The sequence below is a fragment of the Lactuca sativa genome, chromosome 2 (assembly GCF_002870075.4).
Source record: "Lactuca sativa cultivar Salinas chromosome 2, Lsat_Salinas_v11, whole genome shotgun sequence".
NCBI classification, from domain to species: Eukaryota; Viridiplantae; Streptophyta; class Magnoliopsida; order Asterales; family Asteraceae; genus Lactuca; species Lactuca sativa.
The window spans coordinates 158,676,190-158,964,547 of NC_056624.2; the positions used below are offsets into that span (position 1 = coordinate 158,676,190).

The 288,358-nt window shown below is 39.6% G+C and overlaps 2 protein-coding genes across 3 annotated transcripts; both read right to left on the reverse strand.

The window, feature by feature from the left end:
- Positions 1–33,469: 33,469 nt before the first annotated feature.
- Positions 33,470–36,668, reverse strand: LOC111916064 (cysteine-rich receptor-like protein kinase 2). Of its 2 annotated transcripts, XM_023911714.3 has the most exons (9): positions 36,447–36,668; positions 36,163–36,356; positions 35,493–35,890; positions 35,294–35,416; positions 35,012–35,142; positions 34,648–34,858; positions 34,332–34,563; positions 34,073–34,232; positions 33,470–33,910 (listed from the first exon to the last, which is right to left on the reverse strand). In XM_023911714.3, the coding sequence occupies exons 1-9, from the start codon at positions 36,570–36,572 to the stop codon at positions 33,608–33,610; spliced, it is 1,878 nt and encodes a 625-aa protein (XP_023767482.1). In that variant the 5' UTR covers positions 36,573–36,668; the 3' UTR covers positions 33,470–33,607. The 2 variants fall into 2 exon arrangements, with proteins under 2 accessions (XP_023767482.1, XP_023767481.1); XM_023911713.3 differs by having other exon boundaries at positions 36,163–36,666.
- Positions 36,669–80,025: 43,357 nt separating this feature from the next.
- Positions 80,026–83,155, reverse strand: LOC111916062 (cysteine-rich receptor-like protein kinase 2). Its single transcript, XM_023911711.3, has 8 exons — positions 82,560–83,155; positions 81,966–82,369; positions 81,719–81,841; positions 81,476–81,606; positions 81,170–81,380; positions 80,839–81,070; positions 80,580–80,739; positions 80,026–80,417 (listed from the first exon to the last, which is right to left on the reverse strand). Exons 1-8 carry the CDS (start codon positions 82,955–82,957, stop codon positions 80,109–80,111), a joined length of 1,968 nt encoding a protein of 655 aa, XP_023767479.1. The 5' UTR covers positions 82,958–83,155; the 3' UTR covers positions 80,026–80,108.
- Positions 83,156–288,358: the final 205,203 nt, after the last annotated feature.

Here is a 288,358-nt window from a genome sequence, read left to right on the forward strand (position 1 = left end):
TGACACAAACTCCCGAATATCCCTCCTCAAGACACCCAAGTATCAGCTCATCCGAGCCTGCTCTGAGGACACCAGCTCAGGGCAAAACATCGCCCTCTCATGGAACTTCCGTGTAATCACCGCAACAGAATCGGTACCCTGCTTGAGGGTTAAGAACTCCTGCACCAATCGTTCCCTCTCCACCGGGGGAACGTACTCATCCCTGAACATGGCAGTAAACCCCTCCCATGTCACCGCTGTAGTCTCTGCCAAAGTGAAATTCGCTGTCACGAACTTCCACCAGTCCTTCGCTCCCAGACGGAGCTGGTTCAAAGCGAACCGTACCCTCAGGTGCTCCGGGCATGAACAAGTATAGAAGCACCCCTCTATATCTGCGATCCACCTCATCGCAGCAATCGGATCCTGCGTCCCATCGAACTCTGGTGGCTTCGTGTTGCTGAACTCTCGGAACAGCAATGAATCACCCCCCTGTGGCCTAGCAGCGGCCACAGCTGCGGTAGCTGCAGCGGTTGCAGCCTCAGTCAATGCGGCGTACCGCTCGTCGAACGTCTCCATCAGGGTGGTCTTGATAGACCCAAACATCTCCGGGATCTCAGCCCGGATCGCCGCCGCCACTTCCTCGTGGATCATCTGACGAATATCCTCGTCACTCACACCGCTCGTACTTGCCCCGTGCCGCGGTCTAACCATGATATCTCTGAAATACAACATAAAACTATCAGAGATTCTACCGAGTATAATCGTACTCGACACGCAACCCTACTCAGTCCCAGATATCCAGGGATTCTTACTTGGGCCTCCCACTGACCCGGTGTCCTCGGTAGTACGGGCCCAATACTACCGACCACACCGCATCAATGTTCATCCCAAGTCCTCCTCCCCAAACTCCAGATAGTGAGTACTCTACTTCTGATACGCTCTATCTACCCGCATACTAGCAAAGCATCTCATATAAGCAACTTCCCTAGACTAAGGCATCACAAATCAGGCCACTCTAGTCCTATCATGAATACCTAGTCTTCTAGCATGCATAACAATTCATATCATATAATATTGTAAGGTATTTTGGGGATTTTTACCGTTCGGGCGCTGACTGATCGTACACACTGCTTCTTTCTAGCTTACCACAAAACCATTTACAAAAGTTTATGCCTTTATTTGAAAAGTTCTCTCAAATCCTCGGTTTGAGTTCAGTTACCCCCGAAGGTGCACCCAAATCCCTCAAACCAAGGCTCTGATACCAATTGTAACAACTCAAATTTTTCAAACAAAATTTTCATTTTTAAAACATAATTATCTCCATTAAAAACAAGACATAAACAGTTTAATTATTCGGTCAATACAATTATTCAAACTCCCAAGATCATAAAACAATCTTCAGTGTGTATCGATCATGCCGGCGCCTTCCCACGGTCCTCGCTAGTACCTGAAATACATGCACAACAACTGTAAGCATAAATGCTTAGTGAGTTCCCCAATATACAACTTACGCACATACGCCTTTCGGCCCGGACCTTTCGGTCCACATAACATTGCCTTCCGGCCCGACCTTCCGGTCCATGTGTCTTAGGGGACTTCCGTCCCTGCTGGGTAAACCTTCCGGCCTTACCCACGCCGACCTTCCGGTACATCACACATCATATCGCCTTCCGGCCCATAACATATTCGCCTTCCGGCCCATAACATACATAGCACATATAACATATAACATACCACATATAGCATACATATCACATATCATATCCGACCTTCCGGTCACACAGTCAAACCCTTCCGGGTACAGTATAGTGAGAAGACTCACCTCGTAAATGCTGAAAGCTAACAACTCCTGAAATCACTCGCGCCCAAACCAACGAGCTACAACCCTCCTACAACATTACATAACTCATTAACACTCATATCATCTAAGTGTGACTATCCCTAAGAAGTCAGACTTAGGTCAACTCTGGTCAACGGTCAACGGTCAACTCGACTGGACTCGGCGAGTACCATGGCGACTCGGCGAGTCTAGTCGTCCTCACAAATTCCTGAATATTCCCTTTCTACTCGTCGAGTATCCCTCTTGACTCGACGAGGTCCTCGTGGAAGAATCGCGGGGCCACCCCGACTCCACTCGCCGAGTCTGATGAACAACTTGGCGAGTCCCAGTAAATCTTCAAGCTACTCGCCGAGTCTGAAGAACAACTCGGCGAGTCCAAGCCATGCAGACGAGTAACTGCTTCCTGAGATAAGTCTCGTCCCGAAGTACACATGCATGGGACCTTCTGGACCTCTAAAGGTCCTAATACAAGACTATAATCGTGGGGTAACAAGGCATTACTTCATCAAATCACTAAATGGGTTCTATAACCCTAATTTCATAAATACATCAATATAGCAGAGCATACACGAATTCTTACCTGGATGATGTGTTCTCTGTAATCCCAATCCTCAGAATGTGACCCCTTGCTGCTCTTTTAGCCAATCCTCCCTCTTCCTTGCACACCCACTCTTCTATAACCAACAATGGCCTAAGATCCTTGCTCCTGCTAAACTTAATCGATTTAGGGTTCTTCTCAGAAGGCTAAAACGAACAATGACGGCCAATGAACCCCTTTTATACGTCCCAAACCTGAACGGTTAGGGTTTCCGCTAAACAGCGTCGACTCGCCGAGTCCATATCTGGACTCGTCGAGTCCAGTCGCGGACCTGCGACCAAGTCTGCGATCCTACTCGGCGAGTCTAGGCTCCAACTCGCCAAGTCCCCTCTTAAATCACCCCAAAAACATAATTTTAATAATACCTGAGATTCTGGGCTGTTACAAAGAGTATATTAATGGATGACCTGTCACAAACAAGAATAACATGAATATGAATTATGATGATCCTTTAGAACAAAAATTTAATTAAATTAGTAGCAAAATGATTAAAGAAAATATGAATACCTCTTCTAATTCAGAGACATTTTAACATAGTCAGCACACACATGGGTTTAGGGTTTATGGTTTGATGTTGGAATTTGGAAACTAACTAGAGCAGCAAGCTCAGTTGCCAAACACTTCCTTGCTCTTTCGACATATTCAAGTGCTTCATCATACTGTAAAATAAAAACAAGTTGAAAGATATTCAAAGTTCTAAGCAAACAATTACAAGTGAAGATATCCAAATCCAGATTCCAGACAATACCTTTTCTCTACGAACTAAGAGAACAACCCCGAAGAATGTCCCATTACTGCCACCATCACCTGTGACAGCAGTATTCCACATGTAGGTGACAGTACGAAGACTTTCTGTAACCACCATTGATTATTATTTTCCATGCTTCTATCCTTTTTTAGTACAGTAGAGTTAAAACTTTATTCAATTGGATATTGGGGACTGAGAGCCGATAACATAAGAGCAACCTCCATTGATTATGTATTTAGAATCTTTTTTTTTTGTAGATGTCTACATATCTGTGTTGGGGTTTCTTTTTGCTGAGAAAGTACCACACATTTACTTATTTGTTAAGGTTAATTGTTTTATGGACACAAGAATTGAAATCAAGAATAAGGTTCCCTCACCACTTTACAATCACACACTCGCCACAATTCTGGTGGAATATGCTTCTGCAGTAAGATGAACATGACACTGTGAGACATTATGGAGTAATTAAGTTAAGTAGAAGAATTAATAATAAACCAAAATGAAGGTTTACATGTTAGATTTAACAAAACTTTTTACTTGGACTTGTTCAAGATGTGATGGCCTTACCACGATACTTGGCACAGTTTATAATTATAACATATGAAAACTCAAAAAAAAGTATTCTTCAAATTATGTTGATTTTGTTGTTATCTTGAATCAGGGTTTTCAAGTATTAGAGCTAATTGTTGATGTTGAGAACTGTCTTCAGGCCTTTTTTGGGGTTGCAGATGATCTGGATGCAATTTTTATTGCATTCAGAACTGTTCCCAAACACCCTGAGTTTACTTTCATCACCATCATCCAGTTTAGATACATACTCAGACATCTGATCCCACTCCCTCATGTTCCAAGCAGCATTAGCAGCCTGAGCCAAGGACAAAATGGTAAATATTATCGCAAAATAAATCAAAGACGCTTGAGAGTTGAAAGTTAAGAGAGATATAAATTATGAGCAGACCATTGGTGTCATTTCTAATCGAGCAGCTGGCTCAACAAGTAAAGCTCGCTGCACAAAAAGAAAAAATGAAGCAACTATAAACTCACATCAACTGCAACACAATGTGATACTTTTGTGCTTAATTGAGAAGAAGATGCAAGCAAAAAATAAGAAGTTTGACTTGTGAATGCAGGAAAATATCAAAAGTTTGAGAAGTAGATGCAGGGAAAATGTGAGGCATAAAGGAGAAATCGATAATACCATGTGAAATTGCAGCAGAGATGATGCAGATGCACGAAAAAAATCAGAATCCTTTTTGCTTGATTGAGAAGATGAAGTTGAGGGATTAATGAGAATTTGTGTTCCCTTTATTTGCTGAACAGCTGAAGAAATAACACCAAGGCTAGAAGCGCAACTGGACTAGGGTTTGTAAATGTGAGGATTCGTTGTAGATGGAGTAGGGTAGAGGTGAAGAGGGGTTCAGTTACCAATTTTATGTTGAGATTATTGTGTCTAATCGTCGCCATAAAGATACGATCGAGAGAGAATAGTCCTCGATTTCTAGAAGGAAGCGAGGGTGTTACAGAAAGGGGGAAGAGTGAAGGTCGATCCGTCGGGTGGAGATCTAAAGAGAGAGTGAGCGGGGTTCTTCAAAATTTTGGGGATTTTCCCCCTTTAGCTATTAATGAAGGATCAGACTCGCGTTCTTACAACATAGAACGAAGCCAATGTTTTTGATGGTGGCGGCTGCTAGGTTTTACAGAGAGAAGGGGAGAAAATGAAGTCATCGGCAGTGGAGAGGAAAGAATGAGCGGGTCTTCCAAAATTTTGGGGATTTTTTTCCTCCGTGTTTGATAAGTCCCGCCTAAAAGGCATGTTTCATTAAATAATTATAAAGCGACACTGTTACTCGACGCACATTTTATGAAAGGCACCCTCCACATTTCTTTTTTTTTTTTTCTTTCTGGCACGCATAAATGCGTGTCCTCTATCCTTAAAATTTTGGAAAACTAACATTAATTTTTAGGGCACGTGAGAATGCGTGTCGTCTATCAGTGTGTGTCATTGTTTGCGCGCCATTAAAGGCCTTTTTTATAGTAGTGACATGTTTCCTTATCACTCCATATCCCTTCAGATATGGCAAGATTGGTGGATCTGGAACTTGTTCAACAAACTAGAAAGATTTCATATTTTCTTCAGATAAGTCTTTTAGATTTTTAAATTTTCACACCCCAAAACCGGAACGGCGGAAACATTCTGGGGTGGATGACGTCATGTCAAGTATCACAACACATGCATTATAGTAATCAAAGTACAACAAAACATTGCATTAATAGTAATAATTTTACATGGTTACATTACAAAACACCAAAGTAATACAAGTAATAGAATAGATACAACATGATACTAAGCTATCTTCATCAACAGCTCCGAGATGTACCTATCTAATGCTAACCTGAGAATACAAGTTATTTGAAAAGCGAGTATCAACATTTTTACAAATGCTGGTGAGTTCATAAGTATTTAGTGACATTTATCCAAATAACTTTATAAAGTAGTAGTTTAAGTGTTTACTGTGTATTAGAGTTCTTTCCAGAAAATCCTATATTTTCTTTAATAAAGCAGCCTTCTACCAAGACTGGTCAGTGTTATGTGGTAAAAAGTCATTTTCCCTAAATTGCTATCATTATCAAAATACTAAATTTGATTATCGAGGAAAGCAAATGACATCAGGGAAAAACATATGCCTCAGCAATGAGGACTGCTGACTAAGGCAAGGAATCATAGACTCTAGGAGAGTATTGAACGAACGACACGCCTGGGTCAGTCTAACAAGTGGAGACACAGACCCCAGAAGGTACCAAATGAAAGGTACAACTGGTAAGGTCTAAAACGGTGAATAACAGACCCCAGACAGTATCAAATGAAAGATACGTCTTGTAAGGCCGAACAGAGAAAACAGACCCCAGACAGTATCAAATGAAAGATATTTCTTGTAAGGTCAAAACAGAGAAAACAGACCCCAGACAGTATCCAATGAAAGATACGTCTTGTAAGGTCAAAACAGTGTGACTCTGAAAGTGAATTACCAGCATACAATGTAAATTGTCGGCGAAATACCGTTACCTTAAGGCCAAAGAATTATAAGGTAACCCGGGATACTCGTAACCATACTGACTAGAGTACCAGACGCCCTACAAGCGTCTAAAATATGACATTTGTCACCCGTTGCCTTGGTAGGCCGGGACTGTAGCTAGCAGTCTGGGTGCGGGGTTGTCAATCCCGTATAGATCTATACACACAATGTCTGCTCTCCCTACAGGAGATTCTGGTTACCAACTAGACGACGGAGAAGGCCGTATCCTGAAGATGCATCCCAAATAGTGGGTAGAGACTTCCAACTAGTGGGTAGTGTGTAAGTGTTGAACTAGAGGTAGAGACTTCCCAATAGTGGGTTTCTAATGTAAGTGTAGACTAGAGGTAGAGACTTTTAACTGAACTGACTAGAGAATTCCTATATGTCCATACTCATATACATAATATATAACTAACGAATCAAACGACCTTCGGGCGGCCATCCGATCCCACCAGACCACATGTCAACGAAGAAAAGGAAATAGGGCGGACGAGCCTTCCTAAGTCTTTCAATCATTACTTATATGTACCTATATAAGCACAGATATACATCTAACTACGACTGAGTGTGTATCAAGTAGAAGTGATTCTTGTGAAGTAAGAGTGTCTAACAAGTGAAGTAGGAGTGGTCGCAAGTGAAGTAAGAGTTTCGAACAAGTATAAGCGTATCACGAAGTAGAGACGACAATAAGTGAAGTAAGAGCGTATCGAGTATAAGTGAAGTAGAGGCGATATTAAGTATAAGTGAAGTAGAATTGTATCTCTAAGTAAGAGTATGAATAAGTATAAGCGTTCATCAGGTATAAGAGACTACAAGTATAAGTGAAAACGTTACAGAGTAGGCGTATAAAATAAGTATAAGCGAAGTAGCAGTATTTAACAAGTAAAAGTATACGTACTAAAAGGGAAACTTTGATGAAAAACCTTTATATTCGGAGAAAATCACAATTTGTATTCTTCTGTAAAATATGTTTGAAAACCTTAGAAAATCTTTCATAAACCAGTTTAGAATGAATTTAGATAAAACAGTATAAGTAAGAGTTTAGAAACAATCGAAAACCATTATAGTGTCCTACTCGGTAAAACAGTGTACAGTGGTAAAATCTTGTGCATGCGAGTTATCAATCACATGTGATTGATATGATAACTGGCATGTTTAACTTGTATTCCCCCCTATAAAACATGTAAAAACATTTAAAAGGTTCATTCGGGGTATGAACTCACCTGGTGTAAGTAGGTCCGACGAAGGCGCCGTTTGGGCGTTCGGTGTCACGCAAGGACTCGAACACACTCAATGACCTATTTAACATATGATAACGTATGTTCACATACAATTAGTATATTTAATACTAATTGAACAAGTATACGCACTCAAAGTAGCGGAAAACACTTTAGATATGTGTTTGGGTGTCCCGGGTAGCGTCTAAGGGTGTTTATGGCTAGGGGATGGAGTTTACTCTCCAAGAGTAAACTCCTAACACCATGTTTATGATGGGTTTTAGCCATAAGAACTTTCCTATGTGCGCATGCAAAACCCTAATGCTTGGATCTAGGCTTTCTAATAAACATGCATTCAATCCAAGTCTTTTAATGACTAATTAGGTTAAATAACAACATTGAAACAGATCTAGAATCATACCTTTGAGTTCCTTGTTGATCTTGAGGTCTTGGAGCTTCTAGAGTCACAAGTGTCACTCCTCTAATGGCTTACAAACACCAATAGCAATAAGAATGATTTAGGAGAGAGGAGAGGGGAGGAATTCGACCAGAGGTTCCTTGCTTTAGGAGATGTGTCGAATTCCCTATGCCATAGGGTCTATTTATACTTGTAGACTCCTTAAGGGTTACAACCTAAACCCTAATTGGATAATCTTCTCTTAAGGCTATCCAAATCCATTCCTAAGATAAGCATATGGACGATTTTAGCTATCCTAAACCTCTTAGAATTCGTCCATACTATATCCAAATGGATTTACAGTCTAAAGCTTAACTATCAAACAATTGACAGTTTATACCCCTTTATTTAATTAATCTCTTTAAGTCACCAAATTAATTCTAATTAATTCTATGACTTATATTAATCAAATAACAATATATTATTCATTATATTATTCACATAATATATTAATAATATTTACTCTCTCTTAATAAATCATCCTATCAAGTTGCTATGGTGAAGGCAACCCAAAAGGACCATGCACAACCGGATCAAATACTTGCCTAATATAGTTGCAACCTTAGACACTATTCCAACAGTCTCCCACTTGGATAAGTCTAGTAACTATACAAGTACAATTCGGTTTGCAATCATAGCTCTCAAAGACGCTGTCAACTCTGATCTAATCAATCTTGTCCTTTAGATAAGGGAACGTACAGTCCTCTGTTAGATATCATCCTGACAATCCTATGGAATGGTTAGTCAAGCATTTAGGTTTCTCGATCTCTGATTTATTTGACATAGAACTTAATCGAACACATCAATTCAGTTCTGACCGGGCCCGACACATAAGTCAAATCAAATCATCGAGCGGCCGAGATATCGCTTTTACCTTCTTAGATAAAATTTACAGATAAACTTCGACTTATATGCATTTACTTATTCATTAACCAACTATACACAACAATACGTTTTATAACACCAAATTACTGATGCGTTTTCGTATTATCAATGTACAATCAATTAACAAATAATAAACCATATATCTAGGTTTTAAGACTATATGATATTATCGTCTTGCGATCACCTTTTATATCGTATTCCATAAGGTGATTCCAGCAAGCGCGGGTTTATTCCAATGCTCAAAACTAGTTCATAAGCACTCATGAACGTTGCAGCAATCCTTTGCTATGTCTAACACAATTTAGACACTCTACACACCAATTCATGACAATCTTCTTTCATATCTACTCCCAACATATGAACGATTGTGGACCATTTGAATAATTCGATTATTCCTAATAAACTCAATTATTCTAGAAGTCAAAACATGCAAAGTGAAACAATAGCTAAACAATTAACATAAGATAGTATCATTACTCATAAATAAAACTCCTTTATTTAATCATCAAATGTCAATTACATTTATCTATTACACGTTTCTAATACTATCTAATCTATGCTAATATCATCCTTCAGCCCAATACTCCTAGCATGCTGTAAGTGCTTAACCCTACTCAGTCCCTTCGTAAGCGGATCTGCTGGGTTATCTTCTGATGATATCCTCTTCACTACGAGTTGTCCTTCTTCTACACGATGTCTGATGAAGTGATATTTTCTGTCGATATGTCTTGATCTACCATGATCCCTCGGTTCCTTGGTTAAGGCAACCGCACCTTCGTTATCACAGAAAATCTCCATGGGCTCCTTTATGGCAGGTACGACTCCAAGATCACCGATGAAGTTCTTTAGCCATATTGCCTCCTTCGACGCTTCGCTCGCTGCAATGTACTCTGATTCGCACGTTGAATCAGCTACGGTCTCTTGCTTGGAACTCTTCCAGGTCACTGGTCCTCCATTTAGGGTAAAGACCCAGCCCGACTGCAAACGGTAGTTGTCCCTGTCGGTCTGAAAACTGGCGTCACTATACCCTCGCACCTTCAAGTCATCACTCCCTCCGAGGACTAAGAACCATTCCTTTGTCCTCCGAAGGTACTTAAGGATATTCTTCACCGCAATCCAATGTGCTTTGCCAGGATTCCCTTGATATCTGCTGACCATGCTCAAAGCGAAGGCTACATCAGGGTGAGTACAAGTCATAGCGTACATGATTGAGCCAACTGCGGAAGCGTATGGTACTCGGCTCATTTCTGCTATTTCAGCTTCGGTACTCGGACTTTGAGTCTTACTCAATTTGGCATTACTTTGTATCGGTAATTCTCCCTTCTTTGAGTTTTCCATACTAAAACGTTTCAGTACCTTCTCCAAGTAAGTGTTTTGACTAAGTCCAATTAGTCTCTTACTTCTTTCTCTCACTATCCTTATTCCCAAAATGTAAGAAGCTTCTCCGAGGTCCTTCATAGCGAAGCACTTCCCGAGCCAGGACTTAACTTCCTGCAGAGTCAGGATGTCGTTTCCTATGAGCAATATGTCATCGACATATAGGACGAGAAAGCTTACTATACTCCCACTGGCTTTGACATATACACAAGACTCGTCTTCACTTCGTACAAATCCAAACTCTTTGACTTTCTCATCGAAGCAAAGATTCCATCTGCGAGACGCTTGCTTAAGTCCATAAATGGACTTCTCAAGCTTACACACTCTATTCGGATGCTTCGGATCCACAAACCCCTCGGGCTGAGCCATGTAAACATCCTCAGCCAACTTCCCATTAAGAAAAGCGGTCTTGACATCCATTTGCCAAATCTCATAATCATGAAATGCGGCAATAGCTAGCATCACTCTAATAGATTTAATCTTCGCAACTGGTGAGAAGGTCTCATCATAGTCAACTCCGGGAGTTTGAGTAAAGCCCTTCGCAACCAATCGCGCTTTATATGTGTGCACGTTTCCATCCACGTCGGTCTTCTTCTTGAAGATCCATTTGCACCCAACGGTCTTACGTCCGGGCACATAATCAACCAAATTCCAAACTTGGTTATCATACATGGATTGGATCTCGCTATCCATTGCCTCTTTCCATTTTGCAGACTCCGGGCCTGCCATGGCTTCCTTATAGCTATTAGGTTCATCAAGGTTTACTAGTGTACCATCACTAATATACGTGTCCCCTTCGGTAGTAATATGAAAACCATAAAACTGGGGTAGAACTCTAACTCTATCGGAACGTCTAAGAGGTAAGGATTCGTCAATCGGTTCAACCGGAGTTTCCTCCTCGGGTTGAGTGCCAGCGGTAGAGGTTCCTTCATCTATCGACTCTTGAATCTCTTCAAGTTCGATTTGCCTCCCACTGTCTCCTTGGCTTATGAGTTCTCGCTCTCGGAAAACTCTTCTCCTTGCAACGAAGATAACATTGTCCTTCGGTCTATAGAAGAGATATCCAAAGGATTTCTGCGGGTAGCCGATGAAAATACATCGCTCACTTCGAGGTTCAAGCTTGTCGTGAGTATCTCGTCTTACGAAAGCCTCGCAACCCCAAACCTTGATGTGTGCCAACGAGGGAGCTTTCCCTGTCCACATCTCGTGAGGTGTTTTGGCAACCTTCTTAGTAGGGACTCGGTTAAGGATATGGGCAGCAGTCTCTAAGGCATACCCCCAAAAAGAGATTGGTAGCGAAGCACGAGTCATCATAGAGCGAACCATATCCAATAAGGTTCGATTACGCCTTTCTGCCACACCATTCAACTGCGGTGTCCTAGGAGGCGTCAATTGTGAAACTATTCCACACTCCTTGAGATAATCATGGAATTCAAGACTTAGGTACTCTCCTCCTCGATCGGATCGAAGCATCTTGATTTTCCTGCCCAATTGATTCTCCACTTCATTCTTGAACTCTTTGAACTTTTCAAAGGTGTCTGACTTTTGCTTGATTAAGTAGATATACCCATATCTACTATAGTCATCGGTAAAAGTCACATAGAAGCGGTTCCCATCCTTCGTGGTTGATCTAAACGGTCCACACACATCGGTATGTATTAGGTCCAATAGACCCTCGCCCCTTTCACATGTACTCGTGAAGGGTGACTTAGTCATCTTTCCAAGCAAACAAGACTCGCATGTGTCATCTTCCCTAAGGTCGAATGACTCCAACACTCCATCCTTTTGGAGTTGGGCTATGCGTTTCTTGTTGACATTTCCAAGACGACAATGCCACAAGGATGCTTTATCCATACTAGTGGAAGAATCAATATTTAAAACATCATTTCCTAAGTTATCAACAATCATAACGGTTTCATATATTCCATTACATGGTATAGCTTCAAAGTAAAAGACACCATTCAGATAAGCCAAAATAGAACCATTCTCATTATTAAAAGAAAATCTAAATCCTTGTCTATATAAACCATTAAATGAAATGATGTTTCTTGCCATTTCTGGCGAATAGCAACAATTTTTCAAATCTAAAACTAAACTATTCCTAAGCACTAAGGAATACACTCCAATCTTGGTCACAGGCGACGATCTTCTGTTCCCCATGATTAGATTAATCCTTCCTTGCTCCACATCCCTACTTCTTCTTAGTCCCTGCACATTAGAACAAATGTGGTAACCACAACCGGTATTAAGAACCCAAGAAATAGCATGATTAGAATCGTTAGATTTGATTGTATATATACCTGCGAAAGATGGCTTGATCTTTCCTTCTTTGATTGCTTGCAGGTAATCCGGGCAGCTTCTCTTCCAATGTCCTATCTTGTGGCAGTGGTGGCACTCTGCCTCCTTCGGGTTAGAGCAGGGCTTGGCGGGATCAACTTTGGTCCCACTAGAAGAGGCACCATCTCGGGCTTTCACCTTGCGATAGTTCTTCGATGAAGCTTTCCTCTTCTTTCCCTTCCCTTGTCCAATAGCCAAGACAGGAGCAGTGGGCGGATTGGGAGTGGGTGCAACAGACTTGTCTTTGAAGTTGCTCTCAGCAACCCTCAAGAGACCTTGGAGCTTGCTTAGGGTGACCTCTTCTTTGTTCATGTGGTAGGTCATCCTAAATTGGTTGTATATCGGAGGCAAAGAGTGAAGCACCATGTCGATCGCCAAGTCTTCACCGAAGTCAACATTTAACTTGCGGAGGCGGTCAACATACCTTTTCATCTTTTGCAAGTGCACGGTAAGAGATTCTCCATGACCCATCTTCGCGGAAATCATGTTAGTGAAAATCTCGTACCTCTCTTGTCTCGCGTTTTGGTGGTACCTCTCCAATAAGTCTTGATGCATCTCGTACGGGTACATGTCCTCGTAGGACTTTTGGAATTCGGAGTTCATGGTGGCGATCATGATGCAATGTACCTTCGTTGCATCTCGCTCATGAGTTTCAAAGGCGGTGATTTCGGCGGGAGTAGCAATTTCGGGGTTGATTTTCTCGAGCTTCTCATCGAGGACATACTCCTTATCCTCATAGCGAGCAATGGTGCGAATGTATCTTATCAATTCGCTAAAGTTCGTTCCATCGAAGGTGACCTTTTGGCAAAGGCTCATCAACGTGAAAGAACTAGCAGCAGCGTTGTTTGCGTTCGACATCTACAATTAGAAAAGGACAAAGATAGATTAGAATAAGAATCCCTAATTATCACCCAATAAGAAAATTAGGGCTAGGATCCAACAATAACATTTACATACTAGAAAAGGGATGCCGTAATCTAACATGCAAATAAATTGAAGGTAAGTGAATGACGATTCACTAATTCTCCATCATAAAACTTATGCTATTACTCCTAAGTGTTTTTGAGAATTCCTAGGTTCGGATGAGATTCATTGAAACTATTCAATGGCATGTTTAAATCTCGATATGCCCCTCTTGTTTGTGACTGGGATGCCGAGGATCACAAAGCGGGTGTGAATTACCATGCAAATTCACATGGTGCCTTCATTGTAACGATCACCTATTCGATGTGCCGGTAAACCACACACGCTCCATCGAACTATGATAAACAATGAATCACCCTTTGCCACCTTCGCTTAGAACCAATTAGTGTGCCGGTAAACCACACACGCTCCACTAACATCTTAGCAAGGTGCAAAGTGTAATTTCATGGGATTGCATCAATTCACTTTTCCTAAAGTAACTAGCATTGGGAAATTTTTTTAAAAATATATGTAGTTACTTTATATTTCTTATTATACTTTTAATGAGAGAATGAGGTTGCCCTATCCTACCCGTTCGGCTAACGACCCTCCACCAATCAAGCAAGCGGTGGGTGTGAGTGTACACCCATTAAGCGCCATTTTATAGGTCGCAACCTTATACCCACCTTATAGATCGGCTTTGTGAATGAGGCCTACTAACGGTAAGACTAGCATTTAGTTATACATATATATATTATCCTAGTAATATCATATTAGTATAGGGTTGTATTTTAAAACTTTTAAAATCTAGGGTTTGAAATTTAAGTTGTCTAAATTAAAGCTTTTAATCACAAAAGTAAATTTCAAAACTTGAGGGCAAGTTTTAAACATTTAAAACATGGAGGATCAAATAACAAATAATTCCAATTAACAATTAATATCCTAATTATCTATATTTGATTTATTCAAGATTTCTTTGAAAGATAATTATCAAAATAGTTAAATAATTAATTAATTATCATATAAGGAAATTAAATATTTAATTAGTTGATAAATATCCTTTTCTAGATCAAGATAATAGTCATATATATCATAAAATCGGATTTAGGTTGATCTATTATGATTTAAGTAAGTTTCCATAAGATAAACACAAAGAAATCCCGAATCTGGTCATTCCTGACGCCTGGACTCGCCGAGTGCACAAGGGGACTCGCCGAGTCAGGCCTACTCGCCGAGTCCACCTTGGGACTCGCCGAGTCAGTGACACAGAAACCAAAAATCGAATTTTGCAGGTTTGTTTCAGTTAATCAAGCAACAATTTAAAGAAAACCAAGCTAGGCTCTGATACCACTGATGGGTTTTAGCCATAAGAACTTTCCTATGTGCGCATGCAAAACCCTAATGCTTGGATCTAGGCTTTCTAATAAACATGCATTGAATCCAAGTCTTCTAATGACTAATTAGGTTAAATAACAACATTGAAACAGATCTAGAATAGTACCTTTGACTTCCTTGTTGATCTTGAGGTCTTGGAGCTTCTAGAGTCACAAGTGTCACTCCTCTAATGGCTTACAAACACCAATAGCAATAAGAATGATTTAGGAGAGAGGAGAGGGGAGGAATTCGACCAGAGGTTCCTTGCTTTAGGAGATGTGTCGAATTCCCTATGCCATAGGGTCTATTTATACTTGTAGACTCCTTAAGGGTTACAACCTAAACCCTAATTGGATAATCTTCTCTTAAGGCTATCCAAATCCATTCCTAAGATAAGCATATGGACGATTTTAGCTATCCTAAACCTCTTAGAATTCGTCCATACCATACCCAAATGGATTTACAGTCTAAAGCTTAACTATCAAACAATTGACAGTTTATACCCCTTTATTTAATTAATCTCTTTAAGTCACCAAATTAATTCTAATTAATTCTATGACTTATATTAATCAAATAACAATATATTATTCATTATATTATTCACATAATATATTAATAATATTTACTCTCTCTTAATAAATCATCCTATCAAGTTGCTATGGTGAAGGCAACCCAAAAGGACCATGCACAATCGGATCAAATACTTGCCTAATATAGTTGCAGCCTTAGACACTATTCCAACAGTTTACGGCCCAGGGACTACTCACCATTAGTTTACGGTCGTAAACTCATGGTGATGGGTTATAGGGTGTTTCAAGGCTCTATCTTGTTCATGGGATTTTTCTAAGTACATTTCCAAAAAGGCATGAGTGGGTTTAAGGCTTCTAAGGGCATTATATTGGAGTTTACGGCCTAGGGACAACTCCTAAGGGAGTTTACAGCCGTAAACTCTCATTCCTTGAGTTTTGTGAAGTTTCAAGCCCTTAGATCACTTCTAGTAATTTATTCAAGGCTATAGGGGTGTTTGGGGTTCCATGGGGGCATTCCTTTAGAGTTTATGATCCAAATGACCAATCGTTGAGAGTTTACGGCCGTAAGCTCTATGGCTTGGCCGTGAACTCTCATACACCCACCATTCTTTGATTTTAAGCCCTTAATACCTCCCTAGCATTTTATAGAAATAGACTAAGGCCATTTGGGGGGTGAAAACCAACATTTGAGCATGTTTTGGGGAGTTTACGGCCTAGACACTTGCTTGGGCCGTAAACTCCATGTTACCCCATATTTCCTTGTGTTTTTTAATGGTCTAAACCCGAAATAGCAAGTCCCTTAATTATGTCTTAACCCTAAGGGTGGTTTGGGAGTGTTTTGGGGCATTTTGACATGGTTTAGAGGGGTTTACGGCCTAAGCATGTGCTTGGGCCGTAAAATCTCTTTTATGCCCAAAAACTTTATGTTTTGATGTTTAAACACTCCTAGACTAAATCCCCAATTAGTTTCCAAGCTTAAGGGTGAGTTTAAAGGCAAGTTTGGCATCATTTTAGGGGTTTACGGCCCTAGAGTGTTCTTGGGCCGTAAACTCCTTACTCCTTGCCTTCTTGGACGATTTTTGGGGTATAACTACAGCTAGTAATGTTTAGAACAAGCTAGGGTAAGCGGACTTACAATTTGGAAGCGTTTAGTTGCGCATTCGGGGGGAAAACGATTCTAGAGAGAGAGTATAGAGAGAGAGGGTGGAAAAGCTCCAAATGGAGTTTACTCCCCTTTATATATGGGTGGGAGTTGGAGCTCAGTGGAATTCTACCCGATACTGCCGTCAGACGGGGCTTTTGGTCGCACCCGATTTAGTGGTCATAATAATAAAACTTAACATTTTCCAATTAAATGGAAATGTGTGTTATGTGTTTTTATTCCCATTTATCACGACTTAATGGCATATTAATTATAAACAAATGAAACGTTTATTAAATTGACGACCTCTAATTAACGGAACTTTTATAACTGGAATATTCCGTTAACGGTAACGGGGAAATCTAACGGGACTACTTGGGTTGTCACATCATTCCCCCGTTAGAGGGAATTTCGTCCCGAAATTCAGGTCTAGGCAAGGAAGTAGGTATGAATGGCCAAGTAGAGGTAAGAGAGTACTTCCTATACGGTTGTCCTCGCATTCCCAAGTGATCTCTAGTCTGTGTTTGACATTCCAACAGACCCTCACGTACGGGATGCGGATTCCGTCTCGTGTAGCTAGTGGGTTCCGACTGGTGTATCTACAAGGTTAGGGTTCTCAATGGATTCTATCAAGATGAGTGAGGCACAAAGAGTGATGTCGGGTAATCTCATATCTAGTCTAAGAAGTGGATCGATCAGGTGTGAATCTTGTGGTATATCTAAAAGAAGTAGCGGCCTGAAAAAGGTTGTACCAAATCTCTGAGGATTATCAGATGGTCCTAGGCTCTCGGAAGGGTAGAGCCTTTCAGTACTTAGAACGTAGTGTACTCCTATGGCAAGATCGTCACTGGCGCGATCGCCACTCCGAAGTTCCTATCGTTCTCTCCCGTACTGGTAGTGTAGTCCTTCAGGTTGGTTCTTAGAGTGCTCGAGTGGTCTTTGGTTCTGCGTTTCCTGTCAACTGGCTGATAGGGACTTTCTAGATCGTCGAGTGGGTTGCGTGACTATGGTTGTCTGCTTGCTATAAAGTGTCTATCTCAAGCTTTGTGCAAAATGAATCTGCACTAAGGGATCTCGAGATACGGAAACCCTGAGGGTCGGGGAGATAGGGTTTCACTAGACGAGTGTTGGACTATCTCGGGAGGTGGTTCTACTATCTCTGCGTGAGATGGTATTCGTGGAACACCTAATAGTTCAATGAATCCCTAAGACTTTGGTTTATTCTAGCTTGGAAAGTGTATGTTCCTGCATAACCCTTCGACTAACACCAGGGCTGGTGTCAAGCCTATGATCTCTTCGGGATCCGGGCCATGAGACTTAACGCAACTACTTTCGCACTTGACCAAGTATTCTGGGCTGCGAAGGTTATCCTGTGGTTCTCGATATCCTAGTGTTCACTTCGGAAAGTGTAATTCATCGTCTACAGGGCGACGACGATTTCCTCTTTGCGAGAGGGTGGAGGATGATAAGCACCACTTGTCTATAACTGGGTGGACGAGGTGCATGAGTAGTGCGAGCATCTACTGCAACTACTCTTCCGAAGGTTTTGAGTTTTCTCGGTCTAGGTCAAATCTAGTGGGTATAGAGTTTTCATCACTCGGAACTTTACTAGTTCAATCCGTAGTGATTTTCTTGACTCTGGCTCATATGTTATGGAATAGGGTGGAAGGCTTTTCTAAGAGGTTCGTGGTAGAGCTCACGCTTAGCCTAACTACGGATACCGGGTGTATGCAAGCAGTATATAATTGAGGTCGGCAGGATGTTCAGCTGTGCGACTCCACCCCAAACCCACAACCCAACGAGGAACAGGGAATAGGGAGGAAACACACACCTTAAATCTTTTTGATCTCAATTATATGCCACTTTTACGCATATACCTAGTTATAGTGGTCAGTCTCATGAGTTCTAATCTCTATGCTTACGAACCTGACGTGTGAGGTGCGAGGGGTCTTTCTAGGGATTCTTCTGAGTATGCTCCGGATGGTTGTCATCTTCTGGAGTATCCGCAGTGTCGTTCACTTCGGTGTCCATCTGACTATGAGGGGTCGGTTAACGACGCGAGATACCCTCTCTTGGGTACTTCAGAAGGGTTGAGATAAGAGGGACGATTGACGGATCGCATTAGGTTTGCTTATTTGTGTTAGGTTTAGGTTCGGGAGAACCTTTATTTTCCGACATGGCTATGAGAAAGTTATTTTTACACAACACTAAGAATGTACACATGGTTGCACGAAATCAAACCATGATCAATAGAGTCATCAAAGTCGGCACACTCCGACATGATATATAATGAAGATCGATAGAGTCATGTGCCGAACAGGCACACAAGTTCTAGGTGTCTCGGGTTTCGTCCTATGTATCACTACCGCAGATACCTGGGCTGATAGAGTCGACGCGAAACTATAGAGAGTCCTAAGTGTTTCTGAGTAGAGTATCTTTTCATGAATGGATTTTCACAAGGAATTTCTATAATCGCCTCACATATACTAGTCATGTATATTTAGGGTGGGGAGGACTATTGACTGAGCGACCCCGCCCTAAATCCACAACCAAACAAGGAACAGGAAATGAGGCGGCATTCGCTCACTCTAGGTCTGTCCATCCTAAATATACATGGCCGTAATGTATATGTTTAGCCATTATAGTTTTACCTAATGAATTTTAAATTTTATAACAGTGTTGCGACTTTCGCCTTTCTGGGAAGAATTTACATTTGAATTAGTCTTTTATTGTTCTTATTTTAGTTATCCGAGATCTAGAGACGTACCAAAATCTAACGAGTTCCTTGCCGCTTCTCCATAAGCAGTAGTGTCAGGCTCCTTCTGAGTCTTTGTCTTTCCCTTCGGTTGGGCAGTCCTTCTTGAAGTGTCCCATTTTACCACATAGGTGGCAAACTGTACGGGTCGCCACATTGGTGGTTGATGTAATGAACTCAACTGGGGTTCTGCAGACGCGAGCAGTATGCCCCAACATGTGGCATCTAGCACAATAGAGCTCTCGGCAGACACCATGATGATGGTAGCTGCACTTGCTGCAATGGGGAAGGTCTCCTAGGTATGGTCATCTTGAGGTCGGGAGGTAAGGATTGTCAGGGGTATAGATTGCCTCAGCTCGTTGCCCTTCGGAAGGTCCTTGAGCCGAGGTACTTCCTTACTCTATCTTGAGTTTTCTCTTTAGTGGGTTCGGTGCAGGTTTTTGGGTGGCTGGGTGTGAAAGTGTTGGTTGCTGCTGTCCATCGCCAGGATTGGAAATCCCGACAGGGCCCTTGCTAACATTGGCGGTGTTAGCATTCAGGTGAGCCATGATAGCTGCTACGGCTGCTGAGACTGCAGCTTGGGACGTAGCTTCATCGAATAAGAGAGTGGGTTTCTTGTTTGAGGACTGGTTACGCTTCTTCGGTGGCATGGTTTTTCTTACACGGAAAGGAATACAAGGTAATGAGAGACGATGGTTAACCCTGGACATTTCTGCCCTGAACGTATTAGGCATAAATTTTCCCGTGCCTTGGGTACTGGTCGTTTGAGTGTCGACCTACATCCCTATGATGTAGTCCTGGTAATCAAAGTGGATGTACGAGTATCGGAAAAAGGCCACAAGATGCGAGTCGTTCCTACTAAGTTATATTTATACTGGGAAAGGTTTCACTCTCCGGCCTTGAGAGATTTGAGAACGGTTCGGAACAAAACTGCGGAAAGAAAGGCTCATAAGGGCAGATGGCTAAAATTCTCTCAATAGAGATGCGGGGATCTGCCCTAATCGTGTATCTGGCAACGGGAAACGACGATTTACCTAACACATAGCGTGAGTAATGTAACCACTAACTCACTAAATTGTGTTATTTTATGGGTGTATTAGCGTGACGAACACGAGGAAAAGACACTTCTCGGGTTCCATGTACTGGCTCCCTCGGTCTGCCTCGTATCTTTGACTGGAATCGGCGTTGGTTTCCTTCGGGTAGTTTCCTAGGGTTCTCTTCTCGTAAGGACATATTGAATTTCTACTCCGCCTTCCTTCTGATTCCGACTCTGGGTGTCACCGCTTCATGATGGATGACTGGAATCTCGGAAGTTTAGGCGAATCTCTCACCACTGCCCCTAAAAGATATAGGCACTTGGTGAATTCAATAGTCTCAACCTAGTTCATTTACTTCCGAACAGGAAATCTTCTCAATGAACCTCTTCTGGGTCTGCATCAACTCTTCTGCCGAGTATTAAAGTGGATAGGGTTGTCTACGGGGTTCGCGCGAGAATGGAAATGTCTAAAGAATCCTAAGAGATTATTAACATTTCACTAGATGATCCTTATCGAGTCCTGCTACGATTACACAGGGTATACAAATCATATATAGCTTAGATCCGATAGGCCTTCGAATATGTGATACTACTCTAGAACCACATCCCAACGAGGAAAAGGAAATAGAGCGAAACCATACATTCTTAGCCTATAGGATCCTTATTATATATAACCTTGGGAGTATACCCTCTGTAGTTGTAGGTATATCAATAAGGATCTTTTTAGTTATTCACGCAAGGTTGTTTATGGATTCTAAAATACCCCTATGGTATTTTAATTCTTGTTTGATTCTTATCTTCTGAGTTTCATTCTGGGATTAGTGTGGATCTTTTAGTGTTCTAAAATACTCCTATAGTATTTTAACTTTATGTTTGGCTCTAGCATTCCTAGTTGGTAAGTTTCAGACCTGCTGCACACCACTATCACTCCCGAGCACACGCTCATCGCATCTCGGATAAATGTAGTTGATCAGGTTACATTTATCCCAGTTTACGATTACATAACTGCCCAGGTTTGACAGTAATGCTCAACATCCGAAGACTTTTATTCTTGTTCTTATTTTTGTAACATCCCGGAATAGCAAGAGTATAGTTGAAGGGTTAAAAGAGTAAAATTGGATGGTGAACTCGGCGAGTCCATGGGTGGACTCGGCGAGTAGAGTCGCGACTTGGTCGCGTGTTAAGTGGCCGACTCGGCGAGTAGGTGCTGAATGGAGAAAACCCTAAATCCGGAGGTTGAGCCCTATATAAAGAACATTATGTTTCCTCCCCAGCCTCCTTATCATCCCTTGAGTTCCAGAAACCCTAATTTCGTGGAGAAACCCCATTGTTGAGTGAATTGGAGCTTGGAGAGGTGGTTGTTGAAGAGATCTTGAAGGAAAAGAGACTTGGATCAAAGGGATTTGCAAGGATTCGGGTTAATCTTCTCTTGGAGCTTCCTTTTGAGGTATCATTTCATTGTTTGAGCTGCTATTGTCTAGATTCTTCATTTTGGGGATGTTAGAGATCATATCTTTTGGTGTTTTGGAGTTTAGAGGTTAGATCTGAGGTTGCTACCTCAGATCTGGAATGGAGAAGGGTTGGAATGCCTGAAAGTCCCTGTGTTTGAGTGTGTAGTGAAGCTATCATGTCCCAAACCTCAGCCCTAAAGTGTAAAAGGCCTAGATCTCTTTGGATTCACGTAAAGTTTGCCACTTTACGTGATGGATGGGTTGTAGGAGGCTAGATCTATGTTTTGGATCAATTGCATGGCCTGGAATGCTTTTGTATGGATTCAGACCGGTGGTACTCGGTGAGTCACATGGGTAGACTCGACGAGTTGGATGAAGATAGCCTGGAACTCGACGAGTTGGAAGAACAACTCGGCGAGTAGGTTGAAGATAGCCTCAGACTCGTCGAGTCTGTTCTTGGACTCGGCGAGTCTTGTCGAAGAGTCCCAATATTTTCTGGTTGAGTCGAGAATCGGTGAGTCAAGGGATGACTCGGTGAACTGTGTGCGAGTGGACTCAAAGTTGTTGGACTCGGCGAGTCTCGGGGTGACTCGGCGAGTTAGGTCGCAGATTGAGGGAAGTTCTAAGCTTGGGGACTCGGCGAGTCATCGGGTTGACTCGGCGAGTAGAGTCAGTCAGGAGTTTACTTTGACTTTGTCCAAGGGTTGACAAGTTGTCTTCCAGGGGTATTTTGGTAATTATGGGTATTTAATGAGTTCAGTGCTTTGTTGTTGTTTAGTGGAGGAGTTCGTTTCGGGGTTTGGAGTAGCGGGATCTTATCCTTTCAGCCGGCAGTTTCGAGGTGAGTTATCCTCACTATATCAACAGGGTCTACGGCACCAAGGCCGGCCCTAATCGGATTGAGATCCGGGTAGTTGTTGTTATGTTGTTGCTTTGATATGTTTACATACTGGTAGCTAGGATGGTATATGTTAGAGACCTGATTGAGATCGGTATCCTGAGAGATAGGGTGATGCTATACTAGTGACCGGTTAGGTCGGTATCCTGGTTAGGATGGTGATATGTTATGTGATCTGTGTTGATCTGCTTGTTGACTGTGATTTGCTATATGATTGTATGTATATGTGCACATGGTTGTTTGGACTGGAGTTGGGTTGAGGCGGGTCCTGCTTTGTGCTGTAGGCCAAGATACCCAGGGCGGACCGGTTGTCCCGAAGGCCCAGCGAGCGGTCCGGATAGGATGTAGGCCCCAAGAGGGCGGACCAGACGTGCCGAGGCTCGGAGAGTGGACCAGGCCGACTGAAGGCCCGGTGCGGGCGGACCAATCATACTGTAGACTCAGAGAGTGGACCAGGTGGATTGAAGGCCCGGTGCGGGCGGACCAATCACACTGCAGACTCGTTGTATGTAGATAGATTCGGAGAGTGGACCAGGCGGATTGAAGGCCCGGTGAGGGCGGACCAATCACACTGCAGACTCGAGGTTTATGGCTAGACTCAAAGGGTGGACCAGGTGGACTGTTGGCCGGTGCGGTGGACCAGTCACACAGTAGACCCGAAGTGCATGGTTGTTCTGTGATCGGATATGTTATGGCATGTTATGCGTGTATGGTATATGTGGTTGGTATTTTGGGGATATCTCACTAAGTTTTCGGGCTTACAGTTGTGGTTTAATGTTTTTCAGGTTCTTCAGGAGACCGTGGCAAGGCGAAGGCGTGATCGTACCGGTCCTCGTGTCTACGTTGTGATGAGATTCTGGGAATACTTAAAATAAATTGTATTGAAAACCTTTTTGTAATAACTTTAATGGAATCGGGTTGTTTTCAAAAAAAAAATTAAATTGGTTGAAATTTTTGGTCGTTACACTTGTGATACTTTTGTTCGAGTGCTTAGATTATGGATGTTATTATACTTTGGTAAAATAGGGTTATATTTTAAAGTATAATTCTTGGTCAGAGTGTTTTATCCCTTTGTGTTTATAGGTTGTATATCTTTTATGAATTGATATACTTAGCTCACTATAAACAATGCTCTGATACCAATCTGTCACACCCCAAAATCGGAACGGCGGAAACGTTCTGGGGTGGATGACGTCATGTAAAGTATCACAACACATGCATTATAGTAATCAAAGTACAACAAAACATTGCATTAATAGTAATAATTTTACATGGTTACATTACAAAACACCAAAGTAATACAAGTAATACAATAGATACAACATGATACTAAGCTATCTTCATCAACAGCTCCGAGATGTACCTGTCTAATGCTAACCTGAGAATACAAGTTATTTGAAAAGCGAGTATCAGCATTTTTACAAATGCTGGTGAGTTCATAAGTATTTAGTGACATTTATCCAAATAACTTTATAAAGTAGTAGTTTAAGTGTTTACTGTGTATTAGCGTTCTTTCCAGAAAATCCTATATTTTCTTTAATAAAGCAGCCTTCTACCAAGACTGGTCAGTGTTATGTGGTAAAAAGTCATTTTCCCTAAATTGCTATCATTATCAAAATACTAAATTTGATTATCGAGGAAAGCAAACGACATCAGGGAAAAACATATGCCTCAGCAGTGAGGACTACTGACTAAGGCAATGAATCATAGACTCCAGGAGAGTATCGAACGAACGACACGCCTGGGTCAGTCTAACAAGTGGAGACATAGACCCCAGAAGGTACCAAATGAAAGGTACAACTGGTAAGGTCTAAAACGGTGAATAACAGACCCCAGACAGTATCAAATGAAAGATACGTCTTGTAAGGTCGAACAAAGAAAACAAACCCCAGACAGTATCAAATGAAAGATATTTCTTGTAAGGTCAAAACAGAGAAAACAGACCCCAGACAGTATCCAATGAAAGATACGTCTTGTAAGGTCAAAACAGTGTGACTCTGAAAGTGAATTACCAGCATACAGTGTAAATTGCCGGCGAAATACCGTTACCTTAAGGCCAAAGAATTATAAGGTAACCCGGGATACTCGTAACCATACTGACTAGAGTACCAGACGCCCTACAAGCGTCTAAAATATGACATTTGTCACCCGTTGGCTTGGTAGGCCGGGACTGTAGCTAGCAGTCTGGGTGTAGGGTTGTCAATCCCGTATAGATCTATACACACAATGTCTGCTCTCCCTACAGGAGATTCTGGTTACCAACTAGACGACGGAGAAGGCCGTGTCCTGAAGATGCATCCCAAATAGTGGGTAGAGACTTCCAACTAGTGGGTAGTGTGTAAGTGTTGAACTAGAGGTAGAGACTTCCCAATAGTGGGTTTCTAATGTAAGTGTAGACTAGAGGTAGAGACTTTTAACTGAACTGACTAGAGAATTCCTATATGTCCATACTCATATACATAATATATAACTAATGAATCAAACGACCTTCGGACGGCCATCCGATCCCACCAGACCACATGTCAACGAAGAAAAGGAAATAGGGCGGACGAGCCTTCCTAAGTCTTTCAATCATTACTTATATGTACCTATATAAGCATAAATATACATCTAACTACGACTGAGTGTGTATCAAGTAGAAGTGATTCTTGTGAAGTAAGAGTGTCTAACAAGTGAAGTAGGAGTGGTCGCAAGTGAAGTAAGAATTCCGAACAAGTATAAGCGTATCACGAAGTAGAGACGAAAATAAGTGAAGTAAGAGCGTATCGAGTATAAGTGAAGTAGAGGCGATATTAAGTATAAGTGAAGTAGAATTGTATCTCTAAGTAAGAGTATGAATAAGTATAAGCGTTCATCAGGTATAAGAGACTACAAGTATAAGTGAAAACGTTACAGAGTAGGCGTATAAAATAAGTATAAGCGAAGCAGCAGTATTTAACAAGTAAAAGTATACGTAGTAAAAGGGAAACTTTGATGAAAAACCTTTATATTCGGAGAAAATCACAATTTGTATTCTTCTGTAAAATATGTTTGAAAACCTTAGAAAATCTTTCATAAACCAGTTTAGAATGAATTTAGATAAAACAGTATAAGTAAGAGTTTTGAAACAATCGAAAACCATTATAGTGTCCTACTCGGTAAAACAGTGTACAGTGGTAAAATCTTGTGCATGCGAGTTATCAATCACGTGTGATTGATATGATAACTGGCATGTTTAACTTGTATTCCCCCCTATAAAACATGTAAAAACATTTAAAAGGTTCATTCGGGGTATGAACTCACGTGGTGTAAGTAGGTCCGACGAAGGCGCCGTTTGGGCGTTCGGTGTCACGCAAGGACTCGAACACACTCAATGACCTATTTAACATATGATAACATATGTTCACATACAATTAGTATATTTAATACTAATTGAACAAGTATACGCACTCAAAGCAGCGGAAAACACTTTAGATAAGTGTTTGGGTGTCCCGGGTAGCGTCTAAGGGTGTTTATGGCTAGGGGATGGAGTTTACCCTCCAAGAGTAAACTCCTAACACCATGTTTACGGCCCAGGGACTACTCACCATTAGTTTACGGCCGTAAACTCATGGTGATGGGTTCTAGGGTGTTTCAAGGCTCTATCTTGTTCATGGGATTTTTCAAAGTACATTTCCAAAAAGGCATGAGTGGGTTTGAGGCTTCTAAGGGCATTATATTGGAGTTTACGGCCTAAGGACAACTCCTAAGGGAGTTTATGGCCGTAAACTCTCATTCCTTGAGTTTTGTGAAGTTTCAAGCCCTTAGATCACTTCTAGTAATTTATTCAAGGCTATAGGGGTGTTTGGGGTTCCATGGGTGCATTCCTTATAGTTTATGATCCAAATGACCAATCTTTGAGAGTTTACGGCCGTAAGCTCTATGGCTTGGCCGTGAACTCTCATACACCCACCATTCTTTGATTTTAAGCCCTTAATACCTCCCTAGCATTTTATAGAAATAGACTAAGGCCATTTGGGGGGTGAAAACCAACATTTGGGCATGTTTTGGGGAGTTTATGGCCTAGACACTTGCTTGGGCCGTAAACTCCATGTTACCCCATATTTCCTTGTGTTTAAATGGTCTAAACCCGAAATAGCAAGTCCCTTAATTATGTCTTAAGCCTAAGGGTGGTTTGGGAGTGTTTTTGGGGCATTTTGACATGGTTTAGAGGGGTTTACGGCCTAAGCATGTGCTTGGGCCGTAAACTCTCTTTTATGCCCTAAAAATTTATGTTTTGATGTTTAAACACTCCTAGACTAAATCCCCAATTAGTTTCCAAGCTTAAGGGTGAGTTTAAAGGCAAGTTTGGCATCATTTTAGGGGTTTACGGCCCTAGAGTATTCTTGGGCCGTAAAATCCTTACTCCTTGCCTTCTTGGATGATTTTTGGGGTATAACTACAGCTAGTAATGTTTATAACAAGATAGGGTAAGCGGACTTACAATTTGGAAGCGTTTAGTTGCGGATTCGGGGGGAAAACGAGTCTAGAGAGAGAGTATAGAGAGAGAGGGTGGAAAAGCTCCAAATGGATTTTACTCCCCTTTATATATGGGTGAGAGTTGGAGCTCAGTGGAATTCTACCCGATACTGCCGTCAGACGGCGCTTTTGGTCGCACCCGATTTAGTGATCGTAATAATAAAACTTAACATTTTCCAATTAAATGGAAATGTGTGTTATGTGTTTTTATTCCCATTTATCACGACTTAACGGCATATTAAATATAAACAAATGAAACGTTTATTAAATTGACGACCTCTAATTAACGGAACTTTTATAACTGGAATATTCCGTTAACGGTAACGGGGAAATGTAATGGGACAACTTGGGTTGTCACATAAACTTCTTTCATTTTCTGATCTTTTTATTTCCAGAAAGCTTCTCCTTGTTCTAATTTTTCTTTTCACAAATATTCTAAGTAGAAATCATCTTTTTCTTTGATCCATTTTCCAAAAATCTTCTTTTCTTCCTTCCCAAGCTTATCTTTTTCTGCCAGCTCCTTGACTGATGTTTCTTCAGCATAAATCAACTTTTCTTTCACCTCCCTAAGCTTTTTTCGTTTAGCTCCTTGAATGTATTATTAGATAAATTCCTATCTAAAAATAAATCTTGCACGGAAGCATCCGAAAACTCATAGCAGCCCTCAGATAAAGGACTGCTGGTACCCAAAAAAGCAACATAAATATTATTAGTAGTATCATCATCATTCATTTAAAAGTTCACCACATCCCCATCAAGTTTCATAGAAAGCATATGAGGAAAAACATCAATTTTCATTTTAGCAGTTTTCAGAAAAAGGTCTTCCCAAAATAAATGAGTTTTTATCTGATGCTTCTAAATCGCCCATGTCCAGATGTAAAAATCAGCAGGAAAAATAAGCTCACCCACTTGGACGAGAACATCCTCCAATACACCTTTTGGTTGTACTGTCGAGGGATCTGCCAACTGAATGAGTGTCCCAGTCTTTTGTAAAGTTTCCAATTTCAATTTTTCAAAAACAAAAAAGGGAAGGTCATGGACTAATGCACCTAAATCAAGCATGGCTCTTGAAAAAGTATGGTTTCCAATTTACAAGGAATCGAGAAAATTCTCGGATCCTTGCACTTTGGGGGCAAACCTTCTTGCAAAATTAAAGAGATATTTTCGCCAGCTTGGATAGTTTCATTAATTTTCATTTTTTTCTTAGAAACACATTAACTTTTCAGAAACTTGGCATAATGGTGGATGTGTTCAATTATTTCTAAATGTTGGATATTTACTTCCACCTTACGAAAGGTATCCATAATATCCTCGTCCTCTCTTTTGCACTTCGTATTTCTCAATCTTGATGGGAAGGGTGGTAGGGGCTTGTACTCCTTCAGGTTCGATTTCACTAGTTGTGGAGTTTTTGTTCCTTTATCTTCTTTAACCAAAACCTCTTCATATTCTTTTTTTTTTCTTTTACATTTTCTTCTTCAAATAGAACTTCTTCATATTCTTCTTCAACTTCTTTTTCTGGTTCAGATATGCTTGGTCCTTTATAACTTTTCATACTTCTCAAGGAAATAGCACTCAAATTGTGCTTTGGATTATTTTCAGTGTATCTAGGTAACTTTCCTTGAGATTCTGGCCGAACCACAAAAATGGCAAGTTAAGACACCCGTTGTTCCAGATTCTTAATACTAGCTCTGGTTTTGTTCTAAAATGCTTGGGTGATCATGGCAAGCCTCTTCACACTATCTTCTATGGCCACACTACAACTGTTGGGTTGCTGATGTGAGTTCTAGTTTTGAAAATTCGGGCTCTGATAATTTTGTTGATTCAAATTCTGATAATTGTGTTGATTCTGAGAATTCTACTGAAAGTTCATCTGCTAAAAACCCGACGGTTGCTTAAACTGATGTCATGGTTGAAAATTATTATTGTGGTAACAATTAGGAGGCTGATTATAAATCTTTTGTTGCATGTATCATTCGAAAACTTTTACCAGAGTAACATCCTCTTGCAATATTGAACACACATCTGTTGGATGTTCAGTTTTCAGGGAGATACCACATTGTTTCTTTGCAACTTCTTTTTCCTTCGTAAAAAACATAATCGCTTTCATGAGCTTTGAAATTTGGAACTCCAGATGAGCATTGTTAATTTCCTTGACTCCTCTTGGTTGATACGAATACCACTCGTCTTCGTTTCTAGAATGCTTTGGCTCTATCATCAGCTTGTCGATCAGTTTCTGGATTTATGTTCGTGTCATATCGCCTAAGGAACCGCCAGTTGAAGCATTTATGAGGTGCCTCTCAATGTGTTTCAGACCTTCACAGAAGCATTTGTATTACAAATAATCACTGATCCCATATTGTAGGCAATGGACCAGTAGCTTCTTGAACCTCTCGCGGTAAGTATGTAGAGCTTCTCTTTTTCCTTGTTTGATACCAATGATTTCTCTTCTGAGACTCGAAACTCGCATTTCTGGAAAATACTTCTCTAAAAACAACTTTGCAAGTTCTATCCAAGTGGTAATAGAACCTGATGGGATCTCGTACAACCATTCTTGTGCTAAATCTTGAAATGAAAATGGGAATGTCCATAACTTTATCTGATATTCACTTATCGCATGTAGCTTCATTCCTGAACATACGACATGAAATTCCTTAAGGAATTTATGTAGGTCTTCGTTTTCCAAGCCTCTTAACGTAGGGAGAAGATGTATCAGCCCATATTTAAGCATAAAAATCAAAGCTTCCAAAAACATAATGCAGAGAGGCTGTTGATTAACTTATTGGGTAGCCCACTCTCTGAGCGTCTTTTCCGCGTAATCTCCACTCATAGCTGATTTTGGAGAGTTGGTTTTTGAAGGTTCTGGTGTTTTAGATTTTTCATAATGGATTTCAGAAGAATCTATTTGTTCGGATTTAACTGAGCATGGTAGGGAGTAATTTTTATAAGGACTATTTGAAGGTGAAGATGGGGGTACGTTCAGAAAAAATGGAAAAGTTGGGCCTGGTTCGTTCCATAAGGGACTGTTTTGTGGTGTGGTGATTTCAGGTGGTACTAAAGAGGATGAACCAATGAGGCTAGCTGATTAGTTTTTGTTTGCTACTTCTTTCATCAGTTTCCTTGCAGTTCTTTCAATTTCTAGATCAAAAGCTAGAGGTATACTCGTACGGAAATTTCTTGGCATAAAACTATTAGAAGCATCGTGTCCCCAGTAACGGCACCAATTTGTTTAAACGTTGTTGCGGGCGTATTAAACAAATAAAATTTCACTACTAGTTGCACTAATAATACAACATATGGAAGTAGGGTCTAATCCCCAGGGACACTGCCTAACAGTTAATGCCTTGTTGCATCAGACATATTCTAGTCAATAAAACAAACATTATAAAAGAGGGGTTTTTTAATTAATAACTAAATTAATTAGCAGTGAAAATAAACTAAAAAAATTCAATAATAAAAAAGAATTTAGCTCTTCTGCAACTTTCTTAATCATGTAATCAACCTAAATCTGGTTATTCATAATGCGTTCTATCTAAGCCGGTAATGAGAAAAACTAACAAGCTCTAGTATAATCTCTTTTACCTAGTTAAATTAACCAATACAAGTTCTACAGCTAACCCTAACTTTTTACTATCTAATTAGACAAGCTCTTAATTAGGATCAGAAAAGTTGTATTAAGTTCTATGTAAATTTCCTAACAAGCTCTTAATTAAGATCAGAAAAATTGCATTAAGTTGCATTAGTTATCAAGCTCTTAATTAAGATCGGAAGCGTAAAGGTATGAAATTTTTGTTTATATTAGAGATAAATCCCTAACATGAAACCAATCTATTTCTTGTTACTTATTACCAATTGGCAAGAAGAATTACAAATTCTATTAATTTATTAATTGGAATAACAAAACCCTAACTAGGTGATCAGACTAACAGGAATTAAAATCAAACATTCATTAAGTTCAAAACTGAAAAATCTAGATAGAAACACACAATGAAAACCAAATTTGATAACTGATCACATGAAAAGTACAAGTCTAATGCATAACTGAAAACTAGGGTTTTAGTCGGACATGGCTAAAATCTGATCTAGAACAATAAAAAAAAACATTAAACTACTAAATCTTTCTAAACTAAATGTGGGAGATGACAAAGCCTTCAGATCTCCAGAAATCACTAAATGCTATCAGAAATCGCGTTCATAAGTGTTTTTTATCGTCTGGATCGACTTAGAGGGTATCTGATATTTATATAACAATCTAGGCAGCAAATAAGGGTTCTGGCAGTAAGCACGACCCATGGTTGGGAGCACAGCCCCTACCAGGTCATCACAATTGAGATTTCGGAAAAAAAATCAGTAAAAACCCAAAAATCTAGACTTCGATGGGAAAGCACGGCCCGTGCTTCGGAGGCATGGTCCGTGCTTGGACTTCGCAAGTTATAAGACCCAAAATACTGGCATTTAGAAGTAGGCATGACACGTGCTTGGGAGGCACGACCTATGCTTCAGGGCCGAAATTTTCAAATGCCTTAAAAAAATTAGAAATCCTCCGGTTATGTTTCGTAAGCGACGAACGGCCCTTTTTGGTGAGAAATAGCCCATATTTGGTCTCCAAAGACTTTCAAACTACCGCTCCACTTCAAATCACCTGAAATAGATGCCAAAACATGAGCAATACTAGAATTCTTACGAAATACATGAGCTGAAAAATTATTTAAACTAATGCACATGAAAAAGCATAAAAAATGATGCAAAATGCTAATAAAAACTACCCTAAAATATGTATAAAATGGCATCTATCACAACCTTAATTACAATCTAAATGTCAACTACAATTCCAATCTCAATATCAATCCCAACAACAATTTTAATTTCAATATCAAGTGCAATCCAAAATGGAAAATGAGTTCAACCAATATGACCACTTACTTGACTCGCAATTCTAATTCCAATCCCAAACCAAAACCCAAACCCAAACCCAATTGAAAGTCGTACCTGGAATGCATTCTAAGCCAGAAGAGATTCGAAGTCAACTGAAATCCAAGAAAAAGGAAAGGCACCTTCCAGGCAGTGGACGTTGGAGGAAGAAACATCATTAGGTCGTGTGTGGGTTCATGTTTCGGAAGACCCAATTAAATGTCGGGAAAAACCAAGATGGACACTTTTTTTTTCGGAAAGTTACTAGGCGTTTCTCACGGAAATAAAGCTTATAGAAACAAAGATCAAGTTTACTCAAAGTGGAGGAACATCAACAAAGTTGTCATGTAGTTTAATGTGATATTTTCGAGCGTAAAATAGCAATGAAAAAGTGGTACAAACGATGAAACAATCTTGCAAAAGTCTTTATCACTTTATCAGAGTGATAAAGGGAACTCTTTCAAAAAATTTCATGTTTGGAATATTGTGAAGATATCAAAAAAGTGGCAAGATATCCAAACTTCGGAATTGTTCACGGGTGGTTCTTCTAGAAGAACCAAAACATCTGAAACCACTGATAGCCATTCGTCAAATGTCAGATGCACATGTCGAGATTGAACTCAACGACGATGAGCGAATTGAGGTTCCAAGAGCTAGTCGACGATGGGAAAAGACCAAGTTAAGCGAAAGGTAACGGTACCGCAAGTGCTTTGAGTGACATTGAGAAAATGACAATCAAAATGAACAACTTGAAGGCTACTTTTGAGTAATACTTGAGTATCGCAAAAGAGAAGGAAAATTCATGCTACATGGCAACCTTAACGAGAAATACTAGTAACTTTACTGGACGCAAAAGAGAATTTGCATTAAAGGCGAAAGAGGAGATTGTAAAAAAAATATAATATTTAGGTCTACTTATATTTCATACTTTAATTTCTAGGTTTTGTAATTTTAATTTTTAAGGTTTATATTTTTTTAAATTCTATGTTTTTTTTTGTGTTGTAATTTCCTTTCAAGTTTAATGAAATTTTATCTTTTATAAAAATAATTTGTTGAAATCGATTATTTTTTATATAAATCAATTTTAGAAAAAAAAAAATATAAGCATGCCAAAAGTGGCAACCTGCACCCTCTAAAAAGAAAACTTCGGAAGCAATGTGATAAGTCCAATGTGCCTACACGACAACACTTTTAGCATGACAAACTTTGACACTATTTTCTTTAACCTTACAAGGCATTGTGATCCTTCAACATTATTGAGTTTAAATATAGTGTTTCTAATGTTTTTTTTTAAAGAAAAATTTATTACCATATTGGGTTTTTCAACTATAAATTATGGTGTTCAATTTGATTATGCATGGTTTACATTTTATTCCTTAAAAGTGATTCGTATATAATATTTTTTCTTTATATACATCAATTTATGTTTTATAGGGTTGTACAATATGAAATTTTAAAACACGATTTACAGTTGCCATTGTATATCCTTGTAGTATATAAAGTCATGAATACATACAATAAGATTTATGTGATTTTATAACCCTTATATTATTCCATATATTTATAAAATTTAAAACCAGTAATGGTGTATAAAATGAGGTTTTAACGGCCAGAAACGTGAACAGTGGAGGCAGTGGCATTAGAGGACAATGATATCGAGGTATCAATTGGAATCTTTATATCATCTTCGTGAAACGTAGATCTTACTGGTGGTATTTCATCTAGAGATTTGTCACTTAAAAGCGTAACCACTTCAGACATTGCCGGCCTTGCAGAAACCTGTGACTGAGTGCACATCAATGCTATCTCTATGATCTTCATTACATCTTCTGCTGCATATTCACTAGCATCTAGTCTGTTGTCAATTAGATTCACATGCGTGCCACTCTCGTATAGATTCCAAGCCTATCACACAAAATAATAAAATAAAAGTTAATAAAATCTATACAAAGTTTAAGATCTCTTGATATAATAAATCACGACATCACTTAATGGACCACAAATAAGAAATAGCAAGTGAATGTAACGCTTTAGAAGACCATTGATCCTTGAGTTTACAATTCTTACATGATCAAGGAGGCTTTGATTAACTGATTTATCATCTATGACATCCTTGCACCTCTTGCCACTAACGATTTCAAGGACCACAATACCAAAGCTGTATGTATCCACTTTCTCAGACAACTGCCCATGAATGGCGTATTCTGGTGCTACATAACCACTATCCCTGGTGAGATTAAACATATTTATTAGGGACAAATTTTGATGAGGAGAACAAGAGAAGTAAGAGTTGGGAGAAAATTTATATGCATTCATTTAAACATACAAGGACCCTGCCAGTTTGGTGCTAAGATGAGTCTTATCTTCTGGTAGGAGCCTTATCAACCCAAAATCTGCAATTTTGGGCTGTAGTTCATCATCAAGGAGAATGTTTCTCGTTTTTATATCCCTATGAATGATTGTAACATGATACTGTTCATGTAGATATGCAAGACCCTTTGCTGTCCCAAAGATAATGTCAAACCTCTGTCTCCAACTTAGGTTCCTTGATTTGTCACCTGTCCATTAAAAGTAAGTTCAGCAGATGCAAAATGGAGATTAACTCAAAGAGCTCATAAGCTAAATAAGATGCTTCAACTTACCATAAAGGAATTGATCAAGACTACCATTGTCCATGAACTCGTGGACAAGAAATAAAAGAGGCCCTTTGCTACAATATCCAAGAAGACGAATAAGATGCCGATGATGAACATTGCTAATGATCTTAAGTTGATCATTGAAGTGTATTTTTCCTCTAGTGGAGGACATAACTGTTTTTTTAATTGCAACAAATCCCCCATCTTTTAGAATGCCCTACCATACACAAACAGTGAAGTGAAGTAAATGACTATTTTGTCAATCATGGATTCATGCATCAAATACCGGTTATTACACTTTATCTTCTAAAAAATACAATTATGTTAGTACTCTAGTAAGAAATATATATTTTTCAACCTTAAGTATTACCTTATATACTTCACCAAACACCCCACCTCCAATTTTGCACTCGTCACTAAAGTTCTCAGTGGCTACTTTTAAATCATTGTAGCTATATCTTGCTGGACCTTGTAACAACTCAGTTGATCCAGTTGAATTATCTTCAAATTGGAAACGAAAACTTAAGGGAACATATCAGGAAGATGTAAATAAGCTCTAAGATAGCTCGCACAATGTTAGACTACCATAAGCTCAAAGAAATTAATTAAACAGTTACAAAATTCCATGCTAAATGATGAATTTGTTGTTTACCTTGTTGGAGACCACTAGTCTTTTTTGATATGAGACGCCATACGACAAATGCAATTACAAGCAACAGAAAGCATACACCTCCAAAGACTCCCCCAATTATGGATCTCTTCTTGTTTGTATTTCCTATATAGCATATATATGAAATGAAATGTTCATCAATACTTGAAAAAGATGGTTTCTAAAAGAGTAGAAGTCTCACCATCCCAAAGAAGAGGTGTAATATTAGTCGTCTGGTTTAGCCTAAAAAACGGAGTGCTGGAGTACCTCATAAAACAACCATTGTTAATAGCCCACCCATTAGTGCTAGGAAGACAATCATCTAAAGAACTATATCTTGGTTTTAAGCAATCTTCACAAACACTTTGGCTTAAGTTTAGATTGCATTGGGCAATCCCGTAAACTGTTCGAGAACGACCAGGTAAAGCCCTTGTGGAAGCTGCATAAAAATCTGATGTTCTTGGTGTTGCTGTTCGAAGGTCTGATATCAATCCTTCTACTGTTTTTCTGAACTCTGTTTGCTGAGGGGATTTTGTATTACCACATATTACAATACCACCTCGATTGTTGGCATCCGCATAGAAGTTATAATTCTCGTACCTATACCAAAAGACTCTAACTAACTATCATAAAGACACCAATGATTTCATAATAAAGTAAGGACTCACTAAGTAAACCAAAAAAAAAAAATCATATTTATGCAATTTTTTACGAGGATGAATAATTTAGAAACATTAAATTTATCTTGATGTAAATACATGAAATAGAAAATTTCTGAAGTTGACTTTCATTGGGAAATGGATTATATACACGTTTTTCGAAATTAGACAAAGTCATATACAAGTAAAAAGAAATTTAAATATCATAAGAACCTGAGATCGCAGTCATTGTAAAAAGCATGAGCTCCACTACCACGCCCACAAGCTCTCAGCAGAACGACAGCGTCGTCAAAACAAGCAACACAATTGGTGGTGGAGACATATCCCCGGCATGAAGCAAGGCCCCAAACTGCCTCTCCATTGATCAAAGTTCGTGCAGCAGCATAGTGTACACGGTTCACCAACAGCTGTCGGCGGAGGTTTGAAAGGGTGGTGTTGACATTCTGGAAGAAATATTTTGCGTTCATACCGTAAAATTCACTACAATAATATCTCACCATAGTGTTATTTCTATCAGTAGACTGTGGTGTCACCGGCTTTGCCATGGATAGGAACATCATCACCACCGTTAGACTAGCCAGCCGCCATGAGAACCAGCTTTTTTCCACCTGTTTCATGTTCATCTTCTTTGTACTTCTGTTATTTGGGTTTCTCCTTAAAAAATTGAAGTTTGGGTAATGAAAGAAGACAAATGTTCCTAAAAGGCTAAAATATTACAACGGTCAACAACGGGTGTTGAAAATGGGTCTTGTAATTTTTGACTTTGAGGCATTTATATAAGGGTAAAATAAAAACAATCGTCAACTTCACGTTAACTTTTTTAGTAATTAAATTCATTTATCTTTTTTAGTAATGTTGTTTTTTATTTATATTTTTAACATTTCTTTGGTTTACATATTTAATCATACCTTTTGATGTCTTGCTCGTTTATCCGAAACCGGCCGCCTTTTAAAAAATTGTATCATCCAAATCCCAAACTTTCTTTTTAGAATTTCTTTCATTTAATCCGAAAGCGATGATAGAGTATTCCGAAAATGTTAAAAAAAAAACATATTATATTTAATAGAGAAATTGTTAAACGTGAAACTACATATCCTATTAAATCGGGAAATAGACTTCACAAGGTAATTAACTTTTCGGTTTTTTCACATCTAAGTAAATATCTATTTTTTGTACACATTTAGATAACTAAATTTTCAGAGTGTTCACATATGACCATTATGACCGGCTGTAGCAGGTTACATTCGGTCATATGTGAACACTTCAAAATATTTCTTATCTAGATGTGTACAAAAAAATTTGTTACCCTGATTTGAACACACAAAAAAGGTAAGAGTAAATTACACAAATGGTCCCTATAGTTTAGGTAATTTATGCGTTTGGTCCATATCTTATTTTTTTAACTCGGATGATCCCTACTGTTTATTTTTGTTGTGCGTTTGGTCCATGTCTTACCTCACAAGACCATTGTGCCCTTTTTAATTTATTTTATATTTTTTTTCTTATTTATGTATTTATTTTTTATATATCTAAAAAATTTAATAGACCCCACATATCTACATCTCCTCACCTTAAACCTGAAACCACATTTGAGAAATTTAAGTTGGATCTCACTAGTCACCATCTCATCTCTCATCATCCTCAACTTCTATTTCTTTTCCATCTTTAGTGATATTGATGTCTTCATCATCCCTTATTTTTTTGGTCCTTCAACTCCGACGAACCAACCACACAACCAACTATCTCTTCATTGAATTTTCCACCACCACAACCCAATAGAAGGGTTGTGGTGTTGGTTCGCCGAAGTTGAAGGATCGAAAAAAATGGATAGCGAAGACGTTGATGTCATTAAAGATGGAAAGGAAAGAGAAGTTGAGGAGGATGACAGATGAAATGGTGACTGGTGGGACCCATCTTAAATTTCTCACTACAGAAAGCAGTTTGCGGCCGTGAATACCCTTGATTGAGAGTAAGAGCGTTTGTGAGTGATTTTGGTGGGTTGTGAAGGATTTTTAGAGCTTGAAGAAGAAGGAGCAAGGAGAGAAGCAGTAGATCCGACATCTACACTGTATTGGCCACCATCTTGAGGTATAAAGTCGTTACCTTGATCTTTAGTTACTTAGATCCCTCTTCTTGGAAGTAAATGGCCATTTTTGGTGCAAAATGGAGTTACACTCGGATCTGGACTTATCACAAGGATATGGTTCTAGATATGGACCTCTTTAGGTTCCCAATGACATAAAGTTGTCTCCTTTAGGCAGTTCAATCCCTTTCCATGCTGTAAAATCTTGTATGAAGACTAGTTTTGGTGTTATGGCCATGCGAGGCCTTGCATACACGTAAAGTTTGCAACTTTGTGTGACATCTACACTACGGAAGGTTAGATATAAAGTGTGGGACTCTAGATCCCACTTGAAAAGGCCGAAAATGAGAAGGACTAAAGGAACTCACCGAGTTCTTTAACCAACTCAACGAGTCAGCCAATGAGTTTACGACCAAGGGGTTTTCGACTGGATGGGTTTACGGTTGAGAGTTTATGTCCACAAACATTATCGAACTCGACGAGTCACTCAAGTGACTCGGCGAGTTAACGAGTTATGAAAGGAACTCGACGAGTGGCTGGTTGTACTCGACGAGTTGAGGTAAACATGGACTGTTGACCTTAACAGTTGACCTTAACCTTGACCTTGTCCAGGGATAACGCTGAGGGAATTTATGGGATGGTGTTAAGTTAATCACTTGATGATTATAGGTAGTTGAGAAGAGGCAGCATGGGATATATCTGAATTCAGCTTACCATTTCAACATTCCAAAGGTGAGTCTCCTCACCATACCCATGGGTCTAAGGCACCAAGGCCGACACATTTTATGTTGTTTAATATCCTAGCTGAAATTGTATTATGTGACATCTTAGTTGGCATGAGCTAGGAAGTATGTTAGTGTTATATGTGGTATGTTTGTATGGAAGATCATGGGAGAGCCCATGATACTTGGATGTAAGACCATGTGGAGAGCCCATGGCTTTCCTATCAAAGACCATGGGAGAGCCCATGACACTTAGGTGTAAGACCATGTGGGGAGCCCATGGCATCCTGGAGTAAGACCTTGGGGACGAGCCCACAACATCCCTATCTGTTGTTTGCATAACTTATATGATATGTGTAACTGTTATACCTAGTATGATATGTTATATGTGGTTTGTGTGTGGGTTTGCTATGGGGGAACTCACTAAACATTAGCTTACAGTTTGTGGATTTGTTTTAGGTACATCTGAGCCCAAGGGTAAGGGCAAGGTTTGACGGCGCAGCGGGCACTCTCTCATCGATGTTTTATGGGACACTCTGATGTTTTAAATAAAGTTGTAAAGATTGTGGATTGAAAACATTTGTTTTGGGATTTTTATAGTTTATGTAAAAGTGTTTGATTAAATTAAATATGAAAATTTTCTTTTAAAAATGGGTCGTTCCAAGTTGGTATCAGAGCCTTGGTTTGAGGGATTCGGGCGCACCTTCGGGTGTGTCAGGACTCAAACTAAGTAAATGGTAAAATTGTTTTCAAAAATAATATAACAAATGGTTTCAAAAGAAATGAAAAGATGAGAGTGCAACGCACGTGATCAGCTGAGCCATGTTATACTAATATTTGAGCCTTTTTGAACTTGCTATGTTTATGATTTTAAAATTATATACGCTTAGGAGCTGATAGCCTTATAATGATTCATTTGGCTTTATTTCCTGTTCCTTGTTTGGTTGTGGTCCTAGGGTAGAATCTTTTATTCGAAAGTCAATTTGATCCTTTTCTGTGTACAATTTGCATTCATAAAGGCAACCTGTTATGACTGGTCTGATTGATATGGGTAGAGTAAATTTTAGGACAGCCTGAGATTGAAGTATGCAGTAGTTGTGGAATATGGTTTAGTTTTGGGACAAATTAGGGTTCGCAGGTAGAGCATCGGGGAAAGGTATAGGTAGGTGTGGAAGGTAGCATAGGACCCGTACTACTGAAAGCACGGGACCTGTACCCGAACCGATGATATATATCTGATGACTTCAACGAGAACCGGTATGGGGAAATCCCTTATATGGAAATCCTGATCGCTATAGTTTTTGATATTTCAGTTCAGCATGGTGGTGACACGATTTCAAGCAGGGTGATTAGGATCAGGATCTGGGTCCGGGGCAGGATTATGTGACACTATTGATGTCATTGATGAGAGGCTGTGCAAGCTTATCGCATCCGAGGTTACCAGGGGCATCCTTGACACTACCCCATTTATTTTTGGGATGCTCAAGGAAGTTATGATGGAGATTATGGAGGAGAGACTCAGGGCTGAGATTGCTGCGGGTCAGGTTAGGGCCCGAACTCCCTCGTTCCGGGAGTTCAAGGCGTGCAGAGCGCTGAATTTCCTCGGAATTCGCAAATGTCACTGCAAGGAAACATAAATAAGATAAAAATTAAAAATTTTCTTTGTTTATAAAACGCGGAAAACTTATCCTTACAATGTAATTACAAATGAAAACTTTGTTACTACATATTACTAAGCAACCTATCATAACTCCTAGTAGCAACTTCACAAATCTGATCATCGAACCATGCGATCGAAATCCATCTCTTCGCGACCAGACTCAACTTACTCTTCCTTTAAGCTTCCTTTCTTTTCTTCGATCCTACAAACACATCAAACTACAATCTTGTCGCATCATGCATTAAGAATCTCCAAATAGGAACTTAATAGAGTTAGATAGTGGACTTACCTGAAGCGGAGTCAAACATTTTGACTTTACCATCCTTATGGTCCTTCAGGTAGATACGACAGCTTGGCATCCAATGGCCCTTCTCTTGGCGATACAAACAAACATACTCTTTCGGAATGGCACGTGGGACAATCTCAGACTTAGCCTTTTCCTTTTCCCTTGGAAAGAGAAGTCTTTTTTGGACTTCTGATGTTTCCATTGTCATTGTCCATGGAAGTTTTGGAAGTAGATCTTCCAATCAAATTTTCTTTACCAATGTACCAAATCATTGTTGATTCAGCAACAATTAGGAAATAGGTAAGATCAATAAGGGTCATGTCATGATCTGTCATATAGTAGTCTTTAACAAACTGACTATATGACTTAGGAAGTGAATGAAGAATCGAGTCAACAACCAGCTTCCTTGGGAACACGACACCCAACATTCCCAGCCTGTCAATATGCAACTTCATGTCCAAGACTTGAGCACATACAAACTTTCCATCTTCATGTTTATTTGCCAATGGTGCTTGAGTGATCTTGAACTTTTCAAGTCCTCGAACATGTTGGTTAGGGAGAACTATTGGAGGAGGTGGAGGAATTGAAGTATGATTTTTATGAACATCATCTTCATTAGGAAAGCTTTTTTCAAAAGATCATGGAAGATCATAGTTGTTAGAACTAGAAATCTACAAGGGAGAAATTCAAGTTTAGTTGATTTAAGTCCTTAATATAACACCCATATGAAATATTAAGGCTAGGACCCAACACAATAATTTACAATTTGGAAGAGGGATGCCGTAATCCAATTGCAAAATATTTGAAGGTAGGTAAATGACGATTTACCAATTTCCACCATGAAAACAAAAATAAACTTTAGGAATGTAAATGAACTGAAATTCCTAGATCCTTTTAGATTCGTTGAAATTTTCAGTGACATGTTTAATCTCGATTATGCCATTCAATTTTGTGATTAGGATGCCGAGGATCACAAACAAGGTGTGAATAACCATGCAAGTTAGCTTGGTACTCTTGATGTTACATATCACCTAATCAATGTGTCGGTTAACCACACACGCTCCATTAATCCATGATTAACACCAAGCCACCCTTTTCCATCTTTGCTAGTCTCAAATTAGTGTGCCGGTTAACCACACACGCTCTACTAACGACTTAGCAAGGTGCAAAATGCAATTTCACGGGTTAGCACCAAATTCACATTTTTCCTAAATTAACTAAGATTGGGAACTTATAAAATTTTTAGTTACTTTATATTTCATTATACTTTTAATGGGGATTTAAATGTCCTTTCAAACCTGTTCGGCTAACGACCCTCCACTGGTTAAGAGTGCGGTGGGTAAGAGTGTATATACCCAACGACGGTCATTTTATAGGTCGCTTCCTTAAACACCCCTTATAGACCAGCTTCGTGAATGAAGCATACTACGGTACGACTGACTTTTAACTTATACATATATACTATATTATACTTGTAATTTTATATAGTATAAGGGTGTATTTTAAACTTTTAAAATACTTGATGGTTTAATCTATTAATAAATTATACTCTTAATTTAACTAAACTTAAACTATATGATTATTGATTTAATAATAGTCTTTTATTTAAACATTTAATTAACTATTAATAAAGTCCATAAGAGTTAATTGAACTTATTCAAAAAACATCAAGATGCTAAATCAAATTAAAACTATTTATTTAATTTTAAGTTATGAACCCATGAGTTACATTTTTGAAAACTTTTCAAATTACTAGGGTTTCTATGAATTCAATGTTTCCTAATTGAGACTTTTTCAACTTTTAAAACTTGAGGGTAAGTTTTATGAAGATGAGACTTTTCAGGTTCCATAACTTATGAAACTCTTCAAAAACATTAAGATTAATTTAACTAATATTTATTTGTAACTCGTTAAAAAAACTTTTGAGTTCCAAATTTGATGACAAAAATTTGTAACTCCTTAAAAACATTTAGATCAAACTTTAAACTAATAAAACAATCATATTTTTTTGTCCTTTACTAAATTGATCTAATTCAACTCTTGTAGCAAAATGATTCAAATTTTACAAATAATTAGTTTTTCACAAAATCAAGTAATTATCTTAAAACTTTGGCAATCATCATGTTATTGGATTGGGATAATCATTACCATATCAACAAAAAAACATTTATGAACCAAAACATTTTGTGGTAATGATCCTAATCCAAAACTGGCCAAAAAACTCGAAAATTCTGCAACCAAATTGCCCAACTCGTCGAGTCAGGGCATGGACTCGACGAGTTCATCCCTAGATGATCCAACTCGACGAGTTCACTTATGGAATAGTCAAGTCTAGCAGTTAGAATGTAGTTTTTTCAATTTTTCCAGCTTTGAACAATTAATTAAGCAATAATATAACAGAAAACTACCAATGGATCTGATACCACGGTTAGGTTTTATGTACAGTAACACTCCTATGGAGCACACACAACCCTAATAGTTTTGGATCTAAGTTTTCTCTAGTTATACATGCAACAAAATTTCCAAAGCTTGAAACATACAACTAGCATACAATTTGGCATATGGATCATAAAAGTAAGTTAGAAGATGTGACATCCCCATTTTCACGGCCAAAAAAGACCGATTTTGTTTATGCTTTATAAAAATCAGAGTACCCCTTTTAATAAAAATGCGCGGAATTTGTTCCCACTAAAACATGATAAATACGTTATCATGGCATTTCCAAAGAAAAGTATTTTTATTCATTTTAAAACATTTGGGATGTCATCGTCAATATATAAACATAAACATAAACAGAAGTTACATTCATTATCATTAGTGATTTATATCTCCTTAATCTCTCAGTGCAATGTGACTTCATATCAACACCTGTGATATAAATAAACTGAGTGGGTCAGGTTGGGAAACCTGGTGAGTACATAGAGTTTTCAACCCACAATAATATAGTTATTATGTTTAATCTTCAAACAATTAATCAACCCAATTACCCATCCCGATTATCTTCTTTACTCTTAAAGATCTACCATAAGAATCAACTATTCCTCGTTCATTTATTCCTAAGGATTATCCTAAGGAATAGGTACGAAGTCCATCGTTACCAAGGGATATAGATTACAACTGGTGAACACGTAGTCCAAAACATCTAGTAAACACTTAGTTCAAAAATAACTAGTGAACACACTTAGTTCAAAAATACCTAGTGAACACACTCAATTCAAAATACCTAGTGAACACACTCGGTTCAAAAATACATAGTGAATACACTCAGTTCAAAAATAACTAGTTAACACACTCAGTTCAAAAATACTTAACGAGCACCTAGTTCAAAAACACCTACAGGTTACGAGCCTACTAGTGTTCCACTAGACTGTCTAGTATAGTCTGTGGTCGTCATCTATACTCCACTAGATGACTGGATCACTGTCAACATTGATGTCTTTCATCGTGTTATCACACAACAACTATTTCATCAACCCATGTTTTACCTAACACATTTTGTAGATATAAAATACATATACAAGTTAAATCATTTAGAACATATATAAAAATCTTTCACCCAGCATAGACAGCAAGTATTCAGACAATATGCACACATAGCATGTAATTTATATTAAAAATACTTCATATCTATGCGTAAGATGAAAGGGACTATGCACTCACTTGAAAAGGTGGTGACTCGGCACTCGGACAACACTTCGTTATTGTTAAAAGAATTTCCCTCGGACAAAACCTAGTATCAATACCACTAGGGTTTAGTCTAACGTTAACCGCGACTAATTAATAGTCTAGCTATTATTACTATTATATAAGTGTTAACTAACACTCTTATATAACTCATAATAATATCCCAAATAATTATTTTAAGTTCCTAATAATGTTACTATAATTAATTAGAAGCTATATTAAAAATAGCGTAGGCGTAGTTCACTTACAACGGATTTTCTCGAAAATCGGTCATCACTGGAGCAGCATTTCAGAGCCGAAAGGCCCTTTTTCTCAGGACTCCGGGAGCCTCGGGGCTTCCTTTGGGTGCTAGGGGGTTTACCTAGACTTTAGGGGGGGGGGGGGGGGGCTTAAGGGGAGCTAGAGAGAAGTTTCAGAGAGAGAAAGTAGAATGGGATGGTATGAGGAATTGGTTTCACCCGAAACCTCTATTTATAAGGGGATGGAGGCCATTTCATGTCATGAAACATAAGTTCACGTTGTGACCCGCTGGAGACAGCCGGGCACATCCTGGTGCAGACACGTGGCATCATACACAGGGTGGAAATCAACCGATTTTCAAAAATTCATAGCTTTCGCATACGAACTCCGTTTTCGACGTTATTTTTTTCCACGCATAGGTAAAAACAAGATCTACAACTTTTATTTAGACTCCGTCGGCTAATTCTTGACCGATCTTAAATTTAACAGTAAGAGGAGATTATACTGTTAAATGACCGAGAAGAATTCGTAACTCTTTCATACAGACTCCGTTTTCGGCTGTCTTTTTATCATTGAGTTCCTACTAATGAAATATTCAACTCTCATTTAGGTCACATAGGCCAAAAACCGTTCAAACTAAAATTCGAGTTTCGGGCCTTGCACTACTTTGCCAAATCTTAAAAAAATCATAACTTCCTCATACGAAGTCAGATTTGGGCGTTCTTTTTATGGACGCTCTCTGTTTAACGTATACTACAACTTTTTTTTAGATTACTAAGTCTAAAAAGTCCTCTATCGTAAATTCACTATTTATGCTTCCCGGTGCTGTGCTGGTTTTTCCGTGAAACTTCGACGGGCCATAACTTCTTCGTTATAACTCGGATGTCGGCGTTCTTTATATGTACAGAACCCTTGTAGCATATACTAAAACTAGGTTAAGATTAATCCTTCTAAATAATCTTCCATAAAAAACTCATTTTTGATGAAAACTCATTTTTGATGCTCATTGTCTCTAAATTTACTAGCCCGGATCTACGAGCGTTACAGAATATTACCTCTTTGTTGTAGGTTGTAGATTATAGCCTTTCAAGAGCCTAGCACCTCAAGTGTGATGCCTCAAATGTCTTATAACAATCCAAGAACAAGAGAAGGAATTTGAGAGAGAAGTAAGGAGACATAAAATCGGTTATGGTTCTATTAGACTCATAGGGGGGCGATTTTAGCAAGCTAGGGACTATATTTATAGTTTGGAATCCTTAAGGTTTAAACTTGTAAACCTTAATTCACTTAGGCTTTTAATACAATAACTTATTAGCCTTATGGAAGATTTATTAGCCTTATGGACTAAATCTTCATGGATCCTCATAAAGGTTTAGTCCATTTCTAATCAACATGGATCATTAGCCCAAACTATAAATATTACTGATTTACCAAATCAGTCCCTTCAAATTTAATTAGTTTCTTTTGATCACTAAATTAATTCCATATTAATTCTTGATCAATACTAATTAAATAATATGATTTCTCAATTAATATATTATACTTATATTATATTAATAAATCATAAATAACCTCTTTCTCAAATATCCATCCTATCAAATTGTTCCAGATTGTTACAACCCAAATGGACCATCTTGTATTGGGTCAAGTACAAACCAATTATAGTAATGGGCTTAGACACATAATCCAACACTATTGTTGCTACTGTTCTGGTTAGAGGTCGTGCACCTCTCCCTTCTTAATTCCTTTCTTTCTACTGTTTTGTCGCCGCCGGTACCGGGCTAGGATTGTGTCGCCCTGCCGCTGTTTCTTACTACCGCCGTGTTACCACTACCAGCCACCACCATGGGTGGCTGTGTGCGTATGCGTATATTGGATGGATATTTTGCGTGTACTGGATTGCTTTGAAAATGTTTTGTGTTGAAAATTATAAACCACCACCATTAAAATGGTGGCTGCTGCCTCTTGCCACCATGGACCGCCGCCGACCACCACTACCCAGGTGGAAATGGGTGGTGCCTGACCTACTAAACAATTAATTATCTAAACAATTAATATTAATCCAAGTGTCACGCGTTTGGGTTGGAAAATCTAATTAGGGTTTAGAAAATCCTAATTAGGTTTTAAAAAACCCTAATGTCAAGAAACCCTAGTTTTTGGAGTTGGCCGGGACCCGCGTTAAAACTATTAATTAAACTTAAAATAATACTGAATAATTCTCCATACTTAACTTAATGCAATACTGGAGTCAATCGATATTGTCCTGAAGGGGTTAAGTATAGAACATTAACCCTATTTATCATTTTATGTGAAAAACCCTAGAGTCAAGGAGCTCTATATAGACAATGATTGGGCACGTATTTGGGATGTTGATTAGATTATTATTTCACCCTAGAGTGACTAAGTCGAACCTTAATCAGTCATACCCTTAATTGATTGAGTCCTTAATGGTTTAAGTGTTCTTACTTAACCCTAATCGTTATTTTATGTGAAACCCTAATCACCATTTCATGTGAGGTGGTCACTGCTGCAAGTGACTATGACCTGTGACCGGGTATTGACTCAAGCATCTTCCTGTAGTGGTAGAGTCCTTCATTGCTAAAGTGGTTATCTATGCTCCTATTGAGGTGAGTTTCGCCTTATTGTACCCGTGGGTCGAAGGCACCAATGCCTATCCACTAGTTTTGGTTATCTGCCAGTAGAGGGATGTCCTAGGGACTTTAGTTAGTCATGTAGGATAGACGGATGACTCTTGATCTAAGCTCTATTACCTATTCCTTTTTTGGTTGTAGTTCTAGAGTAGGATCACCTATTCGGGTGACTATCTCACCTCTGAGTATATACGGCCAAGCATTCCTTGGATTGTTGATATTTAGTATGCTGTTATACTATAGTGATCTGTTAGATCTGTGTTCTGGTATTGATTATGCTGATATGATGTAGTAATATGTTAGATATGTGTTATGGTATTGAGTATGTTGCTATGCTGTAAGGATCAGTTATATTTCGAGTATGATGCTATGTGGTAATAACATGTAGAACTGTATGTTATCTGTGTTGGATTAGTGTCTAAGTCCATAACTATAATTGGTATCTACTTGAATCGACTCGGCATGGTCCATTTTGGTTGCATGGTATCGAAACATTTGGATAGACCATTTGTGAGAAAAGGACATTTGTGACATATTAATATATTATAAGTTCTAATATATTAATATGAAATCATGCTATTTAATTAGTATTGATCAAGAATTAATTTGGACTTAATTTAGTGATCAAAAGAGACTAATTAACTATATGGGGATTGATTGTATAAATCATTCATTCTTATATATGTGGGCTTATGATCCATGATTCCTTATGTTGGGTTTAACCCATGTGGTGATCCATGGATACTCCATGGAGATTAAAACCCATGGAGCATAAGGAATGGGTAAATTCATGGGTTACATGGTGTAACCCAAATGTGCACACTATATAAGGACCCCTTTAGCTCAAGAAATTGACACTAGTGATACATATATAAGGGCTAGCCAATTTGAGCATGAGTGTCTTCTTCTCATGGTTATTCCAAGTATTGATGATGTTGTGTGAACCATTTGAGGAGTCACACTTGGGGCACTAGACTCTCGAGCTTCATGGAGTCAAGCTACATCAACAAGGTATGTATTCGATCTATTTTATTAGCCAAGTATCAAAGATTCTATGCTAGTTAGGGTAATACCTTGGAATATTCCTATTTTCATGTATAATAGAGAAAACATATGTACAAGGTATTTAGGGTTGCATGTACACCATAGGAGTGTTAGAATGCTCAAAACCCAATAATTTGTGCTTGCTGGTTATTATCTATGGAGTGCCCTTAGGGATTGTCAGTGGTCATGTTGGGTAGCCTAAGAACTCTTGGTCCAGGTTCTCTTGCATGTTCCTTATTTGGTTGTGGCTCTAAAGTAGGACCACTTGTTCGGGTGGCTATCTTACCTCTGGTTACTTATGGTTATGCCTTCTATGGGGGTTAGGATGAAGTGAGATTGTATGTTGTGAGAGGATTATGAGGCAGCAGTGAGTTGTATGATTGCTATTTTCTTGTATTATGCACCTACTTGATCCTAATTGCTTATATGTTGACATATTGTAATTGGTTGAGTTGAGGCGGTCCTGGTTTGTGCGGTAGGCTAAGATGCCGAGTGCGGACTGGTTGTAAGCCGTAGACACAGAGCCTTGAGAGGAACATTAGGGTTGATGCGGTAAGGATACAAACCCTGGGTATTCCAAACCGATGGTTGATTGGACCCAAAATATTAGTATTCTAGCCAGAGGCTGATTGGGCCAATATGATTATGATACGGGGGTATTTCATCCCGAGGATGAATAAACCCATTGTGGACATGCTTGGTATTGCAACTCGAGGCGGATTGGGCCAGGTATGAGTGTTTGTGTTTATGCCTTGTTTTGTGTGATGGTATTTTTTGGGTAACTCACTAAGCTTTGGGCTTACAGTTTTGGGTTATATCGCAGGTACCTTAGATAATCGCGGGAAGGAGAAGGCTTAATCATGCACTTCTTTGTGTTTTGTGTTATGATTTTAGGAAAACTCTGATATTAAACATATTTTGAAAACTATGTTGTAAATAAATATGATTTCTGGTTGGTTTAAAAAGTTTAAAATTGTCATGAATATTATGGGTGTTGCAAACTATATTTGGCGTATGCTATACCGACGACTTATCATCTTCAAAAGTTTTGAGGAAACCGTGTAAATCCTTTTCTTTATCTCCTAAGGTATACCTATGACTTATTCTCTCTATATATTTCTCAGGTCAAAAACTTATAATTAAATCTATACCGACGACATGTCGTCGGTATAGATGAAAAAGTACCGACGAAAGATGTTGTCTGCATATATGGTCATCTACATATGCCTTATTTCTTGTAGTGTACACACATTTTATAAGCATATCATTTCAACGAAATATTCTTTATGTTTGTGAATTTAGCATTTCAATGTAGATTTTAAAATTAATATTATATTTAAACCTTTATCATTATATAATACACTAATTACAACTCCTTGTTGAATAGTACGCTCGTATTGGACCACTTCAATTTTTCTTTTCCTTTTTCTTTCTCTTTTTTCCTTTTAGTGGTTTCCACGTGTTATCGACTCAGACAATCCACTGCCCACCGCCCATAACACTGCCTCTTCTTACCCACTTTCTTTGGATGCTTCCCACCGCCTCTAATCCTCCATCTCTCTCTAAACTCATCGTCTTCAGAGAGTAAACATCGTATAGTAGATCTTCACCACATCTGCCTTCAATCAACCTCCGTCCTCTTCCATCTTCCCCAATTCCATGTTTGTCTATTTCACTTCCCTTCTCTCTATAGTGAAGCACCGCTATTAGTAGCATCCCACCACCTCACGATGGCAACCTACTTCTTCATCTTCAAACACAATCAATTTAGCGTCACAAAGTACATAAATTAATCGCACAAGGAATCCATCCCCCAGTTCGATTCGATGTTGATATTGAAGTAGCACCACCGATGAAGATAATTGATTGGCTTCACTGTCACCACTACTTTTGCTCAGTTCCTCTCTTCTGTCGGCGAAAGGCGAAGAAGCGTGAGGTGACCCTTTTTGTCCTCGTCTCTCTCTTTTTTCTCTAAGATTCACTCCATTCTCTTCACCCATTCACATCTCACTCCATTCTCTCCAACCAAATTCAATTTCAACTCTGGGTTTTTCATCGTAAAAGGAGAAGAAGAGTTATGAATTTGTAGATTCGACTGCATCCATTCTTCATGCTTTTAGGTATGTTTCCTCTTTTGTTAGATTGCCATGGAATTGGCATTTGAATTGGGGTTGACAATGTTTTTCATGGGGATTAAGCTTCAACCCACTTAGAAGTTTTTGTTGTTATAGATCAGAGGATAGGGATTGTTTTTGTTTTTATTTATTTAATTTTGGGAATTATCAAGTTTATGTTGTCTACTATGACAAGCAAACAGTGGGTTTTGGTGTTTTCTTTTGTGTCCTGTTGCTAATAAATCAGGGTATCCATAATTTTACGGAAACTGAACTTCAAACCCACTGTAAAAAATCAAAACTATATTGTAATAGATAATTAGATCAAGAGTTAGTATTGTTTTTGGGAATTATCAAGTTCCTATTGAAATTTACACTTTGTGCTTTGCGATTTGTTGATTTCATATAAACTTATATGATTTTTTATTGTGGTTTTGCAGTGGTGCTTCGTGTTCTAGATTAAGGATTCAGATTCTGATTGTTTGGAAAGGGAAGCAAAAGCCATAAAGGACAACCATTACCAGTGTCATTTTAATCGGTAATGAGTTTGATACATGCTTGATTATACTTTCTGACTAACTAAGTAAGGGGTTGGACCTAGTTCCTAATTGAGATAATTGTGGGTTCGGCACAGAGATGGAGGCCGTTGCGTATCAACAACATCTATAGGAGTTGTTCATCATCCGAGGTGAGTCTTCTCACTATACTTTACCTAGAGTGGTAATTAGAGTTATGTGACAGAGTTTTTTGTATGCTATTTATATAATGTGATACACGACATTATTTCTATTTGATTTATGCTATGTATGTTTCAGAGTTTACAGAGTTAGGACCGGAAGGTCCATAGAGTCAGGACCAGAGGGTCCACAGAGTTATAGGACTAGAGGGTCCCACTAAGACACATTGACCAAAGGGTCAGACAGAGTTATAGCGTCGAGTGGCTAATATGTGTTGTATGTGGTATTTTGGGGAATTCACTAAGCTTCGTGCTTACCGTGTTATGTGTTATGTGTTTCAGGTTTTCTTCTCAGGATCACGGGACGGCACCGGCTTGATTGTACACACCAGAGAAAGATTTAGGAGGATCCTCGATTAATAATGGACTTGTTCTTTGTAATTGAATAAAAGAGATTTTTATACGATATGTTATGAAGAGTATGCATTTTAAAAATGAATCGTTGTTTTAAATTTTCACGTCATTACAAGTTGGTATTAGAGCCTTGGTTTGAGGGATTCGGATGTACCTTCAGATATATCTGGACACAAGCTGAGGAAATGTGGAAAATTTTCAAAATAAATGATTTTTCGAAAATGAGCAAGAGTTTCTAAGAGAAAGCGGGAAGGAGCAGTGCGTATAATCAGCCAGAGCCCGAACGGTGACTTCCCAATATACCATTACTTTTGTGTTATGAAATATGTTATGAGATATTATTCATGCTAGAGATAGGCTAGGTATATATCATATTTTAGGACTATAGTGGCCTGATTTGTGATGCCTTAGCCTAGGAGTTGCTGTTAGCTGTGATGGACTTTCGAGTATGTGTTGAGTAAGAGTATCCAACATGAATCCTATGTAGAGAGGGAGTTGGGTAGAGGAGTAATCTAGGAGAGATACCTAGATGAGCAATTATGAAGCCTACCGAGAGAGTAGTTAGACACCCGCGGGGGTAGAGTTGTAGAGTTCGGTGATATCTTTTGAGTATGAGTAGAGCTAGTGGAGTTATCACCTAGAGCGGGTTATATGTGTTTATTCGATAACTGAATGCTGCTTGCTTCGTGCTTTGTGGAACTCCCGATGATGGGAGTCAGCTACAAAGTGAATGTGACGATATTCAGGAGGTAGATGACTGGCATCATAAGGAGTTTCTCAGCAGCTGATGGTGGAGAAGTGTGAGAACCTAGGAAGAGCCTAGGAAGTGGCCTTAGTCAAATAAGTATGTTGACAGAGTAGAGCATTTTGCTGGGGAGCGAGCACGCGTGTTGAGATTGGTGATGAGAAGGTTGAGCAGCTACTTAGGGAATCTGGCATGGGCCGTGTAGAGAGTATGGGTAGATGTGGTAGCTAGTATGGGCCCGTACTACTGAAAGAAGAGGACCCATACTCGATTCAGGGAGTATCTAGAGGTTCTAAGTAGCAGATCGAGAGGTGATGTCATGGTTCGAGTACCATGATTGGTAGCAGACCGAGAGGTGATGTCATGGTTCAAGTACCATGATTAGTAGCAGATCGAGAGGTGATGTCATGGTTTGAGTACCATGATTAGTAGCAGATCGGGAGGTGATGTCATGGTTCGAGTACCATGATTAGTAGCAGATTGAGAGGTGGTGTCATGGTTTGAGTACCATGATTTGTGGCAGGTTGAGAAGAGAGGACATGGTTCGAGCACCATGATATGTAGCAGTTAATGCTTCTGGTTTTGCCGGTTATTCCGTAGTGATTATCCAGACCAAGGTCGGATGTGAAAGATTATGGGTCCAAAAGGCCAGGATGAACGGGTTTTAATGGATCATTCCTTAATAGGGAAATCGAGTTAGCTCCGAGGGATTGTTGGTGATATGCCAGTAGATTCGCAAGATTCAGAGTTGAGTAGGGACGGTGCGTTATGGAAGAATACGGTCTGAGCTGGGCAACGGGCCGATAGTGGAGATGTCACTTTTTGTGGCCGATTGGTGTAAATTCTATTTCCCGTGGGAGACGTAAGAGGTGCTGAGATTTCGGTTTCTGAGTTGGGGGTGTGCCTTGTGGGATCGCACTGATGGTGATCTTCAATCAGAGTATCTGGCAGTAAGTCTGTCGCGAGGGAATGATATAGCTTGAGCAGGTTGTCAGTGGGGAATGAGATGGTCAAGGACCAGGATACACCCTATTTAAGCATAGTAGGGAATGTGTTAGCTGCAACGTTGGACGATGAAGAGGAGTATATCAAGGCAGTGACTCTTATTGTCTTTGATGGGTATAGAAAGTGGAGATGTGGTTTCAGCTGTTATGATAAGGGACGCGTCGGAGCGTTGGGCGAGAATTCGAGGATGAGGAGCATGATAGTTCATTATTTCCAGATTAGGAGTCGGGGTTAATACTGGACATTTGGGAGGTCCGGTGATGGTATGATGTGAGATTCTGAATGACTAGAGGCAGTAATGATGGTAACTTCTGAGGATTCCCTATGAGATTCGGGTACTTGGAGTTGTTTGATCTCTGTCAGGGAGATCATCGAGCGTTGCAGAGCACCTTGCGGGATTGGATGCGATGTTACTGGTGGAGATAGTCTGTGGGATAGAGTGTTGGTGCACCAAGTGGTGATGGTTCAAACCCTATGTGGGGGAGGACCGGCTATTTTGTTGAGAGGATCAAAGATCTGTTCGAGATCAGTTAGAGATCTGGATATAGAGACCTGCGGTGTGGATTCATGTGATCAGGGTTATTGGTGTTGAAGTGAGGTACAGAGCGAGATAATGCACGTGGCATATGTTTGGTAAACGATGAATGTCTCCATGGCAAGTGGCCAGCGATCAGAGACCTTGTGGTGGATAGGAATTATTTGAGGTTATAATGATGAAATCAAGGTGGCTGGCTCGTAGGGTAGTTCATTAGTTGAAGAACGTTGGTGCAATGTTTGGGCTATTATGCAGTTTGGAAAGGGTAGGAGTTATTTAGTCAACCAATTTCAGAGTCATTATGAGTATTCTGGCATGGGTATGAGCAAAATGGGAAGGAGTTTCGGATTGCCATCAACATGTTCTGGGTCATTGACGATCCCTCCATATTTCAAAGTAAGAATTTGAAATATTCCGAACTTCGGGTTGTATATCAGGAAGATCAATGACTGAGGCGAGACATTGTGAGGTTCTAGGGTGGTGTATCGAGGTGTCCGAATTTAATGTCTTGGATTTCGGATAATTTTGAGGTCGTGAGTTGAGACGGAAAGTGGATTATTTAAGGCAATGGATTGCAGCAAGGAAGGTGTTTTGTTATGGAAATTTTCGTTAGTTATAGTGGTGCATAATCCGGGTAGGTGCGTGCACCTATCCGTGGGTGGTCCGCAGAGCATGAGTTAATGATCGTAGTGTGGCGTCGATCTGAGGATGAGTTTGTGAAGTGGTAAGAACTAGTGGGGTGAGACTACGGAGAGCTGCAGTTAAATAAGTTAGTGCAAAGGGGTGAGGTGATACTACGAGGAGCTCTAGTATCCACCAGATAGCGAGAAGGGTAGCGATGCTGCGGGAAGCCGTGGTATTCGCCAAACGAAAAGGGTGTTGTAGTACTATGAGGAGCCGTAGCACCCATCGGTCAGTGGAAGGTTGTTGTGATGCTACGGGGAGCCGTAGTACTCACTAGTCAGAGAGAGAGGGTGTTGTGATGCTACGGGGAGTCGTAGTACTCACTAGTCAGAAAGAGGGTGTTGTGTTGCTACGGGGAGCCATAGTACTCACTAGTCAGAGTGAGGGTGTTATGATGCTACGGGGAGCCGGAGTACTCACTAGTCAGAGAGAGGGTGTTGTGATGCTACATGGAGTCGTAGTACTCATTAGTCAGAAAGAAGGAGTTGTGATGCTACGGGGAGCCGTAGTACTCACTAGTCGGTAGGAGGTTTTTGTGATACTATGGGAGCCGTAGTTCGCACTAGTTAGCGAGAGGCTGTTATGATGAAGCACTCTTGATCAGAGCATGATGCATAAGGATTTTAGGCTTGAATAACCCTAAATTATGAGTTTTTAGGAGCCTGGTGGTCGGACCAGGGGCGAGACCGGGGTCTCCTCAATGATTGGGAATCATTATATTCTGAGTAAAGTGTGGACATCGAAATCCGAAGGAATTGGATAAGCGAAGTACGCATGGGTTGCGGGTCACAAGTCATGAGTTGAATGGGTCATTGGGATGAGTGGTTCGAACTACGGGTCAGACCAAACTCTCGAGTTGAGTTGAGTCCTAATGGCGTGTTGGATAGACGAGATGAGGTTCTGGGATCGGAGGTGGGTTCCATGTGAGGGGTATTGTTTGTCATCTGATGTCTTAGACTTGTGTTTGTCAGGGCCTTGGTTCGGGAGGTGCAATGGGATGCACGAAACTATTGGGCAGTAATCAGCAGAGTTCAGGGGTGATTCGATCTTCAGTAGAGTTGTAGTGTTTGCTTGAGGGAAAGTGAACGGCGCGACTTGTGCGTCACTAAGAGTTAAGACAGTTATTATAAGATGGGAAATTGGTGAGACCTTCTGGTTATAGAATGGGTAAACTTGAGGTTCATCTATTGGGTTTATAGAGGTCAAAGGATATTTTCAGGCAAGCTTGATCACTTTCTAGTGCTCGAGATTAGAGTTTGGGGTTCATTCTCTCTGATGAATCCTGGCAATGGTTCTTGTAGTAAGCCCTGGAGAAAGGTGGATATTATGACCTTTCTGTTCCTTTTGAGGTTGAGATCGGGATCGATAAGGGATTCAGGGTTGGTAGAGTGTTATTAGAGCCTGATAGTCGGTGGACAATTAACAAGGTGATGTTTCGAGGGTGGTTTGGCAAGGAAGTAGACCGCAAGAGTTTTCCACTTCTGAAAATTCAGATTGAGTATCGCAGCGGCAGTTGGGTCAGCCCCTTTCAGGTTAGGAGTCCTTGGTGGTATCGAGTATCTTTGCAAGTGATTGTCATATGGTCTGAGGACCGTCAATGGTGCTTCATGGTTAGTTGGGCTCGATCTGTGTTTGTAAGGAGCGATTTCGGGGGGTGAAATCTAATTCAAGAGGGGGAGAAGTGTAACATCCGGGAATTTGGGTGTATTTATTTAACCCTTATTCTTCTCCAAGTTGACAAGTTTAGTCCATAAAAGAAGAGTGTGGCACGCGAGTACGCTGGGCGTACTTAGGAGTACGTTGCGCGTACTCGTGGGATGGTTTTGGACGCGGACGCTGCTAGGTACGCTGGGCATACAAAAGATTACGTTGGGCGTAGTCGGCCCAGATGGAAAACCCTAAATGAGACTTGTGCACTATATAAGGAATGCTATGCCTTATCCTCAGCCACCATTCGTCAGAGGGAAACCCTAAGAGAGCATCATCATCGTTCTAAGCTGTGTGTGAGTGTTTTGAGCTAGAAAGAGCCTTTTGTGTGATGGATAAGAAGAAGAGGAGATCTTTGTGGAGGCTAGAAGTTGGAGTTCAAGTTTGGATCTGAGTTCTTCAGAGGGTGGAGCTTCTTCTAGAGGTATACAGCTCAGAGCTTTCCTTATAATGTTTGTGTTGTGCTTGTTGGACCAACGTTTAGGGTTTTTGGTCCCAAGATGGAGGTTTTACGAGCAAATGGCCTCCATAAGCTAGAATCTGCCTTATTTCTGTATATTATGAGTTGTAAGTTCGTAAAAATCTAGTCTTGGTCGTTAATATTAAGACAAGCTTGAGTTAAGGACTTAATGAGGAAAGAGGTTAAGAGTTTGGAGAGGTTGGTGGTCTTTATAGCCATGCAAAGGCTTAAAGGTTCCGACTTTATGGCTTAAGAGGCAGTAGAGAGCCTAGATGTGTGATATGAGCCCATGTCTTAACCTATTCAGACCAAAAATAGAGAAAGGATATGTCTGGGACTTACGCTGGGCGTAAGTCTCAGAATGCGCATCGTAGTAGGTTGACGTCCCCGATCAGTTTCAGGCGCTTGAGTACGCTGCGCGTACCAAGGGGGTACGCCCCGCGTAACCTCTTTTGGGGGGTTTTTGGGCTAAGCATTTTATTGGGCCTTGAGTATTGGGCTTGGAGTTTGGACCTCATGCAATAGATTATTGGACTAGAGAAGTGTATATATATATATATATATATATATATATATATATATATATATATATATATATATATGTGTGTGTGTGTGTGTGCCTTGGGCCCTTGGTTTGGGCTTGCCTTTTTTTTTGGGGGGAATTAGGCCGTGTGGGGACCCATTTATTATTGGGCCTTGGTGGGCCCAATGGGAATAGGGAATTGATGGGCTGGTAGGTGGTCTATCTTTAGACCTAATAAGTATGGGGTTGGACCTAGTTCCTAATTGAGATAATTGTGGGTTTGGCACAGAGATGGAGGCCGGTGCGTATCAGCAGCATCTATAGGAGTTGTTCATCATCCGAGGTGAGTCTTTTCACTATACTTTACCTAGAGTGGTAATTAGAGTTATGTGACAGAGTATTTTGTATGCTATTTATATGATGTGATACATTGCATTATTTCTATGTGATTTATGCTATGCATGTTTCAGAGTTTATAGAGTTAGGACCGGAAGGTCCACAGAGTTATGGGTCCCACTGAGACACATTGACCAGAGGGTCAGGCAGAGTTATAGCCTCGAGTGGCTAAAATGTGTTGTATGTGGTATTTTGGGGAACTCACTAAGCTTCGTGCTTACCGTGTTATGTGTTATGTGTTTCAGGTTTTCTTCTCAAGATCACGGGACGGCACCGGTTTGATTGTACACACCAGAGAAAGAGTTAGGAGAATCCTGGATTAATAATAGAGTTGTGCTTTGTAATTGAATAAAAGATAGTTTTATACGATATATTATGAAGAGTATGCATTTTAAAAATGAAAAATTGTTTTAAATTTTCACGTCATTACATTATGAATGATTTGGGCATATTTGCCCTTATAACCTCTTATGTGTTTTGCCACGAACACATTTATACAACTTCATGGTCCTAAAGAACATTGTTTCCTAATGTAGATGGAGATATTCTTGATAGAAATGACAAAAATCATCACATGGAAGTTTTAGATAAAGACAATATCAGTAAGTTATGTATATATTTAATATTTTGAAAAAATGACATTTTTCAATTTTACCATTCACTAAACTATAACTTTTATGCCAGTTAACTTTGTATAAAATAAAATAATATATCAAATGAGAATAAGAATCAAGTTTCAACAAATCAGGTTAGTGTATTCAAATACATTTGGTTAATTAGTGTATTTAATTCTTGGCTGATATTCTTTCATCCGGGGCTCCAACCGGGATGGATCATTCCACTTGATATTGGCCCGGCTACACAGGTTGACAAAAATTTATCATTTTATCTTTATGTTAAAAAACTAAACCATTATGTTATTTTTATGTCTATTAAAACCATTATATTCTCTAATTTTGATTAAATTAATGATTCATTGCCAGATAATACAAGAAAAGAGATTGCATAATCTATATGAGACTAACAAAAATACATGTGAACATTAATTTAGATTATAAAGATTATGAGGAATAGTAATTATAGTTTCTGGAAATTAATTGTATCACATATTGTGGCAGACTAGTAACATTTTTAAAAAAATGGCACAGACGGTGAATATGGCTGCACCACGAGGTCGAGTGCAACCGATAGGGGAATTTTGGGATTGTTTGAGATTGTCTTTTTTGCTGACATGACACTAATACCTGTTTATTTCTACATTGCAAAGAGTAATGATGCTGGTGTAATAACATATTTTACAATGGTGGAAGAAGATAGGGAGGAATCACGAATTCCGGTGGCTCATAAGGTTTGCCCTTGAAAACTATTCATTTTTTCCGTAATTTTTAGTTTAAGTTTTAAAGAATCCAACTCGCTATTTTATTGAACCAAAAAGACAATAAGTTTTAAAAAATTCAACTCGCTAACCGATTTCCGGTATCAATATGCAGTTTCATGGTTAAGACAGATGGACAAATTCATTCATTATGTTAACCTGGTATTTGCGTTTCATTTCATCTGTTATTTTCTCTTAGATTAAATTTATTAATTAATTGTTTTATTGGTATTGTTAAGGATGGGCGTGTGAATTATGAACATTCTGCTGTTGTTAGCTGTATGAAAGGTTGGATCAAAATCAGCGGCAAATGGTATTAGCAAAGGCAGGAGCAAAGATGATTAACCCACTCAATTTGGTGTATTTAGAAAGTAAACTTATACCCTTTTTTTAAATAACGAATTTAAATCCCATACTAATGATTTGCTTTGTATGTTACCTGTTTAATTTTTTATCAACATTTTGATACTTGAAACTTAAAACGGGTGAACTGTGGGATTGGTTTTCTTTGGCGCATCCAATCCCGCAAAGCGGAGTTCTTCCCTAGTTTTTAAGTATTTTTAAAAACATTTAGATTATATTTTTGAATTTTTTTTGTTAATTTGAATTTGAATTTTGATTTAAGTTTTATATTTAAACTTTTTAACTATTTAGAAAACATAGTTTTTAATATTTGTTTCGGATTTTTGATTTATGTTCTGAATTTAACACCAAACTAAATTTATTATATTAATATTTATGAATGGTGTTTCAATTTAATAAATTAAGTACATTAAATTTATGATTTGAATTTTAAATCGTATTTAAATTATTAAATTAAATAATTTATATTAACAATTATGAATTGATTATGAAAATAAAATAATAATAGATTTAATATATTAATTAAAGTAAAAACTGAAAAGTCTTGAGGTTTCAAAAGACATAACACAGTGTTTTTGATAATTTTATTTTAGATAATAAATAAGAGAAAATATACTTGATTTATATTAGATAATAGATAAGAGATAAAATATAAATGATCACCAAGAGAAGGCAAGAATCGTGTTTGCGATAATTTTATTGCATTTATTTATACAACCCTTAAAAACAGAAAACCTTTTATAGATTGCAAATTTAACGGCCTGAAAGATGAACAGTGGAGGTAGTGGCATCTGAGGCCGACGATTCGATTGTAATCAGTTGAATTTTCATCTCGTCTTCCATAATGGTAGGCCTTATCGGTGGTCTTTATCTTTCCTCTAGTGTTTTTTCACTTAAAAGTGTAACCACTTCAGGTATCGTAGGTCTAGCTGCAACTGTTGGCTTGAGTACACAATAATGTTATCTCTATGATTTTCATTGCATCTTTCGTTTCATATTCACTAGGGTCTAGTTTGTTATCCATTAAATTCATTTGTGTCCCACTCTCATATAGATTTCATGCGTAGAATACACATTTGTGTGTATTGGATGGATGTTTTGTGTGTACCTGATTTCTTTGAAAATGTTTTGAGTTAAAAATTATAAACCACCACCATTAAAATGGTGGTTGCCGCCTTCTGCCACCATGGACCGCCGCCAACCACCACTGCCCGAGGTGGCAATGGGTGGTGCCCGACCTATTAATCACTGAATTATCTAAAAAATTAACTTTAATCCGAGTGGCACGTGTTTGGGTTGGAAACCCTAATTAGGTTTTAGAAACCCTAATGTCAAGAAACCCTAGTTTTTGGAGTTGGTCGTGACCCAAGTTAAAACTACTAATTAAACATAAAATAATACTTAATAATTCTACACAATTAACTTAATGCAATATTGGGCTGAATGTATTTAGTCCTTAAGGGGTTAAGTGTGGAACACTAACCCTAGTTATAATTTTATGTGAAAAACCCTAGAATCGGGGAGCTCTATTTGGACAATGATCGGGCACGTATTTGGGCTGTTGATTGGATTATTATTTCACCCGAGAACGACTAAGTCAAACCTTAATCACTCATACCCTTAAGTGATTAAGTCCTTAATGTGTTAAGTGTTCGTATATATTCGTAATCGTCATTTTATGTGAAATCCTAATCGCTATTTCATGTGAGGTGGTCACTACTGCAAGTAACTATGGCATGTGATATGATATTGACTTAAGCATCTTCATGTAGGTGATTAGAAGTGAGTTGAAGTTGGTAGAGTCCTTCATTGCTACAGTGGTTATCTACGCGCCTATCGAGGTGAGTTTCACCTCACTGTACCCGTTGGTCAAAGGTACTAATGTCGACCCACTAGTTTTAGTTATCTGCTAGTAGTGTGATGTCCTAGGTATTATATATAGTCATGTAGGATAGATGGTGAACTCTTGATCTAAGTTCTCTTAGTTGTTCCTTATTTCGTTGTGGTTCCAGAGTAGGATCACCTGTCCAAGTGACTATCTCACCTCAAAGTATATACATTCATGCATTCCTTGGATTATTGATATTTGTATGCTGCTATGCTGTAGTGATTTGTTATATTTGTGTTATGGTATTGAGTATGCTGTTATGTTGTAGTAATCTGTTAGATCTATGTTCTGGTATTGAGTATGCTGGTCTATAGTAGGGATCTGTTAGATCTATGTTCTGGTATCAAGTATGATGCTATGTGGTAATAACCTGTAGAACTGTATGTTATATGTGCTTGCTGGTTATCATCTTTGGAGTGCCCTTGGGGCTGTCGGTGGTCATGTTGAATAGACTGAGAACTCTTGGTCCAGGCTCTTTTGCTTGTTCTTTATTTGGTTGTGGCTCTAGAGTAGGACCATCTGTTCGGGTGGCTATCTCACCTCTGGTTACTTATGGTTACACATTCTATGGGGGTTAGCTGGTAGTGGGACTGTATGTTGTGAGAGGATTAGTAGGAAGTAGTGAGTTGTATGATTGTTATTTTCCTATATCATGTGCCAACTTTGATGGGTTTTGGTCCTAAGAACATCCTATGTGCTCATACAAACCCTAATGCTTGGATCTAGGTTTCTCTATTGTACATGCAAGTTATCCAAGACTATAAACCCTAATTCTAGCATACAAGTAATCATATTAACATAAGAATAGGTTTAAGATGTTACCTTGATTGTTCTGTAGTAATAACAATCCCAAATCTCCTTGTATTGATTTAGAAAGCATAGAGTCACAATTGTCACTCCTTTAATGGTTCACAAACACCATAAGCAAGAGGATGAAGAGGAGAGAGGATGGAGGCTGCCCAAAACGTGTTCTAACCCTAGAAGAATGCTTCACCACGTTTTTAGGTCATAAGGGTCTTATATATAGTTAGGCAATTAGGGTTATCTAACAAGGAAACCCTAATTTGGATGCTTAAGCCCTAAGCAACCCATGGACTCCTTTAATTAGGGCCTTGGACAATTTCCTTATGGGCTTCCCCATAGAATTCGTCCACTCCTTAATTTAAGACAATCCATAGCCCAAATTGCAATTATCTTATAATTATAATTCCAGTCCCTTAAGTTTAATTAATCTCTTTTAGTCACAAAACTAATTTCAATTAATTATTGACTAATATTAATTAAACAATATGATTTGTCCTTTAATATATTATTCCCATAATATATTAATAAATCATATTTAATCCTTTCTCTCCATAATTCATCCTATCAAGTTGCTTTGGTGAAGGCAACCCAAAAGGACCATGCACCATTAGGTCAAGTACATACCAAAATAGTTATGGACTTAGACACTAATCCAACAGTCTCCCACTTGGATAAGTCTAATAACTATTTTGCGTATGACTTTAGATCCTGATCTGCAATCGTAGCTTTCCAAAGCCGTTGTCAACTCTGATCATATCAGATACGCGTGTCCTTTAGATAAGGGATATATATTCCTCCATTCTAGATATCATATGAGATATGATTTCAAATCATTCTCTTTGTACTATATCTCGATTCCCGATTTATAACGACTGACTAATTGAACAAATCAAATTAGCCCTAGCCCGGCCGAGCATTTATGTTTGTCATCACTAAATCATCGAGGGGCCCAAAGATATCGCTTTTATCCTTCTTTGGATAAAAGGAACGGATAAACTTTGATACAATGCTTGCTTGCACTTACCCATCGAATTACACACAACAATATGTTTTATAACACCAAGTTACTAGTGCGTTTACATATTATCAATATGCAACCGATTTGCAAGATACAACTCACACATCTCGGTTTCAAGAATGTAAGATGTTATCGTCTCACTAATCACTCGTGATACAATTCATGGAGTGATCCAAGTGAGCGTGGGTTTAATCCAATGCTCAAATCATATTCATAAGCACTCATGAACGTTGCAGCAAACATTTGCTTATGTCTAATACTCTTTTAGACAATCCAGCCACAAATTCACGACAGTCTTCATTCATATCTACTTCCATCATATGAACGACTGTGGCCCGTTCAAATAATTCGATTATTCTTAATAAATTCAATTATTCTGGAAGTCAAAACATGCAAATGTGAAACACAAGAATAATACTAATCCCATATGGCCTCAAACCTTTGAGTATAAATAAAACTCCTTTTATTTATCACCATATTGATTACTCATTATTTGTCGTTTCGGGCAATCAACTTCTTACTTGAATTATTACACTTGTCCCATGCTCCTAGCATGCACACAATGTTTACCTATGGTTCTTACTTTTGTGAAATAGATCAAATTGAACACATTTCCAATCATTCTCATTTCACAACTCCAAATCCTTTTTCATAAGTGTGAGAATATCAAATTCTTGTTACTTATAAAATATGCTAGATTTTAACATTCTATGCAATGATCCTTTCGTAATGTCACTGCACCAAAGTCACAAAGACTATTGCCAATGATATTACAAATTCCTCTATCGGACATTGTTACAAGACAATTCCTTAGATATGATGTCTTTCACTCAAAGTACATTCTTTTGAACATCCTTTTGCATAAAGTTTTCTAATCTAGACATAGATTTTCAATATTCAATTTCTAATATGGACACGTTTCCATAATTTCCATATGACAACTCATTCTTAATAGAATCTTATCTATTCGTAATGATGTTGATATGGTCCATCCAATACGGAAACATTTCCATAATTTCCATATGACAACTCATTGCTAATAGAATATTTTCTATTCATAATAATGTCGATATGGTCCATCCAATACCATGCTTCCAACTACTCACAAGCGACCAATCCTCGTCAAACTTTGGATTGTCCTTTGATAGTTGTTTAATTATTTTAGTCAAAACCGATTCTTGTCCTTTTTCCCTCTAAATGTGCTAGACATTTGGAAAATTTTAGAATTGTCAAACATTAAAGGATTTGCAATCGATCCTATACCTGAAGCGTATGGGACACAACACATAATGTTTTATTTGCTATGTTCTTAAAATTCGAATTGTGAAGAGGAATGTCGTAATCATAATCGAAATTTTAAGACCACACTATGTACCTTTGACTAAATTTATTAACATTTCTCAACCTAATCCTTTAGATTTGAAATGAAGCATAATATTCTCTCCCTTAATTATAGCAAAAACACTTTACAACCCTTACGACTTTGCAAGGTATAACTCTTGTTTTCTATAATTAATATTGCCAACTTGCAATACTTTCCATAATAATCATACAATCATAACTTTTATGCTCCCACTATCATGATGATTATTATAAAACATAACACTTATGCTCCCACTAGCTTTGACATGTATTCAGAAACAGCTTAACTTTCAGAAAAACAATGCCTATTGAATTTCTTAAGTTCATGTTTCTAATACTTAATGCTTTGATAATCTTTTATCAATGCTTCTTGAACTTATACACCTTTGCCTTAGATAGTTCATATGTGTGTATAAACAATTGCCAAACCTCACAATTCAAATTATGGAAAGGGATACCGTAACCATAATCGAATTCGAGAATGCAATTTTACAATCACTATCTTCTTAAAATATTTCTTAGTGAAAGCATTTCCTCACAATCATTTTCATGAAGGAGGAAATCTTATGACACTTAGATTTAAACGGTGTAGTTGTTCCTATCCATGTGAATTTGTCAAAACCAAAGTTTACGACAAATTCAAACTCATATGGATCGAACTTTCTTAATCTCGATTTCTTGCCTTATGGTAGCACAGCTGCCCACCATGTCTTCCAAGTAGTTAAGCAACTCAGCTTTTCTTATCAATGTACTTTCCATTGATCAAAGTCCTTTCCTTTTATGCATTCAAATGAGAACTCATAGGACTCACATGCATAATTAACTCGATTGGATTGGCACAAAAACAAAATAATGTCAAAACGATAGGTTGTAAACCTCAATTCGTGTGCTAGTGATGATTGATAAGGTTTATTTGATTTGTTCTTGAAACCTTTCAAGACCATTAAGACTCCCACTGACTCCTTGACATATAAGATTCTCATGTCAACAACCATTTCTTGACAAACAAATATTCAAGAGTTAGTGTAGCTTTTATCAAACACTTCATAAATTGGTCCTAGTTGGTCTTTGTCTTATCCAAGACATCACAACTTTCCACATTTGATGAATGTTATAAACCTTCTTAATACTTATCACTCAATTTCACAATCTTAACTCTAAGACTTGTTTTTGGAACGAAGTATAATTGACTTCTTGATTTAACCATTTCTTCAATTCTTGATTCCTCTTCTTAGACATACAATTGTACTAAGACTCACTTAGAGGATCAATTGTGATATGGTTCTTAATCATTAATACCTATCATAAAGCATAAAAGCTACTCTCCCTTCTTCTTAGAATGGAGAAACTCTTATCTTTCTGCCTACTTGTTTCTTCTTATTCGTTTTGCTATTGATTTAAACTTTTTCAATCAATTCATAATTACACTTAATCTTGTAAGTATAATCATATTTACTAAACCTTTAGTAAATCATGACGAATATCATTGTTACTCTTATGGTGGACATGATTAACACGCAACTTTGTGTGCTCGATCTCCTAGTCCTTCACTTGACACTTTGTCAATGAATTAGTCTAATTTCCAAAATATGAAATTTCACATTCATCGTGCAACCATGTTGCATGATTCCAAGTTTCTGTCCAATTGAAACTTGGGCGATGAAAAACTCTCCCTATTTGGTAAACTCTCGACTTTCCATAAATAACATAATAAGAACCAAATCCATTATTGCTAATAATAGAAACATTCAAACATCAATTTTTCATATACGCCATTGCAAGGATAAATAAATAATATAAAATCAAATTTTATTTTATTGCGGAAAATTTTGTCCTTACAATGCAATTCGTTGAAAAACTATGCTAATACATCTTTCTTGGCAATCTAATTCTAACTCTAAGTAGTAGCTCAAGAATCTAATCTTCGAGAAATGCGATCGAAATCCATTCCTTCATGGTTAGATTCTGCTCACTTCTTCCCTTAAGCTTCCTTTCTTTTCTTTGATCCTACAAAACATCAATTGTAATCTTATCACATTATGTATTAAGAATCTAGAATAGAAGCTTAAAAGACTTAGTTAATAGATTTTACCTACATTAGAGCCATACATTTCGACTCTCCCATCTCTTAGATCTCTTAGGTAAATGGGGCAGCTTCGTCTCCAATGCCCTTTCTCTTGGCAATAAAAGCAAATTGACTCTTTTGGAACATGACATGGAACTACTTTAGACATTGCCTTTCTCTTATGATCAAACCTTTTGATCATAACATGTCTTTTGTTGCCATCGTCTATATCCATAGAGGTCTTGAAGGCAGATTCACCAAACAACTTTGCTTTTCTATTGCGCCAAACCATTGCTGATTTAGCAACAATAAGCATATAGGTGAGATCTATAAGGGTCACGACGCGGTTCATCATATAGTACTCTCTTACAAACTCACTATATGAGTTAGGAAGTGACTGAAGAACCCAATCAACAGCCATTTCCTCACAGATAACGGATCCTAACATTCTTAACCTATCAATGTGTGACTTCATCCCTAGGACGTGTGCACACACCGGCTTTCCTTCTTTATGTTTACTTGCCAAAAGGGCTTGAGTGATCTTGAACTTTTCAAGCCTTTGAACTTGTGGTTTAGGGATAATAATTGGAGGAGGTGGAGGAAGTGAAGCATGATTTCTTGTTCCTTGATCGAATCATGGAATATCATCTTCATGTGGAATGCTTGTCCCACGGGATTTGGGAAGACCATAGTTGTCGAACTTTGACATCTATAAAACGGGAGAAAACGAATTCAAGTTAGTTGATAGATTGAGTCCTTAGTAAATCACCCAAATGAGATACTAAGGCTAGGACCCAACACAATATTCTACAACTCGGGAGAGGGATGCCATAACCCAAATTGCAGAACATTTGAAGGTAAGTGAATGACGATTCACTAATTTCCACCATGAAAAACGAAAAAGAAATTTAAGTTTTAAATCTATGAAAACTCCTAGATCCTTTGAGATTCATTGAATACTTCAACGGCATGTTTAAATCTTGATATGCCCCTCTAGTTTGTGACTGGGATGCCGAGGATCACAAAGCGGGTGTGAATAACCATGCAAACTTACATGATGCCCTCACATGTTACAGTCACCTATTCGATGTGCCGGTAATCCACACACGCTCCACCGAACTATGACAAACATTGAGTCACCCTTTGCTACCTTTGCTTAGAACCATTTAGTGTGCCGGTAAACCACACATGCTCCACTAACGTCTTCGCAAGGGCACAAAGTGTAATTTCATGGGATTGCATCAATTCACTTTTGCCTAAGTAACTAAGATTGGGAATTTTATGAAAACATTTAGTTACTTTAATAATTCATTATACTTATAATGGAAGGTTTCTTCCTGTCCTACCCGTTCGGCTAACGACCCTCCACTAGTCAAGAGTGCGGTGGGTAAGAGTGGATACCCATTCAATCGCCATTTTATAGGAAATTTCCTTAAACACCCCTTATAGACTAGCTTCGTAAATGAGGCCTACTAACGGTAAGACTGACTTTTACTCATACATATATAGAATGTTAGACTTTTAATGTTATATATAGGGTGTATTTTACAACTTTTAAAATACTAGGTGGTCTAATTTAACAATTATACCTTTAATTCAATTAAATTGTAAACCTAAACTTTTATGGATTTATTAAACCTCTTTTAATTATACACCTTAATAAATTAATAAAACCATAAGGGAGTGATTTGAACTTTTCAAAACATTACTAGGGTTTTAGAATTTAACATTCCTAATTAAACTTTTAATCAACTTTTAAATTCCAAAACTTGAGGACAAGTTTTGAAACATTTCAAAAACATTAGGGTTTAGAATTTAAATATACCTCAAAATTAAACTATTAATCAAAATTTAAATTCCAAAACTTGAGGGCAAGTTTTGAAACCTTTTTCAAAATATTAGGGTTTCAACTACTTAAATTTCAAAACAACAAAACTTTTTGGGTTCAAATTTAAACTATAAAACCTAAAAGGGAAAATATGAAACTTTTCGAAGCACAAGGATCAAATAACAAATAATCTAAATTAACATTTAATCACATAATTATCCATATTTGATTTATTTAATGATTTCTTGCAAAACAATTTACCAATTTAATCAAAATAATTAATCAATTATCACATAAGGAAACAAATATTTTATTAATTGATAAATATCTACAATTAGATCAAGAATATAGTCAAATATATCATAAAATCGGATTTATATTGATCTAATATGATAATGCAACTATCCTTAAGCAAAAACAGCAAGAAATCCCGGTTTTCCCTCACACTGACCAGCCGACTCGTCGAGTTCAGTATGGACTCGTCGAGTTCATCTAAAAAACTCGGCGAGTTCAGCCCCTAGAAACACAAAAATCGATTTTTTTTCAATATACAAAGCATCAATACAATAGAAACCAGTCTAAGTTCTGATACCATTGATGGGTTTTGGACCTAAGAACATCCTATGTGCTCATATAAACCCTAATGCTTGGATCTAGGTTTCTCTATTGTACATGCAAGTTATCCAAGACTATAAACCCTAATTCTAGCATACAAGTAATCATATTAACATAAGAATAGGTTTAAGATGTTACCTTGATTGTTATGTAGTAATAACAATCCCAAATCTACTTGTATTGACTTTAGAAAGCATAGAGTCACAATTGTCACTCCTCTAATGGTTCACAAACACCATAAGCAAGAGGATGAAGAGGAGAGAGGATGGAGGATGGAGGCTGCCCAAAACGTGTTCTAACCCTAGAAGAACGCTTCACCACGTTTTTGGGTCATAAGGGTCTTATATATAGTTAGGCAATTAGGGTTATCTAACAAGGAAACCCTAATTTGGATGCTTAAGCCCTAAGCAACCCATGGACTCCTTTAATTAGGGCCTTGGACAATTTCCTTATGGGCTTCCCCATAGAATTCGTCCACTCCTTAATTTAAGACAATCCATAGCCCAAATTGCAATTATCTTATAATTATAATTCCAGTCCCTTAAGTTTAATTAATCTCTTTTAGTCACAAAACTAATTTCAATTAATTATTGACTAATATTAATTAAACAATATGATTTGTCCTTTAATATATTATTCCCATAATATATTAATAAATCATATTTAATCCTTTCTCTCCATAATTCATCCTATCAAGTTGCTTTGGTGAAGGCAACCCAAAAGGACCATGCACCATCGGGTCAAGTACATACCAAAATAGTTATGGACTTAAACACTAATCCAACAAACTTGATCCTGATTGCTATATGTCGACATAATGTAATTGGTTTGGTTGAGGTGGTGTTGCTTTGAGCGGTATGCTAAGATACCTGGTGCATGCCAGTTGTAAGCCGTAGGCACGAAGGCTCAGGACGAGCGGTAGTGTTGAGGCGGTAGGCCAACAAACCCTGGGTATTCCAACCCGATGGTTGATTGGACCCGACATATGGGTATTCCAACCCAAGGATGATTGGGCCAATATGCTTATGATATGAGGGTATTCCATCCTGAGGATAACCGAACCCATCGTGGACATGCCTGATATTCCAGCCCGAGGCTGATTGGGCCAGACATGAGCGTTTGTGTTTATGCCTTGTTTTATGTGGTGGTATTTTGGGGGTAACTCACTAAGCTTTGGGCTTATAATTTTGGGCTATGTTTCAGGTACCTCAGATGATCGTTGGAAGGCGAAGGCTTGATCGTCCACCTTATCTCTTGTAGAATACCTTATTGATAGTTGTATGACTATTTCTTATGTGAACTAACTATTAAGTGAATCCCCTAAGTTACATATTGCATGGATTAAATCGCCTTAGGGTGCGGGATTTGGTCCTCCTACGCAGCTCTTGTTTGAGTCCAACCGTTGTAGGATTGAATCCTTTAACCTAAGATTGTTTAAGTTGTGTAGTATGTGATAGTGTTCATGCAATAGTTATTTGTCACCAATGGTGGGTCATGTGGAAGTTGATGGTAGGATGAGTTATGTGGGGTCAGCCGGCCAGTCGCGATATGGGTAGCTTGTTGGATTAGTGTCTAAGTCCATAACTATTTTGGTATGTACTTGACCCGATGGTGCATGGTCCTTTTGGGTTGCCTTCACCAAAGCAACTTGATAGGATGAATTATGGAGAGAAAGGATTAAATATGATTTATTAATATATTATGGGAATGATATATTAAAGGAGAAATCATATTGTTTAATTAATATTAGTCAATAATTAATTGGTAATTAGTTTTGTGACTAAAAGAGATTAATTAAACTTAAGGGACTGGAATTGTAATTATAAGATAATTGCAATTTGGGCCATGGATTGTCTTAAATCAAGAGGTGGACGAATTCTTATGGGAAGCCCATAAGGAAATAGTCCAAGGGCTTGATTAAAGGAGTCTATGGGTTACTTAGGGCTTAAGCAACCAAATTAGGGTTTCCTTGTTAGATAACCCTAATAGCCTCACTATATATAGAACCCTTAAGGCTCAAAAACATGGGGATTGTTATTGCTACATAACAATCAAGGTACTATCTTAAACCTAATTATATGTGAATACTGATTTCCATATGCTAGAATTAGGGTTTATAGTTCTGGATTCAAAGCATGTACAATAGAGAAACCTAGATCCAAGCATTAGGGTTTGTATGAGCACATAGGATGTCTTATGACCAAAACCCATCAGTGGTATCAGAGCCTAGCTTGGTTTCAATTGTATTGATGCATTATATAACTGGAAAACTCGTTTTTTGGGTTTCTGGAGGTTGGACTCGCCGAGTCCATGCTGACTCAAGGAGTCCAGGCTTGACTTGACGAGTCAACTCGTCAGATGGAGGGTTTCTCAGGTTTTCTTGCTGTTTTTGCTTATGGATTGTTACCTTATCATGTTAGATCAATATTAATCCGATTATATGATATATTTGACTATAATTTTGATCTAATTGAAGATATTTATCAAGTAACAAGATAATTGTTTCCTTATGTGATAATTGATTAATTATTTTGAGTAAATTGATAAATTGTTTTGCAAGAAATCATTAAATAAATCAAATATGGATAATTATGTGATTAAATGTTAATTTGAATTATTTGTTATTTGATCCTTGTTGTTATGAAAAGTTTCATATTTTTCCCTTTAGGTTTTATAGTTTAAATTTGAACCCAAAAAGTTTTGTTGTTTTGAAATTTAAGTAGTTGAAACCCTAATATTTTGAAAAGGGTTTCAAAACTTGCCCTCAAGTTTTGGAATTTAAATTTTGATTAATAGTTTAATTTTGATGTATATTTAAATTCTAAACCCTAATGTGTTGAAATGTTTCAAAACTTGTCCTCAAGTTTTGGAATTTAAAGGTTGATTAAAAGTTTAATTAGGAATGTTAAATTCTAAAACTCTAGTATGGTTTTGAAAAAGTTCAAATCACACACTTATGGTTTTATTAATTAATTAAGGTGTATAATTAAAAGAGGTTTAATAAATCCATAAAAGTTTTGGTTTACAATTTAATTGAATTAAAGGTATAATTGTTAAATTTGACCACCTAATATTTTAAAAGTGTAAAATACACCCTATACTATATATAACATTAAAAGTCTAACATTATATATATATATATATATATATATATATATATATATATATATATATATATATATATATGTATGAGTAAAAGTCAGTCTTACCGTTAGTAGGCCTCATTCACGAAGCTGGTCTATAAGGGGTGTTTAAGGAAATTTCCTATAAAATGGCGATTGAATGGGTATCCACTCTTACCCACCGCACTCTTGACTAGTGGAGGGTCGTTAGCCGAACGGGTAGGACAGGAAGAAACCTTCCATTATAAGTATAATGAATTATTAAAGTAACTAAATGTTTTCATAAAATTCCCAATCTTAGTTACTTAGGCAAAAGTGAATTGATGCAATCCCATGAAATTACACTTTGTGCCCTTGTGAAGACGTTAGTGGAGCGTGTGTGGTTTACCGGCACACTAAATGGTTCTAAGCAAAGGTAGCAAAGGGTGACTCAATGTTTGTCATAGTTCGGTGGAGCGTCTGTGGTTTACCGACACATCGAATAGATGACTGTAACATGTGAGGGCACCATGTAAGTTTGCATGGTTATTCACACCCGCTTTGTGATCCTCGGCATCCCAGTCACAAACAAGAGGGGCATATCGAGATTTAAACATGCCTTTGAAAGTTCAATGAATCTCAAAGGATCTAGGAGTTTTCATAGATTTAAAACTTAAAATTCTTTTTCGTTTTTCGTGGTGGAAATTAGTGAATCGTCATTCACTTACCTTCAAATGTTCTGCAATTTGGGTTACGGCATCCCTCTCCCGAGTTGTAGAATATTGTGTTGGGTCCTAGCCTTAGTATCTCATTTGGGTGATTTACTAAGGACTCTATCAATCAACTAACTTGAATTCGTTTTCTCCCGTTTTGTAGAGGTCAAAGTTTGACAACTATGGTCTTCTCAAATCCCGTGGAACAAGCGTTCCACATGAAGATGATATTCCATGATTCGATCGAGGAACAAGAGATCATGCTTCACTTCCTCCTCCTCCTCCAATTATTCTCCCTAACCCACAAGTTCAAAGGCTTGAAAAGTTCAAGATCACTCAATCCCTTTTGGCAAGTAAACATAAAGAAGGAAAGCCGGTATGTGCACACGTCCTAGGGATGAAGTCACATGGATATAGACAATGGCAACGAAAGACATGCTATGATCGAAAAGTTTGATCACCAGAGAAAGGCAATGTCTGAAGTAGTTCCATGTCATGTTCCAAAAGAGTCAATTTGCTTTTAAAAGAAAGGGCATTGGAGACGAAGCTGCCCTATTTACCTAAGAGATCTAAGAGATGGGAGAGTCAAAACGTATGGCTTTGCTTTAGGTAAAATCCATTGACTAACTCTTTTAAGCTTCTATGCTAGATTCTTAATACATAATGTGATAAGATTACAATTGATGTTTTGTAGGATCGAAGAAAAGAAAGGAAGCTTAAGGGAAGAAGTGAGCAAAATCTAACCGTGAAAGAATGGATTTCGATCGCATTTCTCGAAGATTAGATTCTTGAGCTACTACTTAGAGTTAGATTGCTAAGAAAGATGTATTAGCATAGTTTTTCAATGAATTGCATTGTAAGGACAAAATTTTTCCGCAATAAAATAAAATTTGATTTTTATATTATTTATTTATCCTTGCAATGACGTATATGAAGAATTGATGTTTGAATGTTTGTATTAGCAATAATGGAGTTGATTCTTAATTATGTTGTTTATGGAAATGTCGAGAGTTTACCAAATAGGGAGAGTTTCTCATCGCCCAAGTTTCAATTGGACAGAAATTTGGAATCATGCAACTTGGTTGCACGATGAATGAGAAATTTCATATTTGGAAATTAGACTAATTCATTGACAAATTGTCAAATAAAGGACTTGGAGATCGAATACACAAAGTTGCGTGTTAATCATGTCCACCATAAGAGTAACAAAGATATTCGTCATGATTTACTAAAGGTTTAGTAAATATGATTATACTTACAAGATTAAGTGTAATTCTGAATTGATTAAAGGGTCTAAATCAATAGCAGAACTAATAAGAAGAATCAAGTAGGCAGAAAGATAAAAGTTTCTCCATTCTAAGAAGAAGGGAGAGTAGCTATTATGCTTTATGATAGGTCTTAATGATTAAGAACCATATCTCAATTGATCCTCTAAGTGAGTCTTAGTATAATTGTATGTCTAAGAAGAGGAATTAAGAATTTAAGAAATGGTTAAATCAAGAAGTCAATCATACTTCGTTCCAATAACAAGTCTTAAAGTTAAGATTGTGACATTGAGTGAAAAGTATTAAGAAGGTTTGTAACATTCATCAAATGTGGAAAGTTGTGATGTCTTGGATAAGACAAAGACCAACTAGGACCAATTTATGAAGAGTTTTGATTAAAGCTACACTAACTCTTGAATATTTGCTTGTCAAGAAATGTTTTAACAAGAGAATCTTATATGTCAAGGAGTCAGTGGGAGTCTTAATGGTCTTGAAAGGTTTCAAGAACAAATCAAATAAACCTTACCGATCATCACTAGCACACGAGTTGAGGTTTACAACCTATCGTGTTGACATTATTTTGTTTATGTGCCGTTCTACTTGATTTAATTATGCATATGAGTCCTATGAGTTCTCATTTTGAACACATAAAAGGCAAAGCACCTTAATCAATGAAAGGTACATTGATAGGAAAGGGTGAGTTGCTTAACTACTTGGAAGACATGGTGGGCAGCTATGCTACCATAAGGCAAGAAATCAAGATTAAGAAAGTTCAGTCCATATGAGTTTGATTTTTTGTCGTAAACTTTAATTTTGACAAATTCACATGGATAGGAGCACATACACCGTTTAAATCTAAGTGTCATAAGATTTCCTCCTTCATGAAAATGATTGTGTGGAAATGCTTTCACTAAGAGAGATTTTAAGAAGATAGTGATTGTAAAATTGCATTCTCGAATTCGATTATGGTTACGGTATCCCTTTCCATAATTTGAATTGTGAGGTTTGACAATTAGACTTAAGTGTTTAGACACACATATGAACTATCGAAGGCAAAGGTGTATAAGTTCAAAAGCCTTGATAAAAGATTATCAAAGCACTAAGTATTAGAAACATGAACTTAAGAAATTCAATAAGTATTGTTTTTCTGAAAGTTAAGATGTTTATGAATACATGTCGAAGCTAGTGGGAGCATAAGTGTTATGTTTTATAATAATCATCATGATAGTGGGAGCATAAATGTTATGATTGTATGATTAGTAAGGAAAGTATTGCAAGGTTAGCAATATTAATTATAAAAAACAAGAGTCATACTTTGCAAAGTCGCAATAGTTGAAGAGTTGTTTTGCTATAATTAAGGGAGAGAATATTATGCTTCATTTCAAATCTAAAGGTTTAGGTTGAGAAATGTTAATAAATTTAGTCAAAGGTACATAGTGTGTTCTTAAAACTTCGATTATGATTACGACATTCCTCTTCACAATTCGAATTTTGAGAACATAGCAAATAAAACATTGTGCGTCGTGTCCCATACGCTTCGGGTATAGGATCGATTGTAAATGCTTTAATGTTTGACCATTCTAAAATTTTCCAAATGTCGAGCGCATTTAGAGGGAAAAGGGACTAGAATTGTTTTTGACTAAAATAATTAAACAACTTTCAAAGGACAATCCAAAGTTTGACGAGGATTGGTCGCTTGTGAGTAGTTAGAAGCATGGTATGGACCATATCGACATTATTATGAATAGAAAAGATTCTATTAAGAATGAGTTGTCATATGGAAATTATGGAAATATTTCCATATTGGATGGACCATATCAACTTCATCATGAATAGAAAAGATTCTATTAAGAATGAGTTGTCATATGGAACATATGGAAGTGTGTCCATATTGGGAATTGAATATTGAGAAATCTATGACTAGATTAGAAACTTCTATGCAAAAGGATGTTCAAAGAAAGTACTTTGAGTGAGAGACATCACATCTATCGAATTGTCTTGTAACAATCTCCGATAGAGGACTTTGTAATATCATTGGCAATAGTCTTTGTGACTTTAGTGCAGTGACATTACAAAAGGACAATTGCATAAAATGTTAGAATCTAGCATATTCTATAAGTAGCAAGAATTTGATATTCTTTCACTTATGGAAAAGGATTTGGAATTGTGAAATGAGAATGATTGGAAATGTGCTCAATTTGGTCTATTTCACAAAGTAAGAACCATAGGTAAACATTGTGTGCATGCTAGGAGCATGGGACAAGTGTAATAATTCAAGTAAGAAGTTGATTACCTGAAACGACAAATAATGACTAATCAATATGGTGATAAATAAAAGGTGTTTTATTTATGCTCAAAGGGTTGAGGCCATATGGGATTAGTATTATTCTTATGTTTCACATTTGCATGTTTTGACTTCCAGAATAATTGAGTTTATTAAGAATAATTGAATTATTCAAATGGACCACAGTCGTTCATATGTTGGAAGTAGATATGAATGAAGACTGTCATGAATTGGTGTGTGGATTGTCTATAAGGTATTAGACATAAGCACATGTTTGCTGCAACGTTTATGAGTGCTTATGAATGAGAATTTGAGCATTGGATTAAACCCACGCTCACTTAGATCACTCCATGAATTGTATCACGAGTGATTGGTGAGACGATAACATCTTATATTCTTGAAACCAAGATGTGTGAGTTGTATCTTGCAAATCGGTTGCACATTGATAATATGTAAACGCACTAGTAACTTGGTGTTATAAAACATATTGTTGTGGGTGATTCGGTGAGTGAGTGCAAACAAGCATTGAATCAAAGTTTATCCGTTCCTTTTATTCAAAGTAGGATAAAAGCGATATCTTTGGGCCCCTCGATGATTTAGTGATGAAAAACGTAAATGCTCGGCCGGGCTAGGGCTAATTTGATTTGTTCAATTAGTCAGTCATCATAAATTGGGAATCGAGATATAGTACAAAGAGAATGATTTGAAATCATATCTCATATGATATCTAGAATGGAGGAATATACGATCCCTTATCTAAGGACACGCGTATCTGATAGGATCAGAGTCGACAGCGGCTTTGGAAAGCTACGATTGCAGATCAGGATCTAAAGTCATACGCAAAATAGTTATTAGACTTATCCAAGTGGGAGACTGTTGGATTAGTGTCTAAGTCCATAACTATTTTGGTATGTACTTGACCCGATGATGTATGGTTCTTTTGGGTTGTCTTCACCAAAGCAACTTGATAGGATGAATTATGGAGAGAAAGGCTTAAATATGATTTATTAATATATTATGGGAATGATATATTAAAGGAGAAATCATATTGTTTAATTAATATTAGTCAATAATTAATTGGTAATTAGTTTTGTGACTAAAAGATATTAATTAAACTTAAGGGACTGGAATTGTAATTATAAGATAATTACAATTTGGGCCATGGAGTGTCTTAAATCAAGAGGTGGACGAATTCTTATGGGAAGCCCATAAGGAAATCATCCAAGGGCTTGATTAAAGGAGTCTATGGGTTGCTTAGGGCTTAATCAACCAAATTAGGGTTTCCTTGTTAGATAACCCTAATAGCCTCACTATATATAGAACCCTTAAGGCTCAAAAACGTGGGGAACTTCTTTTCTAGGGTTAGAACACGTTTTGGGCAGCCTCTAACCTCTCTCCTCTTCATCCTCTTGCTTATGGTGTTTGTGAGCCATTAGAGGAGTGACACTTGTGACTCTAAGCCTTCCAAAGTCAATTCAAGGAGGAATTGAGATTGTTATTGCTACATAACAATCAAGGTACTATCTTAAACCTAATTATATGTGAATACTGATTTCCATATGCTAGAATTAGGGTTTATAGTCTTGGATTCAAAGCATGTACAATAGAGAAACCTAGATCCAAGCATTAGGGTTTGTATGAGCACATAGGATGTCTTATGAGCAAATCCCATCATAGCTTTCCTCTAGGAAGTGAGGGCAGAGTGCATGAGTGTGCTAGTGTGCAGTGTATTGTTAGGGTTATTATGGTGATCCTCTTAGACAACTACGGGTAGGTGTGGAAGATAGTATGGGCCCCTACCACTAAAAGTACAGGATCCGTATGCTTATTAGGGAAGTCACAAACCCTATGGTTTTGAAGGGAAATAGGTTACCCTTGTGTTATATGCGTTTTGTATGATATCTCCCTTGTTTATTTATTTATTTTAGCATGGCCATTACGAGATGATTTGAGGCTGGATCCGGATCAGGATCCGGAGCAGATGGCCAAGATGGGCAAGCATTGATTGAGGACCATGTCATGGAGATCGTTCATGAGGAGGTTGTTTCGTTTGTCCTGGGGCAGATACCAGAGCTGGTTGAATCTGTCAAGGCCACTATGATGAAGTACTTTGATGACCGATATGCTACACTTTCTGATGTTGCTATTGCTGCAGCCACCGCAACCGTTGCTGCCATCGGGGATTGAGGAGAGAGAAATTTCCAGTATCGGGACTTCGTCCGTACAAAGCCCCCAGAGTTTGATGGGGGGTATCGGACCCGATTGCGGAGATGAGATGATATCTGATGTGGAAGGCTGTTTCTTCATGTGTTCTTATGTAGATGACCAGAAGGTCAAGTGCGCCCTGAACATTCTTAGGTTGGGGGTAACGGATTAGTGGAGACTGGTGACTAGTTCTCATACTCCTGATTAGAGGGTCATGATGGCTTGGGAACAGTTCTCAGAGGTGTTCTGTGTGAGGTATGTTCCCTTGGTAGAGAGGGAGAGACCAACCCAGGAGTACTTGGATCTGAGACAGATGACTGAGTCGGTGACGGAGATCACCAAGATGTTCATTGAGAGGGCCTTGTTTAGTCATGAGTTCGCTGCTCCAGAGCAAGCTCATATGAATTGGTATTTAAACATAGTTTTCAAAATACGAGGGTATTCCATCCCGAGGATGACTCGACCCATCGTGGACATGCCTGGTATTTCAGCCCGAGGCTGATTAGGCCAGACATGAGTGTTTGTGTTTATTCCTTGTTTTGTGTGGTGGTATTTTGGGGGTAACTCACTAAGCTTTGGACTTACATTTTTGGGTTATATTTCAGGTACCTCAGATGATCGCGAGAAGACGCAGACTTGATCGTGCACATCATCATGTTTTTGTTATGATTTTGTGAAAACTCTGATATTAAACATATTTTGAAAACTATGTTGTATATAAATATGATTTCTGGTTGGTTTAAAAAGTTAGAATTTTTCATGAATTTTATAGGTGTTACAAACTATATTTGGCCTAAGATATATCGACGACTTATTATCTTCTAAAGTTTTGAGGAAACCACGTTAATCCTTTATTTCTTGCCTAAGGTATACCTACGACTTATTGTCTCTATATATTTCTCTGGTTAAAAACTTTTGGTCAACTCTATACCGATGACATGTCGTCGGTATAATGAAAAAGTAACGACAACATATGTTGTTTGCATATATGTGTCGTCGGTATAATGAAAAAGTAACGACAACATATGTTGTTTGCATATATGTCATCTACATAGGCCTTATTTCTTGTAGTGTACACACATTTTATAAGCATATCATCTCAACCAAATATTTTTTATGTTTGTTAATTTGTCATTTTGATTTAAGTTTTATATTTAAACTTTGTAACTATTTAAAAAATATAGTTTTTAAATATTTGTTTCGGATTTTTGATTTATGTTCTGAATTTAACACCAAACTAAATTTATTATATTAATATTTATGAATGGTGTTTCAATTTAATAAATTAAGGACATTAAATTTATATTTAGAATTTTAAATCGTATTTAAATTAATAAATTAAATAAATTATATTAAAAATTATGAATTGATTATGAAGTTAAAATAATAATAGGTTTAATATATTAATTAAAATAAAAATTGAAAAGTCTTGAGCTTTCAAAAGACATCGCACTGTTTTTGATAATTTTATATTAGATAATAAATAAAAGAAAATATACTTTATAATTTATATTAGACAATAGATAAGAGATAAAATATAAAAGATCACCAAGACAACACAAGGCAGGAATCGTGTTTGTGATAATTTTATTGCATTTATTCATACAACCTTTAAAAACAGAAAACCTTTTATAGATTACAAATTTAACGGCCTGAAAGATGAACAGTTGAGGCAGTGGCATCCGAGGCCGACGATTCGGTTGTAACCAGTTGAATTTTCACCTCATCTTCGGTAATGGTAGGCCTTACTGGTGGTCTTTCTCTTTCCTCTAGTGTTTTTTCACTTAAAAGTGTAACCACTTCAGACATGGCAGGTCTAGCTGCAACCGTTGGCTGAGTACACAGTAATGCTATCTCTATGATTTTCATTGCATCTTCCATTTCATATTCACTAGGGTCTAGTTTGTTATCCAGTAAATTCATTTGTGTGCCACTCTCAAATAGATTCCATGCCTATAATACATATAACATCATAAAGGCTAGTAAAAACAAAATCAAGGTTAAATTCTCCATGCTTACACAAATTATTACCTCATGGAATGGACCACATCATTAATACCATAAATGAATAAAAATGTTTTTAAATAACAAAACCATTAATTTTGAGATACGTACATGATCAAGGAGGTTTTGAGTGACTGATTGATCGTCTATGACATCCATATACCTCTTTCCACTAATGATTTCGAGGACCACGATACCAAAACTGTACGTATCAACTTTCTCTGATAATCTCCCATGAATGGCATATTCTGGTGCTACATAACCACTATTCCTGGTAAGATATAACAATTCATATTACAAAAACATTTTTTTTAATCAAGAGAAAGTTATTTTTGTATTAGCTAAATCATATGTATTAATTTAAACATACAAGGACCCTGCGAATTTGGTGCTGACATGAGTCTTATCTTCTGGTAGTAGTCTTATAAGGCCAAAATCTGCTATTTTTGGCTGAAATTCATTGTCAAGTAGAATGTTGCTGGTTTTTATATCTCTATGGATTATGGTAACATGGTATTGTTCATGTAGATAAGCAAGACCCCTTGCTGTCCCAAAGATTATGTCAAACCTTTGTTTCCAGTTCAGAATCCTTCTTTTATCACCTGTCATTAAGTAAAAATACCTTTACTAGACGCTAATATAGAGATAGTGAATATTTGGTAATCCAAGCGCTCAAAGCTAAGTAAAATTTTACAACTCACCATATAGGTATTGATCAAGGCTTCCATTTTCCATGTACTCATGGATAAGAAATAAGTGGGGGCCTTTGGTACAATATCCAAGAAGACGTACAAGATGTTTGTGATGTACGTTACTTATGATCTTAAGCTCATTATTGAAGTTTGTCATTCCGCTACTGGATGCCATAAATGTTTTCTTAATTGCAACTGCATCTCCACCCTTGAGAGTTCCCTGCATTATGCCATTCATCATAAAAAAATCGTCAATTGTTAGTAAATAAACGAATATACTGTAAATCCAAATAATGACCTTGAAAGATATATTACCTTGTATACTTCTCCAAATAACCCTCCTCCAAGTTTGTTCTCATCACTGAAATTATCAGTGGCTTCCTTTAAATCATTGTAGCTATATGTAGATGGGCCTTGAAGGAAATCAGTTGATCCAGTTGACATATCTAGCAATTTGAAACCAAAAATATAAATATAGAAACACATTAGGATTGTAAAGAAAGAAGCTGAAACAAAAGTCCATATATATGTAATTAACAAGTTGAATCTTGTCTTTACCTCGTTGGCCTCTATTTTTCTTTTTGGATTTGCTACACCATAAGAAAACTGCAAGTATGAGCAACAAAAAACATACACCTCCTACAACTCCCCCGATTATGTATCTCTTCTTGTTTGAATCTCCTGTACATAAAGCATAGATTTCGAAATATTCATTCTAACTTAACAAACTACACAACTCATGAACAAAGTACCAATGGCCAACGGAATTAAAATGTTTCGATTTCTAAAAGATTAGAGGTCTCACCATCATCGCCAAGGAAAGATGAAATATCAGTTGTCTGGTTTTGAGCAAAAAATGGCGTCCTGGAGTAGCTCATGAAGCATCCATTGTCCATTGCTCGACCAGCTGAAGTAGTAGGAAGACAATCATATAGAGACTTGGATCTCAACTGTAAGCATTCTAGACAAACACTCTGGCTTACTTTCAGGTTACACTGAGCAATAGCATACACTGTCGCATTACCACCATCTTCTTTCCTAGTGGAAAGCGCATAGTAATCCGATGTTCTTGGGGCAGCAATTTGAAGGTCTAATAGCAACTTTTCTGCTGCTTTTCTGAACTCTGTTGGCTGTGGTGATGGTGTGCCATCACATCGTACAACACCAGCTCGATGATTAGCCTCGTTGTAGAAATCATTGTTCTCATATCTATATCAAAACAACCCAAATTAGCATGAAACATATATATATTTCGATCCATGAAATTAGTCTACTAATCTTTGATGCTTACAAGATACACATGTCCTTTTATGCATTCAATTACGTAAAGTTAATACTAATAGTTAATAGATTTTAGGGAACAAGTAAGAAGAAAATTGAAAAAAAAAAAAACATGCACCTGACATCGCAGTCACTGTAAAAAACATGAGCACCATTACCAAGGCCACATGCTTTTAGAGCATTAACAGCATAGTCGAAACAAACCAGACAATCTGGGATGGAAAGATATCCTCTACACCATGCGAGGCCCCATACAGACTCGCCGTTGAACAAAGTGCGAGCTGCAGCAAACTTGGTGACGGATATCTGCTGGCGAAGGCTAGAAATGGTGGCGTTAAGGTTGCTCAAGAAATAGTTTCCGTTCATACCTTTGTATTGACTACAATAATATCCCATGATAGTGCTATTTATATCAGTTGGCTGTGATGTCACTTGCTCCGCCATGTTTATGAGCACCACCACTACCACCAGGGTGGCCGCCAAGCAGGACAACCGCAGCTTGTACACTGGCTTCATGTTTATCTTTTTTTTGGGGGGGTTATTTTCTTTTTAGTTTAGAATTAACTTTGTTTTAATAAAGTTGATGTACAAAGATAGAAGTTTTTTTTTTTCATGATTTAAAGAACATGACAAAGCCTTTGAGAGGAAGCTCGTATGACATTTCCGAAGGTAAATTTCCACTAATAAGTCAAACTAGGAGACGGATATGTATTTAGAGGCTATATATATATATATATATATATATATATATATATATATATATATATATATATATATATATATATATATATATATATATATATATATATATATATATATATCATGGAAAAGGATTTGTATATCCTTTGTGGGAGCCTGGGAGGGATAATATTCCAAAACATTAATTATTGATTTTTGATCAGCGGAGGAATCTGCTAGGAGACCATTCACATTATTGAGCATGAGCATTAAAATATTATAAATAAAATTAAACAAAAAAAAAAAGTAAAAGAGATGGTCGTAGGGGGCTTTGCACGATCTAGAAGTTAGTTTTTTTTTTTTTTTTTTTTTTTTTTTTTTTTTTTTTTTTTTTTTTTCTTTTAGGAACATGTGACGTCATTTCATTGGTGGTTTGTTATGGTTTATTATTCCGGATAATGACTTAAAAGAGCAATAATTTTTTGACTTCGTATACATTTGGTCATTGAGTTTGTTTTTTTCGTCCACATTTACCTATTAAACTTGTTAAAGTGTACACATTGAATCCTTATAACCGGCTACTCCAGATTAGCCAGTAAAAATGACTTAATAGGGTAATACTCGTTCCGTCCCAAAATTATTGTCCGCGTTTGACTTTTTAAGTTTTTTTGGTTCACTTTGACCTTAAATAATTTAATTTCTATAATATAAAATTTTATGCAAGATATATGAATAGATTGTTTTTTTTAAATGTATCTTCATTGTTATAAGTTTCATTAAAAATTATATAACACAAATAAAGTTATTTATAGTCAAAGTTGGCATGAAAATACTTCAAAAGTCAAACGTGGACAATAATTTTGAGACAGATGGAGTATATTTCTCATTTTATACACATTTAATCCTTAATATTTTTGTACACATTTAGTCTTTAATATTATTTTATTATTTATTAGTTTTTTTACAAAATAAGTCATTATTGTTTTTGTACTCATTCAGTACTTATGAATGAATTCTTAAGGTTGTTTCACATTATATCTTATGTGAGACAATCATTAATGAGGTGTTCTAGGCTTTTGATGCTTATTTCCATCGTGATCTCGACTACTTTGTTGCTTAGGTTATGTGTTCTGAACGTTACAACTTCTTCATACGATCTTTATTTTTAACGATCTTTATATTCATATGTTCATATTTTAGTCTACTACAACTTTCGTTTAAATTATTTCCGTCAAAAACTAATATATTTTTACTTACAATCTTTATATACATACGTTTTTTATGAATGTATGTATGAATTTTATTTTATGTTTTTTTTTTATAAAATCTTAAGTAAAAATATATTACATTTTAACGGGAGTAATCTTAACGAAAATTATAGTACACTAAAAAACGAACACATGGATATAAAGATCGTTAAAATCGGATATCATCAGGGGCAAATCCAGTATAGATCCTGGGGTAGCCCAGGATGCCCCTCCAATTTTTTGCAGTAGTGTAATTTTTTTTAGGAAAAATTCATTTTTATGTACTGTATATATAAGCATCCCCACAAAACTAACCAAGAAGGTTCGATCGGCCATAAAAACTTGATGTCAAACCACTGATAAAAAGAAGAAGACGGAATCCAAATCAGAGCTAACATTCTCGTAAAGAACGTTATATTTCTTGTAGTCGGAGTATAAATTTTGTCTTATATAAATAATGTTAAGAAACCTAAGAAATTAGTATCTGATATGAAGAAAAAAGACTGTGAGTTGAAAAAAGATAGAATAAGATGGTGAGCGGCTGAAGTAATATCTGTCGTTGATTTCAAAACCCTAAACATTCATTTTCTTTACATATATATATGGACATATATACCAAAGTATCTCTCTAACTTTCGGTCCTTATTCACATTGATAATTGCTTTATTTTTTTTATAATTAGCAGCCCAACAACTAACATAAACGCATTTTAATGGTATTTATATTATTATTTGTATTTTTTATAATAAATATAATATATGATGTCATCATGTTTTTTGGACATTCCAATCAGTTTGACCAGTTGAACCATTGATTCAAAAGATATTTCAATTTCATGTTTATATAATAAGACTTAAGGTTAACTAAGGATTCGGTTAAGGTTTTGGTTTAAAACCGAAACCAAACCGGGAAACCCAATTACAAACTGAAAACCGAAACATCGAACCGATGGGTTTGGGTTCTGTTCAGTTTAAAAGTTTCAAAACTGAAGTTGTCGGTTGTAGGTAAAAACCGTCCCAACCCGACCCATGCTCAGCCATTATGCTGATACCCCAATTTTTTTTTTTAGGATACCCCTTTACTTTATAACCCTGGCTCCGCCACTCGATATCATATAAAGAAATTACGACGTTCAGAACACAAAGACCTATGTCAAACCACAAGACCTACGCAACTAAATAGTCGAGATCTCGATGTACATAAACATCAACAACCCCAAACACCTCATCAATGATTGTCTCACGTAAGATGTCGTGAGAAAACCTGAAGAAATCATTCATAAGCACTGAATGGATACAAAAAAATGACTTATTTTGAAATAAAAAATATTAAAGACTAAATGTGTATAAAAATAATAAGGACTAAATGTGTACAAAATCATAAATATATTACCATATTAAATCATTTTTCGCAATTAACTTAAAATAACCGGTCATAAGGACTAAATTGGTACAGTTTAACAAGTTGAAGTGTAATATGGACGAAAAAAAAAAAAACTCAGTGACTAAATATTTACAAATCAAAAAATACATTACTCTTTTAAGTCATTATCTCTTATTATTATAAAATAATAATTAAATATATCCATGTTTATCATTTATTTTGGGTTGGAGTGTATTGTTAACCAAGTTGATAAAAAATCATGATGTGGTTCACGTATGTATATAAAAAACACATTCGCAATGGTTGATATGTTTCTGGTCATGATAGTTTTGAGGGCCCAACGGGGCCAAGTCTCTAAATATATACAGCCAGTTAACATGTGAATATGACGGGGAGCATAGGGCATATAATAATGTTAGAAAAACAAATATGAATGGATATGCATGAGGCATCTTCTTCCAGATGCAATATGCCTACATTCAACATGATAGTTTTTCTACCATGTGATTAAATATTTTTTTTCCTTGAATATGAGGGCATTGTAATGATGTGTACATGATTTGACATTCTTTCAGTTTAGGGTAATCTCTAAGTATGCCATTTGTTATGGAAGAATTTGCAAAGAGGTTGGCATTAAGGCTTAGTTGTTCCTCTAGTATTTTTACTAGTGTCTTGGACCTTATCAGAACTATCATTTGTGATCTTAACGAATTTAAAGTGATACTTCATTGACTTAAGAGAACAAAATAAAACATATCAATATATCTACTATTATCACAAAAATGATAGGTATTATATATATAGCGTCTTAAATATTATATTATGTCAGTTTATCTCATTATTATTTTTGTTTTAGCTTGACCAACAATTGAATATAAATATAACGTCCTAAATATAATATCATGTCACATAAATATTGCAATCATTTTAGGTAGAAATATAATATTTATGAATATTATACTTAAATTTCATTATACGGGTCATCATCCAATTACTCTTTGGGTTTATTTAATAACAACTTAATTTTTAAAATTTCATGTTTAATTAATTTCAATATCAAACTTAACCAACTTTTATTTTTGAACAAATTATTAAAATCGTCCCTATAATTTAGTTAAAATTGCAAGTTTGGTCCCTAACTTTTGTTTTGCATTCGGACCGTCGTTACAGTATGATTTTTTTGCGTTTTTAGTCCCTGCCACATTGAAAAGACTATATTACCCTTTATTTTTTATTTTTCAGTTTTTTTATTATTTAATATATTAAAAAAATTAATAAAACATGTGGGGCCCAGTTGAACTCTTTTATCTCCTTAACGTTAACCTAAATCATGTCCTTCCCTTTAATTGAAACTCCTCTTCATCTCCCTCATTCTTCTCCATAAACGATACTGTCATCGGACCCATAACTCAAACACCACCGTTGCCATCATCTGGGATAAATCAAACGCAGGAAGCACCTCCCTTTGTTGAACCTAAATCGCTCCACCACCGTCGACCTGGTGACTGCTTCCTTCCATCATCGTAAGTGGAGCGCTGTGTTGAAAAATGAGACAATCAGAACTGTCAATGCCTTGAAAGAAGTTTCCTTCCACCGCCACCGTTGTCTCATTCTCTATAACCCAACCACCATCATTCCCATCAAAAATCGCGAAGATTGTCGTTCCCCTTTAACCTAGCTTCTTCTTAAAATTGTCTTTGATTTTTGGGATTCCATCAGATTTTTCTTTCATCTCCGATTTCAGGTTAGGTTTTGGGTTTTGATTTCCAAATTTGGTTTTGATTTCCGGATTTGATCTTGGTATGGTTTTGATTTCCGAGATTTAATCTTCAGGTGTCACCTGATGAAATCGATGATATGGGTGGTGGTAGCTCTGGAATAGGTGGATAGTGGTGGTGACAGAATAGGTGGGCGGTGTTGTCGGTAACCGATGGTGGTTACCGGTGGAAGTGGCAATATAAATGGGCCCCATATTTCTATAAATCATTTTCTTTAATTAGTAAATAATAAAAAAAATTAAAAAAACTGAAAAATAAAAAACAAAAGGGTAATATAGTCTTTTCAACTGTGGCAGGGATTAAAAACGTAACGAAATCATACTGTAAGGACAGTCCGATTACAAAACAAAAGTTAGAGACCAAAACTTGCAATTTTGACTAAACTACAAGGACGATTTCAATAATTTGTTCTTTAGTTTTATTTGGTTTAATGACTTAAACATAACATCAAAATTACCAATTGTCGCTTAATATTAAGGTCTAATTATATATTAGTGACATCTAATTTAGCATAATGTTTAAACCATATTTTATTGTTGATATTAAAATTTATCAAGTTTATGTATTTATTGGAAACAAGTAATCCATGAAGCATCACTACTAGAAAAACGGAATAGCAACGAATACCTTATTCCTCTGTGAAACCCATTTCTGACAGAATCATCAAGAATTATTAGGTTGGTTATAAAAATGGCCGCAGGTAAAGAATTTCCGATACAATTTATGACAGATTTCCGATAAACCTCATGTGACCTTGTTTGACTCAGTTATTGACGACCTTACGACAGATTAACGACGGATACTTTTAGCTACAGATTATCATTAGATACCTTTAGCTACAGATTTCCACAGATAGTTTCAGCACAAATTACCGACGGATAGTCTTAGTGACGGAATACCGCTAGTTCCTTATGGGCTTTTCGTGACAGATGTTTCCGTCACTATTCTGCCAGTAAAATGATTTTAAAATTAGTAACCAAATTTAAAAAAAATCCAGTTATTTTTTCACACAAATGCAGAAAAACAAATAAATTAAACAGCTAATAATAGTCCAACAAACCTAATTAAACATCCTAATAAAAAGTGTCAAACAAAATACAATCTGTTGTCAAATACAATTACCAACTGTTTTAGATTAGACACATAAAATTAATTTTCATTTGGCAGATATCCGGGTGGATTGTTTTGGTTGAAAAATGTCGTCATTTGGTCTTCAAATAATGCTTGCCTTCATCGTATATCTGCCATTTTCGAGTCCCTTTACGTTACCCACTCTCCCTTTGCGCTTCGGTTTCTTGCATGCTAACAATTTCCCTATGCAACCTTTCTACCTACAAAATGGCAAAACAGACATATATATGGTAAGTAAATCTACTAAGTTTTTAAATCGTTATAGCATTATACTTTAGTTTGTTATACGAACATGTTATCAGTTTAATCCATAGTAACAACATACTATACTTTTTATCTTATATAGCAATGTACTCATAATAACAACATGCTTTATTTTTTTTATCCATTACAAAATTCAACGTACTCAAAAGTCATAATAACAACATATTATCTTTTTTTTGTGAAATGATAGAAATGTACTCATAATAATAACATATTTGACTTTTTTTATCCATTATAGCAATGAATGTACTCACAATAACAACATACTACATGTTTTGTCCATTATTGCAACGTATTGATAACAACAATATACTTTGAATTTTTTATGCACTATAGCAATCAATGTACTCATAATAACGACAATCTAAACTTTTTTTTTCCATTATAGCAACGTACTCATAATAACAACATACTCCGATCTTTTTTTTTAATCAATTATCGCAATCAATGTACTCATAATAATAAAATATTATAATTTGGTGTCCATTAAAGAAACATACTCATAGTAACAACATACTTTAAGTAATTAATCAATAATTTTTATCAATTAAATCCATAATAACAACATACTATACTTTTTGCCCATTATAGTAGCATACTCATAATATCAACATACTTTGATTTTTTTTATCTGTTGTAGCAATTAATTTAATCCATAATAAAAACATATTATAATTTTTAGCTTATATAGTAATGTACTCATAATAACAACATACTTTGACATTTTTTTATGCATTATAGAATACACCTTACTCATAATAACATCATAATATACTTTTTCTCCATTATAGAATGTACTCACAGTAACAACATACTACACTTATTGTCCATTATTGCAACGTATTGATAATAACATTATACTTTGGATTTTTTATGCATTATAGCATTCAATATACTCAAAATAACAACACACTTTACTTTTTTCCCATTGTAGCAATGTACTCATAATAACAACATACTCTAACTTTTTTTTTTTTTTTTATCAATTATAGCAATCAATCTACTCATAATAACATCATGTTATACCTTTTCTCCATTATAGAAACATACTGATAGTAACAATATACTTTGAGTTATATATACATTATATTTATCAATTTAATCCATAATAACAACATATTATACTTTTTGCCCATTATAGCAACATACTCAAAATATCAACGTACGTTGATTTTTTTATCCATTGTATTAATAAATTTAATCCATAATAAAAACATACTATAATTTTTATCTTATATAACAATGCACTCATTTGAACAACATACTTTGACTTTTTTTTATTTGTTATAGCAATCAACGTACTCATAATAACAACATACTATACTTTTTGTCCATTATAGCAATGTGCTCATAATAATAAGATATTTGCCTTTTTTTCTCCATTATAGAAATCAATGTACTCATAATAACAACATACTATATATTATGTCCATTCTAAAAATGTGCTTTAATAACAATATACTTTGATTCTTTTATCCATTGTAGCAATCAACGTGATCATAATAACAACATACTATACTTTTTGTCCATTATAGCAATGTGCTCATAATAGCAACATACTTTGAATTTTTTTATGCATTATAGCAATTAATGTTTTCATAATAACAACATATTATACTTTTTTCCATTATAGCAACATACTCATAATAACAACATACTTTTGAGTTATTTATCTATTTAATCTATAATAGCAACATACTATACTTTTTGCCAATTATAGCAACATACTCATAATACCAACGTGCATTGATTTTTTTATCCAGAGTAGCAATAAATTTAATCCATAATAAAAAAACATACTATAAATTTTATCTTATATAGCAATGTACTCACTTGAACAACATACTTTGACTTTTTTTATCCATTATAACAATTATTGTACTCATAATAACATCATACTATACTTTTTGTCCAATATAGCAATGTGGTCATATTAATAACATATTTGACTATTTTTCTCCATTATAGCAGCAATTTATCTATAATAACAATATACTATATTTTTGTCCATTATAACAACGTACTTCAATAGCGTTATACTTTGATGTTTTTATCCATTGTAGCAATCAATGTACTCATAATAACAACATACTATACTTTTTGTCCATTATAGCAACGTACTCATAATAACAGCATACTTTGACTTTTTTTTATCCATTATAGCAATCAATGTATTCATAATAACAACATATTATACTTTTTTTCTATTATATCAACATACTCATAGTAACAACGTACTTTGAGTTATTTAGGCATTATAATTTATCTATTTAATCTATAATAACAACATAATATACCTTTTGCCCGTTATAGCAACATACACATAATACGAACATACTTTACTTTTTTATCAACTATAGAAATGTACTAATAATAACAATATACTATACTTTTTATCCATTATAGCAATATACTAATAATAACAACATGTTATACCTTTTTATTCATTATAACAATGTACTCATAAAAACAACACATGTAACATCTAGTCTTCAATGATGTTTTTCATTCGTTTGTTGGGAGTTTTTAGTTCAAAGGAAAGTTGAAGGATGGGTCGGAGGAGGTTGTTGTTTATCGCAATCGTCGAAATCTGAGATTTAATGTTTCACATGACAGTGGGGCGTGGTGGAAAGGTTGCCATGGAGTGGTGTCGACCCTTGGTCTGATGGTCTTTTCTCGATAAATCGGCCTATACAAGGATCTCTAAACCCTAGGGTTCGTCATTTACAACCTCCACAGCCTTCGGAACATCACTTGAGAGAAACCCTAGCCTCATTTGAGTGTTGTGAGCCCAACCTCTCTCATAAACCCAACTTTGGTGCTGTTTTGGTGATGTTTGTACTCACTACAAGAAAAACACGTTTTTGCTACGGAAGGAATCCGTTGTGAAAAGCTGAAATTCCGTTACAACAGACGAATAGCGGCGGAATTTGCAACGACCTATTTCCGTCCCTAAAAACACCATAGCGAGTGTTTGCAACGGAAAAGATAATTCCGTCACAAATGTGACAACGGAATGAAATATGTGGTAGGTGGTCTTCCGTCGTGTATTCCGCAGTTGGATTCTATCGCATAATCAGTGGCAGTTATTCCATTACAAATTCCGTGGTGGTGATTCTATAGCAAATTTCGTGGGGGTGATTCCCTAGTAAATTCCGTGGTGGTCATTCCCTAGCAAATTCCATGGTGATGAATCCATAGCAAATTCCGTGGTGGTGATTTCCTAATAAATTCCGTGGTGGTCATTCCCTAGTAAATTCGATGGTGGTCATTCCCTAGTAAATTTCATGGTGGTCATTCCGTAGCAAATTATGTCGTGTTGAATCCCTAGCAAAATCCGTTTGATGATTTCCTAGCAAATTTTGTGGTCATGAATCCCTAGAAAATTTCGTTTGATGACTTCCTAGCAAATTCCATAGTCATGAATCCCTAGCAATTTTAGTGGTGTATATTATATATCAGATTCCATATGGACCGATGAATACTTGATTTATAAATTATATCCAAGTAATTTTGTAGTAATATATGAAAACAAAAAAAATATAACCATTATATCATAAAATAATTATTTATTATATGGAAAAAAGAAATTTGCTACTCTAAAATACATAATCTACAATAAACATATATGAACGTACTACTTTTGTTGTTTTGTAAAGCCATTAATAAGATCCAATGTTGTTTGAAGTTGTTTTTCAAGATGTCCGACCCTTGCTTTGTTTTCCTCTTGTTGGACGTTCATCATTTCTTTAAGCTCTTCGTTTTGCTGTTTTTGTTTAGCAACAAGCTCCCTTATTTCTTCTATTTCATAATTTTTTCCCGGAATGTAAGATACATCCTATTTACCATTCCTATTGGGAAATAGCTTGTCCTCCTCAAACTCAACACCTTCAGCTTCCAACTCTTTCTGTTTTCTGTATAGGCCGCCTAAAAAATAAAAATATTATATGTTAAAAGATATCAAATTTAGGAATGATATTATGAAGTAGCTACAATATAAAAGTTTAAACTGAAATGAATATTACATGTATTTCTCTATTTTTTTCATTTGTGAAAGTGACTCCATCGTGATTCTTCGTGTGTATATACAGGAACAATTCGCTATGGGGTGGCTCATGTCCTAATTTCCTCTTCTACATAAATACCATATAAAATGTCAAATATACAGATAAACATATAAAAACATTGATACGATGTGACATTTAAAAAATTACCAAATCAGAAGCTATCTTTAAATGACTTGCGAATCCAGCGTTATGTGTAGGTTTTGCTACTCCATCAGCCACACTGTTACGCCTATTTTTCTTGTTCTGCTCAGATTTTAGTTTGTATTCTTTTGTATTCAATTTTAATTGCCAGGAGTTCCAGACTTCTTGTGGAATATGAGTTGGTTTAAAGACATGTTTGTTTCTTTTTGGGCTCCTCATGTTGAAGAGATATTAACCATAACTTTCAGCCACTTTCCTTGTCCAAGCTTCCCTCACCAAAGAGTCTATTGTTTCATCCCAACAACATTTTTTCTACACATTAACAATATAGACATAAGTTTAAGTGTAAATGTTTACCAAACAACAATTTATCACATATATTTAAATACCTGAAACTCCTCCCAATATAATTCGCGCATTTCTTTGGTTACTTTTGCCGAAGCGTACCCTTCTGGATCTACTCTTTGTTTAAAGGAATGACTAATAAAATGTGCATAAGGGCCTGGTGGCATTAGCCTACAAGTAATCATGTGATGTGTTAAGTTATGAATTGATATGTACGTGTAAACCAAAATTTTATGCATAGAAAAAGTTGTAATTAAGATTTGATTGGTAACTCACGTTTTTTTTTCCAAACATGAGCAGTTAAACGTCCATCTGGTCCACAATCTTCGGAGGAATTGTTTTCACCTTCTACACTTTCCACTACATATCCATTCATGGTTGGTTGTGTTAGTGATGGGGTAGATTCTGGGATAGGTGTTATTGATGGGATATATTCTAGGGTAAGTGTTGGGATAGATGTATATGTTGAGGATGTGGTAGATCCTTTACTTAAGGAAGGTGTGGTAGTTACTATAGTTGTGGAGGATGGTAGTGTAGATGTAGGTTTTGAGGTTGTAATAGTAGATATAGGTGTTGATGATATGGTAGTGGGTGTCGGTGTTGAGGATGGTTTAGATGATGTAGGTGTTGAAGTTTTGGTTATTGATGTAAGTGTTGAGGATTGTATTGTTCCAGTTTCTGAAGTTTTAGATGTTTTTTCTAAGGAGGGTGTAGATGTTGTAAGTGATGTCGAGGAGGTGGTAGTCATGGGTGATGTTAATGATATAGGTTTAGGGGTTTTGTAGGTAGATATTATAAGTGCTTTGGATGTGGTTGTTGGTATTAGGAAGTCGATTTCTTCACCTTTTAACTGTCTGTTTACGAATTTTGCATCTGAAATCCTGTTGCATTTCATAACTTGTGGTGCAATGAATTTAGTTGGCTTCACACCGGATGCTCCTTTTGCTTTCGAGGTTGACATCTTTCTAACTTAAAAATTAACAAAAAACTGTAGTCAATACCAATGTATTAAAGATGATAAACTACTGATGACAAGAGAGACACAAACAATAGAAATAAATTATATATGAAGGCATTATTTTGCGTGCAAACTATCAAAACCAATTTACTTGTAATTTAAGATGATAATATACATGAAGATGACCAGAGAACAAAAAACGATCGATCATCACGACAATAGTAAATTAAATAAAAATAAATTTTAGATGAGTGACAACCTATATCGCCAAAGTGAGTGCACAAATGTATAATGAACAAAGATTTCGACCAATTAGCCACCGGAGATGATGATTACAGAAAATGTAAACCTTATTTCTAATCTGTAAACTTACCCTAATGTGTTGAATAAACGTGTGTAGGTTGGAGGGAAAGGAATTGTGACATATTTTGAACATCGGCTAATAAAAAATTCGAACTGTGCTAATTACCGCCATATATTTAGTATTTCAAATTTACTAAAGTAGTTACAGATTGATAGATAGGGTACATACATATAAATAACGTCAAGAAAGAACATAGACTAACGATGTGTTCATAGTATAATTTTAATTTAAAATTATATACGAGGACTAAACATTAATAAACTATACATCTTTATGCTTTTATGTTTAAACCGAAATTTAAATACAAAAGATGTACGAGTCATGTCAATATATATGGTAGTGGCTTATGGTGTCCATGGTATACCCATGGATCAATATGGTTGACATATGGGTTATTGGTCAACATGGTATTGGCTTATAGTGTCCATGGATGACATATAAGCCATTAGTCAACATGGTAGTGGCTTATAGTGTATATGGATGACATATGGGTCATTGGTAAACATGGTAATGGCTTAATGTGTCCATGGATGACATATGGGTCACTGGTCAACATGGTAGTTGCTTATGGTGTCCATGGATGACATATGGGTCATTGGTCAACATGGTAGTGGCTTATGGTGTCCATGGATGACATATGGATGACGTATGGGTTATTGGTCAACATGGTAGTGGCTTATGCTGTCCATGGATGACATATGGGTCATTGGTCAACATGGTAGTGGCTTATGGTGTCCATGAATGACATATGGATGACCTATGGGTCATTGGTCAGCATGGTAATGGCTTATGGTGTCCATGGATGACATATGGATGACGTATGCGTCATTGGTGAACATGGTAGTGGCTTATGGTATATATGGATGACATATGGGTCATTGGTCAACATGGTAATGGCTTATGGTTTCCATGGATGATATATGGATGATTGGTCAACATGGTAATGGTTTATGGTGTCCATGGATGACATATGGGCCATTGGTCAACGTTGTAATGGGTTATAGTGTCCATGGATGACATATAGGTCATTGGTGAACATGTTAATGGCTTATGGTGTCCATGAATGACATATGGATGATTGGCCAACATGGTAGTGGCTTATGTTGTCCATGGATGGCATATGCGCCATTGGTTAACATGGTAATGGCTTATGGTTTATATGAATGACATATGCGCTGCAATATTAATGAACATAATATTATGGTTTTTAAATTAGAAGAAACATAAGTAAATTTAGTTTTGCTCGCAAACACGTCTTTTTTCCTACCCGAAGTTGCAGGTTCGAATCCTACTCCATCAGCAACACTGTTACGCCTAGATTTCTTATTATGCTCGGATTTTAGCTGGTATTCTTTTGTATTCCATTTTAATTGCCAAGAGTACCAGACTTCATGTGCAATATGAGTTGGTTTAAAGGCATGTGGGTTTCTTTGTGGGCTTCGCATGTTGTAGATATATTATCCATAACTTTGTGCCGCTTTACTTGCCGAAGTTTGCCTCATCGGCGAGTCTATTGTTTCATCACAACAACATTTTTTCTACACATTAACAATATAAGCATATATAAGTTTAAATGTAAATGTTTACCAAACAAAAATTCGGCGGTTTCATCATGAGGACGGTTCGTTACCTCATTGATGGCATTAAAACTCTAGTTCCTCCTGGCGTTTTCGTCATTGCCTTCTACTTGTTCATGAGAAAAACCCTTTAAAACTTTCCTTCGTATTTTCCATAGCTACTGCTCGCACTTTAAGAATAGATCTTACCCCCGACGAATGGCAATCTTTCGACTTCTAATTCAGGTTCGTTCCCGAACACGGAGTGTAAATTCCCTTGCCTGATTTCTCTTTGTATAGTCCTCATGAGGGCAAAGTCGGGATCCCAATTGCCTAGTTTGAGGTAGGTCTGCGCTTTCCTACCACCAGTTTCTTCAACTTGATAATCCAAGAATACAGGTTTTCAATAAGGGAGTTGACCCCTATCGCTATAAACAAGATACTCGGCTTTGAACTCCTTTGTCGTGCCTAGTTCGCTTGCCAACTGTTCTTTCTTTCAAGCACTTCTTTAATACCTCCACTTAGTCGGGGACTCGATCCCTTTCTCGCCGCCGGTAAGTCCCTACTCTTATCCACGATAAGAAGTCTAGGAAGAACTGGCGAGAAAAATTCTTATAGGTGAACAGAGATCATGTGGTACTCAGTTACCCAAGGACTAAGGTGTACATCAACTGTGTCCCTATGTTGTTTGGTGCTGAAAAGGAACTGGCTGACGCCCTGGAGAAGATCAGCATCATTGGTGTATATTGGATTGATTGTTTCTTGGCTGCCGGAGGGATGAGTGCTGCTTGGAGGGCTCGTGGGAAGTTTCCTGAATTCTTTGTTGAGAAAGAAGGTATCTCTTTTGCTTTTCCTCTCTTCCTCCCCCCCCCCCCCCCTTTATATGAAAATATTGGCAAGTTATGTTTAAAGCGGTGCTTTGGCTAAACCAATTTTGTTTTTTGTTTTTACCAGGTGTGGAGGAGACTATTTCTTTGGAGAAAGCTCTTTGGGGCCTATTTGACGGCAAGCTTCAAATTCACGACGTTGACCTGATGGAGGCTTTTCCGCATCCTTTTTCTGTCCAAAGACTCACGGAGACTGCCGATTTTGACAAAGTTACTGACACTGGTGAGGATCCGGAACTATAGGACGTTGTCATCACTGGTGCTTCTCAGAAGGATCCTACACCGTCCGGGTCCCCGAGGAGTCTTCGTCGGGTTAAGAGGAGTTTTACACACTTGGAAGCCTCTTCCGTTGATCGAACCGAGGCAGCTAACACAGGGGGTCCCCCTCTATGTAAGAAACATAAGTTGAGTCTCTTACTGGGGGGTTCCAATGATTCCAACCACGCCCCCAATGAAGGTCCTCCAAAACTGCTGGAGGAGGCACAAACGGGGGCAACTAAACCGCCCTGTCATATGAGAGAAGGAAGCATTTAGAAAACTAGCCTTGTTCCCACAATCGAAGGAGCCGGGACAAAGAATGGGTCTCCGCCTCCTCATGGTCTTGCCTCCACCTCTTTTGGTAAAAACGCAACCACCCCCTGCTGATTGGTTCTTCCAGATGCTTATAAGCCAGCTTGGAGGCTAACTGCTCAGGATCTTGTCTCCGATCATGACGCCACTCTCGAGTGGTGTCAGCACGCATTTCCTCTTGCCACAACTGAGGCCCTAAATATCTTGTTAGACGAGCATACGACTGATGGGTTGCGTTACACTGCCGCTCAAGTGATGTCTTATTTAGTCGCGGACGATGACCACATCTTTGAGATGGAGACCTTCCAGTCCGACTCAGACAGGAGGGTCATTGAATGCAAAGAACTGAAGGCCTAAGTGGCGAAGTTAGAAGCCGCTAAGGGCAACTTGGAGGCTAGGCAGGAGGTGGTGATGCTTGAGAGGGCAAACTTGGCGGATCAAGCAGTAAAGCTGGTGAAAGAGGTGGAGGCTTAAACGCTCGTGTGGGGATCCTGACGTTGGAAAATGCTGGTTTGAGCAAGCGTACGGCGAAACAAGAGGTTGATTTGGTGACAGATAACGCCGCAAGAGGAGCACTGGAAAGGGATATGTCTTGGATCCATAGCGACGGGATGTGTCGGGTTTTGGATAGGTTGATTGAAATTCTACAATTCATCCAAGGCTTGGTTCTTGTGAAAGAAGCTTGTGTCGCTTCTGGTGTGGAAAAGGCTAAAAGGATTGTCTGGGAACAGGTATCCGGCAGGGAGGTAGACCCAAAGTCTGAGGAGGATGTAGCGGCCAAGACTCAAGAGATGGAATATGACCTGGTTACCTTCATGAAGACGGACTTTGTTGGCCATCTTCGATTGGGGGCCCTAGGCATAGCTGGGCTTCATAATCTCTGTCAGGAGTCTCAGAGTGAGGAATCGGTCCCCGGTTCAAGCTTTGCTTCTGGTGATGATAACACTCCTGTTCATAAGTAGTTTTGTGTTTGGCTTGTTTTGATGTAGCCCCCTTTGAGAATATTTTCCTTATTTTTTTGTTGTCTTTACTGCCCTTTGTGGTCATCTTTTAAGTCGAGTCTGGCAGTTTGAACAATGTTTGCTTTTTATGGTTGTGAATGTTTCTCTTTATCGCACACTCTTTTTTTTTTATTACTCTATTTATGGTTTATGTTGGCCATCACATGATATTTACACAGGGTTTGTCCCTGGTTGGAGTTCACTTGCTAGTGAACTCTTTGTGCTTTACTGAAGATGGTCTTTGAGAAATTTGTTCTAATCTACTGCTTAAAGACCTTGGGTGTAGCCAAGATCGTCATCTTGAGGTTCACCCAATTTTTTTTAGTCTCTTTTTATATTTGTGGATGGATATGACCCTTCTACACTCCAGTCACATGTTCTTTATTTAATGAGCATGTTTTGGGAGAAAGGTTATGAGCCTTTCTAATGTAAACTCCCTGACTGCCTTCTTGTAACGATTTCGCTCGTGTGACGTTGAGTGATCAGTCCTTGTTGCCACATGGTAAATGAAAGCAACCTCTTTGTTTCTTAGATTTGAATATTAGGAGCATCTGAATTGCCCTTTCTATTTGCACTAGTTTTGATTAGAGCGTAACATGACTGAAAAATAGTAAAGTAATTTATGTTGGTTACATTTACATATTAAAATTAACACACAATGCGTTAGCTAGTACTAGTTCTACCTTTAACACTTGTTTTAAGAGTAGAAGTGGCATAGGCTCTGTGCATTCGACGTTCTTGGAATGACATGCCGGTCTTGAGATTCTAGGACATAGGCACCATTTTGATGTACTTCTATGATTTTGTATAGTCCTTCCCACATGACATTGAGTTTCCCCAATGGTTCAGTGTAGCTAGACTCGTTCTTTCTTAGTACCCATTCTCCAAATTTAATGTTCTTGGCCCGTACTTGGTGGTTATAATAGTTCTCAGTCCGTGATTTGTATAGTGCTTGGCGCATCTGTGTGGCCTCACGTTTCTCGTCGAGCATGTCCAGGTCTTGGCGTCACCCAGGTCGTGGCGTCACCCTTCTTCATTGGCCACTTTCCTCGAAACTCTTTGTTCTTAAGGAGCCATCGACTATTTCCAATGGGAGGACCGCCTCCATCCCATAGGTTAGACTAAAGGGCGTTTCTCCCATGCTTGAGCTTGCTATGGTACGATAGGACCATAGCACTCTCGGGAGCTCATCCACCCAGGCGGACTTGGATCTGAGTAGTTGTTTCTTCAAACCATTGACTATGGTTTTTTTGGATATCTTTGTCTATCCGTTAGCGTGAGGGTGCTCTACTAATGTGAACTGGCAGTGGATTTTCTTGTCTTCACACCATTCCTTGAAGGGTCTTCCTTCAAACTGAGTGTCGTTATCACTTATGAGGATCCTGGGAGTTCCAAAGCGGGCCAAGATGTTCTATGTCATGAAATTTATCATCTGCTTACCAGTGACAGTGGCCAGTGGTTCCACCTCTATCCACTTGGTGAAATAATCCATGGCTACCAACAAAAACTTTATGCCTCCTAGCGATGGTGGAAATACTCCCACTATATCGATTCCCATTGGTGGAAAGGGCAGGGGCTAGTGATGCTTGTCAGTGGCATGGCCGGTTGACTTTGGAAAGGGTCGAATGCTTGGCATTCCCTGCATTTCTTAGTTAAGGTTGCGGTGTTGTTGTATACGTCCGACCAGTATACTCCTAGGCGAAGTATCATGCGTGTGAGTGCACGAGCGCCTTCATGTGCCACTGTGTCCCCTAAATGGCTTTCCTCGAGAAAAGTCTACCCATCTATCTTAGAAATACACTTTATCCATGGGCTTAAATCCTCTTCGTTACAATTGATTATACCTTAATGCAAAATCTAGTGCACTGACTTTGACATTCCTCGCTTCTTGTGGATCGTCTGGAAGCACGCCATCGCGCGCGCAAGTAATCAACAAATGGTTTTTTCCATTCTGGGGGGGGGGCTGATATGGTATTGACTTGTTGGCTATCAATACTCCTTTCTGGGAGTACTTTAACCAACAATTTCTTTGTGAGATGATCATACGAGGTGGATGTCAGTTTGCTGAGGGCGTCTGCCCTTGCATTTCCCACCGTGAGATTTGCTTTATTGAAAAACTTATGAACGTGCTGGCTAAATTACCAACCACATCTAGATATTTCTTCATCCTAGAGTCCTTTTCCTCATATACTCCATTTATTTGGTTTGTGACAAGCAACGAGTCGCTAAGAGCTGCTAGTTATTTTGCGCCAACCTCCTTGTCCAGCATTAGTCTTGCCAGTAGTGCCTCATACCCTACTTCGGTGTTAGATACTTGAAAGTCAAACCATAGTGCCTAGGTGATCTCTTCACCTTAGGGGCTTTGAAGGATCAAGCCTGCATCTGAGCCTTCCTTGCTTGCTGCGCCATCGGTATACAACTACCAAAGTTTGTTGCCGACTTTAGGCTCTAATGGGTCGACAGAGATTGTCTTCGGCACTCCCTTGATGGTATCTAGGATTTCAACCTGGAAGTTAGCAAGGGACTGGGCTTTATTTCTGGTTCTATGGTGGTACTAGATGTCGTGTTCACCCAATTCTATGGCCCACTTGGCTAGGCATCCAAAATTTTTTGGCCTTACTAACACTTGTTTTATTGGGTAACTGGTCAAAACATCCACCTTGTGGGCTTGGAAACACCTTCGTAAACGTCTTACAGCATAGACTAGGGCAAGGACCAGTTTTCCAAGGCCGGGTAATATACGTCTGGCCCTTGCAGGTCCCTGCTGACAAAGTGAATGGGGATTTGCTCGCCTTCCCTTTCCACCGCTAACATAGAGGAGATAGCCTCCTCAGATGTTGCTAAGTATATCTGTAGAGTCTCCCCTGGAAGTGGGCAGGCGAGAGTCGGGAGTTTTTGCAGTGCGTCTTTCAATTTTCGCAAGGCCACGTCCCCTTCCTCTGTCCATTTGAATTGCTTTTTGTCTAAGCTACCTTTGAGTGTTTGGTACAGAGGAAGCGCCTTCTCTACGGATTTGGCAACGAACCTTCTAAGAGCCGTTAACCTACCATTAATCGCGTGTACTCCCTTGAGGTTGTAGGGAGTTTTCGACTCAAGGAACTCTTGTATTTTGGTGGGATTGGGTAGAATCCCTTCCCTAGTCACCTGATATCCAAGGAAATTCCCTTCCTCGACTCTAAAAGTACACTTATCCGGATTTAACTTCATCTGCACTTTGATTAGCATTTGGAAGACTTCTTCCACGTTTTGGAGTAACATTTCTTCATTGTGACTTTTAATTACCATATCTTCGACCTAAACTTCGATATTCCATCCAATTTGGTCGGCGAATACCTTATCCATCAGCCTTTGGTAAGTAGCACCTGCGTTTTTTAGCCTAAATGGCATCTTTTAATAGCAGAAAGTGCCCTTTTCGGTATGGAAAGCTGGTTTTGCTTCATCTTCTCACTTCATCTGCACCTGGTGATAGCCCTTATATGTGTCGAGGAAACATTTGAATCGGAATCCTTCAAGCGATTGGACTTTCTGATCGATCTCCGGGAGAGGATAACAATCCTTTGGGTAGGCGTTATTAATATTTGAATAATCTATGCACATTTGCCATCCCAATTAGCTTTCTTTACCATGACCGAGTTTTCTATCCATGTGGGGAACATTACTTCCCTGAGTATGCTAGCACTCACCAGATCAGCCACCTCTCCGTTAATATCCCTATTGTGGTATGCCGCCTATCCTCACTTCTTTTGTTTACAGGGTTACTCCTAGGTGCTATGTTAAGGCTATTTTCTATGATTTGTCGATCGACGCCTGTCAGATCCTTTAGCTTCCAAGCGAAGACTGTGGAGTATTGCCTTAGGAGCGCCAGCAGTTGTGCCTTGGTTTCGTCTATTAAGTGGGCGCTGATTTGCATGAGCTGCTTTGGATACTCCATGTTTATCTGGTGTTGCTCGGTGGAGCATCCCCCTTGGACTTCTTTGGCGTGCGCACGATTTCTGGGGCAACAATGATTTGGTAGCAATGTTGTACTCTGGTGTTTGTGGTGAGGACCGTTTCCGATCCATGGCGTGTGTTGAATTTAATGATGCCATCTATAATCGATGGTACGAGATGTAGTAAAGCGATTGTTGATCGTCCAAGTAGAATGTTGTGTTCTGCTGGGTATCGGATCACAGAGAACTCTACTGTCCTTGTGATTCGGTCCCTTTCACCGTGGGTGACCAACGTTAAGGGCAGCCGAATAGTTCCTTATAGACACAAGCTATGGCTGTTGAATCCTAGTAATGGTCCACCGGTTGAGGGTCGGAGCCCCTCCTTCCATGTGTCAGGTAGCTTCCGGAAATAGTGCTTATATAGTATATATCAGAGCAACTACCATTATCAATGTATACTCAATGGACCTTCGTGTTATGAATAAATCCTGATATGAAGAGTGGGTCTCGTGGTTCCCAGTTTGATGGTCTGGGATCGCGACTTGAGAAACTGATGTTGAGTAGGTTTCTCGAGAGTGCCTCGATCTCGTTTGCTACGTGGTGAGGTATGTTTCTCTTAAGAGATATAGAGATAGTGAATACCTTAGAACTGTCATATGTATTTGTCTGCAACGGATTGGGATGTGATATCGCCATCTGAAGTGATGAGACATCCGATGACAATTGCCGGAAATTGCTCTGGAGCCCGGGTTCTGTTGTTCTTATCGTAATTGGCGAGATCTGTGTCATCAGCACCTGGAGTGGTTCGTGTATTATGAACAGAGCTTCTACTGCCATCCTATATATTGTTGGGCTTAGATACCCCTTATGCAAGGAACCAACGTCACCTATTGATTGTATCACTCTAAGGATACGACCGGATGGCGCCAAATGTTGTGACATGTTCGCGGATGTTCTGGATGTTGAAGGATGGATCTAAGTTGGGTGCTTTCATGAGAACACAATCATAGGAGAACTGTTATAGGATGACCGGGTGTTCTCCCGGGACATCGCTCTGACGATCAAGTTAGTCTAGAGTGTGAGAGAAATCTTAGGGTAATCTTCGTGAGAAAGAAGATGGATCTCTCCCTTGAGAAGAAAGATATCCTTTTGTACCTGTTACTAACGAATCGTGGGGACCGTGCCTTGTGAGCGTGAAACGTGGCTTCCTCTTACTGGGAGAGCTATTCACGCTAACTAACCGCCAGGTGACGCCAGTTTTGGGCGCTGGGCTATTTTTTGCTTTCTCATTGGTTATGAGTGAATGAGGAGATCACATGGGATGTTCTTCCCTTGTGACGAGAAATGAGTTGTCGCTCCATATTTGGCTGTCTGAGGCCAAGACCAAGTCTCAGCCAAGGCAGTAACAACTCTGTTACATGTAACGTGTCTATCAGGTAACGTTAACGGTGTTGGAATAGATGTGTATGTTAAGGATGTGGTAGTTCCTTAACTTAAAGAGGATGTGGTAGTTATTGTAGTTGTTAAGGATGGTAATGTTGATGAAGGTTTTTAGGATGTGGTAGTAGATATAGGTGTTGATAATGTGGTAGTGGATGTCGGTATTGAGGATGGTTTCGATGATATAGGTACTGAAGTTTTGGTTGTTGATGTAGGTGTTAAGGATTGTATTGTTCCAGTTGTTAAACTTTTAGATGTATTTGTTGAGAATGGTGTGGATTTTGTAAGTGATGCCGAGGAAGTGGTAGTCATGGTTGGTGTTAATGATTTAGGTTTAGGGGTTTTGGTGCTAGATGTTATAGGTGCATTGGATGTGGTTGCTGATATTGGGAAGTCAATTTCTTCATCTTGTATTTGTCTGCTTATGAATTATCTAGTTGTAGTCCTGTTGCTGCTCAAAGCCTGTGGTGCAATGAATTTAGTTGGCTTCACACCTAATGCTCATTTTGGTTTCAAGTTCGACATCTTTCTTGCTTAAAAAAAACAAAAAAAAACTATAGTCAATACCAATGTATTAAAGTTGATAAACTATTCATGAGCATAGAACAATCATACAATAAAAATAAATTATAGATGAAGGCATTACTACACATGCATACTATTGAATACAATCAAAACCAATTTAGCTGTAATTTAAGATGATAATATACATTAAGATGATCAGAGAACAAGGAATGATGATCACGACAATTGTAAATTAAATAAAAATAAAATATAGATGAGTGATAACCTATATCACCAAAGTTAGTGCACAAACATAATGAACAAAGATTTTGATCAATTAGTCTCCAGAGATGATTACATAATATGTAGACTCTATTTCTAATCAGTTAACTTACCCTAATATGCATCCTTAAAGTGTGTAGGTTATAGGGAAAGGAATTGTGAAATATTTTGAAGCTCCACTAATGAAAAATTCGAATTGTACAAATTAGTGCTAAATATTTAGTAATTCAATTTTTTTTTAAAGTAGCTCTATCTTGATAGGAAGAGTATATAAAGTCAAGAAAAAAAATAGACAAACGAGGTGTTGATAGCATAATTTTAAATTAAAGTTGTAAACGAGAATTAAATAATAATAAACTATACATATTTATGTTGATATGTTTGAACCAAAAGTTATATATAAAAGACGTATGGGTCATGGGTCATGTGGTAGTTGCTTATATAGTGTCATGGTACACACATGGATGATATATGGGTCATAGGTGTGATGGTAATACCCATGGACGACATATGTGTAACGCCCGTGTTCCTGGAATAAACATTAGTGTAGTGACGTAATAGTTAGGTTGACCATTATAACCTATTCTAAAGTAATAAAGAGGAATTACGTGAATATTATGTGAAATATATGATTTTGTGTGCTTAAATACTTGTTTATAATGATATAATAAATAAGGATAAAAAGAAGCGTCAAAATTTAAGTGTTAGATAAAACCGATATCTATACATAAAGTGGTAGTGGTCGTGACAAGGATTCAAGACATATAAAGAACGCCGATATCCGAGTTATAACGAAAACGTTATGGCCTGTTTAACTTTCGCGACAGAACCGACACGCTACTACGTGACGTAAATAGTGAATTTACGATAGAGTGATTTTTGGTCTTAGCGATCTAAATGAAAGTCATAGCCTACGTTAAACCGAGAGCATGCATAAAAAGAACGCTCAAATCTGACTTCGTATGAGGAAGTTATGATTTTTCTAAGTTCTGGCTTAACAGTGCACAACCGGAGTTCGAATATTAGATCAAGGGATTTTTAGTCGACACAACGTAAACGAGAATCGAAGATCTCATTAATAGTAGCGTAACGGTAAAAAGACAGATGAAAATGAACGTCGGATGAAGAAGTTATTAATTTTTAACGGACTTTTCCTGTACCGACATGTTAAAAATATAACTTTAAAAATAAAGTCAAAATTAGCCAACAGAGTCTAAACAAAATTTGTAGAGTACGTTCCCGTCTATGTGTGGATATAAAGAACGTCGAAAATGGAGCTCGTATGCAGGAGTTATGATTTTTTGAAATCGGGATTCAGATTTGCGAGTACCGATGACGTGGCACAATCTCAGCAGTCGCTTGCTGCCCACGACATCGCTTCGAATGGAGACACCTGGCCTCGCTACGCCTCGCGTACAAGAAGAACGGCTAGCGTCCGAGGAACGCCATACGTATGAGAAAGGAGTGTTGTGCAGACACGTTTGCTTTGACTGAAGGCTAGCCGCGATGGACCACCGAAGTTGCGACGCGTGTGTCTACGCCCCACGTAGATCCTAGGAATGCAACACGTAACAGCAGCCTCACACGCCTATAAAAAGGCAGCGAAGGCCGCCTCTTTTGTTCACAAAATCACCTTATCTTTCTCTCTCTAACATCTCTCTAGCCTACCCCAACCCCCCAAAGCCTATGGTACCCCCTAGCACTAGAAGGAAGCCCCGGAGCTCCCGAAGGCTCCGAGAAAAAGAGCCTTTCGGCTCAAAAGCCTTGTTACAGCGAAACCCATTTTTTAGGAAAACTCGCTGTAAGTGAGATACGCCTACCATACTTTAAATATAGCTTATATATAAATATAATATCGTTATTATAAACCTATAAATAAGATTTATCAGAAAAGGTATATGCCGAAATAGTCCTGCCTCCCAACTGTCTTGCATGGCTGATTCTCACTTGATAGATCATGAAGTAGACTATGGGTTAATGACGAAGCTAGACTAATAATTATTCGCAATAAATATTATACTAAAATCAAGTGGTAATAATACTAGGTTTCGTTGAAGGAAATCATGTTTTTAAGAAGGGAAGCAGTGCTCGAATTTTGAGTCATCACCATAACAAGTGAGTGCATAGTTAATTTCATCTTACCCATAGATATGAAGTATTTTATATAAATTACATGCTATGTGTGCATATTATTTGAATATTTGTTATCTATGCTGGATGAACGTTTTTATACATGTTTTAAAATTATTTAAACTGTATATATATTTTAAAATGTGTTGGGTAAAGCATGGCTAGATGTAATAGTTGGTGTGTGATGAAATAAAATGAGGAGAGGCCTCGATGTTGACAATGATTCTAGTCATCTAGCAGAGTATATATGACGACCGCATACTTTTCTAGACAGTCTAGTGGAATGCTAGCAGGCTCCCAACCTGTAGGTGTTTGTGAATGATGTGTTCACCGGTGTAGTCCATCCTCCTCATGGTTGCATTTAGGACATTACTTGCTGAGGAATCTCCTTAGCAGTAGTGTCTATCCTGATGATGATCCTTAGGCTAGGTCCCTTATGATAGGTGTTTAGGGATGTAAAGTGAGGATAACAGGAACGGGTAATCAGGTTATTGTTGGTAGATGAAGTTAATAAACTTATTTATTGTGGGTTGAAAACCCTATGTGCTCACCAGGCTCACAAGCCTGACCCACTCAGTTTCTTGTATTACAGGTAGTGGCACTCGCGCATAGATGTGATGTTTAAATGAGGGATTTCGGATTATAGGCACGTGGATATGAATAAATGTTGTAAAGCTTATATTGTACTGTTTTTGTTTTTGATCAGTATCGAACATGACATCCCGATGTTTTTAGTGAAATACATTTCTTTGGAAATGCTTTGATAAATCTTTATCATATTTTCTTTTGGGAACAAATTTCGTAACACTTTTCTTTAAAATATTACTCTGATATTTAAACAAGCATAAACAAAATCGGTCTTTTCTGGCCGTGAAAATAGGGATGTCACAGTTGGTATCAGAGCATTAGTTTTAGCGAACTAGGAATATATAGAATTTCTAGACTTAAACATAGAATGCTAAGCGATGATTGTGAGATGAGTGTCTACTATATTTTAGACACAAGCACTAGTTTATTTTAGGAAAGATGCCTAAAATGCTTTTATGTGCTATATGCTATTATTTGTTCGGATCTATGGTCTGTTGCCGACCGGATCTCGACACCTTATGTGTTCAGGATTCTAAACGTACAACTATGATATTAGAACTAACATGTAAACATTTCGGAAAGATAAGGATGATTTAAACATCTATACTAAATAAAGATCTAAATTCACCTTATTCGGTGTATAGATCAAGATGGCAAGAACCCAAAGTGGAAACGCGAATGGAAATTGAAATCAACAACCTCAAACCCAAGTGATTGAGCAAGTGCCTATAGCAGCAGCTGAACCTGAGACAATAGCAATGGCCGGAGTACAAGCCATGATACGGGCTACGTTGGTTGAAAAATGGGAAGAGATGAGGCAGATGTTGCATGAAAATAGGGACGAATCTACAATGCCTGTCAAATAGTTCGAATTGAATGATGTGCAGTCAGAGGAGGGAAACTATAGCAGGACCGTTGGTCAAGATGATCCGCCAGTGATTAGGAGGAACAACCAAGATGACAGAGTGGAGAGGAATGGATACAAGTACAAATATTTTCTAACTTGCAAGCCATCGAATTTCATTGGGAAGGAAGATCTAATTGGATTTATGGATCGGATGTCGGAAATGAAGTTGGCTTTCATGACAAGAAGTTTCAAGGGCAAGTTACAAACCACATTTGCAGTGCGTCAGTTCAGAGGAGGCGTTGTTCGCTGGTGGAACACCCTAGGGAAGACTCTAAGCCCCAGTTAGCCCCTGCAACTGACATGGGCAGAGTTTTTGGTGCAATTTAAGCGCAAGTACTGCTCATCCTAAAACCTGCTTAAGCTAGAGAACCAATTCTTCAGTTTGAAGAAAGGAAGCATGACCATTGATGAATACACCAACAACTTCATAGACAAAATAAATTTTTCTTTGCACCTTGTTCTAGATGAGCTGATGAAAATTGACAAGTACGCAAAGGGACTTCCGTGGGAATATGCGGTACCAGTAAGTCAGGCACCTACTCTAGAGGCACTTATCTAGGCTGCCAAGTCTGTTAAAGATATGATTAAGGGAAGAGTTGCCAGAAAGATTGAGATTGGTGAGAAGATGGAATTTGAAGGGTCTGCAAGGCCCAATAAGAAAATCAAGTCTGGTTCAAAGAAGTTTGGAGGAGGATGAGCCAAAGCGAAGTGGTGCGACAAGTGCAAGAAGAAGCACTCTAGGAAATGTGATGGAGAAGTCACTTGTTTTAAGTGTGGAAAGCCTAGGCACTATGCCAACGAATGCACGTTCAATAAGAATGTCTGTTATGGATGCAACGAGGAAGGTCACATCTCGAGGGACTGCCCGAAGAAGAAAGAAGCGACAAGACCCAATGTTCCACCAAAGCCAAAGGCGAGAGCCTTCCAGATGATGCTAGAAGCTGCGAAGGAGCCAACAGATGTCGCTTCAGGTACCTTTCTTGTAAATGGATTACCTGCCAATATACTATTTGATTCGGGAGCAAACTACTCCTATTTATCACATAAATTTGGTGGGAAACTTGCATTGCCTATAGAAAAACTTGATAATGCCCTAGTTATGGAAGTTTCCAGTGGCAAGTCCAAACATGTTAGTGATCGTATTAAGAATATCGTCATCAACTTAAACGGAAACAAATTCCACGAAGGGCTGATACCCGTAGAGTTGAATGGTTTTGGCGTCGTTCTGGGAATGGATTGTATTAGCGCCAACAATGCCTAGATACTTTGTAGGGAGAAGATAGTAAGAGTAAACCCACCCGGAAAAGAGTCATTTATGGTGTACAGGGACAAACACAGAATAAACTCTGGAATCATTTCCCTAATGAAAGCCAGAAAATGTTTGTCTAAAGGATGCACATCATACTTGGCATTCGTGATCGATGCTAAGAAGGAAAAGAAAGAAAAGCAAAGTATACCAGTGGTGTGTGATTATCCGGAAGTCTTTCCCGAAGATCTTCCTGGATTACCGCCTGATAGACAAGTGGAGTTCCGAATAGACTTGCTACCAGGAACAACACCAATAGCGAAAGCACCATACTGATTAACACTGACAGAGATGAAGGAGAGTATGATGCAACTTCAGGATGGAATCATGAGAATGTGTATAGAATACCGAGAGATGAACAAGACCACAGTGAAGAACAAGTATCCATGCTAAGAATTGAGGACCTATTCGATGAACTGCAAGGTTTGAGCTATTTCTCAAAGATCGATCTTAGGTCAAGATATCATCAGCTGAAGGTGAGAGAGCAGGATATTGAGAAGACTGCATTCAGAACAAGATATGGACACTACAAGTTCTTCGTTATGTCATTTGGACTAACCAATGCTCCAAAAACGATCATGGATTTGATGAACATGGTTTGTAAACCATTCCTCGATAAATATGTGATAGTGTTCATAGATGATATTCTGATTTACTCAAAAATGCAGGAGGAGCATGGAAAGCATCTACGAGAAGTGTTGGAAGTGTTGAAGAGGGAGATACTATATGCAAAGTTCTCCAAATGCGATTTTTGGATCCGAGAAGTCCAATTCTTGGGTCATGTGGTTAACCAAGAAGGGATAATGGTTGAACAGTAAATATCGAAGCTGTGATGAAGTGGGAATGACCAAAAAGTCCCATGGAGATTTGAAGCTTTCTTGGATTAGCTAGATATTACCGAAGGTTTGTCTAAGGCTTTTCTTTGATAGCTTCTCCATTGACAGCTTTGACCCACAAAGGAGCTATATATACGTGGAGAGAGAAGCACAAAGAAGCATTCAAGAAGCTAAAGAAGATGTTATGTGAAACACCAATTCTTTCTCTACCCGATGGAATTGAACACTTTGTAGTATATAGCGATGCGTCGGGAGTCGGGTTAGGAAATGTTCTAACTCAAAGAGAAAAGGTGATAACATATGCATCTCGACAATTGAAAGAACATGAGAAGAACTATCCCACTCATGATTTGGAGTTGGCAACGGTAGTATTTGCCCAAAAGATATGGAGGCATTATCTCTATGGAAGGAATTGCAAACTTTTCACTGATCATCAGAGTCTCCAGTATCTCTTTAATCAGAAGGAATTGAATATGAGGCAACGACGCTGGCTAGAGTTACTCAAGGACTACGACTGTGAGATTCTTTACCACCCTGGTAAAGCAAATGTTGTCGCTGACGCTTTAACTCGAAAAGTCAACCATGAAAGAAAAAGGCCAATCCCGTTGAGAATAAAAGTTGTCTCGACTATTGTGGAAAGTATCAAGAAAGCTCTGGAAGAAGCTTCAGAGAAAAATGACCGAAAGGAAGAACGTTTAGGCAAAAACTTAGTTTTTGGTACAAACAGTAAAGGATTATAGGTATTCCAAGATAGAATTTGGGTACCTAAGACAGGAGGAGTAAGAGATCTTCTGATGGAAAAAGGCCACAAGACCATGTACTTGATTCATCCCGACAAGACCAAAATGTATATGGATCTAACACCCTACTACTGGTGGCCGACGATGAAGCTCGATGTTGCAAAGTATGTGGCCGAGTGTGTATCTTGTGCAAGGGTTAAGATACGACATTAGAAACGATATGTGAGTTTAGAACCTTTACTTGTACCCATGGGTAAATGGGAAGACGTCACCATGGATTTTGTGACTAAACTGCCCAGGACAAAGAACGGTCATGACATGATTTGGGTAGTCTTGGATCGTGTTACTAAGAGTGCACACTTCATAGTAGCCAATGCGAGATGGTCTATGGATAAGATAGCAAATGATTATGTGAAGGAGGTAGTAAGACTTCACGGTGTTCCTCTAACGATTGTATCCAATTGTGATAGTCGTTTCATGTCAAGGTTTTGGATAAGTCTACAAAGAGGAATTGGGTACGAAATTGCGTTCAAGTACAACTTACCATCCATGGATTGATGGTCAAAGTGAAAGAACGATTCAAACACTTGAAGATATGCTAAGAGCATGTACCCTGGAATTCCAAGATAACTGGGATGAGAACTTACCTCTAGTAGAGTTTTCCTGCAGTAACAGTTTCCACTCGAGCATCACGATGGCACCTTATCAAGCCTTATATGGACATAAGTGTCGTACGACATCTTGTTGGCTTGAGGCAGGAGAAAAGCAGTTTATGGGCCCCGATATAGTCCATCAGACTGCTGAAAAGCTGAAGGTGATCAGGGAAAGAATGTTAGCAACTCAGGATCGACAAAAGAGCTATGCTAACAAGAAAAGACGATCGATGACATTTGAAGTTGGAGATTCAGTTTTGCTTAAAGTCTCACCATGAAAGGGACTTATTAGATTTGGGAAACGAGGAAAGTTGAGTCCAAGGTTTATAGGACCGTTTAAACTTATTTAGAAGATTGGGAATCAAGCTTACAAGCTCGAATTACCCGAAGAACTAGATGGTATTCATAACACTTTCCATGTGTGTTATTTGAGGAAATTCACGGGAGAAGTTCCCGACATAATTCCAATATCAGAGTTAAGGATGGATGAGGATAAGAGGCTAATTGAAGAGCATGAGGTAATCGTTGGTCGTAAGACTAAGAAGTTACGATGCAAGATGGTCGACTTAGTGCTTCTCCGTTGGAAACATACGAATGGTCCGAATCTCACCTGGGAAACATAAAGTGACATGATGAGTCGCTAACCACATATATTTGTTGATGCATGATTTCGGGATGGCATCATCCTAAGGGGAAGAGAATTGTAACGCCCGTGTACCTGGACTAAGCATTAGTGTAGTGATGTAATAGTCAGGTCAACCATTGTAACCTATTTTGAAGTAATAAAGAGGAATTACATGAATATTGTGTGAAATATATGATTTTATCTGCTTAAATACTTGTTTATAATGATATAATCAATAAGGATAAAAGAAGCGTCAAAATTTAGGTGTTAGATAAACCCGATATCTATATATAAAGTGATTGTGGTCATGACAAGGACCCTGGACATATAAAGAACGCCGAAATCCGAGTTATAACGAAAAACTTATGGCCTGTCAAAGTTTCGTGATAGAACTGGCACTCCACTACGTGACGTAAATAGTGAATTTAGAATAAAGTGATTTTTGGCCTTAGCAATCTAAACGAAAGTCGTAGCCTATGTTAAACCGAAAGCATGCATAAAAATAACGCCCAAATCTAACTTCGTATGATGAAGTGATGATTTTTCTAAGTTTTGGCTTAGCAGTGCACAACCCGGAGTTCGAATATTAGATCGAGCGATTTTTTGCCGACACAACCTAAACGAGAATCGAAGATCTCATTAATAGTAGCGTAACGGTAAAAATACTAACGAAAACGGACTTCGGATGAAGAATTTATGAATTTTTAACGGACTTTTCTTGTCGTCGCTTGTTAAAAATTTAACTTTAAAAATAAATTCAAAGTTAGCCGACGGAGTCTAAACGAAATTTGTAGAGTACAGTCCCACCTACGCGTGGATATAAAGAATGTCGAAAACGGAGCTTGTATGCGAGAGTTATGAATTTTTGAAATCGGGATTCGGATTTGCGAGTACCGATGACGTGACACAATCTTAGCCGTCGCTTGCAGCCCACGGCCTCGCTTCGGATGGAGACACCTGGACTCAATATGCCTCGTGTACAAGCAGAACGCCCAACGTCCGAGGAATGTCATGCATACGAGAAAGGAGCGATGCGTGTACTCGTTTGCTTGGATCGAAGGCTAGCCATGATGTACCACTGAAGCTGCGGCGCGTGTCACTACGCCCTGCGTAGATCCATGGAACGCAGCGGGTAACAGCAGCCTCACACGCCTATAAATGGGCAGCGAAGGCAGCCTCTTTCCTTCAAAATTCACCTTCTCTTTCTCTTTCTAACATCTCTCTAGCCTACCCCAACCCCCAAAGCCTAGGGTACCCCCTAGCACTAGAAGGAAGCCTTGGAGCTCCCGAAGGCTCCGAAAAAAAGAGCTTTTCGACTCAGAAGATCTGCTCCAGCGAAACCCGATTATTTTCCAAAACCCGCTATAAGTGAGATACGCCTACCATACTGTAAATATATCTTATATATAAATATAATATCGTTATTATAAACCTATAAATAATATTTATCAGTGATTCAAAGCCGTTATACTGATTGAACTACTTACGAGAGAGGTGTCTACAATGGTCACGTTGGGTTTGGTTGTTGGATTTCAGAATAGCTATATGCTGAAATCGTCCTGCCTCCCAACAATCCTGCCTGGCTGATCCTTACTTGATAGATCATGAAGTAGACTCTGAGTTAATGACAAATCTAGACAAAATAATTAGTCGCAATAAATATTAGTCTAAAATCTATTGGTAATAATACTAGGTTTCGTCAAAGGAAATCATATTTTTAAAAAGCGAAGCGCTGCTCGAATTTTAATTCGTCACTATAACAAGTGAGTGCATAGTTACTTTCATCATACACATAGATATGAAATATTTTATACAAATTACGTGCCATGTGTGCATATTACCTGAATACTTGTTGTCTATGCTAGATGAACATTTTTATACATGTTTTAAAATGATTTAAACAGTATATGTATTTTATATCTACAAAATGTGTTGGGTAAAACATGGAGAGATGTAATAGTTGGTGTGTGATGAAATAAAATGATGAGAGGCCTCGATGTTGATTATGTTTCTAGTCATCTAGCGGAGTATAGGTGACGCCCACAGACTTATCTAGACAATCCAGTGGAACATGAGCAGGCTCGCAACCTGTAGGTGTTTGTGAACGATGTGTTCACCGGTGTACTCTATCCCCCTCATGGTTGCCTTTAGGACATTTATTGCCGAGGAACCCCCTTTGCAGTAATGTCCATTTCGATGATGATCTTTAGGCTAGGTCCCTTATGATAGGTGTTGAGGGACGTAAAGTGAGGATAACGGGAACGTGTAATCGGGTTATTGTTGGTTGATGAAATTAATAAACTTATTGATTGTGGGTTGAAAACACTATGTGCTCACCAGGGTCCCAAGCCTGAACCACTCAGTATCTTGTATTAAAGGTAGTGGCACTCGCGCATTGATGCGATGTGTGAATGAGGGATTACTGATTATAGGCCTATAGATATGAATAAATGTTGTAACACTTATATTGTAATGTTTATATTTTTGATCAGTATCGAACATGACATCCCAAGATTTTTAATAAAATACATTTCTTCGGAAATGCTTTGATAAATCTTTATCATATTTTTTTTGGGAACAAATTTCGCAACCACTTTTCATCACAATGTTACTCTGATTTTTAAACAAGCATAAACAAAATCATGCTTTTCTGGCCGTCAAGATGGGGATGTCACAATATGGGTCATGGGTGTGATGGTAATACCCATGGATTACATTTGGGTCATTGGTCCATGTGGTAGTTGCTTATAGTGTCATGATAATACTCATGGATGACATATGGGCCGTTGGTCAATATGGTAGTTGCTTTAGTGTCATGGTAACACCCATTGATGACATATGGGTCATGGATGTGATAGTAATACCCATGGGAAACATATAGGTCATTGGTTAATATGGTAGTTTCTTATAGTGTCATGGTAATACTCATGGATGACATATGGGTACCTCATTGGTCAATATGGTAGTTGCTAATAATGTGATGGTAACACCCATGGACGACATATAGGTCATGGGTGTGATGATAATACCCATGTTTGACATTTAGGTCAGAGTTCCATGTGGTAGTTGCTTATAGTGTCATGGTAATACTCATGAATGACATATGGGTCATTGCTCAATACGATAGTTGCTTATACTGTCATGGTAACACCCATGGACGACATATGGGCAATGGGTGTGATTGTAATACCAATGGATGACATTTGGGTTATAGGTCAATGTGGTAGTTACTTATAGTGTCATGATAATACTCATGGATGATACATATGGGCACCTCATTGGTCAATATGGTAGTTGCTTATAGTGTCATGGTAATACCCATGGAGTTGTATTTTCTTCTCAGTTTTGTCTTGCCGAGTGGAATGGAGTTATTCATTTTCCTTATTTTATATTTATATATATCTCATTCGCCGTTCAAAAAAACAAAAAAACCGTTTATAAATGAGTATATGCTTGTTGCGCTTCAGCGGAGATATAGATATGGAATAAGCGGAGATATAGATATGGAATAAGTTAACTAACAAAATAAATGAAAAATATAATTCTCTTAAACGATAAATATAGTATTAAAATACAATACGAGGACGAAAATGGAAAACAATAAAAATTTAGTATCCATTAACGAAAGTTTACTATAACAGTATGGGAAAAACTGAAAATATTTAAAGTTGCCAAAACTGAGAAAAAGAAAAGATGAGACGAAAAATGAAAATATTGAATTGTTCAATGTCAAAGATGGAAACATTGAAAGTTTAAGGGACCAAAATTGTAAACAATGAATGTTTACTATAACAATAGTGCCATAACTAAAAATATTGAAGTTTTAGGGCCAAAATGGAAAGAATAAAAGTATTTAGTGGCAAAATTAAAAACAATTTATAAAAATTTAGTGTTCGTAAATGAAAGTTTATTATAACAATAGGACGAAAACTAAAAATATTGAAAGTTTTTTGGGAAAAAAAAATAAAATAATAAGCAGTTTTTGGTAGCAAAATTGAAGACCATAGAAATTTTGTTCGAAATATTGAAAACCTTAAAAGTTAATAATTTTATTTTCACGAATAGTTAAACGGAGGAGGATGAATAAGTAGACGTAAAGCTAACTTATTTTGATGTATAAGTATACAAGGTCATGACAAATTGCAAACCTAAGTTTTCTCGTCTTCTTATCATCTTTGCATTATTGGTCAACAAATAATTTTGCATCTCAATATCAACCGTCCTACTTGGCAAGACTATATATGTTGACTTGAGACTCGAATTTAATGCCCATAAACTACCTACATAGTTAGACTAAGAATAATTGAGTCAATAGGAATGTCTTGGTCTTCTTATTATTTTGCTACACACTTAAAATTATAACATTCATGAACAGATTTACTATATTGCATAGGATAGCACGGGCTACCTCTTAAATTTTCCGGTCAAATACAAATTTAATGAAAATTTATCAAAATCCCACACAAATCCGCTGGCAGTCCCTCACAAAAGTTTGGTAATTGTTAATTTAATATAATTGTCGATTTATTTACGATTTTGTGATGGAAACAGCCTTCAGAAATAAGTTTTTTCTAGAAGTTCAACCCCTAAAAAAAATTATGCAACCACGACTTTTCTTTTTGGACTGGTCCTGATTATTGACACTTATATTTTAAATAAAATCAATAAATTTTATTACATTTGTTATCGTCTAAAAGTTATTGAAGGAAGACTAGAAAAAAAAGAAAAAAAAAGGATATTTAACTTCTCATTTTCTTGTCACACTTTTTGCAAAGTTATTATTTTCACTAGTTTTCGGTGTTTTCTATTTGAGTTGCAATCAATTCTTTAATTATATTGAGCCAATGAACCAAACCCATATTGTTAAACCAAGAATATTCTTTGGGTAATAATGAACCACTTGATTTTGTTAAACCAAAATTAAAAAAGGCTTACCACTATATTAGTGGATTTATGAATATGGACAATAGTGACAAGTGAAAAGTATCATGATCAAGGTCCCTGAGCACATACATACAGTGTGTGCGACGATATAGGGTTTGTATCGTTATGGGTCAGAATTTTTTATCCGCCGTGTTTTTATCACTAATCTGCCGCTAATCCGTCACTAATCATTTCTATCCGTTGCTAATCCAAAATTTAAATGTCTGTTTTTAATTTTCTCATAGGACCTTCAAAATTTATGGGCCGGCCCTGATCATATGATGATATATAACATTTTCTCATTAGATAATTAAATATCTAATAATACCAAAATATTTTCTTGACATGTAACAGTTCCTACAAATACAAACCATAGTAACGTGTAGAATAATTCAAAAAATACTATTAGAAAGCTACATTTTAAATAATTTATTTAAATGAAATGTTTGTATGCTACACATGACGAACAAATCCAAAAACCTATACTTCAATTGTCCATAGTTGCCTGGACCCTTGATGGACAAGCATATATTGGATCGTACATGAGGACTCCGAGTCTCCGACGTTAATGACCTGAAAAATGCAACATCTCATGTGCATTCACATGTAGCAACTTACATGGTCTTTAACGACTCCAAATCTTAATCTATTGTTGTGGACCCTCTGTGACAATTACTCGGGCCTCTTAAAAACCCCATAAAGTCATTTGAAAAAACCATAATTAGTATAGCTAATCAAATGACATTTGGTCCGGTAGCAAGGAGTCAGTCTCTCAAATGAAGGGTTATGAATTCAAGTATCCTCGAAGACATAGATGATATTTAAGAGTATATTAGCTAGTTTGCCGTTTAAAAAAAAAATTAGCTAATTTTTTTGAACCACTAAGACAAATCCTTTATATACTATTTTTATATTTTTTTTTTGTCCACATCCATACTTGAATCATCAACCCCTTAGAAAGAAACATATTTTCAAATGTCGTGATACTGTTAAACCAAATACCATTTGGCCGATTAAGCTGGTTACCATGGATTATTAGGTTATATTGTTTTCAATAATGATTCAAGTTTAGAGCGCTGGTATTTAAAATTTATGTTTACAAAACGGTAAATATATATAATCTAACATCAATTTTAGGACAATTTAGATAGACTTGTAAAATTATGATCAAAGTGCTAAAAGTTATTTAATATTAACAATATAAAAAATGTTTTACGAGGACTGTAAACGAACCGAACGTTCGACGAACTGTTTGTAAACTGTTCGGTGGGAGGTTCATTTGATGGTCCCAAAACCCTAACACTTGTGTATGAATCTAATAGAAACTCAGAATAATAACACAAGTATTTGACAAATAAAAAGTAATTTTATTATCGGGTTTTTCTCTAAGAACTATAAATCTACTCTATAGAGAGTTTAACTCTCACAAACAATACAAAGCATCAACTTTTAACTAATGAGAGAGGCTAGTATAAATACTAGTCTAAACTTAGGAGATAATATTTCTATAGATTCTCCAGATCTTTTGTTATATCAAATCCCTGATTTGAAGGGATTGAATCTTCAATGATAAATGCAGATCTAATATTTTAAGGAACATATCAGATGAGATCTTCAGAATACTTCTTCACCAAGTAACTATGATCTGTTCCAAATTCGGACATGGGCATCAGCGTTAGGGAGTCATCCACTGATCAACTTCAACTTCATCTAAAGTAGCTTCAGCTTCAGCAGATAGTGTATAACCATTAGTGTACATCAGTCTTCAGCTCATCAACGTATCATATGATCTGTATGTCATCAGTATAAGAACATCATTGTCTGGAGACACTAATCAGTCTTCAGTGAATAGTGCTCTTCATGTTGATAATGCTTACAATATCATTCATTTTGATAGTGCCTTCAACATCTTTTGGTCATTAGGGGATGATCTTCTATCTTTGACATATGAACTTCTATAAACATATCTTCAGATTAACTATAAAAAAAACTCTAACAAATTATTGTTTTGGTCAAAAAATAATCGAACAAAAATAGACCAAACTTTATGAGAGGTTGTGATGTTCAGTATAAAACAAGTATGTAATATATCTTAAAGAAACACAATTCGTTTACAAGGAAAGCACTTGATCCTTGCTAGGATCTCCAACATAAAACCTTGGGGGGTGATAATGATCACCTGCCTTGTTGTTTTTATTGATTTAAATGAACAATTACAAGGTAAATGTAATGAGTACTAGAACAAGTGCCAATATTCTGCCAGTCATTCGTGTGTAGTGTGATGAATACAAGTGTTTAATATAGTCAAAACCTAACAACTAGAACTCCAATAAATTTGGGATCCTTCGAGATTACTTATAGTTGTTGCCTGACTTGGTCCTTCGCGTCTTTTACATGGTTGTGATGACTATACGTTGAGAATGTGACTTTGAGTGGTTATTTCGGCACATGTGAGAAAGACAAAATGTGACAATCCGAAAAATTTTCCGTCATTGTAACCGGTTTCTGTTAATAAAACCGTTAGTATTTCCGATTTTTCCATTGACTTTTGGATTAGGTCATTTAATTTAAGACTTTTATTATGACCTCGTGAGTATCCAAACCCGTTAGAAACACATTAAAACACCCCAAATTATTAATTGAAAAAATTTAGTTTCGACCACGTCGGGTTACGACAACTTAATCGGGTACGACCAAAAGCCTCGTTTAACGTCAGTATCGGGTAGAATTCCACCGAGCCTCTAACTTGAACCATATTTAAAGTCGAGTGGGCTTCATTTAAAGCTTTTTTACACTCTATCACTACTCTCTTTCTAAAAACTCAATCCTTGATCGAAAATCACCTCTTTCAAGCTTCAATTTGGTATGTAATCCTTCCTAGCTCATTGTATAACACATTTATCTTTCAAATTCGTGTTTAATTCATGAAATAGGACCAAGAACATGTGTTGCGGACCTGGAACAGCCCTAGGCCGCAAACACACACAAATGGGGTTTTTGAGCCTGAAAACCCTTCCAAATCACCTTTAGAGCTTAGATATGACTAGGGGCTTACAAGACTGGACTTAAAACTCCAAAACCTTAACATTTGAGGGGTAACCATGAGTTTACGGCCCAAGAACATGCTTGGACTGTAAACCCCCTTTCTTAGGCCGTAAACACCTTTTAAGGTGTTAAGATGCCCATTAAACACCTCCTAAGCCTTAGAATAAAGTCTAGAGCCAACCACCATTGTGTTAGGGGCCTTAAACTTAAAGGAAACCACCCCCATAGGAGTTCACGGCCGTAAACCCCCCAAGGCTTGTATATTGAGTTAGAATCATATGTGATTATCCTAGAACCACCAAAACACAATAAGAATGGGTACATGAGAGTTTACGGCCGTAAACCCCTAGTTTACTGCCGTAAACTCCTCAAATGGTCCTTATGTTGTTCAAGTCCCCTTCTAATGCCTTAAAACTAAGCTTAACATTACCCCACAAGAGTTATAAGACCATTAAGCATCCTAGAACACCCCACCATGAGTTTATGGCCGTAAACTCATGGGGAGATGGTCTTTGGGCTGAAAACTCAATTAGGAGTTTACTCTTGAAGAGCAAACTCAATATCTAGGCCGTACACATCCATAAATGCCACCTGGGTCACTCCAAACACTTGTAATGAAGTGTTTTCGCGTCTCGAAGTGTTTATTCATATGTGATTAGTGGTTCAGGGTCTAATTAGATACAAATGTGTATCTCTTCATATTATATAGGAACGTCGCGCGTTTTCAAGCCCCGAACTGACATTTAGCATCCAAACCGACACATTCCTCGATTGGTGAGTTCATACCCCTACTCATTTTTCCGTGTTTTTCAAATGTTTTTAGGGGGGAATACAAGCAAAAGTACAAGGAAATATTGTACTCAAACTTATTATTTCAGTTCAAATGTTCATATTCTGTATGCTTTTAATATCGAAAACCGTATTAACCAACAATTTGACTTGCAGAGTTAGCTTTCAGACTAATTGTAGATTTCTTTATAAAATGTTATAATCTATGTTACATTTTATAATTTACAAAGGATTCATGCTAATCATAAATTAGGATTATCACTAATAAAATACGCCTCCGGATAGTACCAGAACTTACAGCTAGTGCACGCCTTTGGATGACACCAAAACTTCGAAAATACAGCTAGTGTACGCCTTGAGTGTCACCAAAGTTTCGGAAATAATTTGAAAGTACGCCTTTGGATATCGACAGAGATTCGAATATATACTCCTTTGGATATCGACAGAGCTTAGGAAATACATCTAAAACATGCCTTTGGATGTCACCAGAACTTCGAATATACAGCTAGTGTACGTCTCTGAGTGTCTCCAAAGATTCAAAATTTCGGATAAGTATAGTAGATATTCGACATTCATGTATAGCAAAACCAGGCTTTCAGAATACTTATCTAATACTATAAATATGGTAGATACTAGTACATCGCATTCCGAACCAAGAACTAACCATGACTTTTAGGAAAATAAGGGTTTTTCCTGGGATAACATAACTGCTCTTAACCAAACTGTGTAACAAACGGATAACTAAACTTTCCTTATAAGAAAATATGGGATTTTCTTGGATACCGACTTTTTCAGAAATCAAAGGAAACTTGTTCTTTTACGAAAATAAACCGCTTATGAACTCACCAGCTTTATGCTGATTTTCAAACTGTTTGTATTCTCAGGTCCGCATTAGACAGGTACCCCGCGATCTTTTGGAGAAGACGGAGCGTATAAAAGACTCTTCTTAACTTTTGTTCATATGATATATATGTATAACACTTGGAACACTTTGTTTTCAGACAATATAAATATTTCTATGTAATGTAATGGTTGTGTTTACTACGCTTACTATGTACATTGGTTGCGATACTATATGACGTCCTCCGCCCCGGAACGTTTCCGCCATCGGTTTCGGGGTGTGACACAAAAGAACATTTAGCCGTTATAAAAAAATAAAAAATATTAGTCAGGATACTGGAGTATATTCGGGATCCTGAGGTTTGAGGATCCTTAGACTTGAGGATCCTATAGTAGTTTTAGGATCCTAGCCCTAACAAGTGCCCCCAAATTCTTCTTGCAAGATATTTTGGAGTTAGTTTACCAAAATTGAAAGGGATAATTTTAAAATATAAAGGAATATATATGATAAGATTTTTTTTTTTGAATTTTAAACCCTAACGGATACAATTTATCTGTTCAAGAGTCATCATAGTCGGTCTAATTAATCTTTCTCTCTTCTGCCGTTAGCATAAATAGAGGCAATCGATTAGGGCTAATCCTCCATGCATCTTTAAGCTTTCATTTAGTCGCCTTTGAAGGTATATTTCTCTACTCTTCACCTAAATTTTCTCTTGCACTAAAAATGGGCAAAAAAATGACGATATCTTGCAAGGACATTTTCACGTCCTCTGGGGATGATTTCATCGACCAAAGGATCTTATCTTATGATGAGATTTTTTCTTTCAACAACGATGATATCGAGTTGTTGAAAACAGCTGGCACTTTCTCTAACGAAGTTGTCCTCAAACCCTTCGATATGAAACACAAACCTGATTTTGCTACCTCGTCTAGGGTCTGCTTTCCTGGATATCCCTTTTGGCTTAGGTCTGAAATACCCCCCCCCCCCCCCCCGAGATTATTTCCAAGTTCTTTAAAGTCACTCAAATTTCTTACGTCTAAGCCATGCCCATCGTCTGGAGAGGCTTGTTTTGGATTGAGAAATTGAACCAGTCTAGAGGTCTAAATATAGGTTTAGCTGAGCTGGCTCACATGTATGATCTTGCTACCTTTTGGAATTCTTGTTTTCTTCTTACACTTAAACCCCACCAATCCCCTTTCGTTCAGAAAATGAAACATAACGACGGTGCTTAGAAGGATAAATATTTCTTTGTGAGACGTGATTTGAACCCTGGTGGTGATGCCTTACTGAAGACCTGGGTTAAAAGGGTAGGATTAATATTCCTTTATACTGAGGATCATGGGATTCACCTTTCATCATCTTGTCTATTATTTTGCAGCTTTCAGGTTTGAAGAAATCATTCTTGTTGCCAAGGATACTGAAGAAAAGATAGAGAAGCTCTCTGCTGTTCCTACGACTAATAGGTCCTTCAGGCTCGATTGTCCCAGTCTTCAAATAATCTCATCTACCATTACATCAATAGCAACCGATAATTTCCTTATATTTTCTGCGGTAATTTAGAATAGATGTGGATCCTAAATGAAAATCATGTATTGATGATGATCTTGTGTGATGTGTAGGATCCAAGGCTTCTTGTTCCAATGCTCGATTCGCTTTGTCTAATCTTGAAGATGATGTGGCCAATGGTTTGATTGTAGTCAAGAGGGAGAAAGATGTCTTGCATCTTCCCCCTAAGAAACCTCTCATTGATCTCACTGTGAAGGTCCCAAGTTCCCGTAAGAGGAAGAACTTAAAAGCCACGGATCTCAACTTGGAGAATCTAGAAGCCAAAGATTCACTTTAGAAGTTGCATTCCTTTTCCCAAGCAGTAAGTGTTTGTATGACATTAGTTTCCGATTTCTATTTGTTTCAATTAACGCCATACTTATTTCAAGTCTCCGCTCATGTTTCCCAATCAGTGATTGATCTAAGGATCAGGGCTGAGGATGATGAGCGAGTTCTGAAGGAGCGAGAGAAGGAGTGGAAGGTGACCCATGAAGAGCTCCTTAGGAGGGTCAAGCTTCTGATCAAAGAGAAGGCCGAGAATGAAGAGGAGCATATCCTGGAGACCATGTAGGTTATTGTCGATGCATAGGCGAGTGTTGTGGTAGCTGTTTGGGAGGCCAAGATCAAGTTGGCGGAGGATCTTGAGAACTCAGGATTCTTGAACTTAGCCGGACGGTGCGAGGCAGTAGCCAAGATAACAGGAAAGCCTGCCATTTGTACTGAGTACATTGGGTCAAAGCCTACAGAGGAGGAGAAGGAGAAGGATGCAGTCGATGATGTCTAAGCTAAGATCTAGGCCTACAAGAAATTAGTTAGAGTAGCTTTTTAGTTTCATCAGTAATGTAAAACGACTAACTTTTTGTTGCGTTGGTGCATAATCATTTTAAATTTAATGGTTGTAGTTTTCTTTTATATATTTTAATTGTTTTGCATAATTGCTATAATACTAGGATCCTAAAGAACTTAGTTCCAACAAACAATCCTAAAAAATATTTTAGTAAATTATAAGTAACCCTTAAGTTCTGGTAACCAGATAATATTTGTTTAGGATCCTAAAAAGCTTTGGATCCTCAAACTTTACTTAGAGTTTTTCAAAAATAAGGATAGATGAAACCTGGTGATCTTAGGAAGAATTTGAAGCCATAATTTCCCAGTCTTCGTATGATTATGATACTATCATGTGAAAGGATCTTTGTTTTAAAACCTTGCTGGGAAGGATCTTGTCAAATTTCATGAAGGATCCTTAACCTTAGCTTGAGGAAAGTCTTTGTGATGCTACCAACCTTGTTTACTTTGGGGGGAATATCCCATTTTCAGATAACATGTTAACGTTACAACTTCATAGCAGGTTTCTGGGGAAAATCCCAATTTTAATGGAACATGTTAGTGTTACAAATCTTAATGAATTACCGGGAAAAATCCCAAATCGTATGATAATATGAAAATGTCATAAACTTTATGTATTTTCTGGGAAAAATTCCAACATGTGAATGCTATAAACCTTTGGAGTTTTCTAGGGATGATCCCAACTTAAGATAACATGTAAATATTATAGACCTTAGGAATTTTCTAGGGATCATCCCAACTTAAGATAACATGTAAATGTTAGAAACCTTGTGTTCAAACTTTATGATCTCAACTTATGTTTAGAAATGAGAGGGTTGCCAAGTCACTAAGGCGTGAAATGCTCCCCTCATCTGCATCCCATAGTTGCATATCATGCGTCCAAGCAATGTATGTAAGCTGTAACTCCTGTGAAAGAGGTTATTAACTCTTTAATCCTTAGAGGGGATTAAGTACCGTTAATCGTAGGAGAGGTGATCTGTCTCTATTCTTGGTAGCTTCATATTGTGAGTCATAGGATGGTTGTAGTCATGGAGCTCTTAGTGTTCCCTTGGGCATCAGGATCCTTGAAAGTTCACCTGTTCAATATTTTTGGAAGTCAGGATTCTTAAGTGTTAGGATGCTTGGAAGTTAGGATCCTTAAGCATCTGGATCCTTAAATTTCAGGATCCTGGAACGTTGGAATCCATTAGTCTTTGCGTGAAAAAAAAACGTTAGCTAAGGGTGGGCGTTAGCCTAGCTAACACCCCTTCGATGCTTAAGTTAGTAACAATATCTGAATAAATAATGAAAAATAGAGGATAAAGGATAAATACCATGTATACCTTGAGTGTATCAAGAAATGAGTAACCTTAGCTGTAACAGCCGGAATCTCAGGTATTGTTAAATTATGTTTTTGGGGTGAGTTAAGAGGGGACTCGGCGAGTTGGAGCCTAGACTCGCCGAGTAGGATCGCAGACTTGGTCGCGGGTTCGCGACTGGACTCGACGAGTCCGATATGGACTCGGCGAGTCTACGCTGTTTAGCGAAAACCCTAACCGCTCAGGTTTGGGTCGTATATAATGCACTTATAGGCCGTCATTGTCCGTCTTTAGTCGACTGAGAAGAACCCTAAACGGCTGTGGGCATCTAGAGCAAGATTGGAGGATATTAGGGCTTGAAGAAATTGTTGTGCAAGGAGGAGAAGGGTTTTGGCTAAAGGAACAGCAAGGGATTCGAATTCTGCGGTTTGGAGACACAGAGAGGGCATATTCCAGGTAATATTTCGGATTCCTTTCTGTTATGTTGATGTGTGCATGGATTTAGGGTTTATGGAACCCATTTGGTGATTAGATGAATTAGTGCCTTGTTACCCAACGACTATAATCTTGTATTAGGACCTTTAGAGGTCCAGAAGGTCCCATGCTTGTGTATTTCGGGACGAGACTTATCTTAGGAAGCAGTTTGATCGACTGCATGGCGTGGACTCGCCGAGTCTGATGAACAGACTCGGCGAGTAGCTTGGAGATTTACTGAAACTCGTCGAGCTGTTCTTCAGACTCGGCGAGTGGAGTCGGGGTGGCCCCGCGATTCTTCCAAGAGTAACTCGTCGGGTCAAGGAGGATACTCGACGAGTAGGTAGGGACTCTCAGAGAGTTGGAGAACGTCTAGACTCGCCGAGTCGCCATGGCACTCGCCGAGTCCGGTCGAGTTGACCGTTGACCGTTGACCAGAGTTGACCTAAGTCTGACTTCTTAGGGATAGTCATACTTAGAAGATATAAGTGTTAATGAGAGATATGTGATGTTATAGGAAGGTTGTAGCTCGTCGGATTGTGCACGAGTGATTTCAGGAGTTGCTAGCTTTCGGCATTTACGAGGTGAGTCTTCTCACTACACTGTACCCGGAAGGGTTTGAATTTGTGACCGGAAGGTCAGATATGATATGTGATATGTATGCTATATGTGGTAAGTTATTTGTTATATGTGAGCTATGTATGTTATGTGGGCCGGAAGGCAATATGTTATGGGCCGGAAGGCGATTATGTTATGGGCCGGAAGGCGTTGTGTTGAGGACCGAAAGGTCAGGGCCTAGAAAGGCATATGTGCGTAAGTGTATATTGGGGAACTCACTAAGCAATTATGCTTATAGTTGTTTATGTATGTGTTTCAGGTACTAGCGAGGACCGTGGGAAGGCGCCGGCGTGATCGATACACACTGGAGAATGTTTTTATGATCTTGGGATTTTGACTATTTGTATTTGATAGAATACTTAAACTCTTCATGCCTTGTTTTGAATGGAAATACTTTATTTTTAAAAATGAAAATTTTGTTTGAAAATTTGAGTTGTTACAATTGGTATCAGAGCCTTGGTTTGAGGGATTCGGGTGCACCTTCGGGAGTAACTGAACTCAAACCGAGGATTTGAGGAGAACTTTTTAAATAAAGGCATAAACTTTTGTAAATGGTTTTGTGGTAAGCACGAAAGATGCAGTGTGTACGATCAGTCAGCGCCCGAACGGTAAAGATCCCCAAAATACCTTACAATGTTATATGATATAAATTGTTATGCATGCTAGAAGACTAGGTATTCATGATAGGACTGGAGTGGCCTGATTTGTGATGCCTTAGTCTAGGGAAGTTTGCCGATATGAGATGCTTTGCTAGTATGCGGGTAGATAGTGCATATCAGAAGTAGAGTACTCACTATCCGGGGTTTGGGGAGGAAGACTTGGGATGAATGCTGATGCGGTGTGGTCGGTAGTATTGGGCCCGTACTACCGAAGACACCGGGTCAGTGGGAGACCCAAGTAAGAATCCATGGATATCGGAGACTGAGTAGGGTTGCGTTATCGAGTGCGATTACACTTGATGGAGTCTCTGATAGTTTTATGTTGTATTTCAGAGACATCATGGTTAGACCACGCCACGGAGCGAGTACGAGCGGTGTGAGTGACGAGGATATTCGTCAGATGATTCACGAGGAGGTGGCGGCGGCGATCCGGGGTGAGATCCCGGAGATGTTTGGGTCTATTAAGACCACCCTGATGGAGACATTCGATGAGTGGTACGCCGCGTTGACTGAGGCTGCAACCGCTGCAGCTACCGTAGCTGTGGCCGCTGCTAGGCCATAGGGGGTGACTCGTTGCTGTTCCGAGAGTTCAGCAACACGAAGCCACCGGAGTTCGATGGGACGCAGGATCCGATTGTGGCGATGAGGTGGATCGCGGACATAGAGGGGTGCTTCTACACTTGTTCATGCCCGGAGCACCTGAGGGTACGGTTCGCTTTGAACCAGCTCCGTCTGGGAGCGAAGGATTGGTGGAAGTTCGTGACGGCGAACTTCACTCTGGCAGAGATTACAGCAGTGACATGGGAGGGGTTTACTGCTATGTTCAGGGACGAGTACGTTCCCCCGGTGGAGAGGGAACGATTGGTTCAGGAGTTCTTAACCCTCAAGCAGGGTACAGATTCGGTGGCGGCGATCACGCGGAAGTTTCATGAGAGGTCAATGTTTTGCCCCGAGCTGGTGTCCACAGAGCAGGCTCGGATGAGCCGGTACTTGGGTGTCTTGAGGAGGGATATCCGGGAGTTTGTGTCGAACTCCACCTATCATACTTTTACGGAGCTTCAGGAGAATGCCAGGAAGCGTGAGATCGAGTTGGAGACTCAGGCCAGGGAGGAGGCCGAGTCTCAGCAGGCAGACCGGCGGCCGGCTCAGTCTCAGCCGGCAGCCAAGCGGATCAAGTCCGCCGATTCGAGGACGGGAGGTCCGAAGAGCCGTACTTGCGGAAAGTGCGGCAAGGGTCATGATGGGGCGTGTCGAGCCGGTGCTTGCTACAAGTGCGGCAAGGAGGGGCACATTGCTAGGGAGTGCCCCAAGGGGTTTATGGTTTGCTTTCATTGCAACCAGACCGGCCATCGGAAGGCCGAGTGTCCGCAGCTTCGTCAGGGATCTGCACCTATTTCCAGGACTACTGAGGCTCGACCGGTGAAGGTCGAGGCCCCGAGGGCTCGTGGGAGAGCCTTTCAGCTAACTGCGGAGGAGGTCCGCGCTGCGGCCGATGTCGTGGCAGGTATGTTGTAATTCATGTATTTATTTTAATGTCGAGATGTTATGCTTATGTTATTATATGCGTAGGTACTTTCCTTGTGAACTCTGTGCCTGCCTTTGTGTTATTTGACTTGGGTGCGAGTAGGTCCTTTGTGTCCTTAGCCTTTAGTCAGCATATCAGCGCTAGTCGTGAGTCGTTGAGTCGACCTTTGAGAGTTTCTATAGCTGACGAGAAAGTGATTTGTGCCACGGAGGTTCTTCGGGGATGCGTGCTAGAAATTTTCGGGGTCGAATTCCCGATTGACCTGATTCCTATTGCGATGGGTGATGTCTGTGTCATCGTAGGCATGGACTGGTTGAGCCGATTCGGCGCTGTCATCGACTGTGAGCGTCAGTTGGTGACCATACGAGACCATAGTGGGGGAGTTCTTTCGGTGTACGGCGAGGGTACCCGTTCGGGATCAGCTTTCTGTTCGGCCGCTAGGGCGAGGCAGTGTCTACAGCAGGGCTGTATGGGTTTTGTGGCGTATGTGATGGATACGCGGGAGGCTTCCGAGAGACCGAAGTCAGTTGAGGAGGTCCCTGTGGTGCGTGAGTTTCCAGATGTTTTTCCCGAGGAGCTGCCGGGAGTACCTCCTGTGAGGCGAGTAGAGTTTGGTATCGATCTGGTTCCGGGAGCCGCGCCTATTGCTAAGGTGCCTTATCGTCTTGCACCTCCAGAGATGCAAGAGTTGTCCTCGCAGCTCCAGGAGTTGCTGGGGAAGGGATTCATTCGGCCGAGTAGCTCGCCGTGGGGAGCACCTATTCTGTTCGTCAAGAAGAAGGATGGTTCACACCGGATGTGCATTGATTACCGGGAGTTGAACAAGTTGACGGTCAAGAACCGTTACCCGTTACCGAGGATCGATGATCTATTCGATCAGTTGCAGGGAGCGTCTTGGTTTTCCAAGATCGATCTGAGGTCAGGGTACCATCAGGTGAGAGTGCAGGATGAGGATGTCCAGAAGACAGCGTTTAGGACGCGATACGGGCATTATGAGTTTGTGGTGATGCCTTTCGGGCTCACCAATGCCCCGACTGTGTTCATGGATCTCATGAACAGGGTATGCAGACCGATGTTGGATCGATCAGTGATTGTATTTATCGACGACATTCTGGTGTATTCGAGATCTAGAGAGCAGCATGAGGAGCATTTGAGGGAGGTCCTTGAGGTATTGAGGTCGGAGAAGCTTTATGCAAAGTTCTCCAAATGTGACTTCTGGCTGCGGGAGGTCCAGTTTCTAGGACATGTTGTTAATCAGAAAGGGATATTGGTCGATCCGGCCAAGGTTGAGGCGGTGATGAGTTGGGAGGTGCCGAAGTCACCTTCTGAGATCAGGAGCTTCCTTGGGTTGGCAGGGTATTATCGGAGATTCATTAAGGATTTCTCCAAGATTGCAGTGCCACTCACCAGATTGACCCGGAAGGGTGTTGCATTCTCATGGGGGCCCGAGCAGCAGACCTCCTTTGAGACACTTTGCCAGAGGTTGTGCGAAGCCCCGGTATTAGCTCTCCCAGAAGGGATGGAGGATTTTGTGGTATATTGTGACGCATCGATTTCGGGATTGGGTGCAGTGTTGATGCAGAGGGGCCATGTGATAGCTTACGCGTCGAGGCAGCTGAAGCCTCATGAGGCGAGATACCCCACGCATGATTTAGAGTTGGGAGCAGTAGTGTTTGCTCTCAAGATTTGGCGTCACTACCTGTATGGGGTTCGATGTACAATATATACGGACCATAAGAGTTTGAAGTATTTGATGGATCAGCCCAACCTAAATATGCGTCAGAGGAGGTGGTTGGATGTGGTCAAGGATTATGATTGTGAGATCCTGTACCACCCAGGTAAGGCTAATGTGGTAGCCGACGCGTTGAGCCGCAAGGTGGAGAGCACTCCATTGCGAGATGTATGCTTGAGACTGACTGTGATGACTCCTGTATTGGATGCTATTCGTGGGGCACAGGCCGAAGCTGTGCGACCAGAGATGCAGAAGAAAGAGCGGGTTGTGGGGTTAGTTTCAGAGTTCGTTAAGGATGGGCGAGGGCTTATGACGTTTCAGGGTCGGATTTGGGTAACGTTTGTGGGCGGTACGTGTATTACTTTGATGGAAGAGGCTCATAGATCGAAATTTTCGATACATCCCGGTGCCACGAAGATGTATTTGGACTTGAGGAAAGAGTATTGGTGGCCCTGTATGAAGAGGGACGTCGCATGGTTCGCTGAGAGGTGCTTGACCTGCCGTAGGGTCAAGGCCGAGCACCAGAGACCGCATGGCAAGTTACAGCCATTGGAGATCCCCGAGTGGAAGTGGGAACAAATCACTATGGACTTCATCACCAAATTGCCGAGGACTGCCAGGGGAGTTGATGCAATTTGGGTGATTGTGGATAGGTTGACGAAGAGTGCACACTTCCTTGCCATCAGCGAGAGTTCTTCAGCGGAGAAGTTGGCAGAGATATATGTGAGAGAAGTGGTATCTCGGCATGGAGTACCGATCTCGATTGTTTCAGACCGTGATGTGCGCTTCACTTCCAGGTTCTGGAAGAAATTCCATGAGGAGCTGGGTACTAAATTGCATTTTAGTACCGCATACCATCCCCAGACAGACGGTCAGAGCGAGCGGACGATTCAGACGCTGGAGGACATGCTCCGAGCGTGTGTGTTAGACTTCGGGGGTAGTTGGGATGCGTATTTACCATTGGTAGAGTTTTCCTACAACAACAGCCATCATTCGAGCATAGGTATGCCACCTTTTGAGCTGTTGTATGGTAGGAGATGTCGGACCCCCATTTGCTGGGGAGAGGTGGGACAGAGAGTGATGGGCAGCACGGAGATCGTGCTTCAGACGACAGAGCAGATTCAGCAAGTTAGGCAGAGGTTATTGACTGCCCAGAGCCGACAGAAGAGTTATGCAGACAGGCACCGATTCGAGCTTGAATTTCAGGTCGGCGACTTCGTTCTCCTGAAGGTCTCTCCTTGGAAAGGAGTGATTCAATTCAGGAAGAGGGGCAAGTTGGGGCCCCGGTATATTGGGCCATTTCGTGTGATTGCAAGGATAGGCCGGGTAGCATATCGGTTGGAGTTGCCAGCGGAGTTGGGACAGATCCACGACACTTTTCATGTGTCACAATTGAGGAAGTGCATAGCCGATGAGTCGGCAGTGGTTCTGTTGGAGGATATTCAGGTGGATGCGAGCCTGAATTATGCCGAGAGACCAGTGGCCATCAGGGATCGGAAGATCAAGGTTCTGAGGAACAAGGAAGTACCTCTGGTGTTGGTTCAGTGGCAACACCGTAAGGGGTCGGAAATGACTTGGGAGCCGGAACGTGAGATGCGGGAGTAGCATCCGGAACTATTTTCAGAGTGAGACTTCGAGGACGAAGTCTAATCCAAGTGGGGGAGAGTTGTAACAGCCGGAATCTCAGGTATTGTTAAATTATGTTTTTGGGGTGAGTTAAGAGGGGACTCGGCGAGTTGGAGCCTAGACTCGCCGAGTAGGATCGCAGACTTGGTCGCGGGTTCGCGACTGGACTCGACGAGTCCGATATGGACTCGGCGAGTCTACGCTGTTTAGCGAAAACCCTAACCGCTCAGGTTTGGGTCGTATATAATGCACTTATAGGCCGTCATTGTCCGTCTTTAGTCGACTGAGAAGAACCCTAAACGGCTGTGGGCATCTAGAGCAAGATTGGAGGATATTAGGGCTTGAAGAAATTGTTGTGCAAGGAGGAGAAGGGTTTTGGCTAAAGGAATAGCAAGGGATTCGAGTTCTACGGTTTGGAGACACAGAGAGGGCATATTCCAGGTAATATTTCGGATTCCTTTCTGTTATGTTGATGTGTGCATGGATTTAGGGTTTATGGAACCCATTTGGTGATTAGATGAATTAGTGCCTTGTTACCCAACGACTATAATCTTGTATTAGGACCTTTAGAGGTCCAGAAGGTCCCATGCTTGTGTATTTCGGGACGAGACTTATCTCAGGAAGCAGTTTGATCGACTGCATGGCGTGGACTCGCCGAGTCTGATGAACAGACTCGGCGAGTAGCTTGGAGATTTACTGAAACTCGTCGAGCTGTTCTTCAGACTCGGCGAGTGGAGTCGGGGTGGCCCCGCGATTCTTCCAGGAGTAACTCGTCGGGTCAAGGAGGATACTCGACGAGTAGGTAGGGACTCTCAGAGAGTTGGAGAACGTCTAGACTCGCCGAGTCGCCATGGCACTCGCCGAGTCCGGTCGAGTTGACCGTTGATCGTTGACCAGAGTTGACCTAAGTCTGACTTCTTAGGGATAGTCATACTTAGAAGATATAAGTGTTAATGAGAGATATGTGATGTTATAGGAAGGTTGTAGCTCGTCGGATTGTGCACGAGTGATTTCAAGAGTTGCTAGCTTTCGGCATTTACGAGGTGAGTCTTCTCACTACACTGTACCCGGAAGGGTTTGACTTTGTGACCGGAAGGTCAGATATGATATGTGATATGTATGCTATATGTGGTAAGTTATTTGTTATATGTGAGCTATGTATGTTATGTGGGCCGGAAGGCAATATGTTATGGGCCGGAAGGCGATTATGTTATGGGCCGGAAGGCGTTGTGTTGAGGACCGGAAGGTCAGGGCCTGGAAAGGCGTATGTGCGTAAGTGTATATTGGGGAACTCAATAAGCAATTATGCTTATAGTTGTTTATGTATGTGTTTCAGGTACTAGCGAGGACCGTGGGAAGGCGTCGGCGTGATCGATACACACTGGAGAATGTTTTTATGATCTTGGGATTTTGACTATTTGTATTTGATAGAATACTTAAACTCTTTATGCCTTGTTTTGAATGGAAATACTTTATTTTTAAAAATGAAAAATTTGTTTGAAAATTTGAGTTGTTACATTAGCTACATAAAATAAGCTTTGAGATGTATTGCATTCCAGGATCTTGGTAAGATATCTACATCTAAGGTGGCTAACTAATATGCCCCCTTACATGCTTCAACATCTATGAGGTATGGCCCCTCCCATTGAGGAGATACTTTACCTGCACTATGATCCTTGGTATTTTGGAAAGTTTTTCTTAGTACTAAGTCTCGTACGTGGATCCTCCTGATCCTTGTGTTTTTATGGTATGCTCTGGTGATCCTTTGTTGATGAGCAGCAATACGGATGTTGGCAAGATCCCTAAGTTCATCTATCATGTCGAGATCATGGGCTAGGATCCTGCTGTCGTCCTCTTTGTTTTGGAGTAGACATCTTGATGTGGGGATCACCACTTTAGGGATATCATCGCTTCCGTACCAATCACAAATGAATATGGGGTTTGGCCCGTAGCTACCTTAGAAGTGGTTCTATCTGCCCATAATACGAAAGGAAGTTCTTCTGCCCATCTTCCTTTCTTTTCATCCAACCTTTTCTTCAAGTTTTTTACTATGATTTTATTTGCTGGATTCCGCTTGGTCGTTGTCTTGAGGGTGGATAGGAGTAGACATCACCATTTTGATTCCCCAACTTATGCAAAAGTCCCTCATTCTTTTGCTTATTAATTGGGATCCATTGTCACATATAATTTCAGCAGGGATTGCGAACCTGGTTTAGATGTTACGTTTGATGAAGGAGACCACCTCTTTGTCTCTTACTTTGACGTAGGCTTCAACTTCTATACTCTTTGAGAAATAGTCGGTCATTACTAGTATGAAAACTTTTCCTCTAGAGGCTACTAGCAGTTTAACCACTATATCCATTCCCCATTTCATAAATGGCCAAGGGGGATAATAGGTTATAGAGGTTCTGCTGGTTGGTGTAGGATCTTGCTATGTCTTTGACAAGCGTCTCATTTCTGTGCATGGAGGAATGAGTCTTTCTTCACTGTTGGCCAGTAGTATCTTGTCGTTAATGCTTTGGAACATAAGGATCTGCCCCCAGTGTGGTTGTTGTAGTCCTCTTTGTTGATTTCTTTTAGGAACTCTGAAGCTTCGTGATCTTCCAAGCATCTGAGGTATGGTCCTGCCACAAATTTTTTATACAACTTACCTTGGATTATGACGAATCATGAGATCCTTGTTCTGAACTCTCTCTCATTTTTCTCTTCCTTAGGGATCGTGACATTTTGGAGGTATTCCATGATGGCTTGGATCATGGATCCTGAAGTTAGGGAAGGATCCTGGGTGTTGGGATCATGACGTTGGACCGTTGAATCTGGATCTTCGATTGCGACAATGTCGGTGGTTCCCCTATGCTCGTGGGAGTCTTTAAGTTTCTTGGTGGGATCCTTGATTCCCAGGACTAATATATATATATATATATATATATATATATATATATATATATATATATATATATATATATATAATAGGGATCCTGGTTTCCAACGGGATCCTTAAGGAAAATCCTAGATTGGCTAGAGCATCTGCTTCAACATTGTCTTCTCTAGGAACCTGGTTTAGGTTGAATGTTCTGAATTCTAAGGCTAGGTTTTTGGGAATTTGGAGATATATAGCTAGATTTTCTCCTTTCACTAAATAGGATCCATTAAAATGGTTAGTTAGTAGTAAAGCATCGACAAATACCTGAAGATTGTTGATTTGAAGATCCTTGGCTAACTATAGTCCCATGGTTAGTACCTCGTATTCTGCTTTGTTGTTGGTTGCATTGAATTCACAACTAATTTCGTAGGGTAGGATGTCCCTCTATGGCGATTTTAGTATGATTCCGTAGCCATTTCCTCTTCGGTTTGATGCTCCATCTGTGAACATGTAACGCCTGTGTTTCCGGGCTTGCCGTTTTTAGCAATATAATAGTCTAGGTTAACCCTTGTAACCCGTTTTGAAATAATAAGAATGTATTATTTGAGTATTATGTATTTTGTGCTTAATTGCTTAATTATGTGGTTTGATTAATTAAGAATAAAAATAAGCGTCAAAATTTAAGTGTAAAAATAAACTTAATATCTTTGATCTATGTTGTAGTAGTTGAAACGAGGTTTCCGAATATATATAGAACGCCCAAATCTGACTTCGTATGAGGAAGTTATGATTTATCGAAGTTCCGGCTTAGCGATATACAGCCTGTTTTACTCGATTTGAGATCGAGCGGTTGTTAGCCGAAGCAATCTAAATGAGAATCGAAGATCTCATTTTTGGTATCGAAGCGATAAAAAGTTAGGCGAGAACGGACGTCAAACGAAGAAGTTATGAATTTATAACGAAAGTTTCTGTCCCGGCCTATTAAAAATAATTAATAAAAATAAAGTCAAAATTAGCCGACGGAGTCTAAACGAAAGTTGTACAGCATGGTCTCACCTTTCCGTGGATATAAAGAACGTCGAAAACGGAGTTCGTATGGAGAAGTTATGAATTTCCGAAGTTTATTAATCATTTTGTATTTATTTTTAAATCAAAATCGGAGGTATTATCCGAAGCCGAGTCACCCGTCTGATCCAAGGTACGCCCCGCGTACGTGAGTACGCTATCGCGTACTCCGCATAGTGTCGACACTTCGGATGACGCATGCAGTGACGATTTCGGACGCGTACGCGCTGCGTACGCCTGTACGCCCCGCGTACTCCGAGGTTCCAGCCTCTATATAAAGGATCCGAAGGCAGCCTCATTTGTTGTTCAATTTCTTCTCTTCTCTCTAGTCTTTTGCATCGTTTTTCGTGCCGAAGCTACCCCGAAGCCCCGGTATCGTACTCTAGCCCCGAGGCAAGTCCCGAGACCCCGAAGATCCCGAGAAGCACGGTTCCCGAGTCGAAGCTCTGCCCGCGAGAAGTTCGATTTTCGAGGAGATCTTCCAGATCTGCTGAGGAATACTACTTCTATAAGTCGTAGTGCTGTCGGATCATCTCCTGATCAAGTGAGTGTGTAGTTATTTCTTCTAATACAATAATACGAAGTATTTTATATAAAAATACGTGCTATGTGTATATATTTGGTTGTGTTATGTGTGAATGAGTATTCACTCTCTTCTATCTTATAGATCTGCTTATTTCTTTATGAGATATGTGTTATGTGTGTGTGCCTCATCTGTTATGTGACATATGTGTTGATTAAAGCATGCTATACAGGTTTTCTTTAAACTACGTATGAAAATATATATTTTTATCTACTAATATGTTGGGTAGAACATGGGTAGATAGTTGGTGTGTAATAAACAGATGAGAGGCCTCGATGTTGTTGTTGTTGATCTAGTTATTCAGCGGAGTATGGATAACGACCACAGACTCTTTCTAGACAGTCCAGTGGAACACTAGCAGGTTCATAACCTGTAGGTGTTGTGAACGATGTGTTCACCGGTGTACTCTATCCCCCTCATGGTTGCCTTTAGGATATCTATTGTTGAGGAAACCCCTTCGCAGTGATGTCCGTCCCGATGAAAATCCTAGATTAGGTCCCTTGAGATAGTTGTTTTAGGGACGTAAAGTGAGGATAACGGGAATGGGTAATCGGGATAGTGATTGGTTGGTGAAATTAAATATAACTTATTTATTGTGGGTTGAAAACCCTATATGCTCACCAGGCTCCCAAGCCTGGCCTACTCAGTTTTATTTGTATTACAGGAAGTGGCACAAGGGCGTAAGATGGATGGATCATCTTGTTGTTTTGTTTACAAGTCTGTATATGTATATATTTGTTGAATGACTTGTAATGTTTATCGTTTATGCTTTATGGTCTGTATCGGAACATGACATCCCGAGTTTTGATTATATAATGAAATGCATCTCTTGATGAAATGCTTTGATAAATATTATTTTATCATGTTTTGTTTTGGGAACAAATTCCGCAACTCTTTCAAATAAAAAGGATTTACTCTGAAAATATTTAAAAGCATAAATGAAAAAAAAATCGGTCTTTTCTGGCCGAGATTTTGGGGATGTCAAAGTTGGTATCAGAGCATTAGTTTAAGCGAACTAGGAATTTGTAGGATTTCTAGACTTAAACTTAGAATGCTAAATGGAATGATGAGATGTGTGTCTGTTGGATTTTAGACACAAGCACTAGTTTATTTTAGGAAAGTAGCCTAAAATGCTTTATGTGCTAAATGTTATATGTTGCCATATATGATATTATTTGTTGGGATCTACGGTCTGTTGCCGACCGGATCTGGAAACCTTATGTGTGTAGGATTCTAAGCATATGTCTACGGTATTAGAACTAGCATGTAAACGTTTCGGAGTAATAAGGATGATTTGAATATCTATCGTGAATGAGGATCTAATTTCACCTTATTCGGTGTAGATCAAAAATGGTGAGAACAAGGAGTGGCGTTGGAAACGCAGATGAAAACAGGAATCAACCGCCAGTGATTGAGCAGATACCTGTTGTAGCAGCAGCACCAGAACCAATAACAATGGCTGCGGTGCAAGCCATGATTCGGGCTATGCTAGCCGAACAAAGGGAGGAGATGCGACAAATGTTGCATAATAATAGGGATGAACCTGTCATACCTATTGAGGAACCGGAATTGATTCCCGAGCAATCGGAGGAAGGGAACAATAGTCGCATGGTTAGTCAAGTTGGGACTCAAGAGGAACGAAGGAACAATCCAGAAAGGAGAAACAACAAGGATGGGCGTATGTACAAGAATTTCTTGGGCGCCAAACCGCCAAGTCTTTCTGGGAGCCCAAAGCCTGTTGAGATAATGGATTGGATCTCCGAAATGGAGATGGTATTTGAAAGTTGCGACTGTAGCAACAAACAGAAGACCGTCTTTGCGGTTAGACAACTGAAGACTGGGGTCTTGAGTTGGTGGAAGTTGTTGGCAGATACTATGCCACGAGGAGAAGCCCTGAAAATGTCATGGGAGGAGTTCTTGGAACAGCTGAGGGTGCAGTATTGTTCAGAGATAGATCTGATTGATCTGAACAATGAGTTCCAAAACTTAAAGAAGGGGAAGATGAGCATAGATGACTATGCTACTGCATTTACTGAAAAGATGAAGTTGTTTCCGTACCTAGTGCCGACGGAACTCTCCAAGATTGAGAGGTTTGCTAACGGACTGCCTGCTGACTTTGGTTCGACAGTCAAAATGGCAACCACTCTGAAAACGGCTGTTCGTGCAGCTAAGAATGTGGAGGCCCAGCAGAAGGAAAAGGGTCTGGAAAGAATAGATGTTGGAGAAAAGAGGAAGTTCGATGGAACTTCAGGGTCCAACAAGAAAAACAAGTTCTCGAAGTCTGGTTCGAGGGGAGGTGGAGGTGAAGCGAAATGGTGCGACAAATGTAAGAAGAAGCATCATGGAAAATGTGAGGTGGCGAACACGTGCTACAAGTGTGGAAAGCCAGGGCACTATGCCAATGAGTGTACCCTCACAAAGAAAGTTTGCTATGGTTGTGGTGAGGAGGGTCATATGTCGAGGGACTGCCCGAAAAAGAAGGAGGCAGCTAGACCCAACATTCTGCCAAAGCAAAAGGCGAGAGCATTCCAGATGACACTGGAAGCTGCTAAAGATGAAGCTGATGTCGCTTCAGGTACCTTTCTCGTTAACGAATTGCCTGCCCAAATTTTATTTGATTCTGGAGCCAACTACTCCTTTATATCGCATGAATTTGGTAGAAAGCTAGCTTTGCCTGTTGTTAGACTAGATAATGCCTTATTAGTCGAAGTTGCTAGTGGCAAGTTTGTACCTGTTAGCTATCGCATGAAAAACATCTTAATTGATCTGAATGGGAATAAGTTCCACGAGGAATTATTGCCTATCGAACTTAATGGTTTCGACATCGTATTGGGAATGGATTGGCTTAGCGCCAACGACGCCGAAATTTTATGCAAGAAGAAAATAGTCAAAGTAAACCCGCCTGGGAAAGATTCGTTTATGGTGTATGGAGATAAACGCAGAGTGAATTCTGGAATCATTTCATTGATGAAAGCCAGAAAATGTTTGACCAAGGGGTGTACATCGTTTTTAGCATTCGTGATTGATGCTAAGAAGGAAAAGAAGGTGATGCAGAATATTCCAGTGGTGTGTGATTATCCGGAAGTATTTCCCGAAGATCTTCCTGGATTACCGCCTGATCGACAAGTGGAATTCCGTATTGACTTGTTGCCAGGAACAACGCCAATTGCGAAAGCACCTTATCGATTAGCACCGACGGAGATGAAGGAACTAATGATGCAACTTCAGGAGTTATTGGACAACGGTTTCATTAGACCTAGTTCATCGCCCTGGGGAGCTCCGGTGTTATTTGTAAAGAAGAAAGATGGAAGTATGAGAATGTGCATCGATTACAGAGAACTGAACAAGGCAACAATAAAGAATAGATATCCGTTGCCGAGGATTGATGACCTGTTTGATCAATTGCAAGGTTCGAGCTATTTCTCGAAGATCGATCTTAGGTCAGGATATCATCAGCTAAAAGTAAGAGAGCAAGATATCGAGAAGACTGCATTCAGAACTAGATATGGACACTACGAGTTCTTGGTTATGTCGTTTGGACTAACCAATGCTCCAGCAGCGTTCATGGATTTGATGAATAGGGTTTGTAACCCGTTCCTTGATAAATCCGTGATAGTGTTCATAGACGACATTCTGATTTACTCGAAAAGCCAGGAGGAGCATGGCAGACACTTGCGAGAAGTGTTAAAAGTCTTGAAGAAGGAGAAGCTGTATGCTAAGTTCTCCAAATGTGATTTTTGGATTCGTGAAGTCCAATTCTTGGGTCACGTGGTCAACCAAGAAGGGATAATGGTTGATCCAGCGAAGATCGAAGCTGTGACGAAGTGGGAACAACCGAAAAGTCCCACGGAGGTTCGAAGCTTTTTAGGATTAGCCGGATATTACCGAAGGTTTATCCAAGGCTTTTCTTCGATCGCTAGTCCATTGTCAGTTTTGACCCACAAAGGAGCTACTTATGCTTGGGGTGAGAAGCATCAGGAAGCATTTGAGAAGCTAAAGAAGAAGCTATGCGAGGCACCGATACTTTCTCTACCCGATGGAGTTGAAGACTTCGCTGTCTATAGCGATGCGTCTGGTGTTGGTTTGGGTTGTGTTTTGACCCAAAGAGAAAAGGTGATAGCATATGCGTCTCGACAGCTGAAAGAGCATGAAAAGAACTACCCGACTCATGATTTGGAGTTGGCAGCGGTAGTTTTCGCTCTGAAAATATGGAGGCATTACCTCTATGGCACGAAGTGCAAACTTTTCACTGATCATAAGAGTCTCCAATACCTCTTTAATCAGAAAGAATTGAATATGAGGCAACGATGCTGGCTAGAATTACTTAAAGACTATGACTGCGAGATACTTTACCACCCCGGTAAAGCTAATGTTGTTGCTGATGCTCTCAGTCGGAAAGTCAATCCCGAAAGGAAAAGGCCAAGAGCGTTGAGAATTGAAGTTGTCTCAACTATTTTGGAAAGTATAAAGAAAGCTCAGAGCGAAGCTTCTGAGAAGAATGACAGAAAGGAGGAACGTTTGGGCAAAACGTTGGTGTTCGGTGTAAACAGCCATGGACTGAAGGTGTTCCAAGATCGGATTTGGATACCTAAGACAGGAGGAGTCAGAGATCTTCTGATGGAAGAAGCTCACAAGACCATGTACTCAATTCATCCGGGTAGCACTAAAATGTATAGGGACCTGAAACCCTACTACTGGTGGCCGACGATGAAGCTTGATGTTGCAAAGTATGTGGCCGAGTGTGTGACTTGTGCAAGAGTCAAGACACAACATCAGAAACCGTACGGGAGTTTAGAACCTTTGCCTGTGCCTATGGGTAAGTGGGAAGACATTGCTATGGATTTTGTCACTAAACTGCCCAGAACAAAGAATGGTCACGACATGATTTGGGTGGTCGTTGATCGATTCACTAAGAGTGCGCATTTCATAGCGGCCAGGGAGAAATGGTCTATGGAGAAGCTTGCGAATTCTTACGTGAAGGAAATTTTGAGGCTTCACGGTGTTCCGTTAACGATTGTGTCGGATCGTGATAGCCGTTTCACATCGAGGTTTTGGAAAAGTCTACAAGAGGAATTGGGTACCAAGTTATGTTTAAGTACAGCTTACCATCCGCAGACTGATGGTCAGAGCGAACGAACGATACAAACACTTGAAGATATGCTGAGAGCATGTACTCTGGAATTCCTAGGTAATTGGGATGAACATTTACCGTTGGTAGAATTTTCCTATAATAATAGTTTCCACTCGAGCATTAAGATGGCACCTTACCAAGCTTTGTATGGACAGAAGTGTCGTACGCCGTCTTGTTGGCTTGAGGCTGGGGAAAAGCAGTTTATGGGACCGGAGTTGGTTCATCAAACTGCTGAAAAGTTGAAAATAATTAGGGAAAGAATGTTAGCGGCTCAGGATCGTCAAAAGAGCCATGCTGACAAAAAGCAAAGACCGATGACTTTTGAAGTTGGAGATTCGGTTTTGCTTAAAGTCTCGCCGTGGAAGGGACTTATAAGATTTGGTAAAAGGGGAAAGTTAAGTCCAAGGTTTATTGGACCGTTTAAAGTTCTTCAGAGGATTGGGAACCAAGATTACAAGCTCGAATTACCCGAAGAACTGAATGGAATTCACAACACTTTTCATGTGTGTTATTTGAGGAAGTTCACGGGAGAAGTTCCCGATATAATTCCAATTTCTGAATTGAGAATTGATGAGAACAAAAGGTTGATTGAAGAACCAGAGGAAATTGTTGACCGAAAGACTAAGAAATTGCGACGCAAGATGGTTGGGTTAGTGCTTGTCCGATGGAAACACACGAATGGGCCGAATCTCACCTGGGAGACGGAGAGTTACATGATGGGTCGCTATCCGCATTTGTTTGTTGATGTGTGATTCCGGGGACGGAATCATTCTAAGGTGGAGAGAATTGTAACGCCTGTGTTTCCGGGCTTGCCGTTTTTAGCAATATAATAGTCTAGGTTAACCCTTGTAACCCGTTTTGAAATAATAAGAATGTATTATTTGAGTATTATGTATTTTGTGCTTAATTGCTTAATTATGTGGTTTGATTAATTAAGAATAAAAATAAGCGTCAAAATTTAAGTGTAAAAATAAACTTAATATCTTTGATCTATGTTGTAGTAGTTGAAACGAGGTTTCCGAATATATATAGAACGCCCAAATCTGACTTCGTATGAGGAAGTTATGATTTATCGAAGTTCCGGCTTAGCGATATACAGCCTGTTTTACTCGATTTGAGATCGAGCGGTTGTTAGCCGAAGCAATCTAAATGAGAATCGAAGATCTCATTTTTGGTATCGAAGCGATAAAAAGTTAGGCGAGAACGGACGTCAAACGAAGAAGTTATGAATTTATAACGAAAGTTTCTGTCCCGGCCTATTAAAAATAATTAATAAAAATAAAGTCAAAATTAGCCGAGGGAGTCTAAACGAAAGTTGTATAGCATGGTCTCACCTTTCCGTGGATATAAAGAACGTCGAAAACGGAGTTCGTATGGAGAAGTTATGAATTTCCGAAGTTTATTAATCATTTTGTATTTATTTTTAAATCAAAATCGGAGGTATTATCCGAAGCCGAGTCACCCGCCTGATCCAAGGTACGCCCCGCGTACGTGAGTACGCTATCGCGTACTCCGCATAGTGTCGACACTTCGGATGACGCATGCAGTGACGATTTCGGACGCGTACGCGCTGCGTACGCCTGTACGCCCCGCGTACTCCGAGGTTCCAGCCTCTATATAAAGGATCCGAAGGCAGCCTCATTTGTTGTTCAATTTCTTCTCTTCTCTCTAGTCTTTTGCATCGTTTTTCGTGCCGAAGCTACCCCGAAGCCCCGGTATCGTACTCTAGCCCCGAGGCAAGTCCCGAGACCCCGAAGATCCCGAGAAGCGCGGTTCCCGAGTCGAAGCTCTGCCCGCGAGAAGTTCGATTTTCGAGGAGATCTTCCAGATCTGCTGAGGAATACTACTTCTATAAGCCGTAGTGCTGTCGGATCATCTCCTGATCAAGTGAGTGTGTAGTTATTTCTTCTAATACAATAATACGAAGTATTTTATATAAAAATACGTGCTATGTGTATATATTTGGTTGTGTTATGTGTGAATGAGTATTCACTCTCTTCTATCTTATAGATCTGCTTATTTCTTTATGAGATATGTGTTATGTGTGTGTGCCTCATCTGTTATGTGACATATGTGTTGATTAAAGCATGCTATACAGGTTTTCTTTAAACTACGTATGAAAATATATATTTTTATCTACTAATATGTTGGGTAGAACATGGGTAGATAGTTGGTGTGTAATAAACAGATGAGAGGCCTCGATGTTGTTGTTGTTGATCTAGTTATTCAGCGGAGTATGGATAACGACCACGGACTCTTTCTAGACAGTCCAGTGGAACACTAGCAGGTTCATAACCTGTAGGTGTTGTGAACGATGTGTTCACCGGTGTACTCTATCCCCCTCATGGTTGCCTTTAGGATATCTGTTGTTGAGGAAACCCCTTCGCAGTGATGTCCGTCCCGATGAAAATCCTAGATTAGGTCCCTTGAGATAGTTGTTTTAGGGATGTAAAGTGAGGATAACGGGAATGGGTAATCGGGATAGTGATTGGTTGGTGAAATTAAATATAACTTATTTATTGTGGGTTGAAAACCCTATATGCTCACCAGGCTCCCAAGCCTGACCCACTCAGTTTTATTTGTATTACAGGAAGTGGCACAAGGGCGTAAGATGGATGGATCATCTTGTTGTTTTGTTTACAAGTCTGTATATGTATATATTTGTTGAATGACTTGTAATGTTTATCGTTTATGCTTTATGGTCTGTATCGGAACATGACATCCCGAGTTTTGATTATATAATGAAATGCATCTCTTGATGAAATGCTTTGATAAATATTATTTTATCATGTTTTGTTTTGGGAACAAATTCCGCAACTCTTTCAAATAAAAAGGATTTACTCTGAAAATATTTAAAAGCATAAATGAAAAAAAAATCGGTCTTTTCTGGCCGAGATTTTGGGGATGTCAAAGAACAATGTCCATCTTCCCATGTTTTCCTCTTCTATAAGTTGTTTGGCTTCTATTTCAACTTCAGCTCTTAAATCATGAGTAAAGTCAGCCACAAAATCTTCCAATGCTTGGGACTTTTTGGAGGATCTTGGTTTGTAGTATATGTTATACGTGCTTAGCTTCACAGACCATTTTGCCATTCTTCCTGAAATTTATGGTTCTCTCATAACATTCTTAATTGGATAGTTAGTTCTTACGATTATAGGGTTTGCTTCAAAATAACGTATTAATTTAGTAGACCCTCTGTCACACCCCCAAACCAGAATGGCGGAAACATTCGGGGGTGGATGACTTCACGTAGTATCACAACCATTGAATATTGTAAAGAAAGTAACACAACCATCACATATATAATGAAAACGTATGTTGTTGCGTTATACATATTAGCAAAAGAATATTACAATGAGATGATAAATGTTCAATAATAAAACATCCTTAGTGTTCCCTTCTCCAAAAGCTGGTGGTTACCTGTATTACTGATTCCCTGAGAAATACAAGTGGTTTCGAAAAAGTGTCAACAATTAAGTTGGTGAGTTCATAAGTGTTTTGCATTGAAAAGTATGTCCTTTTTGATAGTAAATCGATGAACGAGGTTTTTCAGAAAATCCAATATTTTCAATAAATGATTTGAAAAGTTTCCTGTGTTGGAGTGCGTTTGTGTTTTCCATACTTGAATAATAGTGATAAAATTTGTGTTAACGATAAAATGGAAAACTGAAATGCATATATGAATCTCGTAAATCAAACTTGTTTTTATACTTTTATGTGAGTTTTATAACCATACTATTGACACTGACGGCCTGTAACAACGTTCTTCAGGTGTTGTAGTGTTATGACATTTGTCACCCCAGACCTGCCGGTCTAACTATAGCTAATAGTTTAGGTGCGGGATTGTCAATCCCGTATAGATCTATACACAAGTATCATGCTCTCTCTCCAAGAGATTAAGGTATATAATACAGGACTTGAAATGCATACATACGAGTACGTTGAAGTTTAAATGTCTCACATTACTTGGTATAAACAGATTTACGATAATAAAGACTTTACTTCTTTTGAAAGCATTTCATTTGTCGAGATGTATATGTAAAATGTATGAATCACTTGAACCCTACACTCATTATAGTTTCTCAAAAGTATGTTCCCATTTGGTAATAACAACTTGGTGATATAATAGCCCTTTAATTTTTGTATCAAAACCCTATAAGAACGATATTATAATTATGTTTATAAATTGATACTTTGATTTGTAATGTACTTGTATTCCCCCCTAAAACGTGAAAAGAATTGAAAAGTAGGGTTATGAACTCACCCGTTAAGTTTGAAGAAAGTGGCTAGAGTTGAGCAGAGTTTCGACCGCGGAAAGTTGCGTCCTCGGGTTCTCGGGAATCTCTGCAGCGTAGATCCTTCGTCGGGGGCTCGAGTGAGGAAACCAAGGTAAGAAAATGGTCTCTGGAGCTGGGAGAATGGCTGAGGAATTGTGAATGTGTGCCAAAACTCGAAGCTCAACCTCTCTATTTATAGGCTGGAATTGCCTCGTACGCGGGGCGTACTCGGTACGCAGGGCGTACCTCGGTTACGCGGGGCGTAATATGGCGTCATGGCTTACGACTCCTGGCTAGCTAAGCGTAGAGGGGGCGGGCCGATGGGACTCGACTCTGGGTCTAGTATGCGGGGCGTAATCTGGCCTGTCCTCTTCTAAATTCCGTAACTTTCGCGTACGAGCTCCGTTTTTCGTGTTCTTTATATCCACGCGTAGGTGAGATTATGCTCTACAACTTTCATTTAGACTCCGTCGACTAGTTTTGACTTTATTTTTAATGATATATTTTTAATAGGCTGGTTCTTCTAAAGTTTGTTAAAAATTCATAGGTTCTTTATTCGACGTCGGTTTTCGTTAGTCTTTTTATTGTTTTATTACCACTGAGGAGATCTTCAACTTCCGTTTAGGTGGCGATAGCTAAATAACACTCGATCTTCAATCCGAGTTTTTAGCCCTCTACTACTGTTACGAAACTTTGAAAATCCGTAACTTCTTCATACGAGGTCCAATTTGGGCGATCTTTTTATGCACGCTCACCTTTCAACGAGATCTACGACTTTTGTTTAGATACTTAAGGCTAAAATGTATTTTATTGAAAATTTTCTTTTTATGTCAAATAATGTTTTAACGTCGCGTCGTAAATAGATGAGTGGTTATAATTTCTTCAATATAACTCGATTTTGAGCGTTCTTTATGTTTTTGGAAACCTTGGCATCATATCTAATATTCGATGCAGCCCAACCTTGATACTTGAACGCTTTATTTTCGAGGTTAATTTCGTTGTACTTAGCTTTCGAGTGTTACAATGCTTTGGAAAAATATAGGGTTGTCACATCATTCCCCTGTTAAGGGAATTTCGTCTCGAAATTTAATCTAAGATAGTGTTTACTGTTTCAGGAAAAAGATGCGGGTACTTTTGTTTCATCTGATCCTCGCGTTCCCAGATGTATTCAGGTCCTCGCTTGTCGTTCCAGCGGACCTTTACAATGGGTATTCGGCTTTGTTTAGTCCTTTTGATTTCCCGATCCATGATCTCTACTGGTTCCTCCACAAACTGGAGGTTTTCGTTTATTGCAATTTCGTCTAGAGGGACGACAAGGGTCTCGTCGGATAAGCACTTCTTTAGATTTGATACGTGAAAGGTAGGGTGTACGTTGTGGAGCTCCTGAGGTAGTCTAAGTTTGTAGGCCACTGGACCGATCCTGGCAAGGATCTCGAATGGTCCGATGTATCTAGGGTTCAGTTTTCCACGTTTTCCGAAGCGTATTAAACCTTTCCAAGGTGAGACTTTGAGTAAGACATGGTCTCTAACTTGGAATTCCAAGGGTTTGCGTCTCTTATCTGCGTAACTCTTTTGTCTATCCCTTGATGCTTTTAGACGTTCTCGGATTTGAACAATCTTCTCCGTAGTCTCCCTTATGATTTCTGGTCCAGTGAGCGTGTTGTCAGTTGCTTGTCCTTTTGCTAGTTGCGTGTCCCCCACTTCGGCCCAGCACAAAGGTGACCTGCATTTGCGGCCATAGAGGGCTTCGAACGGGGCAACTTTGATACTGGTGTGGTAGCTATTGTTGTACGAGAACTCGACCAAGGGTAGATGTGTGTCCCATGCTTTTCCAAAATCGATTACGCAAGCTCTCAGCATGTCTTCTAGGGTTTTTATAGTTCTCTCGCTCTGGCCGTCGGTTTGTGGGTGATAAGCGGTACTCATGTCTAGTCTTGTCCCCAAAGCTTTTTGTAGCGACTGCGAGAACCTTGAGGTGAATCTACTATCTCGGTCCGAGATAATGGATATGGGCACACCATGCAGTCGTACAATTTCTCTGAGGTATGTCCTTGTTAACTTCTCCAATTTATCCGTCTCTTTGATCGATAGGAAATGCTCTGACTTAGTTAACCTGTCGACAATTACCCAAATGGTGTCGAGTCCGCTTGTTGTCTTGGGTAATTTTGTTATGAAATCCATGGTTATCCGCTCCCACTTCCATTCGGGTATTTCTGGTTGTTGTAATAAACCCGAGGGCTTCTGGTATTCCACCTTGACTTTGGCACATGTCAGACATTTGCTCACGTAGGTAGCAATATCGGCTTTCATATTCGGCCACCAGTACAACTTCTTGAGACCGAGATACATCTTATCGGAGCTGGGATGTATGGAGTATCGTGTTTTATGGGCTTCGTCCATAACGATTTCTCTGAATCCACCAAACTTTGGTATCCAAATTCGATCCATGAAATAATGAATTCTGTTGTTCTTGGTCTCAAGGTTCTTATCCATTCCCCTTAGGGCTTCTCCTGTCACATTTTCGGATTTCAAGGCTTCTATTTGGGCTTCCTTGATTTGCGTGAACAGGTGTGATTGGATCGTCATAGTTAGGGATTTCACTCGGCGACCTGAGTACTCCTTCCGGCTGAGTGCATCAGCCACTACATTAGCCTTTCCAGGGTGATATTGAATTTCGCACTCGTAATCACTTAGTATTTCTACCCATCGTCTTTGTCTCATGTTGAGTTCCTTCTGATTGAGGATATGTTGGAGGCTTTTATGATTAGTGAAGATGGTACATTTTGTGCCGTAGAGATAGTGTCTCCATATCTTCAGAGCGAAGACGATTGCTTCTAGCTCAAGATCGTGCGTTGTGTAGTTCACTTCGTGCGTCTTTAGTTGCCTTGAGGCGTAGGCGATGACCTTCCCTCTTTGCATTAAGACACACCCAAGTCCTTGGTTTGATGCATCACAATAGACCACGAAGTCCTCCGTTCCCTCTGGCAAGGTTAGGATGGGCGCACTACATAAGGCTCGCTTTAGTGTTTGAAATGCGCTGTCTTGTTTTTCTCCCCAGTCGAAAGTCACATTCTTCTGGGTTAGGGTGGTAAGTGGCTTGGCAATCTTTGAAAAGTTCGGTATGAATCTTCGGTAATACCCGGCGAGTCCCAAAAATTGCCGGATTTCTGTAGGGGTTCTTGGAGTAGTCCAATTATCTATTGCCTTTATCTTGGAAGGGTCCACGTGTATTCCTTCTTTGCTTACTACATGTCCTAGGAAATCCACTTCCCGAATCCAAAATTCGCATTTGGAAAATTTTGCATAAAGTTTCTCTGCCCTTAATGTTTCCAGTACTTGGCGGAGATGTTTGCTGTGTTCTTCCTGGCTTCTTGAATAGATGAGTATATCATCTATGAATACGATCACGAATTTATCCAGGAAGGGACGACATACTCGGTTCATCAAGTCCATGAACACTGCTGGAGCATTCGTCAATCCGAAGGGCATTACTACAAATTCGTAGTGACCATAACGTGTTCGGAAAGCCGTTTTGGGGATGTCTCCCTCCAGTACTCGCAGTTGGTGATAACCAGATCTTAGATCGATCTTTGAGAAGTAGCTTGCTCCCTGTAGTTGGTCGAATAGATCGTCTATGCGCGGTAAGGGATATCGGTTCTTGATCGTGAGTTTGTTCTGTTCCCGATAATCGATGCACATGCGAAAGGATCCGTCCTTCTTTTTCACGAATAGGACTGGCGCTCCCCATGGTGAGAAGCTCGGTCTGATGAACCCCTTGCTCAGCAGTTCGTTTAATTGACTGGATAGTTCCTGCATCTCGGTTGGGGCTAAACGGTACGGTGACTTTGCTACAGGGGTAGCTCCGGGGATTAAGTCGATTCTGAACTCAACTTGACGTTCCGGTGGGATTCCTGGAAGATCTTCTGGGAAAATATCTGGGAAGTTGCAGACTTCCGGAATGTCTTTAATGTTTTTCGATTCTCGTTTCTTGTCTACTACGTGGGCTAGAAAGGCATGATATTCCTTACGAAGATACTTTTGCGCTTTAATACAGGAAATGATTTGTAAACTTGAACTAGGTTTGTCGCCATAAATGACAAGAGTTTCGCCGTTTGGCAGATTTAGGCGAACAGCCCTTTCGTGGCAAAGGATATCGGCATGGTGAAGGCTCAACCAGTCCATACCGATGATGACATCGAAACTTCTTATGGAAATGGGCATAAGATCGACTCGAAACAAACGCTCGTTTAAATTTAGTGTGCACCCTACGTACAAATCGTTTGCGTGTTCTGTTTTACCGTTTGCCATTTCTACAGTGAATATTTTATTGAGTGGTTGGGGTTTTTGATTAAGTAGGTGTTTGAATTTATGACTCACAAAACTTCTCTCAGCACCGCAGTCAAAAAGTATGCATGCATAAGTGTTGTTGAGTAGGAACGTACCCGTAACCACTGTCGGGTCTGCTATTGCTTCATTCTGTCCTACTGCCAACACTCTCCCTACACCGCCAATATTCCTTTCCTTGGGACAATCCCTCCTGAAGTGTCCAGTCTCTCCGCACCCATAACACGCCCGGCTTACTCCAGTGCCAGAAACTTGAGTGATTGGTCGTGCCGGTGCTTTATAGAAACGGGCTGTGTGCCCTTTCCTGTCACAGTTCTTGCAGGGCATCTCGCGACAAATACCATGGTGATGGTAGTTGCACTTGCTGCACTTGGGCAGATTCCCCGCATATGGTTTTGTTGGTGCAGAGGTAGCAAGTGTTGTGGTGGGGGTAGTAGCAGCATGAACCGCAACCATTTGCTTCTTTGAAGGTTCTTGTGAAGTTTGCCCCTTCCTTTTGTTCCAAAATTTCTTCTTGTTGTTGTTGTTGGCATTGATTTCATTGTTGCTGTTCCCTTTGGTTGGTTCAGCCATAATAGCCGCGACTCCTGGACAGACACCATGATCAACAAGAGATTGCGCTAGTTCCTTGGCGCTGGCGAAAGTCAAGGGTCTGGAAGCTAGCACACTTCCTCGAAGTTGGGGTGATAGTCCCCAGATGTATCTCTCGACCTTTTGGCTCTCCAGGGTTAACATTCCTGGGCAAAGTGTTATTAAGTCACTGAACCTGTTGGTGTAACCAGCTATGTCCGATCCTACCATCGAGAGGTTCCACAGTTCCTGTTCAAGCTTCTGAATCTCGCCTCTTGGGCAGTATTCTCGAAGGAGCATTCTTTTCAGGTTTTCCCAACCCATGGAGTTCGCCACCACCAGGGTTAGTGTCTGGACGTGGCCGTTCCACCATGTCAGGGCGCGTTCAGAGAAAGTAAAAGCAGCGAACTTTACTTTGCTTTCTTCAGGACATGCACAGATTTCGAATACAACTTCTGTTTTTCTCTATCCATTGATATAGAGCCAATACTCCCCCAGTCCCGTAAAAGGGAATAGGTTTTCCGTTGGTGAAGTCTTTGTAAGTGCATACCCCTGAACGGCTTTGACCTTGGCCATTTGTAAAACTGTTTGTTCCTCCCCCCGATCTGTTGTTGCTCATTTGAGCCATTGCTGCAGTTACAGCAGCGGTTACAACAGTCTGGAACATAACGGTGTCCATAATTGGAGGAGGTGGTGTAGGTGGTGTTGAAGTTGAGTTTCTGCGTGTTGATCTACGAGGAGGCATGTTCTGGTAGAGAAAAATAAGAATGAATACTATAAGTTTCTAATGCTTTGACAATCGAGTGTTAGTTGTATCTTGTAATTTGTTTTGACTTTAGTTTATGGTTTCAAGGTAGGCATAGAAATTTAAAATTCGTAATTTTTGAGAGGTATATAATAAGAAATACTTCATATTCATTCATATAGGTCACACTTGAGGTGTGTTACATTACATATCTTGTTCGGGAAAATTTGACCCTCCTAGAGGTCTCCGATTGCAGATACAAAAGGGAAATAAGGGAAAAACTTTTATCCGAAATCCTAATCTATAACAAAATTGTTGGGCATCGAACAAGCTCTACTTGCGGCGTTTGGAGCTAGACTCGGCATCCGACCGTTTGACTCCCATTAGTCGCCTCTCGAGATCTGCTTGTTGTTCCTTCATTTATCTTATTTCTGCCAGAGCCGTTATCATTTGGTTTTGAAGTGTTCCCGTGTAGATTTGGGTATTCTCATGTAGTCCTTCCAAACGGCGGATGTCAGCAGCGTTACCTTGGGTAGCAGCATTAATCTCGCGAACTCTGGCTGCTTGTTGGTCCGTCTGGTAGTTCTGGTTAGCTATAACATTCACGACAACAGGAAGTGCTCGATCAGCTGAGCCTCCCCCACTAACATTGTAAAAATCTCGGCACATGCCGAAAGGAGGGCGTACACCTTGCTGGCGGCTCCAGTAGTAGAGGTGGCTTCCCCAGATGGGGATGGGTCCCAGTTGAGATGGTCTGATTACGGGAGGATGAGGGATGGGAGGGTCGTATACTTCTGGCTCGGAGTCTGTCCCGCTAGAAATCTCCTCGATCTCTTCGTCGACTTCGAATTCCTCTCCGACTTCGACTTCGAATTCTTCCTCGATAACCCCTTCGGTTCTTCCTCGATCTCTTCTTCGATTTCCTCTGGGTCTTCTTCTATCCAACCGCCGTTGCCTTGGTTTGGGTAGTAGGGATCTCCTGGTAAATGGAATCCGGCCATTTGTCTGTACTAGGATAGACATATGAGAACTTTATAAGAAAAGAAAATTCTATTTAACGACTTACTATTTTTAACTATAATTTGTACAACTATTTTTAATAATACTCCTATAATATTTCAATTTGGCGAAACTAAAATAATTTGTATTTGGTAAGTTTTTGGCTTGTTGTCCACTACGACCATTCCTCGACGTACGTTGGTCAAATCCAGGATAAATATAGTTGATCAGGCTATATTTATTCTCGACCTGATTACATACCCCGGGGGTCAATCGTAGTGTATCAAGAAATGAGTAACCTTAGCTACATAAAATAAGCTTTGAGATGTATTGCATTCCAGGATCTTGGTAAGATATCTACATCTAAGGTGGCTAACTAATATGCCCCCTTACATGCTTCAACATCTATGAGGTATGGCCCCTCCCATTGAGGAGATACTTTACCTGCACTATGATCCTTGGTATTTTGGAAAGTTTTTCTTAGTACTAAGTCTCGTACGTGGATCCTCCTGATCCTTGTGTTTTTATTGTATGCTCTGGTGATCCTTTGTTGATGAGCAGCAATACGGATGTTGGCAAGATCCCTAAGTTCATCTATCATGTCGAGATCATGGGCTAGGATCCTGCTGTCGTCCTCTTTGTTTTGGAGTAGACATCTTGATGTGGGGATCACCACTTTAGGGGTATCATCGCTTCCGTACCAATCACAAATGAATATGGGGTTTGGCCCGTAGCTACCTTAGAAGTGGTTCTATCTGCCCATAATACGAAAGGAAGTTCTTCTGCCCATCTTCCTTTCTTTTCATCCAACCTTTTCTTCAAGTTTTTTACTATGATTTTATTTGCTGGATTCCGCTTGGTCATTGTCTTGAGGGTGGATAGGAGTAGACATCACCATTTTAATTCCCCAACTTATGAAAAAGTCCCTCATTCTTTTGCTTATTAATTGGGATCCATTGTCACATATAATTTCAGCAGGGATTGCGAACCTGGTTTAGATGTTACGTTTGATGAAGGAGACCACCTCTTTGTCTCTTACTTTGACGTAGGCTTCAACTTCTATACTCTTTGAGAAATAGTCGGTCATTACTAGTATGAAAACTTTTCCTCTAGAGGCTACTAGCAGTTTAACCACTATATCCATTCCCCATTTCATAAATGGCCAAGGGGGAATAATAGATTATAGAGGTTCTGCTGGTTGGTGTAGGATCTTGCTATGTCTTTGACAAGCGTCTCATTTCTGTGCATGGAGGAATGAGTCTTTCTTCACTGTTGGCCAGTAGTATCTTGTCGTTAATGCTTTGGAACATAAGGATCTGCCCCCAGTGTGGTTGTTGTAGTCCTCTTTGTTGATTTCTTTTAGGAACTCTGAAGCTTCGTGATCTTCCAAGCATCTGAGGTATGGTCCTGCCACAAATTTTTTATACAACTTACCTTGGATTATGACGAATCATGAGATCCTTGTTCTGAACTCTCTCTCATTTTTCTCTTCCTTAGGGATCGTGACATTTTGGAGGTATTCCATGATGGCTTGGATCATGGATCCTGAAGTTAGGGAAGGATCCTGGGTGTTGGGATCATGACGTTGGACCGTTGAATCTGGATCTTCGATTGCGACAATGTCGGTAGTTCCCCTATGCTCGTGGGAGTCTTTAAGTTTCTTGGTGGGATCCTTGATTCCCAGGACTAATATATATATATATATATATATATATATATATATATATATATATATATATATATATATATATATATATAATAGGGATCCTGGTTTCCAACGGGATCCTTAAGGAAAATCCTAGATTGGCTAGAGCATCTGCTTCAACATTGTCTTCTCTAGGAACCTGGTTTAGGTTGAATGTTCTGAATTCTAAGGCTAGGTTTTTGGGAATTTGGAGATATATAGCTAGATTTTCTCCTTTCACTAAATAGGATCCATTAAAATGGTTAGTTAGTAGTAGAGCATCGACAAATACCTGAAGATTGTTGATTTGAAGATCCTTGGCTAACTATAGTCCCATGGTTAGTACCTCGTATTCTGCTTTGTTGTTGGTTGCATTGAATTCACAACTAATTTCGTAGGGTAGGATGTCCCTCTATGGCAATTTTAGTATGATTCCCTAGCCATTTCCTCTTCGGTTTGATGCTCCATCTGTGAACAATGTCCATCTTCCCATGTTTTCCTCTTCTATAAGTTGTTTGGCTTCTATTTCAACTTCAGCTCTTAAATCATGAGTAAAGTCAGCCACAAAATCTTCCAATGCTTGGGACTTTTTGGAGGATCTTGGTTTGTAGTATATGTTATACGTGCTTAGCTTTACAGACCATTTTGCCATTCTTCCTGACATTTATGGTTCTCTCATAACATTCTTAATTGGATAGTTAGTTCTTACGATTATAGGGTTTGCTTCAAAATAACGTATTAATTTAGTAGACCCTCTGTCACACCCCCAAACCAGAATGGCGGAAACATTCGGGGGTGGATGACTTCACGTAGTATCACAACCATTGAATATTGTAAAGAAAGTAACACAACCATCACATATATAATGAAAATGTATGTTGTTGCGTTATACATATTAGCAAAAGAATATTACAATGAGATGATAAATGTTCAATAATAAAACATCCTTAGTGTTCCCTTCTCCAAAAGCTGGTGGTTACCTGTATTACTGATTCCCTGAGAAATACAAGTGGTTTCGAAAAAGTGTCAACAATTAAGTTGGTGAGTTCATAAGTGTTTTGCATTGAAAAGTATGTCCTTTTTGATAGTAAATCGATGAACGAGGTTTTTCAGAAAATCCAATATTTTCAATAAATGATTTGAAAAGTTTCCTGTGTTGGAGTGCGTTTGTGTTTTCCATACTTGAATAATAGTGATAAAATTTGTGTTAACGATAAAATGGAAAACTGAAATGCATATATGAATCTCGTAAATCAAACTTGTTTTTATACTTTTATGTGAGTTTTATAACCATACTATTGACACTGACGGCCTGTAACAACGTTCTTCAGGTGTTGTAGTGTTATGACATTTGTCACCCCAGACCTGCCGGTCTAACTATAGCTAATAGTTTAGGTGCGGGATTATCAATCCCGTATAGATCTATACATAAGTATCACGCTCTCTCTCCAAGAGATTAAGGTATATAATACAGGACTTGAAATGCATACGTACGAGTACGTTGAAGTTTAAATGTCTCACATTACTTGGTATAAACAGATTTACGATAATAAAGACTTTACTTCTTTTGAAAGCATTTCATTTGTCGAGATGTATATGTAAAATGTATGAATCACTTGAACCCTACACTCATTATAGTTTCTCAAAAGTATGTTCCCGTTTGGTAATAACAACTTGGTGATATAATAGCCCTTTAAACATAAAGTTATTTTTGTATCAAAACCCTATAAGAACGATATTATAATTATGTTTATAAATTGATACTTTGATTTGTAATGTACTTGTATTCCCCCCCCCCCCTAAAACGTGAAAAGAATTGAAAAGTAGGGGTATGAACTCACCCGTTAAGTTTGAAGAAAGTGGCTAGAGTTGAGCAGAGTTTCGACCGCGGAAAGTTGCGTCCTCGGGTTCTCGGGAATCTTTGTAGCGTAGATCCTTCGTCGGGGGCTCGAGTGTGGAAACCAAGGTAAGAAAATGGTTTCTGGAGCTGGGAGAATGGCTGAGGAATTGTGAGTGTGTGCCAAAACTCGAAGCTCAACCTCTCTATTTATAGGCTGGAATTGCCTCGTACGCGGGGCGTACTTCCGGAGTACGCTGGGCGTACTCGGTACGCAGGGCGTACCTCGGTTACGCGGGGCATAATATGGCGTCATGGCTTACGACTCCTGGCTAGCTAAGCATAGAGGGGGCGGGCCGATGGGACTCGACTCTGGGTCTAGTACGCGGGGCGTAATCTGGCCTGTCCTCTTCTAAATTCCGTAACTTTCGCGTACGAGCTCCGTTTTTCGTGTTCTTTATATCCACGTGTAGGTGAGATTATGCTCTACAACTTTCATTTAGACTCCGTCGACTAGTTTTCACTTTATTTTTAATGATATATTTTTAATAGGCTGGGCCTTCTAAAGTTTGTTAAAAATTCATAGGTTCTTTATTCGACGTCGGTTTTCGTTTGTCTTTTTATTGTTTTATTACCACTGAGGAGATCTTCAACTTCCGTTTAGGTGGCGATAGCTAAATAACACTCGATCTTCAATCCGAGTTTTTAGCCCTCTACTACTGTTACGAAACTTTGAAAATCCGTAACTTCTTCATACGAGGTCCAATTTGGGCGATCTTTTTATGCACACTCACCTTTCAACGAGATCTACGACTTTTGTTTAGATACTTAAGGCTAAAATGTATTTTATTGAGATTTTTCTTTTTATGTCAAATAATGTTTTAACGTCGCGTTGTAAATATATGAGTGGTTATAATTTCTTCAATATAACTCGGTTTTGAGCATTCTTTATGTTTTTGGAAACCTTGGCATGATATCTAATATTCGATGCAGCCCAACCTTTATACTTGAACGCTTTATTTTCGAGGTTAATTTCGTTGTACTTAGCTTTCGAGTGTTACAATGCTTTGGAAAAATATAGGGTTGTCACATATTACCAATGCAAGTATAATATTTTCAAGATGAGAGTACCTAGTCTCAGGATCCAGCAGACTTTTACTTACGTAGTATATGAGATGTTGGTTCCCATCGAGATCCTTGGCTAGTACGGTGCTTACAGTGTTTGAGGATACTGATAGGTAAATAAGGAGTGGTTACCTATCTAGTGGTATGTTGCTAGTGCATTTTTAAGACAAAATGGCATGGAAGTGTAACAATAGATACCTATTGTGGTTATGAAAGTTGTATCCTCGTGTTTAGAGGGTTCCATTTGGATTTGTTGGAATCCTGCTGATGCATCCATGAATGTCAGTAATTTGTGACCGGCTGTTGCGTATATCATGGATTCGATGTCTGGTAAAGGGAAAGGATCCTTAGGACAGGATGTGTTAAGATCTGCATAGTCCACACATACTCTCCATTTACCGTTCTTCTTTTGTACTACAACCACATTAGCCAGCCATCTTGGGAACTTCACCTCCTTGATCATGCCGGTTTTGAGAAGTTTTTCCATTTCTTATTGTATAACTTGGTTTCTTTCGGGTGCAAATTTCCTTCTCTTTTGGAGTATTGGACTGAAAGATGGTTCAATGTTAAGTTTATGGGTTATTAATTTTTTGTAATGCCTGCATGTCCTCATGTCTCCATGCAAACATTTTGCTTATGGCCTTGAGGAACTTTATGAGATCATGTTCAATTTGTTCAGGTATTGAGGATCCTATGAGAACTTCGGCTTCAGGATCCTCAAGCTTCAGGGCAGTTCTTTTAAGTCATGCTCTCTTGCTTCCAGCACGCCTCGTTCCTCTGCCTTAATTTCTATTCTTGTTGTGGTATTGTTGATGACTTCATTGAAGTCTTGTAGCGTTCCTTGAATTCTTGTTGTTCTTCTATGATCTTCACTGTTCCCCATGGGGTGGGCAACTTTACGCATTGATGATATGTTGATGGAACGACCTTCATTTCATGGATCCAAGGTATACCTAATATGACATAATAAGAAGATAATGTGTCAATCACAAAAAATGTTGTACATAACTTACCCCCTCTATGTAGATTGGTAGCTTTATCTCGCCGATGGTGTGTTTCGTTTCTCCGCTGAAGCCAATTTGTACCGAGGATCTTGCAGCTATCTCAAATTCCAGGAAGTTCATTCTTTTCAATGAGTCCAGGAGTATGATGTTAATAGAGGATCCTCCGTTGATGAGGATCCTTCTGACGAAGTGGTTGGCAATGTAGAGAGTAATCACTAGTCCATCGTGTTGAAGATCATGCAAGTCTTGTTTATCCGCTTCGTCGAAGGTGATATCCTTTTGGTTAGTGATCGTCGTGTTCTTTTGTGGTCCATTATCCTTATCCGTTTTGGATACTTTATCGTGCCTTTTTACAGCAGAGTAGGAGGTACCACAAATGTCAGATCCTCCAGAGATTCTATTGATCACCTTGGCATCAACCGAGGGGGGGGGGATCCTGTTCTTTCGAGGGTCTTCCGAGGATCCTGATTTTTCCTTTTTTTTCTCCTAAGGGTTTCTTTGAGTTATCCTTTGCCCAAGAGGTAGCTGATTTCCTTTTTGAGGATTATGCAATCCTCTGTGATGTGATGAAAGTCATCATGATATGCACACCATTTGGACTTGTCGTTCTAAGCAGTGGATTTTTCTCCTTTCCTTGGCCACCTGGCTTTGTCTCTAAGATCCTGCATGAGAAATATTACACCTAAAATCTCCGCTGAAAAACAATAGTCAGTAATTTTAGAAAAATCTTCTTCCCCCTATCTTCAAGGGCATTAACCCTATGATTGTCGGGTTTGGAGTAAGGCTTTGACTTATAGGATCTTTGGGCCGATGAGTAGGCCTTCCTATTAGGGTGATCATAAGAGCTTGGTGGGTTGCTCCTTTTTTGGATCTCCTTGTCTTCTTCGAGTCTGATGAATCTTAATGCCCTACTCCTAACTTCGTCCGTTCTACTGTATGGGGTCATTACGAGATATTCGTAGAAGGGAGAATCCTTCTTTAAGCCTATTTTGAAGGCTTCAACTGCAGTTTCCATGTCGATGTTGGGGATACTTAGAGCTTCCCTGCCAAACCTGTTTACAAAAGTCCTAAGGGATTCCTTAGGATCCTGAACCACTCGATAGAGATCGCTAGTAATCTTATTGAATGTTCTGCTACAAGAAAATTGATTGCTAAATAAATTAATCAAATGAGAAAATGATATCATCGAATGAGGATGAACATTATGTAGCCATTTTAAAGCTAGCGTACCCTATGAGGTTGGGACCAAAGCCCTTGCACAAGCAGGCTTCTTTCAAGTGAGTGGGGATGGAAATAATCTCCATCCTCTACCTATACTATGTCGCGTGTTCCTCAGGATCTGTAGTTCCATCGTAGGGCTTCATGTTGGGGGTCTATAAGAGTTTTGGAACTTCAATATCAGCTATCATTGGAATGAATCTAGAGGTCTTGTGACTTGTGGTGGATACTTCTAGTACCGATTGAACTACTCCGGGTATGCTTAAGATCATATGTCTTTGTTGCTATAGCTCCTTAGTCATGATAGGGCTTAAACCTATGTTAAGATCCATTGAGTTAGTTGTAAAATTATTATTATTGATAGAATTACCATGATCCCTGTTATTGGGAGTAACAAAGGTTTCGTTAGGATCCTGAATCTCGTGAATGATCGTTGAGGATCGTAGGTTGTCAAAGTTCAGGATCTTGGGCTGCAAGACTGAGGGTGCTGCCTCTTGAGGCTTGTGGATTTCTATCCTCATTCTCTCCACTTACTTAAGAATCTTCCTGTTATCATCCTGCTTTTGGGCGACTTGTCGCTCCAGCCTTTTCATCATAGCTAAGATCTCGCTGCTGGGAATCAACACAAGAGGATCCTGGAGTTTCGAAGAGTTTCTTAAGAGCTCCAGGCAGTGGTGTTGGAAGTTTTTAGAAGAAATGGGAGGAATCGAGGAGGATTAGAGAGTTGATTAACTAGAGATGGATTTTAGAGAGAATTTGAGCGCACCATGGCCCCATGGTTTGTGCCAATTTGTTTTGGTCAAAAAATTGTCGAACAAAAATAGACCAATGTGTATGAGAGGCCATGATGCTAAGTATAAAACAAGTATGTAATATAGCTCAAAGCAACACGATTCGTTTATAAGAAAAGCCCTTGACCATTTCTATGATCTTCGACAAAACCTCGGGAGGTGATAATGATCACCTTCCTTGATGTTTTTATTGATTGAAATGAACAATTACAAGGTGAATGTAATGAGTACAAGAGCAAGTGCCAACATCTTGCTACTCATTTGTGTGTAGTGTGATGAATACAAGTGTTTCATATAGTCAAAACCTAACAAATAGAACTCCGAAAATTGAGGGATCCTTCGAGATTACTTATAGTCGTTGCTTGACTTGGTCCTCCGAGTCTTTTGCATGGTTGTGACAACTATACATGAGAATGTGACTTTTAGTGGTTATTTATGCACATGTGAGAAAGAAAAAAAGAGCATATAGCTGTTATAAAATATAAAAAATATTATTCAGGATCCTGGAGTATATTCGGGATCCTGAGGTTTCAGGATCCTGAGCTTTTGAGGATCCTTAGACTTAAGGTTCATATAATAGTTTCAGGATCCTATCCCTAACTATTATCTTGTCTATGTTATATTACTTACACTTACTTAGACAAGACTGAATGTCTACGATGAGCAGATAAACTGTAACTATAATGTACATATTTTGCATCATCAAATCTATACAAATATGTATCCAAACAATCTCCCCCTATTTGATGATGTAAAAAATTATACTAATAAAGAATGAAATAATAAATGAACTAACTACATCTGAAGTAGAATATTGATATCTAATCTTGAAGGTTTGTATCGATCAGATACACTTCAAGTATTAAGAACAAATGTAATACTAATCTAAGACAAACAATAAACAGAAAGTAAATAACACAGAAGTTCTCCAAATTGTTCTTTCTCAAAGAAAGGGTCTTGTCTTCACAAAGAAGACGGGTTTGTCACAAAGACGATCGACACAAAGCCACAATCACAAAATTAGGGTTATCCTTAAAGTTGTTTATATACTAATCTATACATGTGAATACCTTGACTGAAAGGGTTCCATCTAATCTATACTAAGAACCGATCTTATCACATAGATATCGGATCTATGATATATTCTATACTTGTCTATAACATTACCTAATATACCAAATATTACAATCGGTTAACTATACAATAAGCTGATGCTGATAAGCTTAATACATTGCGGTTGTAGATATAGTAGACTCTGACGCTGATCTATCAGCGTGTGGTGTGTTTGACTCATCAGATCATAAGGTGTGACCTTATAATGTCCCCTATCTGATGATGTCAAAACTAAACTTCTTCAATGTCATCAGAAGAGCCATTGTAGAAGTTGTGAGCTTCTTTTAATATTCCAGGATTAACCCATTTGAATTGTTCAAACTTAAGTTCATCCAGTCTTCTACTAAGGTCCATTGATATCAGCACATAATATCCTCTTTCCAGTTCATAATGATCTAGTCCTTGCAAACGAAGATGAAACAAATGTTTAGTGGAAGCAGAAGGAAGGTGATCAGTGCATTGGAAGAACATATGATTATGACTGTCAAGATAAAATATCTCAGGTTCTGGTTCTAGAATGAAAATATACTGGATTGGTTCAAGACCCACTGGTAACTCATTGTTGATATACCGAGTTCCATAAAGAAGAAGAAACTTGGTATTCTTGGATTGTCTGGGAGCACTTTTTCTACCTGAGTAGGATGGTCTTGATGGACCAGCTGATGGAACAAGTTTCAGTTTCTTGACTTTGTTGAGTAGCTGTTGAATTGCCAACGTAACTTCTGATCATGAACGCCCTTGTGTTTATCGATAATTCCTTGAATTTACATCCACTAGTTGTAGCCAAATTTGAGTAGCTCACGAGCATAAACAACTTTATTGTATTCATATTATGTTTTCTTTCTAACCAAGTGAATCTTTAGTGACTCATTCCTTGATTTGGTGCATCTCACTTTGATGATAGGATTAGGCTTTGACATGCGAGTAACAAGATCTCCAAACTTCTTCCTATCAATCCGGTTATTCATGTTTGAAACAATGTAACGTTTCTCCACATTATTATTAAAGATTTTCTTGACCTAGTTATCAGTGCTTTGAATATTTGCATTCTCATCAGTAGAGGCAAGAGCTTGAGCAAGTTTGGTAGACAGATATTCTGCTTTTCTTTCTTCTTTCTTTAGATGAACAAAAACATTATATTCTACCATTATTTCTCTAACTTCCTCAATGGTTAAACTCCATGTTTCTTCTAATTCATTAAGATCAAATATGATTTAGCTTTTCTTTTTAAGAGGATATGTTGAAAGGTCACCAACAGTAGCAGAAGAGCTTCCAACTTCAACATCATAAGCTCCCACTGAGAAGGAAGACTTCCTCTTTTGAGTATTGAGCTAATCATTGTCAGAGTCAATATCAATATTAGTTCCTTAAAGAACCTCTTGTGAAATCTACCCCTCAAAACAAGAACGAGGATCGACAACATTTAATGGAACAGTGGGAACAACTACTTGGTGCATGAAACCAAGATCAAGAAACTCTAAATAGTCATCGGTTTCTGACTAGTCACCAATATCTGGAATGGGTTAATCAGTTGTAGCATCGACGTCTAGAATATCAGGAACAACAACCTACTTTTGAGGATAAACTTCAGCTTCAACCCTTCTAGTCATCTTAGGCTGAGATGGAGTTTCTACAATCATCACTTATGTTTGCATTTGCTGAGGATCCCCTTGATTATTCTCCTACTTTTTGGCATCATTATATTGGGGAGAAGAGTTAGAAGGAGGGGAAGGAGTTCTAGGAGGAGGATTAGATGGTGGAGGGTTATCACCTAGAGAATTTGGTACAACTTCATCAACAACGATATCATCATTATCATTCAAGGCCATAAGTCTCTTCATTGTCGCTGCATCCTTTTCAAATTTAGTCAACCTTTTATCCATTGACTAAGTTAACTACATAATTAAGGAGAGTTGAGAAAGCACAATAGTTTCAAATTTAGAGCTAGATTCACCCTGATCACTTGATGAAGAGAAGCAATAACCTTCTTAGCTTGAGGAGAAGGAGACGATTTTAGAGAAAGTTCATCTTTGATCATTGGTTTAGTAGTATCTCCAACAAGAGGGGTTGATACATGAGGTATAATGTCATCAGCAGAAGAAGAGGATGAAGAAGTAGTTGAAAAAAGAATGTGCTTGTTAATCCTTGGAGGACAGTTCATTTTCTGAGCAAATTCTTCTCCCATGTCACCTATTGATTCTTCTTCATTTTTATCAATGTCTTCTTCCTCATCATCCCCTTCTTTATTACCAGCTTCTGAATCATCATCATTCTCATCATCATTATCTTCTTCATTACCAACAGGACATGGAATAATAATTCCATGGATTTCGACCTACCCTTGTTTTCAGAACATGATCAGACCAAGCCAATGAGGATAAGGAACATTCAATGGTTTCTTGGTCCCAGTAATGCACTCAACCATTTGCTCATGAAAAAGTTGAGCAAAGTCTAGTTTCTTGTTGTAAACAATATAACATAAAATTCTTTGCTCAAAGAGATTCAATTGATCTAAACTTCCAGTCTTGTGACCAAGAAATTTTTTAATCACACCTGCAGTTAAGTACTTCCAACCTACATTATAACAATGACAAAGAGTGTTCTTGTATAGACCATAAGGGAGGCAAGGAAGATTGAAGTTATACCCTAATTTTTCAAGAACAAATTTGCAACTTTCTTCAGAGGGATTTTTAGAGTAACTTTCAAAATGAGGAAGACGAAGAATAGTTTAAAAGGATTTAAACATTAATGATAACCCTATACTGACCATATCCAATAGTTCTAGTGATGGTTAGACCAACAACATCAACATAGCATGTATAGTAAAACTCACATACTTGTTTAGGGAAAAAAGGGCCTGGGAAATCACATAATGCATATTGAAGAGGACCACTTTTGACATAGTCGACAAAGTCCTTATTTCCTGGGTTTGCGAATTGCTTTGGAATTTCATATGAGAATGCAACATTGGTGGATTGAACTAGGATGGTAGAGTTTGGAGCACCAGGATCTTTGATCACATTAGCCATGGGAGCAAACTCGTACAAGGGATTTGACACGGTGAAAGCTTTGAGGAAGATGACGATTTGGAGTCTTTTTGAGAGAGAGAGAGAGAGCGCTTAATTGGTTGAATTTCTTGTAAAAGTGATATAGGATGAAGAATTCTCAATTTACACCCAATTTTTTTTTCCTTTTTACGTAATCATGATTGAAGAGATCTTCGCCGTAAAAATTTTGTATCCCAAAATAATGATAGACCTTTTAATCGTCATTCAACAACCCACTGTTGGATAAGATAGATAAATCAAAAATGTCATCAGCAATAGTGTACATCAGCATGGGCGATCAACTAGTAACTTGAGATGGTCACCCCGTAAGTTTGTGATGTCTCCTGATAGTGTAGGCTTAAACTACCATTCAATGACATAGGGTTGAAAGATCTCATCAATGTGCGTTTTCTTACGATGAATCATTAATCACTTTTATTAGAAGAAAAAGGGAAAGAGTGGTATGTTGTGTGTAATAAATACATTCCATAATGAAATGTACCCCATGGACAAAGATTTTTCGAATTCTCATCAGCATCTGGTATCATATGTTGAATCATAAAATTCTAAAGAAGAATATTAGGGCAAGAATGGATTGGTGTGTGTGATAGTCTACGGTACATAGACTAACCACTAGAACAGAGTTGAAAACTTTTATCAGTGTGTGGTATATCACAGTGAATCTTCAAATTTTCTTAAGAAGATAAAGGAGAAAATGGATTGTTTTAGTTACTCTGAGGTGAAATCAGCATGAATCATTAACATTTTAACTTATCAACAAGAAATGGTTTAAACTTCCATATCATGGAGTAAATTGCAATCCAAAATCAAAGATTTACCGTGAAATCATAATGGTACCATGTCATACCTAAGACTAGGAGGTCAGGAACATGAACAACCCTTTGTCATTTAAGGACCAGACAAGTATCTCATACGCTGATGACTATGTACTCAGGCTAAGCCATTAGGTTTTGCTCAATGTTTCAGCAGAACATGAGACTTGATGCATACGACAAGAATGCTCCTAGGGACAGGGTCAGGTAAAGATGATTAAATTAAAAATAAACATCCCAACCTTTTTGTCAATATTTTTTTTATTTAGACCATGCAATCTCACTTTGAGAGTTTCAACAATGCTAGATAATCAGTGTGACGGGGTGACTTAATGTTCTTAGCAGATGGTCTCGCTGATGAGAAATTTAGAGAGATTCAGTCACATACAACAACATGCTTCTAGAGATGACGATGTGTCAAAAGTTGCATACTAGGCTCAAAATTACCATTGTCAGATTACTCTACATAATGGTATAAAAGAATAAAAAATATAAGAATACAAATAAAGGAATTAGTCAAACAAGAAAATAGTTTAAATAGGGAAATATGTGTAGCTTTTTCAGAAAGGCAGTAAAGACTTGTTCCATCAAATCTTTGGAATTGAATCATTATAAATGCTTTTCCACTTTCCAAGATATATACCCTAGAATTTTTAGCTATAAAAGAGAACAAAAAAGATTAACCATAGAAAACAAGGAGAGAGGTTGAGGTTCTGCAGATTGATTCCAAACTTTATGTTCACCAAGAACAAAAGAAAAACATGAACAAGTCTTTTGTAACCAATGCATTAGAGGGATCCAATCTTTATAACCTTTGATTTATGAGAGTCACCAAGACAAAACTCGCAGATCCATATATTGCGATCCCCGAGGGAAGAGAAGGTGGGATCACTTTCTTTTTGAAGACACCTTTGGATATTTGAGGTGATGAAGTTGTAGTGACAGCGTCTCTGGAAATTAGTCGTGCCAGGTCACCTAACATCATCTAATCACATTGAAAAATAGGATGATCATGATAGAAGAGATGTGCCTAGAAGAACATCTGGTGGCACAGTTATCCCCCATCTAGTCCCATCGACATAAAACAACATGTCAATTAGTGTGTGCATCAACGTCAATGAAAGGGTTTTTGTTGCTAAAGAAAAGATGCAGAGTCAACATTGACGTGCTCCACAAGGCGAGTGATGCATTCATGGAATGACATGTTCATCCCTTCAAGTAGATCAGCCAGATAAGTTTAGAATTGATAGAGAAGATCATGTAGGAAGTGTTAGTAGAAAAATGTACAATGTATACTCCTTTGGTAAAATAAAAAGTTAAAAATAATTTTTTAAAGCAGAAATTTATAGCTAGTTAAAAGAATTATGTTCATCAGTTAAAAAGAAGCAAGCATAAAGTAAGACTAAGGCAGCAAAGTATTATACCTACAAAGTCAAACCATGTAAATGTTATTATCTCTGAGTGCAATCAACATAATTTTGTTTTCAGAATCGAACACCTTTCCCTCATGGCGACCATAAAGAACTTTATAACAAGTGTCACAAAGTTGACTAATAGAGATGAGATTGTTTTTTAATCCATTGACAAAAGATACATCTTTCAACTTGAATGCCCTGCACTCAAAGGTTCTAACTCTTGTGATGACTTCTTCATTGTTGTCGCCAAAAAACACCTTTGGACTATCTCTCTTTACAAAATATGTTAACAAGGACTTGTGACCAGTCATTTGTCTAGAGCATCCACTGTCCAAGTACCAAGTATCTTCTAGATTCAGATTTGATTCGGTGTAAGCATGAGAACTATCAACATCACATATGCCACCAAGGGAGTAATTTAAAATAGCCATAAGACCCTTAACATTTAACCCTTCCTCTTTAAAAGTCTCCTCTTCTTCTACCCATTTTTCATGATCCTTTTGTCTTGGAATAAAGGCTTTTGGTAGAGATGTGTTTTCTTTCTTCATATTAGCCACCAGCTTCTTGTACAAGACATCATAGTTCTTAGGGCTTTGGACTTATTTCTTCTCCTTGAAGTCCCTGGCATAATGATAAGGGTTTCCCCAGTTAAATAAATTACTTGATTTTTTCTTCTCAGACGTGGACCTCCTTGTTGTACTGATTCCCTTGGACTGAGCTCTTCTCACCGCATTTGTTCTGCTTTCTTCATAACGCTTGATGATAAATGCAGTGTTGGCTACAAGCTCATCATTGAGATCATCATCACTTTCTTCACCCCGATCTAAATTAATTGATTCACTGATGGTCTTCCTTTCTTCCTTTCAAGACACCAGGGCAACAAAATTTTCCTTTCTTGAGTCCTTCATGATTTATTTACAAATAGCTTTAGTCTCATCATAATTTTGCAGATTACCAAACAAGGACTTTAGATCCATGGTATCAATATTCTCACCGTTCTTAAGAACATCAACGTAATGTTCCCAACTTTTCCCAATAGAATCAAGAAAGTTCAGAACCAACTGTAATGAGTGCTTTGTGATTCCTAACATGCACATATCATTAACCAAACAGTTAAACCTGTTTAAGGTTTGGGTAAGAGACTAACCTTGTTGAGAAAAGAAATTGTTGGGGGTCAGAAATGGCATCGACTAAGTCCTCGCACAATGGTTGTTATGCCGTAATCAAATGTCTGGTCCTGGAGCACCGAATGCGCTATACGGGTTAGGTTGCACCCTTTCTAACACCAATTAGTTTTAGATCAACTAGTAATGTTGATATCCAACATGTGGAATCAGAGCCAGTGGCGAGGGTTCGAATGTCTCAGGGAGCAATTTCTGAGGGGGGGATTGTTGGGGGGTCAGAAATGGCATCGAACAATTCCTCGCACGATGGCCGTTGTGTTGAAAATGCCTGGTCCTGTAGAGCTGAATGTGCTATATGGGTTAGGTTGCACCCTTTTTAAGACCAATTGGTTTTAGATCAACCGGTAGCGCTGATGTCCAATATAAATGCTGGTATCTTTAATTAAGGTTGTTGATGGTCATAGAATGGACTTCCACATTGCATTCATAAGCCACTATCAATGTGTCCATCATATCTTGGGTTGATTCACAATTCTATATGAGATGATACACGTGGTATGGAAAAGAGTTACCTATAGCAACCCTAGATTTTACATCAAGACTAAGCAGTCTTCAGTCATCATCATCATAACTTGTCTCTGTATTTTGCTTTAGTGTGCGAACGTGAGCGTTTTTGGCCATGGGTTGGTGCATAGGAACATGGGGACCTTTATCGACAATATTTCTCATCTCACATTCCAAGGTTTCAAGAACCACCATGGCCTTGGCTTTCCATATGGAGAGGTTGTGTTCATCGAAGGGAGGAATTTTGTTGACGGAAAAGGATTTTGAATTGCTTGAAGCCGACATGATTAATTGAGTGTATCAAACACCTGATCTGATACTAATTGAAGGTTTGTATTGATCGGATACACTTCCAGTATTAAGAACAAATGTAAAACTAATCTAAGCAAAACAATAAATAGAAAGTAAATAACATAGAAGTTCTCCAAATTGTTCTTTCACAAAGAAAGGGTTTTGTCTTCACCAAGAAGACAAGTTTGTCACAAAGACGATTAAGATAAAGCCATGATCACAACATTAGCATTTTACCTAATGTTTTATATATACTAATATATACATGTGAATCCCTTGATTGAAGAGATTGCGTCTAATCTATACTAAGAATCGATCTTATCGCAAAGATATCGGATCTGTGATATATTGTATAATTATCTATATCATTACCTAATATACTAAAGATTACAATCGGATAATTATACTATAAGCTGACGCTGATAAGCTTAATATGTTGGCGTTGTAGATGTAGTAGATTCTGACGATGATCTATTAGCTTGTCGTGTGTTTGACTCGTTAGGTCATAAGGTTTGAGCTTACAGACCCCCCTCAAATTAAAAACATCTGAGTTTTGCTCCCCCTTAGATAAATAACATTCTTCTTTCAAAAGTGTATGCTATTCTGTGAATGATCAAGTGACAACATATAAGAACTAAACATATTTCTCCTTTTTGGATAGCATCAATAATCAGTGCCATCCTTTTGATTTTTTATTTTTATAAAGACATCAAGTAACCTAAAATGAAAGAAAACATCAAATAAAGTTAAAAGATAAGAGATGATTTGTTTTATCATATTATTGTTGTGTTGCAATAATAGACCACTTACACGGTTTTACATAGTCTCATCAATGTATGGTTTTATACACTGAATCATTAACCACTTCTATTAGAAGAAAAAGGGAGAGAGTGGGTAGGTATGTGTAATATATCACGGTACATGATATACCCATTAGCATAGATTTTTTAAGTTGTCATCACTACATGGCATTTGAAACCAAATCATCAAGCTTTTAATAAAAATTTAAGGGTAAGAATGGGTTGGTGCGTGTGATAAACTACGATACATAACTTAACCATTAGCACCGAGTTTTGAACTTTTATTAGTGTATGGTATCATATAGTGGATCATTAAGCTCTAGATTAGATGACATGTAGGGAGGAATAGTCAAAATCATGGAAATTATCCATCGTCAACTCATAATGGTACCACATCAAACCTCAGTCTAGGAGGTCAAGGACATGAACATCCCTTTGTCTGTAACATCCCGATTTCCGAGAATGAGATTTAGGGATTTCATGCAATTAAGGAAGTCTACTCGACGAGTTGGAGGTCCCAACTTGTCGTGTAGAGTTTTAGTCAGCCCGCTTGACTTATGAGGTCTACTCGACGATTCGGAGGAGCCCAACTCGACGAGTAGGAGCTGGAAGATGAAACCCTAATTTACAGGGTTTTGCACCCTATTTGAAGGGTCATTAGCCTCCCTTACCGTCCCTATTGAGCTCAGAAAAAACCCTAATCTCTCCTACTCTCCATTTCTGTGTGCAAAGAAGCTTTGAAGGTGGATTTTGTGAAGAAGGCTTGAAGTCTAAGGAGCTTGGAGCAAAGAGAAGTTTGTGGATCTGACTTTACTTCATCTTGGCGTCATTTTCAAGGCAACAAGTCATTACCTTGACTTATCTTTAGCTAGATCTCTTCATGTAAAGGTTTAGGGCCATTTTCTAGTTGGTTGTGGGTTATTTCGGGTATTGGGCATGATCTGAAGTTGTAACTTCCGATCTAGAATCCTCTAAGTCGTTATAGTCATAAAGTTATCTGATTTAGCAAGCTTTGGCCCTTCTATTTGGGTTAAACCTTTCCCTTAGCTTGGTTTTGGCATTTAGGACCATGTATGTACGTAAAGTTTGTAATTTGGAGCTTTGGGGTAGCTTAAAATCTTCTAAATAAGAAATGGACTGAAGGGACTCGACGAGTTGCATGGTCAACTCGACAAGTCGGATAAAGATTGGCCATAGTGGGTTTCTGCATGGAATCGACGAGTTAGTGAGACGACTCGACGAGTCAGTTAGGGTTTTCTTGAATTTTGGACAAACATGGACTGGACGAGTTGTTTGGAAACGCGGCAAGTCAACTAGGGTTTTCATGATTTCTCGAGTTCTGGAAGGACTCGACGAATCAGTGAGCTGCACTCGATGAGTCAGGTCAACATGGACTATTGACCTTGACTGTTGACTATGAATTTGACCAAGGGTTGACCAGATTGACTTTTGGAGGTATTTTAGTAATTTGGGAATTTATGGAAGTGGATCATTGGTGGATGTAGGTGTTGGAGTTGGAGTTGTATTTGGAGGAATTCGACAGTATCATTCCGAGCTACTTGTGAGGTGAGTTATCCTCGGTATACTAACACGGTCGAAGGCACCAATGTTGATCCTTTTTGGATTTTTATACGGGTTTATTGCATGATATGCTTATTGATTTATATCCTGGTAGTTAGGATGGTGATATGCTTAGTGACCTGGTTAGGTCGGTATCCTGGTATATAGGATAATGCTATGTTAGAGGCCGGTTAGGTCGGTATCCTGGAATATAGGATAATGCTATGTTAGTGACCGGTTAGGTCTGTATACTGGTTATAGGATGTTGCTATGATTATTGAGCTGTTAGATCGGTTTGACTGTTATATACATGCTAGCATATGATATTTATGTGCACATGGTTGTTTGGTTGGGGTTGGGTTGAGGCAGACCTGCTTTGTGTTGAAGGCCAACATACCTAGGCGGACCGGATAGACTGTAGACCCAGGAGGTGTACTAGCCAGGCCGAAGTCCCGACGAGCGGTCTGGATAGGCTGAAGACCCTAAGAGGCGGTCCAGACATGCCGAAGGCTCAGAGAGCGGTCCAGATAGACTGTAAGCCCGGTGCGGGCGGTCCAGTCAGATTGATGGCTCATTATGTATGTTGTTTTTTTATATGATGTTGATATGGTTTGTATGATGTTGGTATTTTGCGAAAACTTATTAAGCTTCGGGATTACAATTGTTGATTTTTTTCAGGTACTTCTGATGATCGTGGGAAGAAGAAGTCGTGATCATGCACATCCTTATGTTTTTATGATTTGATTATGGGATACTCTGATGATAACGTGTCTTAGCAAGCACGAAAAGAGTCGCGCCCAGCTGCCACAGGACGCCTCAAGGCATAGCGCCTGTCAGGATAGGCCTAGCGGAGCATAGCGCCCACTAGCGCCCCTGAGAGGAGGGCGCTCCCGTATAAAGGCTCGCACCCGCTTAGGGAATTTGCCGCCCCAAGATAAATGTTACGGTCAAGCGACAAAGTAGACGATCAGGGCATTACTGGCAGAACCAATCACATCGCTTTGACAAATAGGGGAGCACGATCCTCCAATCAATGCTCATAATCCTGTCGGATTTGGCGATCTTGTCCAGTACAGAAAATCAGGAGCGCCTAATATAAAAGGCTACACCCACATCCCCGACAGGTAAGCAGTCTTCTCCAAGTAACATACACCAAACCCTAGAATACCCAACTAACTTGATTGTCGGAGCATCTTTTCGGGAGCTCCTCCCAGGAAATGGTTGATAGCCTTCTTTTCACTGTGACCTTGCAAGAGCAGCGAAGCAATCGTTGCTAGAGTTCAAGTAGACCAAGATTAAGATCACATCATTTGGCGCCATTCGTTGTGTGACAAAAAACAAAACCAAAAGCACACCGCTTATCAGAAAAAATGGCATCTAGCGACATCGGAGGTACCAGTGAACACCGACCAGTCCCATTCGGTTAATGGCGTCCTTAGAAGAAATACCACCACCTATAGTGGTCGCCAGAGAGGTGCCAGATGAGGGTGGTTCGGTGGTAACCGTCGAACCACCATATAGACAACGACAACTTTCCGACAAGGGACACCTTTCCTCCGCTGGCATCCTAACAACAATCACTCTGATCTAGACGTCTCAAACACCGACTGTGCTGTCAACGACAAACACCCATGTCGCATCACCGGTCCCACCCCAACAGCCGATGCCATTCTAGATGACAATGCCACAACCTACATTTTTTTAAACACCGCTACTAGGCCAACTGGTAGCGGCGAAACTGCTAGCTTCTCAGATACCACCGTTGTATAATCCAATGGCAAGAGAGCAACAAACAACCCTTCAAGTAATGTTGCCTCTAAATCAGATGACCAAAACCCAACCAACATTCCACCCATCACTGATAATCCAGACACCAGTAGAAGCACAAGCAACCCCCTCAATGCCACTACTGGCCTAAACAATGGCAACCCTAACACCAGTTTTCTTGACATCTTCGTTTTCGGCGATTGCACCCCTCTTTCCCGCAATTTCCCTTTACCAACAAGCTACGCTGAACAACCTTCATGCCCAAAACCTGCCCAGATCATCAAACCATCTGCTAACATTACCATTTCCGCAACAAGCGTTCTATGGTCCAAACCCTAGTTATTATACACCTTATAATAACTCAATTGTGCAACTGCATACCGTAGCCCAACAGTACAATTTGCAAGGTATGCTGCCTATTCCAAACCAAGATTGTTTATCGCACAACGTGACATATATGTTCGCCAATAAACTGCTAGACTACAAAATTCCAAACACAACTAAACTCCCTAATCTTAAAAACTAGTATGGAACCACAGATCCAGACAACCACATTGATATATACGAATGGAAGATGACGTCACTTAAGTTGGACGAATGATTTTGGTGCACATACTTTCCGACAACTCTATACGGCAATGCCAGAACATGGTTCAAAACGCTCCAACCAGGAAGCATAGACAACTATGGGCAACTGAAATACCAATTCCTCACAAATTTCATGCAACTATGGAAGTATAAAGGCGACTCACACTCCATTATTGACTGCAAAAAAAAGAAGGGGAAATGGTAAGGGAATATTTCACGAGGTTCACGAACGCCACGCTGGATGTCCCAGGGGCATGAAGAAAGCTTAATAGCAGGGGCCTTCACATGGGGACTCCTTTCGGGCCCTATATCCCAAAAGCTTATGGGAAAGAAACCGTAGACACGGGCCGAATTGAAAGAAAAGGTAGAACGATATTTGAGACAAGAGGAAGGGGAAGCGATGAAACATGCATACCTGAACGCCATAACCACCCCCACAAAGCGCCACAATCCGCCTCATGTAGAGGCGCAAGGAGGGAACATGCATTTTTTGGGAGGAAAACGCTTGCAGGGGCGTTTTAAGCCTTTCACCAGGGATGACAGGTGGGGCCGATCACCAGACATCTATGTGGTCGCAGACAAGCAGCAGCCAAAAAAATAGCGAAGGGATGGTTCTGTGAATACCATAAGAACAAAACACATGACACCACCAACTGTTCGGTGTTGAAGAGAGAAATGGAGGAAAAGCAGTTAAAGGGAAACCTCATCGAGGTAGTGCGGAGCCTCCGCGCCAAATTTGACGTTGAAAACGCTAAGGATGCATCAAAGGAGCATGCCGAACCCAGGGAACTCCTCATGATACGAGCTAAGTGGGAGCGACAAGACGAACAGGACGACCTAGAAAGACTTACCATGACATTGCAAGGGCTCATATTTTGAATGAGAGACTCTCGACCCAAAGGCTGGAAGGAGACAACCCGCTCTTAATCCAAGGGTCCATTAAGAACATAACAATCCATAAGGTGTCATCGACACAGGAAGCTCGGCAGACATCATCTACGAACATTGCTTTCGTCTCCTCCCCGACAGACGGAAGGAGAATCTAAAGCCCGCAACAGGGAGGCTCATGGGTTTTACAGGGGGTAGCTTGTGGCCCATAGGCACAATTCACCCGCCTCTCACGCTGACCAACCATGAAAAGCAGTGAGGGAAGATGGCTCTAATCGACTTCGTAGTAATACGTCACCTGACAGAGCATAACATCATTATGGGGTGGACAACTCTACTCAAGCTTGGAGCAATTTCGTCAAAATTGCACGAGATCGTAAAATTCAGCACCACTGAAGGGCCAGGCACAGTCCTCACGACCCCACCAAAGGAACTGAAACGTTTCGAGGTCATGTGACCTGCAAAAGTAGCACAAGAAAGCAAAAAGGCACAGGTCGAGTCATCAAATGGGAAAGAAATCATCCACGAAGAATACCCGGATCAGCCGGTCAGCGTCGGCAGTAACCTCCCTGAACCAACTAGACGAGCGCTAATCAGCCTTTTAAAACAATATAAACATGTATGTGCATGGACCCCCACCGATATGGTAGGGGTATAAAGGGAAGTTATAGAGCACAAATTGATGATCAAGTCGGGCACAAAGGAAGTTAAGCAGAAGAAAAGGGTTCAAGGAGGAGACCGCAATAGAGGAATTAATGCTGAGGTAGCCAAGCTAACAAAAGCAGGGATCCTAAAGGAAGCGATCTTTCTAACCTGGATCACCAATCCTCTTATGGTAAAGAAGCACGACGACTCGTGGCGTATGTGTGTCGACTACTCTGATCTGAATAAAGCATGCCCCAAAGGGGTTCAAGTTAAAATTTCTTGGATGCGTACAAGGAGTACCATCAGATCTTAATGAGCAAAGAAGACGAAGAGAAGCAAACCTTCTACACAAACCACAGAGCTTTATGCTACACCAAGATGCTATTTGGGATAAAAAAAATGCAGGCACAACATACTTGAGAATAGTCGACTCCATATTCGCTAAACAGATCGGAAGGATTATCGAGGTATACATTGACGACATGGTCATCAAAAGGCCGAATGAAGAAAAGCTACTAGAGGATGTGGAGGAAACCTTCAATACATTAGAAAAAGTCAGGATGAAGCTAAACCCCAACAAGTGCACCTTCAGAGTAGAAGAGGGACAGTTTCTGGGATACTACGTCGCTAGGAAAGGAATACAACCTAGCCCAGTCAAGGTGCACGAGTTCATGGAGACCCCATCACCAAGCACCCTTAGAGATGCCCAAGGCTTGAACGGAAAGCTTACAGTCGTAAGTCGTTTCATTTCGAAATCGGTTAAGAAGGCTATGCCACTCTTTCACATGCTTAAGGGTTGTATCGAGAAAAACAACTTCTTATGGACAACAACAGTGGAGGCAGCACTCCAGCAAATTAAAGAGGCCCTGCATAGATTACCCACCCTGGCCAATCCTATCCCATGCGAGACATTGAAAATGTACCTCTCAGCTTCAGCAGAAGCCATCTCCTCTATTTTGGTTGTGGAAAGAGAAGGAAGTCAGGCACCAGTCTACTTTCTTAGCCGGGCATTGCAAGGCCCCAAGCTCAATTATCCCATTGTCGAAAAACTGGTGATCGCACTCATCTATGCGGCGCGACGCCTGAGGTGCTACTTCCAGGTGCACCAGATAGAAGTATTAGCAAACTATCCAATCAAGAAAATACCGCTCAAGCCAAAGACATCTGGATGGCTTGCAAAGTAGGTAATCGAGTTAGGCGAGCACGACATCAACTACCGTCCACGAACGAGCATCAAAGGGCAGGAGATCACATATTTCTTGCTGGAAATCCCCAGGGGAGGGAAGACATGAACAAGGAAGGAAAACAAGCGGCTGGGAAATCGCCAAAGGACAACCAGAGATGGACTCTATATACAGGTGGTGCTTCTAGCAGGGAAGACTCAAGAGCAGGCCTAATCTTAACCAGCCTAGCGGGGGAGGAAGTCACATATGCCCTCCGTTTTGATTTCCATACCTCCAACAATGAAGCGGAGTACGAGACCTTGCTTGCAGGCCTGCGGTTGGCCAAACAAATAGAAGGGAAGGCAGTGGTGGCCCTAACAGATTCAAGATTGGCCACCAACCAAATCAAGGGAAGCTTCAAGACAAATAATAAAATGATGGAGAAGTATGTCAAGATAGTACAACAGCTCATCAAACCCTTCAAAGAGTTTACCATCAAGCAGATACCAAGAAGCGAGAACAGAAGGGCAAACGCCCTAAGCAAACTGGCGTGAACATGTTTTGAATGTAACGCCTGGGTTTCAGGGCTAAGCATTTTTAGACAATGTAATACTCTAGGTCAACTCTTGTAACTCTTTTTGAAGTAATAAAGATGAAATATTTGAGTATTATGTGAATTATGTGTATTTATGTGCTTATTATTTAATTATAAATGTATAATTAATAAATAATAAAAATAAGCATCAAAATTAAAGTGTGAGATAAGCCCTATATCTTTATATAAAGTTGTAGTGGTCGAAACAAGGATACCGGGGATATAAAGAACGCCGAAATCCGAGTTATAACGAAGAAGTTATGACCCGTCGAAGTTTCGCGATAGAACCAGCACGATACCGAGAAGCGTAAATAGTGAATATACGATAGAGCGAGATTTAGCCTTAGCAATCTAAACGAAAGTCATAGAATGCGTTAAACCGAGAGTGTCCATAAAAAGAACGTCTAACTCTGACTTCGTATGAAGAAGTTATGATTTTTCGAAGTCTCGGCTTAGCAGTGTACAACCTGAAATTCGAATATTAGATCGAGTGATTTTTAGCCGACACAACCTAAACGAGAATCAAAGATCTCGTTAAGTGTAGCGTAACGAGAAAAATATGGGCGAAAATGGACGTCGGATGAAGAAGTTATGAGAATTTAACTGACCAATCCTGTCCTGGCCTGTTAATAATATAAATTTTAAAATAAAATCAAAATTAGCTGACGGAGTCTAAAAGAAGTTGTGGAGTACGTTCCCGCCTTCGCGTGGATATAAAGAACATCAAAAATGGAGCTCGTATGTGGAAGATACGAATTTTTGAAGTTGGGACTCGAAAAGGCGAAACCTGGCGCGGGATAGATGACGTGGCGCGATCCCAGCCGTACCTTGCTCCCCACGGTCCTCGCTTTGGATCTTGACACCTGTCCTGGCATTACGCCCATCGTCCGTAGCCGGTACGCGTCGCATACCCTCACTCTTATCTGCTTCGAGTGTAAGACAGTTGGAGGCTCGCTGACATGCTTATCCGATGACTGCGCCCCGCGTAGCCGAGGACTACGCGCAGCGTACGTCCGAGGCCTCGCAGCTATAAAAGGGGGCCGAGGGCAGCCTCATTCTTCACCCATTTTTCACTTCTCTCTCTACAATCTTTCTCTCTCTAAGTGCCCTAAGCCTCCCAAAACCCTTGGTAAACCCCCTTACTTCCCGAGGGAAGCCCTGAGGCTCCCGGAGTCCCGAGAGAATGTGCATTTGGGTTTCGAAACGCTGCTCCAAATAAATTTCCGGTTTTCTTTAAAATCCACTGTAAGTGAGCTATGCTTACGCAATTTTTAATATAGCTTTCAAATAATTATAGTAATGTTATTAGGTCTTTAAACTAATTATTTGGGCTATTATTATGAGTTATATTGAGTGTTATTTAACGCTTATATAATAATAATAATAATAATAGTTAGACTATTAATTAGTCGCGGTTGACGTTAGACTAAACCCTAGTTGTATTGATACTAGGTTTTATCGAAGGAAAATTGTTTTAAGAGTATCGAAGCGCTGTCCGAGTGCTGAGTCACCACCTTTCAAGTGAGTGCATAGTTACTTTCAGCATACACATAGATATGAAGTATTTTATAAAAATTACGTGCTATGTGTGCATATTATCTGAATACTTGCTATCTATGCTGGATGAACATTGTTATACACGTTTTTGAATGATTTAAACTGTATATGTATTTTATATCTACGAAAATGTTGGGGTAAAACATGGGTATACGTAATAGGTGATGTGTGATAAAATGATGAGAGGCCTCGATGTTGATGTTGCTGATTCTGTCAACTAGCAGAGTATGGATGACGACAACAGACTCTTCTAAACAGTCTAGTGGAACACTAGCAGGCTCACAACCTGTAGGTGTTTGTGAACGTTGTGTTCACCGGTGTACTCCATCCCCCACATGGTAGCCTTTGGGAAATATATTTCTAACAAATCCCCTTAGCAGTAGTGTCCATCCCGATGATGATCCTTAGGCTAGGTACTTATGATAGGTGTTTAGGGACGTAAATTGAGGATAACGAAAACGGGTAATCGGGTTATTGTTGATTGATGAAATTAATAAACTTATTTATTGTGGGCTGAAAACCCTATGTGCTCACTATGCTCCCAAGCCTGACCCACTCGGTTTCTTGTACTACAGGTAGTGGCGCATGAGCATAGATGAGATGTTTTGGATGAGGGATTACGGATATAGGCCTGTAGATATGAAATAATGTAGTAAGGCTTATATTGTACTGTTTATGCTTTCGATCAATATCGAACATGACATCTAGAGTCTTTTAATGAAATACATTTCTTTGGAAATGCTTTTGATAAATCTTTATCATATTTTGTTTTGGGACAAATTCCGTAACACTTTTATTTAAAATGTTACTCTGATTTTTAAACAAAGCATAAACAAAATCAGTCTTTTCTGGCTGTGATTTTAGGGATGTCACATTGACCACTTATCCAAGAAGGTCCTAGTGGAGGTGCTCAAAGAGAGAAGTATAGACGAGCGATAGGTGAATACCTTAATGATGGCCAGGTTCACATGGATGAATCCGTTGATCGAATACTTGCAACACGATATTTTACAAGACATCTATGAGGAAGCCAGAAGAATAAGCATTAAAGCACCCTCGTACGTACTTACGGACAAAGAATTATATCATAATGGATTTACGATGCCTTGGCTAAAGTGTGTAGACGAGATTAAAGGAAGGGAAGCACTCCAAAGGGCACACACTGGTCAGAAAGGCGCACACGAAGGAGCGCACACTTTGGCAGGGAAGGTACTCTGCAAGGGTATCCATTGTCCAACCATACACCAAGATGCGAAGGAATTAACAAAGAAGTGTGTGGAGTGCCAGGCGTATTCCCCAGCCCATGGAAACCTCTCAGCCCCCCTGAGAAACATCTCTAGTCCATGGCCATTTTACCAATAGGGGATAGACATTGTAGGACCATTCCCAGAGACTCAGGGCAAGGTAAAACACCTAATAGTCGCAGTAGACTACTTCACAAAATGGATAGAGGCTGAACCACTAGCATACAAATAAGGGAGGCAATTAATCAAATTCATGTGGAAGAACACCGTGACCAGATTCAGAACTCCCAAGATACTCATCAGCGATAATGGGCTGCAGTTTGCCGAAAACACATTAAGAGATTGGTGCACTGACAAGGGAATCACACAGCGGTTTACATCAGTAGCACACCCCCAGGCGAATGGCCAGGCAGAAGTGTCCAACAAAATAATCATAATGGGATTAAGAAGCGCCTTGGGAAAGCTAAGGGCAATTGGGCCGAAGAACTACCAACCGTACTATGGTCATAAAGGACGACACTGAGAACAGGCACACAAGAAACCCCATTTAGCCTGAGATATAGCGCAAAGGCAATGCTCCTGGTAGATCTGACAGTGGGCTCGCTAAGAACGGCTCACTCCGAAGAGGAAACCAATTCCCAGGACTTGAGGATGAACCTGGACCTCCTCGAGGAACGTCATGAACAATCAAGCGTCTGACAGGCTGCCTACAAAACACTATTGAAAAGTACTATAACAAGAGGGTTAATCAGAAAGATTTTAAAGTGGGAGACTACATGCTAAGGCGCAACGAGGCAAGTCGGGCTCAACCACAGGGCAAGCTAGGTCTCGCTTAGGAAGGACCAAATAGGATTGTCAATGCCAGCCGCAACGGGGCATACATGTTAGAAACGATGGAAATGAGACAGATTCCAAGCACCTAGAATGTGAGAAATTTAAGGAATTTCTACTTTTAGTATACCTCCTGGATTGATCACCCAAAGAAGAAAACCGGTGCCAAAGATTCAAGGCGCTTGGACAAACAACCTTACTCACATTAACTAATGTAGTAAGTCCGACCAATTATAACGATTAGTATATTGAGTTGCCTACTTATAATACTCAATGTATTAAATTTGAAATACTCAGTGTATTAGGAGCAAGTCTCCCAATTATAATATTCAGTGTATTAACTTTAAAACACTCAGCGTATTAAAAGCAAGTTTTTCCTTTGCAATACTTAATGTGTTAAGCCTAAATGCTCAGGGCATTGGGAAAAGTTTTTTACTCAAACAACTTAACGTATTAAGACCAAATGCTTAAGGGATCAGGAAAAATTCCCCATTCACAATACTTAGCATATTAAACACAAAACACTCAGTGTACTCGCAAGGCTCAAAACAGGCCACAAGAGTTTAGATATACAACATGTTTGCACAATTGTAGTAACAAGCAATAATTGATAAGGTGCATAAATCGCTACAAAAACCAAACAAACCGAGCAAATTAAACTAGATAAGAGGCCATTTATATTACATGATAGCAGTTCACTACAAAAGCAAGACCTAAGAGGCCGACACTGACGAAACTATTCACCAACAAAACTATAAGTTATAAAGCTTCATACTTTTTTCACACCCCAGAGGAGCAGCACAAGGTAAAAAGTACCTCAAGAAACGACAGGATCAACACCACTAGCACCATCCCCCGATCCCGGATCACCAGCATCAGTGCCAACACCGCCACCCATATCGTTGTCATTATCACCAACGCTAACACCAATATTACCACTAGCACCTTTGCCAATGACACCGTCAATTAACATACCCTCATGGGTCTCCTCATCACCATCAAAAGAACAAAGTTCTCGGACACCCTGCATGTCCAAGTCTCCCAAACCTAGCAGAGAAGCATGATCCATGCTTGCAAAAGCAAGAAGAGCTTCAATCACACTTAAAGCGGGGCCTGACCGGGAGTCACTAGCATTCGAATTGTGGGAACCAGAACTCATTTTAGACATGAAGTTGCTACGACTAGACAACTCCCTAACAACAAAATATGTGTGGCGAATGAGACTCACAGTGTCGGTCAACTCCGGATGCTAGATCAACTTATCCATGATCCGAACAACTCCCACACATAACATCCAATCCAGATCACAATGAGCAGCCTCAGCGTCCGCTTGGATAGTAGCAACCAACTTGTAACGGTTAGCAACGTCACGTTCAAGACTTTCATTCTGGATCATCAATCCCTCATTTATCTAGGTTAGGGAATCCACTTTTCTCTCTAGGGAAGATCGAACCTCTTCCAAAATGATCTTTTCAGTAGCAAGATCATGCATTTCTATTCCAAACCCTAGACATCACTCTTAAGATCAGAATTTTGACGCCTTAAACCACCCTTACGGGCACTACACCCTGAATGCGTAACCTCCATTTCGTTAAGTAATTGAATTCGACGGGCACTTGCAACAAGGTAAAACATGGCTTGCGCAGCAGCATAGGATATGTTGTGGGAGAGGGCAGGACTGCCTATGGCATCCATATTAGAAACAACAGCGGGTGGAAACGCATGTCGAGCAAAATCCACCGCATTTACGCGAACAAATAGATGAGAATCATTGTTAAGACTCCAAGCGGGAACAAATGTGTTGGACCCAGAAAAATCCCCATATATCCCCTCGCGGGGAGGGGTTTGGCATTGCTTAGTGTCACCAGAACCCCTAGGGGGAGAAAGACCAGAAGGAGTTTGTGCAATAGGTCGGATAAGAACTTCGAGCTACTTAGTCGCCCCCTGATTCCCCTCATACTTTTGAACTTCATCATCAGGAATCACGAAAATTGCTTTCGGCGTCGAAGATATTGAATTAAGGAGACGAGTAAATTAGTAGCTCGACTGAACTCTCTTACCAATGTTAAGCGCACCGGTAAACGCCTCACCCATGGCCAAAACTGCTTTCCTTTTGGCCTGCACACGACGAACATCTGAGATTATACCATCCTTGCTATCTTTAACCACCTCCGCGGAGCTGGAGTAAGCACGAACAGTAGGGGCGACAGTCGAGATAGGGCAGGTGGTCAAAGGGGTTTCCTCGACCGACGCCGATGTCCCTTCAGTCACGGGTGGGGAAGGAGTAGCAGCGGTTAAAGCAAGTTGGTCGATATGGCAGGGAGGAGGGAGACTTTCGACCAAGTCTGTCTCCCGATGCTCCAGTTTTCCTCGATAGCGATTCCGCAACACCTCATCCATGGACAGTGGGGACTCGACGCCTGCAGAGACACCAATGCACCAGAAAAGCACGCAACCAAGTACAAAATTATTAACTTGTTAATCTCCTTCAAGAAAGGGGGGAGAAGAAGAGAATGTATGATAACAGGACTTACCATCAACAATAGAGAAAAAGACTGCCATCTTCCCCTGCCGCCGCCAGGAGGGGCTCATCACCACACCATCTATCAGCGTTTTAGAATAATCCTTAGGGGCGACCAGGATACTCTTCAAAAGATTGGCGATGAGCTGGTTATGAGGAAACAACTTTGGAGTGACATCAGCAAAGGGTAATTAAAGAATATTTTTATGTGTAGGAGTTTGAGAGGAGTTTTGAGGGGTTTTGAGTACTACAACATTCCTATGGTGTACATGCAACCCTAATGCTTTGGATCTCGGTTTTCCTTAAGTTATACATGAAAATAATCGTCCAAAGCATAAACCCTAATAACTAGCATACCAATTTCTAAATTCATATGTAAAATAAGGTTTGGAACGTTACCTCACTTGTTATGTAGCAATAGTAAGAACTCTTTGACCTTTGAAAGCTTAGTGCCACAAATGATGCACCTCTAATGGAGTCACAAACACCAAGTAGCAATGGAGAAATATGAGAAATAGGTTAGGGACTCCTAAAATCGGATAGGGTTTCTTATAGGATCATAGGGGTTCCTTTTATAGTTGAGGCTCTTAGGGTTTAGAACTTGGAAACCGTAGTTCCCTACTTAGGCCCTAAGCAACATATGGACATCCATTTAACAATCCATGGACGAATTCATTATGGAATCTCATAGAGACTTCGTCCACCCTATATTAATAAGGTCCATGAGCCCAAACTACAACTATTACTGATTTACATAATCAGTCCCCATTAATTTAATCAGTCTCTTTTGATCACTAAATTAATTCCAAATTAATTTATGATCAATACTAATTGAATAATATGATTTCTCAATTAATATATTATTCTTGTAATATATTAATAAATCACAATTAACCTCTTTCACATAATTCATCCTATCAAATAACTATGGTGAAGGCAACCCAAAAGGACCATGCTCATAATCAAATCAAGTACATACCAAAAATAGTTATGGGCTTAGACACCTAATCCAACAGTCTCCCCCTTGGATAAGTTTAATAACTATTATTGCAAGTATGAATTCAGAATTCGATTAGCAATCATAGCTTTCAAAAGGCAATGTCGAACTATGATCTTATATGTAACGCGTCCTTTAGATAAGGGATCAAATATTCCTCCATTATACAAGATATCTTATGGATTGAGACATTGATTATAATCATCCTCTCTGTCCATGTGTTGTTTCCCGATTTCTGATTTGTGACGACTGACTATAAACTACAATTGAACACATTAACTTAGTCCAGGCTTGGCCAAGCGCTCAGTGTGTCATCACTAAATCATCGAGGGGCCCATAAATATCGCTTTTATCCCACTTTGGGTAAAAGGAATGGATAAACTTCGACTCATATGCTTGTATTATTTACTCATCAAATCACACACAACAATATGTTTTATAACATGAAGTTACTGATGCGTTTACATATTATCAATGTGCAATCCACTTGTAAACAACAACTATATGTCTCCGTTTCAAGAATATAAGATATTATATTCTCACAATCACTCGTGATAAAATCCATGAAGTGATTGAAGTGAAAGTGGGTTTAATCCAACAGTTAAATCGTATTACAGGAGTAGTCATGAATACTACATCAGACTTTTGCAATGTCTAAACACTAAGACAATCTACAGTCGGATTCATGACAGCATTACCTCATTTCTTACTTCCAAAGTATTATTGACTATCAATGTTAGAATAATCTTATTATTCGGGAAGTCAAAACATGTAAAGTGAAACACAAGAATAATCCAATCAAATATGGTCTCAAAACTTTTGAGTATAAATAAAACACTTATTATTGAATCACCATATTGATTACACACTATTCATTATATAATGTTTTGATTAACCAACCTAATAATTGGATTAAAACAATAGTTATCCCATGCTCTAAGCATGCACACTGTGTTTATCTATGGTCCTTTCTTTGTGAAATAGATCAATTTAACATATTTCCAATGATGCTCATTTCACAATTACAAATCCTTAAGTATAAGAATTCCAAATTCTCGTCACTACTCGAACATGTTAGAGGCTAAACTTATATGCAATGATGCCTTTGTAAAGTAATTGCACCAAAGTCACAGAGACTTGGACAATGATATTACAAAACATTCCATTGGAGATTTGTTACCAAACAATTCCATGGACACAAAGTCTCATATTCAAAGTACATTCCTTTGAACATCCTTCTTGCATAAAATTTCTATCTTACACACGAATTCTTAATATCCAACTCCCATCATGGAAACATTTCCATAATTTTCCATATGACTATCCATTCTAAATAGATTCCAATTTATTTAGAATTATATCAATGTGTTCCATCCATTACTATACTTCCAACTGTTCACAAGCGACCAATCCTTAGGGAATCTTAGATCGTTCTTGACAGTTGTTTAACTACTTTAGTCATATCAAGTCCTATTCCTTTTCCCTCTTAATGCCCTGCACGTTTGAAAAAATCAGAACATGCGAATATCACAGCATATAATCGATCCTATACCCGGAGCATATGGGATACGATTCACAATGTTTTACATAAAGACATGATACTAGACCAGTCTCTTGCTATTATATTTCCATATATAGAATTTCCAATGTTGAAACATTTCAACATTACATTCATATATATATATATATATATCCATGACTATGTTGCATTAAAATTTCAAACTAAACTTTTAGATTCGAAATGAAGTATGATTTCCCTCTCCCTTAAATCCATCTATAGAGAAACAAATTATCAAACTCTGCACCTTTGCAAATTAAAACTTTGTTTCCTATAAACAACATTGCTAACTTGAAACACTCAACGTAATAATTGTGCTCCTACTAGCATAATAATTACATTCTTACCAGCTTAACCATTATGCTCCCACTAGCTTTGACATGTACTCAGAACTCAACTGGACTTCTAGAAATCAATACCTATTGACTATCTTACAAAAGTTCAGATTTCAGATATTTGGTTCTTTGATAAGTCGTTATCTAGACTTGTCAAGCTCATGCACCATTCCTTAGATAGATTATGTGTGTGTCTAAACCTTTTCAGAACTTATAACGATAAGTCCCAAATGTTCAAACTATTTTTCGTTTCTCACAATTCCAACTATGAAAAGGGATGTCGTAATCATACTCGAATTTGAGAACGAAATTACCATGGCTGCTAACTCTAATCCTTCAAAATCAACTATTGAAAGCGTTTCCTCACAATCATTTTCATGAAGTAGAGATAAAACTATTACCATTATATTTTATGATGTATGTGTTCATATCCATGTGAATTCTCCATTTCCAACCATCATCATAAAGACAAGGTTCATGACATAATTCAAACTCATATGGACTTAACTTGCTTACTCTCATTTTTTTGCCATTTGGCAGCACAAGGGTCTGTCATTGCTTCCAAGTTATTGAGCAGCTCATCCACACATATCAATGTACTTTTAGTAATCAAGGTGCTTTGCCTTATGCAATCAAATGAGGACTCATACAACTCACATGCATAGTCAACTTAACTGGAATGGCACAGAAACAAGAATATGACAACACGATATGTTATAAACCTCAAGTCGTGTGCTAGTGATAAATAATAGGTGTATTCTTGATTAGTTCTCAAAATAATTCAGGAGCAATAAGACTCGCACTAACCTCTTGTGACAACCGTCAATTTTCGGTCAAGTCAGAGTCAACTAAAGTCAACAAGTCAAACCGGTCAACTCAATTTACCGTGAGTATTAGAGTTTACGTTATGTAATTTCTAAACAACTCTCTATTCTAATGAGAAATCATAAATTGAAAAGTGCGTACATCTAGATCTCCTTAACCTAAAACTGTGGTACGTGGCGAGCCAAACCGATAAAACAATGTTGCATACTCATCGAGAGTATGCAAGATCCTTAAACAAGGCTTAACGGGGCTTACGGACCCTACATTGCGAAGCCGAACACTCAAAAAGGTCACCAATGAAACCTCTCTCAATCGTGTTCACTCCATCTCTTCTTATCAGAAATCTCTCTAAGTATGTGAAATCTCTCCCAAATCTCTCTTTGTATGAGAAATCTCTCCAAGAATGTCAAATCTCTCCCAAATCTCTCTAAGTATGTGAAATCTCTCCCAAATCTCTCTTTGTATGAGAAATCTCTCCAAGAATGTCAAATCTCTCCCAAATCTCTCTATGTATGTGAAATCTCTCCCAAATCTCTCTCTGAATGAGAAATCTCTCCAAGAATGTCAAATCTCTCCCAAGTCTCTCTAAGTATGTGAAATCTCTCCCAAATCTCTCCTTGTACGAGAAATCTCTCCAAGAATGTCAAATCTCTCCCAAATCTCTCTAAGTATGTGAAATCTCTCCTAAATCACTCCTTGTACGAGAAATCTCTCCAAAAATGTCAAATCTCTCCCAAATCTCTCTAAGTATGTGAAATCTCTCCCAAATCTCTCTCTGAAAGAGAAATCTCTCCAAGAATGTCAAATCTCTCCCAAATCTCTCTAAGAATGTGAAATCTCTCTCAAATATCTCTTTGAATGTGAAATCTCCCCAAGTATGTCAAATCTCTCCCAAATCTCTCTAAGTATGTGGAATCTCTCTCAAATCTCTCTCGAAATCTCTCCCAACTCTCTATAATCACTCGGGGCATCCCGACCCTCGAATTTGGCGAGAACAGCCCAAAAACAGAAGTCTACGCGAAAAACGGGCATGAGGAACCGAAACCCCTCTTAGGACCCGAAAGTCCTCTTAGGAACCGAACCCTCCTGATGAAGAAGGCTGCTGAACCGAACCGAACCTCACTCTAAGAACCGAACCCTTCTGAGCCGAAGGCTGCTCAACCGAACCCGAACCTTCGGCACCTTTCGGTTCTGACCATTTTCTCTTCTGAGGACTAACCGAACCCTCCCTTCTGATGGCTTGCCGAACCTTCCCTTCTGAGGACCGAGGACCGAGCCCTCGCTTCTGACTTCGGATCGAGCTCCCCGCCCCTTCGTTTCCCTCTGTTCGTTTTTCGGCTACAATCCTCAGCATGGACCGAGCCTTGGCCTAGGGACCGAACCTCGGCCTAGGACCGAGAGGTCTCGCTGGGAACTCATTTTCTCCCGGTTTTCGCGTAGTTTTGCGTTTAAGGCCCGTTTTTAATTATTTTAACGTGAGATTTTCACCCAAAATCATATTTTAACATAATAAACCCTAAATATTCACAATTTAATCATATTTTCATAAAAATCTTTATTTAAATAATAAAAGCAAGTGGGTAAAGTACAAAGAGGTGGAGTGTTGACTTTGCTTTACCTTATGACACAAGCAACCACTCCCACACCCACTCTATGACCAGTCACACCTCCCCACCTTACCTAGGTCACATCAATGTCCTTTCCACTCAATCATAACTCTTTCCCACGTTTTTGAGAGCTGAATATTCATCCTCTCTCCTCACTTTTCTCATTTGCTCTCATTTCACAAGAAGATCAAACTCTTTTCTCTCTCACTTTCTCTCTCTAGAAATTCGAGATTTCCAGGGCTGATCTTGATTTTTCCTCCACATTTGGTAAGCATAATCCATTCTCTTTATGATTATCTCAATTATTTCCACTCAAATCATGGATATCTTACACAAACTCCATTATATTTGTGTTAGAGCTTCGAATCTTCAAGGGATTCTTCAAGTGTTCTTGGGTTGAACACTTCTCTTCTTCAACACTTATCTACTGAAATCACTCAAGGTGAGTTCATACCCCTACATTTTCATGTTTTCTCAAGTTTTTAGGGGGGGAATACAAGTTAAAACACCAAGAACATAACTAAACTTTTCTAACAGCCTTCATCAGAAAAGTTCAACTTCATTCACGGACTGTTTTGGACAGCTTAAACATTTTAGTTTTCAAAACTGTTTTAGGTGCTTGTAGTTCCACTTCTTAGCTTTAAAATGACTACTTGCACGTCTCCATACGATTTTTCTACAATTTATGGTGATTTTTACAAAACTGCCTATCATTTCAAACATCAATCCGGACCAGTCTGTGATTATGGACTTTTTCACACAAGTAAGAGGTCATTAAAAATTATAATAAAAATTATGAACAAACTAGACTCGTTTTTCAAACTCTCAGAAGTTACAGAACTTGATTTGGACCTTTTATGATTTTTCTACAAAGTTACCAATAACAGTTACAGAAAATGCTATTAACAGAAAAACACTATAAATTTCATTTCACCTTGTAACATGTTGAGCAAGGTATACATCATTATGTGATTATGTGTTGTTGCAATATATGACAATTTTGTATTCTTATATAGACATACATCAGAAAACAAATGGATTTATACCTCCACAAGTATGGTAAATATATAAATGATATTACAAGGCTATATCAATTAAAATATAAACATTGGTAAATTATGACAAGTAAGGCTTATGCTCACTACCCACACAAATAATTAATAAACTATAATAGGTATAGTTTAGGGTTATTTTACATAACAAACACATGATTAAAGGTTTTACACATACAAAAGAGTTATTACCACTATGGATAATTATGATAAACTATAATAAGTATAGTTAAGCCATTATACCCCCACAAATGAACACGCTAGTTATAATCGGTATAGTTATGGTATATATATATATTACAAACAAAGTGATAAACTATAATAGGTATAGTTTATGTTTCATCTACCCTATGAACTTAATTACAAGTAAGGAATTCACCATCACCACCACTTTTGGTAAACTATAATATGCATAGTTCATGTTCACTAGTCACTATCACTATTTGATTAACTATGATATGTATAGGTTATATTCACCATCACCACCACTTTTGGTAAACTATATTATGCATAGTTCATGTTCACTAGTCACTATCACTATTTGATGAACTATGATATGTATAGGTTATATTCACCATCACCACCACTTTTGGTAAACTATAATATGCATAGTTCATGTTGACTAGTCACTATCACTATCCGATGAACTATGATATGTATAGTTTATGTTCACAGTCACTACTACTATTTCATACACTACACTAGGGTTTGGTTCCGGTTTTTGGATTTAAGTCCACATTAAATTTTCGCATTGTTAGACTTCAACTATAATCGTTGAGCGTATATGCTTGAGTCATACAAGAATTTAGTCTGGATTGGCTTAGAATTGGTGGTGCCCGCCTCATCTCCTGTTCCTCGTTGGGTTGTGGACCTAGGGCAGACCTACTATATTCAACGTTTTATCTAACTTAAATCTTCTATAACTTATATACGCTGGACGATTATAGGGGAACTCTACGGGTCAATCTAGGGTTCATTAATACATCATATAGGAATATGTTGTTTACACTTAACTAAGAAAATATTGGATTTTCTGGAAATCAACTCTATCGATTTTATAAGGAAAATGGTTTCTACTCCAAACAAAACTCTTATGAACTCACCAACTTAATTGTTGACACTCTTTCAAAACTACTTGTATTCTCAGGAAATCAGTGAAACAGGAAAACTTCAGCGCTTTGAGGATGAGACGTTAAACCGTCAACAATTTATTTTTGTCATCATAATGTAATTGATTTTGAAACATGTAAACATATACTTTGGTGTAACTTTTTCAATTATATTTATGATGGTTGTATTTACTTTGAACACTATTATACACGTTGTTGTGATACTGTAATGAAGTCCTCCACCCCCTGACGTTTCCACCATCCTTGGTTTGGGGGTGTGACACCTCTTGACATATAATATTCTCTGTCAAGAAGCATTCCTCAACAAACAAATATTCAAGTGCTAGTATGGATTCTTATCAAGAAAAACACTTCATATAATTGGTCTTAGATGGTGTTTGTCTTATCCAAGAAATCACAACTACCAATTTGAAATGTGCAAGAGTAAGAAATATTTCTACTCCACATTTCATGAGGTGTTATAAACCTACTTTAGATATGTCACTCAAGGCGCATTCTTGGAGTATGACTCTAAGACTCGTTTTTGAAACGAAGTATGACTCACCCTTTTTTGATTCAACGATTTCAACAATTCTCGATTCCTCTTCATAGCCATACAAATGTACTAAGGTGTCCTTAGAGGATCAATTGTGACATGGTTTCATAATCACTAAGATGATCATAAAACACGATACTCAAGTATTCTCCTTTCCTTTTAGATTGGAGAAAATTTTATCTTTCTGCCTAATTTGATTCTTCTTATTTGTTCTGCTATACATTGAAACTTTTTCAATGATTCAGAATCACACTTAATCATGTAAGCATAACCATATTTACTGGACTTTCAGTAAATCATGACGAGTAGATTTTTTCATCCTTTGTAGTGGATCTGACCAGTTCACATCAATGTGCACTAGGTCCTTTAGTCCTTCAGTTGACTCACATACATATGCGAACAAGGAATTAGTCCCAATTTTCCCAAGTGCCAAGATTTTCATACATTACATAACTCAAATCATATGATTCCAAGTTTCTGTCCAATTGAAATTTCGGCGATGAGAATCTTTCCTTACTTATAAAAATGTGACACTACCACAATCGATATAACTAAGAATCAAAGCATTTTCACATCGTGGCAGGCTTTTCTACCTCGTGGAATCAGAAAGAACCAAAAACGAAAACTTTTTTCCAACTTTGAAAACATTACAATTGCATCATATAACAGAAAAAAACATCCTAGGCTCTGCTACCACTGAAGGGGTTTTGAGCAGTAAAACATTCCTATGGTGTACATGCAACCATAATGCTTTGGATCTAGGTTTTTCTCAAGTTATACATGAAAGTAATCATCCAAAGAGTAAACCCTAACAACTAGCATACCAATTTCGAAATTTATATGTAAAATAGGGTTTGTAACATTACCTCACTTTTTATGTAGCAATAACAAGAACTCCTTGACCGTTGAAAGTTTAGTGCCCCAAATGTTGCACCTCTAGTGAAGACAAAAACACCAAATAGCAATGGAGAAATATGAGAGAGAGGTTAGCGACTCCTAAAATCGGGTAGGGTTTATTATGGGATCATAGGTGCCGATTTTGAGGAGCTAGGGTTTCATTTTATAGTTGAGCCTCTTAGGGTTTACAACTTGGAAACCCTAATTCCCTTGCTTAGGACCTAAGCAACATATATACTTCCATTTAACAAGCCATGGAAAAAATCTTTATGAACTCTCATAGAGATTTCGTCCACCCTATATTAATAAGGTCCATGAGCCCAAACTAAAACCATTACTGATTTACATAATCAGTCCCCGTTAATTTAATCAGTCTCTTTTGATCACTAAATTAATTCCAAATTAATTTATGATCAATACTAATTGAATAATATGATTTCTCAATTAATATATTATTCTTATAATATATTAATAAATCACAATTAACCTCTTTCACACAATTCATCTTGTCAATTTGCTATGGTGAAGGCAACCCAAAAGGACCATGCTCATAATCAAATCAAGTACATACCAAAAATAGTTATGGGCTTAGACACCTAATCCAACAAGTTGATCCTAGTGTTTACGACAGTTCAACTACTACACGGATTTTGATGTCAGTTACCTTCCAGTAGAAGTGGGTCGAAGGCACCAATGCCGACCCACTTGTAAGAGTTATAGTAGAGATGATTGTCTTTGTGATAATTATCTTGTATGTTACTATATGTTATGCTTTATGTGCTAGTATTTTATTATATTATGTGATAGTGGTAGGAGGGGTAGGGTAGACCCTAGTACCCTAGTACGATTTTCTGCACTATGACGTTCTAGGGATTTTGTACTCATACATTATGATATATTTTTGTGATGGCTGACTTATAGGTTTTTATGATATGAGATAACTTCATGATGTTTTCAATAATTCGTTTTATGAATTAATAAATTAAAAATGAAATTTTGAGATATAAATTAAAAATGAAATTTTTTATCTTAAATTTTGAGATATTACATTTCAATTTAAGAAAACTATTGCTTACTAGCTTTTTCACTATTTTCTACCAACAAAAAATCATTGAGAATTGTGTTGCTTTCATATGAACAAACGACCTTTTAGAATATTGTCGTTATCTCCTTTTCAGATTATCCGGACTTGTAGAATTATCAAAATGAGTTGTTGTCAACCTTACTTTGCAAGAATTGTCAGCTTTACTAAAAAGATGTTGTATCTTTTTCTTTTCAACCGTCACTAGTCAACAACAACTTTTGCTTTGAATTTTGTCTCCTGATCTTACAACACATGTCTTTCTTATCTTTAGCCAAGTATTGTCCTTTTAAACAGAAAGGTTCCTCATGAAAAGTGAAAGCCATCATTCTTCATAAGCTTCAGATGACATGGACCTACCTGCTTTGAAATTAACTTTTGCACCTAGTGAAATCACCAAGCTGCACATAAAACTGATGTAACACAACACCGATGACAAGGTTACTCTAATAATAGAGAAATGCTTATGGTAAAAGCATGGTCATCATGAGAATATCAGCCGGTGGGTGAATCCAGTCAGTAAGCACATTTGCGTGTTAAACTAATTGGATGATATCTAATTAACCATTATGAGTTTAAGACCATACTTAGCCTTATCTTTCCTAGGCTCGACACCATGCAAAAAAAGACAGTCAAAACTTTTAAAGTTATCACCAAACTGCCCTTTACAGTTTTACTTGCTTTTATTTCCATTAACCATGTTACTATAAAGCATAGCAACAAATAGCCATGCACACATTTTCTGCCCTTATCGCCATCAGATACCATAAGTTTGTTTGGAGAAAAAGGAAAACAAAATTTCTTTCATACAACAATACATGTAATAAAAATAACAAGCGGATAAGGACTGTCAAAGGACTACAAAATTATAACATCCGAAAAATACTACGTAAATTTTTTTGTTTTAAATCAACCAAAATCATCAATCATTCATCTCAAATCCTCAAAGTATGTCAAAAATAGAAAATAGTTATCAAAGTACAATCCTAAAATCGTAAAATGTTAGACACGAGCAGATGCGCTTCGATCAAGTCGGGCCCTTCCTTTTCAAATTGTAAGTACTAGAAACATAAAATTAAACTGTAGGAACAAAGCTTAGTGAGTTCCCTAAAATACCACATAATATACAAGCAACGGGCCCCTCCCACAAAGTATAACTGGCCTCGCCCTAACTTACATAACGGACCCCATCCAATGAGTATAATGGGCCTTGCCATAACTCGTATAACAGGCCCCACCCAATGAAAATAACGGGCCTCGCCCTAACTCACATAACAGGCCCCGTCTAATGAGTATAATGGGCCTCAACCTAAATCACATAACGGACACTGCCCAACATAAAAAATATGCAAGTATCACCCAGACAATTAGCATCCTACAAACATAATTCAGTGGGCCTATATCGGTGCCCTCGATCCATGAGTACAGTGAATAGACTCATCTCGAAATACAAGTCCAAAACAACCAGCTCACAAGGTCCAAAATGGTGTTACAAGTCACTTAGGTAACATGCAAGGAAGTCCCTTAGTCTAACTTCTAAAACTAGACATTTAACCCAAGACAACAAGTCAAGAGTTAGCCCTCAAAGTCAACGACCAACGGTCAAAGTCAATAGTCTAACTATAGCTTTAGTTACTCGCCACGCCGTGATCTTCCTTGGCCATGTCGTGACATCAGATCAGGACAAAACAATCAATCCAACCCAATCGCCATGGCGTGGCGACCTGATGCCACATCGTAGGCACTTGATTCAAAACAACTTAACGGGTTAAGTTGTCTGCTTCAGCCCCAAGAGCACCAAATATTAGTTCTATTTTGAAATATGGCCTAGAAGGATAAAGTTTCCAACTTTGTCCATTAAATTCACCCAAAATGAAAAAATATCTAATCCAAGGTTCCATATGGCTAAAAATGGAAAAGAATTAACCATTAGGGACTTAATCCCGACGGTCCTTAGTCCAACTTCTCCAGAATGATTCTACGACCCCTAATGGTCCATAAAATCCGAACTTTAAGGACAGACATGACCCATGCATGTCCTTCTTCAATCTATGTCAAAAGGGAACATTATGACCCAAAATCCATGCATAGCTCACATCACACCACAAAATTTAAGATCTATGACATATAACACACAAGGGACATAGAGAAACCATAAACTTGCAAAATTTATCTCTTATAACCACTCCAAAAGGACCAAAACATTCTCCAAAACGTAGAACTATGTAGGTGAACAAAAAAATGATGAAATTTGAGGACTTACAAAGAGTCCAAAAGATGCACACAAATGGAGGAAATGCTTGCTTGCTGAACAAAGATGCTAGCTCTTTTCTTTCTTCCTTCAAAACCACCACAAGTTTTCTAAAATGAGAGTACGAGCACCGAGGATTAGGGTTAGGTTTCTGGGGGCTTGAGAGTGATGGAGACTGAGGATGAGCAACCCTAGACTCCAAATTTCCTATAAATACCCCAGAAAATTAGGGTTTAGACGTTAGTGTCGGCCACACCATGGCCTTTACTTGCCACATCATGGCGAGTGAAAAAGAGACCTGCGACCCAAGGATGCCTCGCTATGTCATGGCGATCCTTCCCCATGTCATGGTGACTTTAAAAAAGATCAAGTTTAATTAAGAGAAAGTATACCTCAAAAGTCGGATGTTACAAAAATACTTCATTTTAGGGAGTAATGAATGCATTTTGTCTTGTTGTATCAAGAACCAAGAACAAATTATTGTTCCTCTAAGAGCCATTGAAATCATTAAAGACAATAATGGCCATGATTTGTCTTTTTTACTTGGCTGACAACTTTTTCTACAAACTTTGGCTGAAGCTACCCTTGTGAACATGTTACTTCATGTAGTGAGAAGCACCCATAAGCATTCTTGTGAATCGGAACACATGGATATGCTTTTGACACCATCTAAGAATGCTTTTGTAAGACTTAGACCTTGAACTGCTTTTCCCTGAAAAATGTGGTACCTCTGAATTTCATGAGAAAAAGGAACGACTACATCCTTTGAAATCATCTTCCGAAAAATAAATAAAGAAGACAATGATGTTTTTTGGAAAATAGTGTCAAAATATCCTTTATAATACCCGATCACTTTTAAAACAATAAAACCATTTGGTACTAATCTCATCTTTTGCATCTAATACTTCTGAACAAATATTGTACAAAAATCTTTTAACAAGATTTAATTTAAAAAGTCCTCCAAATATCTTTTAGAATCATAAATAATTGAAGCAATATAGATACACTTTTTTATGAGGGAGAGAGAAAACTAATTATGAACTTTGAATACTTTATAGTCTCTGATATGAAAGAAAGACATTGGCTTGAGGTTTTAGATCCTTCTTCTTCTTTCCAAATATCTTAGGAACCTATTTGAGATTGGGTTTTTGAACATACCTCAGTTCTTTTGAAGATTTCTGATATGAAAGAAAGACATTGGCTTGAGGTTTTAGATCCTTCTTATTCTTTCCTGGAGACTTTTCATTCCAATGTTTCTTTCTAACTCCATTGACTAGCATAGTTTCAGGTTTAAGAGATCTACTTTTGGGAAACTAAACTTGCTTCATCTTCCTAAGTTCTGAAGATGGCTTCTTTGGAATCCATACCATCTTTGGCTTTGTCTACTTTGACTTCCTTTTCTTTGTTTATTCTGCCCTATAGAAATAACTATTTAAACAAGAAAAATCCATTACAAGGCTTATCATCATGAGATCGTTTTATGTTTGTGTTTGGAGCTGGAGCTTGAGTCTTGACAGTGCCATAAGTCTTGTTGGCATGAATAAAGTTATCAGTATGAACTGATTTTTCAGCTTGTGATGTCTGAACAATGAGAGACTTCTTGGCAGCATGAATTGGAGTGGCAGTGTGAACCTTCTTTGAAGTCATACTCGACTTTTCAGTGTGAATTGACTTGGTAGTGTGAACAAACTTGTCAGTGGAAACTAACTTATCAGTGTGTGTGAAGACTTGAATGTGCGAGCTTTCTCTAAAGTGTGAACTGAAGTCATCTAAGTGTGAGATGAAGTTGAGGAAGAGAGTCTTTTGAGAATGGTAACGTGTTTTGATGAAGTTTTTCGAGTATGAGTAGCTTGTAGTTTCTCAACATGAATCTTATCAGTGTGAGGCTTGTTAAGACAAGAGCTAATTTGATGTTGACCAGGCTGAAAACTAGGGTTTCTTGATGATGAACTTTCTTCTGGTACATCTTTCTCGTTTATCTTCTTCTTCAGATATGATATCTCTTTACCCTTTTTTATTTATTTCTTCTTCAAGTCTTCTATATCTTCTTGGTTTTGATTGATGGCTTTGACTTTCAGATCCATTTCAGCCATCAAGAAAATAGACAGAGGTGCTTGTGGATCGTACATTAGTTCAACAAAACATGAAAAAGGACTCACAACAAATGCCCTTTTAGTTTTTTGAACTATTTTTGTTCCTCATCATCAAGAACATTTGTATCTTTGTTCATACTTCCACTTGAAAATAGTTCTCTCTTCAAAGAGACATTATATAGGACCAAACATACTTGATACAGTTTGAGAATACTGAAGATAAAGGAAAAATACCATACTCTCTCTTCTCTAATTCTAAAATATTCTTCATCTTTGGATGATTGTATAAAATTTCTTCTTCTTCTTCTTCTTTTTCTTCTTCTTGTTCCTCTTTACTTCTGATTTTCGAGTTTATAAAAAAAGTTTGAACTTTTGAATTTTCAACACATCTTAGAACGGATGTTCTAGCCAGCTCAGATACCACTTGATTGTCCCAAAACCCTAACACTTGTTTATGAATCTAATAGAAACGTGGAATAATGAAACAAGTATTTGACAAATAAAAACTAATTTTATTTATCAGAGTTTTCACTAAAGACAATAAAATGATTTACGCCTCACTAAGAACTTTAAATCTACTCTATAGAAACTTTATCTCTTAGAAACAATAAAAAGAATCAACTCTCAACTAATGAGAGAGGTTAGTACAAATACTAGTCTAAAACTAGGAGATAAATTTTTTGGAGATTCATTAGATCTTTTGTTATATCAAATCCTTGATTTGAAGGGATTGGATGTTCAATGATAAACGCGGATCTAGTATTTTAAGGAACATGTTAGACGGTATCTTCAAAATACTTCTTTACCAAGTAATTCTGATCTGCTCCGGATTCGGACATTAGCACTTGCACATTATATGCTGATTAGAGGCATCAACGTCAGGGAGTCATCCACTGACCAACTTCAGCTTCAGCAGATAGCGTATGACCATCCATGTACATCAGTGTTCAGCTTATTAGCATATCATATTATTTGTGTATCATCAGTGTAAGAGCATCTTCGTGTGGAGACACTGATCAGTCTTCAGTGAATGGTGCTCTTCATGCTGATACTTCTTTCCGTGCATTTCGTGTTGATAATGTCTTCAACGTCTTTTACTCATCAGGGGATGATCTTCAGTCATTGACATATGAATTTCCATCGGCATATCTCCAGATTAACTATATAAACAAACTTTGACAAATCAGCTTGTGTAAGTTATATTATTTACACTTCGATAAAACTGACTGTCTATAATGAGCATATAAACTATAACTATAATGTATATTTTTCATCATCTAATCTATACAAATATGTAACCCAACATCATTTATGCTCGTTTATTTAATAAATGAATGAACATGAAGACAAATTCTCATTCGTTTGGTTATATGAACGAACATGAACAATAGTCTTGTCCGTTTATTTAAGTTGTTCGTTTCCATTTGTTTATATTTGTTCATTTAAGTTCATTTTATGTTGATATAATTTCAATTGTTTTTATTATATTATTATATTATATGTTTTTAATATTCATAAACGTTCAATTATATTTGTTTATCTCAGTTCGTTTAGAATGTTTAAGAACGTACATGAACGAACACGAACAATGTAATTGGTTAAATGGACAAACAAGAACAAGAAAACTCTTTGTTTATTAGTTCGTGTCCGTTAATTTGATCGGCTATCTTAAATGAATGAACACGAGAAACCATCGTTTGTGTTCGTTCGATTCATTTAGCCCTATGTTTTACAAAAGCATATATATTTGCCATGATAAGTAGCATAACCAGGAATTAACAATAACAATCAACATAAAATTAAAGTTTTATTAGTTTTAAATTACACTGCTTGTAAATTTGCTACCGATAATTTCAAGGGAAAATGAATTAGGAGGTTAACGAATTTTTGATTTTATACACATTTAGCCAATTTTTTTTGTATACCATATACGATCCAACTTTTTAATATTGTGCACATATTACCCTTGCGATCGAGTATTGTTGGTTAAATGGTAATATGTGAACAATCTAAACAATTTGGGTGGTATATGGTGTACAAAAAAAGATACTAAATGTGAATAGTTTTTGAATCTCCTCCACACCAATAACCACAACCACCATCACCACCTCTCACCTCTTCCACATCTACCACCACCTCCACCGCTTTCACGTCCACCTCCACCACCAACCATCATTATTGATATATAACTTTAATATGTCATCAAATATGTTTACACCGTCTCCGCTACCCACCCCTACCCCTACCACCACATCAATCACAACGGCCACCTTCACCTAAAATGTCCCAAAAGTATGATCCTAAAATTTCATTTTTAGTTTAATAAAACAATGTTCCAAAACATATTCCATACAACTCAAAAACAAAAATAAGTGTATCAAACATCATGTTAAATCAGAGTAATATCTCTAAAGCAGAAACCATGTGGTGTGTGCGATGCATTCATCCCGAGCTCTTTCCCTTGGAGCCGGAAGTACCTGAAACATAAACTAAAAACTGTCAGCATGAAGCTTAGTGAGTTCCCCAAGATACCACATACCAATCATAAACACATAATGGTCCCCGTCCAAAGAGTATAACAGGCCCCACCCAAACTCGTATAACGGGCCCCACCCAAATGAGTATAACGGGCCCCCACCCTAACTCGCTTAATGGGCCCCACCCAAATGAGTATAATGGTCCCTACCCTAACTCGCATAACGGGCCCCGCCCACATACAAGTCATATCTCATAACAAATAATAGCATATAGGATAATTACCGGGCATACTAGTGTCGCACATACAATGAGTATTCTAACATATCAGATCTTGGGTCTGCATTGGTGCCTTCGACCCGCTAAGTATAGCGTGGAAAACTCACCTCCAAATCTGAACGATAGTTGAATAGGTCCTGACTCCGAATATCAGCTCTACTCGACACCTAAACAGTAACAATTCCTTAGATACAACTCAAAATACTTCCATATCGCCTTTTAGGTCAAACTTGGTCAAAGACAAAAGCCAAAGGTCAAGGTCAACAACCCATGTTGACCCAACATGAAGTGTTTCCCTTTGACCATGCCATGTTTCCCCTTTATCAACACAGGCGTGAAAATCCTAGACAACACGCTGTGTTTCCTCGAGTTCCAACAACTTAATACATTAACTTGTTTCCTTCTGCTCCGAGAGCTCCCAATCATAGATCTAAACCTAATTGAGACTTAGAAGGGTAAAGTTTCCAACTTTACCCCTAGGGACACTAAAAAGGGTCCAAAAACCAAACATAAGACTTGATAGAGCAAAGGCTTAACCCATAAGCACATAGACCATGAAGACAAAGCCCTAGAACCTAGATTTGACTTTGTTGAGTTGGAAAACAATGTGAAGTAGCCAAACTTACGTTTATGCATGCGTAAATGAAGCTCTTAAGCTTAAAATGGGACTTAATGCATGCATGGGACCAATTCTTCTCATAAAGCTTGCACATTTATGTTGAAGGAGTAAATGAAAAGCTCATATCTGAAATGACAATCTGTTAAAACGACCTTACTCCTTCAACAACCCAAAAGGACCAATAACATGAAATAAGGAGATATAAACATCTATCAGCCAAGGTTCAAATTTGACACCTTAGAAAGCTTACATAAAGGAAGATGGCTGTAGATCTAAAGCCCTTCCACCAAGCAAGACAATTTCAATTCCTCTTCTTCATTCACAAATGCACAAGAATGAGACCAAAGACTTCTTTAAAAACTCAAGAACACCACCAAAGGACCAAGGGATCGATTTAGGGTTTTTGTGATAATGGAGGCTGGTAAGGAGACCAACCCTTGGGGACTTAAGGAAATTATATAGGGTGCAACATCCTAAAAATTAGGGTTTCTTTCCCAGCCACCAACATGTTGTGTTGGAACACCACAACACGCCATGTTGGTCAATTAAGCTTTGCGGCCAAAATCATATCGCCATGCCATGTTGAGGCTTCAAAATGGTGTGTTCAAAGATAGTTCTTGAAAAATTGGAAATAATTTCACACTGGGAATCGAGCATTACAATTCTCCCCACTTGAATCAGACTTCTTCCTTGAAGTCCGCCTACTCAATTAACATCGGGTAGTGCTCCCTCATCTCATCCTCATGTTCCCAATCTGACCCCTTATGGTGTTGACACTACACCTTCACTAGCTCACCAACTTTGTTCCTCAAGGGTTTCCTCTTCCGGTCCAGAATTGCCACCAGCCTCTCAATATAATTTAGGTGGTCATCCAGCTGAATGTCCTCTAATGATACCATCACCGAAACATCGACTAAACACTTCCGCAACTGAGAGAAGTGGAAAGTACTATGAATCTCACTAAGCTCAGCTGGAAGATCTAAACGATATGTAGCTTGGCCCACCCGAGCCAAAACCTTGAAGTGACCAATATACCTGAACCCATCTTGCCCCACTTTCTGAACCAGATGACACCTTTCCAAGGTGACACCATCACGAGAACCATATCTCCCACCATAAACTCTAAGTCTAACCATCCCTTGTTAGCATAACTCTTCTGCCGAATCTGAGCTGTTTGGAGCCTGCTGGATCAGTTTATTGGTCTTGAGTACTAGATCAGTACTCCCCATAACCCGTTGACTGACCTTCGCCCCAACAAATTGGGGTCCTGTATTTCCTTCCGTTAAGAATCTCAGAAGGAGCTCGATCAATGTTGGTGTGATAACTGTTGTTATATGAAAATTTCGCTAACGGAAGATACGTATCCCAACTACAACCAAAATCCAACACACACGCATGCAGCACATCCTCAAGAGTTTGGATAGTTCGCTTACTCTGACCATCGGTATGTGGATGCAATGTTGTAGTAAAATGGAGACGAGTAACCAACTGATCATGAAATCTGTTCCAAAATCTAGAAGTAAAATGGACATCCCTGTCAGAAACCACTAATACCGGCACCCCGTGACGTGCCACAATCTCCCAAATATAAATCTCAACCAACTTCTCTGCAAAATACTCTCCTGAATCGGAATGAAATGCATGCTCTTGGTCAATCGATCTACAATGACCCAAATCATTTCCACTTATGTGGCAGTCTTGGGCAACTTTGTGATGAAATCCATAGTGATGTTTTCCCATGTCCATACAGGAATCTCCAATGGCTGCATTATGTTGTAAGGTCGCTAATGCTCGACCGTGACTTTCCTACAAGTGAAGCACTACTCCACGTACCAGGCCACTTCCCTCTTCATGTAGGGTCACTAATAATCTAGATGAAGATCCCTCTACATTTTGGTTGCCTCGGGATGGATGGAGACCCTAGAATTGTAGGCCTCCTCCATCAGAATATGGCGTACACCATCCCAATAAGGAACCCAAAATCGCCGATGCAGAGTCAACAATCCACGACTATCATAATCGAGGGAAGCGACCTGACCCACAATGCGCTCACTCTTCTAGTATACTTCCTTCATATCTTCGTCCTCAGCCTCACGAATCTGCTCCAACAATGGAGTAATCACGGTCATCCTCAAATATATGCCTCTTATCGGATCTATGACCTCCTTGCAGCTGAGACCATCGGCCTCCACATTGTCCTTCCTCCAGTGATAATGGATCTCACAATCATAATCCTTTACCACATCTAACCAGCGACACTACCTCATATTCAGATTTGGCTGATCCATCAAGTACCTCAGGCTCTTGTGATCCATGTAAATAGTACAAGGGACCCCATATAGGTAATGTCACCAAATCTCGAGGGTAAAAACCACGGCCCCCAACTAGAAAAAAAATTCTAATAATTTGCCTCATGAGACTTTAGCTGCCTCGAGGCGTAAGTGATCACACGACCCCTATGCATCAACACTGCCCCAAAAACGGAGTTCGAAGCATCACAGTAAACCAAAAAATCATCAACACCCTCAGGCAGGGTCAGAATCAGCACCTCACACAACTGCTGTCTAAGAGTCTCAAAAGCTTCATTCTTCTCAGGCCCCCAATGAAATGTCACCGACTTCTTGGTCAGTCGGGTCAAAGGAACAACTATCTTTGAGAAATCATGGATGAATCTTCGATAGTAACCAACTAAACCAAGAAAACTTTGAATCTCAGATGCAGACCTTGGAACCTCTCACTGTATCACAGCCTCGAACTTGGCTGGATCGAGCAAAATACCCTTCTGGTTTACAAGGTGCCCCAGAAACTACACCTCGCACAACCAAAACTCACACTTGGAGAACTTTGTGAAAAGTCTCTCCCTCCTCAATGTCTCCAACACTTCCCTCAAGTGCTCCTCATGCTACTCCTTATTCTTGGAATAAACCAAGATATCATCAATTAATACTATCACAGACCAATCCAGCATTGGCCTGAACACGCGGTCCAAGAGATCCATGAACATGGCTGGGGCATTGGTGAGCCCAAAAGGCATCACCACGAACTCGTAATAACCATAACGAGTCCGAAAAGTTGATTGTTGAACATCCTCATCCTTGACCTGCATCTAATGATAACCCAACCTCAAATCAATCTTGGAGAATCAAGATGCACCCTAAAGCTTGTCAAAAAGATCATCGATCCTTGGGAGTGGATAACGGTTCTTTACCGTTACATTATTGAACTCCCGCTAGTCGATACATATACGATGAAACCCATCATGCTTCTTAACAAACATAATCGGTGCTCCCCATAGCGAACTATTCGACCAAATAAATCCCTTGTGTAACAGTTCCTACGGCTATGTAGACAACTCCTGCATCTCGGGAGGAGCCAACCGATATGGTGCTTTGGCTGAAAGCCGCATATAGAACTAGATCAATCCTGAACTCAACTTGCCTCTCCGGAGGCACCTCAGGAAAATACTCCTAGAATACATCCAGGAAATCCCGCACAATCGGCACATCATCCACTGTCGCCTTACGCTTATCCCGAGTATCCTAGACATAGGCGACATAACCCGAGCAACCCTACTGAAGATATCGTGTTGCCCTCACCGCAGAACACATAATTGGCCCACGTTGCGGTCTCTCACCATGAATCACTAACTATCCCCAACTGGGAGTCCGAAACCGAACTAACTATTGCTCATAGTCGATCGCTACCCCATTAGGGATCAACCAATCCATGCCCGCGTTAACCTTGTTCCCAAGCAAAGGAATGGGAAACAAATCAACCAGATACTACTCGTTGAATAACTGAAGGCTACAACCCCGATGAACCCTCGTAACCCGAACCGACCTATCATCAGCAATCTTGACATCTAGGGGACAATCCAGCTCCCTAGAGTTCCAGCAAATCTCTTGCTAAGCGCAAGAGATACAAAGCATCGGGTTGCCCACGCATCGAACAACACTAAAGAAGAAATATCGTTCACGAAAAACGATCCTAAAATAAAACATATAAACATAAGCAAGAAATTCAATATAAATAAAGAGATAAGGAGAAAATACATACCCATGACCAAATCGGGAGCTGCACATGCCTCTTCTGTTGTCAGTTGGAAATCTCTGCTCTTCGCCATAGGCGCATCTGCCCAGCTCTAGCGGTCGTCAGTAATCCGAAGAGTCGTAGGAGCGGGTGCTGACACCAGTCCTGCTGTAACCAAAATCGGTGAATGGGCCTTCTTATGGCCCCTCTAATTGCACTGAAATCAAATGAAATTAGGTACCGAGTTGATGGTTTTCATAGCAGTACAATCCCTGCTAATATGACCAATCTGAACGCACTTGAAGCAGCCTCAACCACCCACCCTGCACGTCTCCTCGTGCAACCTGCCGCAACGGCCTCGACCCTGCTGGCCATTCCCTCTCGAATAAATAACCTTGTTCCTCTTGCCTGAACCCTCAATATTCTACATAGAATCTGGATTCCTCTTCTTCTCCATCTCCAAATCAATCTCCCTCTCCCTAGCTCGCCCTATCATATCCTCTAGCATCTTGCAGTTGGATCGGTTCACAAGCTGCCGAATATCACTCCTCAACATCTCATGACACCGGGAATTCTTCATCTCTTCATCTACCACATACTACGGAACCAGAAGCGCCCTTTCCCTGAACATAGTAGTGATCTCAGCCACCGTCTCCGTAGTCTGGCGGAGATCTTCAAACTGCTACGCCAATTGTTGTACCTCAATCATTGGTGCAAAATTGGCTTGGAACCTGGTCAATAAATCATCCCATTTCATCACATCCAAAACATCATCTCCCACCTCACGACCTACCTCCTCCTACCAATCTTGTGTCTTGTCCTTCAAAAGGCAGGAAGCAAGTCTGGCCTTGTCTCCCTTGGGACAACAGCTGGTACGGAAGGTGTTAGCAACATTTTCTAACCACCTACTGTTTGCAATCATGTCCCTCACCCTGTGATAATCCATAGCTCCACATGCCCTGAACTCCTTGAAATTCAAAGAAGACGTACCAACTAGAGACACCATCTTTGCGTGAAAGGCGCTCAATCGCTCATCAAGGATCTCCAGCGTGATTTGCACCTTCTATTTATAAGATAAAAAGGGTTGTATGTTGGGTGTACTCCAACATTACGCTGGACGATATGTGACCACGTGTCACCATCTGGTGGCAATCTGTGGGGAAGAAGGTGCGGCCCAGATCGTGCCACATGTCACTCGCTAGTTACTCCAAAAACTAGTTATCTTATAAAATTTGTCACTTTCGCATATGCTATTTGTTTTTGACGTTCTTTATATCCATGCGTAGGTATTAACGGGATCTACAACTTTCATTTAGATTGTATTCGATAGTTTTGAATTTATTTTTAAAGTTATATTTTAAAAGGCTTACACAGTTAAAGTCCGTTAAAAATTCATAACTTTTTCATTTGACGTCCATTTTCAACTGTCTTTATATCGTTGAACTACTATTAACGAGATCTTCAATTACCGTTTAGGTTGTGTCAGCTAAAATCGATCGATCTAAAAATTCGATTTTCGAGTTGTGTATTGTTACACTAAATCTTAGAAAATTCATAACTTCGTCAAATGAAGTCAGATTTGGACGTATTCTATGTGTATGCTCTCAGTTTAACGTGTACTACGAATTTTGTTTAGCTTTATAATGCTAAAAAGTATTTCGTCAATAATTTACTTTTTACATTATGTAGAGACGTGTCGGTTTAATCGCAAAACTTCGACGGGTCATAACATCTTCGTTATAAGTCAGATTTCAACATTCTTTATATGTACAGAATCCTTGTGGCATATACTATAACTTTGGTTAAGGTTATTTACTGTAAATAATCTTCTATCAAAACTCCTTTTTAACACTTATTATCTCTAAATTAATTAGTCTGAATCTACAGGTGTTACTATTACCCCCCCCCCCCCCCCCCCTTAGGATGATTACGTCCCAAAATCATCAACGAAGCAGGGCCTGTATAATGACTCTATACATTATATTTTCATCCTAAGTAATAACCTTAACTGTTATGTCTTTTAAAATGAGTATCTAACTCTTGGATTTCTTGACTGTTGGTGGTGCTCAATCTTGCACCTGCTCTTCATACTATGTTGGACTTTCAATTATATCCTTTCAGTTACGGACGCGATCTTTATTAGAGACTCATGCTACTTTTTAACAGACTTAACTTAAGATAAGTTCTTTACTTCGATTACCGCAACAGACCGATGGGTCATGTTCTAATGACCTCTCGTCATATGATGCAACACTTGGACTTAAGTCTTTTTTATTCTAATTCCATCCCTTCATGTTCTAATGTGATATAATCACATGTAGCACTTCTAGCTACAAGCTTCTTGCTTTAACTGTGATTGCGATACTTCTATTGATAACTTCGATTATCTTTTACTTCAATCTTCTGGCTTAAGTCAGATGCTATAGTGAACTTGATTCTCTGAACCACATAACATATGTATCCTAGTCGGAAGACTAGGGTCGGAATAACAGTCATCTTCTTAGTCATTACCAAAATGATGGTAATGAAAAACATGAATGAAACAGAATCAATTACTAGTGCGTTGTTAACCTTGTGACTTCCCCTGATCCAAGTGCGAGTCATGTGCTTCCGATAGTATAGGCCTCTATTACCTTTCACACCGACTCATACTCGTCCCAAGTATTGTCTCGTAGTTCTCCAAATCATCACACAAGAAAAATCATATAGTAACTTAACACATCGAATAACATAACGAAGGTTTATATTATTTCTTGAAATGATTCCATAGATGTTCAAGTTCACCCTACAATAGGCCTTTTATAATAGGCTACTCCACATGATACTATCTACATGGCTACTTTATATCTTGATATTCGAATGTATAGATCCTTACTCCTGATCCCTCACATCGTCATCTGCTTCCTTGAGGATCATCTGGAATGCTCTTGCCTTTGGCTTCGACGATGCATTTGGCCTTGTTGCTTCAATTTTCTTTGGGCCATATTTTGACATATGCCCATTGTCACCACATCTGTGGCATACCTTATCATTAAGAATACAATCCTTGGAATAGTGACCGATCCTCGCACACTTATAACAAGTCACTTCTTCGTCGCATCTCCCATAGTGCTTCTACTTGCACTTTTCACACCACTTGGCTCCATACTTTTGGTCATCCAGGTTACTCTTCGAGAATCTTCCTTTCTTATTGGATCTTGAGAATACCTCAATCTTCCTCTCTTCTCCCGCCTTATATTTTTCTAGATTATTTTCTCTTATCTGGGTCTCTACATTCTTAGTTGCCCAGATGGCGGCTTTCAAGGTGGTTGCTTGTTTGACCATTGGACCGAAGTCTGGTGGTAATCCATTAGAAAAATTTTTAACCTTGGAGAGTTCAGCCGGAACTAAATAAGGAATAAGCTTCATTTTCTCCATAAAACTTCCATCATACTCGCTGACGCTCAACCTTCCCTTCTTCAGATTTTGGAACTCATTGTTGATATCCAGAAGATATTGCTCAAAGCAGTACTGCATTTTCAGTTACACCAAAAAGTCTTGCCAAGAAATCTAGCTAGCGTCTCCCTTGTGCATGGTATCAGCAAGTAACTTCCACCATCTTAATTCTCCGGTCTTCAATTGTGTAACCATGAGAACAATATTTTGTTTGTTGCTGCAGTCGCAACTTTCAAGCAGCATCTCCATCTCGGAGATCCAATCTATGACTTCCACCAGTGTTGGGCTTCCAGAAATAATTGGTGGCTTGGATGCCATGAAATCCTTGTACCTGCATCCACGCCCATCATTTCTTCCATTGGGTTGGTTTCTTCTAACAATATGTGACTTAGCTTGACTGACAGTCTGACTATAGTTTCCTTCCTCAGACTATTCTATGTTTACTTTAGGTTGTCCAATGGCTACAGTAGGTTCATCCATATTTAACAACATTTTTCTCATCTTCTCCCTCGGTAATCATAGCCCGAATCCTTGCTTAGACTCTTTCCATCGTGATTTGCTCGGGTGCAGCTGCTACCACTGGTGCACGCTTAATCACTCATGGTTCAGGCTGTTGGTTTCCATTAGCATTTCCTAATCCGCTGCGAGTTCTCACCATTTCGATCTATACACTCCAGAAGATGTTCAGTGTATAGCGACGGGAATTAAGAAAGGGAAAGCTTTATTTACGATAGATGTATAAATCTCCTTATCACTCCGAAAAGTTACATGAAAGTTCTAATACCGTAATTAAACATTTAGAAATCTGAACACATAAAATTTCCAAATCTGATTAGCAATAGGCCATAGATCCGATCTAACGATATCATTATAAAGCATATAAGGCATCTTATAGCGTAAATCATTTAGCACATAAAAGCAATATAGGCATCTCCCCTAAATAAGCTAGTGCTCGTGTCTATTGCGGCATACATCCTAAATATAGAAGACACTCATCTCACAATCATCGCTTAGCATTCTAAGGTTAAGTCTAGAAATTTCCTACAATTCCTAGTTCGCTTAAAGTAATGCTTTGATACCAAGTGTGTCATCCCCATTTTCACGGCCAAAAAAGATCGATTTGCTTATGGTTATTGAAAAATCAGAGTATCCTTTTTGAAAAATAGTATTGGGGAATTTGTTCCTAGAAAACAAGATAAAGATGTTATCAAATCATTTCCAAAGAAATGTACTTTTATTTAAAACATTGGGATGTCATCATCAATATTGAAATATAAGCATAATGAAATATTATAAGCCTTACAGTAATTAAACTAGTGGCCTAATAATCTTTGAATCTCATAGCAGAATGTATCTTTCATATAGCCACCTGTGATACAATAAACTGAGTGGGTCGGGTTGAGAAACCTAGTGAGTACACAGGGTTTTCAACCCACAATAATATAATTATTATGTTTGATCATCAAACAATTAACCGAATTTTCAATCCCCATTATCTTCTTTATTCTTAAGGATTTACCAAAAAAATCATATATTCATCATTTATTTACTCCTATGGATTGTCCTAAGGAATAGGCATGAAGTCCATCGTTTCCAGGGTTTATCCAAAAGGCACTAAGTCCATAGTTGTCGATGTTATCTATTAGGCACAGCTGCCAATTTTTGTTTGTAAGGCAATAAGTCCATAGCTACGAATGTTCTAATGTAAGGTACTAAGTCCATAGCTGCCAGGGTTTTTAGAGTACATCTGGTGAACACGTCATTCACAAACACCTACAAGTTGCGAGCCTGCTAGCGTGGCACCAGACTATCTAGAATAGTCCATGGCCATCATATATACTCTGCTAGATGATTGGATCATCTTTAAAGTCAAGGCTTCTCATAATCTAGATCACCATTCATCTCTCATCGTTCATCTACCCATCTTTACCCAATATATTTATAGGTATAAAAATACATATATACAGTTTAAATCACATAAAACATGTATAAACTGTTCATCTAGCATAGATATCGGGAATACAAATAGTAAGCACATATAGCATGTATTAATATTAAATATTTCATATCTATGTGTAAGATGAAAGTAACTATGCACTCACTTGTTAGTTCGGGCAGCACTTCGGTTCTAAAAATCGTCTTTTCCTTTGACGTAACCTAGTATTATTATCACTAAGTTTTAGTCTAATAGTTATTGTGACTAATTATTAGTCTAGATTCATCATTAACTCAAATTGTACTTCAAGATCTATACAGTAAGGAACAACCAGGTAGGATTATATCGGAGGTAGGGTCCATTTGGTATACGACGTATACTGTTTGGAAATCCCACATTAAACACATCACTAAATCACAACCTAGAAATCATCCCTATAAGTATATCAATCAATATAATAACTTGGAATCACTGATAAATCTTGTTTATAGGTTCATAATAATGATAATGAACTTAAATATAAGTTATACTTAAAGTACGGTAAGCATAACTCAACTTACATGGGGTTTAGCGTGGAACCGGGCACTATGCTGGCATAAATTCTGAGTCGAAAGCACTTCTTTTCGGAGCCTTCTGGCACTCCGGGGCTCGCTACTAACACCTGGGTGGTGCTAGGGAAAGGCTTAGAGTGTTTGGTGGGTGTTTGAGAGAGAATGGGTTGAAGAGGTGTGAAGAAAAGAGTGACTTGTGCCTTCTATTTTAGGATGAATAGTTGCCATATTCTAGGCGTACTCCAACATTAAGTTGTGCATAATGTGGCCACATGCCACCATCTGCTGGCAAGTCGTGGGGAAGAAGGTGCGACCCAGATCGTGCCACGTCTCACTTTACTCCAAAAACTAATTATCTACTAAAATCTATAACTTTCACATACGAGCTCCGTTATTGACATTCTTTATATCCATGTGTAGGTATCCATGGGATCTACAACTTTGGTTTAGACTCCATCGGATAATTTTGAATTTATTTTTAAAGTTATATTTTAACAGGCTTAGATAGTTAAAGTCCATTAAAAATTCATAACTTTGTCATCCAACGTCTGTTTTCAACTCTCTTTATATAGTTGAGATCCTATTAACAAGATCTTCCATTCTCGTTTAGGTTGTGTCGGCTAAAAATTGATCGATCTAAAAATTCGATTTTCGGGCTATGTACTGCTACACTAAATCTTAGAAAATTCATAACTTCCTCAAATGAAGTTAGATTTAGATGTTTTCTATATGCACACTCTCGGTTTAACGTATACTGCGACTTCCGTTTAGATTTATAAGGCAAAAAAGTATTTCGTCAAAAATTCACTTTTAACGTTATGCAGAGTCGTGCCAGTTTAATCACAAAACATCATTGGGTCATAAGTTCTTCGTTATAAGTCAGATTTCAACGTTCTTTATATGTACGAGATCCTTGTGACATATACTATAACTTTGGTTAAGGTTATTTACTCTAAATAATCTTCTATCAAAAAGTCATTTTTAGCGCTTATTATCTCTAAATTAACTATCCCGAATGTGTGTGCGTTACATAACTAAAGCAAACACATGTGTATGGACATCAAATATAGAGAAGTAGGTATATAAAATATATTATTGCGCAACCTATAGCCATGAAAAGTATTCAATTTTTTTTGTCATAAATCGTCTTTGTATGTGTAATTGTCCCTGGATTCTCCTTCTCCATGTTGTAACAATATATACGCAGTCTTAGAAAACTTTCTTCACGGTTCCATATCAATAGATTTAGAACATTAATTTTAGCATTCAATGCTTGCCAGAATGAAATATGTACACAAAGACGATTATTTAAAGTTTGTTGAATTTGTTTCCCCTGCAACATATTATCGGTACTATTAGCTAATATGCCCTTCAAGAAGTGACCCAACACCTTTTTGTTGGATTGTAGGTGATGTGGACATAGTTGTGTGTTTGAGCAAGTGTGTTTCTACGATAGTTTAACCACTTGAAATCAATTAGTAGTAATATCTTTTGTTTGCCTAATCCGCCAGTCACAAATATACATATAGCAAACAACTTCAAACCTTTCTTTTGTAGATTTTTTCACTTTATATGACACATTCACTAACAGTTCTCAATAATAAATTAAGCTTAAGTTCTTCTTTGTTTTTGAATAGTTTATACGACACCTTCATCAACAATTTTCAAGAAAATTTAAACTTTTCAAACAATTCCACAATCCATTATTGTTTGCAAAAATAGTTTTCAAAATATGTTTATTATCAGAGTTTTCCAAAAATCATAAAACAAAAAATGAGGAGGTGCACCATCATGCACTTGCCTTCTCGTGATCATCTGAAGTACCTGAAACATAACCCAAAAACTGTAAGCCCAAAGCTTAGTGAGTTCCCCTAAAAATACCAATACATTACTAAACCATAATAATAACAATAAACAACATGCATACAGAGCCTTCAGTCTGACTGTAACGCCCCATCGGCCTAGAGTCTACCTGGACCGCTCACAGAACCTTCAGAATGACTGGTACACAACACTAGGCCTTTAACCTATCTGGACCGTTTCTCCGGGCGTTCGGCCTGACTGGTAGACCCTACTGGCCTTCAGTCTATCTGAACCACCCTGGGGTCTGTTGGCCTTTAGCACAAAGCAGGACCTCCTCAACCTAACCACACATACACCATGTCGATATATAGATATAACAGACAAGCATACAAATAACCATCCGATAACAAGAAAATAGATCCTATAGATCATTAAGCATAGCATCATCCTATCTACCAGGATACAGATCACTACAATACTCAATCATACGATAATCAGGATGCCAATCCAAAGGGTCGTCCTTGGTGCCTTCGACCCATAAGTATAGTGAAGAAAACTCACCTCACACTGTCGAATCACATTGAAAGTCTCTGGTTGCTGGCTAACTAAAATCCTCGCACTATCACAACAAAATAATCATCTAATTAATACATGGATTACAATCTTTAACTAATAATCCATACTTATGGTAAATGGCCAGTTTACAGTTTCCCTAGTTGGGCTAAGACCCAGGCCCAAATCTCGATCCAAAGAGGCCCAAAAATAAATAAACACTGAAGGCCCATAACTGGCCCAATTTTCCAAATTGCGCCTAAACTTCTTCTTTGGCCTTATCCTAAGGTCCAACACTTCACTTAGCCCACCAAACTCGTACTCAGATAGTCCAACAAGGGACCAAGCATTCAAGCCCAAATGGTGCCCTAAAACTCGAAGCCCAAACTCTTAAACCTCACAGACTAAGTACGTGAGGCATACCCAGCTCTACACCCAACATATTCTGCATTGACCCTGAATCACGCCACTTACCACCTACTACCAGCGTGCACCTTGGTATGCCCAACGTACACGGTGGCCATGCAAGACTTCGATTAAGAGCTTATCTCATTGGGTCCAACTTTCAGATCTAGGTCTAAAGAGGTGTTCCAAACCATAAAGTTTCCAAATTTATGGTTATGGATGTCTTACTAAGTCCCAAAGAAAATATTCTAGCTTGGCTTAACCACTAAAGACCTCTACAACTAACAAGAATGCACCAAATGAGCCAAGATTGCATTTTGGTAACTTATTGCACCTTATTTTTCCAGAAACAATGAATCATTTGGTCTTAGAGTACCTCATACCCATTAACACAAATCAAAAGGGACTAAGAACACATAATTTCCTCATGGTAAGATCTAAAAGAAAAGAAGGAAATATTAAAGCTTTATACCTTATGGAGCTTCTCAAGAAGGTAAGAATCCCAGATCCACAAGTTGCTCCCTCACCAAGGCTTCTCCAAGAATTGTCTTCCTCCTCTAACACACCAAGAACACACCAAAAAGCACACACTTAAGCTCCAAAATGCACACTAAAAGATTAGGGTTTGCAAAAACATCCCATGGGAGTGGAGGGCGAAAGGTGGAAAGGAAATGAGCCAATATGATGCATGAATACCTTTCAAACCCTAAAATTTAGGGTTTCCTCCTGACATGAGTATGTCCAGCATACTAGGGCGCGCCCTACTACGCTCGACGTACACACATGTACGCTTAGCGTACTCCTCTTGCCCATATTACAAAAATGCCACTAGGGCTTCAAGGCATAATTCGTGGACTTAAGGATCAAATTGACATATAATTTAAAACGAAGGGATGAATTTGAAAATACCTAAAAACCCCGGTGTTACAACTCTCCCCTACTTGAACTAGACTTCATCCTTGAAGTCTGCTGCAGTGAACAATTCTAGATAATATTTTCGTATCGCAGCCTCTGGCTCCCAGGTCCACTCAGAGCCCCTCCAGTATTGCCATCGTACCTTTACCAAAGGTACTTCCTTGTTACGCAAAACGTTTACCTTCCTTTCCAGAAAAGCTACTGGCCTCTCAACAAAGTTCTGGCACTCATCAACCTGAATATCATCCAAACAAACCACTGCATCCTCATCAAATACGCACTTTCATAGTTGCGAAACATGGAAAATGCTGTGGATCTGACTGAGCTCCTAAGGAAGATCCAATCTGTAAGCAACCTTGCCAACCCTAGAAACAACTTGAAATGGATCAATATAACGAGGAACCAATTTCCCCCTCTTGTTGAAGCGAATCACACCTTTCCAAGGTGAGACTCTCAGTAACACATGTCGCCGACCTAAAATACCAACTCGGATAGGCGTCGGTCGGCATAGCACTTTTTTCGACTCTAAGCAGTCGGCAATCTCTGCCTGGTCTGCTGAATCATCTCCGTAGTCTGAAGTACCACCTTGGTCCGCCCCATAACCCTATGACCAACCTCGCCCTAAAAAACCGGGGTACGACATCTTTGCCCATCCAAGAGCTCAAAAGGTGGAGCACCAATGCTGGAGTGAAAACTATTGTTACGGGAGAACTCCATAAGAGGTAGGTAGGAGTCCCAGATCCCACCAAAATCGATGATACCGGCCGACAACATATCCTCAAGGGTCGGTATCGTCCGCTCACTATGGACGTCGGTTTGTGGATGATAAGATGCGGTGAAGTGCAACCTCGTGCCCAGTTCCTCATGGAACTTCTGACAAAAATGGGAGGTGAACCGAACATCACGGTCTGAAACAATGGAGACCGGAACCCGATGGCCAGCAACGATCTCGCGAATATACACATCGGCCAACTTGTCGGCTGAATAACTCTCCCGAACCGCCAGGAAGTGGGACACTTGGTCAATCCATCGTTGATGGCCCAAATAGCATCGAAACCCTTTGCTCTCTTTGGGAACTTAGTGATGAATTCCATCAAAATCTGCTCCTATTTTCGCATGGGAACCTCCAGAGGCTACAACCTGCCATGCGGCCTCTGATACTTAGCTTGGACCATTCTGCAGGTCAAGCACCTCTCCATGTACCAGGCTATCTCCATCTTCATACACGGCCACCAATAGACCATTCTCAGATCTAGATACATCTTGGTGGCCCTCGGGTGGATAGAAAAAACGAGACTTATGAGCCTCCTCCAACACAATCTGTCTAACCCTACCAGTTATAGGAACCCATACCTAACCACAACGAGTCAACAATCCATGACTATCCGGAACAAATCTGGCGATCTCACCCCTGGTCTTCTCTATTTTCCAGTTCCCTTCCCGAACTGTAACGCCCGGGTTTCAGGGCTAAGCATTTTTGATAATGTAATAGTCTAGGTCAACTGTTGTAACTCTTTTTGAAGTAATAAAGATGAAATATTTGACTATTATGTGAATTATGTGTATTTATGTGCTTACTATTTAATTATAAATGTATAATTAATAAAGAATAAAAATAAGTGTAAAAATTAAAGTGTGAGATAAGCCGGATATCTTTATATAAAGTTGTAGTGGTCGAAACAAGGATTCCGGGGATATAAAGAACGCCGAAATCTGAGTTATAACGAAAAAGTTATGACCCGTTGAAGTTGCGCGACAGAACCGACACAATACCGAAAAACGTAAATAGTGAATTTACGATAGAGCGAGATTTAGCCATAGCGATCTAAACGGAAGTCATAGAATACATTAAACCGAGAGCGTCTACAAAAAGAACGCCGAAATCTGACTTCGTATGAGGAAGTTATGTTTTTTCGAAGTTTCGGATTAGCAGTGTACAGCCCGAAATTCGAATATAAGATCGAGTTGTTTTTAGCCGACACAACCTAAACGAGAATCTAATATCTCGTTAAGAGTAGCGTAACGAGAAAATGACGGATGAAAACGGACGTCGGATGAAGAAGTTATGAATTTTTAACGGACCAATCCTGTCCCGGCCTGTTAATAATATAACTTTTAAAATAAAATAAAAAATAGCCGACGGAGTCTAAACGAAAGTTGTAGAGTACGTTCTCACCTTTGCGTGAATATAAAGAACGTCGAAAACAGAGCTCGTACGCGAAAGTTATGGATTTTTAAAGTTTATGATCGAATTTGCAAAGGCTGATAAGAACTTGATGACGTGGCGCGTTGTGGGCCGTCCATCGCTGATAAGTGAATGCTTCAGATTCGGACACGACTCCCTTCACTATTACACCCCGTGTCCGAGGTTGGTACGCCCAGCGTACCTTCGGTCCTTATCTTCTTCCGGAGTGCAAGACAGCTGGTCCGAGGTGGCACTCTTCTCCAAGCCTTACGCCCAACGTAATCTGAGGCCTCGCACGCTATAAAAGGTGGCTGAGAGATCCTCCATTTTCACACCTTTCTTCACTCTCACTCTAACTTCTTTCTCTCTCTAAGTGTGCTAATCACTCCTAAACCCTATGGAACCTCCCTAGCACAAGAAGGAAGCCCCGCGGCTCCCGGAGTCCCGAGGAAAAGGGTCTTTCAGTTTCGAAACGCTGCTTCGAGCAAAGCCCGGTTTTCTTTAAAATCCGCTGTAAGTGAGCTACGCTTACGTAATTTTTAATATAGCTTTCAAATAATTATAGTAATGTTATTAGGTCCTTAAAATAATTATTTGGGCTTTTATTATGAGTTATATTGAGTGTTATTTAACGCTTATATAATAATATTAATTGCTACACTATTAATTAGTCGCGGTTGACGTTAGACCAAACCCTAGTGGTATTAATACTATGTTTTATCGAAGGAGAATTGTTTAGAGAGTATCGAAGCGCTGTCCGAGTGCTGAGTCATCACCTTTCAGGTGAGTGCATATTTACTTTCAGCTTACACATAGATATGAAGTATTTTATATAAATTACGTGCTATGTGTGCATATTATCTGAATACTTGCTATCTATGCTGGATGAACGTTTTATACATGTTTTCAATGATTTAAACTGTATATGTATTTTATATCTACAAAATGTGTTGGGTAAAATATGGTTAGATGTAATAGTTGTTGTGTGACAAAATAAAATAATGAGAGGCCTCGTTGTGGATGTTATTGATGATCCAGTCATCTAGCGGAGTATAGATGACGACCACGAACAATTCTAGGCAGTCCAGTGGAACACTAGCAGGCTCGCAACCTATAGGTGTTTATTTGAAATGTGTGTTTATTTGAACTGTGTGCTCACCAGGTGTACTCCATCCCCCACATGGTTGCCTTAAGGACATTTGTTGCTGAGGAATCCCCTTAGCAGTAGTGTCCATCCCGATGATAGTCCTTAGACTAGGTCCCTTGTGTTAGATGTCTTAGGGACGTAAAGTGAGGATAACGGGAACGGGTAATTGGGTTTGTTCGGTTTGATAAACTTAATAAACTTATTTATTGTGGGTTGAAAAGCCTATGTGCTCACCAGGCTCCCAAGCCTGACCCACTCAGTTTCTTGTATTACAGGTAGTGGCGCATGAGCATAGATGTGATGTTGTGGGATGAGAGATTAATGGATTTTAGGCCTGTAAATACGGAATTATGTAGTAAGGCCTATGCTGTGTTGTTTATGCTTATGATTTGTATCGAACATGACATCCCGAGTCTTTTTAATGAAATACATTTCTACATAAATGCTTTTGATAAATCTTTATCATATTTTGTTTTGGGAAAAATTACGCACACTTTTATTTAAATTGTTACTCTGATTTTTAAACAAAGCATAAACAAAATCGGTCTTTTCTAGCCGTGAAAATAGGGATGCCACAGTTGGTATCAGAGCATTAGTTTAAGCGAACTAGGAATTTGTAGGATTTCTAGAGTTAAACTCAGAATGCTAAGAGATGATTGTGAGGTGTGAGCACTAGCTTATTTTAGGAATTATGCCTAAAATGCTTTTATGTGTTAAATGATTTGTGCCTGATATGCTGTTAATTGTTCGGATCTATGGTCTGTTGCTGACCGAATCTGGAAACCTTATGTGTTTAGGATTCTAAACGTACGACTACGATATTAGAACTAACATGTAAACATTTCAGAGAGATAAGGATGATTTGAATATCAATTCTAAATAAAGATCTAAATTCACCTTATTCGGTGTATATATCAAGATGGCAAGGACCCGTAGCGGAAACGTGAATGCAAACGGGAACAGAAACCAACCCCTAGTAATTGAGAAAATACCGGTTGTGGAAGCCGCTGCTGAGCCAATAACAACGGCCGGAGTGCAAGCGATGATCCATGAGATGTTGGATCGTCAAATGGAGCAAACCAAACGTTTGCTCCAACAAAATCGAGAGGAAGCAACCATACAGATCGAACAGCCCGAGTTGAACGAAGGGCAGACTGAGGAGGGGAACTACAGTGGAACCGTTGGTCAAGTCAACCCACCAATAGTTCAAAAAACAACCAAGATGACGGAGTCGAGCGGAATGGATGCAAGTACAAGGATTTTCTTACTTGCAAGCAACTGACTTTCACAGGAAAGGAAGATCCGATCAGGGTCATGGATTGGATCTCGGAGATGGAGTTAGCTTTCATGACATGCGGTTGCAGAGGAAAACTACAGACCACGTTTGCAGTATGTCGGTTTCGAGGTGGCGCTGTATGTTGGTGGAATAGCTTTGGGAAGACTTTAAGCCGAACCGAGCCCCTGCAATTGACATGGGCAGAATTTCTGGTGCAATTCAAATGAAAGTACTGCTCAGCTCAAAACCTGCTCCAGCTAGAGAAATAGTTTCTAACCCTAAAGAAGGGAAGCATGTCAATCGATGACTACACAAATAACTTCACAGAAAAGATGGAGTTTGCCTTGCGTCTTGTTCCGTATGAGCTGACAAAAATTGATAAGTATGCAAAGGGACTTCCATGGGAGTACGCGGTGCCAGTGCGTCAGGCACATACTCTGGAGGCAGCTATCTGGGCTGCCAAGTCTGTGGAGGATATGATTAAGGGAAGAGCTGCCATCAAGGTTGAATTTGGCGAGAAGAGGAAATTTGAAGGGTCTGCTACACTCAACAAAAATAAGAGCAAGTTTGGTTCAAAGAAGCTCGGGGGAGGAGGAAATGAATTGAAATGGTGCGAGAAGTGCAACAAGAAGCACTCGGGAAAATGTAGCGAGGAAGTAACTTGCTACAAGTGTGGGAAAATGGGGCACTATGCCAATGAGTGCACCATCAACAAGAGGGTGTGCTACGAGTGCCGTGAAGAAGGGCATAATGCTAAGGATTCCCAAAAGAAGAAAGATGTAGGAAGGCCCAACATTCCACCGAAGCCGAAGGTGAGAGCCTTCCAGATGACGCTCGAGGCTGCAAAGGAGGCAGCAGGCGTCACTTCAGGTACCTTTCTTGTAAATGATTTGCTTGCTAAGATACTATTTGATTCCGGAGCCAACTACTCCTTTGTGTCGTGTAAATTTGGTAGGAAACTAGCATTGCCTTTAGAAAAACTTGATGATGCCCTAATTGTGGAAGTTGCCAGTGGCAAGTTCATATCTGTTAGTGACCGTATTAGGAACATCGTCATAGACCTAAACGAAAACGAATTCCACGAGGAGGTATTACCTATAGAGTTAAACGGTTTAGACATTGTTTTGGGTATGGATTGGCTTAGCGCCAACGATGCTAAGATTCAATGCCGAAAGAAGATAGTAAGGGTAAAACCACCCGGAAAGGAATCATTTATGGTGTACGGGCACAAATGCAGAGTAAATTCTGGAATCATCTCCCTGATGAAAGCCACGAAATGTTTGTCCAAAGGATGTGCATCATACTTGGCATTCATAATCGATGCTAGGAAAGAAAAGAAAGAGGTGTAGAATATACTGGTTGTGTGTGATTATTCGGAAGTCTTTCTCGGAGATCTTCCCGGATTACCACCTGATAGGCAAGTGGAGTTTCAGATAGACTTGTTACCAGGTACAACACCGATAGCAAAGGCGCCTTACCGATTAGCACCGACGGAGATGAAGGAGCTATGACGCAACTTCAGGAGCTGTTGGACAACGGTTTCATTAGACCTAGTTCATCACCCTGGGGAGCTCCGGTGTTATTCTTGAAGAAAAAGGACGGAAATATGAGAATGTGTATACACTACCGAGGGCTAAACAAGGCAATGGTGAAGAACAAGTATCCATTGCCAAGGATTGATGACCTATTCGATCAGCTGCAAGGTTCGATCTATTTCTCTAAGATCGATCTTTGGTCGGGATATCATCAGCTGAAAGTGAGAGATCAGGATTGAGAAGACTGCATTCAGAACGAGATATGGGCACTACGAGTTCTTGGTTATGTCGTTTGGACTAACCAATGCTCCAACAGCATTCATAGATTTGCTAAATAGGGTTTGTAAACCATTCATCAATAAATCCGTGATAGTGTTCATCGACGACATTTTGATCTACTCGAAAATCCAAGAGGAGCATGGCAACCATCTACAGGAAGTGTTGGAAGTGTTAAAGAAGGAGAAGCTTTACGCTAAGTTCTCCAAATGCGACTTTTGGATACGAGAAGTCCAATTCTTGGGTCATGTGGTTAACCAAGAAGGGATAATGGTTGACCCAGCAAAAATCGAAGTTGTAATGAGGTGGGAATGTCCAAAGAGTCCCACAGAGATTCGAAGCTTTCTAGGATTAGCCGGATATTACCGACGATTTATCCAAGGCTTTTCTTCGATAGCTGCTCCATTGACAGCTTTGACCCACAAAGGAGCTATATATACGTGGAGTGAGAAACACGATGAGGCATTCGAGAAGCTAAAAAAGAAGTTATGTGAAGCACTGATACTTTCTCTACCCGATGGAGTTGATGACTTTGCTATTTACAGTGACGCATTTGGAGTCGGGTTGGGTTGTGTTCTAACCCAGAGAGAAAAGGTGATAGCATACGCTTCTCGACAATTGAAAGAGCACGAAAAGAACTACCACACTCATGATCTGGAGTTGGCGGCGGTAGTATTTGCCTTAAAGATATGGAGGCATTACCTCTACCGCACGGAGTGCAAGCTTTTCACTGATCATAAAAGTCTACGGTATCTCGTTAATTAGAAAGAATTGAACATGAGGCAACGACGCTGGTTAGAACTACTCAAGAACTATGACTGTGAGATACTTTACCACCCCGTTAAAGAAAATGTTGTTGCTGATGCTCTCAATTAGAAAGTCAACCTTGAAAGGAAAAGGTGAAGAGCGTTGAGAGTTGAAGTCGTCTCGACGATTGTGGAAAGCATCAGGAAAGCACAAGAAGAAGCCTTAGAAAAGAATGACCGAAAGGAAGAACGTTTAGGTAAACCGTTAGTGTTCGGTACAAAGAGTCAAGGACTGAAGGTATTCCAAGATCAGATTTGGGTACCTAAGACGAGAGGAATAAGAGATCTTCTGATGGAAGAAGCGCACAAGACCATGTACTCAATTCATCCCGGTAGCACTAAAATGTATAGGGACTTAAAACCCTATTCCTGGTGGCCGACGATGAAGCTCGATGTTGTGAAGTATCTGGCCGAGTGTGTAACATGTGCGAGAGTTAAGGCACAATATCAGAAATCGTATGGGAGTTTGGAACCTTTGCCTATACCCATGGGTAAATGGGAGGACATCACCATGGATTTTGTGACCAAACTATCCAGGACAAAGAGCGGTCACGACATGATTTGGGTGGTCGTGGATCGTTTCAACAAGAGTGCACACTTCATAGCAGCCAACGAGAAGTGGTCTTCGGATAAGCTCGCAAATGTTTATGTGAAGGAAATTGTAGGACTTCATGGTGTTCCTCTTACGATTGAATCAGATCGTGATAGTCGTTTCACGTCGAGGTTTTGGAGGAGTCTACAAGAGGAGTTGGGTACAAAGTTGTGTTTGAGTACTGCTTATCATCCGCAAACTGATGGTCAGAGCAAAAGAACGATTCAAACACTGGAAGATATGCTGAGAGCATGTACCCTTGAGTTCCAAGGGAATTGGGACGAGCACTTACCTCTGGTAGAATTTTCCTACAACAACAGTTTCCACTCGAGCATCAAGATGGCACCATATCAAGCCTTGTACGAATAGAAGTGTCGTACGCCGTCTTGTTGGCTTGAAGCTGGAGAGAAGTAGTTTATGGGCCCCGAGATAGTCCATTAGACTGCTGAGAAGTTGAAAGTGATTAGGGAAAGGATGTTAGCAGCTCAAGATCGTCAGAAGAGCTATTCTGACAAGAAAAGACGACTGATGACCTTCGAAGTTAGGGATTCGGTTTTTCTTAAAGTCTCACCGTGGAAGGGACTTACAAGATTCGGGAAACGAGGGAAGTTGAGTCCAAGGTTTATTGGACCGTTCAAAGTTCTTCAGAAGATTGGGAACCAAGCTTACAAGCTGGAATTGCCCGAAGAACTCGATGGTATTCATAACACCTTCCATGTGTGTTACTTGAGGAAATTCATGGGAAAAGTTCCCGACATAATTCTAATCTCAGAGTTAAGGATGGATGAGAATAAGAGGCCGATCGAAGAGCCTGAGGCCATTGTTGACCGTAAGACTAAGAATTACAACGCAAGATGGTCGACTTAGTGATAGTCCGATGGAAACATTAGAATGGGCCGAATCTCACTTGGGAAACAGAGGATGACATGAGGAGTCGCTATCCACATCTGTTTGTTGATGCATGATTCTGGGACTAAATCATCCTAAGGGGGACATAATTGTAACGCCCGAGTTTCAAGGATAAGCATTTTTGACAATGTAATAGTCTAGGTCAACTATTGTAACTCTTTTTGAAGTAATAAAGATGAAATATTTGAGTATTATGTGAATTATGTGTATTTATGTGTTTGTTATTTAATTGTAAATGTATAATTAATAAAGAATAAAAATAAGCATCAAATTTAAAGTGTGAGATAAGCCCGATATCATTATATAAAGTTGTAGTGGTCGAAACAAGGATTACGGGTATATAAAGAACGCCGAAATCCGAGTTATAACGAAAGAGTTATGACCTGTTGAAGTTTCGCGACAGAACCGACACGATACCAGAAAGCGTAAATAGTGAATTTACGATAGAGCGAGATTTAGCCTTAGCGGTCTAAATGAAATTCGTAGAATACATTAAACCAAGAGCATCTATAAAAAGAACGCCCAAATCTGACTTCGGATGAGGAAGTTATGATTTTTCGAAGTTTCGGATTAGCAGGATACAACCCGAAATTCGAATATTAGATCGAGCAGTTTTTAGCCGACACAACCTAAACGAGAATCGAAGATCTCGTTAAGAGTAGCATAATGAGAAAAAGACGGACGAAAACGGACATCGAATAAAGAAGTTATGAATTTTTAATGGACCAATCCTGTCCCGGTCTGTTAATAATATAACTTTTAAAATAAACTCAAAATTAGCCGACAGAGTCTAAACGAAAGTTGTAGAGTACGTTCCCAAATTCGCGTGGATATAAAGAACATCGAAAACGAAGCTCGTATGCGAAAGTTACGAATTTTTCAAGTTTATGATCGAATTTGTGAAGGCTGATAAGAACTTGATAACGTGGCGCGTTGTGGGCCGTCCATCGCTCATCAGTGAACGCTTCGGATTCGGACACGCCTCCCTTTGCTATTACGCCCCGCGTCCGAGGTTGGTACACCCAGCGTACCTTCGGTCCTTATCTTCTTCCGGAGTGCGAGACAGCTGGTCCGAGGTAGCACTCTTATTCGAGCGTTAAGCCCAGCGTAGCCAAGGACTACGCCCATCATAATCCGAGGCCTCGCAGGCTATAAAAGGGGGCTGAGAGTTCCTCCATTTTCACACCTTTCTTCACTCTCTCTAACTTCTTTCTCTCTCTAAGTGTCCTAAACACTCCTAAACCCTAGGGAACCTCCCTAGCACCCACAGGAAGCCCCGAGGCTCCCGGAGTCCCGAGAAAAAGGGTCTTTCAGTTTCGAAACACTGCTTCGAGCAAAGCCCGGTTTTCTTTAAAATCCGCTGTAAGTGAGCTACGCTTACGCAATTTTTAATATAGCTTTCAAATAATTATAGTAATGTTATTAGGTTCTTAAAATAATTATTTGGGCTATTATTATGAGTTATATTGAGTGTTATTTAACGCTTATATAATAATAATAATAATAATAATAATAATAATAATAATAATAATAATATAATAATAATAATAATAATAATAATAATAATAATAATAATAATAATAATAATAATAATAATAAGTGATGGTGTGTCTAGGGCAGCACAGCAGAACCGCATCCAAGCCCTAGAGCCGGGCACACTAGCCAGGCTCAGCGCCTGCTGGCGCCCCCGGGAACGAAACGGACAGGCGAAAGGCTCGCGCCCGCCAAGTAACGCTCCTTGCTCCAAGACAAAAGATACGGTCAGGAGACAAAGGGCAGGATCAGAGCATTACCGTCGGAGCCAATGAGAGCGCTCTAGTGGTTGAGGGCGCACGACCCTCCAATCAGCGCTTCTGACCTTGTCTCCTCCAAAAGTGATCCTGTCTGGTACGGACCAGGCAGGAACGCTAGGTATAAGAGGATGTGCACACAAGACCAGTGAGGTAAGCTCTCTAACCGATCTTGAGAGAACAAACACAAACCCTAAAATCATTCTAACTTGACCGTCGGAGCGTTCTCCGGGGAACCCCTCCCGGGAAGCGGCTGGCGACCCTTGTTCTTTGTGACCTTGCAATTATAATTAGGCAACCGAGAAGATCTCATCCCAGAGTCAGAAGCAAGGTCTCATACGGGACAAGGTTCCATCATTTCGCGCCATCCGTTTGTGAGACGAACAACACAAACAAAAGCACGAAAGCAAGCATCAATGGCGTCCAACGGTAGTGAGGGATGACCAATTAGTCTCATACGTCCTATGACGACGTTGGACAAAACGCCACCGCCTACAGCGACCAACTGGCCAGTTTTGGGCGAAGGAAGTTCTACAACAACCGCCGGAAATATTTCGCAACCGTTGTTTTCTCAGCAAGGAACAACTCCGGTGGAGCTACCTTCGCCTACACAGCTTCAGTTGCCATCGTTCTTTGCACCGCCGCTGCAACAGGCGCGAACAGTTCACTCAACTGCACCTCCGTCGAGCCATATTTTCAACCTTTCACCGTCATTTGTAACACCTACATCGTTCCAGATGACTGGCGGATAGAGTTCCACAATGCTACTACCACCATTGGCGCAAACCATGATGAACCATTCACCACCCGTCTACACGACGGTTGGAGCATGGACTGGACCGACTATTCCCCCAAACAACAGCTTACAACAGCCGATAGTGATCAACCCTGTTACATCCATGAACCCTTTATCCACTAGCTATCCCGTCCAGCTACCATTCCAGCCATACCCCTTTTATGGACCAAGTTCAGGCTACCTTACGCCCCTACAGCATGGAATGAGTTCGCAATACCAGCAAGAGACGTCGACTGCTCCAAACCAGGATGGTTTTTCCCGGAGCGTAACATCTCCGTTTGTTAAAGAGTTGATGGATTACGAAATACCAAACACTGCAAAGCTCCTAACGCTTAAAACGTAAAATGGAACTACCGACCCAGATAGTCACATTGATACATATGAATGGACGATGACGTCGCTAAAGCTCAACGAGAAGTTTTGGTGCACATACTTCCCGACGACGCTCGATGGCAACGCCGACACATGGTTCAAAACGCTACAACCGGGCAGCATTTCAAACTTCGCTCAGCTCAAGTACCTTTTCATCACCAACTTCATGCAGTTACGAAAATACAAAGGCGATTCTCATTCAATTATAGGCTGTAAAAAAAGGGAGGGGGAGACTGTTCGAGAATACTTTACAAGGCTCATAAACACTACGTTGGATGTACCGGGGCATGACGAAGGGCTCATCGCTGGTGCTTTCACATGGGGACTCCTGCCTGGGCCCCTCTCGCAAAAACTCATGGGAAAGAAACCTCTAACACGAGCTGAATTGAAAGAAAGAGTGGAGCGATACTTGCGACAGGAAGATGGTGAAGCAGCCAAGCAGGCCTAATTGAATGCTATGGCGGCTAGGTGTCACCACCCGACCCACACGGATTTCCGGGGGGGGGGGGGGGGAGGAAGACACTATGGCTAAGCAAAAAGAACACCGCCACGTTTCTGACCATTTATCAAAGACGACAGACGGGGTCGCCGCCCAGAAGTATATGCAGTGTCTGAGAAACAGCAACCAGCCAAGTCGCCTAAGAGTCGGTACTGTGAGTACCACAAAAGCAAAACGCATGACACAACTAGTTGTTCGGTACTAAAGAAGGAGATGGAGGAGAAACAACTTAAGGGAGACCTGGTGGAGTTGGCGCGAAGCCTACGCGCCAAATTCAATGCTGAGAACGCCAAGGGTCCACCCTGCGAAGGAGTTCAGCCCAAGGAGATATTCATGATACGCAGCAAAAGAAGTAGGGAGGAACAGTGAGGCGAGCAAGTCATTGTTAAAACGTCAGCATGCGCGCTCATGTTCTCCATACAGGATCCCCGGCCGGACTGCTGGAGAGGTGACAACCCTCTAATAATACAGGCATCCATCAAAGACGTGACTATCCATAGGGTCTATGTCGACACCGGGAGTTCAGCAGACATCATCTATGAGCATTGTTTCCGGCTCCTCCCGGATCGCTGGAAAGATAATTTGCGACCTACGACGGGTAGGCTGGTGGGATTCACCGGCCACAGCCTGTGGCCGTTGGGCACGATCCACCTCCCCTTAACAATCACTAGCCACGACAAGCAACGGAAGAAGACCGCCCTGATCGAGTTTGTGGTCATTCGACACTCGGCGGAGCACAACATCATCTTAGGGAGGACTGCCCTCTTGAAGCTAGGGGCCGTACCTTCAACCATGCATGGGATCATGAAATTTGACACACCAAAACGCGAAGCCACGATTTTGGCCACCTCGCCTAGAGAATTGCGGTGCTATACAGTTATGAAGCCAGCGGAAATAACCAAAGGGCCCAAGAGGCCCAAGGGCAACCCTGCAAAGGGGAAAGAGGTAATCAATGAGGGATACCCCGACTAGTCGGTCAATGTTGGAAGCGACCTCCCAAGCCACACAAGAAGAGCACTGGTCGATCTGCTCAAACACTACAAACATGTATTCGCTTGGACCCCCACGAATATGGTGGGGGTAGAAAGGAAAGTCATTGAACATAAACTAATGATCAAACCGGGGGTAAAAGAGGTTAAGCAGAAGAAGAGGGTACAAGGAGGAGACCGTAACAGGGCGATCAATGCAGAAGTGTCTAAGCTGAAGGAGGTCGGAATAGTAAGGGAGGTGATGTTCCCAACGTGGATCGCAAACCCACTTATGGTCTGCAAGTAGGACGGGTCGTGGCGCATGTGCATCGACTTTTCTGATCTAAACAAGGCATTCCCTAAGGATTGCTACCTACTCCCCGAAATCGATCAGAAGGTAGAATCGCTACAGGGATTTAAGCTAAAATGCTTCTTGGATGCATACAAAGGGTATCACCAGATATTGATGAGCAAAGAAGACGAAGAGAAAACAACCTTCTATACAGACCATGGCACGTTCTGCTACACCAAGATGCCTTTCGGGTTAAAGAATGCAGGGGCGACATACCAGCGGCTGGTCGACTCGATATTCACCAAGCAAATTGGAAGGAATATTGAGGTGTGTGTAGATGATATGGTGATTAAGAGTCCAAATGAAGAAAAGATGTTGCAAGACATCGAAGAGACTGTCAAAACATTAGAGGTGGCCAAGATGAAACTAAACCCAGCCAAATGCACGTTTGGAGTGGAAGAGGGGCAATTCTTGGGCTACTATGTTACTAGACAAGGCGTTCAGCCCAGCCCGACCAAGGTCAATGAGTTCATCGAGACGCCAACCGCAAACTCTCTTAGAGATGCACAAGGTCTGAACGGGAAGCTCACAGCTCTAAGCAGGTTTATCTCGAAATCTGCCGACAAGGCTATGCCACTGTTCCACACCTTAAAGGGATGCATCGAGAAAAACAATTTCCAATGGACGAATGAAGCTGAGAAGGCGCTCCAGAGAATCAAGGAAGCACTGCACAAGCTGCCGACTCTGGCAACTCCTATCCCTGGAGAAACATTACAAATGTATCTCTCGACATCAGGCGAAGCAATATCATCGGTATTGGCTGTGGAAAGGGAAGGAGATCAGAGACCGGTATACTTTGTTAGCAGAGCGCTGCAGGGACCAGAACTCAACTATCCCATGCTGGAAAAATTGGTGTTGGCGCTCATCTACGCTGCGAGACGATTAAGGTGATACTTCCAGGCACATCAAATCGAGGTACTCACAAGCTACCCCATTAAACAGATCTTGCTCAAGCCGGAGACGTCAAGTCGGCTGGCCAAGTGGGCAATTGAACTAGGAGAGCACGATATAAACTACCGCCCAAGAACAAGTATCAAAGGGCAGGTGCTGGTTGATTTCTTACTAGAAATTCCTGACGGAGGGAACCCAACGAAAGAAAAGGTGTGGGTAGTTGAGTAGGCCCCTACCGGCGATGGTTCATGGACCCTGTACATGGACAGAGCGTCCAACAGGGAAGGCTCAGGGGCGGGGCTTATCCTAACTAGCCCAGAAGGAGAAGAGGTAACCTACGCCCTTCGTTTCGACTTCCATACATCGAACAACGAGGCGGAGTACGAGGCGCTACTTGCAGGGCTGCGACTCGCCAAATAGACGGGCGCGAAAGCTATGACAACACTAACCGACTCAAGGTTAGCAGCGAACCAAGTCAATGGGAGTTTCGAGGTAAGAGACCAAAGAATAGGAAAGTATGTAAAGATGCTAAAGCAACTAGTAGGATCATTCGGCCAATTTACAATCAAGCAGATACCCAGAAGTGAGAACAAGAGGGCAGACGCTTTGAGCAAGCTAGCGTCCACTTGTTTTGACGACCTGTCAAAGAAAGTTTTAGTGGAGGTGCTCCGGGAGAGAAGCATTGATGAACATCAGGTGAACATACTGACCCCCGCTGGACCCACATGGATGACACCGTTCCAAGAATACCTCCAGAGAGGAGTGTTGCCGGACGACCATGACGAGGCCAGAAAAATACGTATAAAGGCGCCCTCATACGCAATGGTGAACGGGGAATTGTACAAGAAGGGATTCACATCTCCATGGCTAAAATGTGTAGATCAAGCCAAGGGGAGAGATATATTATAGGAAGCATACTCAGGGCAGGTAGGCACACACGAAGGGGCGAGGGATTTGACAGGAAAGGTGCTACGAATGGGGGTATACTGGCCGATGATACATCAAGACGCGGTAGAAGTAACCAAGAAATGTAGGGAGTGTTAGTCTTATGCCCCAGTCCAGGCAGAACCCCCGACGCCGCTAAGCAACATATCCAGCCTATGGCCTTTCTACCAGTGGGGCATAGACATAGTGGGTCCATTCCCAGAAGCACCAGGGAAGCTGAAGTATATGGTGGTAGCCGTGGATTACTTCACAAAGTGGATTGAAGCTTAGCCACTGGCATGCATATTTGGGAGGAACATGATAAAATTTGTGTGGAAAAACATCACGACAAGATTCGGAACACCTAAGGTTCTCATTAGCGACAATGGTTTGCAATTCGCTGAGAACCCATTCAGAGAATGGTGCACTGCCAAAGGGATAAGCCAACACTTCACATCGGTGGCACACCCTCAAGCGAACGGTCAAACGGAGGTATCCAACCGAACCATTATCAATGGGATCAAAAAGAGGTTGGGCAAAGCAAAATGGAATTGGGCAGAGGAGATACCAATGGTGCTATGGTCATACAGGACTACACCACGGAAAAGCACAAAGGAAACCCCTTTCAGCTTGACATATGGGACCGAAGCCATGCTCCCTGTGGAAGTGGCAGTGAATACGCTAAGGGTGGCCAACCAAGACGAGGAAAGCAACACACAAAACCTGAGGATAAACTTAGATATCCTGGAGGAGAAATGTGATGTAACATCCCGAAATAGCAAGAGTAGAGTTGAAGGGCTAAAAGTGTAATTTGGGAAAGAGTGACTCGGCGAGTCCATGGATGGACTCGGCGAGTAGAGTCGCGACTTGGTCGCGTGTTATGTAGCCGACTCGGCGAGTCAGCATGATGGACTCGGCGAGTAGGCGCTGAGTGGAGAAAACCCTAATTCTCGGGGTTGAGCCCTATATAAAGATCATTATGTTATCCTTCTAGCCTCTTTGTTCCCCCTTAAGTTCCAGAAACCGTAAAATCATGGAGAAGCACCATTGTTGAGCAAATTGGAGCTTGAAGAGGTGGTTGTTGAAGAGATCCCAAAGAAGAAGAGGCTTGGATCAAAGGGCTTTGCAAGGATTCGGGAAAATCTTCTCTTGGAGCTTCCTTTTGAGGTATCTTTCCATTGTTGAGCTGCTATTGTCTAGATTCTTCATTTTGGGGGTGTTGAGATCATAGCCTTTAGATGTATTGGAAGTTTAGAGGCTAGATCTGAGGTTGCTACCTCAGATCTGGGATGGAGAAGAGTTAGAATGCATAAAAGTTCCTGTGTTGAGTGTTGGATGAAGCTATCATGTCCCAAACCTTAGCCCTAATGTGTAATATGCATAGATCTCTTTGGATTCACGTAAAGTTTGCCACTTTACGTGATGGATGAGTTGTAGGAGGCTAGATCTATGTTTTGGAGCAATTGCATGGCCTGGAATGCTTCTGATTGGATTCAGACCGGTGGTACTCGACGAGTCACATGGGTGTACTCGACGAGTTGCTTGAATATGAGCTGGAACTCGACGAGTTGGAAGAACAACTCAGCGAGTTGGATGAAGATGGCCTGGAACTCGGCGAGTTGTATGAACAACTCGGCGAGTAGGTTGAAGATAGCCTTAGACTCGGCGAGTCTGTTCTTGGGCTCGACGAGTCTTGTCGAAGAGTCCCAATATTTTCTAGTCGAGTCGAGAATCGGCGAGTCAAGGGATGACTCGGTGAGTTGTATGCAAGTGGACTCAGAGTTGTTGAACTCGACGAGTCTCGTGGTGACTCGGCGAGTTAGGTCGCGGATTGAGTGAAGTTCTGATTATGGGAACTTGGCGAGTCATAGGGTTGACTCGGCGAGTAGGGTCAGTCAGGAGTTGACTTTGACCTTGTCCTTGACCAAGGGTTGACCAGTGGTTTCTAGGGGCATTTTGGTAATTGTTGATTGTTGTTTTGAGTTCAGTGCATTGGCGGTTGTCCAGTGGTAGAGATCGTATCAGTGATCGGAGTAGTTCGGGTTATCTGTTCAGTCGGTAGTTTCGAGGTGAGTTATCCTCACTATATCAACAGGGTCTAAGGCACCAAGGCCGACCCTTATCGGATTGAGATCCGGGTAGTTGTTGTTATGTTGTTGCTATGATATGTTGTATCCTGAGAGCTAGGATGGTATATGTTAGAGACCTGTTTGAGATCGGCACCCTGAGAGATAAGGAGATGTTATGCTAGTGACCTGTTAGGTCGGTATCCTGATTAGGATGAAGATATGCTATGTGATCTGTTTGATCTGCTTGTTGACTGTGAATTGCTATATGATTGTATGTATATGTGCACATGGTTGTTTGGACTGGAGTTGCGTTGAGGCGGGTCCTGCTGCGTGCTGTAGGCCAAGATACCCAGGGCGGACCGGTTGTCCCGAAGGCCCAGCGAGAGGTTCGGATAGGCTGTAGGCCCCAAAAGGGCGGACCAGACGTACCGAAGGCTCGGAGAGTGGACCAGATAGACTGAAGGCCCGGTGCAGGCGGACCAGTCATACTGTAGACTCGGAGAGTGGACCAGATAGACTGAATGCCCGGTGCGGGCGGACCAGTCATACTGTAGACTCAAAGAGTGGACCATGTGGATTGAAGGACCGGTAGCGGGCGGACCAATCTCACAGTAGACCCAAAGTGCATGGTTGTTCTGTGATCGGATATGTTATGGCATGTTATGCGTGTATGGTATTTGTGGTTGGTATTTTGGGGATATCTCACTAAGCTTTCGGGCTTACAGTTGTGGTTTCATGTTTTCAGGTTCTTCAGGAGATCGTGGCAAGGTGAAGGCGTGATCGTACCGCTCCTGATGATTTTGTAGTGTGTGATTCTGGGAACACGTTAAATGTTTTGTATTGAAAACCCTTTTTGTAAAGAATTAATGGAATCGAGATGTTTTTGAAAAATTTAAAATTGGTTGTATTTTTCGGTCGTTACAAGTTGGTATCAGAGCCTTGGTTTGAGTGAATTGGAGAAATACTTGTGTGACTCCAGTCTCAAATCGAGGAGAGTTTTCAAAAGAGTATTTAAAAATGGTTTTCAAAATGAGTAAAGGAGGACGCGGAGGTACGATCAGCCGGAGCCAGTAAGTAACCCCAAAATACCATGCATGTTATTTGTTTTTGAGCTTTGATAGAACAGCATGCTAGTGTTAGGCTAGGGATCTTCAGGATTTCATGATATGTTGCCTGATTTGTGATGCATGTAGCCTAGGGTCCCTTATGGGAGATTCTCAGTATTCCTCTAGTGGTGAGGGTTGATCGTTGTTATGCATGTTCTCTAGGGTATTGTGGTAGTACTTCATACAAATGTGGGTAGGTGTGGAAGGTAGTATGGGCCCATAATATTGAAAGCACAGGACCCATACGCGTATCAGGGAAACCATGATCTCTAGGGTGGGTTGAGAGAGAGTTGGATTCCAGGGTGTGGGAAGAGTCTGAGATTTTGTGTGGTGTTTCTTTTCAGTATGGAGATTCCGAGGCATGATGAGAGTGGATCCGGGTCAGGATCGGGAGCTGGAGAGAGAGTTCCGGGCGAATCGGTGCCGCCCGAGGTTATCGCTCAGATGAGCACGAGCGAGTTGGATGCGACGATTCGTGAGATCTTGCGTGATGAGATTGCTGAGTTGTTCCGGGCTGAGTTGCCAGAGCTGTTTGGGTCGATTAAGACCGCCATGGTTGAGTATTTTGATGAGAGCTATGCGACTCTCACTGAGACGGCTTCCGCGGCGGCTACAGCAGCTGTAGCAGCGGCAGGGGGAGGAGCTAGTCGGGGTTTTCAGTATCAGGACTTCGATAAGACGAAGCCTCCCACATTCGACGGAGTTCAGGACCCGATTTTTGCTATGAGGTGGTTGTCAGACGTGGAGGGGTGTTTCTTCACGTGTTCATGCCCTGCTGATCATAGGGTGAGGTGTGCTCTGAACCTGTTGAGGCTCGGGGCGAAGGATTGGTGGAGATTGACCATGGGGTCATATTCGGATGCGCAGAGGGCTGCGGTTTCGTGGGATCAATTCAGAGAAATGTTCAGTACTCGTTATGTTCCGCAAGTTGAGAGGGAAAGATTGGCTCAGGAGTTCCTTGAGCTGAAGTAGGATTCGGAGTCGGTGACTGAGATCACCAGGATGTTCACTGAGAGGGCGATGTTTTGCCCAGAGTTTGCTTCGGAGCAGGCCCAGATGTCCCGATATCTGAGCATGCTCAAGAGGGACATCAGACAGTTTGTGTCTGCGCAGAGGTGTGAGACCTTGTTGGAGTTGCAGGAGGCCGCTAGGCGGCGTGAGTTAGAGATTGAGTTGCAGATGCGTGAGTTGAGGTAGGCTCCGGTGCAGTCGCAGCCGGCGCCAAAACGGTCCAAGACCGTTGATGTTAGAGTGGGGGATTTGAGCAGTGACACTTGTGGGAAGTGTGGGAAGGCTCACACCGGGGTTTGTAGGACCGGTGGTGCATGCCGCAAGTGCGGAAGGGATGTGCACTATGCGAGGGATTGTCGACAGTCAGCGCCAGTTCGGGATTTGAGGATCTGCTATCATTGTCTTCAGGTCGGACATTTGAGGGACAACTGTCCACAGTTTGCTGCAGGATTGGTGCAGGCTCCAGCACCGGCCACTTTGAGGATCACAGGTGGAGGTCAGGGTAGAGCAGAGCCCCCAAGGGCTCAGGGTAGTGCTTATCAGCTTGCGACAGAGGAGGTCAGAGCAGTACCGGATGCAGCTGCGGGTATGTTTCTTTCTTGATAACTTGTTATCTTGTGATTATTGTGGTGTAATGTTTATGAGCCGGTATTTTGTTTGGTTTTCGTTGTGATATTCGTCGTTTTGCGGGTTGGAGTTTTTGGATATGGTTTGGGTTTCAGGTTTTCGTTTTGGTATCCGTTGTTCCCTGAGGGTTTGGTATGGTTATAGTTTGGTGTTTGTGCTGTCATTGGTTATCTTTCGTGAGGGTTATTAGTGGAGATGCGACATTGGGTTGAATGTCGGGTAGCATCTGCAGTCGTGGAGAGGATAATTGGAGATCGGATTCTCTTTGAGCGGATTGATCAGTGAGGAGATGTGTTTTGCTGAGGGTTGTTTATGATTATGGGAAGCAGCTAGTGTGTAAGTGTTCTCTTTGTGTGGATTGTTCTGGAAGGTCGTTAATGGCGACCGGTGGTTGTTGGTCAGTGCTTTAAGTGGGGGAGAATTGGAGAATTCTCCGGGAGATCGATGAGTATTTGAGGGTGCTTAGCTATTGGGATTCAGCAGTGTTCTGTCAGCCCAGAGTATAGGCTGATAGGAGCGAGTGTCGGGCATGCGCGGCGGGATACAGACCTAGGGCATAGTATTGTGGAGGGCTTGGGAGCAGGCCGGGATCGAGTATGTATGATGGAGTTAGAGTTCGGAACCCCTAGAGGGCTAGAACGGTATGCATGGGAGGAATTCCGAGGGGGATAGCTCGGAATGTTGATTGATAGTTGAGCGGTCCAGATAGACTGAAGGCCGGAAGGCGTACCAGTCAGACCGAAGGCTTGGAGAATGGTCCAGCCAAACTGAAGGCACTGAGAGCGGTCCAGATTGGCTGAAGGTTCTGAGAGAGTGGTCCAGATGGGCTGAAGGCCTGGTGAGGCGGTCCAGTCATGCTGAAGGCTCTGCAGGTATTGTTGGATCAGTTTGAGATTGTTGATAGTGTATGTTGCAGTGTGATTGCATTGGAAGGTCTGGCCCCGGGTAGTGATCTTGTTTAGTTGAGGTAGTTCATGGGCTTGAGAGTCCCTGCGAGGAGAGTCAGAATAAGTGTGTTGGATGGATAGCAGACACACTAAGGGTGGTGTAGCGTCGGGCGAGCACCGCGGCACTTGTTGGAGTGGCATTATGGCCAAGTGGATTCCTTGGAAAAGGAAGCGAGAGAGGTGTGTAACTCCGAGAGGGAGTGCAAGTTCACGGAAGTGAAAGCGGCAGAGTAGAGTTATGATTAGAGTAATTCGAGTATGGTTTTGAGCAGCGTGTTTGCGGCAGTGGATTAGAAGCTCATCCGGTTTGGGATGTCTGCTGAGGTTGCGGAGGAATTCCGTAGATGTAGCGCCAAGAGACTCGGAGGGGATGCAGGGAGAGAGTCTTGGGGATTGATGCCAATTCAGGTGTCAACACAGTCCGCATCCACCGTCTTGAAGAAGACATGGAACGGACCCGGAGAACCAACGAAACCCTGCAGCAACAGCTGGCTGCCTCTCGTGCTGAAGTCTTGGAACTTCGAGCTCGTCAGAGAGCTCAGAATCGACACCTTCAAGAGGTATTTCGCCAAGTGTCCGACCTCAGGGCTCGCCCGAGGAATTCCCATCGCCATTAGATGATGTCTAGTACATCTCTGTCTTTTGATCAGGGATTAGCCTTTAAACGTTTGTGCTCTAAGTAGCACTTGTCTGTAAAATATTCCTAACCTTCAGTACTCTAATTAGGAATCTAAGAACTGTCAAACTGATCCTTTTGGTATGATGTAAGACCTACTGTTAGGTCGATTTTCCTTGAACATATTACATCAGTAATACCCGTACTATTGAAATCTATCTAATCTGTGGGAAAAATCTGTACACTTGTGTATTCCGACTATTATTTCTTATTGTGATTTCAAACACTCATCCAACTATTGGACTATGGTTAGTTAGTCCATGTGTCACTCTCACGTTGCTTACAAATTGATTCTTACCATCTTTCTCATCTTTACAAACTTATAGCTGAAAGATGCCTCCTCGCAAATCTCCCAGGAATAGGAATAATCCTGCACCTCCACCGCCTCCACCGCCTCCGGTCATCGATACTGCAGCCCTGAATGCTGCCGTAGCTGCAGCAGTGGCAACTGCCATGGCTCAATATCACTCATCAGATGCCAGCAGAGGTGGAACCCCTGTGGAATCGATTCCGACCGAAATCCCTGTGCGCTCGAGAGAGTGCTCCTACAAGGATTTCACAAACTGCAAGCCGAAGCCTTTTTATGGCACCGGCGGAGTCATTGCCCTCTTGCAATGGTTCGAGAAGACTGAATCAGTCTTCGAAATCTGTTCATGCCCTACTGCGTGCAAAGTGAAATATGCCGCATGCACCTTTGAGGGGAAAGCCCTAACGTGGTGGAACGGCCACGTCAAAGCCCTAACTCTCGTCGTGGCTAACGACACTGGCTGGGAAATGATGAAGGACCTCATGAGTGAGGAATACTGTCCGAGGGGCGAAATCCAGAAGTTGGAACATGAACTTTGGAACCTGACCATGAAGGGCACCAATGTGATCGCTTACACTGCCCGATTTAGCGAACTGGTGGCCCTATGCCCCAATATGGTTCCCACTGAAGGGAAAAAGATTGAACGGTACGTATGGGGGCTAATGCCTCCGTACCAGGGGAATGTCTTAGCATCGAACCCCGCTACCTTCGACAGTGCCAAGCATTTGGCACAAAGACTCATTGACCATGGAGTCAAGACCCCTGCAACCACAACCACCCTAGCCATTCCAGAACCCTCCAAACCCGCTGACACCAAGCGGAAGTTTTGGGATGAGAAGAAGAAGTAGCGAGCTGCAAAGAAACAACAAATCGTGGCAGTACATGCCGCGGTAACCCCTACTGCAGCTACTACTCCGGTGAGTAGGTATGTTGGAAGTTTTCCCAAGTGCAACAAATGCAACTACCACCACAACGGCGCCTGCCGTGAAATGCAGTGTTCTAACTGCAACAGAAAAGGACACACCGTCCGTTTCTGTAAGTTCCCGGCACAACCGATCTCCCAAGTTCCTGGCTCAGGCGCGAGCCCAACTTGCTATGGATGTGGCGAAGCAGGCCACTTTAAAAGGGACTGCCCCAAAGCGAGGAATACTGGAGGAGCAGGGAGGGTACTAGCAATAGGCCACGGGGAAGCAGTAGCTGACCCGACAGTGGTGACTGGTATGTTCCTCCTCGATAACTCCTATGCATGCATTTTGTTCGATAGTGGAGCGGAGCGAAGCTTCGTAAACCACAAATTTGCTCGCATGCTTAAGCAACAACCACACGCACTTAATGAGCAATTCACAGTAGAAATGGCCAATGGGAAAACTGAAAGTACTAATAGCATATACTTAGGTTGTCTCCTAACCTTAGATAACCATTCATTCCCAATCGACCTTATGTCGGTCTCAATAAAAAGTTTCGATGTTATTATCGGCATGGATTGGTTAAGTCTTCATCGCGCCGACATCATGTGCTACGAGAAAGCAGTCCGTATAAACCTCCCGTCTAACGAAACTCTTATAGTCTACGGCGACAAACCTGGTGCGAGTCTTCGCATTATATCAAGTATTCAAGCACAGAAATATCTACGCAATGAATACCACGCAATCCTTGCTCACGTCGTCGACACGAACCTAGAAACGAAAGAACTAAAGAACATCCCGGTAGTGAGCGACTTCCCCGACATTTTCCCAGAAGAACTACCCGGATTACCTCCGCAACCACAAGTCGAGTTCAGAATCGACTTAGTCCCAGGAGCTACTCCAGTAGCCAAGTCGCCCTACCATTTAGCACCAGCCGAGATGCAGGAACTCTCTGGTCAACTTAACGAACTGCTCAGCAAGGGCTTTAGTAAGACCAAGTTTCTCACCTTGGGGAGCACCGGTCTTGTTCGTTAAGAAGAAAGACGGATCATTCTGTATGTGCATTGACTACAGAGAACTCAACAAATTGACAATCAAGAATCGTTACCCTCTGCCACGCATAGATGATCTATTCGACCAACTGCAAGGGGCGAACTATTTTTCCAAGATTGATCTGAGATCCGGATATCACCAGTTACGAGTGCTAGAGGAGGATGTGCCGAAGACAGCCTTCCGAACTCGTTACGGACACTACGAGTTTGTGGTGATGCCATTCGGATTGACCAATGCGCCCGCAGTCTTCATGGATCTGATGAATAGAGTATGCCGACCTTACTTGGATCAGTTCGTCATCGTTTTCATTGACGACATCCTGATCTACTCCACAAGTAAAAAAGAGCATGGCGATCACCTGCGACATGTTCTAAAGACATTACGAAAGGAGAAACTTTATGTGAAGTTCTCGAAATGTGAATTTTGGATCCGAAGAGTCGAATTCTTAGGACACGTGGTAAGCGAGGAGGGAATCCACGTGGACCCATCCAAAATTAAAGCCATTGAGAACTGGTCAGCGCCAAAGACGCCTACAAAAATTCGTCAATTTCTAGGTCTCGCTGGCTACTACCGCAGGTTCATTCAGAACTTCTCCCGAATAGCGAAACCTCTTACGACCCTGACCCAGAAAGGCGTGGCCTTTGACTGGGAAGAGAAACAAGAAAGAGCATTCCAAACGCTCAAACGAGCCTTGTGCACCGCGCCAATACTATCCCTTCCTGAAGGGATAGAAGACTTCGTAGTCTATTGCGATGCATCCAAACAGGGGCTCGGATGTATTCTGATGCAGCGAGGTAAGGTCATCGCCTACGCCTCGAGACAGTTGAAGACACACGAGGTTAACTACACGACCCACGATCTTGAACTAGGAGCAGTAGTGTTTGCTCTGAAGATCTGGAGACATTACTTGTATGGAACAAAGAGCACTATCTTTACCGACCACAAGAGTTTACAACATATTTTCGATCAGAAGGAGCTCAACATGAGACAACGACGGTGGGTCGAGCTACTCAGTGATTACAAATGCGATATTCGTTATCATCCGGGTAAAGCCAACGTAGTAGCAGACGCCCTAAGTCGGAAGGAATATTCTGGTCGCAAAGTCAAGTCCTTATCAATAACCATCCATTCACACCTGACTAAGCAAATTCAGGCGGCTCAACTTGAGGCCATGAAACCTGAAAATGTGTCGAGTGAATCCCTTAGAGGAATGGACAAGAATTTAGAAGCCAAGGGTGACGGAACTTTATATTTCATGAACCGGATTTGGACACTGAAACACGGTGGTTTCCGAGACTTAGTCATGACCGCGGCGCACAACACTCGGTATTCCATCCACCCAGGTTCAGATAAGATGTATCTGGATCTTAAAAAGCTATACTGGTGGCCTAATATGAAAGCAGAGATTGCTACGTTCGTAAGTAAATGCCTTACTTGCGTAAAGGTTAAGGTCGAGTACCAGAAGCCCTCTGGTTTACTACAACAACCAGAGATTCCAGAGTGGAAGTGGGAGCGGATCACTATGGATTTCATAACCAAGTTGCCCAAGACAACGGGTAGACTTGACACCATATGGGTCATCGTTGATAGATTGACCAAGTCTGCACACTTCCTACCTATCAAAGAAACCGACAAGATGGAGAAACTTACGAGAACATACATTAGGGAAATTGTACGGCTACATGGTGTACATATTTCCATTATCTCCGATAGAGATAGTAGGTTCACCTCAAGATTTTGGCAATCACTACAACATTCCCTAGGAACACGGCTGGACATGAGCACAACCTACCATCCACAGACTGACGGACAGAGTGAGAGGACCATCCAAACACTGGAAGATATGTTGCGAGCCTGTGTGATTGATTTTGGGAAGGCATGGGATACTCATTTACCCCTTGTCGAATTTTCCTATAATAACAGTTATCACACGAGAATCAAGGCTGCTCCATTCGAAGCTCTCTACGGCCGAAAGTGCAGATCCCCTCTGTGCTGGGCTGAGGTGGGTGATACCCAATTAGCAAGGGGGCAAGCTTCCGACAGTACTCTCACCGGTCTGGAACTCATTCGGGAAACGACAGAGAAAATCGTTCAGATCCGTGAACGATTGAAAGCCTCTAGAGACCGACAGAAGAGCTACGCCGATAAACGAAGAAAACCTTTGGAATTTCAGGTGGGAGACCGAGTCCTTCTCAAAGTCTCACCCTGGAAGGGCTTGATACGCTTCGGCAAGCGTGGGAAGCTTAATCCGAGGTACATAGGGCCTTTCGAGATTCTTGTAAGAGTTGGCCCTGTAGCTTACAAACTCGACCTACCCGACACACTTCGTAACGTACATTCTACATTCCACGTGTCTAACTTGAAAAAGTGTCTATCCAACGAGACTCTTGTAATTCCACTCGACGAGATTGAGATCAACGAGAGCCTCAACTTCGTGGAAGAACCTGTAGAGATCATAGACCGTGAGGTCAAGCAGACGAAACAAAGCCGTATCCCTATCGTGAAGGTTTGCTGGAACGCCAGGCGAGGACCGGAATTCACTTGGGAACGCGAGGATCAGATGAAGCTGAAATACCCTCATCTTTTCGCTTAATTGTTGTAACTTCATATTTGCTTAAATTCTAATTTCGGGACGAAATTCCTTCTAACGGGGGGATGATGTGACAACCCGAAATTTCCATTTGTACGAACATTATCTATTCAATAGAAGCTAGTCCAGTTTCAGTGATTTCCATACTTTTCCGAACAAGTTTGTGTACATTAGGGTTTATGTTTAAGGAGATATCAGGAGAGTGGATGCTCCTGGTTTTGTGAAATTTGAGCATTCCAATTTTCAAAATGTTACAGTCCAATATCCAGAATAAAAATATTTTCTGCCAAAATATTCCAGGACTATAAATAGTTTCTGAATTAAATTAATTCATTATTCACAATTCCAATTAGAGAAAAGCCATTTTCTCTCTGACGGATCTTCGGGTTTACATCCCAGATTATGAGTCTACTTTACTAAATGTGTTTCAATACTTGTTAGATGCTTTATAACATCAATTACATGTTTAGATTGCAAGATCCGGGAGTTTACCGCCCAAGAACGTTCTTGGGGAGTAAACTCCAAAATGGAGGTTTAAGGCTTCCTAGACCCATTTTCTTGTTAAGCAACTTATTAAGGACTTAGTATATGATCATAAGAGAATAGAAAGCATCCAAAATCAACAAGTAATAGGAGTTTACGGCCAAGGACTTTTCTTGGGCCGTAAACCACTTTTCAAGGGCTAAATGTGCCCTAAACTACCCCTAAAGCTTAAGGACTTTAACCCTCAAATGCTTGTACCTATTTTGGACATCAAAACACTTCAAAATCATTAAGTTATAGGAGTTTACGGCCAAGAATATCTCTTGGGCCGTAAACCCCTTTTGCTAGGGTAAAAAGCACTCCAAATACCCCTAAGGCCTTAAGACAATTACCCTTGAACACCTAGGACTTGAATGGGGATTTAACTACATCAAAACCATCCCTAAAAGGGAGTTTACGGCCAAGGAACACCTCTTGGGCCGTAAACTCCAAGTGAAGGCATAAATGTGTGCCTCTTGTCCCCTTTAGCCATAGATAAAATCATGGAAGCTATCCTTGATGTGCAAGTGCCTCAAATGAATTAAAATCCAAGACCCCATAGGAGTTTATGGCCGTAAACTCTAGGGGATATGGACTATAGGCCGTAAACTCCCCTATGGAGCATTCTAGGGCCTTAAACTACTTCATGTATTATTCCAACAAAGCTAGGAGTATTCTAGGATCAAGATAACACCTTAAAACACCCAAAACCACCAAGTGAGGAGTTCACGGCCATAAACCCATGAGTTTACGGCCGTAAACTCCAAAGGGTGGGGTTTGTTGGGTGGTGAACTCTTATGCAAGGCCATTTGATGTTTCAAACCCTTTTGCCTTGTCCCGTAGCAACTTAGATGCAACCATTAGGACCTTAAACACTTATAAAAAGTGTTTACATGTTCCTAAGTGTCTTAACTTATTTGTTAAGTTATTATTTGGCTAATTAGTTATATATATGCTTATTATATGATAAATAGGCTCGTGCGTGTAAACAAGTCTCCGTTTGCCACCTAGCACGGTATCCGACACTGCAATTCGTACAACTCACCACAAGTGAGTTCATACCCCTTGAATCAACCTTTGAAATGATTTTAAATATTTTAAATACTTTATGGGGGGGGGGGGGGGGAATACAAGTCAAATACTTATAGTTATTGCTTCAATCACATGTGATTGCATTTAATTACATGTGATTAATAACTAGGAAAACAACGATTTTTACCACTGTTCAAACTGTTTATCAAACTGCTTTACTTTGATATGATTTACAAACTCTTTTACTATCCAAACTTATTTACAGACTGTGATTCAAACAAATGCTTCTTATACTTAAATTGTTTTATTAACTTATGCCTTCTAATTGTTTTAAAGGTTGACATCAAGTCGATTTTTTTTCTTGAAATAATATTTATGCTTCAAATGTTTTATGAAAACTTATTTATGCTTTTATATATTCAATTGCATGCCCATATATGTATAGATGTATAAATAATGTTTAAAGGGCTTAGGAAGGCCATCCGCCCTATTTCCTTTTTCTCGATTTGGATGTGGTCTGGTGGGATTTCGGGTGACCATCTGAAGGTCGTTTCAATATTACTTATATATCATATATACATATATAGACATAAAAGTAGTTCCATATTCATACTTATCAGTACATCAATAGTTAGTTACCATCGGGGTAACACAGGAACATATACAACTATACTAGAAACAAGTACATATACAGCTATACTAGGAACAGGAACATATACAGCTATACTAGAAACAAGTACATATACAGCTATACTAGAAACAAGTACATATACAGCTATACTAGAAACAGGAACATATACAGCTATACTAGAAACAAGTACATATACAGCTATACTAGAAACAAGTACATATACAGCTATACTAGAAACATGAACATATACAACTATACTAGAACAAGAAACATTACATATACATGAATACATTAACAATTATGATCCACTGTGTCGGAGCATGCCTTAGATGTCATGGCCCGAGTTGTAGCCAGAATTCTCTTGGAGGGAGAGCGTGAGTTTGCGTATAGATCTATACTGGATTGACTATCCTACACCTTGCTGCTAGCTACAGCCGGACCTGCAGGTCTGCGGGTGCCAAACGTCATTCCGTTATTACGACCATTCGTATGTCATTGTTACCAGTCGATAGCATGGTGCAATTTATCACATTATACCTTAATATAAATCCGGTTTAAGGTAGTTAGTACAACAGTAGTTCTTATTATACAAAACTACAGTACTACAATGATTTACCCATTACATATTTTAGTGATAACCTCACTTAAGCATTAATGTACATACTATATTTTATTAAATGATAGTTACACTTGGGAAATTACACACTTTTACAACAAACGAGTACACAAGACAGTTAAGACTTGGTAGAAGGTTTCTTTAATAGAAAATATAGGATTTTCTGAGGGATTCAAACTTTTACAAACACTTACTTACATTTTTTTACAAACTTATACATTGAGAGAGGTTCAAACGTTTTTGACAACAAACATTGACACTAAAATACTTATGAACTCACCAGCTTAATGCTGATAAACTCTTTCAAAATAACTTGTATTCTCAGGTCATCAGTAGACAGGTACCGATGCCAGCTTTTGACGTCCTCCGCCCCAGAACGTTTCCGCCGTTCTTGGTTTTGGGGTGTGACATGTTATGTAGCTGACTCTGCGAGTCAGCATGATGGACTCGGCGAGTAGGCGCTGAGTGGAGAAAACCCTAATTCTCGGGGTTGAGCCCTATATAAAGATCATTATGTTATCCTTCTAGCCTCTTTGTTCCCCCTTAAGTTCCAGAAACCCTAAAATCGTGGAGAAGCACCATTGTTGAGCAAATTGGAGCTTGAAGAGGTGGTTGTTGAAGAGATCCCAAAGAAGAAGAGGCTTGGATCAAAGGGAAGCTGAAGTATATGGTGGTAGCCGTGGATTACTTCACAAAGTGGATTGAAGCTGAGCCACTGGCATGCATATCTGGGTGGAACATGATAAAATTTGTGTGGAAAAATATCACGACAAGATTCGGAACACCTAAGGTTCTCATTAGCGACAATGGTTTGCAATTCGCTGAGAACCCATTCAGAGAATGGTGCACTGCCAAAGGGATAAGCGAACGCTTCACATCAGTGGCATACCCTCAAGCGAACGGTCAAACGGAGGTATCCAACCGAACCATTGTTAATGGGATCAAAAAGAGGTTGGGCAAAGCAAAATGGAATTGGGCAGAGGAGATACCAATGGTGCTATGGTCATACAGGACTACACCACGGAAAAGCACAAAGGAAACCCCTTTCAGCTTGACATATGGGACCGAAGCCATGCTCCCCGTGGAAGTGGCAGTGAATACGCTAAGGGTGGCAAACCAAGACGAGGAAAGCAACACACAAAACCTGAGGATAAACTTAGATATCCTGGAGGAGAAATGTGATGTAACATCCCGAAATAGCAAGAGTAGAGTTGAAGGGCTAAAAGTGTAATTTGGGAAAGAGTGACTCGGTGAGTCCATGGATGGACTCGGCGAGTAGAGTTGCGACTTGGTCGCGTGTTATGTAGCCGACTCGGCGAGTCAGCATGATGGACTCGGCGAGTAGGTGCTGAGTGGAGAAAACCCTAATTGTCGGGGTTGAGCCCTATATAAAGATCATTATGTTATCCTTCTAGCCTCTTTGTTCCCCCTTAAGTTCCAGAAACCCTAAAATCATGGAGAAGCACCATTGTTGAGCAAATTGGAGCTTGAAGAGGTGGTTGTTGAAGAGATCCCAAAGAAGAAGAGGCTTGGATCAAAGGGCTTTGCAAGGATTCGGGAAAATCTTCTCCTGGAGCTTCCTTTTGAGGTATCTTTCCATTGTTGAGCTGCTATTGTCTAGATTCTTCATTTTGGGGGTGTTGAGATCATATCCTTTGGATGTAGTGGAAGTTTAGAGGCTAGATCTGAGGTTGCTACCTCAGATCTGGGATGGAGAAGAGTTAGAATGCATAAAAGTTCCTGTGTTGAGTGTTGGATGAAGCTATCTTGTCCCAAACCTTAGCCCTAATGTGTAATATGCATAGATCTCTTTGGATTCACGTAAACTTTGCCACTTTACGTGATGGATGAGTTGTAGGAAGCTAGATCTATGCTTTGGAGCAATTGCATGGCCTGTAATGCTTCTGATTGGATTCAGACCGGTGGTACTCGGCGAGTCACATGGGTGTACTCGACGAGTTGCTTGAATATGAGCTGGAACTCGACGAGTTGGAAGAACAACTCGGCGAGTTGGATGAAGATGGCCTGGAACTCGGCGAGTTGTATGAACAACTTGGCGAGTAGGTTGAAGATAGCCTTAGACTCGGCGAGTCTGTTCTTGGGCTCGGCGAGTCTTGTCGAAGAGTCCCAATATTTTCTGGTCGAGTCGAGAATCGGCGAGTCAAGGGATGACTCGGTGAGTTGTATGCGAATGGACTCAGAGTTGTTGAACTCGACGAGTCTCGGGGTGACTCGGCGAGTTAGGTCGCGGATTCAGTGAAGTTCTGATTATGGGAACTCAGCAAGTCATAGGGTTGACTCGGCGAGTAGGGTCAGTCAGGAGTTGACTTTGACCTTGTCCTTCACCAAGGGTTGACTAGTGGTTTCCAGGGGCATTTTGGTAATTGTTGATTATTGTTTTGAGTTCAGTGCATTGGCGGTTGTCCAGTGGTAGAGATCGTATCAGTGATCAGAGCAGTTCGGGTTATCTGTTCAGTCGGCAGTTTCGAGGTGAGTTATCCTCACTATATCAACAGGGTCTAAGGCACCAAGGCCGGCCCTTATCGGATTGAGATCCGGGTAGTTGTTGTTATGTTGTTGGTATGATATGTTGCATCCTGAGAGCTAGGATGGTATATGTTAGAGACCTGTTTGAGATCGGTACCCTGAGAGATAGGGAGATGCTATGCTAGTGACCTGTTAGGTTGGTATCCTGATTAGGATGATGATATGCTATGTGATCTGTTTGATCTGCTTGTTGACTGTGAATTGCTATATGATTGTATGTATATGTGCACATGGTTGTTTGGACTGGAGTTGCGTTGAGGCAGGTCCTGCTGCGTGCTGTAGGCCAAGATACCCAGGGCGGACCGGTTGTCCCGAAGGCCCAGCGAGCGGTCCGGATAGGCTGTAGGCCCCAAAAGGGCGGACCAGACATACCGAAGGCTCGAAGAGTGGACCAGATAGACTGAAGGCCCGGTGCGGGCGGACCAGTCATACTGTAGACTCGGAGAGTGGACCAGATAGACTGAAGGCCCGGTGCAGGCGGACCAGTCATACTGTAGACTCAGAGAGTGGACCAGGTGGATTGAAGGCCCGGTAGCGGGCGGACCAATCTCACAGTAGACCCGAAGTGCATGGCTGTTATGTGATCGGATATGTTATGGCATGTTATGCGTGTATGGTATTTGTGGTTGGTATTTTGGGGATATCTCACTAAGCTTTCGGGCTTACAGTTGTGGTTTCATGTTTTCAGGTTCTTCAGGAGATCGTGGCAAGGTGAAGGCGTGATCGTACCGCTCCTCATGATTTTGTAGTGTGTGATTCTGGGAACACGTTAAATGTTTTGTATTGAAAACCCTTTTTGTAAAGAATTAATGGAATCGAGATGTTTTTGAAAAATTTAAAATTGATTGTATTTTTCGGTCGTTACATGTGAAGAGTCGGGAGTACGCCAAGCTGTGTACAAACATGAAACAGAAAGGTATTATAACCAAAGGGTAAAGGAGAAGGCCTTCAAAGTGGGCGAGTATGTCTTGAGGAATAATGAGGCCAGTCGGGCACAACCCCAGGGAAAGCTGGGCCCAACGTGGGAAGGCCCATACAGGGTCATAGAAGCAAACAGGAACGGGGCATACATGTTAGAGACGATGGAAGGAAGGCCCATTCCAAGAACATGGAATACTAGGAACCTAAAGAAATATTTTTTCTAAGAGGAAAGATGTAAACCTAGTTGGTTGATGTTCCATTAAGTATGTTGCATCCTAGAGTACTTAGAGTACATCTATCCATGCTAAGTGACATGAAAATTGATACTCAGTGTATTTCTATGTTTAAAGACATGAGTTTAGTACTCGACACATATAGAATCTCATGCATAAGTGACATGAGCTTAATACTTAGTGTATTTAAAAAAACCTGCGGTTAAATAATAATGCAATTGCTGATCTCTCATACTTAGTGTGATAATCTCCAATGATTGAATGATGAGTGCTAAGTGCATTCGATGTGAACGCTTAGTGTGTCAACGGTAACCAGAAACAAGGCAAAATGTTTGGCACATCTTGAGCAATATAAAATAAACAAATAAGCCAAGCACATAACAAAAGTAGATAGTAGATAATGCTTAGTGCATGTCAAACATACCAATAAAAAAAAAAAGAAAACATTGTTCAACAGTTCAACCATGGGAAAGCAAAACACATAGACTAAACAAAACAAAGAAATATTATGGCTCCGAACCATCTCCAACAGCCTTATCACCAACCACAGCCCCCTCCACAACATCATCCTCACCTACCTTCCCAGCCAACCCACCAGAAAACTTCCCTATCATCCACCACATCATCAGCATCATCACCTTTAACACCTGCTCGACCATCACTACTAGCACCACGATCCTTCTCATTCCCTCCCACACCAATGTCATTCACAAGCACCATCTCACGACCTGCAGCATCCTCAGGAGTGCCCTCTGAACCAAACGAACACAACTCTCGCAAACCATCAATACCCATCTCTCCCAGACCCAACAGACCTGCGTGATCCATGCTAGCGAAGGACAAGAGAGCATCACTTATGCTAACCGTAGGTCCGACAGACAGCGAACCAGCACCCACATCCCCACTTTAACCACTACTGGAAGTTTTCTGAACAGATTCAACCCCAGCCATATATGCGGCATGGCGGATAAGACTGATAGCATTGGTAACGTCAGGATGCTCTTTCAGCTTCTCAACGATACGCACAACACCGATCTGCAACAACCAATCCAAGTCTCGACGAGCAGCGCACACATCTGCTTGCAGCGACGACACAAGCTTGTCGCGGTCAACGGTGTCACGCTCGAGACTCTCAACCTGGATCATTAAACCTTCGTTCATTTGAGTGAGAGAATTAACCTTGGCCTCCAATGCAGCCCTAGCCTCATCAAGAACATTCTTCTCAGACGCCAGCAACTCACATTTCTTTTCAGACAAGCAAAGATCGTTGCCAAGCTCACCCAGGCGGCGCTCCAGGCTTGCCACACGCGACCCACAGGTGGCATGGGAGGCCTCCATCTCGCCAAGGATATGTATGCGTCGGGAACCTGCAATAAGATAGAACATCGTCTGCGCAGCAGCATAGGCCATGTTGTGAGCAAGGGCAGGGCTACCCATCGCATCCATACCCCCCACTGCAGCCGGAGGGAAGGCATGGTGCGAGAACTCCAAGGCATTGGCAAGAACAGAAAGACGAGAATCGTCGCGAAGATCCCAAGATGGCACAAAAACCGTCGACCCAGAAGCACCATCATCAGGGCCACCATCTTTGGAGACTGTAACTGGCCCGTGGGGACCAAAGCCTTTTTTGGGAGAAAGCTTGGGAGGGACAAATGGAACACTTGGAGAAGGGATTGAAGAAAAATCTGAAAAACCGGGCTGTTCAGTCGCCCTATTGACTCCCTCAGACTGTTGCACGTCATCATCGGGACTCACAACCACGCCAGCGGAGGAGGAACTCACTGGCGTGGAACTCATCGAGCTCAGCATACAAGAAAAGTTGCGCCTAGTATGCGCCCTCTTGGGAGCAGGAGGGGCACTAGTCACCAGCTCACCCATCGCCTGCATAGCTTTCCGCTTCGCCTGCATCCGCCGAACGTCAGCAATGATACCCTCTTTGATGTCCTCATCGTCTTCCGGGGAAGAGGAAGGAGCACCGCCCGTTGGCATAACAGAGGAAATTGGGTGGGCAAGCAGCGGACCTCCCTCAGACACAGACGAGCCCGCTGGAAGTACAGGAGGAGTAGGGGTGTTGAGACGATCTGCCCGACGAGGAGGGGGAAGACGCTCGAACGGATCCACCTCATGAAACTCCAGTTTGCCTCGATAGTGTTTACGCAGAACCTCATCCATGGATAAGGAAGACTCAACACCTAAAGAAAGTAAAATGAAAGGTAAGTCAGATGGAGGCGGTTAAGAGAAACACAAAAAAAAAGTAAAGTAAAGAGAGAAACAGGACGAATGCGATACTCACCATCAATGACGGAGTAGAACACCGCTATCTTGCCACGCCGCCTCCAGGAGGGGCTCATCCCTACCCCGGACAGAAGTGTTGCGGAGTAATCTTCAGCGGTTACCTGCACACTTTTCAGGAAACCGGCGACTTCTTGATTGTGAGGGAAGAGCTTAGGGACAGTATCGGCGAAAACATTGGCATAGTAGCGACCACTCCCAACCAGTTCCTGATTCACCCACAACCACTTGTCTTGCCAATTCTTGGGGGTGCGCCCATCAGGAACTAGGGCATGTCCCCTCGCCGGGCCGAAAAAGTACACTTATCTTCGGTAAGGCAGAACCGGAAGAAGAACTTGAAGACGAAGTAGTCGGGAACATACCCATTGGCTCTACAAATCATCTCGAAAGCAACCACTTTGTTGACAGCATTAGGGGTCAACATCTGAAGACTACAGCCATCCTTCTAAAGAACCTCCTCTTGGAAATATGTCAAAGGAAATCATATACCAGCATCTAGCGTTTTCAGGAAAACCCCAATTTTTCCAGGGGGGGAGAAGAGATGCTAGAGCCACCAGAGGGAAATTTCACACCTTCTAAAGGAGACAAGACATAAGTGGCCTCCAACTGTTGATACTCGACGGCAGAAGGGACAATTCCGGGAAGATTAGCCATGAAAGGAGAGAAAAGACGAATACGCAGGGAAAAGAGGGAAGAAATGGCGAGAATCGTTCTCTGAAAACCACCCTTACAGGAAGAAGAAGACGCGGGACATTTAAATGTCTGACACGCTGACATAACTAGTCACGTCGCCATAAAGAGCGGAGTAACGACGGACACGCCTCAATCAGTTAAGTCCAGAACGCTGTAACTAGCGCTGTAACGCTACGACTACTGGACTGGGGGACTTGATGGTGTGCCTAGGGCAGCACAGCAGAACCGCGTCCAAGCCCTAGAGCCGGGCACACCAGCCACGCTCAGCCCAGCAGGCTCAGCGCCCGCTGGTGCCCCCGGGAGCGAAACGGACAGGTGAAAGGCTCGCACCCGCCAAGTAACGCTCCTTTCTCCAATACAAAAGATACGGTCAGGAGACAAAGGGCAGGATCAGAGCATTACCATCGGAGCCAATGAGAGCGCTCTAGCAGTTGAGGGCGCACGATCCTCCAATTAGCGCCTCTGACCTTGTCTCCTCCAAAAGTGATCCTGTCTGGTACGGACCAGGCAGGAACGCTAGGTATAAAAGGATGTACACACAAGACCAGCGAGGTAAGCTCTCTAACCGATCTTGAGAGAACAAACACAAACCCTAAAATCATTCTAACTTAACCGTCGGAGTGTTCTCCCGGGAACCCCTCCCGGGAAGCGGCTAACGGCCCTTGTTCTTTGTGATTTTGCAGTTATAATCAGGCAACCGAGAAGATCTCATCCCAGAGTCAGAAGCAAGGTCTCACACGGGAAAAGGTTCCGTCAATAAGAATAATAGCTAGACTATTAATTAGTCGTGGTTGACGTTAGACTAAACCCTAGTGGTATAGATACTTGGTTTTATCGAAGGAACATTGTTTTGAGAGTGTCGAAGCGCTGTCCGAGTGCTGAGTCACCACCTTTCAGGTGAGTGCATAGTTACTTTCAGCATACACATAGATATGAAGTATTTTATATAAATTACATGGTATGTGTGCATATTATATGAATACTTGCTATCTATGCTGGATTAACGTTTTATACATGTTTTCAATGATTTAAACTGTATATGTATTTTATATCTACAAAATGTGTTGGGTAAAACATTGGTAGATGTAATAGTTGCTGTGTGACAAAATAAAATAATGAGAGGCCTCGTTATAGATGTTTTTGATGATCCAGTCATCTAGTGGAGTATAGATGACGACCACGAACTATTCTAGACAGTCCAGTGGAACACTAGCAGGCTCGCAACCTGTAGGTGTTTATTTGAACTGTGTGCTCACCAGGTGTACTCCATCCCCCACATGGTTGCCTTAAGGACATTTATTCCTGAGGAATCCCCTTAGCAGTAGTGTCCATCCCGATGATAGTCGTTAGACTAGGTCCCTTGTGTTAGATGTCTTAGTGACGTAAGGTGAGGATAACGGGAACGGGTAATCGGGTTTGTTTGGTTTGATGTGATGTCTTGGGATGAGAGATTAATGGATTTTGGCCTGTAAATACGGAATAATGTAGTAAGGCCTATGTTGTATTGTTTATGCTTGTGATCTATATCAAACATGACAACCCAAGTCTTTTTAATGAAATACATTTCTACGGAAATGCTTTTGATAAATCTTTATCATATTTTGTTTTAGGACAAATTTCGCTCACTTTTATTTAAATTTTTACTCTGATGTTTAAACAAAGCATAAACAAAATTGATCTTTTTTTGGCCGTGAAAATGGGTATGTCACACGAACACCCTGAGTATGAGCCTCCATAATCAATCCCAAAAGCGAAGAATCCACTAATATGATCATACACAATATCCCATCTGAAGACCCAGATGACTTGCGGCTAAAAGCATCCTCCGCCACATTCGGTTTACCTAGATGGTAGAGGGTCTCGCAGTCATAATCGTTGACTATGTCTAGCCATCTGTGCTACCTCATGTTTAGGTTTAGTCGATCCATAATATGTCTCAAACTCTTGTGATCCATGTAGATAGTAGAGCGGACCACATAAAGATAATGCCTCCAAATCTTGAGGGAAAAAACCACTTCCCTCAAATCCAGATCATGCGTGGGATATCTTGTCTCATGCGGCCTCAAATGCCGCAAAGCATAAGCTATCACCCATCCTCTCTGTATGAGGAACACCCCAAGCCAGTGATGCATGCGTCACAAAATACCACAAAACCCTCAATTCCCTCTCGGAGGGTCAAAACCGGGGCCTCACATAGTCTCTGCTAAAGGGTCTCAAATATCGACTACTGCTCAGGGCCCCACCGAAAATCCACCCCCTTCCTCTTCAGATGAGTGAGGGGTGCTGCAATCTTGGAGAAATTATGATTGAATCTCTGATAGTACCCTACCAAACCCAAGAAACTCCTGATATCCAAGGGAGATTTTGGAACCTCCCACTACATCATAGCCTCGATCTTGGCCGGATCGACCAATATCCCATCCTAATTAACGAGGTGTCCAAGGAACTAAACATCTCGTAACCAGAACTCGCACTTCTAGAACTTAGCATAAAGTCGTTCTCGCCTCAAAACCCCCGGTAGCTCACAAAGATGCTCCTCATGTTGTTCTCTGGTCTTGGAATATACCAAGATATCATCAATAAATACAATCATCGAACAATCGAGCATCAACCTACATACTCGATTCATCAAACCGATAAATATCGCAGGCACATTGGTGAGCCCAAATGGCATCACCAAGAACTCATAATGCCCATAACAAGTTTGGAACACGGTATTCTCCATGTCCTCCTCTCTCACCCTTACCTGATGATACCCAGACCTTAAATCTATCTTAGAGAACCAAGATGCACCCTGCAACTGATCAAGGAGGTCATCAACTCGTGGAAGGGGATAACGATTCTTCATTGTTAGCTTGTTCAACTCCCGGTAATTAATACACATCCGGTGTGAACCATCCTTCTTCTTGACGAACAAAATTGGCCCACCCCATGGAGAACTACTCAGTCTAACGAACTGCTTGCCTAGCAACTCCTGCAACTGAGATGACAACTTCTGTATCTCAAGAGTTGCCAAGCGGTACAACGCCTTGGAAATCGGGGTCACACCTGGCACGAGGTTAATCCTGAACTCGATCTGCCTCTCAGGAAACACATTGGGTAACTCCTCAGGAAATACATCGGCAAACTTCCTGACAACTATGACCTCTGAAACTGAAACATGATCCCCAACACACGTATCAACCACATAAGCCAAATAAGCCGCACACCCGTTCTAAATATATTTTCGAGCTCTGGCTACAGAACCAAACCTTGAACCCATCCTAGTGCCCTCTGCATAGATAACCAGTTCTCCCCTACTTGGGATTCGAACTACCACACGCTGGACCTCACAATCAGTCAGAGCACCAAAATGGCTTAGCCAGTCCATACCTACAATCACACAGACATCCCCCATGGTAGTAGGGATCAAATCGATCGGATAAGACACACCGAAGATCTCAAGAATACAACCCCGATACACTGACGATGCAGAAACCTCGTGTTCGTTGGCGATAGAAACTCACAACAGACACTTCAACTCCCTATTGATCATATCAAATTCCCTACTAAACGATCAAGAAACAAAGGACCAACTCGCACCCGAGTCAAACAACACTAAAGCAGGCAAGGAGTTTACTAGATATGTACCTAACAAAGGCACATATATAAGCATAACACAATACATAATCAACAAGATATCATATAGAAACATACCAGTCACATCATATGGAGCTGATCGGGCCTCCTCGAAAGTGAGCTAAAAAAGCGCTACCTCGAGCCCTCAGGGACTCCGTCCTCCCCTGACGCCCATCTGTAATCCTCTAAGTAGCCGGAATGGGGGCCTGCGCCAACTTGGCAGCGAGGAATGGATACTTGACCTTCACATGGCCAACTCGATCACAATGATAGCAAATCTTGGTAATCAAAATTGGGGCTAGCTGACGGAAATCCCTCACAAAATGCCCTTCTTTGCAACATTTGTGGCATCCAGCACCTAATCAACACACCATATCATGAACCTTACCGAACATCCGACAAGTACGACATTTATGACCTCCAGATCTAGAATCAGCAGCCTTGAACTGCTTTGGCGTAGGCTGCAACTGCAGCGAGGCTGGTCTCTATTCTTTCGCATGCAGCTCTATCTCAATCTCATGCCGCCTGGCGGCTTCCTGCTTCTCCAATAGAGAATCATATCCCCTGGTGGAAACAAACTGCCTGATATCCGTCTTGAGCATGCTCAAGTAATGGGTCATATGATCCTTCTTTGAAGCAAACTCAGGGATAAACATGGTCCTCTTAGCAAACATCATGGTGATCTCCATCACCGACTCTGTCCCAAAAAATACCGGGCCAACCCTCGGGCTCTACTCGTGGCACATAACGAGTACGGAACATCTCCAAGAACTGCTCCTAAGATACCACAACCCTCTGCTTAGCAGAATATGATCATGTAACTAGTCTCCACTAATCCTTCGCTCCAGACCTCGAGAGGTTCAGAGTGCACCTAACCTTCTGGTCAGGTGGGTAAGAGTAGGTGAAACAGAATCCATGAACATTAGATAGCCACCTCATGGCTACGAGCGAGTCTAGAACTCCATCTAAAGTCGGGGGCTTCGTATTGTCGAATTTCCAATACTAAAAAACCCGACCCGGTCCAACACCTGCGGTTGCAACAGTTGTGGAGGCTGTAGCAATAGTTGCGTATCTATCATCAAAGAACTCCATCATTGTTTACAAAAATACTTTTCAAAATATGTTTATTATCAGAGTTTTCCCAAAATCATTAAACAAAACATGAGGAGGTGCACGATCACGCCTTTGCCTTCCCGTGATCTTCCGAAGTACCTGAAACACATCCCAAAACTGTAAGCCTAAAGCTTAGTGAGTTCCCCAAAATACCAACACAGCATAAAACCAGAATAATAACAATAAATAGCATGGATATAGAGCTTCAGTCTGACTGGAACTTCCCATCGGCCTACAATCTACCTGGATCGCTCACAGAACCTTCAGTATGACTGGTACGCCACACTGGTCCTTCGATGGTTTGTCCGAGCCTTTGGCCTGATTGGTATGCCCCGCTGGCCTTCAGTCTATCTGGGACGCGCTGGGTCTTTTGGCCTTCAACACCAAGCAAGACCTCCTCAAACCAACCACACATACACCATTTCGACACATACATATAACAGACAAGCATACAAATAACCACCCAATAACAAGCAGACAGATCCTACAGATCATTAAGTATAGCATCATCCTATCTACCACAATACAAATCTAACTGATCACTACAATACTCGAATATACGATAATCAGGATAACAATCCAAAGGGTCGTCCCTGGTACCTTCGACCCGTATGTACAATGAGGAAAACTCGCCTCACACTGTCGAATCACACTGAAAGTCTCCGACTGTTGGCTCACTAAAATCCCCGCACTATCACAACAAAATAATCATCCAATTAATAATTAGATTTTAATCCTTGACTAATAATCCATACTTACGGTAAATTGCCACTTTACCTTTTCCTTAGTTAGGCTGAGACCCAAGCCCAAATCTCGATCTAAAAAGGCCTAAAAATAAATAATCATTCAAGGCGCATAACTAGCCCAATTTTCCAAATTAGGCCCAAAATCCTTCTTGGGCCTTATCCTAAGGTCCAACTCTTCACTCAACCCAACACACTCATACTCAGATAGTCCAATAAGGGCCCAAGCATTCAAGCCCAAAATGTGTCCCAAAACTCGAAGCCCAAAGTCTTAAACCCAACAGACTGAGTACCGGGGGGGGCATACCCAGCTGTACGCCCAACGTACTCCGCATTGACCCGAAATCGCGCCATTGACCACCTACGCCCTACGTACGTGGTGGCCATGGAAGACTTCGATTAAGAGCTTATCCCATTTAGTCCAACGTCGAAATTTTAGATCAAGGTCTAAAGAGGTGTTCCAAACCATAAATTTTCCAACTTTATCCTTATGCATGTCTTTATAAGGCCCAAAACCAAGATTCTAGCTTCTCTTAACCACTAAAGACCTCTACAATGAACATACATGCACCAAATGAGCCAATATAGCATTTTTATGACTTATTGCACCTTATTTCATCAAAAAGGATAGATCCTTTGGTCTTAGAGTAGCTCATACTCACTAGCACCATGAAAAGGGAACCAAGAACACATAATTTCCTCATGGAAAGATCTAAAAGAAAACAAGGCAATATTAAGGCTTTACACCTTTTGGAGCTTCTCAAGAAGGTAAGAATCCCAGATCCACAAGTTGCTCCGTCACCAAGGCTTCTCCAAAAATCTTCTTCTTCCTCTAACAGACCAAGAACACACCAAAAAGCACACACTTGAGCTCCAAAATACACACTCAAAGATTAAGGTTTGCAAAAAAATCCCAAGGGAGTGGAGGCTGAAATGTGAAAACACTACTAGAAAAGCAGCCTTTTACGACGCGCAATGCATGTCGTAAAATGCTCAGACAACGCGGAAATATGTGTCAATGAAGGCCCTGTCATAACGAGAGACGACACCCTTTTACGCGTCGTCTATTTACGACGCGCATTTTCAACACGCATTTACGACACACATTTACGACGCTCATTTACGACATGCAATGCGTATCAAGGAAGGCCCCGTCATAAAGGAAGAAAACATGCATTTGCGTGTCATAACCTTACGATGCGCCTTTAGGACACGCATTGTGTATCATTAAAGCCCCTGTCATAAATGAAGATGACACATATTTGCGTGTCATAAACATCAGCAACCATTTACAATATGCATTTACGACGTGTCTTTATGATACTCATTTACGCAAATACAAAATAACATATCTTTCAAAAAACTAACAATCCATTTCACAATATATGGTATGTCATATAGAATTAATCATTCCAATACTATATAAATGCAATACATTAACTTTTTCATCATATCATCAATTCCCTTAACAAATTACAATCTCCAAATAGGACATACATTCATATCCATTTACGTAGCACAAATGTAACCGATTTCCAATTATTCCTCCCAATTCAAGCCTCTCAAAAGAACTATTGACATGGAAACTTTAACTAGGGAAACACATATTTGTTGCTCCTGTATTCAACTACTTCTTTCAAAGCCTCATCACATATAACCTGTACATGTAAATAAATATATAGGTGTTTTGTAGATTGATTATTACCTACTGTTATCAACTAGAGTGTTAAATTGATAGAAACTTGCTCATTTTCATCAGCTTTTGCTAGCTCAGTTTCTTCAGCTTTGTCTTTTTGCACTGAAGTTGCACCCTCTTCCTCTGATGGAGTAACTTCAAAACATGTAAGCCCTTGACCACTTGTTCGACTACTTGCAGTGCCCATATCATTGCCCAAATCAATTAAAGCAACAACAGTAGGGCGGTGGCAGAAAAATTCAAATCTTGACATGTTGATACTCATCTATAAATATATAAAAGAACAAAAAAAAATTAAAAATCATCAGAGTATATTGACTTATATTACATTCATAGATCAAAAATGTGTTGACTTATATTACAACAATCACAAACTACATGCAGAAAAAGTGATCATCTTTTTAATTTACAAACCTTTCCTCCAACAGCTAGAATCTCAAGAAACGGAGTCTCCACAACTTCATGCCCCTCAATCTCCATTTGCAAGGTTGAACAATATTTTTCATTTAATTATATTTTCTAGAATATGACTACGAATAACTAGGCGTATTCACAAATATTTGAATTCGAGATCCAAAATTATTCACAATTTTTTTATATGTATTCACGTGATGATTTTACAAAATTTCCAATATAGATTAAACAATGTTAAGTTCATTATCTGGTAGCTAATACTAGCAATACTCAGACATTTCTTGTCAAGTTTTTGGAATGTTTTGACACATAAGTAAAATCTAAAAACAGTTATCTGAATTCCAAATCCCTGTAATTTTTTCAAGTTTGCAAAACTAAGAAGAAAATATGTCGTGGCACTTGGCTTTGGCTTTGGTTTCATAAAGAAAAAAAAGAGAAAGATTGCTAAAAATACTCAACAAGGTTAAAATCCAACCATATAAACTCACCCGGGTGTTTATCTTCGTTATTCTGAACTGAAAATGGTTTTTTCTTGTTCTTCTTAATACATGGTCTTCACTCAAACAAGACCCATCTATTTAAAAACCTCAAGCATAGCCGCTCCAATCTTTGCCGGTGATTCCACCACTGTCATACCCACTTCCCTTAGGGTCCTGATTTTGTCTTGTGTTGTACCCTTTCCACCTGATACTATGGCTGCCAATTCAAACCAACATTAATTATTAAGTTAATCAATAATCATCCCACACAACAAAAAAAAACTAACTATATTTATGGTTGTTGCAAGAACATTCTCGTCTTTTACATAGATGTCAATGTCCAATTTTTAATAGGTGGGACTAAGAAATACAACTTTTGTCCCATTAACATCTGTAACATCCCAAAATTCAATGCCAAAAATTTCATTTTTAATTAAGTTATTGCATAAAACCGATTAATATAAAAAATTTCATAATAATATCTCATATCAAAAACTAAAGTGTCATTAATCAAACAAAGTATCATAAATCCATATCAGAGTGTAATCCCAAGGATCCTGTGTGCGGAAAACATAGTGTGATGCGCTGCGACCAAGCCGGCTCCTTTCCTTTGAAACAATGTACCTGAAACACATAACACATAACACGGTAAGCACGCATGCTTAGTGAGTTTCCCAAAATACCACATAAACATATTAGCCATTCGCGGCTATAGCTCTATAAGACCTTCTGGTCAATGTGTCTCAGCGGGACCCTCCGGTCCCACAACTCTGGTAGACCTTCCGGCCCTACCATGGCTTGCCTTCCAGCCTCAACTCTGATCGCCTTCCGGCCATAACTCTGATTGCCTTCCAGCCATATCTTACAGCATATACATATCACATAAGTCACATAGATCATACAAATATATATAAGACCTTCCGGTCACATATCACATAAGTCACATAGCTCATACAATTATATAAGACCTTCCGGTCACATATCACATAAAGTCTCATAATTCACTCATACACATAAGACCCTCCGGTCACACCTAGTTACCATGCCTGGTAAAGTATAGTGAGAACACTCACCTGACACTGCTGAAGTCCCGCAGACTCAATCCCACACTGCTGATGTCCTGCAGACTCAACCCTAGCTACTGGACGACAGATCCCCGATCTGTCGATATCAAAACATCACCCAATTAATAATTGGATCCAACTACATAACCATATGTACATTCTTTGGGTAATTACTACTTTACCCCTAGCTTGGCTTATCCAAACCCAAGGTCCAATTCTTAGGCCCAAAGTCAATTAGGAATCAAAGCGCAACACATGGCCCACTTTTCTAAATTTGGCCCACTCCTCATATGGGCCTTACCTTAAAGCCCATTAATTATTCTAGTCCAATTGCTTCACTTTGGATGGCCCAATAATAATCCAATCATCAAGGCCCAATAGAAAGGCCCAACAATAAACCCAAGAGAAATTAGGGTTTCACATAAAATGAGGATTAGGGTTAAGTTTCCTACTTAACCCATTAAGAACTTAATCCTCTAAGGAGTTAACTCATTAAGTCCCATATCACTTAGCTAAACCTTGCCCATGATTATTATTCATGTTTCAAGTTATTACTAATTCCCGAGTGTGTGTGTGTGTGTGTCCCAATTTAATCTCAAATTAGGGTTTTATTGGCATTAAGGTTTTCCAAACCCTAATTACGGTTTCTAACCCAAATACTAGCCCATTTATTAGCTTGTTGGACTTTTAGATCAATTAGGGCTTTATTGGGCCTATTAAGTCCATTAGGGTTTTCATTAAGCCTATTAGGTTTCATTGGGCCCATTAAGGCTTCTTTGGGCCCATTAGGGTTTCTAGCACCACAAACTAGTTAACACAACCAGGCAAAGCACACCGCCACCCGACACGACGGCCGGTGGCGGCAGGAGGCGGCAGCCACCACCTTAAGGTGGTGGTTTTCTCTTTCCTTTCATTATTTCATTTTACAATTTATAAAGAAAATACTAAAAATAAACACACACACACACACTACACTAAATAATACACACTCGCAACCACCCTTGTGATGGTCGGTGATGACATGGGGTGGCAACCACCACCTCACGGTGGTGGCAATGGCGGTTCTCGGCTTTCCAGCTACGCAACCCATCTCCACTCTCTAAAATAACACACAACCACGACAAACATGTGCATCAGAAATAGAAACACACTCATACACCCATGCTCGGAAAACTGGACGTAACCACCCACCTGGTGGTGCGCGGTGACGGCAACGGCGGCTTTAGGCAGCGTTGCAGTAATAAAATGGAGAAGAGGAAGGTTTCGGGACGTCACAGCCATGTTCCACCTTCTCCCGACATCCTCAGCATTCCCTCCATCGCTTCATGCTCTTCGCTGACAGCTGATGCAATAGTGGCGGTGCTCTGACGGCTTTAACGCAACAATGGGAGGACCTAGCCGTACACGACCCACACGTCGGCGTTCGTGATTCTCGACTCTCGCAATGACATGAGTTACATCGGCGGCATCAGGGTCGTTCGTGGCCTTTTCATCTTCTTCGATCACGCCCCCCGCTTTAGTCTCGGTAGGGTTCCCATTGTACACAACGCCTCCGGAAGTAGCGCAATAGTGGTGGCGTTCATCGATGCGGCAGCAGGCGGGACGGTGGTTGAGGAGGCTCTAATGGTGGTGACCGCTACTGGAAATGGAGAAGGAGGTATATGGAGGGTGACGGCTGGAGGGTTTGTTAGGGTTAGGGTTATGGGTGAGTTATATATCCGACACCCTTAAAACATATTTCCATAACAACAAAAATGGCCCCTCACCATAGAATTCTTTTCCAGTTAAATCCCATATTTTACCCTTTTTACCCTAACCGCAAAAATCCTTTACAAGCTAACTCCATATGTTACCTTTTAAACCCTGACTTTCAAAACTCTTTACGATGGAGTCCAAAATCACAATTTAGCCCTTGCTTGTCATAATCTATCTATCTTAAGTCCCGATAATTTAGCTCATGGTCCTTACCTTCATAAATACTTTCAAGACTAATCCAGAACTGACACTTTTAATCCCCAACTTCTAAAATTGTAACAATTAGTCCTTTGAGACCATCCTTTGATATACGATTATTTATTTTAGGGCTACTACTCGTTCATTATTTATTTATTTATTTAATAAATAAATGGGGTGTTACAATTCTCCCCCACTTAAATTAGATTTCGTCCTCAAAATCATTCCTTACCATTTCTTATGCACCAAACCACTCGAGTAACATGGTCACCATCCTAGGCACATCCTAGCCTTCCCAGGGTAGCCGTGACCATTCTTCGTAAAGCCCTCAAACCCGAAGGTAAAAGAATTCCTCGCAACATGATCACATCTACTCCATCTGAAATCTGCTGTCTCAAGATGGTTTCGAATCCTCGTCAGACTACTCATACTGAATTATCATCGTTCAGTCCTGCCCATTTGTCCCTCAACAGGCTACTCAGCTCCTGATAATTTCAGGTTCCCACTATCAACAGGGTCACAAACCAAATTATCTATGCTGATCACTCGTACCTGACCAAGGTTCAGATACTCCTGTTGTGAGTGAATTTTCACTCCTCCAATCATCTAGCTATTTCGTCCGTACTCACAACCTGAAGCACGAATGCTAACACTGCCCAAACGTTGAAACTGCTCGAACACTGATCCGCTTGAAGCAGTATGTTGTCACATGCCTGGTTCCTAAAATCTACCGAGACCTTCTTGGTCTCAATTCATCCGTTAATCGTTTGAAACATCAGGTTCCATCCCGGTTGCAGAGTCAATAGGACTCCCACCTAGTCGTCTTACACAACTTCTGAACGAAATCCTTCTCTGGAACTTGTTGCCACTAGTTGTCATACCACTGCGACTCTAACAGTCTCCTGATCCAACTAATCGGGTCCATATGTCAAACCCTAACGTCACCAAATACAGGCTAAAAGTGATTGCTACCTAACAGATGGTAGCCTTATATCACAAGCAATCTTATACAGTCCATTGCTTACCTGATCCCACAGCTATAGTGGCACTCCTACAGTCCTATCACTGACTCAGCCAAATCTAATCCGTTTAGGAAATTCTGAATTCCAATATGTGGATTTCCATATCCTTACTGCTACACCCGAACTGGTGGGTACTATCGTTCCTTTCCGCATTCCCACAACACGCTCATGCCACCTACAATCGCTAGTGAATGCTACGGCTACCCCCTTAGTCTTACAACACTTCCCACACTACCTGATCGCTAGTGAATTCTACGGCTACCCCCATAGTCTTACAATGCTTTCCATGCTATCCGACCACTAGTGAATACTACGGCTACCCCTGTAGTCTTACAACACTTTCCAAACCAAGTCGAACCCGCACCCGACCTAACACTCAACTAAACTTGAGCCCAACTAGAACTCTACCCTGGTTCCCAAAACCTGCTATATGTTGCCAAGACAAGTGTGAATCAAATGTTGGAACATTTTTTGAACTCCCAATTCACCCAATCCTCGACCGAGATGGCCACTTGTCCGCCTCTTCCCCGACGGGGATGCGACTCATCCTAGTTTCACACCTTTTTCTGCCACAGATACCTGATCGATTCTCCCCCACTTAGCTTCGGCTAAGCCTTCACAATTCGTGAGAATTGAAGGACTCCCAATCTTTCTCGCTTCCAATTATCCCATTGATGGCACCCTGTGCTTACTAATGCAACAATCAATCACCGGTTACATCCTAAGATCGCCCATCCTTTGAAATCTTGAAGAGTGCTCAGGAAATATGGTACAGTCTGATACCTCAATCCACTTCCCATGCTAACAACTAGAGGCCTTAATTTTGACTCTGACTGAAGAATCCTCGTTCTCACTTTCATTCTCGTAGCATTACTGAACTCTAACCGAGCACAACCCATGCAAAAATGCAATTCTATAGAAACATTCAATGACCGAACACCCATACATTTAACACTCGCAAATGTGTCTACTATCTTAATGCGACCATTCCTCCCCTAGTAATGGTAGTGCCTTGAACTCCAAAGTTCTTCCGTAGGCAGCTAGCGACCATACCCAAACAATGATAGAACCACTGAACTCTGACTTCACTGGAGAACCATCGCTCTAATCCTGACCCAACGTCTCCTGAATAATACTCCTGTACCGATCTCCTCAAAGATCTGGAGTGATGACGGTATATGCGGAACCCACTCCACAAGATACGTCCCTATGTGGGTTCATCAAGGACCTTTCGGCATGCAGGATGGCATATGTGATCCTTGATAACCCAAATACTAACAGAAAACCAACCTGAGATCTGTCCTGTCCAAGCTCACTCACAATTCCAAGGCGATACAGATTCCCAATATCCACCTTGAAGTGGAAAAAGATAACATATTTGCGTACATCTGGAGGAATATTGATCACCTTCAGCTGACATGACCAACCTTATCACACCTGTAGCAGTCTAAACCCTTGAAGTGACAGACTCCCTTATGCACTTTCTTGTACTTGCTACACTATCTCAGGCCCTGCTGGTATTTCGCCCAATGATCAAAATTCATGGGTCTCTTCCTGAGACCCTCTTCTATATGCACCTAGCATGCACCTCTCTCCTCAAGGTGCTCCAAATCGATTATCGCATCTGCAACCTCTTGTAAATCATATCCTACAGGGTCCGACACACTATCATGCTCACTAGCTCACTTGCCAATGGCTAAGCTGCAACAATTGGAACATCCTCTGTTCCCAACTGGGTCACAAACTTCTCCCCGAAGTTTCTCAGATTCCCCAAGAATCTTACCGATTCGAGTATGGATCTTGTGCTTTCAGTAGTACGGGCACAATACTACCTTCCACACCTATCCATACTTTCCTCAGCAATCCTCCTGAATCCTCCAAGTCACTTCCTCAAACTGGTACACCCAAGTCTCACTGAGCCTCACTACTAACCCACTGAATCATATCCTAGGCTTCCCTAGGTTCCTGAACTTACCCAGTCCTCAGCTACTGAAAGATCCCCAGTAATGGCAACTAGCTAGCTCACATTACTAAGAGTCACCCAAAACACCAAGCAAGCAGCATTCAGACAATGGAAAATCTAACCATCCTATTCCAATCAAACCTTTCTATCCTCTACTCATGGATCTGTACATGCAATTCAAAGGCTCATATAATCAGGCATAACCTAAACAGCTATCCTATCACTGACTGATCAGTACTAGCATGCAGGTCTACAAGCACATACAGTAGACATATAAGGCATCCTTCCTAGATCCTTAGTCCTCATCTAGCATGTAGTTCTCATAATCATATCATATCATAACATATCATAACATGTATTGGTATCTTGGGAAAACTTACTTGAGCTCGGCTGATTGCACGCATCACACCATGTTCTTTTCAAAGTTCTTTTCTCCATCCAAATTCTTTTTAGACTTCTTTTATAAAATAATCTTACTTTCGAAAATTTTTATACCAAGTCCTTAGTTTGAGTTCAGACACACCCAAGAGTGTGATCGAATCCCTCAAACCAAGGCTCTGATACCAACTTGTAACATCCCAAAATTCAATGGCAAAAATTTCATTTTTAATTAAGTTATTGCATAAAAGCGATTAATATAAAAACTTTCATAATAATATCTCATATCAAAAATTAAAGTGTCATTAATCAAACAAAGTATCATAAAACCATATCAGAGTGTAATCCCAAGGATCCTGTGTGCGGAAAACATAGTGTGATGCGCTGCGACCAAGCCGACTCCTTTCCTTTGAAACAATGTACCTGAAACACATAACACATAACACGGTAAGCACGCATGCTTAGTGAGTTTCCCAAAATACCACATAAACATATTAGCCTTTCGAGGCTATAGCTCTGTAAGACCTTCCGGTCAATGTGTCTCAGCGGGACCCTCAAGTCCCACAACTCTGGTAGACCTTCCGGCCCTACCATGGCTTGCCTTCCGGCCTCAACTCTGATCGCCTTCCAGCCATAACTCTGATTGCCTTCCAGCCATATCTTACAGCATATACATATCACATAAGTCACATAGATCATACAAATATATATAAGACCTTCCGGTCACATATCACATAAGTCACATAGCTCATACAATTATATAAGACCTTCCGGTCACATATCACATAAAGTCTCATAATTCACTCATACACATAAGACCCTCCGGTCACACCTAGTTACCATGCCTGGTAAAGTATAGTGAGAACACTCACCTGACACTGCTGAAGTCCCGCAGACTCAATCCCACACTGCTGATGTCCTGCAGACTCAACCCTAGCTACTGGACGACAGATCCCCGATCTGTCGATATCAAAACATCACCCAATTAATAATTGGATCCAACTACATAACCATATGTACATTCTTTGGGTAATTACTACTTTACCCCTAGCTTGGCTTATCCAAACCCAAGGTCCAATTCTTAGGCCCAAAGTCAATTAGGAATCAAAGCGCAACACATGGCCCACTTTTCTAAATTTGGCCCACTCCTCATATGGGCCTTACCTTAAAGCCCATTAATTATTCTAGTCCAATTGCTTCACTTTGGATGGCCCAATAATAATCCAATCATCAAGGCCCAATAGAAAGGCCCAACAATAAACCCAAGAGAAATTAGGGTTTCACATAAAATGAGGATTAGGGTTAAGTTTCCTACTTAACCCATTAAGAACTTAATCCTCTAAGGAGTTAACTCATTAAGTCCCATATCACTTAGCTAAACCTTGCCCATGATTATTATTCATGTTTCAAGTTATTACTAATTCCCGAGTGTGTGTGTGTCCCAATTTATTCTCAAATTAGGGTTTTATTGGCATTAGGGTTTTCCAAACCCTAATTAGGGTTTCTAACCCAAATACTAGCCCATTTATTAGCTTGTTGGACTTTTAGATCAATTAGGGCTTTATTGGCCATATTAAGCCCATTAGGCTTCATTTGGCCCATTAGGGCTTCTTTGGGCCCATTAGGGTTTCTAGCACCCCAAACTAGTTAACACAACCAGGCAAAGCACACCGCCACCCGACACGACGGCCGGTGGCGGTAGGAGGCGGCAGCCACCACCATAAGGTGGGGGTTTTCTCTTTCCTTTCATAATTTCATTTTACAATTTACAAAGAAAATACTAAAAATAAACACACACACACTACACAAAATAATACACACCCGCAACCACCCTTGTGGCGGCCGACGGTGACATGGGGTGGCAGCCACCACCTCACGGTGGTGGCAATGGCGGTTCTCAGCTTTCTGGCCACGCAATCCACCTCCACATCTCTGAAATAACACACAACCATGACATACATATGCATCAGAAATAGAAACACACCCGTACACCCGTGCTCGGAAAACTGGACGCAACCACCCACCTGGTGGTGCGTGGTGACGACAGCAGCGACTTTAGGCAGCGTTGCATTAATAAAATGTAGAAGAGGAAGGTTTCGGGACGTCACAGCCATGTTCGAGCTGTTGGGCTTTGGTATAATACAAGATCCTATGGTGCACATACAACCCTAAATACCTTGGATCTATGTTTTTGCTAATTGTACATGCAAATGGTTTCCAAGGCATTAAATCTATAACTAGCATGCATTGGACATAAACATATAAAATACTAGTTAGGGAAACATACCTTTTATGTGGCTTGAAGTCTTGATGTAATTGGCCTTAAGAGCTTAGCACCAATAGTATGAAATGCCTCAAATGGAATCACAACACATCTAGGAAAAAGGTGGCTCTTGAGAGAGAATTCCATGCACCAAAACACCTCCATATTTCTCTAAGAAAAGAATTGGTGATTTTGGCTATGGAGTAACCTATTTATATTTAGGATTCCACGGGTCATGGGTATAACCCATAATCCATACCCATGGGTTTTATGATCCATGGTTCATGTGGCCCAACTCTTTATGTATCCATACATAAACTTGGTCCAACATGGGTCATAAGCCCAACACATATAAATATAACTAATTATCATAATTAGTCCCCATAGATTTAATTAGTATATTTTAATCACTAAATTAATTCCAAATTAATTCTTGATCGATACTAATTAAAAGATATGATTTCATATTAATATATTATAACTTATATTAATAAACCATAAATAACCTTCTCTCAAAAGTCCATCCTAACAAATTGTCCTGATGATATGCAACCCAAATGCACCATGCTACTCTCGGGTTAAGTACATACAAATAATAGTTATGGGCTTAGACATCTAATCCAACAATCTCCCACTTGGATAAGTCTAAAACTATTATTGCAAGTACGACTTCATAACCCGACTAGCAATCGTAGCTCTTAAAGTCGCTGTCGAACTCTGAACAAATCAATAACGCGTCCATTAGATAAGGGATCATATATTCCTCTATTCTAGATATCATATGGACTGAGACATGGATTATAATCATTCTCTCTGTCTATTTGTTGTTTCCCGATTTTCGATTTATGACGACTGACTAATTGAACAAATCAAATCAGTCCTGGCCCGGCCAAGCACTTCCATTCGTCATCATCAAATCATCGAGGGGCCCACATATATCGCTTTTATCTCGAAGGTAAAAGGAATGGATAAACTTTGACTCATATGGCTTGTTCTACTACTTGTTGAATCATACACAAAGGCACGTTTTATAACATCGAGTTACAAATGCATTTTCGTGCAATCAATGTATAACCAACTCATAGTAACAACTCATATCTCTAGGTTTGAAGAATATATAAGATATTATCGTCTCATGATCACTCATGATAAAATCCATGAAGTGATTCCAATGAGTGCGGGTTGAATCCAATACTCAGAACTTATGAGCACTCATGAGTGTTGTAGCACCACCTTGTCCAACATTTTAGACCTCTACAAACCCAACCCATGACAGTCTTGATTCATATCTACTTCCAACATATGAACGACTGTGGATGGTTTGAATAACTTAGTCAATCAGAACAATGACCTAGTTATTCTGGAAGTCAAAACATGCAAAGTGAAACACAATAATAATCGAATCCAATATGGTCTCAGAACTTATGAATATAAATAAAACACCTTTTATTTATCACCATATGATTACACATTATTCATTATATATTGTTTCAGCTATCAACTTTATTCTTGAATTAAAACAATAGTTGTCCCATGCTCCAAGCATGTACACTATGTTTTTCTAAACACTAGTCATGCCACACACCAAGTATGCATACTATGTTTTTCTATGATCTTTAATTTGTGAAATAAATCAATTGAACATAACTCCAATAATTCTCATTTCACAGTCCCAAATCTTACTGCAAATGCAAGAATTCCAAATTCATGCCATTTACTGAAATCTGTTAGATTCTAAACTTATATGCATTGATCCTCTTGTAATGATTATGCACAAATTCACAAAGACTTGGCAACAATCATTACAGAGTATTCCAAAGGAGATCAACTCCTTGGAAACATCCTTCTTGCATTAAGTTTCCTAATCATACAGATTGAATACTTTCTAACTTTGAAGCATTTCCATATTCCATTTTGACTATCACTTCTGAATAAGAGTTGCCTCTTTACAGATTATGTCAATATGGTCCTTCCAGAATTAATACTATACTTCCAACTGTCCTTGAGCAACCAATCTTTTGTAAACCATAAATTGTCCTCAACAATTGCTTAATCATTTTAGTCATATCAATTTCTAGACCTTTTTCCCTTCTTCATGCCACAGACATTTGGAAAAACTTAGAAAGAGTGAATATAGCACATGTAATCGATCCTATATCCGAAGCATATGGGACACGATTCATGATGTCTTACATAAAGACTAAACCAATCTTTTGCTATAATATTTCCATTTCTATTTGCCAAGTTCTCATAATTCAGATTATGAAAAGGGATGCCGTAATCATAATCGAATTTTAGAACGCAAATAATGAGCCCATATATAGAATTTCCTTATGTTGAGCCATCCCAACATGAAATTCATATATATTCTTGACTAAATACGATTAAGACCTCAATCTAAGCTTTTAGATTTGAGATGAAGTATAATTTCCTCTCCCTTAATTACAGCAAAACAACTTTTTCAACCACTGCAACCTCACGAATTGAAACTTTTTTTTTTCTATAATTAACATTGCTAACTTGCAATACTTATCATAATTATCATGCACCCACTAACATGATGATTATTAGCATAAAACTTATGCTCCCACTAGCTTTGACATGTACCCAGAAATCAACTGAACTTCTAGAAATCAATACTTTATTGACTTTCTTACCAAAGTTCAGATTTTTGATACTAGATTGCCTTGATAAGACTTTATCAATATCATACACCTCTCTTAGATAGCTCACATGTGTGTCTAAACAATTATGAAGAGGGATGCTGTAATCATAATGTTTAGACCTTTTGTCATTCCCACAATTTCTATCTACTCAAAATCTACTTAGTGAAAGAGTTTCCTTACCATCATTTTCATGAATCGAAGAGAAACCTTAAGACACTTAGATTTAATGGTGTATCTGTTCTTATCCATGTGAATTGTCAAAACCATAGTCACAAGACAAGGATAATGACAAATCCAAACTCATATGGATTGAACTTGTGCAATCTTAACTTCTTGCCACCTGGCAGCTCAAGGGCCTGCCATTGCTTCCAAGTAGTTATTCAAACAATTGAGAACATGTAGAACTCAAATGTATAGCCAACTTAACTAGAATGGGTACAGAAATGTCAGTACGATAGGTTATAAACCTCTACTTGTGTGCTAGCGATGAAATACAGGTTTTATTCTTGATTACTTCTTGAAACCTTTTTCAAGATCTTTTAGACTCCCACTATCTCCTTGACCTATACGACTTTCTTGCCAAATATTCAAGAGATAGTGTGGATTCTAATCAAGACACACACTTAACACAATTAGCCTTAGTTGGTCTTTGTTTTATCCAAAACATCACAACTTACCAATTTCAAATGTACAAGAGTAGAAAACTTTTACTCTTACATTTGACAAGTGTTTTAAACCTTCTTTAAGACATCTCACTCAAGTTACAATCTTAGAGTATAACTCTATGAATTGTTTTGGAATGAAGTATGAATCATCTTCTTGATTTAACCACTTCAAAAATTCATAACTCCTCTTCTTAACTATCAGAATGTACTTAGAGGATGAATTGTGATAAGGTCTCAAAATCATTAAGATGACCTTAAAACATGATACTAAAGTACTCTCCCATCTTTTCAGATTTGAGAAACTTTTATCCTTCTGCCTAATTTGATTCTTCTTACTCGTTCTGTCATACATTGAAAATTTTCCAATGTTTCAGAATTATACTTAAGCTTGTAAGTATAACCATATTTACTAAACCTTAGTAAATCATGACGAATAGTCTTATCCATCTTTTGTGGTGGAATTTCACAAGTGCACAAGAAAGTGTACTTGATCCCTTAGTCCTTCTCTTGACTCACACATCCATGTGAGCAAGTAGTTAGTCTTAATTTTTCCAATGCTTGAAAGTTCTCATTCATCATACTATACAACCTACATGATTCCAAGTTTCGGTCCAATTGAAACTTGGGTGATGAGAATCTTTCCTTATTTGGTAAATTTAGACACTACCACAAATGAACGAATCAAATTCATATTTCCAATATTGCTATAAACATACAAACATCAAGTTTTCATGAATGCCATTGTATGGAGATAAAAATAAAGTAAAAAAAACTTTTATTTATTTTAAAATGCGGAAAAAACTTTTTCCTTACAATGTAATTTGAAATGAAAACTATGTTATTACTTGTTTCCTAGCAATCTATCATAATTCCTAAGAGTAGCTCAAGAATCCAATCCTCAATCAAGCGATAGAAATCCATCTTCGCGATCAGATTCAACATACTCTTTCTTTAAGTTTCTTTCACTTTTCCTTTGTTTCTTAAACATCAACATGTGACCCAGTCACATCTTGTAATAACAATCTCATAATAGAAACTTAACCGAGTTAGATAGTGGACCTTACCTGAAATAGAGTCAAACTTATTGACTTTACTAGCCTTATGATCTCTCAGGTAAAATTGACAGCTTCGTAACCAATGCCCTTTCCTTTTGGCAATAGGACCATATGGACCCTTAGGTAATAGTACATGGGACTATCTCAGACTTAGCCTTTCTCTTTACCATTTGGTCAACCGAGTTGACAATGGTCGATCCCTTTCCATTGGGAAGAGAATGCTTTTTTGGATTTCCTGTATCACTATTGTCCCTGTCCATAAAGTTTTGGGAAGTTGATCTCCTAATGTAACGCCCCGGGTTTTCTCGGTACGTTTGGTTATTTTAATTTAATTATCCTTGTAAACTTGGGTTAATTTATTTAACCAATGTCTGATTTCTTATGTTATTGGACTCTTTTGATCATCTTGTAAACTCCTTTTATTGAAGTCCATGGGCTATGGGCCTATTTGCAAAGTTCATCTAGTTAATAATACTTAATGTGTAAATTGAATCATTTGGAACACACACAAGGAAAACACTCTAAACCCTCCCTCTCTCTCAAAAATCGTCCCTCTCTCTCTCTTTAGGATCAAGAGCAGCCAAGGGGCTGTTTGGAGCTTAATTCTTGTTCATTTCCAGCCTTGATTTGTATTGGTATGAACCTCCTTATCCTTTCTTACAACTTGATTCATAACCTTTTTCTAGTTTTATGATTTCATCTTCACCTCTTCTCCTTCTTATTTTATTTGTAATTGTATTTTATACATCATCTCAAGATCCTATCTTCACCCCATATATGGTGGATGATGGATCTAGGGGATTACATGTGGCAAAAGATCATGGAAACCCTAAAAGGGAGAATGATGATTTTATGTGCTTATGTTTATTTTCATGTTGATTATTATTACATCATTGTGGCTAAATGAAATCCTAATGATCCCTAACCCTTTTTAGTACCACCATTATCATGGGGACTGAATTGGGATGATGAACACATCTTAAAATGTGTTTCAAAAGGAGAAGGATGGATAAGCCAAAAAGGAATCACGGGTGGCTACGATTCTGTTTTCCATCAGATCTGTAGTCATTTTGTAAAAATCATATCTGGAGTTCTAGATCTCAAACGGACCCCAAACCAGTTCCAAAAGTTCACAAATTGAGTTGGCTAACTTTCTTAAGAAGGCCAACCTCACTGATAAGGGCTTTATCTATGTGAAAGAATGGCATCTTTGCTGTTAGGTCTGATCCGGGTCTGTTCTGATATGTCATTTTGTTTTCATCATTTCTAAGGCTTGGAAAAGGATCCAGAGTGATTCCAAGTTTCTATATGTTCCTTATATTATGAATTTAAGATCTGGAGAATATGGGGTGTTATTTCCAATTATAAATTGGTTATAATGGATCCACACTCTAGGTCAGTGGGCAGTCACCAGTTTTTGCTAGTGTTGTGATTGTCCACAATGTGAATTTTATATCTAGAGTTTGAGAGATGATTTTCATTCAATTCCAACTCTGGGACTTTCACGTGTATGTCCTTTACTTCTCTTAATTTTCTTTTGGACGAATTCTACTCACAAATTGGGTAGAATTAGCCAACATCACTTGACTGTATTGTTAGAGACAGAAGTGATACACCATTTTGTAAAGTTCATATTTAATTCATCTTTTGGAGTTAGAATGAGTTCTTTATAGTTATGGAATCATGAGCAATCATAGTTTCCTATAAAATTTAGTTAAAGCTATGTTTCTGTTTTAGATTTTGGAGTAAATCCGTTTTGAACAGCAGGTCTGTTTTAGAGACCTTGTTGTGATTACTCTTTTCTCAACTCATAGCTTCATTACTTCTCATTTCTAACCTTTAGTCCTTCTTAGGCGAGGTTTTGAAGTTTGCTCAAGCTTGGTAGCATTATTTGATTGTTAGCCATCCTTAATACTCACTCAAGGTGAGTTCTCTCACACCGTTGTATTAATGATTGTGTTTGCTAGTTAGCTCGTGTGTGATTATTTGAATTTATTATAAAAGCATGCTATATAAGTATTGTTTTAATTCGTACATGTGCACTGTATGTAACTAATTATGGATATGGGGACACCACCAAAGGATACGGATTTACCGGTGCGGTGGGTAGGTAAGATCACCAACGTAATACTCTTCGTGAGGTGCGGTGATTAGGGCCAAATGATACGGGATCTTCCCGGTGCGGTTCAAACCTACAAGTCTTTCTCGTAATATAGACATTGATTCGTTCTTTGCCTTTATCATTATAATTGGAAAATGGATTAGGGCTAGTAAATATGATGTTAGTACAATGTCTGTGTTTGAATTCACTAAGCTTCGTGCTTACGTTTTTCCCTTATAACTTTTCAGGTGTTAAGATTAAAGAGGCTAAGGCTTGACATGGAGCATCGGGACATCGCTACTAGTTATTTTGTTGGGACCTTATTATTATTATTACTTCCGCACTTATTTTATATGATTATTAAATTGATGGATTATGTTATGACTATTTCAGTTGTTTTAATTTAATTTAAGATTGGTTTTAAAAGTTTAAAATTTTTGCAAAAAAATTGGGTGTCACACCTAATCAAATTTGCTTTACTAGTACACTAAATCATTTCTGATTTAGCAGCACCAAGCAAATAGATAAGATCATTAAGGGTCTTGTCATAGTCTGTTTCATAGGAGTCCCAAGGAACTCACTATGTGACTTAGAAAGTGATTGAACCACTAACTTTCTTAAGACTTTGACACCCAACTCTCCCGGCTTGTCAGTATGTGACTTCATCTCCAAGATGTGATCACACCTAGACCTTGCCTTTCCAATAGGGCTTGAGTGACCTTGAACTTGTGGGTTAGGGAGAATAATTGGAAGAGGTGGAGGAAGTGAAGTTCCAAGATATTTGGGAAGATCATAGATGTCTGAACTAGACATCTTTTCGGAGATATTCAAGATAGTTGATTTAAAGTCCTTAATATAACACCAAATATGAAATATTAAGGCTAGGACCCAAAAAACTATTTTATAACTTAGAAGAGGGATGCCGTGATCCAAGCTATAGAATATTTGAAGGTAGGTGAATGACGATTCACCAATTTCCACCATGAAAAACGAAATAATTTATTAGGTTTGAAACTCCTAGATCTTTTGAGATTCATTGAACTTTTTAATGACATGTTTCAATCTCGAGTGTGCCCTTCAGGTTTTGTGACTGGGATGCCGAGGATCACAAAACAAGGTGTGAAGTAACCATGCAAATTACTTGGCACCCTTAAGTGTTTACCCCTCAATCGATGTGCCGGTTAACCACACACACTCCATCGATACTATGATAAACATTAAGTTACCCTTTGCCTACCTTGTTAAATACGAGTTAGTGTGTCGGTTAACCATACACGCTCCACTAACCGACTTAAACAATGTGCAAAGTGTAATTTCATGGATTAGCACCTTATTCACATTTTCCTAAGTAACTAAGATTGGGTATTTATAAAAGGTTTAGTTACTTAGTATTTATCATTAATACTTTTAATGAAGGGAGAATTATAGTCCTTGTCCTACCCGTTCAACTAACGACCCTCCACCAGTCAAGGAAGCGGTGGGTGAGAGTGGACACCCATTAAACTGCCATTTTATAGGCAGTAACCTTATACCCCCCTTATAGACCGGCTTCGTGAATGAGGCATACTAACGGTAAGATTGACTTTACTCTTATACATATATATATATATATATATATATATATATATATATATATATATATATAAATATTATTAACTTATAATATTATAAAGTATAAGGGTTGAATTTTAACTTTTAAAATTCTAAGTTCTAGTTTGGAATTAAAGTATACATGGGGGGTAACTTTACAAATTCCAAAACTTGAGGACAAGTTTTGAAACCTTTCAAAACTCTTGGCTTTTTCATAACTTATGAGTTTAATTAAGGTTTAATGAAAAAAAATTGAAGTTCCATAACTTGAGGACAAGTTATGGAAGACATTAAATCATTTAATGATGACATTAAAAATAGAGACTCTTTTATTTTCATAACCTATGAGACTTAATGATACTTTAAAAAGAGAAACTCTTCACTTTTCATAACTTGAGGACAAGTTATGGAGTTCATAAAAACCATTAAGATTAAATATTCCAATTAACACAATAATCAAATAATTTTTCTATGATCTAGATTAAACTCATAAGTAAAGATAATTCACATCAGCAATTTTCAAGAAATTAGATAATCATATAAACTAATACAAATCTTGAAACTTTGTCAATTATCCTTTGAAGACTCTTGGACTTCATAACCTAAAGAGTTAATAAATGAGACATTTCACATCCATAACTTATGGAAGTTTCAAAACTCTTAAGATCATAACTTTAAAAAAAACTTTTGAGTTCCAAAATTTTATGACAAAATTTGTAACTCCTTAAAACCACTTAGATCAAACTTTTAAAACAAATAAAATAATCATATCATTCTATCTTTTAATAAATTGACCTAATTCAACTCTTGTATTAAAGTGACTCAAACTTTACAAATAATTAGTTTTTCATAAAAGCAAGTAATTATCATAAAATTTGACAAACTTCATGTTTTTTTTTCTTTTTTTTTCATCAACTTGAAAAAAAATACATTTGCATCAAATATAGTAGAAAACAACCCATGGCTCTACTACCACTATTGGGTTTTGGTATAATACAACATCCTATGGTGCACATACAACCCTAAATACCTTGGATCTATGTTTTCGCTAATTATACATGCAAATGGTTTCCAAGGCATTAAACCTATAACTAGCATGCATTTGACATAAACATATAAAATACTAGTTAGGGAAACATACCTTTTATGTGGCTTGAAGTCTTGATGTAATTGGCCTTAAGAGCTTAGCACCAATAGTATGAAATGCCTCAAATGGAATCACAACACACATAGGACAAAGGTGGCTCTTGAGAGAGAATTCCATGCACCAAAACACCTCCATATTTCTCTAAGAAAAGAAGTGGTGATTTTGGCTATGGAGTAACCTATTTATATGTAGGATTCCAAGGGTCGTGGGTATAACCCATAATCCATACCCATGGGTTTTATGATCCATGGTTCATGTGGCCCAACTCTTTATGTATCTATACATAAAATTGGTCCAACATGGGTCATAAGCCCAACACATATAAATATAACTAATTATCATAATTAGTCCCCATAGATTTAATTAGTCTCTTTTGATCACTAAATTAATTCCAAATTAATTATTGATCGATACTAATTAAAACATATGATTTCATATTAATATATTATAACTTATATTAATAAACCATACATAACCTTCTCTCAAAAGTCCATCCTAACAAATTGTCCTGATGATATGCAACCCAAATGGACCATGCTACTCTCAGGTCAAGTACATACCAATAATAGTTATGGGTTTAGACATCTAATCCAACACCAGCTTCTCCCGACATCCTCAGCGATCCCTCCGTCGCTTCACGCTCTTCGCTGGCAGCTGATGCAATAGTGGCGGTGCTCTGACGGATTTAACGCAACAATACTGCATCTTTAACTGCACCAGAAAATCCTCCCACGACATCTTGCTCGCTTCTCCTTTGGGCATTGAATCAGTAGTAGCTTCCACCAACTTTGTACTCCAGATTTCAACAGAGGAACCATGAGAGCGGTCTTCTACCTGTTGCTACACTCACAACTCTCAAACATTGTCTCCATCTCAAAGATCCAGTTCATGACTTCCACCGGCGTCGGGCTTCTAGATAGACTCGGTGGTTTGGATGCCATGAAATCCTTGTATTTGCATCAACGTCTGTCATTTCCTCCATCCGGATTGTTTCGTCTAACTATCGGTGGGTTGGCTTGACCAACAGTCCCACTGTAGTTTCCTCCTTCTGACTGCCCATCATTCAGCTCAGGCTGTTCAATAGGCATCGTAAGATCCTCTCAATTTTGTTGAAGTAAATGCCTTGTTTCATCCATTTGACGATCCAACATCATTTGGATCATCATTTGTACCCCGACCATCGTGATTGGCTCAGGTGCAGTTACTATAACAGGAATTTGTTCAGCCACTGGGGGCTGTTGATTCCTATCTCCATTCACGTTCCCGACTCCACTTCGGGTTCTTGCCATTTTGATCTATATACCAGATCAGATGTTTGGTGCGAAATGACGAGAATTAAGATAGGAAAGGTTTTATTTACGAATGACGTGTAAATCTCCTTATTACTCCGAAAAGTTACATGTCAGTTCTAATACCGTAATTAAACGTTTAGAAATCTGTACACATAAAATTTTCAGATCTGGTCGGCAATAGTCCATAGATCCGATCAAACGATAGCATAAATCATAACAAATCATTTAGCACGTAAAAGCAATTTAAGCATCATTCCTAAAATAAGCTAGTGCTTGTGTCTACTCAGGTGTATTACCTAAATCTATTAGACACACTTCTCACGATCATCCCTTAGCATTCTAAGTTTAAGTCTAAAAATAAATCCATATTCCTAGTTCGCATAAACTAATGCTCTGTTACCAACTGTGACATCCCCAATTTCACCGCCAGAAAAGACCGATTTTGTTTATGCTTTACAAAAATCAGAGTACTTCTTTTAATAAAAATGTTGCAGAATTAGTTCCCAGTAAAACATGATAAATACGTTATCAAAGCATTTCCGAAGAAATGTATTTTTATTCATTTTTAAATCATTTGGGATGTCATCGTCAATACAAAAACATAAGCATAAATAGAACTTACATTCATTTACGCTAGTGATCTACATCTCTTAATCTCTTAGTGTAATGTAACTTCATATCGACACCTGTGATATAAATAAACTGAGTGGGTCAGGTTGGGAAACCTGGTGACTACATATGGTTTTCTACCCACAATAATATAATTATTATGTTTAAACATCAAAATAATCAACCCAATTCCACATCCGCATTATCTTGTTTACTCTTAAGGATCTACCCTAAGAATCGGCTCTTCCTCGTTTATTAATTCCTAAGGATCATCCTAAGGAATTGCCACGAAGTCCATCGTTGCAAGGATTTACACAACAGGCAAGAAGTTTGTATAGTCGCTAGGGCTTAGGCACTAAGTCTGCATAGTTGCCAGGGTTTAGGCATCAAGTCTGCATAAATCATCAAAGTTTAGGTATCAAGTCTGCATGATCACCAAGGTTTAGAGTACACCGGGTGAACACATCGTTCACAACACCTACAGGTTGCGAGCCTGCTAGTGTTCCATTGGACTGTCAAGAATAGTCTGTGGTTGTCATCCATACTCTGTTGAATGACGGGGCCATCATTTGGGAAAGGCTTCTCACATCGTCCACCTCTCACCCTCACCTTGTGGTCTATAACACCTCTCAACTCATCATCCAACTCATATTCCATCTATTATATCTACTCATGTTTTATCCCAACATTATCGTAGATATAAAATACATATACTGTTTAAATCATTTCAAACATGTGTAAAATCGTTCATCCAGCATAGATAGCAAGTATACAGATAATATGCACACGTAGCATGTTGTTTATATAAAATACTTCATATCTATGTGTAAGATGAAAGTAACTATGCACTCACCTGGTAAGGTGGTGAGTCGGCACTCGGGCATCACTTCGTTACTCTTAAAAATATTATCCCTTGACGAAACCTAGTATCATTACCACTAGAGTTTAGTCTAACGTTTGACGAGACTAATTAATAGTCTCCTATTATTACTATTATATAAGCGTTAAACAATAATTATATAACCCATAATAATAGCCCAAATTCTCCTTATAAGGTCCTAATAACATTACTATATTGAAACATAAGCTATACTAAAGATAGGGTAGGCATAGCTTACTTACAGCGGGTTTTCTCGAAAACCGGGCTTTGCTGGAGCAGCGTTCCCGATCCGAAAGGCTCTTTTCTCGAGGCTTCAGGAGCCTTGGGGCTTCCTTCGTGTGCTAGGGGGTTTACCTAGACTTTAGGGGGCTTAAGGGAGGCTAGAGAGAGAGTTTGGAGAGGGAAAGTTGAAGGGGAGAGGTGTGGGAAATGAAAGAACCCGACACCTATATTTATAGGGTGAAATCTTGATGGAATTGCCGAGTCGATTCACGGACTCGTTGAGTCGGTGCCACGTGTCATCACTTGATGGCTTTTCTTGGGGAGAAAGCCTTGGGCCATATTCAGCCACGTCACCCCTTTTGCAGCAGCACCTTGCAGACTTCTAAACCACGTAAATTTCGTATACGAGCTCTAATTCGACGTTCTTTTCTTCCACACATAGGTAAAAACAAGATCTACAACTTTCGGGGTTGGCTAATTTTCGACCGATCTTATATTTAACCGTAAGAGGAGATTAGACTATTAAATGACCATGAAGAATTCGTAACTCCTTCATACAGACTCCGTTTTCGTCTGTCTTTTTACCGTTGAGTTCCTATTAATGAGATCTTCAAATATCATTAAGGTTGCGTAAGCCAAAAACCGTTCGAAATAAAATTCGAGTTTCGGGTAGTGCACTGTTATGCCAAATCTTAGAAAAATCATAAGTTGCTCATACGATGTCAGATTTGGGCGTTCTTTTTTTTTGTAAGTTCTCGGTTTAACGTATACTACAACTTTTATTTAGATCACTAAGGCTAAAAAGTCATCTATCTTAAATTCACTTTTTACGTCTCCCAGTGTCGTGCTGGTTTTGCCGAAAAACTTCGACGGGCCATAACTTCTTCATTATAACTCGGATTTCGTCATTTTTTATATGTACGGAACCCTTGAGACATATTCTACAACTTGGTTAAGATTATTCATTATAAACAATCCTTTTTCGAAAAGTCATTTTTGACCCCTATTATCTCTAAATTGACCATATCGGATCTATGGCCGTTACAGTTACCAATGACCCATATGTCATCCATGACACCATAAGCAACTACCCTGTTGACCAATGACCTATATGTCATCCATGGACACCATATGCAACTAACATATGTTGAACAATGACCCATATGTCATCCATGGACACCATAAGCAACTACCATGTTGAGCAATGACCCATATGTCATCCATGGACACCATAAGCAACTACCATGTTGACCAATGACCTACATGTCATCCATGGACACCATAAGGAACTACCATGTTGACCAATGACCCATATGTCATCCATGGGTGATACCATGACACCATAAGCAAGTACCATGTTGACCAATGACCCATATTTCATCCATGTACACCATAAGCAACTACCGTATGTTGACCAATGACCCATATGTCATCCATGGGTGATGCTATGACACCATAAGCAACTACCATGTTGACCAATGACCCATATGTCATCAATTTACACCATTAGCAACTACAATGTTGACTAATGACTCATATATCATCCATGGATGATACCATGACACCATAAGCAACTACCATGTTGAGGAATGACCTATATGTCATCCGTGGACACCATAAGAAACTACCATATGTTGACCAATGACCCATATGTCATCCATGACACCATAAGAAACTACCACGTTAACCAATGACCCATATGTCATCCATGTACACCATAAGCAACTACCATGTTGACCAATGGCCCATATGTCATACATGGGTGATACTATGATACCATAAGCAAATACCATATAAATTGACATGACTCGTATGTCTTTTATATATAAATTTTTGTTTAAACATAACAACATAAAGATGTATAGTTTATTAATGTTTAATCCTCATTTATAATTTTAAATTAAAATCATGCTATGAACACCTCATTAGTCTATGTTCTTTCTTGACATTATATGTATATACCTTAGCTATCAATTCGGAACTAATTTAATAAATTTGAATTACTAAATATTTAATTAGCACTAATTAGCACAGTTCGAATTTTTCATTAGCAGATCTTCAAAATATTTCACAATTCCTTTCCCTCCAACCTATACGCGTTTAGGCTATATATTAGGTTAAGTTTACTGATTAGAAATAGGGTTTACATTTTCTGTAATCATCATCTTCGGCAGCTAATTGATCGAAATCTTTGTTCATTATATGTTTGTGCACTGACTTTGGCGATATAGGTTGTCACTCATCTAAAATTTATTTTTATATAATTTATTGTTGTCGTGATGATTGTTTCTTGTTCTCTGGTCATTTTCATGTATATTATCATCTAAAATTACAATTAAATTGGTTTTGATTGTATTCAATAGTTTGCATGTGTAGTAATGCTTTCATATATAATTTATTTTTATTGTTTGTTTGTTCTCTCTTCTCATCAGTAGTTTATCATCTTTAATACATTGGTATTGACTACAGTTTTTTGTTTATTTTTAAGCAAGAAAGATATCGAACTTGAAAGAAAAAGGAGCATCCAATGTAAAGCCAACTAAATTCATTGCACCATAGGTTTTGAACTGCAACAGGACTTCAACTGCAAAATTCATAAGCAGAAAATTACAAGATGAAGAAATCGACTTCCAAATACCAACAACCACATCCAATGGACCTATAACATCTACCAACAAAACCCCTAAACCTAAATCATTAACATCACCCATGACTACCACTTCCTCGACATCACTTAAAACATCAACACCGTCCTTATAAAATACATCTAAAACGTCAGAAACTGGAACAACACAATCCTCAACAGTTACATCAATAACCAAAACTTCAACACCTACATCATCTAAACCATCCTCAACACCGACACCCACTACGACATCATCAACACCTATATCTACTACTACAACCTCAAAGCCTATATCTACAACTATAATAACTACCACGTCCTCCTTAAGTAAAGGAACTACCAAAACTACATCTATCCCAAGAACTACCCCAAAATATACCCCATCAACAACACTTATCCCAGAATCTACCCAATCACCAACACAACCAACCATGAATGGATCTGTAGTGGAAAATGTACAAAGTGAAAACAGTTCCTTTGAAGATTGTGGACCAGATGGATGTTTAATTGTTCATGTTTGGAAAAAAATGTGAGTTACCAATCATATCTTACAACTTTTTCTATGTATAACCTTTTTGTTTACACATACATATCAATTCAAAATTTAAACCATCACATGATTACTTGTAGGTGTTGGGTTTTGAGCATTCTAACACTTATAAGGTGTACATGAAACCCTAAATACCTTGGATCTATGTTTTCTCTATTATACATGCAAACTTGAACTTTCCAAGGTATTACCCTAACTAGCATACAAGATTTTGATACTTGGGTAATAAAACAAGTTAGATAACATACCCTTTCTTTGTAGTTTGTTGCTTGGACTTTCAAGAGCATAGAACCAATAATATGAATGCCTCAAATGGAATCACAACACACCTAGAACAAAGGATAACTTGAGAAGAGATTCCTTGTACACACAAACCGGCTAGACCTCTAGTATTCCATTTAAGTGTCGATTTCATGAGCTACGAGTGTTCTTATATAGTGTGGCAAACTAGGGTTACACCATGTAAACCCTAATGACTTTCCATATACCTCATGCTCCATGGGTTAAAACCTTCATGTAGTATCCATGGGTTACCACATGGGTTTAGCCTAACATGAAGAACTATGGATCATAAGCCTACTTTATAAGAATGAATGATTTACCAAATCACCCCTTATATTTAATTAGTCTCTTTTTGATCACATAAATAATTCCAAATTAATTCTTGATCAATAATAATTAAGAAATATCACTACAAGAAAAAGACCCTTTTACGACGCGCAAAACACGACGCTCTTTGATTTATGTTACGCATTAGAGAGCGACATTAAAAAAGTGTCATCTCTTCAAAAATTTTAAGGATTTAGGTCGCGCATTACTGAGTGCCCTTAAATTAGTGTCTCATGTAAAAAATATTAAAAACACGGAGGGCACCTATAATAAAAAGGGCGTCCTCTACAAATGTCGCTTTATAATTTTAATAAACGCTCGTTTCTGGGACTCCTTGATAGGTAAGGGGGAAACTAAATCCCCCAAAATTTTGAACACCTGCTTCCTCTTCCTCTCTGCTCTCTACACCCACCAAAATCGACTTCATTCTCTCCCTTCTTTCTCTCTGCAAACCCCTTCCTCTCCGATCGACTTTCACTTCATTCTATGTGCAAACCCTAATCAAACATAACACATTTGAAATAGTAATATCTTCTTTCACAAAATAGAAGATTGATCGAAGAATGATTTTCTTTTGATGAATCGGACATCACTAAAAACAATAGCTTCCATCACAATTTGTGTTTGCTTTCAGACTCCACCGTTACAACATCGCACCACAACACCAGCCCTGAGCCACCACCACACTGCCTTCGCAACAGCCCAGAACCACCACTATACCACCACTGTTGCCTATTTCATATGCGTAGTAGGCCTATTTCAAAGGTAATTCTTCCTTTTTCAACCATAGTTACCTGTTTCATGTCCCACTAGTCCTTCTTTTTGGACGATTTTTTGTGCCTTTTTACCCTCTCTCATATATTTTCATGGAATTGTTAATATTTTATGATATAAGTACCTGATTTTTTTATGCACACTAGGTGTTTGACTAAATGTTTGAACCAAAAGGGGATTGTCCAAAGATTAATGAACAAGGTTCAAAGCAACCTGCCACAGTGACAACCTCACAGGTAAATAAAAATTTATGTATTCCTATTAGATTCAATTTACTATTATTATACATACACATGAGTAGTAACCAGCCAATTGTGTTTTGATAATGATAAAAAAATCAATTTAGTGTTTAGGAGTTGGAATTTAATTTATGTATTAGGAATTGAATCTCATTTACTTACAATTTCTAAACTGATTTGATTCCCTTTTACTATCTTAATATGAGAATCCAGCAATACGGTCACAACTGTGATCTGTTACTATAGAGTTGCTAACTATTTAAGCTAATCACATTGATGAATATATTATATTTTGATTAAGTAAATAAATATTGTTTACAAGCGACATCCTAGTCCAACAAAAGAAATGCTTGAACCTTTATTACACATTTTTGCTTTTGTTGGCCTTGACCTTGATGTGTCATCATCCAAATCACTTGCTGACTCACTTGACTGGGCTGTGGTTAGTTTGACTTTCCAATTTCATTCACTGATCATTATAAAAGTCTCTAACTAATTTTTTATTAAATTTTATCTTATAAAAAAAATAAAAAATAAAAAGCAGGGTGATGATCCATACTTCAATAAATTGATCTGTATCCTAGCAACTAGATGTATGACACAGGTTGGTATTCTACTATTCTTAAATCATAATTGGCTTAATCTTATTTTTTTTAATAAAGCGAACAAAATAAACTAATTTCCACTTAAGGTTGTTTACTTCTGTAGTGGGGATCTTAGCCCCCCGAAGTTTCACCATTATGGGCTTGTTGCACCTCTTTATTACTTTATAACCTCACCAATTAGAAGATATGCAGGTAATTATTATAAAATTCAAAATATATAATTATTTCTTGTTTTGAGTCTGATTTTTTTAAATTATAAAATTGGTTGCAACAAATGTGATAGTACACGGATTGCTTGCTGCATCTTTAGGGATATACAAACTGCAAAATAAATGACAGAGGTTGGTACCCTGAACTGTTATTTTTCAGGGTCTGGTGCCAGGTGGAGATAGTAAGGTAAATTTCTAGATAGATTGGAGACAGTAATATCAAGTTCGAGACATTAATATCAAATTCACTCACATTTATATAACTTTGAAAGGTAAATTAGTCATGAACTTAAGCTTCATTTCAATATCAAATTTGTTGGCTTGTTACATAATTAAAAAATATATATAACTTAGCTGATCTCAGGTTATATTTCAGACCTCCTACTTCAATGGCATTGTTCTTGTCAACCTCTAGGCTCCCCTCAATATACTGCTCCCATGATAGGTCATATGTGGTCAGATATTTCTCCATTCCGGTCAGCAAATTATTGTCCCATTCTACATCTACATCAGGTGAAAAACCACCAATTTCTAACTGAAGCTTCTCATCCACCATGTTATGTGTTTCAGGATACAGTTTGGGCACCATTTCTTGCAACTGTGAGAGTTCGGGTAGTTTTGGTAGTTCAGGATACAGTTTGGGGATTTGGTTGCTGTTAAGGTACAAAGGCCTTATGTACTTGAAACAGTAACTGCTGAAAAGACAAAACTTCCCTCTGTTAATATGTTGTTTTGATCTATTTTCAACATGGTTGACTTTTGAAAACATGAACGAAGAAATATGAGGAGTTGGACTGCCAGCATGGACAGTGAAACCATGAGTGGTACTGCTGACATAGAACGCCCAACCCCTGTGATGAAATTGGAAACCTAACAGAATCCTGTTAACAGAATTAACAGAAACCTGTTAAAAGTTAACTGTCTGCAATCATTTCTTGTTAGATTACTAACAAGAGGGAGTGGTGGGGGTATTTGAGTAAAATTGAGATGAATCTTGAATCGAAGAGAGATGTAAATCACTTGTCACATAACAAGACATTCATAATGCTCATGGCTATCAATTTCTCATTCAGATTGCATTAGTGTGTAGTCCTTCCAGCTACATCTTTCTCCAAAATATTATGCATGTCGAATTCCACAAGAGAAGGTAAATATATGTTGAACCGGTTATAGCATCTAGATTTCTGTGAAACACAATTATTTCAAGTCAGAATTTGAAAATTCTATTAAATAATTATCGTAGCAAATGTATTACACTTATCTATCAAGATGTCTTAGGCTGTCTCTATTGTATTTCACACATGCACGTATTAGATCTTAAAACTTACTCAGAGAGTGTTTGGTTGTTGTGCAAAACAGAGTTGACAAGACTTTTTTTTAGAGCGAATTACAAATTTGGTGGCAAAATCACAAGTTTGGTAAAGGACTGGGACCAAATGTGTGATTTACTTGTGTAATTGTGACTTTTTCATAGCCTAGATTCAGTTTGATCTGCTGTCCAATGGCCTTTCAGTTAATCACCATTCCTGGAAAAGCATCATGCACTCTACTAGGCTAGACATACCTTCTCCAAGGACGCCTGTTTTTTTTTCTTATTGAATGCGAAGTGTGTTTGTCATTAAAATGTGATTCATGTCTTCCTTGTTCTTCTTGTTACATATGCTTTGTTTTTCTATTAAAGTGTTTATTTTTTGATTTATGATGTAGGAAGCAGTGGCTGCACAAGCTGCCTAAACTTGATGTTGGTTCTGATTGTTACAGCAACACAACTGGAGGAAGAGGAAGGATGTACTGATGATGTCACAGTGAGAACCCAAATCCAATCAGAAGCCTTCCTTTTTTTAAGTTGGGGTGATTCTTTTATTCCATTAGATATTAATTCTCTAGGTTGGAATCAACTTTTGTTATGTTTGAACTTTGTTGATAGCAGTCTGAATTAGGATGACTAAGTTGTTCAGCCCCCGACAAAGGAAAAGTTTTCATATACATCGATTGTAGTCCCACAGCAGCACCACAATAGCAATCTGGATTTTTGTAAGAAGTTTTTGTTGAATAAATAAATGGTGTGATAGGTGAGGAACCTAGGGAAGCCAGCTGAACTTGTTGGACAGTATTACTTAGATGGGGTGATGAGGTACTTAATTACTGTCTTTTCATTCTTTCATATTACATATTACATATTACATATTAGGTATTAGGATAGAATGGAATGGAATGAGTCATTCTATTACTGAGTTGTAACATGTTGTAGGTTAGCTTTTTGAATACACATCAGAGAATGTTTTTGTACCACTTACAGTTGGTGATGGTATCAAAGATTTCACTGATGCAAATGGAAGGTACTGTTAAGTGTTCATTGTAAATATGTAATATGTAATATGTTGTTGTGAAGAATTTAATAAGTGTTTAAAATATTAATAATATAGGTACTATTCTAGTTTGGAGGTGGCTTCAGAATATTTCAGATCTGGTGCGGCTAAGATATCTATCGGGAGTGATGTTGTTTATATTGCAGAAGATTATCTAAAAACAGGAGTAGGCAACTGACGTTCATTCTTTATATTTCATTTCATATACAATGATTACTATAATTCATGTACTTTTGTTTTTCTTTTTCAGGTAAAAACGGGAAAGAGCAGCTTATAACAGCTTTCCAGAGTGTATGGGAATCAGGTTTGGAATAAATTAAATTAAAATTTGAGTCTAATACATTATTATACAAAGAAAGACATGCAATGTAACTATGTTATGATGTTTATTTTAAAATTTAAAGGCAATGGTTGTATTTGACAAGTGATGAGGTTGGATTCAAGGCTGTTAAACTAGACAATATTTGACAAGTGAAAAACTATAATTACAGGTATAATTTTCTTTTCTCCTTAATGCACACTTTTGATGAAGTT

What these genes read in the sequence shown, in the direction of transcription:
- LOC111916064 (XM_023911713.3), bottom strand. Translation starts at nt 36,572, where the DNA reads ATGAACATGAAACAGGTGGAAAAAAGCTGGTTCTCATGGCGGCTGGCT. An exon ending in TCTTGATCAATTCCTTTATG is followed by an intron (nt 34,564 to 34,647) that starts GTAAGTTGAAGC and finishes TTTAATGGACAG; the next exon opens with GTGACAAATCAAGGAACCTA. An exon ending in ACCAAACTGGCAGGGTCCTT is followed by an intron (nt 34,233 to 34,331) that starts GTATGTTTAAAT and finishes TAATCTCACCAG; the next exon opens with GGATAGTGGTTATGTAGCAC.
- LOC111916062 (XM_023911711.3), bottom strand. Translation starts at nt 82,957, where the DNA reads ATGAAGCCAGTGTACAAGCTGCGGTTGTCCTGCTTGGCGGCCACCCTG. An exon ending in CCTTGATCAATACCTATATG is followed by an intron (nt 81,071 to 81,169) that starts GTGAGTTGTAAA and finishes ACTTAATGACAG; the next exon opens with GTGATAAAAGAAGGATTCTG. An exon ending in ACCAAATTCGCAGGGTCCTT is followed by an intron (nt 80,740 to 80,838) that starts GTATGTTTAAAT and finishes ATATCTTACCAG; the next exon opens with GAATAGTGGTTATGTAGCAC.